Source organism: Aquarana catesbeiana, linkage group LG13 (assembly GCF_042186555.1).
Source record: "Aquarana catesbeiana isolate 2022-GZ linkage group LG13, ASM4218655v1, whole genome shotgun sequence".
In the NCBI taxonomy this organism is placed as follows: domain Eukaryota; kingdom Metazoa; phylum Chordata; class Amphibia; order Anura; family Ranidae; genus Aquarana; species Aquarana catesbeiana.
Window position 1 is genome coordinate 193,772,394 of NC_133336.1, and position 288,358 is coordinate 194,060,751.

The following is a 288,358-nucleotide window of genomic DNA, read 5'->3' on the forward strand; positions in this document are numbered from 1 at the left end:
CTCCCTCTCTCTCTCTCTTTACCCCCCTCTCTTTCTCCCTCTCTCCCCATCTCTCTCTCCCCCCTCTCTTTCTCCCTCTCTCCCCATCTCTCTCTCCCCCCTCTCTCTCTCCCCCTCGCCCTCTCTCTCTCTCTCCCTCTAACCCCCCCTCTCTCTTCTTCTCTTGCTCTCTTTCTCCCCCATCTCTCTCTCTCCCCTCCCTCTTCCCCCTCTCTATCTCTCCCCATCTCTTCCCCCCCTCTCTCCCTCTTTCTCTCTCTCCTAGACATGTGCATTCTGTTTCGTTCCGAATCGAAATTCGGACAAATTTTTCATTATTCGGAAATTCGGATGCATCTGAATTTCCGAATTACAAAAGTGATGAATTTAAACGAATCCGAAAAAAAGCGAACGAACTCGAATCGAATTCGAAAACAAATTCGAATCGTATTCGAAAACATATTCAAATTCAAAAACATATTCGAATCGAAGTCGAAAACATATTCGAATTGAATTTGAAAACAATAGAAATCGATTTTCTAAAAAATACAATAAAATAGAATATAAAATCATAAAGCAATAGAATACATATATATATCATTTTTTTTTATTCTGTTTTATTGTTTTTCTATGCTTTTCTTTTCTATTATTTTCTATTCTTTAATAGTCTTTTCTATTCAAATTCAAATTCATTCTATACCAAATTCGAATTTCGGAACATGGCTTCTGAAAATCGAATTTCGTATAGAATGAATTTGAATTTGAATAGAAAAGATTAGAATAGAAAAGAAAATAATAGAAAAGAATAAACTAGAAAAACATATATTGTATTTTATTCTATTCTGTTCTATTGTTTTCTATTCTATTCTTTTTTATTATTTTCTATTCTATTCTAATCTTTTCAAAGTTCCAAAGGTTGCTGCACTTAAAAAATTGTTGCTTTATTCCATCAAATCTTTAGAAAAAGATTACAAAGCAAGTAGAGTCATTCCAAACAGAATCATTACAATCATTTGTTCAAAGATTACGTTTCAGGCAGATTTGTTTGCACCCTTCCTTAGATCAGTCAGAACACATCTGAACTTTATTTTTATATATACAAGGTCGGTGGGAGGACCTGTTTGCTGAAACTAGATTGAAAGCTGTGTGTGGTTCTCCTCTACACTTCAATCTATATATATATATATTATATTTTTTTCTATTCTGTTCTATTGTTTTCTATGCTATTCGTTTCTATTACTTTCTATTCTATTCTAATCTTTTCTATTCAAACTTGATTTCAGTCTATATGAAATTCAAATTTCGGAAGATGATATATATAGATATCTATCTATAGATATATAGATATCTATCTATATATCTATAGATAGATATCTATATATATAGATATATATATGTGCAATATTTTTTTTTTATTCTGTTCCATTGTTTTTCTATGCTATTCTTTTCTATTCTAAACTTTTCTATTCGAATTTGAATTCATTCTAGATGAAATTCGAGAATGAATTTGAATTTGAATAGAAAAGATTAGAATAGAAAATAATAGAAAATAGACTAGAAAAACAATAGAACAGAATAGAATAAAATATAATATATATATATATATATATATATATATATATATATATATATATATATATATATATATATATATATTATGTTTTATTCTATTCTGTTCTATTGTTTTTCTAGTCTATTCTTTTCTACTCTATTCTTTTCTTTTCTATTCGAATTCAAATTCATTTTATACGAAATTCGAATTTCGGAAGATGGTTTTATATATATATATATATATATATATATATATATATATATATTATTTTTTTCTATGCTGGTCTACGGTTTTTCTATGCTATTCTTTTCTATTATTTTCAATTTTTTTCTAATCTTTTCTATTTGAATGCAAATTCATTCTATACGAAATTCGAATTTCAGAAAATGGTTATATAGAAATAGAATGAAATCGAATTCTAATAGAAAAGACTAGAATAGAAAAAACAATAGAACAATATATATAAAACATCTTCCGGAATTGGAATTTGGTACAAAATGAATTTGAATTTGAATAGAAAAGATTAGAATAGAATATATTATATTTATTTCTATTCTGTTCTGTTGTTTTTGCATGCTATTCTTATTTTCTATTCTATTTGAATCTTTTCTATTGGAATTCGATTTCATTCTATATGAAATTCGAATTTTGCAAAATGGTTATATATAGTTTACTTTTTCAAATTCGGTCAAATTTTTTCAAATGCGGTAGAATTTTTTCGAATTTGATAGTTTTTTTCGAATTCGGTAGAATTTTTTCAAATTCGAATACGAAACTAAACGAATCCCGAAAACGAATGTAATGAATGCAACTAATTTAACTAAATGAACTTAGTTAAATAACGAACCGAAACTAAACTAAACTAATTTTTTTCATCCTGCACATGTCTACTCTCTCCCCCTCCTCTTCCTCTCCCTTTCTCGCTCTCTTTCTCTCTCTGTCTTTCTCTCTCTCCCTCTCGCCCCCTCTCTCTTCTTCTTCTCTCTCTCTCTCTCTCCCCCCCCTCTCTCTCCCTTCCTCTCACCCCCCCCCCTCTCTCTCCTTCTTTCTTTCTCCCTCTTCCTCTCTCCCCATTCCTCTCTCCTTCTCCCCCTCCCTCTCCCCCTCTCTTTCTCGCCCCTCTCACCCTCTCTCCGCTCTCTCTCTCCCCCCTCACCATCTCTCTCCCCTTTTCTGTCTCTCCCCCCTCTCTCTCTCCCTCTCCCTATCTCTCTCCCTTTCTCCCACTCCCCCTCTCTCTCTTCCCGATAAGACCCCCCAGAAACAGCACAGGAGGGGATGAGGAGGTCTTTGGTACCCTTAAAGCCAGGTCGTCATTTGGCCATGGGTTTTTCAACACCAAGAAAACTGCCAGCACACCCAATCTAGTTAGGCAAGTGTCTGCCTTCCTGTAAAACTTCCAGCCTAACTGCTGACAGGGAATGACATTTGCTGGTACTTGTAGTCTTTTTGAATTGTCTCAGGGGACAGCCCAGGCCCTCCATCCCTCTTTTTCTCTTTCTTTCTTTCTCTCTCTATTCCCTTTTCCCTCTCCCTCTATCCCTCTTTTTCTCTTTCTTTCTCTCTACCTCTTTCTCTTTTGGGACGCTTGCCTTTAAACGAGAAGGCCTGGCTCGCAGTCTTCGCTCTAAATCATCCCAAAGGTGTTCTATCGGGTTGAGGTCAGGACTCTGTGCAGGCCACTCAAGTTCTTCCACCACAAACTCACTCATCCATGTCTTTATGGACCTTGCATTGGGCACTGGTGGAGGGGGGATTATGGTGTGGGGATGTTTTTCAGGGGTTGGGCTTGGCCCCTTAGTTCTAAGTGAAGGGAACTCTTAAGCCGTCAGCATACCAAGACATTTTGGACAATTTCACGCTCCTAACTTAATGGGAACAGTTTGGGGATGGCTCCTTCCTGTTCCAACATGACTGCACACCAGTGCACAAAGCAAGGTCCATAAAGACATGGATGAGCGAGTTTGGGGTGGAGGAACTTGACTGGTCTGCACAGAGCCCTGACCTCAACCTGATAGAACACCTTTGGGATGAATTAGAGCAGAGACTGCGAGCCAGGCCTTCTCGTCCACATCAGTGCCTGACCTCACAAATGTGCTTCTGGAATAATGGTCAAACATTCCCATAGACACTCTCCTAATCCTTGTGGACAGCCTTCCCAGAAGAGTTGAAGCTGTTATAGCTGCAAAGGGTGGGCCAACTCAATATTGAACCCTACGGACTAAAGCCTCGTACACATGATTGGATTTTGGGGAATTGTGTGATGACAGACTGTTGGCCTAAAATCCAACTGTTTGTACGCTCCATCAGACAATTGTTGTTGGACTTTCCGCGGACAAATGTTGGATGGCAGGCTTATAAATTTTCCGCGGACAAATGTCTGTTGTCGGATTTTCCGAGCGTGTGTACACAAGTCTGTCAGACAAAAGTCCAAAGTACAAACACGCATGCTCAGAAGCAAGGACGAGCCAGAAGCGGTCGGTCTTGCAAACTAGCGTTCGCAATGGAGAATTAACATTTGTGACGCGGCAAATTATGAAATCTTGAAATGCAGCGCACAATTCTCTTCTTCTTTAATGGGATAATAATGAAGCTGCTTTGCTGCTGATACTGATGGAGTTATTGCAAACGAATTTTAAAAAGTTTTTTTTTTTCTAGTGATATCAAGAATAATATTATTATGGTTGTTATTTTTTTTTTTTTGGTGCAAGTTACCACAACACCATTATCCTGTAGTTTTTAAGATCAAAGATACAACTATGTTGGTGTCCCTTGTTAATATTACATTGTATTTTTTAAAATGTAACTGCCTACTCCCAAACTGTCATTTGAAGTAAAACACATAGCCAAGTATTATTCTACACAATTGTTTTATTGTGCATTAAAAAAAGAAAACAAATAAAATTAGACATACTATCTGCCAATAGAACTTAACCAAAAAGTGCATTCTATGCATCCAAAAATATAGCAAATATATCAAATCAAATCATTATTCAACCAAAAAATAAAATAAAAGCCTCATGCATGTGTCCTGCTTCTTAATATGGGGGGTCACCAATGCCAAGAGTTGGTGAAAGCAGGGATCCGTCATCCGGAGATAATTCCGAAAATCATCCGGATTATTCTCCTGGAGCTCCCGCAGCAAAGGCATATGACATAATTGGTCACGATTAATAAAACAACCAATTTTTAGTCCAAGAAATCCTCCTCCTCCTGTTCCTGGACAGGACTTGGGTCAAAGCAATAACTCCAAGGCCAATAATAAATAACATGTTATCTCCTCCGATTCTGCAACATGGCTGGTTGACGAACGGCCGTTCAGAAACGAACTGAAAAGCACAAATCAACACTCACCAAACTTCTACTAACACGAAATTAGCAGAAGGAGCCCAAAGGGTGGCGCCTGACAATTGAACTTCCTCTTTATTGGCTCTTAGTACATCTAGTACGTCACTAGGTTTGTGTTTGTTGGCCGACAATTCCTTGCTGTATGCAAGACAAGTTCCTGGCCAACGCCCTTCAGACAAAAGTCTGACATTTTGTCTGCGGAAAATCCGATTGTGTGTACGAGGCTTTAGACTGGGATGTCATTAAAGTTGATGTGCGTGTAAAGGTAGGCGTCCCAATACTTTTGACAATATAGTTTATATAAATGTTATCTCTATTGTGGTAAATTTGATGCCTCTTTATAATTAGTGCTCAGTCACCAGTCAAGGCAATAATTGTGACTGCTTTTTGATTTTCATGCTGTTATACTAAAAATAGAACAGCCAGAACAATAAAAATTGCAAGTGATTGTTGGAAAGGAAAGGTTTATTTATTATATGTTTATGTGATTAATTAAGTAAATAAATCATAATCCTTACATTTTATAAACATAATAAATCTGCAGATTTTTTAAGCACGTTTCATACTTCCCCATAGCGGTTTCACAGAGGACATAACATCTCCTCCTTCTTCCTTCCTTCATACTACAGACACATCTTTTTACAATTAAATTGGTAAAAAAACAACCTTCTTGCACATTTTTCTGTCATCATGTGTCCAGAATTATCGGTAATATTGGTCTGTAAGTACAGCTCACTTAAATCTATACCATTTTCTCATGTTGTAGCATTACATAAACACCTAATTATTGGGAACAAAAATATGATAACAATCAATTCATTGTTCTGTCTACACCAAGTTAGTCAAAGGAAAAAAAAAAATACTGGTTATGTTTTTTTTATAAACAATTGCATTTATTTAAAATGAAATATATGTTTTACCTGTTTTTTTATTTTATTTTATCTTATGTTGCTCAGTGCTGCTGATCTCCTGCAGCCTCTTTACAGTCACTTAAGGGAGAGAGTGCAAAATCTGGTACAACCAATCAGCTTTCAGTTTGTTTTTTGTTGTTTTTGTTGTCAAAGCTTAAAAAAACAAGCTGAAGTTAGAAGCTGATTGGCTCCCGTGCACAGCTGCACTCTGCCGTTTTTAGTAAATCCACCTCCATACTGTCTACCTGCATTCATCTTCAGGAGCGTGCATGTAGAAGTATCCAAATGCACATGACGTTTCTCAAGTCAGTGTTGAAGTCTGGCATTTGGGCTTAAAATATCGCAGAAATAAAACTCACCGGCCACTTTATTAGGTACACCTTGCTAGTAAAGGGTTGGACCCCCTTTTGCCTTCAGAACTGCCTTAACCACTTCCTTACCGGGCACTTAAACCCCCCCTCCTGCCCAGACCAATTTTCAGCTTTCAGTGCTGACGCACTTTGAATGACAATAGTTCGGTTATACAACACTGTACCCAAATGAAATTGTTATCATTTTGTTCACACAAATAGAGCTTTATTTTGTTGGTATTTAATCATCACTCAGTTTTTTTTTTTTTGTTTTTTTTCTGCTAAACAAACAAAAAAGACAGAAATTAAACAAAAGTAGTTTGTTATAAAATTTTGCAAACGGGTAATTTTTCTCCTTCATTGATATTCGCTGATGAGGCTGCACTGATGGGCACTGATGGGCAATTATGGGCACTGATGGGCTGCACTGATAGGCACAGATAAGGCGACACTGATAGGCCCTGATGGGTGGCCCTGATGGGCACTGATATATGTCACTGATGGGCACTGATAAGCTGGCACTGATGTCCCTTGATGGGTGGCACTGATGGGTGGCACTGATGAGTGGCACTGATGGGTGGCCATGATGGGCACTGATATATGTCACTGATAGGCACTGATAAGATGGCACTGATGGGTGGCCCTGATATATGTCACTGATGGGCACTGATAGGTGGCACTGGTGGGCACTGGTAGGTGGCACTGATGGGCACTGGTAGGTGGTATTGATAGGCAGCACTGGTGATGAGGCACTGATTGGTAACATTTATAGGTGGCACTGTGGGCACTGATAGGTGACACTGTGGCCACCGAGAGGTGACACTGTGGGCACTGATGGGTGGTGACACTGTGGGCACTGATGGGTGGTACTGTGGGCACTGCACTGGTAGGTGGCGCTGGTGGGCACTGGTATGCGGCACTGTTGTGCACTGGTAGGTGGCACAGGTGGGCACAGAAGCCTCTGCAGAAGCTCTCCACGATCGGGATTGATGTCCCTCTCACAGCCGCCAGTGATTGGCTTTTTTTTTTCTCGAAAACCAGCTGCACAGTGGAGGTAGGTATGACATGTTTGTTATTTTAAAAAAATAAAAAAAGAGGGTTTACAATCACTTTAATCCTTTAATGGCTGAGCTGTGAATTGTCAAAAAGCAGGGTAGAGATGGTACAATGGCTTTACATATGGAAGACAGGTGGGGTTAAAGGCCCTCAACCCTGTTGAAGGATGGTTGTTCTAGTTTGATGTGGATGGCCTCCTTCACGCTTCGTAAGAATGGTTGTCCTCTCTGTCTCCATAATGCTTGTAAACCCCCCTGAAAGCCAGGCATGTCTTTACAACACATTATACTAGCATTTCCTGTGGCCGCACCTACCCATGTATGACAATATGTAGTGATAATGGCACATCTATTTGTAGCTCTATATGGGAGCATTCATAGAGGGTGACAATGCTGCCACATCAATCATAGAGTGTATGCAAAGACAGAAGCGTGAGGGAAACACTTTTATAACAAGATTTTTCATTCCTGCACAAGCGAGAGGGAGAGTGGCAAAAAAAATAGTTGAAGAAAAAGGTAATACATATTTATATTTTCGAGATGAGGACCTAGACACTTTACTATCCTCTGTGAAAGAAATACTCCCAATTTATTAATTAAAATAATGCTATAGTTAGATAGTACAAAGTATTTTTTTGTTACTAATCTCTTTTTCTCTCTTTTACAGTGCTGATTGTGGGGAAATCAGGTAAGTAGACATGATTTTCTGGGATGATTTTTCCTATGCCTAGTTCTCAGTGGTCCCTCATTTGGAGGGACTGTCCCGCTTTTGTAACTAAATCCTTCTGTTTCTCTTTCCTGCCTAAATGTCCCTCTCTTTTCTCTGGCATATAGCAATAGTTGTTCCTTTTGCTACAAACCTTTCAATCACTCTTTTGCCTTTCTCAATCTTTTTATCCCAGATGAACCCCTAAAATAGATTTTAGGTCTCAAGGAAACCCTACTTAAACCGATTCATCAGCAGTCAGTGAAACAAATGGTCCTAGTGTAGGCAGGTTGCCTACAGTATGTTAGTTAGGCAGTTGGCTGGCCAAGGTTAGGAAGGGGTTAAACCTGCTTCTGCAGTTTCCCAGTCTTTTCTGGGCTCTGCCCTCTCCCCTTCGCTGTAAATAAAAGGGGGAGGGCTCTGTATGGTGGGATGCTGCTGCCTGCATGGGAGAAAGGCAGGACAAGCCTAAAGATGTGATCTCCAGCTACTCTCCAAAGTTCCCACTCAGGAGAATGTTACGACATTGGCAGCGGAGGACTGCTGCGCCTTGCAGTCCGTCGGAAAGCACTGGGAGTCCAAAGATCTGCCAGATCCTGGAGAACATCAAACCTGGACTACTACCTTCACCACTTCAATACAGGGCACTTTTGCCCCTTCCTGCCCAGGACATATTTCAGCTTTCAGCGCTGTCACACTTTGAATGACAATTGCGCGGTCATGCAACACTGTACCCAAACTAGATTGTATAATTTTCTTCCCACAAATAGAGCTTTCTTTTGGTGGTATTTGATCACTAAAAAATAAAATAAAAACCACTGGGGTTTTTTTTTTTGCTAAACAAACTAAAAAAGAATGACATTTTTGAAAAAAAAAAAAGTTTTTCTTCGTTTCTATCATACAATTTTGTTTTCTCCTTCACTGATGGGCACTGAAGAGGTGGCACTGATGGCCACTGATGAGGTGGCACTGATGGGCACTAATAGAGGGTGACAATGTTGCCACATCATAGAGTGCATGCAAAGACAGAAGTGTGGGGGAAACTGATAAGGTGGCACTGATGGGCACTGATGAGAAGGCACTAATATGTAGAACTGATGGGCACTGATAGGCGGCACTGATATGCAGCACTGATGGGCACTGGTAGGCGGCACTGATTTGCCAAGTGGTGTTGGCCCCTGAACTGTGCAGGCACCACCAAATGGGGGTACAGCTCATGGAACCCCTAGCATCCTGAGCAGGGACCCTGGTTGAGAATGGCTGCTTTAGATTCTTGCATTGGCTGATCCTATATGCAAATATAAAGGAAAATAAACAGTGAAAAAGCCTTGTGGAGTTTTAATGACCATCCTTGCACTTTAATTTGTCATGATGGCATTATCAGGGTATGGCACGGGGTCTGTCATTTGCCCAAATTTACTGCGCTAAAAGGTTTTCCTTTTTCCCCATCTTAAAAGGTTGGGAGATATTCCTATTTACCACAAATGGGAAACCACAATTGCCTCCCATATTATAACACAAATATGTCTATACATATATACATTTTTTAATTTCAAGAGTAAAAAAAGTCAATATTAGGCAGTAAGAAATTCCTCCAGTACAAGAGTATGTAGCCATGTAGAACGTGTTATGTAGTATAATATTAAGACTGTGTGTAGTATACATCAACATTAATAGCCTGTTTTACCCTCTAAAAGAGGCAATAGATTATATACCAACTATGGCCTTCCAATGGTACATAATACAAAGATTTTTTATGTTTTAAAGTAAAGCTGGGCTGCCCTTTATGATCTATGACCCTTCTTCATACTCAATTTATCACTACACAACATGCAAAATGATATACCAACCCCCTAGTAAAAGTGTCCACACTGGTTGAGAGACGACCGAAAGCAACACAACTTCTTGTCTATAAACTCAATAAATTCAGTAAACCTTCTTTTAGGTTAGGTTTATATGGCCATTGTACCTCCTGTTGTAAAACAGCCTGTAGTATACAGAATTCAGTAGCTCAAGCTGAAGACACACAAGTAAAGTAGTCAGAGCATTGACTCATCTCCCTACCCCCTCACTTCCTTTAGACATTTCTGGCAGTCAAACATGGCTAAAGACGGGAAGATTCTGCTATGCTGTCTCTTTTTTGTAACTTATAGTGCTCTGGGAATCCTTTGTCATGTATAAAAAGCATCTATACTCCTAATAATATAATACAATTAAATCAAACACATTATTCTATTTTAGAGGTCATATAATTCCCTTTGGGATTAGTCAGATTGCCACCTCCACCCTTAACCCACTTTTATGGTTATTTGAACCCAATTCACAGACCCTGAAACAAACCAAGCCAAAAGCAGGTTGGTTTAGAGAGCCTATTCAGTCTATATCTGTCCAAACTCATTAGACCAAAACAGATTTATATCATAAAGAGCACAGATGAAAGGATTGGCTGCAGAGAAAATATATTCTACAATGTTTTACAGATCTCTGATTGTGTCTTTTTTTATGTACTGTCTCTTTATTAATTGACACGTACAATGTCTTACCTTGTAGGATCTTCGGTGAGACCTGTGGTGACCTTCAACCCAAACTGGGACAAGATCTTCACAAAAGAGTCTCTAACAATGACCTGTAATGTGGGGAAACCTATTCCAGCAGATATGAGCTACACCTGGTACAAGGATAATAATCTGATACACAGAGGACAAAGCTTTGTTATCCAAAGTGCAAAACAAGATAACAGTGGGAATTACCAGTGTAAAGGCTCCAACATGCAAATAAGTGACTCCGTCAGACTGGATGTCAGTAATGGTGAGTAAATAGTCTGTACAGGGAATGTGTTATGGTTTTGGTCAATGTATTTTCTGTTAAATTCACAAGTTTATAAAAGGATATTTATTTTTGCAATATTTATATACAACCTTAGCTTTACAAATGGGCAACTAATACCCAGTGAATCCATCACACTCACTTTGCAAAGCACTCCTGGATTTCAGCAAAAAAGTCCAGTACTGGCTGCATGTTTAACCACTTCAGCCCCGGAAGGTTTTACGCGCCCCCCTGCCATTACTTTAAAGAGGAGGTCCGCTGAAAAAAAAAAAAAATTAAAAGCCAGCAGCTACAAATACTGCAGCTGTTGACTTTTAATATATGGACACTTACCTGGCAGCCGAAGCCGATCCATCCGTTGGCTCTCGGCTGCTGCCCCTGCCATCCTCGGTGCGGTGCGGCTTCACTTCCTGGTTCCCTACTACGCATGCGCGAGTCGCGCTGCGCGTCCCCTCTGGTCCCTGCTGTGTTCTGGGACCTGTGTGTCTCCCAGAATACAGCGGGGGAGGACAGAGTGGGAGCCGGAAGTGGCGTAGGTCATCGCAAGCGCCGCGGTGCTCTATGCCAGGAAGTGGGAGCAAATACCTGTATTAGACAGGCATCGGCTCCCCCCCCCCCCCGAAAGGTGCCAAATGTGACACCGGAGGGGGGGAGGAATCCAAAAAGTGGAAGTTCCATTTTTGGGTGGAACTCCAATTTAACTTAAGATTGTGCGGTCGTGCGACGCTGTACCCGAATAAATTTGATGTCCTTTTTTGCCCCACAAATAGAGCTTTTTCTTTTGGTGGTATTTGATCACCTCTGTGGTTCTTATTTTTTGTGCTATAACCAAAAAAATTTTGAAAAAAAAAACAATATTTTTTACTTTTCTGCTTTAAAACATATACAATAAAAAAAATTTTAAAAATCGAATTTCTTCATCAAATTTAGGCCAATGTCTATTCTGCTACATATCTTTGGTAAAAAAAAAGAAAAATCCCAATAAGCGTATATTGATTGGTTTGCGCAAAAGTTATCGCGTCTACAAACTATGGGATATTTTTATGGCATTTTTATTTAGTTACTTATTTTTACTAGTAATGGTGGCGATCAGTGATTTTTAGTGGGACTGTGACATTGTGGGGGACAAACTGGACACCTAACTGACACTTTTGACACTTTTTTGGGAACCAGTGACACTAATACAGTGATAAGTGCTAAAAATATGCACTATTACTGTACTAATGACACTGGCAAGGAAGGGGTTAACACCAGGGGCAATCAAAGGGTTAAATGTGTGCCTAGGGGGTGCTTGCTAACTGTGTGGGGGATGGACTCACTGGATGAATACAGAGATCCGTGTTCGTGCTTAGACCACTGTGTTCTTCCCTGTCAGAATAGGGATCTGCCTTGTTTACATAAGCAGATCCCTGTTCTGCCTCTCTGTGGAGTGATTGCGGGTGGCCGGCGGACATCGCGCCCCCCGGACCTGCTGATTGGTTCCCTCTCTGCCCCTCCCCCGCTGTCTATTACACAAAATGACGTACAGGTATGTTGTTTCACACAATAGAGCCGACCTGCCGCAGTATATGTACTGCAGTCGGTCAGCAAGTGGTTAAGGGAAACTTGTACTAATTTAAAGGGGTTGTAAAGGTAAAAATTTTTTCACCTTAATGCATTCTATGCATTAAGGTGAAAAAACTTTTGACAGTACCGCCGCCCCCAGCCCCCCCGTTTTACTTACCTGACGCCTCGAATCTTCGCTCCTCGTCCTCGTCAGCTTCATTGCAGCTCAGCCTGGTCGCTGATTGGCTGCAGTGGATGGATTGAAAGCAGCGCAGCCATTGGCTCGCGCTGCTGTCAATCACATCCGATGACGCGGCGCGCCGGGGGGCAGGGCCGAGTGATACAGCGAGCGGCTATAGCCGCCAGCTGTATCACGGGAGCGCGCCCGCAAGCACTCACCACCGTGCGAGGGAGCTCGCATGAAGGTGGTAAATACTTGCAGGGAGGAGCTGAAACAGCCGCCGAGGGACCCCAGAAGACCAGGTTCGGGGCCACTCTGTGCAGAACGAGCTGCACAGTGAAGGTAAGTATAACATGTTTGTTATTTAAAAAAAAAAAAAAAAACAACTTTACAACCCCTTTAAGGAAATCACCCAGATTCCTTTTGGCTTAAAGTGTATCTAAACCCAAGAATAAAAGTTGAATGTATTGCAGCTTACCTTTCCCTAGATGTGTTGGTTGAATTTGTTTAATTTTCTTTATTTTCACCTGGTAATCCTGCCAGGAACACAACCTCATGTCCTAGGGTGTGTGACAATGCGAGGCCTTGCCACTGTGAAAACAAGAGCGCAGGACTCCGGAGTATCGATTAGGAGCGGAGAAAACTGTTTTTACTGCTTTCTCCAGATTTTGGTATTCTCGGATTGGGCTCCATAGTTTGGAGATTTCAAAGTGTTTTGGGAGGGAAGAAATCCCCAACCCAGTGTCCAGGTCTTGCTGAGGACCAGCAGGATGTGGGTCCAGGTGCGCACAGCCCTTATAATTGTAGGTTTCAGCATAGCTCAGGACTTCCTTTAGGAGACAGCGGTGTGCCCCCGTTTAGAGACAGAGGTGCTCTACTCAACTGAGACAGCACTTCATTCTAGAGGAGAGATTCTGTGTCCACAGGACTGAGAGAGAGTTGAGACGGCTGAGAGAGTCTGGGAGACTAGAGACTGGGAGAGCCAGTGTCTTGGTAGCCGTCCCTCAGGTTGGTAATTGACATAATATCAGACGATTGGGAGGAGATATTGGGAAGAGGTAGATCATTGTTAGACAGACCTTGCTGTGATGTGATTTGTATATATTGATATGTTTCAGGCTGGGTGATCCTGCAGGCTCCTCTCTACATTCATGAAGGTGACGATGTGACTCTGAGATGTCACCATTATCCCGGATATTCTGGAGGAATGACGATATTTACCAAGGATAACACTGTAATAAGAAACTGGGGACCTGATTCTGTATTCCGTATTACAAACATAAGTATTGATAGATCTGGTAAATATACATGTGGAAAAGAGGTCTATAGAGGTGCTCCGGAGTACTCAGAAGTATCTATTTCTGTCAAAGGTAAGTCCTTCTAGTTGGATTTGGGTGGGGGTGTCGCAGTGTGTTATGTCCAAGATCTTCCGCTAACTAGTTTATATCAGGTTGGGCTCATCTTTGTGTCAGGTCAGCATTCTCACTGCACCTCCATATTGATTTTCTATATTTTCTAATTATATACAATATCATAGTTGCCAACATTTCCCCAAAATTTTTAGGGGCACTTTTTTTTTTGCAGAAAGTCAGTGTAGGCGGAGCCGTGTGTTAATAAGGGGCATCCGTTTTTGTGGGTGTGTCTGGTATTTAAAGAAATCGCGGCGTGCGAATCGCAAAAATGGGTGTGGTTTAAATTACACTAAATACTGGGTTGTGGCTTAAAAAGGGGTGTGGTTAAATAGAGTCTGTTTACATCCGCCTGTCCATAGGGATGCATGGACCTTCCCATGTGATAGGGGCCTTAGTTACATACATAGTTACATAGTAGGTGAGGTAGAAAAAAGACACAAGTCCATCAAGTCCAACCCATGTGTGTGATTATAGGTCAGTATTACATTGTATATCCCTGTATGTTGCGGTCGTTCAGGTGCTTATCTAATAGTTTTTTGAAACTATCGACGCTCCCCGCTGAGACCACCGCCTGTGGAAGGGAATTCCACATCCTTGCAGTAAAGAGCTCTCTACGTAGTTTAAGGTTAAACCTCTTTTCTTCTAATTTTAATGAGTGGCCACGAGTCTTATTAAACTCCCTTATGCGGAAAAGTTTTATCCCTATTGTGGGGTCACAGTATAGTATTTGTATATTGAAATCATATCCCCTCTCAAGCGTCTCTTCTCCAGAGAGAATAAGTTCAGTGCTCACAACCTTTCCTCATAACTAAGATCCTCCAGACCCTTTATTAGTTTTGTTGCCCTTCTTTGTACTCGCTCCATTTCCAGCACATAAAGTGATGGGGTCAGCAAGGAGTGACTGGGATAAATTGGTTGCTGTTAGTTGACATGTAGAACTCTCCTGATTATAAGAAATTGGCCAGTGCAATTTTAAACCCAATTTCTCACAGTCCAGTGACTGCTGGATAAAAAAAAAAAAACTTTACCTTTAAAGTGCCTCTTTACCATCAGAGCCCACTTTTACCATCAGTGCAGTCTAATCACTGCAGTCTCATCAGTGTCCATCAGTATAGCCTATTAATGCCCATCAGTGCAGTCTCATCAGAGCAGTCTCGTCAGTGCAATCTCATCAAAGCAGTCTCGTTAGTGCAATCTCATTAGAGCAGTCTCGTCAGAGCGGTCTTGTCAGTGCAATCTCATCAGAGCAGTCTCGTCAGTGCAGTCTCGTCAGTGCAGTCTCATCAGTGCAGCCTCATCAGTGCAGTCTCGCCAGTGCAATCTCATTAGAGTGGTCTCATCAGAGCATTCTCATCAGAGCAGTCTCATCAGAGCAGTCTTTTCAGTGACATCTCATCAGTGCAATCTCATCAGTGCAGCCCCATCAGAGCAGTCTCATCAGAGCAATCACGTGAGTGCAATCTCATCAGAGCAGTCTCATCAGTGCAGTCTCATCAGTGCAATGTTGTCAGTGCAATCTTGTTAGTGCAGTCACCAACCTAGTAGTGAGAAGGACCTACCTGGTCCTAGCCACTCCAGCCGAGCTCCGCTCACTATCCGCGGGCTCAGCAAGCAGATTAAGGAAGAACCCATACCTTTACCGGTTTACCAGAGTCTTACATCTCAGGCCAAAAGGGTGGAAGTAGTCCCGTCAGTCCCGTAAGTCCTGCACCTCTTTTTCCTTGCTTCCCCCTAAAGGAAAGCTGACAGAAAATAGAAAACCTCAGATTACATTCCTGTATGCCTTGGTCATTGCATTGCTTCCCATGACCAGCTTTAGTCGGTAGACTCTCACCAGACTTTTTATCCAGAGCACTTCTTCACTATCTATGGTACAACCCTATCACTATTTTGGGGATCTCCGGTATCTACCTAGGCACCTACACTGTGTGTTCACTACAAGGACCCCAACCCTAACCATGGCGTCATCTAGTGGTCAGTTTGGGGAACTACATCTGTGCCACTACACTACAGCTCCTTCCCACAATACTAGACATATTAAGACAATGCGCTCTCTGTGTTACTATGAACATGCATATAGTTAAAAATGTGGAGAATAGTTGCTCAATCTGATACAACTTTTCTTTTCAGTGACCTTCAAGTTAAATTGTTCATTGGTAAAATGTGTGATCTTTTTGTTTTACAGAACTATTCAGAGCTCCTGAAATAAAAGTGAAGCCAAACCAGATGCTGGAAGGAGATCACATGACCCTGACATGTGACACGAGTCTCAGCCCACACAGACAGACGGATCTTCAATTCGCTTTCTACAGAGATCAACTGACTGTTCAGAATTTCACTTTATCTAATCAATATGGAGTCGAAATGATTCAGCTGAAGGACTCCGGGAAATATTATTGTGAAGCAAAAACTTTAAACAGTAATGTGAAAAAGAGAAGCAAGGAGTTGAATATTGAAATAAATGGTAAGTACAATTCAAGATTTGAACTATATTTGGATAGTAGATGTGTATAGGTTATTTTTCACTGTACACTGTGTATGTACACACATTTTGTATTCATTTACACATCTTTTATATAGCTTTGCACTTTTCTTTGGCACAGCGGAGTAAGAGGGATTGAGGCTGGGTTCACACTATACTACACGACAATAGTATATTACACGACAATAGTACGACTTTCATCCTACTTTGCTCTGCGACATTGATCCTACATTGGTCCTACATCCATCCAACTTTTATGAACAGGATACTACTTTGATCCGACTTTTCAGATAGTACACTTGTCCTTTGACCAATCAAAACTAACACACACAATGGGAGGGGCTACAGCAGGGGGCAGGAAATAACACAATGTCGGATGCCAAAGTCAGATGGTTAGGACAAGGATCCGATTTTGATCCTACTTCAATGATAGTCAATGGGCTGAAGTAGGATCAAAGTCGGACCAAGGTGGTACAGGGAGCTTTTCTAAAGTCGGAACGACTTGTGTCCGACCAGTTAGGACGGCTCCAATAGGGAAATATTGAATTTCACACGTCATGCGACATTAGCTTCCAATGTCGGAGCGTTTGTCGGACCAGTGTGAACCCAGCCTAAGGCTGGGTTCACACTGGTGCGACACGACAGCCGTCCTACTTTGGATCTGACTTTGCCCTGCGCCATGAAGCCGGCATGTGTCCGACTTTCAATGAACGGGGATCCGACTTGGATCCCTGCCAATGTGTTTGGTATGAATCTTTAGGGGGAACTCCGTGCCAAATTTTAAATAAAAAAACAGCATGGGTTCCCCCTCCAAGAGCATACCAGGCCTTTGGGTCTGGTATGGACCTTGAGGGGAACCCCCTACGCCGAAAAAACGGCGTGGGGGTCCCCCCAAATCCATACCAGACCCTTATCCGAGCATGCAGCCCGGCCGGACAGGAATGGGGGTGGGGACGAGCGAGCGCCCCCCCCTCTCCTGAACCGTACCAGGCCGCATGCCCTCAACATGGGGGGTTGGTGCCTTGGGGGAGGGGGGCGCGCTGCGGCCCCCCACCCCAAAGCACCTTGTCCCCATGTTGATGAGGACAAGGGCCTCTTCCCGACAACCCTGGCCGTTGGTTGTCGGGGTCTGCGGGAGGAGGGCTTATCGGAATCCGGGAGCCCCCTTTAATAAGGGGGGCCCCAGATCCCGGCCCCCCACCCTATGTGAATGAGTATTGGGTACATGGTACCCCTACCCATTCACCTAGGGAAAAGTGTCAATAAAAAAAAAAAAACAGTACACAGGTTTCAAGATTAATTTATTGGGCAGCTCCGGGATCTTCTTCCGACTTCGGGGGGAGGGGGTGTCTTCTTCCGACTTCTCCCGGTGTTCCGCCTCTTCTCCCGGGCCCCGCCGCTATCTTCTTCCAGCTCTATTGCCAGCGAGGGGCCCGGTCTGCTGCCGCTGTCTTGTCGCCGCTGTCTCGCCGCTTCTTCTCTTCATCTCTTCTTCCGATGTTGACACGACGCTCTCTCGGGCTGGAATGCTCTCTGTGCGCTCTGCTATGGCTTATATAGGCAGTGACCCCGCCCCCTTATGCCGTCACAGTCCCTGGGCATGCTGGGACTGTGACGGCGTAAGGGGGCGGGGTCATCGGGTGATGACCACGCCCCCTAAAACGTCACAGTCCCAGCATGCCCAGGGACTGTGATGGCATAAGGGGGCGGAGTCACCGCCTATATAAGTCAGAGCGGAGCGCACAGAGAGCATTCCAGCCCGAGAGAGCGTCGTGTCAACATCAGGAGAAGAGGGCAGAAGATTGAAGACCGGGCTCCTCTGCTATAGCAAAAGAGCGGCAAAAGAGCAGAAAATAGCGGAGGAGCCCGGCAGAAGATCCGGAGAGCGCGGAGAAGAACCGGAGAGACCCCCGAAGAGAAGAAGGCAGCAGACCGGGCTCCTCCGCTATAGCAAAAGAGCAGAAGATAGCAGAGGAGCCCGGCAGAAGACCCGGAGAGCGCGGAGAAGAACCGGAGAGACCCCCGAAGTCGGAAGAAGACCCCCGAAGCCGGAAGAAGACCCCCGGAGCTGTCTAATAAATTACTTTAAAAATCTGTGTAGTGTTTTTTTTTAATTGACACTTTTTCCCTAGGTGAATGGGTAGGGGTACGATGTACCCCATACTCATTCACATAGGATGGGGGGCCGGGATCTGGGGGCCCCCTTATTAAAGGGGGCTCCCGGATTCCGATAAGCCCCCCGCCCGCAGACCCCGACAACCAACGGCCAGGGTTGTCGGGAAGAGGCCCTTGTCCTCATCAACATGGGGACAAGGTGCTTTGGGGGGGGCCCGCAGCGCGCCCCCCTCTCCCCCAAGGCACCAACCCCCCCATGTTGAGGGCATGCGGCCTGGTACAGTTCAGGAGGGGGGGGCGTTCACTCGTCCCCACCCTCATTCCTGTCCGGCCGGGCTGTGTGCTCGGATAAGGGTCTGGTATGGATTTGGGGGGACCCCCACGCCGTTTTTTTGGCGTAGGGGGTTCCCCTTAAGGTCCATACCAGACCCAAGGGCCTGGTATGCTCTTGGAGGGGGAACCCATGCCGGTTTTTTATTTAAAATTTGGCGCGGAGTTCCCCCTCAAGATCATCTGAGCACAAGTCGCATGCCCGAAGTCGAACCATGCGAGACCGCGATCCGACTTTGATCCGATTTCAGTGATAGTCATTGGGCTGAAGTAGGATCAAAGTCGGACCAAAGTAGTACAGGGAGCATTTTCAAAGTCGGACCGACTTGTGTCGGACCAGTTAAGACGGCTCCCATAGTGAAACATTGATTTTCACACGTCATGCGACATGAGCTCCCAATGTCGGAGCGTTTGTCGGACCAGTGTGAACCCAGCCTCAGGGGCGGTTTATTTGTATATCTCTTGCTACAAACCATTGTCTATTTAATTACCACCTGCAGCCATGGATGCCATTAATTTTCTGTCTAACAGACGGATAATCCCGGAGGATATCTTCTCCGCTAATCAGATAATCACTGATGGCGAGGAAGATGTCTCGGGATCTTTAAAGAAGTTGGAAAATCTTTTGGAGAAACAAGTTAAAACTTGATGGGATATTTTCACGTTTGAACATTAAGCAAAGGAGAATCTCATTTTTAGAAGCCTGAGATGGGAGGTGTCCCCTCAGGATGGTCGTACTGAATAAGTATATGGATGAATGGCTGGAAGTGATTTCTATTCATTGACCACTGATGATATATCACTATTTCCCTTTTTTTAGACTCACAAGCAGTCATCCATATTTTTTATTAATGGGATCAGATTGTGTTTCAGTCATGGTTTGTCCTGTGCAGCTGTATGATAGTTTCATGACTAATATATATAGTTTATATTTTAAACTAGACAAATTCATTATCTCCTGTTGAAATGTTCATTTTAATTTAATAATATTTTTTCATTTTTATTGGTTGCTTTTCCACAGTATCACTGTAACTAGTGGTGGATTATAAATTAGGATATGTCATATGTCATATATGGTAATGCTGGACGCAGCATTCTAACTACACACCGTAAAAATGTTTGTGATTCAATTTTTTTATTCAGTTTTTGCACCTGCGCTTCACATTCAGGGGGAAACGATGTGTGAGCATGTGCAGAGCAGGAGGTCACATGACTGATGATGATCACATGACTGATCATAGATAGTATATAAGGATTGATGAACCGTCCGTGTGGCCAATCCCATTTGAAGAAGTCTTTTCGACGAAACATGTCTGGGGCGTGGTTACACAGCATTCCATCACACTTGACATTAGACGCCCCTGTCTGAGGAGGACTACACCGATCGGATGGCTGGGCCTTAGAAGGTTGGGTGAGAGATACACCAGTTTACACTTCAGGTCCGCTGTGACCGCAGTGCACCATTGGATCACTGATCCTGTTGCTTGCTGTGCTTGCTGTGGATTTTTTTAAAGGCTTTTATGTTTCAGTTTAAAAGTGAGTGTAACCATTGAAGTGTGTTTGGAGTGATTTTAATAAATCTGTCAAAATGGTATCACGCTATGTGGAGCACTTTATTCATTTTTTCACATATGGAACTGGCTTGATTGGATTCACGGTTCATCACATGCAACCCAGGTGTGGTTTAATTGCTGTTTTGCCGAACACGAGAGTGGGAGGCTATACAATCTGGTGAGTGCGCTATCACGGTGGTGTGGTGGAAGAGTAGAAGATTTATCACACAAGAAGATTGAAAAACAACTGTTGAGCTTGATCATTCATTTCTTGTAATTTATTATCTATAGTGACACTTTTCACTGTGTGCTAAAAAAAAAATTTTCATGATAAAAATTTTTTTTTTCATGATACTATTATTTTTATGTATAAGTAGAAGGTCATAGGCATCATGCTGCTCTGACCCATTATTTTACACAATTTATATTAGCGCCGCTATCTCTATCTGTACACGTGTGAGAGGTATAGTTTTGGGATTCGGATCAATTTACGTATTTTATTTAAATGGCAGCTTTTTTCACTGTACACTGTGTATGTACACATATTTTGTATTCATTTACACATCTTTTATATAGCTTTGCACTTTTCTTTGGCGCAGTGGAGTAAGAGGGATTCAGGGGCGGTTTATTTGTATATCTCTTGCTACAAACCATAGTAAGAAGGACCTACCTGGTCCTAGCCACTCCAGCCGAGCTCCGCTCACCATCCGCGGGCAAGCAGATCAAGGAAGAACCCATACCTTTAGCGGTTTACCAGAGTCTTACATCTCAGGCCAATAGGATGGAAGTAGTCCCATCAGTCCCGTAAGTCCTGCACCTCTTTTTCCTTGCTTCCCCCTAAAGGAAAGCTGCCAGAAAATAGAAAACCTCAGATTACATTCCTGTATGCCTTGGTCATTGCATTGCTTCCCATGACCAACTTTAGTCGGTAGACTCTCACCAGACTTTTTATCCAGAGCACTTCTTCACTATCTATGGTACAACCCTATCACTATTTTGGGGATCTCCAGTGTCTACCTAGGCACTTACACTGTGTGTTCACTACAAGGGTCCCAACCCTAACCATGGCGTCATCTAGTGGTCAGTTTGGGGAACTACACCTGTGCCACTACACTACAGCTCCTTCCCACAATGCTAGACATATTAAGACAATGCGCTCTCTGTGTTACTATGACAACATGCATATAGTTAAAAATGTGGAGAATAGTTGCTCAATCTGATACAACTCTTCTTTTCAGTGACCTTCAAGTTAAATTGTTCATTGGTAAAATGTGTGATCTTTTTGTTTTACAGAACTATTCAGAGCTCCTGAAATAAAAGTGAAGCCAAACCAGATGCTGGAAGGAGATCACATGACCCTGACATGTGACACGAGTCTCAGCCCACACAGACAGACGGATCTTCAATTCGCTTTCTATAGAGATCAACTGACTGTTCAGAATTTCACTTTATCTAATCAATATGGAGTTGAAATGGTTCAGCTGAAGGACTCCGGGAAATATTATTGTGAAGCAAAAACTTTAAACAGTAATGTAAAAAGGAGAAGCGATGAGTTGAATATTGAAATAAATGGTAAGTATAATTCAAGATTTGATCTATATTCGAATAGTAGATGTGTATAGATTATTTTTGGAAATTACTATCACTATCATTTAGTGTCACTTTCAAGGTAAATCTCTCCAATAGGACACAGTTGACAAAGAACGGGTGTTAGTGTTAAACTATTGCTTACACCACCCAGAACTGGAAAAAGGCTTTAGATATACTCTAAGTGCTGAAGGTTTTGCTTTCCTATGACATTGTTGATTTACCACCACCTTAAATGGCTTACTTCTTTACTTCTTTCTTCCTTTCGCTCAGGTCCCATCCTAGAGGCAGAACCCCCTCAGCCCCGGGGTCCCCTCTCTGGCTACACGATACAGCTTCCTCACTCCATCTTCCACCCAAATCCCCTGCTGGCAAGGCTTTACAATATTTAAGGGCTAATGCCAGCCCTACTGCCTGAGGATTGGCCAGATTACCATAAATATGCAGATTAGCGCCTTCTAGCCTCCACTCACTAGCTTCCAGAAACTTCCCAATTTTTTTAGAATGGGGGGGTGTAGCAGAGGCCTGACCTGTAGAGCCCTCCAGCCTGACCTACAGTAACCTGACCTAATTACACAGACTTACACAACTACCATGAGTCAAAAACACTAATTGACCTACACTAGTCTAGCACTAGAGGGTGCTAAGTGAGTAAAGACCTTGCTGTGGGCTTTGGGTGTACTTGTGCTAGAAGGGATCTAAGTACCAAACGTTTGCTATGTGGATTTGTGGCTTCTCTGATAAAGTTCTAGATTTACTGACCATTACCTGTTATCTCCACGATAGATTGCTGTAAGTGTAAGATTAGTGAGAAGTTTGCCCACCCATTATTGTTATTGATCGTTTTGGAGTATCCTGTGACCCTAAACCCATCTCCTGTTAAAGTTCTTCAGCAATAAATATTAAAAAGCCATCCCTTAGACTAATGCCCCAAACAAATGTTGGATGTGAGCTTGTTGGCGGAAAGTCCGACCGTGTGTATGCTCCATCGAACATTTGTTGTCTCAAATTTTCCGCCAACAAATGTTTGTTGTCGGACTTTCCGATCATGTGTACACAAGTCCGTCAGACAAAAATCCACGCATGCTCGGAATCAAGTACGAGCCAGAGATATAATTAGCGTTCGTAATGGAAATATCACATACGTCTTGTACGTCACTGCGTTCGTAATTGTTGGCCAACATTTGTGTGACCATGTGTATGCAAGACAAGTTGGAGCCAACATCCTTCGAACAAAAATCCACGGTTTTGTTGTCAGAATGTCCGATCGTGTGTATGGGGCATTAGCTTGTATAGTCGTGTGTGTGGGACTCTATGTGTGTGACTGTTAGCCTCTGTACGTTTGTGGGAGACCTGGTCATATTCCCAGTGGCCCCTTTGGGTGTAAGTGCTACATACAGCACATACACTTTAAGAATTGAAAACCTGTTCCATGTGTAGCACCCTTTGTGTAAAGTAGCTAAATTTAGTTGGGGCCCTGTTGTAGCCAGAGAAGCCAGGGTTAATTTGTTGAGTTAGGTTGGCAGGGTTTCCGAGAGCTGGGTCTCTGTCACCTCCCTCTGGCTTCTGGAAGCTCCTGGAGAGTTTTAGAACTTAGATGGCGAATGGGCAGAGATAAGGCCTGAATATTTATGGATTCTCCTCCAATCCCTGGGTAACATAGTTGCCAACTGTCCCGGATTTCCCGGGACATTCCCGGGACTTAGACGCCATTCCTGAATTTGTGGTGTCCCGGTAAATGTCCCGAGAAATTCGGTTCTTCACGATTTTCGCTGCCGCCACTAGAGGTCCGCGGCCGGCAGAGACATTGTCTCCGCTGGCCGCCATTTTAATGAAGTTCAGGAAGACGGCTGGAGGGGGCTAGACGGAGCTCCTGCATCACCGCCCACCCTCTGCCCTGCTCCGCCTCACCCCGCCTACCCCGCCCTGCTGCCAGTCTGATATGGAAAGGGGCGGGGGTTCTAGCCATGCGGACACTACTAGGACACCTCTGAGGTGGGGGGGCGCACCGCTGTGGGACTCCTGATGTGAGGGGGGGCTCCACTGGGGACACCTGATGCAAGGGGGGCTCCACTGGGGACACCTGATGTGAGGGGGGCTCCACTGGGGACATCTGATGTGAGGGGGGGCTCTGCCGGCGACACCTGATGTGAGGGGGGGCTCTGCCACGGACACCTGATGTGAGGGAGAGCTCCGCCGGGGATGCCTGATGTGAGGGGGGGCTCAGCCAGGGACTCCTGATGTGAGGGGGGGCTCTGCCGGGGACTCCTGATGTGAGGGGGAGCTCCGCTGGGGACACCTGATGTGAGGGGGAGCTCCGCCGGGGACTCCTGGTGTGAGGGGGGCTCCGCCGGGGACTCCTGGTGTGAGGGGGGGCTCCGCCAGGGACTCCTGGTGTGAGAGGGGGCTCCGCTGGGGACTCCTGGTGTGAGGGGGGCTCCACCGGGGACTCCTGGTGTGAGGGGGGCTCCGCCGGGGACTCCTGGTGTAGGGGGGGCTCTGCTGGGGACTCCTGGTGTGAGGGGGGCTCCACTAGGGACATCTGATGTAAGGGGGGGCTCCGCTGGGGGCACCTGATGCAAGGACGGGCGATGTGGCTGGTGACAAGCTCAGGGATCCCACTGATTCTGCATTATGGTGAGTTGAATGATTTCATTTTATATTACAATGTAATAATAGAAATAATGCACTTCAATCATCCTGACACCATAACAACCATGGTGCCGGGATGATTGAAGTGGTAACACCAGGTGTTTGGAGTATCTTTATCTGCTGATTGTTAAACTTTCTAGAATACACATATTTTTATTGTGTAGGATCTGGGGCTGCTGTCCCGTCATTTCCCTCTCCCCCTCTAATCCCTCTCCCCCTCTCCCCCTCTCTCCCTCTCCATCCCTCATTCATCTTAGACTCTAACCACACCCTCTTCAGCCACGCCCATTTAAGCCACGCCCACTATGTCACATAAACCATGCCCATTTTTCGCGCGCCACACTTGTGTATTTTCCCTAAGCCACGCCTACAAACGAATGCCACGCCCCCTAATTATTGTACGGCTCCGCCTACAGCCACAAAAGTGTCCCACATTTTTTTTTTTTTACAATGTTGGCAACTATGGGGTAAGGATGGTCCAGAAGGTGGAGAGATAGCCCATGAGTATTCTGGAGCCTGGCCATGTGGGAGCAGAGTCCAGGGTCCAGCGGCCTGGTTTGTGCTGGGGGGGCTCTGCCTCCAGGCAGAAGGAGATAGAAGGAAGGTACCAGAGAGCAATAAAGAGAGAAGGAGAGGAAGCCTCACCCCCTTCCAGCCTCAGCTAGGCTTAGCTGAGTCACCCTGAAAGCCATTGGGATCTGTCCAGCAAGAGGCCTGTTCAGCAGTCACCACATGAACTACAGGAACTTTCCAAGGGACTGAGTGAGTAGCTTCAATGCTATATCCCAGAGCCTATAGAGGTGAAGCAGTCAGGTTCAATACCCAGCTAGCTATCTACAAGGGACAGCATAGAGACATTTAAGCCATCACAGCTATCCTACATCTCTGACTGGGGATTGTAGAGAGGAGCCAGGTGCAGAGGCGGCTCTATAATTAGGCAAAAAAGGCGGCCGCCTAAGGCCTCGCTCTTCCAGGGGCCTCGCAGCCACCTAATTTGCCTGATGTGTGTGGGAGAATGAGATAAACGATCGCCATCTTTCGTATAATGCGCTGCCTGCTGCAGCGGAATTTTAGAGGAGGTGGAGGCGGAGCTGCCGGGCCGGCTGCTGCTGAACCCGCCAGGTCACTGAGCCAGGGGGCAGGGAGGCCTCGTAAAAATGCTGCTTGCTTCGCAGTCCGCACCGCCGGTACACTGTCTGCAGCAGAGCAGTGCGAGTATGCTGTGTGTCCAACCGACCGACTCATTCACTTCCCTGTCAGGCGAAGTGATCTGCGCCCGGCAGCAGCTTCCTAGTCCCGCCCGGCGTGATGTTATTCACAGGCCGGAATGAAAGGGCAGAGGAGAGTGCTGCTGCAAAGACCTGCAAGGAGCCAGTGAAGTCCCGTGCAAAAGTGCAGAGGCTTAAAACCTTTACTAAGGAACTGTTGTGAACTGCCTGAAGTGTTTAAAACTTTGGGGGGGGGGGGGGGGTAATTTACATTGGTATTTGTAATATGCAGCATGGAGGGTGTTATTGCATTACTATACATTAGTGACCAGTGGCAGTTAAAACCCCTTTGTGCTGCATTAGTGACACCAGTATCAGTGTTTATGAACCCTTTCATGCTGCACCAAATAGGGGTTAATTTAACACTGACACTGGTGCCACTAATGCAGCACAAAGGGGTTAATTAACGAATGCATCAGTGGCCAGTGGTGTATTTGATACTGCCCACCTCCATACACTTTGCACCCCTCTCATGTACATACTACCCACCTCCATACACTCTGCACCCCTCTCATGTACATACTACCCACCTATATACACTCGCACCCCTCTCATGTACATACTACCCACCTCCATACACTCCGCACACCTCTCATGTACATACTACCCACCTCCATACACTCCTCTCATGTACATACTACCCCCACCATACACTCCGCACGCCTCTCGTACATACTACCCCTACCATACACTCCGCACCCCTCTCATTTACATACTACCCCCACCATACACTCCACACCCCTCTCATGTACATACTACCCACCGCCATACACTCCACACCTCTCTCGTACATACCACCCACCGCCATACACTCTGCACTCCTCTCATGTACATACCACCCACCGTTATACACTCTGCAATCCTCTCATGTACATACTACCCACCATTATACACTCTGCACTCCTCTCATGTACATACTACCCACCGTTATACACTCTGCAATCCTCTCATGTACATACTACCCACCATTATACACTCTGCACTCCTCTCATGTACATACTACCCACCGTTATACACTCTGCACTCCTCTCATGTACATACTACCCCCCCACTATACACTCCATACCCCTCTCATGTACATACTACCCACCTATATACACTCTGCACTCCTCTCATGTACATACTACCCCCCACCATACACTCCACACCCCTCTCCTGTACATATTACCCACCACTCATCTCATGTATATACACTCTGCACCCCTCTCATGTACATAATCCCCACCTCCATACACTCCGCACCCCTCTCCTGTACATACTACTCCCCACCCCTCTCATGTACATATTACCCACAGCCACACACTCCGCACCCCTCTCATGTACATACTACCCACCGCCACACACTCCGCACCCCCCTTATGTACATACTACACCCCACCATACACTCTGCACACCTCTCATGTACATACTACCTGCCCACATACCCTCCACTTTCCTCTCCTACTCAAGTTTACCGCCATTGTACAGTAGGGGCCCCTACTAGGGAGAGGGTGACCCATGCCATACAGAAACATTTGTATGTGTGGCTAAATTATGCTACCTATTGGGCATGGGTTTTTAGTTTGATTAGAAATTTTAGTCTTTCTTTTTTTTTTTTTACAGTGTTTACAGTGTTTTTATTTATTTTTTACAATCTTTTTATTTATTTTTTAAGTTTTTTTGGTGAGAGTTTTTTGGATCCTTTGGTGAGATATCAGGGGTCTAAACATACCTCTGAAGTCTCACTTAAGACAGAGAAAGGAAATGAGGAAACACATTTCCCAGTTCCTTTCTCTGTAGCCTCAGCTGCACTGCAGATGAATGAACAGGAGACAGAGGCTCCTGTTAATTCATAAACTAAAGCAAAGTAAACACAAATCAGTTCCAATCACTCACTGTGTTCGTTTAGAAAAGGTAGGGGCCTTTTCCCGGCCTCCATCCTGAAGACACCCCCATCCATCCTGAAGACACCCCCCCCCCCCCCCCCCACAGCAATCAGTGTGAGGGCAGAGGAGGGAAGTCGGCAGCGCTGTGGGGGGGCACACCGTTATTTTTTTATCGCTTGAATTATTTTTCCCATTATCAGTTTGAGTGGGGCCTCATGTCTAAGTTTTGCCTAAGGCCTCACAAAGCCTAGAGCCGCCTCTGGCCAGGTGCTTTGGCATTACTCTGAGGAGGGGGAGTACCTGCAGTAAGAAGTTTCAGGTTGTCCTTTTCCAGTTGGACTATTCAGTTTGTTGTACTGGAACACAGCCTTGGCCCTGTTCTGGAAGCCAGAGACAGTTGTTGCATGTTTTCGAGTTCTATTATATTACAGTTCTGGGCATCCCATACCACCCTTTCCCCATCCAAGTTGATTCCCCTAATAAACTAAAAACAAAACAAAGCAATTGGACTGGTTTCTGTCTGCAGAATGTGTCCTGAAAATACCTGTTGCCTGGCTGTGCATGTAAAGGGGGACCATCAAATCTAGCGGCCCTTACAGGAGTAGCACTACACATGATTATTCAGAATGGATGTTTACATTCAAGAGACCTCAAAAATCAATAAAATAATGTGTGTGTGTTGTAACTTTAGCTGATCAGTATTCATGAATTAAAAAATTAGTCCCAAACCCAGGACTAGGGATGAATATGAGCAGTAGTGGCTGGCGGCGATGGTACTACCCCCCCCCCCTCGCTGTCTGCCAGTCAGTCCAGCACTTGCCCCATCTAGGTGGCAGGTGGCGGCTCAGGTGTCCTCTTCTCTAGCACAGCGGTTTTCGCCATGCGTCTCCTTCTCCTAAGTGCTAGACGTCCAATTGGATCACCTAACGTTTTGGCCAATCGGGAAACGGGTCTCACGACCTGCTTCCTGATTGGCGGGGAGGTGATTTAGTGTGAAAATACTGAATACTCATTTGCTATCATCACACAACTGGGTGGGATCGGGGCGCAGTGCTCTGCACCCCTAGCCCACCCTTTTTTTGAAGCCTATTAGAGCCTCTGGCTCTAATCACGTGCTTCGAACCCCTCCCCCCATTGGAATCCATAGTCTGGCATCCTGTATGTAGATCAGCTAGCCATGGATGGGGGGCAGGGGGGCATGGATGGGGGGGAGGGGCCACCACTGAGTATGGGTTCAGACCTGCAGATGATTGGCCAAGTACAAGTGACAGGTGGACTTGCACATGTGGGTTTGGATCCCTGTCCGAACACACCCAGGCTCATCTTTACTCTACATGGCGCCATAGGCTTGCAAACAGGGTAATTAAGGTGTGTCTGGGCACACACCTAATCACCCTGCGCGCTAGTGCCGTATCATCCAGTTTTCAGGGCATATGGCTCCGAGGGAAGGGGGGCCCACTGTGCCCTGTCACAGTAAACCTCCCAGTAATCCATTGTATCAGCAACGCTGGATCTGCTCCATCATTTCCTATGGTGTTTCTGCCTGCAAGCTGTGGTTGGGTGCACTGTGCCAATCTTGTAATGTCTCACTGGCAGGATTGGCAGTGCCAGGGTACAGTGTGCTATGCACACAGGACAAAGGAAGCTGCATCTACCCCGCTCATACTCCACCGCCTTGCACACGCTGCTGGTGTGAAAAAGCTTTTTATGAAAGATTAAAATCCAAAAACAGTCATATCTTATTATAGAAAACAGGGGAAAACAGCTAACGTGTTTCACATCACAACCGATGCTTAGTTAATGCATCTATGCATAAGATAAGACTGTTTTTGGATTTTAATCTTTCAATAAAGATGCATTCAGCGGTGTGTGGCCGTCCAGGATTTTTCCTTCCAAGCATTAAACCAAGAATGCATTTTATTTCTATTGCTCTCTTTCAGAGTCCTTCACTGACCCGGAAATCAAACTGTCCGCAAACCCAATAGAAGAAGGAGACAATATTACATTGACATGTCTCACCAGACCTTCTCTGTTCATATCAGCCACAGAAGTGCAGTTTGCTTTCCAAAGAAATGGACAGAACATTCAGGAATTTGGTTCTTCCAAAGAATATAGAATCCTATTTGCTAAACTTGAGGATTCTGTGTATTATATCTGTGAGGTCAGAAGGTCATCCAATGGTTTAACTAAGAAGAGTAAAGAGATAAATGTCCAAATATAAGATGAGAAGGACACAATACAACAGGAGGGAGAGATTAAGATCTAGACTACCCCTCTGCAAAATGTAACTTATTTACTATTGTGTTCTGATTTTGCTTACGATTATATTAATGTCTATGCAGAGCTCTTCTCTCACCCGGAAATTGTAACGAACCCAGATTTCCCCAGAGAAGGCAACAGAGTTATTCTAACATGTAACACGAGTATATTCACATTACGAAACGACATCAAACTGCAGTTTGTGTTCTACCAGAATGAAAAGAAGGTTCAGAAATTGAATTCATCACATCAATATATAATCCCATTGGCTCAATTGAAGGATTCTGGAAATTATTCCTGTGAAGCAAGAACTTTATACAATGGGATGAAGAAAAGAAGTGCAGTAGTAAGTGTGGTCATTCAAGGTGAGCATAGCCATTTATGAACATACAGTAGCTATGTCAGTAAAGCATAAGTAGAAATTTTAAAGCAAAGAAAGTAGTTTTTTTTATGTCAGGATAGATTCTGGGGGGTCTATATATCAATGTTTTTACACAAATTTCACCAAAAATTCACACATTCTCTACCCAAGATTAGACCTGGATTAAACCCTGTGGAGGTCCTCACGCATTTGAAACCTTGGGGCTCCATCTACAGGTTTATGGAGGTTTCTCGTGAGCTCTAGTGGTATGTCACTGAACTAAGTAGTGTGCATGTCAGCCACTACATGGAGAGGACCATCACTACTGTAAATTGCTTGTTTGTAGGTTGACCCAAAAGTTTTTACAAGCTGACCGCTGAAAGAAGATACAGTATTTACTATAGAGTCTTTAAAAGAGAAGTTTGGGATCTGAAAAAAAATATATATACTTACCTAGGTGGATGCAGCATCTGTCCCCCGCCACCTCTAAGACCAAGAGTGATTAAAGACCACTCTTCGCTCAGTTCTCAGTTTTTAGTGAGCAGAGAGATGGTGCCAATCAGTCACCAACTCTCTGCTCTGGCCCTCCAGTGCTTACTGGAGTGCCAGGCTCTCAGCGGCTCACTCAGAAGCTGAGACAGCTGCCAGTCAGGCATCTGGATGGGTCCCAACAATATTGTTCTGGATCCCTGCCGTGTCTGACCAGTCCGCACCCAAAGGTGGGGCTTCCTAGAGAGAAAAGGTTGTAGTCCCTGCCCTGTCCCTACTCCCTTTTTTTTATACCGCTAAGTACTGTCCCTGCTAGATGGGAAATCTGTCCCTACACTAACAACTCGCATAAAGTGCACCAAACCCGGATGTCAGAGACTTAAATAGACTCTGTCTGACCTAAGATAGTCACTGGAGTCACTTCAGGGACCAGCGTCCAATCGGACAGCTGTCTCCTTGTGATCGCAGGAAGTTATAGAGGAACCAAGTTCCCCACAACTTCCTTCTCCTTCTGCATTGTGGCTTCAGTTGAGTACCACCTGAAGCGGAGAGTACAGACTGCACGGGCCTAAAAACTGCCCCACAATTGGCAGCAGTGTTGTCAGCTTGCCTCCTAAAGTTGGACATTGGGCTGCCAGCTCTGCCAGTCAGATCTACCAGCTAGGCAGCTTAACGGGCAACTCAAGCAGCTTGCATTGTTGGCTTACAATACTGCTGCTAATTTGCTTAAGAAAACTGTAAGCAGTGAGGCATGATGTCATAGGGAAGGCTACTTTGTACCCAAGAGCCTGGCTTCACCCTTATGCGTAAAACCATTATGTATTTGGCATCACTAACACTTTAACAAACACACCTCTCATAAGGAACCATACTTTGTACCCAAGAACCTGGTTTAACCCTTTTTGTACCATGTGTGGTATATCTGGTGTCACTGGCCTAACATTTTTTTAATCTACTCTATTTCTATGTAGAAACCAACCAACAGAGGGGGGCATAATTTTCATAAAATGTTGAAATAGGAGGGCCTCATTTATTACATGTTCCTGAACTAAGAACTGTAACAACATCTCAAAATTGCCAAGCAGATTCAAACTTTCAGGGTTCATCTTTGTCATAAATGTAAAGTTATTCACTTGGGGGCCAAAGAATATGCATGCATCATACATACTAGGAGGAGAACAGCTGGGGGAGTCAATGGTGGAGAAGGATCTGAGTGTTCTGATAGATTGTAAGCTTAATAATAGCATGCAATGTCAAGGTGTGGTTTCCAAAGTGAGCAGAATTCTTTCTTGTATTAAGAGAGGTATGGACTCCAGAGAGAGATATCATTTGCCCCTGTACAAACCATTAGTAAGACCTCATCTGGAATATGCAGTTCAGTTTTGGGCACCAGTTCTCAAAAAGGATATCGGGGAACTGGAGAGAGTGCAGAGAACGGCAACCAAACTGATAAGAGGCATGGAAGAGCTCAGCTATGAGGAAAGATTAGAGGAACTGAATTTATTCTCTCTTGAGAAGAGGAGATTATGGGGCAATATGATCAACATGTATAAATACATAAGTGGTCCATATAGCGAACTTGGTGTTGAGTTATATACGTTAAGGTCATCACAGAGGACAAGGGGGCACTCTTTGCGTCTGGAGGAAACGATAAAGGCTTCTTCACAGCAAGAGCTGTGAAAAAGTGGAATAGACCCCTTAAGAGCTGGTTCAACTCAGTAGATTGCTTTAAAAAAAAGGCCTGGATTATTTCCTAAATGTACATAACTGGGTACTAACATTTTATAGGTAAAGTTGATCCAGGGAATATCAGACTTCCTCTTGGGGGATCAGGAAGGATTTTTTTCCCCTGCTGGAGAAAATCGGATCATGCTTTGCTCTTTTTTGCCTTCCTCTAGATCAGGGATCTTCAAACTACGGCCTTCCAGCTGTTGCAAAACATGCCCCATGAGGCATTGTAAAACTCTGACATTCACAGACATGACTAGGTATGATGGGAATTGTAGTTTCTGAACAACTGGAGGGTCGTAGTTTGAGGACCCCTGCTCTAGATCAACTATGGGTATAGGATCGTATATGTATCATTGTATTTTTTTTTCTCGTTAATATTGGTTGAACTGGATAGACTTGTGTCTTTTCTCAACTAGACTAACTATTTTAAAGAGCTTTCTGTGATTGGTGGATGTGGGGTAAAAACAGTAGTTCTTAATACTGACACTAAAAGGAATAAATTAATTAATTAAAGTATAATTCATTTTTAATTTACTTTGATAATTTGATCACATTTAATAATGACATTTAAGATTTTAGCATGAGACCAAAGTGGTTAAGAATGGGACAAAGAGACAAAATCTGGTTGTCAGGGTTGAACTTCTCTCGGTGATCCCTAGGCTTTTGGGAAGCCCTTAATGAGAAAAGTTTAAAGAAGACTAATGCCGCGTACACACGAGTGGATTTTCCGTCAGAAAAAACTTGGATGGTTTTTCCGACGGAATTCCGCTCAACCTTGACTTGCATACACACGGGCACACAAAAGTTCTCTGAACTTTCAACCGTCAAGAATGCGGTGACATACAACACTACGAAGAGCCGTGAAAATGAAGTTCAATGCTTCCGAGCATGCGACGAATTGTTTCCGAGCATGCGTAGGAATTTTGTGCGTCGGAATCTGTACAGACAATCGCATTTTCGGATAGGAACTTTTTCCGGCCGAAAAATTGAGAACCTGCTCTCAATCTTTTGCTGGCGGGAATTCCGCCAGCAAAAGCCCAATGGAGCATACACACGGTCGCATTTTCCGACCAAAAGCTCTCATCGGTCTTTTGCTGGCCGAATTTCTGATCATGTCTATGCGACATTACTTTATATAGAAAAACTTCCGCAAAATAGAACAGATGGGGGAAGTATATAATCAATACAAATGTACTCCTGCATGTAACAATCATGATGACGATAAAGTTGATGAGTACTGACTTTTCACAGGAACCAGTAGCACATATCTTCTCATAATTTGCCCGGTAACTCTACTTCTTCTCATCCTTGCTATCCTGGGATTCCTCTACATGTTTCGTCAATGTCGTTCTTCTGTAAACAACCAAGACCCAATGGCAGGTAATACAGTATAAATCATCTCATCTTAAAGTACAGTTATATGTGAACTTTACATTTCACCGTAGTGGAGGATATAATATACTGTAGATAGTTAAAACTCTTTAGGTTTTGTAATGATTAAAAAATGTATTAGATACCTTTTGCATTTGCTATTATCAGTGATTGTGGGAGGGGAGAAGCTACTTGAGTACCATTACAGTACCATTACTGAAGCAGAAAGTCAGTTTTGGCTGCTATATAATCAGATCAGCTGTCAATGGGTTTGCACAGCCTTTACATAGAAACATAGACTGGATTCAGCTGTCACTTTGCATTTCACTATAAACCAAACCATATGATCACCATGATTAGCTGGCATGGTGGTCACATGATCAGGAATCATGCTGATTGGTTCCCGGCTGTCAGTGAACTATTTGTTTAAAAAAAATAGATTAACCACTAGACATCCGTGCTATGGCCGAATGACAGCCACAGCGCTGACCTGCATTCCCGGGAGGGCGTCATACGACGGCCTCCCCTGTGCACGCTCCCTGCGCGCGCCCTGTAGGGCTGGGCGCGCTGTGATCACCGAGTCTATGAGACTCGGCTGATCACTGATCCATGTAAGGGGCCGGCCCCAGCCCCTTACCATGTGATCAGCTGTCAGCCAATGACAGCTGATCACATGATGTAAACAAAACATCGGTAATCGTTTTTTTTTTTTTACTCACGCTGACAGCGCGAGTAGAAAAAAAAGCCGATCACCGGCTCACATGTCAGGGACATCGGTCCCGAAGTGGAAGAGGCACATCTGCCTCATCAGTGCCCACTAAAAGTGCCACCTAATAGTGCCCACAGTGCTACCTAACAGTGCCCAGAGTGCCACCTAACAGTGCTCACAGTGCCACCTAACAGTGCTCACAGTGCCACCTAACAGTGCCCACAAGTGCCACCTATCAATGCAAACAAGTGCCACCTATCAATGCCCACAAGTACCACCTATCAACGCCCACCTGTAGAGCCAATCAGTGCCACCTGCCAGTGCTGCCCATCACTGCCACCCATCAGTGCCCATCACTGCCACCCATCAGTGCCCATCACTGCCGCCTATCAGTGCCCATCACTGCCGCCTCATCAGCGTACATTAATGAAGGAGAAAAATTACCCGTTTTAAATTTTTTATAACAAAATATAAAAAAAAAAAATTAAAAAAAAAAAAAAAATTCAGTTTTTAAATTTTTTTAACAAAGAGTAAAAACCGCAGAGGTGATCAAATACCACCAAAAGAAAGCTCTATTTGTGGTGAAAAAATGATAAAAATGTAATTTGGGTACAGTGTTGTATGACCGGGCAATTGTCATTCAAAGTGCGTCAGCGCTGAAAGCTGAAAATTGGTCTGAATAGGAGGGGGGTTTAAGTGCCCTGTAAGCAAGTGGTTAAAGTAGATTAAAGTTCTTTTCAGGGCTCAATGCTAAGAGTAGAATGATAGGCATTTTTTTTTTTGGATAGAGCAATGATGGGTTACATCCCCGTCAGATTTTTTATTTTTTTCCCCATCTGTGTCCTATTTCAGAGACTTTCCTTCACTTCCTGTCCCATAACCAAACAGGAGGTGAGAGACAATCCCTACAAATTAAGGGAATTCCTTGGGGACCCCCAGGTCACCAGAACTAGTGTCCCCACTGGAAGATTTCCCCTTATTTATTACTTTTCTGGGGACAACCCAAAATTTGGGATTTTCTTTTACTTTCACTTTCAATAATAATGGTAAATAGGACAAATAGCATAGTTGCCAACATTGAAAAAAAAATATGTGGGACACTTTTTTGGCTGTAGGCGGAGCCGATCAATAATTAGGAGGCGGGGCATTCATTTGTGGGCGTGGCCTAGCAAAAATTAATAGCTGCGGCGCGCGGAGCGCGCCGCGGCGAAAAATGGGCGTGTCTTACGTGGAAAGTGGGCGTGTCTTGCGTGGAAAGTGGGCGTGTCTTGCGTGGAAAGTGGGCGCGGCTTAAATTGGCGTGGCTCAAGAGGGTGTGGTTAAAGTCTGAGATGAATGAGGGATGGAGAGGGAGAGGGAAAGGGGGAGAGAGGAATGACGGGACAGCAGCCCCAGGTCCTACACAACAATAGAAATATGTGTATTCTAGAAAGTTTAACAATCAGCAGATAAAGATACTCCAAACACCTGGTGTTAACGCTTCAATCATCCCGGCACCATGATTGTTATGGTGTCAGGATGATTGAAGCGCATTATTTCTATTATTACATTGTAATATAAAATTAAATCATTCAACTCACCATAATGCCGAATCAGTGGGATCCCTGAGCGTGTCACTAGCCACGTCGCCTGCCACCAACAGTCTGTCCTTGCATCAGGTGCCCCCGCCAGAGTCTGTCCTTGCATCAGGTGCCCCCGCCAGAGTCTGTCCTTGCATCAGGTGCCCCCGCCAGTGCAGCCCCCCCTCAGTTAGTGCAGCCCCCCCTCAGTTAGTGCAGCCCCCCCTCAGTTAGTGCAGCCCCCCCTCAGTGCAGCCCCCCCTCAGTTAGTGCAGCCCCCCTCAGTTAATGCAGCCCCCCTTCAGTTAGTGCAGCCCCCCCCCCTCAGTTAATGCAGCCCCCCCTCAGTTAATGCAGCCCCCCTTCAGTTAGTGCAGCCCCCCCCTCAGTTAGTGCAGCCCCCCCCTCAGTGCAGCCCCCCTTCAGTTAGTGCAGCCCCCCCTCAGTTAGTGCAGCCCCCCCTCAGTTAGTGCAGCCCCCCCCTCAGTGCAGCCCCCCTTCAGTTAGTGCAGCCCCCCCCTCAGTTAGTGCAGCCCCCCCCTCAGTGCAGCCCCCCTTCAGTTAGTGCAGCCCCCCCTCAGTTAGTGCAGCCCCCCCCTCAGTTAGTGCAGCCCCCCTTCAGTTAGTGCAGCCCCCCCTCAGTTAGTGCAGCCCCCCCCTCAGTGCAGCCCCCTCAGTTAGTGCAGCCTCCCCCCAGTTAGTGCAGCCTCCCCACCTCAGTTAGTGCAGCTCCCCCCCCTCAGTTAGTGCAGCCCCCCCCCCTCAGTGCAGCCTCCCCCCCCTCAGTTAGTGCAGCCTCCCCCCCCCTCAGTGCAGCCCCCCCTCAGTTAGTGCAGCCTCCCCCCCTCAATGCAGCCCGGCCCCCGCTCAGTGGAGGAGCGGCCGGTGTTCTGCCGAGAAAGTTCCCCTCGGCAATGGCGGACCCCCTGTACTGCGCAGGCGCAGCGCTTGCGCAGTACGGGGCTGGGGAACTTTCAGGAAGACACGGCGCCGCTCGCTTCAGTGGAGAGAGGAGGGGCCGTGCAGCCAAAGAAGCCGCTTCATTGGCTGCACGGATCGAGCCCCCTTCCCCTCTCCACTCAACACTAGAGGCAGCTAGAGCGGCGGCGCCGGCCGCCATTTTTCTGGAGCCCGCTGCTCCAAAAAAAAAACAAAAAAAAAAAAAAACAACATTCCCGATTTTCCTTATGGAAAATCCCGATTCGGGACACTCTCCAATTCGGGACAAGGTCCCAAAATCGGGATTGTCCCGGGAAAATCGGGACTGTTGGCAACTATGAAATAGGGAGGGTGAGTCTCCTTAATGGGGGCACAGACAGCAATAAAACCTGACAAGGGTTCTAATTCCTCTCCACTCTATCCAAAACTCAGCTTTGGTCAGGAACCAGTTAAAACATATGTGTTAACATGTTGCACAGTTTTCCCAGTTGAGCAGAACTGAAAAAGGTATATGTAACAATTATTATGTGTTGGTGTAAATTTGCTATACTGAAAACAATGCTATAATGAAAAGGGCGAGGGGGGGGGGGCTTATCGGCATCTGAAAGCCCCCTTTGAAAATGGAGCCCCCAGATCCCGCCCCCCCTCGTGTTAATGGGTATAAGGTACATCGTACCCCTACCCATTCACCCAAAAAGTATTAACCACAAGAAACCGTTTTTGACAAGTCCTTTATTAAAAAATTAAAAAATAGTATCCTGTGGTGTAAATCCATCATCAATCACAATGCCCGACGGACCCGAAAAATCGAAAAAAAAAATGTTTCCACGTCCTGGGAGGCCTCTCGCCGTATGCCCGCTCTGCGCTTTGATATTTCTTATATAGGCAAGGGGCGGGGCCACCCGGCTACATCACACGGTGGAACCGCTCCTTTCTGACACCTCCCAGGAGGCAAGGGCATTTTTATTTTTTTATAATTTTCGGGTCCGGCAGGCATCGTGATTGATCGAGGGACACAATTTTTTTATTTTTTAATAAAGGACTTGTCAAGAACAGTTTCTTGTAGTTTTTAATTTTTGCCAATTTTTGGTGAATGGGTAGGGGTACGATATACCCGATACCCATTGACATGGGGGGGGGGGCGGGATCATGGGACAACGGGCTTCCGGATTCAGATAACCTCCCCGCCCGCAGACCCCGACAACCACAGCCCAGGGTTGTCGGAAAGGGGCCCTTGTGTCCCCATCAACATGGGGACAAAGTGCTTTGGAGTGGGGGTGGGCTGAGCCCCCCCTGCCCCAAAGCACCCACCTCCCCATGTTGAGGGCTGGTGACCTGGTATGGTTCAGAAAGGGGGGCACTCGCTCATCCCCTCCCCTTTCCTGACCTGCCAGGCTGCATGCTCGGATAAGGGTTTGGTATGGATTTTGGGGGGACCCCATGCCGTTTTATCTTTTACATTTTGGAGTGGGGTTCCCTTTAAAATCCATACCAGACCCTAAGGGCCTATATGCCTTTTTTCTTCTTTATCTTTTCAATAGCCGGAAGTCGGCAAGTTATTTTAAATGGGATTTGACTTTTTTTTTTTCTTTAGAAATGTAATTTTTGCTGCAGCATGTTCTATGCATGGTACAGATGCACCACTTTACAGGCACATTAAGGGGACCCCCCATGCACTATATTTAAATACATTTTTCATTTTTATTGTTGCACTTTAAGTATAATTAAAATCACTGCTTCTGAAAAAATGATCATTTACAAAAAAAAAGTACCTGGACCCCTATACCCCTTTTATGGTCAATTACTTGCATATAAGCCCTTTAAAATGGGCATTTTCCCTGCTCAGCTCCCATAGACTTCAATGGGGTTAAGCGTTCGGGTTAGAACATTTCCCCTGTTCGGGAGTTCTTCTGCAAACCGAATAGGGGAGTGATTCGGCCCATCCCTACTGCCTACAGACATGTTAATTTATTTGTAAGGGATTGCTAGTAGGGATGAGTTCAGACATGTTTCGATCCCACATCAGCGATCTTGCCAGGAAGCTGTCAATGTACTTGACCAATCTTAAGCGGCCGAGGCATTCCCCACACCACAACTGCATGTATAAATGTCCCCTGCATATCTGCAGCTGTAGGGTGGGTGTCTCCTTGGTAGGGATTAACAAATGCATGGACATCCTGCAGTCCACCTTGAACCTATTACCACCCTCTAGTCTTTACTCCCATTGTTATTAAAGGAAGCTCCCAGTAGAAATACACATTATAATATTGCTGCCCTTTTCCTGAAAATGCTGATTTCCTGTCTTTAATGATGATCCTCTGGTCTACATTGCTGCCCTGGAACATGTATGCAGATCAGAAGATCTGGTGTCACTTGTGGCCTATTTGCTCCAAGTCAAATTGGAAAAACTTGATTCCACTACTGGGCTTTGTTGTTGCAAAAATTAAAAACAGCTGTTTACTGTACACTGTGCATCAAGTATTGAATTCTTATAACTTGTTATTGCTGATCTTATAGGTGATCCACTGAGGACAGATGCAATAGAAGTAAATGTGAGTATTACAAAGTGCCTTAAACAAGTTTGGTAAGTGTTGTCTTTTAGTGGTTGTGGGTGATGAGTGCCCCTTTAAATGTCAGTAGTGTGTGACCCTTAAATGTTGGTGGTAAGTGGTGAGTGTTCCGTTAATGCTGGTGGTCAATTCTGTTTTCCTCCAAAACATTGGTGGTCAGTGTACCCTTTTTATAGTCTATATACTCTGTACCCTCTTGATGCTCAGTGGTGGTCAGTGGGCCCCCCTTCTTGTTGCTCAATGTGCCCCCTTTATAGTCTATATACCCTGTACCCTCTGGATGTTCAGTGGTGGTCAGTGGGCCTCCCTCCTTGCTGCTCAATGTGCCCCTTTCTTCGGTGATCAAAAGGAGCAGTTCTATTATGTAATAAAATGCAGTATATATATATATATATATATATATGACAATATATATATATATATGACAATATATAATAATGACAACGTATGAAGGACATGAAGAGGGGCAGTAATGTTGGCAACACGTTTCGCCTGCTTAGACGTCATCTGGGATATCATACCCCAGATGACGTCTAAGCAGACGAAATGACCTCAGCCAACATTACTGCGCCTCTTCATGTACTTCTGCGAGATCTGTATGCACTTCCTAAATGTGAGTGTTCCATTGTTTCTTTTTTTAATAAATGCAATTTTTAAACAATATCACACTATGTGGAACCTTTTTTTTTTTTTTTTTGGTTTCAACGTGTGAGCAAAGAATACCCTCTGGCTTCCCTCCTTCCATTTTGAGCCTGTATGCTGTGGATTTGATGTTAACCAACAAAGATCCGTCCAGGAATTCTGATGGTTTTCCATATACAGTGTTTATTGCCATAAGCCTGTTTGACTTAAGAGGTATAAGCCCCTTTAAGTCCATTACTTCCAGTAAGCCTTTATGCAATTGGTGGTGGTGTCTTCTACAAGCTTCTCCTCACTGAGTCTCTTCACATTGGATGTCACTTACCTTATCAATGCTTTTTAGACGTTTATTTTTCTGATATTATTCACTGATACGAGGACTTTTTGAACTTTATTATTCATCATTTTTTCACTTGGTGGATATAATTTACATTTATATTCACACCATTTTTTTCACTTGGTGGACTATTTTTATATTTCAGTGTATGTTTTACTAGTCACAGCATACATTGTCACTTATTATATATTGTCATCTTTTATATATATATATGCGCTGCATTTTATTACATGATTTAACTTTTTGCTGTTGTCTCCAGCCGTGCTGGCTGCTGTGTATATATATATATATATATATATACCTTTTCTTCTTTCACAGCGCGATAATCCCCCCTCCTTTTTGTCTTGAAGCTAGAGCACTTTTACCTACAGAATGACCGGAGAAGAGGAATTCAGAAGATCATCAGAATCTGCAGCAGATGAGGAAGGGACAAGCTCTCAAATGTAAACAGTAGTACTGTTTACATTTGTGATTGCTGTGATTGACCATCATAGCAATCAAAAGGCACAGAGTTAATCAGAATGTCTCTGTGCCCAATGAGTGCACTGGTTACCCATGCCTTATTTCTGCAATGCTATTTAAAAAACAGCCACTTTCCTGCCATTTGATACAGTCCAGCAGAAGGGAGTTGGTTGTGTTGTTTTATTATGTATTTGTTTTATCTATTTATGTGTATTTTTTTTCTTTTTTAGAATCCTATCTACTCTGCTCTGAGGCCCAAATCTATGCGTCGTTTGGCGGCCGCCCAAGAAATGTCCGATGAGCCAGAAAGCATCTATCAGAACACCTAATCCTCACCCGTCTTCTACTGGGCCTACCAACTACTAATGTTAATGGACTGACTTATAACAAGTTGGTTTCATGTCTTTTGTTTGACTTGGTGGTGTGTTATTGGATTTTTATAGGATTTATTGAAAAAAGTGGCAGTTGATGAAAGGGAAAACTGGCAGTTGGTTGTCAGAGTACAGACAAGCATCTGAGTTGTGAAGTTTAACAGCAGATTTTTGCAAGTATTCCTTTCTAAAAGACCACCCATGAGTTGACTAAAAAAGAGCTGAGTTTCACAAAGGCAGCCAATTAGGAGTTAGCTTTCATTCTTAAAGAGGAGTTCCACCCAGGGGGTCCATTAAAAAAAAAAAAAAAAAATTAAAAGTCAGCAGCTACAAATACTGCAGCTGCTGACTTTTAATTGGACACTTACCTGTCCCTGGGTCCAGCGATGCGGGGGATCGAAGCCCCGCTCGTCCCCCCCTTCCACTCGTCGGCGCCGGCATTTCAACTGTGGGCGCCGGGCTGTGGCTTCACAGCCTGGCACCCACTGCGCATGCGCGAGCAGCGCCACGCGCCGTGATTGGCCGCTCAATCACCTGGGACCTGTAATGGGTCCCAGATGATTGACAGGAGGGAGGGAGCAGAGCCGAGCCCTTCCTGTGCCGAGGGGGAAGTGATGTCACCAGCCCAGGCAAAGGAATTTCCAGCTGGAAATTCGTTTCTCCACTACAATAGCTGTCATCACCCCCTATGGCTAAACAATGTACCTAAAAGTCAGTTCTGTAGGCTAAAAAAGAACTGTACCCTGAAGAATGACTATAATACTGAAGGTAAAATTTTGAAAGAAAAATTTCTCGAAAAGGGTTTTCCTGTTGATCTTGTAGATACAGCTTATCAACAATATAAGAGTACACCGTCCATTGAGAATCCTCGTCCATGTCCCAATACCCAGAAGAGTAATTTACGCTTCATTACTCAATTCCATACTCAACATAAGCAAATGGAAAATATTGTTAAAAAACACTGGCCTCTATTACTACAAGATGAACACCTTCTTCCCACTCTGCCTAACAGACCTCAATTTGACTATAGAAAGGCACCAAGCATTAAGAGTAAGGTAGCGACCAGTAAACTCAAGGCCACACCTTTGCCTCCGGGCTATCATATGCCCACGTTCCTAGCTATCTCTGGGATGTACCAGTGCCGTAAGCCTCTCTGTAAGACCTGTAGTTTTGTGGTACATGGCCAGAAAGACTTTCATGTTAAAGGTAAAACATACCCAATTAAGGGTTTTCATACATGTTCATCTGACCATGTTATATATTGCCTCACATGTCCCTGCGGTTTATTCTATGTAGGACGCACTATTCGGCAACTACGTAAACGTTTTGGCGAACATCGCCGGTTCATCGAAGGTGGACTAGACAACCATAGTGTCCCTAGACACTACCTCCACGTCCATGATAAGTCCACTAGTGGCCTCAGAGTATGGGTTATTGAGGCAATGCCAAAAGACCTTCCCCCAGCTGAACGCTACCGACGATTATGCCACAGAGAAATGTACTGGATTTTCTTATTAAATGTTTTAGCCCCTGGAGGGTTAAATGAGGATCTTGAAGTTAGTGCCATACTCTGATATTATATTCTTTTTTATAGATATCAATTTAGGCTCCCTTTCTTATAATTATAATCTTTTATCACAATAGTTTTTTATTCATGGTAGTTTAATATTATAATATTTTGATATTATTGGTGACATACATGTCCCCTTTTGTTCCAATTTTAATACTTATATTGTCATACAAATATGCTTGCTCGCTCCAATTATTCATATTATGCTATCGTGCATGCATGGTTTTTGGCCCGTTATTATCAGACATCCTGATTATTAGACAATCTGTTTCTTTAACTTTCTATCGTCCCAATTTTTGATTTTCCTTTCTTTTTATACTCTTCTTTTTATTGCCTCCTTTTAAGAATGCTGTTACATGTGTATTTATGTATTTAAATGTATTTAAACGTATTTAAATGGATTCATTGTCATCATACTCTGATTGCTGTCCCCGCCCCCGGCCAACCCACTGCTAGTGTATGTATATATATCATTCCCAGTCATCACTATAGCCATAGGTTGAAAAAGGAACGATTGACGGTTCCGAAACGCGTCCCTCATTGATGACATCACATCCCCCTTCTGGCTGTGTGCTTGCGGTTCAGGCTGGTTACAGAGCCGCTCAGTGGATGACATCACTTCCGGGTACGCCGTCTCTCCATGCTGACGACGCCGGCTTCACAGCGGCTCCCTGTGTTTCACCCTGCTGCTGCTAGTGACTACATCCATCCCCTCTGAAGGCTTCCTCCCACCGTGACCCCTTCCAATGCAGCCTTACACATGATGTGCCTGATTACACCTTCCATCTTGTAAGTGTTTTTGAACCCAGTTGGGGCATTAAACTTGTTCTTCTTCTGCACTTAGAGGCGCCTTTGTTTGTTTTTTGTGTTCCTATAGATCCTGCTTCAGTCTTTTAAGTTGCAGCCCTTTGTGCTGAAGATTATCATCCAACAACTTTCATCATCTTCACCAGCACCCCCATTTTATTTTGGACTGCCCCTTTTATATAGAGACATTATTTAGACTACGTCAGTCCTGTATGCCCTATATATTTTTCTATTTCCAATAAATCAAAAATAGAGCGTTCTTTTAATAATCCTGTTTTCGTTTTTGTATTCTGTTCCTTTATGTCATGCTGTCGGTACATTTCCCGGACTGTAAAGGTGTGCAAACCCCAAAGATTAATAAATAAAAGAGAGATGGGGCCCCCACCTAAGTGTAGCCATGTATTAGTATAAATAGAACATAAAAACATACACTATATTACCAAAAGTATTAGGATGCCCGCCTTTACACGCACATGAACTTTAATGGAATCTCAGTCTTAGTCTGTAGGGTTCAATATTGAGTTGGCCCACCCTTTGCAGCTATAACAACTTCAACTCTTCTGGGAAGGCTGTCCACAAGGTTTAGGAGTGTGTCTATGGGAATATTTGACCATTCTTCCAGAAGCACATTTCTGAGGTCAGGCACTGACAAGAAAACCTGGCTCGCATTCTCCGCTTTAATTCATCCCAAAGGTGTTCTATCAGGTTGAGGTCATGCCAGTCAAGTTCCTCCACCCCAAACTCGCTCATCCATGTCTTTATGGACCTTGCTTTGTGCACTAGTCCAAATCATTTGGTGGAGGGGGGATTATGGTGCAGGGTTTTTTTTTTCAGGGGTTGGGTTTGGCCCCTTAGTTCCAGTGAAGGGAACTCTTAAGGCGTCAGCATACCAAGACATTTTGGACAATTTCATGCTCCCAACTTTGTGGGAACATTTGGGGATGGCCCCTTCCTGTTCCAACATGATTGCGCACCAGTGCACACAGCAAGGTCCATAAAGACATGGATGAGCAAGTTTGGGGTGGAGGAACTTGACTGGCCTGCAAAGAGTCCTGACCTCAACCCGATAGAACACTTTTGTGATGAATTACAGCGGAGACTGCGAGCCAGGCCTTTGTGTCCACATCAGTGCCTGACCTCACCAATGCGCTTCTGGAAGAATGGTCAAACATTCCCATAGACACACTCCTAAACCTTGTGGACAGCCTTCCCAGAAGAGTTGAAGCTGTTATAGCTGCAAAGGGTGGGCCAACCCAATATTGAACCCTATGTACTAAGACTGGGATGTTATTAAGGTTCATGTGCGTGACCAACTCGTGGAGTGGCATAAGACAATTTGGGAGCCCTGGTATTTGGGGGAGGACCCCCCATGAACCTTTTACTCTCTCTGCTTCCATGGTAGTAGTAGTTGTGGTATGCTCTCGCTTCACCCAGGAGTGTTGAACTTTTGTGCCTGCTATGCCTCTGTCTCTCTTTTTTTATTTTCTCTTCTCTCTTTTCCTTTCCTTTCCTTTTTTTGGTCTATAGATGGATCTGTTCTATGGGATACTGTGTTTCTTTTTACAGGGCTCTTGCCAGTGGGTAGCTAATGCCTAGACTGGTCTCCCAAGGGATTAACCTTGACAGATTGTTATATTTCAATATGATACAGTTATGAGATTCCTATTAGCAACAGCTTTTTAAACTATAGGACATCGGTCTTCTGTGCACTGTAGCAATTGTCCTTGTTTGTTGTACTCTTATTTATACATCCTTTTTATTATTTTTTTTACTCTTATTTTGTTGTAAAATTAAAAAAATAATCAAAATTGTCAATAAAAAAAATAAAGTTAATGTGCGTGTAAAGGCAGGTGTCCCAATGCTTTGGTTATATAGTTTGTATGCACTCACTCCATCAATTGAAGTGTTAGCATATCATAAATATCATCCATGCAAAGTATGTCCAGGAAATGGCCAAGGATGGCAGAGTTCAGCTATCATTGCTCTTTGTTGGCTACTGCACTGTGATGTGAACAAGGAGCTGAACAATATTATATACCATATGATATATGTATCAGATGATTACCTTTGTCGATGGTTACTATTTTCTGTAAATCTTTCAAAATAAGTAAAGATTTCTATCTACCTTGTTATATATTTCCACAATAAACAATTTTTTATTTTTGGATAAAGTGGGGAAGGATTAGGACCCCTGTTGGGTTTTTACTGCTACAGTATGTGAGACTCCGTTAAAGATATTTCTAACTTACTGTCAGAGTAACAATGGGCTTTACTAGACCAGTAGGAAAGATAAATTCTGCAACAAGAACACAAGAAAAAATATAACAGAGGTTCTAACCTTCCATTACTCTTGACCAAAGTCTGATCCTGACCTAACCCAATCCCTAAAATGTGCCCTGCTGGAAACTTCAGCTGTGAGATCACCCACCTTTGTGTGTTTCAGCTCCTCCTCTTACTTTTAATTTTACCAGAATATACACTCACCTGCCAATTTATTAGGTACACCTTGCTAGTACTGGGTTGGACCCCCTTTTGACTTCAGAACTGCCTTCATCCTTGGTGGCATAGATTCAACAAGACGTTGGAAACATTCTTCAGAGATTGTGGTCCATAGTGACATGATAGCACAATGCAGTTGCTGCAGATTTGTCAGCTGCACATCCATGATGCAAATTTCCCGTTCCACCACATCCACCTCCATCCAAAGTTGCTCTATTGGATGGAGATCTGGTGACTGTGGAGACCATTGGAGTACAGTGACCTTTTTGTCATGTTCAAGAAACCAGTGGTGAGATGATTTTAGCTTTGTGACATGGTGCATTATCCTGCTGGAAGGAGCCATCAGAAGATGGTACACTGTAGTCAGCAACAACACTCAGGTAGGCCGTGGTATTTAAACAATGCTCAATTGGTACTAAGGGGCCCAAAGTGTGCCAAAAAAAAAAATCCCCCACACCATTACACCACCAGCAGCCACCGTTGATGCAAGCCAGGATGGATCCATGCTTTCATGTTTATGCCATATTCTGACCCTACCATCTAAATGTAGCAGTTGAAATGGAGACTCATCATGGTTTTTCCAATCTTCTATTGTCCAATTTTGGTGAGCCTGTGCGAATTGTAGCCTCAGTTTCCTGTTCTTTACTGACAGGAGTGGCACCTGGTTGAATTACTGTTGCCTTTCTATCATCTCAAAACAGTCTGCCCATTCTCCTCTGACATCAACAAGGCATTTTCGTCCACACAGCTGCCGCTCACTGGATATTTTCTCTTTTTCAGACCATCCTCTGTAAACCAAAGAGAAGGTTTTGCATGAAAATCACAGTAGATCAGCAGTTTTTGAAATACTCAGACCGGCTCGTCTGGCACCAACAACCATGCCATAGTCAATGTCACTTAAATCCCCTTTCTTCCCCATTCTGATTCTCGTTTTGAACTTCAGCTAGTTGTCTTCACCATGTTTAGATGCCTAGATACATTGAGTTGCTGTCATATGATTGGCTGATTAGCAGTTTGTGTTACCAAACAATTGGACGGGTGTGCCTAATGAAGGTGAGTGTATATTAAACATAGAATCCAACAAGTATGGTAGGAAGTCATCATAAATGGCCTCAGCGGTGTTACTGACCTAGGAACTCAGAACAGAGACTTCATTAACAGAGCCCTGAGAGATAAAAGAGACTGTCATATGGTTTAACTCTCCATCAACCCACAAATTTCTAAACCACAAAACCTCTAAACCAAACTCTAACCTCTAAACAAAGTTATGTAAGCTAATTAACCCATTTCCTATGGTAGACTTACCTCATCCTCTGCTGGGAGCCTCTGTATCATCAGCATGCAGTCCTGCTCGAAAAGCAGTGGAGCATTTTAGATCCATTTATTGTTTAAACGTTTTTAACACCTATTGTGAATCACAAAAATGCTGTACGCTCAAAGTAAAAGATCTTTTGAAACAAACAAAAAAAATGAATATAAAAAAATTTAAAAAACTTTCTACACAGTTAAGAAGTCAAAGAACTCCTACGAATCCAATAGTATAAGTGAAAGAAAGAAAACAAATGCAGCCACCACACCTAAGAGCCAATAAGCTGCAATATATTACATTTTGTTTTTTGGTTGAGATACACTTCTTCAGGCAGGGGAGGGCGCTGTTTATCCACAAGGCACTTTCCAATAGTAATATACTGTACATAAGACACTTAAAGTAGAACTATAGGCAGAACTTTTATATTTTGATTTTGGATAGAGTAAGGGAGGGTTGTAACCCCTTTAAGGTTTATTTTTGCCATTTTTTTGTTTCATTTGGGAGATTTATCTTAACTGCCTGTCCTGTAGCCAAACAGGAAGTGAGAGGAAATCCCTGCAAATTAAGGGAATATCTTTGGGAACCCCCCAGGTCACCAGAACTAGTGTCCCCATTGGAAGATTTCCCCATCTATTACTTTTCTACATAGAAACATAGACTGGCTTCAGCTGTCACTGTGCATTTCACTATAAACCAAACCATATGATCACCATGATTAGCTGGCATGGTGGTCACATGATCAGGAATCATGTTGATTGGTTCCCGGCTGTCAGTGAACTATTTCTTTAAAAAAATAGATTAAAGTTCTTTTCAGGGCTCAATGCTAAGAGTAGATTGATAATAGAATGATAGGCATTTTTTTTTTTTTGGATAGAGCAATGATGGGTTATATCCCCGTCAGATTTTTTATTTTTTTCCCCATCTGTGTCCTATTTCAGAGACTTTCCTTCACTTCCTGTCCCATAACCAAACAGGAAGTGAGAGAAAATCCCTACAAATTAAGGGAATTCCTTGGGGACCTCCAGGTCACCAGAACTAGTGTCCCCATTGGAAGATTTCCCCTCTATTTATTACTTTTCTGGGGACAACCCAAAATTTGGGGTTTTCTTTTACTTTCACTTTCAATGATAGTGGTAAACAGTACAAATAGAGAGGGAGAATCTCCCTAACGGGGGGTACAGACAGCAAGAAAAATTGACAGGTTTCCTAATCCCTCTCCACTCTATCCAAAACTAAAAACAAAAAAAGTTTTGCTATTATTTGCTAAACAAAAAAAGGTTATAAAAAAAAAAAAAACGCTTTTTCTTTTTTTTTGTTATAAAATTTTGCAAATAATCAATCTTTCTTCATAATGTGTATGTATGAAAATCGATCAATCCTGAGACCCAAAAATGCCAGAACAGTACAAATATCCACCAAATGACCCCTTTTTGGAAAGTAGACACTCTGAGGTATTCAGTAAGAGGCATGGAAAGTTTTTTTGAAGTTTTTGTCAACGTTTTTTGGAAAATAAAGGAAAAAAATATTTTTTTACATTTAAAAAAAAATGTTTTACATACTGTTACCAGTGCAGTACAACATCATCATATAACTGGTGTAGTGGTGACCAGGGACACTGACTGGTGACAGTATGTATAAAAATAATTTAAAAAGATGTAATTTTTAAAACGGAAAATTTATATCAAATACTACCGTAATTTTCCTTTCCTGATGGACTCTGGCAGCCCACGTGTGGGTTAATCCCGCCCCCTCATACCTCATAGGACCCTTCTCCCATAAATCTTTGCTCTGGACCAGAGGCCGTGTTCCATAATTTAGCCTATTCCAGCCACTGGGAGCCACTGCTGCCATGGAGTCCATCAGGAAAGGAAAATTACGGTAAGTATTTGATATAAATTTTCCGTTTTCCTGACAGACTCCATGGCAGCCTACATGTGGGAAATAATTAGCCATACACACCCGGGTGGGCAGAGTGCTGGACAAAAGAAAAAGGTTTCATTGGCACCATCAACAGACAAGATATGTAAACCAAAATTAACAGAAGATAACAAGGCTGGCTCTATGCAGTAGTGTACCATGAACGTGTTAATTGAAGATCACAAGGCCGCTTTGCAAATAACTTCTGGAGCCACGTGACGTGACGCGGCCCATGATAAAGACACACTTTTAGTTGAGTGAGCAGTCACCGCTTCTATAGGCGCCAAGCCCTTGGCTTTGTAAGCCCACTGAATGGCCTGAACAATCCATGCTGCGATAGATCTGGAAGAGGCATGCATTCCCTTATTCTTCCCATGAAAAAGAACGAACAGGTGGTCGGTCTGACAGAAAGAAGCTGTAGCTTCAAGATACTGACTCAGAGCTTTACCAACATCTAAGGGATAAACACTGGAATCCTCGGTAGATCTGAATGTTGAAAGAGCAATCATCTGATTGTCATGAAACACGGATGCCACTTTGGGGTTTGAACCCAACATAGGAATTAAAACTACCTGATCTGGAAAAAAAAGTTAGAAATGGCTCCTTGCATCCCAGAGAGCTGATTTCAGAGACCTTCTTGGCCGATGTTATAACCACCAAGAAGACAACTTTTAGAGAGAGTCATTTGATAAAGGACTGTTCTTCATGTTCTAACTCTCTACCTGAGAAAAAAATGCGGGACAAGGGGAAGATCCCAATTAGAGAATCTTGGCTTTTTCTGATGTCTGAGCCTTATTGCTCCTCTGAAAAACTACTGAGTAAGAGGGTGTCTAAGCCAGGAAACACTCGTAAAGGCAGAGATTGCAGAGACTTGGACTCAAAGCGAACTGACTGAAAATGAGAGATCCAAGCCCGATTGTAGGAAGCCCAGGATATCATGTATCTTTGGGTTATTGCAAGAACCTGCAGTGGAAAAGGTAGTCTGCAAACTTTTTCCACTGTAGGTAGACCCAGTTGGTGCCTGCTCTTCTGGCATTTAATAATGTGGAGATGGCCCTACTCGGACCGCCTAGGGCCTTCAACCTTCTCCTCTCAAGAACCAGATCATCAGATGTAGATGGGCTGGGCATGGAGGTAGAATTGCTCCTTGTGATAGGAGATCTGGTCTGAAGGGTAGAGGAACTGGGTCCTGAAAGCTGAGTTGCATCAGCAGTGGAAACCATGGTCTGTTTAGCCAGTACAGGACCATTGCCACTATCTCTGCTTCCTCCATCCTGAGCCTTGACAGAAACCGGAGAATGACAGGAACCGGGGGAAAGGCATAGGCCCTGTGGAACCGCCAATGGTCAGAGTATCTACCCAAAAGCCTTGGGACACCGAGATCTTGTGTAGCATCTCTCTAGTCTGAAGTTGCACGGGGAGGCGAACAAGTCTACTTCCGGAATGACTCTCATTGACAGGACCCACCTGAAGACTTTGGGGGGGGAGTCCAGAAAAACTCTCGACAGAACATCTGCCTGAATGTTCTCCAGGGAGACAGACAGCTGTCAGGTTTGCCAGGTTTTTCTGGGCCTAGATTCTTCGACAGGGAGAGACTGCGAGTACCCCCCTGTCTCTTGATATATGCGACTGCTGTCCTGTTGTCCAGTCTTAGGAAGACTGAGGCTCCTGCTGTTAAGTGGTGAAAGGCCTGCAGAACGCAGAACGGTGCCTGGAGTTCCAGAACATTAGAGACTATCCTGTGAGAGGGAAAATTCCGTATGCCTTGGGCTACTTCTGTCAGGCAGAGAGCGCCCCAGCCCCTGTTGCTGGCATCTGTAGAGATGTTGACCCAAGACACAGATGCGATGGAGTGACAATTGAGGAGATTCCTCTGTTGTAGCCACCAAGGAAGGCTCTCCCGCACGGATGAGGTCATTTGGATAGAATGATCCCGAAGCCCTGGGTTCCACTACTGGAGGAAGCCCTTCTGGAAGGGCCTCATTTTCCACTGAGGTCACTTTACCATGGGTGTTGTTGCCACCATGGTGCCGATGATCTTTAGGCATTGAGAGGCTCGAAGATGAGAGAACAACATTGCAAGCCGAACCCTGTCCCGGATCACTGGGATTTTTCCAGGGGTAACAAGATGGTGCTCTTGATAGTGTTGAAGTGTGCCCCGAGGAATACCAGGGACTGTGTAGGATCCAGATGACTCTTTTCCAGGATCAGAAGCCAACCAAACTCGAGTAGAATGGAGATGACCTGGGATCTGTGGATTAGAAACTGCTCCCTGTCCCGAGATAACAACAGCAGGTCATCTAGATAGTGATACAGACAGATATCTCTTGTCCTAATCAGAGCCACGACAGCCAACAAGAGTTTTGAAAACACACGAGGCGACGTCGTAAGCCTGAAGGGGAGACAGGGGAACTGCAGATGGATTTGATCGACAGCAAAGCGAAGGTATTTCTGTGAAAACTTCTGAAGGCTGTTTTTTCTTCCAGGTCTTCCTGAACTCACGACCAGGCCTATAGCGGCGACCCTTGCTCGATCTGGACCTTGCCTGGACTGTGTTCTCTTCTGGTTTAGCAGATGGCGATCCTCGGGAAGGAACCCCAACTTGCCCCCTGTGGCACGGGTGATGGCACTGTCCAATTTGTTCCCAAAGAGGGACAAACCCTCAAAGGCAATCCTGCACCATGCCTGCTTGGAGGCAGTGTTATCTACCCATGGGCGCAGCCACAAGTCACGCTTAGCTGAGACAGATGACAGCATGATCCGAGCCACCAGGCGAATTATGTCTAGGGAAGCCTCACCCAGAAAAGCTGCCGTCAACCTTAGCTCATGAATAGGTGTGCTCCTGGCCACTTCTTCTGAGATGCTCCCCAGAGAAGCATCTACGTCATCCGCCCAGACTGCCATCGCTTTAGAGAGAACTGCGAGAGCTAGAGCTGGTTTGCAGGTCATACCCGCTGTAATGTAGATCTGCTTGAGGTTGGTATCAATTTTCCTCTCCAGGCCATCCCTAAAGGAAACAGTATCCTCCAATGGGAGTGTGACGTGCCTCGCCAACCTCATTAGGGCTGCGTCAATGAGAGGAGCCGACTCCAAGTGTTTTACATTCTTGCTTTAAAATGGGTACATTTTTGATACCTTTCGTTAACAGGCAATTCTTCCTTTCAACACCACCCCATTCATCGGTAATTATTGCGTCGAGTTCATCTAAAAGGGGGAAAATAGGGCGTTCTTTTTTGAGGTGTTAAAATATTTCCTCTTTTTGAAGAGTGTCTCCACTGGCTCTTCCCATCTCAAAGCTTCTTTGACAGCTTTGACCAGCTCTGCTACTAGGGCAAATTCAAAACCTGCACCAGGGTCATCTACCTCCACCTCACTGTCTGAGGCTTCAATTGAGGAATGGCTCGGCTGTGAAGGGCCTGGAGCCTCGAGATCATTCCTAATAGGGACTGCCATAGTGTTGCCAGCAGGGTTGTGGGAATGACCAGAATCCGCTTTACTCAGGGACTCACGGACCACCTTTCTGACCAGTGCTTCCACTTGTTGGTCTCTACCCTCTCTTTCTCTTGCAGCTTTAGAAAAGCATCGCTCACAGAGCGATTTGCCTTCAGGAACCTGGGCCTCGCATACCCAACAGGCTTTCCTCACAGAGTGGCTGGAGTGGCGGTGAGAGTGTTGCCCAGAGGTGGTTTTGGACTCCTCTCTGTGGTGCCTAGATCTAAAGGGAGATCTATGACGCCTGGGGATCGAAGAGGAGTGACGATGTTGAGACCTAGGACGGTCTTTGCCGTGCTTTGGTGTTCAGACCTAGAAGGGCTGAGTGAAAAAGAATGGGTTAAGAGCTCCTGAATGAGTAAACCCAAGCATCACAGGCAGAAAAGAACTAAATCCTACCTGCAGTGCAAGGGTTGGCCACAGGAGGGCAGTGACAGATCCATGGCAAGGCAGTTTGAAACTGAAATGAACAATTAAAGCCTTATGAGAAACAGGAGTGACAACAGCCATGAGGGAGCACATAACAAACATAGCCATCAGCTAGGGAGCCTGCAGCAAACACTTTACCTTGTAAACCAGAGACCAGTGCCCGGGGAAACCGCCACATAAGCCTGCAAGTCATCCCAAGGAATAGCTGCTTTGACAGCTATGTAAATCTGCCACCGTTAATGATGCCACCGCCCCATAGCGCGCCTGCGCCGGAATAAAGGCGCCACCTGGTGGCGGCCAAACGCATGCGCGACAGCCGCCGCCATTTTGGCAAAACCGCCCCTGCACGAACCAAGTGCGGAATCTTTGTTTGCGGCTTGCAGATGCGCAGACCGGTCCCGGCGACTTCCTGAAACGGCGAGCTGGAACGCAGCTGCGCTCCACTGCCATGGCCACTCACTGGACCTTGATAGAAAATAAGGAGACATACAAAACACAGAGATACGGCTGCCATATAAAATGAATATCTTTGTACATTACCACCACCACGGCACAATCTGAACCAGAACCTGGGACTGGGGAGCTGTTCGCTCGACCCACAGCACGATCGGGCGTTTACAAGGCCTCTCGCTAATAGCTGGGATGTTTGGCCATATTGCCGCTTGCCTGCCAATGGCCAGGTTAGTAAGCTTTTCATGGCATCGCATCATATCGCCCATGTCCACCTGCTAATAGCTAGGATTGCTGGACTGCAGAGAGGATCACCGCTAACCACCAACGTATTGCCGTGCACCCTGCCAGGCCTGGATTACAGAAAACGTCATGAAAAGGTAAGACTTCATCTTGGTCCTAGGAGGTGGACAAAAAAAGGAACACGGCCTCAGGCCCAGAGCAAAGATTTATGGGAGAAGGGTCCTATGAGGTATGAGGGGGCGGGATTAACCCACTGCCATGGAGTCTGTCAGGAAAATTATTTTTTATCTCTTTTTTTTTTTCAGTTTCCTTTTTTTTTTTTACATACTGTGACCAGAGCAATACGGTGTTACCATAGTAAAACTGTACCACTCTGGGGAAGTGATCACAATTTTTTTCTTTTTACATACTATACAGATCATGCCAGAGCGTAGCCCAGATTGAACACGTGAGACACGTTCTCAGAAAGATGTCATATGACATCCTCCCAGAACAATAAGTAGGGGGGCAACTATAAAATGCAATTTTATATATATTTATATATATGTATACACATATATATATATATATATATATATATATATATATACATATATATATATATATATATATATATATATATATATATATATATATATATATATATATATATATACACAGTATCTCACAAAAGTGAGTACACCCCTCACATTTTTGTAAATATTTTATTATATCTTTTCATGTGACAACACTGAAGAAATGGCACTTTGCTACAATGTAAAGTAGTGAGTGTACAGCTTGTATAACAGTGTAAATTTTCTGTCCCCTCAAAATAACTCAACACACAGCCATTAATGTCTAAACCGCTGGCAACAAAAATGAGTACACCCTAAGTGAAAATGTCCAAATTAGGCCCAAAGTGTCAATATTTTGTGTGACCACCATTGTATTCCAGCACTGCCTTAACCCTCTTGGACATGGAGTTCACCAGAGCTTCACAGGTTGCCACTGGAGTCCTCTTCCACTCCTACATGGGGACATCACGGAACTGGTGGATGTTAGAGACCTTGCACTCCTCCACCTTCCATTTGAGGATACCCCACAGATGCTCAATAGGGTTTAGGTCTGGAGACATGCTTGGCCAGTCAATCACCTTTACCCTCAGCTTCTTTAGCAAGGCAGTGGTCATCTTGGAGGTGTGTTGGAATACTGCCCTGCGGCCCAGTCTCCAAAGAGAGGAGATCATGCTCTGCCTCAGTATGTCACAGTACATGTTGGCATTCATGGTTCCCTCAATGAACTGTAGCTCCCCAGTGTCGGCAGCACTCATGCTGCCCCAGACCATGATACTCCCACCACCATGCTTTACTGTAGGCAAGACACACTTGTCTTTGTACTCCTCACCTGGTTGCCGCCACACACGCTTGACACCATCTGAACCAAATAAGTTTATCTTGGTCTCATCAGACCACAGTACATGGTTCCAGTAATCCATGTCCTTAGTCTGCTCTTATCAGCAAACTGTTTGCAGGCTTTCTTGTGCATCCTCTTTAGAAGAGGCTTCCTTCTGGGATGACAGTCATGCAGACCAAATTGAAGCAGTGTGAGGCGTATGGTCTGAGCACTGACAGGCTGACCCCCCCACCCCTTCAACTTCTGCAGCAATGCTGGCAGCACTCATATGTCTATTCCACAAAGACAACCTCTGGATATGACACTGAGCACATGCACTCAACTTCTTTGGTCGACGGTGGCAGGGCCTGTTCTGAGTGGAACCTGTCCTGTTAAACCACTGTATGGTCTTGGCCACCATGCTGCAGCTCAGTTTCAGGGTCTTGGCAATCTTCTTATAGCCTAGGCCATCTTTATGTAGAGCAACAATTCTTTTTTTCAGATCCTCAGAGAGTTCTTTGCTATGAGGTGCCATGTTGAACTTCCAATGACCAGTATGAGAGAGTGAGAGCGATAACACCAAATTTAACATGCCTGTTCCCCATTCACACCTGAGACCTTGTAACACTAACGAGTCACATGACACCGGGGAGGGAAAATGGCTAATTTGGTCCAATTTGGACATTTTATATCACTGGAGGGCGGAAGCATCGTCAAAACGTCACTTCCGCCCATAGCTCCTAAAGGGCCATCTTTTTTTTTTTTTTTAAATGATACATTTTTTTTTTTATTGCATTTTAGTGTAAATATGAGATGTGAGGTCTTTTTGACCCCAGATCTCATATTTAAGAGGTCCTGTCATTCTTTTTTTCTATTACAAGGGATGTTTACATTCCATGTAATAGGAATAAAAGTGACAATTTTTTTTTAAAACAGTGTCAAAATAAAAGGTAAAATAAATATGAAAAAAAAAATTTTTAAACGCGCCCCATCCCGACGCGCTCGCGTGCAGAAGCGAACGCATACGTGAGTAGCACCCTCATATGAAAACGGTGTCCACACCACACATGTGATGTATCGCCACGATTGGTAGAGTGAGAGCAATAATTCCAGCTCTAGACCTCCTCTGTAACTCAAAACATGCAACCTGTAGAATTTTTTAAATGCTGCCTATGGAGATTTTTAAGGGTAAAGTTTGTCGGCATTCCACGAACGGGGGCAATTTTGAAGCGTGACATGTTGGGTATCAATTTACTCGGCATAACATTATCTTTCACAATATTAAAAAAAAGGGCTGACTTTACTGTTGTCTTATTTTTTAAATAAAAAAAAGTATATTTTTTCCAAAAAAAGTGCGCTTGTAAGACCGCTGCGCAAATACGGTGTGACAGAAAGTATTGCAATGACCACCATTTTATTCTCTAGGGTATCAGAAAAAAAGTATAATGTTTGGGGGTTCTAAGTAATTTTCTAGCAAAAAAAAAAACAGTTTTTAACTTTTAACCTGGGGTCAAAAAGACCTCAGATCTCATATTTAAATAAAATGCAATTTTAAAAAATGAAAAAAAAATGTCCCTTTAAGAGCTATGGGTGGAAGTGACGTTTTGACGTTGCTTCCGCCCTGCAGTGATATGGAGACGGGTGGGGGCCATCTTCCCCTCACTCATCTCCATACCCAGCAAGGACGAGGATCCCATCGCCTCCCAGCTGCCGTCAGCTCCGGTAAGTGGCGGAGGGCACAGGAGCGCGGCGGGGGGGCCTCTCCCGCCGCCGATAAAAGTGATCTTGCGACGAATTTGCCGCAGAGACCACTTTTATCTTGAAACGGACTGCCCGCTGAAGAAGAGGTTATGGCAGCTAGCTGCAGCCATAACAACGGTATTCCACTTCAAAGTACCGGCGTATAACGACAGTGGGCGGTCTGGAAGTGGTTATAATAAAGAAAAATAGAAATTCTCTATTTGTGTGCAAAAATGATAACAATTTTGGGTACTGTGTTGCATGACCGCTCAATTACCAGTTAAAGTAGCGCAGTGCTGAAAAGAAAAAAAAAATGCCTTGGCCATGAAGTGGGAAGACCTTCTGGAGCTGAAGTGGTTAATCTGCAGCATTTTTTCACAGCTGCCTAAAACTTTTGCACAGCAGTGTATATACGGTAGCTGTGTAACTATGTACTGTACTGATTGCAGTAGGCCACAGTGGCCAGAAAGACTTCCTCCTCAGTTCTGTATGTAGGTCAAGACCATAGGCTGTGCAGAATTCATAAATCAGAACTGGCACGCTAGCTTGCATAAGAATTTATTTTCAAAACCCAGACTGGATTTCGTCAGTTTGACACCATGATAGGTTAAAATGTACACTATACAGGTGGTCCCCTAGTTACAAACATCAAACTTACAAAGGCATAGAGGTTTTTGGGAACCTAGTCCCCAATCAAGGTTCACCAAGGGCAAGGGAGCAAGTGGACTATCTCGGTACAGTATAGGAAACATACAAATTGGATATGTAGACAATCGTAAAGAAAAATAACAAAAAATGTATTAATACAAAAAGCAAAACAATGAGATTAAAACAAGGGTGACTTGGTCATACATAGTACTTCGACTAGTTTCGCCGGGGTGAACCGCTTCATCAGGAGATACCTCTGCAAATATACAATAGGTCAATGACAATGAAGTCAGAACTATATACAAAATTCATGCAGATAATACAATTAAGTGGAGGGGGGGGGGGAGGATTTTGTAATAGTATACGGCTGCTTACCCAAGGACTCCGACTTACAAACGGAGGGAGACTACAGGAAGTGAGAGGAAATCTCCCCCTAGCAGGGGGAAATTCACTCCTGGAATGCTGCGTACACACGGTCAGGAAATGTTCGATGGGAGCTTGTTGTCAGAAATTTCGACCGTGTGTAGGCTCCATCGGACATTTTCCGTCGGAATTTCTGACAAATAAAATTTGAGATCTGGATCTCAAATTTTCCGACAACAAAATCCGTTCTCGTAAATTCCGATCATGTGTACACAATTCCGACTCACAAAGTTCCACACATGCTCGGATTCAAGCAGAAGAGCCGCACTGGCTATTGAACTTCATTTTTCTCGGCTCATCGTACGTGTTGTACGTCACCGCGTTCTTGACGTTCGCAATATCCGACAACATTTGTGTAGCCGTGTGTATGCAAGACAAGTTTGAGCCAACATCCGTCTGAAAAATCCATAGATTTTGTTGTCGGAATGTCCGATCAATGTCCGATCGTGTGTATGTGGCATTAGGCGATCATAAAGAATTACTATGTACATTTATTGATACATATTTTTTGATATGAAGAGTTAGTAACTTTTTTCTCTTTTAGTCTTTCGGCTCTTGTAAGGAAAAAATTGTCAGAAAAAATCCATGTGTGATCGTGTGTACGAGGCATAAGAGTTATTATGGGAAAAAGTTGTCTCCACTGATGCTTTATCACCAATCCTTGTTTCCCTAATAACCCAAAATTTTCAAAATCCAATTGTCCAATTGGCACAGACAGCAAAACAAACATTACATACCTGGTGGTGATTAGTGGTGGCATCCCTGGTGGTCCAGTGTGGGCATCCCTGGTGGTCCAGTGTGGGCATCCTCGGGGGGCTGCACTAATAGTCAATCAGTACAGACCCCCGCTGTCAGAGAAGCAGCCAATTGGCTCTCCTCTACTCGCGTCTGATAGACGCGAGTGAGGAAAAGCTGATCAACGGCTCTTCCTATTTACATCGTGATCAGCCGTGATTGGACACAGCTGATCACATGGTGGAGACTCTTTACCTGGATCGAAGACTAGGAGGGGGGGTTTTGGGACTTTGATTGAGGCAGTAGACATTGTGAAGGTCAGTTCAAAAATAAAGGTACAACTTTATTAATCATAAAATTCATAATACATCTAAAAGACAGAAACCACATACAAGAAGGACATTGTAATAAACGTGATTCTATAAATATTAACACACACATAAATATGCGCGCATTCAATACAGGCATCAAAGGTACATCAGTGCATACCAACCAAGCGCCACATAGTGGTCTGAATTAGTAGGTTATGACATTAAATGAGTTAATGTATGTACACGGTTCATCTGAACAACATTGAAAAAACAATAAGGATGTATAAAAGCCATTGGGACCATAAGTTAAAAATAAATGCTGAGAAGTTGGAATCAGTGCATATATCTGCATCCCTGTTGTCCGACGCGTTTCGTGTATTGGGAACACTCATCAGGGGCAGGTGCTTCTGGGGTATCTACAGAATATAAGGAGGTATAATTAATAGGTCTGGTTGTAGTGCAATATATCAAAGGTGGGACAAGAAAGGCCCACCCTGATTACTTACATGGAAATACTGCGATGAGATGTGGTGAGTGTGGAGCCAAGGCCAGAATTTCAAGCCTATCATGGGAGCTGAGGTGGCCTGAGGCCGCACATTGGCGGGGCGCACATACAGAGCCCCCCATGCAGAGACACAGGACGCAGAGTCCCTGAATTTAGCCAGACCCAGCGTGAAGCTGGTGGCGGATGCGAGCGCTTTGGGCAGCTATATCTAGCCTCCCCTGACACAGTCCTGACGCTCTATCCTTCAGACGTTACATCTCATCACAACATCTCATCTTTTTCTTTCTGGGATCCAAGGACGCTACTTGCAGGTTTTTATACACCTATCACCCTTAGTATCCTTTGTTTGCCTGGATCAACTATTCTTGGCGGATAATCAACACAACACAATGATATTATCCTTTCCAGACTCCCTCTGGCTGTCCTTATTGGTTCACCATCTGGTCCCACCACGAATTACAGCACTCTGCGTCCTGTGTCTCTGCATGGGGGGCTCTGTATGTACGCCCCGCCGACGTGTGGCCTCAGGCCACCTCAGCTCCCATGATAGGCTTGAAATTCTGGCCTTGGCTCCACACTCACCACATCTCATCGCAGTATTTCCATGTAAGTAATCAGGGTGGGTCTTTCTTGTCCCACCTTTGATATATTGCACTACAACCAGACCTATTAATTACACCTCCTTATATTCTGTAGATACCCCAGAAGCACCTGCCCCTGATGAGTGTTCCCAATACACGAAACGCGTCGGACAACAGGGATGCAGATATATGCACTGATTCCAACTTCTCAGCATTTATTTTTAACTTATGGTCCCAGTGGTTTTTATACATCCTTATTGTTTTTGCAATGTTGTTCAGATGAACCGTGTACATACATTAACTCATTTAATGTCATAACCTACTAATTCAGACCACTATGTGGCACTTGGTTGGTATGCACTGTTGTACCCTTGATGCTTGTATTGAATGCGTGCATATTTATGTGCGTGTTAATATTTATAGAATCACATATATTACAATGTCCTTCTTGTATGTGGTTTCTGTCTTTTAGATGTATTATGAATTTTATGATTAATAAAGTTGTACCTTTATTTTTGAACTGACCTTCACAATGTCTACTGCCTCAATCAAAGTCCCAAAACCCCCCCTCCTAGTCTTCGATCCAGGGATGGAGGCATACTGCATATGTGCCTCATTTATAGTCCCAAATCCCCCCCTCTTTTTTCTTTACCTGGATCGGTGTTGCGATGTGTCAGACTGACGCAGCGGCTTGATATCATATGACGTCCATTCAGGATATAACAACCACTTTGCCGCCGTCATTTTGCTATATGGCGGGGGGCAAGTGGTTAAAAATAGTTTTTTAGGCTGGAGCTACACTTAAAAAATGTACCCTGTTCCAGATTACAAACAGATTCAACTTAAGAACAAACCTGCAGTCCCTATCTTGTTTGTAACACGGGGACCGCCTGTATTTCCAAAAGTATTGGGAAGCCCGCCTTTACACGCACATGAACTTTTTTTTTTAATTGACAATTTTAGTTAATTTTTTAATTTCACAACAAAGTAAGAGTAAAAAGAATTTAAAAAAAAGGATGTATAAATAAGAGTACAACAAACATGGACAATTGCTACAGTGCACAGAAGACCGATGTCCTATAGTTTAAAAAGCTGTGGCTAATAGGAATCTCATAACTGTATCATATTGAAATATAACAATCAGTCAAGGTTAGTCCCTTGGGGACCAGTCTAGGCATTAGCTACCCACTGGCAAGAGCCCTGTAAAAAGAAACACAGTATCCCATAGAACAGATCCATATATAGACCAAAAAAACAAAAGGAAAGGAAAAGAGAGAAGAGAAAATAAAAAAAGAGAGACAGAGGCATAACAGGCACAAAAGTTCAACACTCCTGGGTGAAGCGAGAGCATACCACCACTACTACTACCATGGAGGCAGAGAGAGTAAAAGGTTAATGGGGGGTCCTCCCCCAAATACCAGGGCTCCCAAATTGTCTTATGCCACTCCACCGAGTTGGTCACGCACATGAACCTTAATGGTATCCCAGTCTTAGTCCGTAGGGTTCAATATTGAGTTGGTCCACCCTTTTCAGCTATAACAGCTTCAACTCTTCTGGGAAGACTGTCCACAAGGTTTAGGAGTGTGTCTATGGGAATGTTTGACTATTCTTCCAGAAGTCCATTTGTGAGGTCAGGCACTGATGTGGACGAGTAGGCCTGGCTCAGTCTCTGCTCTAATTCATCTTAAAGGTGTTCTATCGGGTTGAAGTCAGGACTCTGTGCAGGCCAGGCAAGTTCCTCCACTCCAAACTCGCTCATCCATGTCTTTATGGACCTTGCTTTGTGCACTGGTGCTCAGTCATGTTGGAACAGGAAGGGGCCATCCCCAAACTGTTCCCACAAAGTTGGGAGCATGAAATTGTCCAAAATGTCTTGGTATGCTGACGCCTTAAGAGTTCCCTTCACTGGAACTAAGGGGCCAAGCCCAACCCCTGAAAAACAACCCCACGCCATAATCCCCCCTCCACCAAATAATTTGGAGGGGTGGCCCAATATTTTTGGCAATACAGTGTCCAGCTAAATTATTTTTTTTGTTTTGGATAAAGTGGAAAAGGATAATAAATCAGGTTTTACTGCATATGGTGGCTCCATTGGCCCCCAGTGGAGCCACCATGAGCAGTAAAACTGTATAAAATGAGTTTGTGTTCACTTCAAAGGGTTTTTGCATTCCCATGCAAAACCCGATTGAAGAAAGTCAGATGCAATTCAAACCTGGCACAAACAACATATACAGCACTTTACATTATCTAATATATTATTCTCATTCTTAAACCACTGAAGGTGTCCGAGTCATTTTGACCACTAAAGAATCTAGATGCTGGCTGTGTGTGACAGCAGCAGTCTGACTCTCAGCATGCTACCAGGACAATTTGTTTTAACCCTTACTGCAACACTAGGTATGAAAAAAATACACAGAAAAAAAGGACATAATTAATTACAATATACGCATGTACTGAAGCTTGAATGCTCTAAAGCTGTGGTCTCCAAACTACCTGCCTTTATCCAGCCCTTGAGGCATTATTTTTATCATTGATACGAGACAATATTCCACCTACTGACACCAACAATGAGGCACTGTTTTACTGTCACACAGTAAAAAACGCTTTGCTTTCAACCAAAAAAGATGGCCGTGGCCTTCGGCATGCTGATGTCATCCATTGTAGGTCCCGCCTTATGCGTTTTGTCACTATTGACATCATCAGAAGCCATTGGGTCAACTGTGGTGAAACGCGTAAGTAGAGACGTAAGACAGATGCCGTCAGCACGCCAGACACTGCGGCTATCTTTTTGGTTGGAAACAACCAAAAAGTTAAAAACCTTAAAAAAGAGATTGCTTTTACAGTGCCTTGAAAAAGTATTCATATCCCTTGAAATTTTTCAACATTTGGTCATGTTAACGTAAATGTATTTATTGGGATTTTATGTGATAAACCAAACACAAAATGATAAATGGTTTTCAGAATTATTTTCACATATTTATTTTTAAAACATTTTGAAAACCATTTATAATTTTCCTTCCACCTCACAATTATGTGCCACTTTGTGTTGGTCTATCACATAAAATCCCAATAAAATACATTTACGTTTTTGGTTGTAACATGACAAAATGTGGAAAATTTCAAGGGGTATGAATACTTTTTCAAGGCACTGTATTTGTACATACTTCATGATGAAAGTTTCTCTGCACCATTGGGGATATGCCTGCCTATTTTGGATCTGTGCCGGTTAATAAGTAATGTTTTAACCCTCGGAACATCGGTGCTACCGGAGTGTTTGGAATACCAATATAACCATAAGCTCTTCTGACCACTCTATAACGTAAGGGTCATTGCTGTCTGGTAAGAGGCTTGAGTGGATCACTCTGGTGCTGAGAGCTGCTATTCATCACTCTTTGAAGTTGGTGTTGGGTTTTTCTATCTATTTTTTTTTTTTTTTTTCCACTTCAGAAACCAACAAGTAGAGGGCTAAATCAGCTCGATATTCATTGACTGGTCGCCTTCTCCGGTTTGCATCATTGTGGATATTGCATTACATCTAATTCCTTTTTTTTATCGTCCCTCTGAATACCTTAATATGCCATTTTAGCAGCAAGTCCTCCCTTTTTCCCAGCTCCTAGACTTAGTCTGTAGTGGCCCTAAAGCCCAGTGACCGGTGGGTCTTTATCCTTTTCTAGGTCAGGCTAAAGGGGGAGGGGACTCGTTTAAGGAAACAACAAAAACAAAAAAAAAAAAAAAAAGAAAAAAATTAGAAAAGCTAAAGGAAAAACAGGAAAAGGGTATATACTAGAAGACTTATTGGCTCCCCATGCCTGTTCTTTGCTGAGCTGCCCAAAATTATACCAAAAATTTACTTATTCCCAAATCAACCCCCCCCCCTCCCCCCCCCTTCAAAATTTAACCCGCAAACCATCAAGATTATTTAGTTAATCAAAATAGGAGAAAGCAATAAAAAAGAAAAAGCAGAAAGAAAATATGCGTATCAAAATCACTTTACTATAGCACTCCTTGATCTCAAAGATCTCTGTTACCTATAGAGTCCCCAAAGGCTCCTCTCTTGGAGTGGTCCTACGCCTTGCCTGCTAGGGAGCACCTACCTTCTCTAGCCATGGCTTCCACATGGTTTCAAATTCCTGGAGATTGCCTCTCTTTATATACTCCACCCTTTCCCTACTCAGTGTTTCATTTATTGTGGAGATCCAGTCTTTCACCGAAGGGGGATCTTTTGATTGCCATCTTAGTGTTATCATCTTCCTAGCCTGAAACAAGGCCCGCGTGATGGCCAGTGTAGTGCTCAGTCTCTCCCCCGGAACTCTTCTATACCCCAGGATGCAGGTTATGGCCTCTTTTACTACTAGAGTGCTAAAAGTACTTCGCAGGTTTCCGGTCACTTCTTCCCAGTATCTGAATAGCTTGGGACACCTCCACAACATGTGGATGAGGTCTCCCGACCTCTGACATCTGGGACAGTTGTCATTAGGCCTTCCCCCAAATTTAAAAAGTCTTTTAGGTGTATAGTAGGATCTATTCAACAAAAGTAGATGAGAGAATCGCTGTGAAGGGGACACCGAGACCTGTACACTCAGTTCCAGGGTTTTCGCCCATTGTTCCTGGGTCATTCCCCCTATGTCCTCTTCCCATTTGGCTTTTAATCCAAGGAGTAACCCCCCGCTGTTGTCTGGTTTACTTAATTGGTCGTAAATTCTTGAGATTAGACCTCTAGTAGGGTTTACCTGCATTATACACTGAAGTAGAGGCATTTCTTCCCAGCGCAAAGTCTGGGCTTTAAATTGTGCTTTAAGAGCGTGTTCTAGCTGGAAGTATAGGAAAAAAGAGCTCTGAGGTAGCTTGAATTCCCCTACTAATTCTGGGAAGCTCTTTAGCTTGGTGTCATTATAAAGCTGGATTAGCCTTCTGATGCCAAGATTCACCCATTCTCCAAAAGTACCTATTTTAAGAACTTCCTGTAAATTACGGTTATTCCAAATAGGAGAGTAAACTGTTGGGTCATCATATCCCATCATTTTCTTGACCGTTTTCCAGAGTTTAGTTAGCAGCTTGATAGTTGGATAGTTATCATGAAACATATCCGCCTCTAGGGTTTCAACTATGGTGCTGTGTGGAGTGCTAAGCAGTAGCAGTTTGCCATTGGGGGTGCCACCTTTCGGTATCCCACATCCTAGCAGCTGCTGTAGCTGAGTTGCTAAGAAGTAGCGCTCGGGGTGTGGGAGGGCAAAACCCCCCTCTCGTGTGGGTAGCTGAAGCACTCGAAGTCGAATCCTGGCTTGCTTCCCCTTCCAAATCAGCTCCCTAAAAAGGGTATCAATTTTTTTAAACCACTTCTTGCCTATCCAGACTGGCGAGTTGTGCAGGATATATAGCAATTGTGGCATCCAGACCATTTTTATTAAGCTGCATCTTCCTGCGGTGGACAGGGGGAGACGCCTCCAAATTCCTATTTTTTGTTTCAGTTTTGTTAAAAGAGGGACAAGATTTGTACTGATATATCTGGATGGGTCCTTCGTCAGAACTATTCCCAGGTATTTCAAGGTATCTACCCTTACCATCTGGGGTATATCGCATATTGTTGACTCGCAGTTGGAATCTATCGGCATAAATTCGGACTTCTCCCAGTTTATCTCTAAACCAGAGAAGCTCCCGAAGTCCTTCACTATCCTCATCGCACTCAGTAGAGAATTTCTCGAGTCCCCCAGAAATAGCAAGATGTCATCCGCATATAGCGCGATTTTTTCTTCTCCCGATTTTCGCAAAAAGCCAGTTACCGCTCTGCTTTCCCTTATAGCGATGGCCAGGGGTTCCATCGCCAATGCAAACAGCAAAGGAGAGAGGGGACACCCCTGCCTAGTTCCCCTCTCCAGCTCAAACCAATCTGAAAATTCGTTGTTAATTTTTAGTCTAGCCTTAGGGCGGGTATATAACATTCTAATCCACCCTATAAAAGCCATGCCAAAACCGAATTTCTCTAATACACGCCATATATAGCCCCACTCCACGCTATCGAAAGCCTTAGATACATCGAGGGTCATTAACGCTCTCGAGCCCACATTTTCCGATGATGACTGTAGATTCAGAAATGCTCTTCTAATGTTCAGGCTCGTAGATCTATTGGCTATAAAGCCCGCCTGGTCTTCATGTACCAGTTTATGAATAACTCCGTTCAATCTTACTGCTAGCACCTTGGCAAGAATTTTTACGTCAGTACACAGTAGAGAAATTGGCCTATAAGCAGCTACATCCAGTGGGTCTTTCCCTTCCTTCTGTAGTACAGTAATTGTTGCTTCTAACATTGAAGCAGGCAACTGGCCCCCCTCAAGTGATCCCTCCAAAGTTTTTAGTAGTTCCGGGATCAGCACTTCACCATACTGCTTATGTGTCTCGCTTGGAAGGCCGTCGGGCCCGGGTGACTTAAGACTTGCCATGCCCGCTACTGCTTGTTGCAGTTCTGCTACCGTTATTGGGGAGTCCAATATAGCGCTTTCTTCCTGTGATATGGTAGGAGTCGTTAGCCCCTCCAAAAAGTCCTCCATCAGCGCCTCCTTGCCCCTTTTCTGCGAGGAGTACAGTTTTTTATAATACCCCCTAAAGGCTTGTACGATTTCTGGGGTGCTTGAAGTTATGTCTCCACTCTGTAATCTAATAGCGAGGACCGTGGATGGAGCCGCATTTGATTTTACAAGCGTAGCCAGTGTTCTTCCAACTCTTTCCCCCTCCACCATAAATTCCTGTCTCTGAAGAAGGCGCCTAGTCTCCGCCTTCTGCATGACCACTAATTTATACTTTTGTTGTTTCTCTTGCCAGGTGCTTTCCAGCTCCGGGGTTGGATTTCTGATGAAGTTATTTTCAGCCTCGAGAGCTTCCCTCAGAGTACCCTCTTCCTCACTCCTGACCTCTTTATTAAATGTAGCCATCTGCTGTATTAGAACCCCTCTAAGAAATGCCTTGAGAGTGTCCCATAGCACAGGGGGAGCCACCGAGCCCTGATTGAACTCCACAAATTCCCTTAAAGCAGGGAGAATCCCATCCGATTTCTTAATTACTTCGAACCAATGTGGGCTCACACTCCAACTCTTCCGAGGCTTAGACTGTCCTACTTTTAGTGTAACCGCCATAAGAGAGTGGTCTGAGATACCTCTTGGCCAATATGCAATTTTTACTAGCAGCTGTAGTGCCCTGGCATTTCCCAGGGCTAGGTCTATCCTTGAGAGCGTGGAGTGTGACATAGAACAGCAGGTGTATTGCAGCGCATCTGGGTTTCGCACCCTCCACAAATCTACCAACCCCGCTTCTTCCAGAAACAGGCTCAAACGTGTCTTCCCTGATTCCTCTGAGGGTTGTCGTATCGGGAATCTATCCAATTTTCTGTCTAGGACCTCATTAAAGTCCCCGACGACTACTATCGGGCATTCCTTTTTATCCAGCAAAAATTTATGTAATTTAAACAGTGGGTCCAAATTAAAGGGAGGGGGGATATATATATTAGCCACCACAAACATGACACCGTCAATAGAGCAGTATAAAAAAATATATCTACCCAGATCGTCTATACTAGTCTGTCTGCAGGAAAATTTTACCCCAGTTTTCACGAAAATACTCACCCCCCTACTAAAAGAGGAGTGAAATGCATGAAGTTGATATTGAAATTTTTTCGTCTGTAGCTGCTGGCTGGTATCCCTAGTTAGGTGGGTTTCCTGCAGACAGACCAGGTCTACCCCAGAGCTCTCCAGCACGGAGAACACTGCCAGCCTTTTAAGGGAAGAACCCAGGCCCCTAACATTCCAGGATCCTATTTTCAAGGTCCCAACTGGCATCTAGCTTCTAAAGAGCCTGCCTTATCACACCAAGTATTGCCCTATATGTCCCTATTGCTTTTATAAAGTGAGTTTTATGCGCCTCTTTACTCAAAAAAAAGAGAAAGAAAAAAGGAAAAGAAAAAGATGAAAAGAAAGGAGGAGCTCTCCCAACCGCTGCTGTATTAATTCCAAGTGTGTGCATATTGTGGATTCTAAAATGCCTGCTTAATTTATTCAACACTATCTATACACAGATCCAACAATAACATCTTATGTGAATTGAATTGTTCATGGATATTTTTTAGCGCTGCATATTTAAATGTTTTAATTTTTGTTTTGGTTCATGATCATTGGACTTATGTTTGCTGGCAGCTATCACTAACTATGTAATATATTGCATATAAGAATTATACTATTTCCAAGCGCAGATATATCCTTAATGGGGCACTATTTCTCTCACTGACACCAACAATGGGGCACTTTTCCTTCCACTGATACCAATGATGGGGCACTATTCCTCCCACTGACACCAATAATGGGGCACTATTCCTTCCACTGATATCATTGATGGGGCATTATTTCTTCTACTGATACCATTGATGGGGCACTATTCCTTCCACTGACACCAACGATGGGTATGATTCCTGTCACTGACATTAATGGTAAGGTACAATTCCTAACAGTGACACCAACAATGGGGCACTATTCCTTCCACTGATACCAACAATGAGGCACTATTCCTCCCACTGACACCAATGATGGGGCACGATTCTTTCCATTGACACTAGTGATGGGGCACTATTCCTCCCACTAACAGCACAATGGGAAACTATTCCTTCCACTGATACCAACAATAGGGCACTATTCCTCCCACTGACATCATTGATGGGGCACTATTCCTCCTACTGACACCAGCGATGGGTTACTATTCCTTCCATTGACACTAGTGATGGGGCTTTATTCCTCTACTGACATCAACGATGGGGTAGGATTCTTTTCTTATCACTGGCACCAGCAATGGGGCACTATTGCTCCCACTTAAACCAATGATTGGACACTATTCATTCCACTAATACTAGTGATGGGCCACTATTCCTCTATTGACATCAATGATGGAAGACTATTCCTCCCACTGACATCAACCATGGGGTATCATTTCTCCCACTGACACCAATGATGGGGCCCTATTCCTCCTCCTACGGACCACAGGTGCTATGTAATGTTTTTACTACCACTGATCATAGTGCCGTCCTCCTAAAGTCTGAAGGACAGTGAACTGTTTATAAAATGTGGAGACCTCTGATTTAAATTAATAAATAGGTAAGCTTCAATTAGGTTTTAAGGACTTTGTTGCATTGCTCTTACATAGTTACATAGTAGTTGAGGTTGAAAAAAGATACAAGTCCATCAAGTCCAACCTATGTGTGTGATTATGTGTCAGTATTACATTGTATATCTCTGTATGTTGCGGTCATTCAGGTGATTATCTAATAGTTTTTTGAAGCTATCAATGCCCCCCACTGAGACCACCGCCTGTGGAAGGGAATTCCACATCCTTGCCGCTCTTACAGTAAAGAACCTTCTACGTAGTTTAAGGTTAAACCTCTTTCTTCTAATTTTAGTGAATGGCCACGTGTCTTATTAAATTCCCTTTCGTGGAAAAGTTTTATCCCTATTGTGGGGTCACCAGTACAGTATTTGTAAATTGAAATCATATCCCCTCTCAAGTGTATCTTCTCCAGAGAGAATAAGTTCAGTGCTCGCAACCTTTCCTCATAACTAAGATCCTCCAGACCCTTTATTAGCTTTGTTGCCCTTCTTTGTACTTGCTCCATTTCCAGTACATCCTTGCTGAGGACTGGTGCCCAGAACTGGACAACATACTCCAGGTGCAGCCGGACCAGAGTCTTGTAGAGCGGGAGAATTATCGTTTTATCTCTGGAGTTGATCCCTTTTAATACATGCCAATATTCTGTTTGCTTTGTTAGCAGCAGCTTGGCATTGCATGCCATTGCTGAGCCTATCATCCACTAGGACCCCCAGGTCCTTTTCCATCCTAGATTCCCCCAGAGGTTCTCCCCCCAGTGTATAGATTGCATTCATATTTTTGCCACCCAAATGCATTATTTTACATTTTTCTACATTAAACCTCATTTGCCATGTAGTCGCCCACCCCATTAATTTGTTCAGGTCTTTTTGCAAGATTTCCACATCCTGCGGAGAAGTTATTTCCCTGCTTAGCTTAGTATCGTCTGCAAATACAGAGATTGAACTGTTTATCCCATCCTCCAGGTCGTTTATGAACAAATTAAATAGGATTGGTCCCAGCACAGAACCCTGGGGAACCCCACTACCCACCCCTGACCATTCTGAGTACTCCCCATTTATCACCACCCTCTGAACACGCCCTTGTAGCCAGTTTTCAATCCATGTACTCACCCTATGGTCCATGCCAACAGACCTTTCATGCTGGGAAGTTCATTTAAATTGATTTCAGCTATCTGATCACTGTACTTTATTGTAGAGTTTGTGTTTTTCACCTAACCTTTGTTGAGAATCACAAATTGTATTCACATGCATAATGTTCTATTATTATTATACAGGATTTATATAGCGCCAACAGTTTACGCAGCGCTTTACAACATTAGGGCGGACAGAACAGGTACAATACAATTCAATACAGGAGGATTCAGAGATTACACTATACATTACATTGTGGCACCTTTAAAAATGAGGCCATTTAGTCTGGCCGCTGTGGTTTTTCTTAAGTACACAAAATGCGCTTTAAACAGGAAGAGATAAAGATTGTGCAAAGCTAAAAAACTTTAAAGCCAATCCTGCATTATTACAGATCTGCTATGGACCGGCTTCTGAAAGCTTCTATGTTCCTAGTATGTAAGTCTGCCATTATTATACTTGATCGGGGAATAAAGTGTTACTTACTATATATATATATATATATATATATATATATATATATATATATTTTTTTTTTTTTTTTTTTATCTGAAAATAGGTTGTAGATTTGCATTGGAGCCTGACCATCTCCCTAATAATATATCTTTATTTTTTAGAGAGATGGTCAGTTTTCACGAGTGATTTGACGGTCAACCCAAGTCATGGTGTTGCAGTAGCTGCTGGTGCTGTTGGAAATTCTCTGGGCAGATAGTCGCTGACTATTCAGTTCTCTATTTAGGAAAGGTAGTGACACTTTGTGTTCTTCTGTTCCTTAGCCAAAACAGGGGGAATGATAGAGGTTATGACAGCAAGCAAACCCAAATTCAGGCTGGTTTCTCACTCTAGCTCTAGGTCATCTGTCCTCTAAGCTTGGATAATTGGAAAGTTAAAAGGAATGTTTTGCACACCTTATATTACAAAATACACTCACTGGACACTTTATTGGGTACACCTGTTCAATTGCTTGGTAACACAAATGGTTAATCAGCCAATCACAAGGCAGCAACTCAATGCATTTAGGCATCTAGACGTGGTGAAGATGACTTGCAGAAGTTCAAACCGAGCATCAAAATGGGGAAAAAGAAATGGGATTTAAGTGACTTTGAACGTGGCATGGTTGTTGGTGCCAGGCGGGCTGGTCTGAGTATTTCAAAAACTGCTGATCTACTGGGATTTTCACACACAACCATCTCTCGGGATTACAGAGAATGGTCAGAAAAAGAGAAAATGTCCAGTGAGCTGCAGTTGTGTGGAGGAAAATGCCTTGTTGAGGTCAGAGGAGAATGGTCAGACTGGTTCCAGATAATTGAAAGGGAACAGTAACTCAAATAACCCCTCGTTACATCCAAGGTATGCAGAATACCATCTTTGAATGCACAACACATCGAACCTTGAAGCAGATGGGCTACAGCCGCAGAAGACCACACCGGGTGCCACTCCTGTCAGCTAAGAACGGGAAACTGAGGCTACAATTCTCACAGGATCACCAAAATTGGACAATAGAAGATTGGATAAAACGTTACCTGGTCTGATGAGTCTCAATTTTAGCTGCAACATTCAGATGGTAGGGTTGGAATTTGGTGTAAACAACATGAAATCATGGATCCATCCTGCCTTGTATCAATGGTTCAGGCTGGTGGTGGTAGTGTAATGGTGTGGGGGATATTTTCTTGGCACCCTTTCGGGCCCCTTAGTACCAATTGAGCATCGTTTAAACAGCACAACCCACCTGAGTATTGTTGCTGACCATGTCCATCTCTTTATGACCACAGTGTACCCATCTTCTGATGGATACTTCCAGCAGAATAATACACCATGTCACAAAGCTCAAATCATCCCACTACTGGTTTCTTGACCATGACAATGAGGTCACTGTACTCCAATGGCCTCCACAGTCACCAGATCTCATCAAATAAAGCACCTTTGGGATGTGGTGGAAAGGGAAATTCACATCATGGATGTGCAGCCAACAAATCAGCAGCAACTGTGTGATGCTATCATGTCACTATGAACCAAAATCTCTGAGGAATGTTTCCAACACCTTGTTGAATCTATGCCATGAAGGATTAAGGCAGTTCTGAAAACAAAAGGGGGTTAAACCCGGTACTAGCAAGGTGTACCTAATAAAGTGGTCGGTGAGTGTATATACAGTAAAGGAAATTGAAGGCGGTGCGTAACTGTACAAAAGGGGAGGAGGGAGCAACCCACTCCCCCATATAACATAGTTTTAACATGGTAAATAAGCATACCACGATAATTCTGATGGAAATTATATATTATATATACTGCATATACATATAATGTGCAAATGTTTTAGGCAGGTGTGAAAAAAATGCTGTAAATGAAGAACGTTTTCAGAAATAGAAGTGTTGACAGTTTATTTTTTTTCAACGGACAAAATTAGGTTAAAAAAAAAAAAAAAGGAAGTGAACAGAAGAGAAAATGTCACATTTACTCCTAACGCCGGTGGTCAGACACTATAGCTGGCTTCTGAGTTCTTCACCTATAGCAGCCCCCATTCCCATAAGGCAAGCAGGCCTACCGGTACTGGGTTGCCCCCAGGAGTTATATACATAGCTATAGTGCCTGGCTACCACGCCAGGGCATGCACAAACTGGGCAAAGCAAATGGGCACTTGCGGTTGGCAAACAGGCAAGGTTCAGGATAGTCAGGGCCAACTATAGGAAAAGAGTAAATATCGCGCTCAAATAATTAGAAAATGAAAATAAAAAACTAAAAAAATAAATTATGTAAAGCAGCAGCTACCATATGAAACACAAAACATATGCACAATAATTAGGTAAAAAACAGCTGCGCTAAAGAGTGATCTGAGTGAAAATATACCACACACATTTAACAATTAAATAATGATGATAATAAAGTGCACAAAAATTATGAGAAAAAATGGCAAGAAAGTCCAAACAATATATGATGTGCTGAATTCAAGGTACAAAAGTGCAATCTTCCATCACCATTGATAGAACACCAAAGCAAATGCGCGCTTACCAGAGGCAAGCAAAAGAAAGCTTGCGGCTTAAACCCAGCCAGGGCCTTTCTAGGAAGTGTCAGGCAACAGACTCCCAGGGAACACTGATCCAGGATCGGTATGCAATCAATAGGAGGAAGGAGCCCTCCAGTGCCGTAACATCAGGGCATGGAAGAAAAAATAATCCCCATAGTGTGATACCGTAAAAAGATTTATTAAAATAAGAAGAGTAACACTTACAAAATAGGTAAAATTTCAAGCAGAGAATGGCCGGCCTGCGAGCACCCGTAACTCTCCGGAGACAGCAACACAATACATCAGCAAGTCCTCCCGCCCGACGCGCGTTTCGTCATAAATATAACATGCAAGATATTAAAAGTGCAAAATATCACAACAATTTAAAGTGCCTCAGGACCGGCACTAAGTCTTTCCAGCAGTTTGTTTTAGGGTTCTTCTAAGCGGCTTCGTTCCCTGAGTTCGGTGTGCGTTCCAAGCCTCAATCTGGTATAGGTTCCTGGTGAAAAGTTTCTGCTGTATGAGGAGCCTGAGTTGACTTGTCAGTAAGCGCGCATTTGCTTTGGTGTTCTATCACTGGTGATGGAAGATTGCACTTTTGTACCTTGAATTCAGCACATCATATATTGTTTGGACTTTCTTGCCATTTTTTCTCTTTCATAATTTGTGTGCACTTTATTATCATCATTATTTAATTGTTAAATGTGTGTGGTATATTTTCACTCAGATCACTCTTTAGCGCAGCTGTTTTTTACCTAAGTCAGGGTCAATGTCCAAAGTCAAAAGGCAGGGAGAGTTAACCTCCCTGGCGGTATTCCCGAGTGTGGCTCGGGGTTAAAATTCAGTACCATTAGCGGTAACCCCAAGCCACACTCGGGATCGCATTGCAGGATCCTGGGGCGGCGTTACTTACCTTGTCCCCGGGATCCTGCGATGTCCCCTGCAGTGTCCGAGGGCTCCGTCCTCCTCCGAAGCCTCTCCGTGCCAGGCTCCGTTCCCTGCGAGCGGCGCGACGCACGGGGGCGGAGCCTGGCGGCAAATTCAAAAAAATGTCAAAATCATAACACATACAGTACTGTAATCTTACAGATTACAGTACTGTATGAAATGATTTCACATCCCTTTTGTCCCCAGTGCTCTGGCCCATGCCCTGCATGCAGTTTTACATGATATACACTGTTCTTTCTGCCTGGAAACTGGAGATTGTCCATAGCAACCAAAAAGTGTCCCTTTACGTCAAAAGTGGCTTTAGACCAGCTAGAAAACAGCGATAGTAAATTAGAACACTTGCAGAATTGAGCGATAGTGAATTGTGGGGAAATGTATTTTATTACTATTTTTTAAAATTTTTTTTAATTATTTATTTTTATTTATTATATTATAATTTATGTTTTTGTGTTTCAAACTTTATCATACCTGGGATATCTACTAGACTCTGGTTTGGACAGATTTAAGTGTGTTATTGTTAAGATTTACAGACCTACAATATAAAACGCCAAATTTCCATGCAAAATAATTGTACCGCTTTCAGCACCTAAAATCCGAAATAATCATACCGCCAGGGAGGTTAAGAGAATAGTTGATATCCGATCCAAAGTCGTCAAACGGGGTAATCCAATCAAGTAGAGAACAGCAGGCAAACAGTTAGCTTGATCACTTTATCACAAGCATGGGACTGCAGGCTTGGCTGGCTTATATCAGATTTTGTCTCCACCCAGAGTCTGCCCACATCAATCACCTTGCAGGTGGACAGACAAGGAGAATGCCACAACTAAAACCAGGATGCTGGAATGAGGAGCAGGAGCACTAGACACTCCTGACATAAATCCAAATCAAATCAATATTTGGTGTCACCACCCTTTGCCTGCAAAACAGCATTGATTCTTCTAGGTACACCTGCACATCATTTTTGAAGGAACTTGGCAGGTAGGCTGTTCCAAAGATCTTGAACAATTAACCACAGATTAGACATTTCCTTTCATTATGAATTGAAATTCAGACGGAAATTTCGTTTTTTGAAGATTCGGATATACAGTATCCTCCGAATCTCCAAATCACAATAGTTATGAATTTTGATCAATCCAAAATAAATGATAATGAAAACAACAGATTCATTTATATTCATTTGTTTCATTCGGATGACATGATGCAATAGTTTGGGCATTTTGCCAATGTTTGAAACATCCAAAATAATGTAACAACAATGATACAAATTGGGTTGAATCCTTATGTTTTATATTGGATAAAATATAGTCGGTAGTCTTTGACTTTTGGATAACCATAACTTACTTAAAGTGCCTTGAATAAGTATTCATACCCCTTGAAATTTTCCCCATTTTGTCATGTTACAACCAAAAACATAAATGTATTTTATTGGGATTTTATGTGATAGACCAAAACAAAGTGCCACATAATTGTGAAGTGGAAGGAAAATGATAAATGTTTTTCAAAAATGTTTACAAATAAATATGTGAAAAGTGAGGTGTGCATTTGTATTCAGCCCCCTTTTTCTCTGATACCCCTAACTAAAATCTAGTGGAACCAATTGCCTTCAGAAGTTACCTAATTAGTAAATAGAAAAGAAAAGAGAGTTTAGTACAGTCGATGTAGTGAGCATAAAACCATGGCATAAAATGCGTATGCAAAGGTAAATGCATATTGAAGACAATATTTATTAAATTACTCGATAATTAATGACCATGTTGGAACATGATTAAAATAATTAATCGCAACAGTTATTACAACAATGATACAATGTACAATAACATCAAAAGCAGAACATTAATGTACCTGATAAAAAAAACAGAAGGATTGCAGCACAATGAGCTCTACGCGTTTCGTGAAACAGCATGTCCTCAGGAGCAGTCGTAATCCATCTATAAAATGGCTCCCATTGTCAGCACACGGCGCTGACAACCAAAGTTCTCCCCAAGTATGTCCACCACGGGAACTGAGGGGGCCATGCCAGTGCACAACAAGTTGCAATGTGAGGACCTCAGAGAAAGCACAAATATCCATATGGGAGTCACTGGTGGCTCAATTAGCCATCCAAAAGGTATTACTGCACAGCAGCAAGTCCTTCTTGGAAGCATATCTCCTCACCGGACTTGTCACCACTTCACCGGCATCAACCAAATAATCAGTCTCTGATTATTTGGTTGATGCCGGTGAAGTAGTGAAAAAAAAATGGGCTGCTCACTTTAAAATGCCCGGGCCTATTTTTCATCCCAGTCCAGGCCTGCTTAAAATCCTTCTTCTGTCTCTTCGAGTAATCCCAGACAGACTCCATGATGGTGAGATCATGGCTCTGTGGGGGTCAAACTATCACTTCCAGGACCCCTTGTTCTTCTTTACACTGAAGATAGCTCTTAATGACATTGGCTGAATGTTTGGAGTTGCTGTCCTGCTGCAGATAAAATTTGGGGCCAATCACATGCCTCCCTGGTGGTATGGCGTGATGGATAAGTATCTGCCTGTATTTCTCAGCATTGAGGGGACCACTGATCCTAACCAAATCCCTAACGCCAGAAATGCAGCCCCAAACTTGCAAGGATCTCCACCATGCTTCACAGTTGCCTGCAGACACTCATTATGGTACCGCTCTCCAGTCCTTCCACAAATAAACTCCCAAATATTTGACATTTTGACTCCTCAGTCCAGAGCTACTGCTGCCATTTTCTGCACTCCAGTTCCTATGATTTTGTGCATAGTTGAGTCATTTAGCCTTGTTTCCAAGTCCTATGCATTAAAACATAGGAACAGGGGTGCAGAATAATGTATTTGCTTTGCTTCATAATTTACTATGGATTTCTAAGAATTCTAATGCCCTGTACACACGGTCGGACTTTCCAATGGAATATGTGCGATCAGAGCTTGTTGTTCAGAAGCCTCAGCTGGGGGGGAAGGAAGCCTTGAAGGAAGATTGGATTGATGGCCTGGGTTCTCGCTGGTCTGCCAGAAAATGCACTCTGTCATAGTACCACAGCCTGGGGACATAAATGTCATCTGCTGCAGCCGCTGATCTTTGGAAATCCTGGACCTTCTTGCGCTCCCTTAGATAAGTGCTCCTCATGCCACCAATTAGGGCCTTCAAATATCACCGGCTTCACAAATTCCAGCAATTGATCCAGCGCTGCCTTCCTCTTTGTTTTATTGTTATAATAGGGGTGGTTTACCTGCCACAGACAGGGCAGCTCCCTGAACATATCAATGAATATTGGCAAAAAATGATCATTAGATAAACAATACTTCCGCACCAGTGGTAGCAATAGTGTGAGCTTACAAATATGGAAAAATAATAGTTGAAAAAATTGATAAATTAAAAATTACCATACATAGAGGATCAGTAATCATACTGACCCAAAGAAGTGTATCACCCGTGGATGATCAATGGATAACCAAAAAACCAAAAAACCAAAAAAAACACAAGTGCAAGCTGCTCCCCTTAATTTGAATGAGAACAATCAAATAAGGAATGGTAAACAATAGGGGGCGCTAGAGACCTAAAAACACATGAAACTGCCACTAGAAACACACACAATCCACATCAAACGCAGTGAGCTATATAATAATGATTGTGCTAAAACGAAAATTTACCAAATACATATTAGATGATAGAAATAAAAATACAAAATATAAATATATAATATAAAATAAAATTTAAAGTATAGAGTGATAATATGATCAAAATGTTCTTAGTGCAAGTGTAATTGATATATTCGTGATGGTCGATTGTCCCAATCCATTGAAGAGATCAGAGCAAAGAATTGGTTGAAAAACAACACCAAAGCAGACACATAAATCTTCAAAGATGCAACAAATCTTGCGATGATATAAAGGTTCCGTCACCAAAGAAGAAAAAATCACCTAAGGATAATAGATATCTGCTTACCAGATACCAATGACTCCTTTAACTAAAAAGAGAGTCATTAGCGCTTGTACAGGATTGTGCCTGTTCACATGAAGGCTGGAAGGCTGGGTGGTGCTTTAGGCATAGATCCCTCCTGTTCCATTCATTCAGGATAGGAAATATGAGAAACAAAAGGGAATCTCCATAGTGTAAAACCGTTTAATATATAAAAAAGAAGAACAATAAAATAGCCAAATGGCCTCTTACATTGATCGGTGCCTACCCGCCACTGGGACTGCTTGCATGTCAGGGTGAATGGTGTCCAAGACTCTTCGCATCACATCGCACATGCGGCGTGCGTTCCACCCCGTGCGTCTAGCTAACCAGATGATCCGGAAGTTGGTAGGACGAATCTGGACATGTGACCACGTACCGCTCCGACGTACGTTTCGTTTGTGAACGTCTTCAGGGAAGCGTACATTGGTCACTAGGATACCGGTTTATATGGGGAATAAGGGTGGGTAAACTGGCTTGGTACGAATACTCCGCCTCCTTACCAATAAAGTTTATTTGCTGAGCATTATGCACGGACTGGCCAGGGGATGATGGCTCCCTCTGGTGGCTAGATGTCTTAATGCTCCGAATAATTAAATTAGAGAGAGAATTTGATAATTATTAAAGAACACATCAATAGAGTAGTGCTCCCCCTATCTGTCAATTGATGGACTGGCAGAAGTGATTGAAGATGGTAAATTTATGAAAATATAGCTGCATAGGTGACCTCATTGCAGCTAGTGGTATTTTGTCATAATTGGTTGGGGAGGACTAAAATTAATCCCGTCATTCTAAGCAGTCTCAGTCTCGGTTTCACAATGATTGATATGTGATAAGCACATCTCATCACTCTCCATTGAAACCACAATATATATTATACCTTGGAAATCTTACCACCAAACTAAATTATAATTAAAATAAAATACAATAAAATTGTAACCACATAAAACGCATATTAATTGAATTATATTAGAGTGCCTCAAGTATGAACCTTTAATTACAGCATATCTAGTGATATCAAAGTTCATAAATGCATACTGGTAAAATTGTGATTAATCGTTTGTTAAAAAACAATTGAGGTCTATGTCTATGTTCATCCCATACGGTTGCATACTCTGTAGCTTATAAAGCCAATATGTTTCATTTCTAGACACTGTCCTTTTCATATGAGTACCCCTCCAGTCCCTTACTACTTTGTCAATCCCATAAAACGTACATAGTGATGGGTCACTGTTATGGTACATTTTGAAATGTCTAGAGACACTATGGTTGGGATAACCATTTTTTATATTAGCGAGATGTTCACTGATTCTTACTTTAAGTTGACGTGTGGTTCTGCCCACGTACTGTAAGGAACATGGACATTCCAATACATACGTCACGTGGTCAGAATCACACGTAATTAATGGTTTGATATTAAATTGTTGCTGGGTAACCACAGAATTAAATTGGGATTTCTTTTTCTTAGAACCCGGTTTCCTTGTTATTTTGCACGCATTGCACCTAGTGCAATAGAAAAAACCTGATCCATCCAAAAACGTAGATGGTTTCTTTGGTGGGTCCGGTAATGTCCAGATTCGTCCTACCAACTTCCGGATCATCTGGTTAGCTAGACGCACGGGGTGGAACGCACGCCGCATGTGCGATGTGATGCGAAGGGTCTTGGACACCATTCACCCTGACATGCAAGCAGTCCCAGTGCCGGGTAGGCACCGATCAATGTAAGAGGCCATTTGGCTATTTTATTGTTCTTCTTTTTTATATATTAAACGGTTTTACACTATGGAGATTCCCTTTTGTTTCTCATATTTCCTATCCTGAATGAATGGAACAGGAGGGATCTATGCCTAAAGCACCACCCAGCCTTCCAGCCTTCATGTGAACAGGCACAATCCTGTACAAGCGCTAATGACTCTCTTTTTAGTTAAAGGAGTCATTGGTATCTGGTAAGCAGATATCTATTATCCTTAGGTGATTTTTTCTTCTTTGGTGACGGAACCTTTATATCATCGCAAGATTTGTTGCATCTTTGAAGATTTATGTGTCTGCTTTGGTGTTGTTTTTCAACCAATTCTTTGCTCTGATCTCTTCAATGGATTGGGACAATCAACCATCACGAATATATCAATTACACTTGCACTAAGAACTTTTTGATCATATTATCACTCTATACTTTAAATTTTATTTTTATATTATATATTTATATTTTGTATTTTTATTTCTATCATCTAATATGTATTTGGTAAATTTTCGTTTTAGCACAATCATTATTATATAGCTCACTGCGTTTGATGTGGATTGTGTGTGTTTCTAGTGGCAGTTTCATGTGTTTTTAGGTCTCTAGCGCCCCCTATTGTTTACCAAAAAATTATCATTGACTAGATCCATTTTCTCTGCAAGACACAACACAAGACAAACCCTAATATCAGGCTAACCTCTCCTAATCTTGTCCCAATATAGGCCTCAATCTTTAAGCAGTATAGGCCCAAGTTAAACTTGTACCTTCGTTATCATGATCGGCGCTTCCGATACTCCTTCCTCCGCTCACAGATCGTACATACACTGCACATGCGTGAAACTCCGCCCGCCCCTGACGTTCTTTCTAGTCTATTCCCTGCCCCTTCTCTTTCGGTGCAGTGGGGGAGAGCACATGGCAGAGACAGAGCAGGTGCGTGATAATAGCAGCAACGAGGAGGAGGAGCAAAGCCCGGAGCCAGAAACGTCACGATCCCGGAGGAGATTTAAGCCTCAAATATGGCCACAAATATGGCCTTTGTAGAGATGGTGGAGATGGTGGACATATTGAAAAGGGCCGACTATGATGGGAAGTATGGACCTTACCCAAACCCAAATGTGAGAAAGGCCAAGATCATGGCTAAAGTTGTGAAGAGTCTGCAGAAGAATTTTGGGGTACGGCGATCCAAGGATCAACTGAGGAAATGGTGGTTGGACCTCAAATTAAGGGAGCACGATCAGTATAGAAGGATCAGGAGAGTGCTGCAAAAAAGTAAGTAGTTGTCCTGTGTTCCTATTCTTTCTTTTTATGATGTTCGTGCTGCTCCATGTGCTTTTCTTTACTGTTGTACATTTTAACCACTTCTGGACCGCCGCACGCCGATGTACGTCCAAACTTTGCCGGTGGATATCATTGTTATGGCAGCAGCTAGCTGCCATAACCGCGGTGTCCCCGTTTTCGTGTGGCGGCTGGATTTCTGATAAAAGTGGTCCCTGCGGCGGATTCACCGCGAAATCACTTTTATCGGTAGCGGGAGAGGGGCCCCCCCTCCCGCCGTGATCCGGTGCCCTCAGCCGCTTACTGGAACCGTCGGTAGCGGCGGAGGCGATCGCGTCCATCTCCCTTCTGTGCCTGGAGACGAATGAGGTTAAGATGGCGCCCACTCATCTCCATGACACTGCTGGGTGGTCAAAACGTCACTTCCGCCCACGCCTCTTAAAGGCATATTTTTTTCAATGTCATTTTTTTAAATGACTTTTTTTTATTGCATTTTAGTATAAATATGAGATCTGAGGTCTTTTTGACCCCAGATCTCATATTTAAGAGGACCTGTCATGCTTTTTTCTATTACAAGGGATGTTTACATTCCTTGTAAAAGGAATAAAAGTGACACATTTTTTTTTTCTCAAAGAGTGTAAAAATAAATAAAAGAATGTAAAATAAATAATAAAAATAAAATTTTTTTTTTTTAAAAACCGCCCATCCCGACGAGCTCGCGTGCAGAAGCGAACACATATGCGAGTAGCGCCCGCATATGAAAACGGTGGTCAAACCACACATATGAGGTATCGCCGCGACCGGTAGAGCGAGAGCAATAATTGTAGACCTCCTCTGTAACGCAAAACATGCAACCTGTAGAATTTTTTACACGTCGCCTATGGAGATTTTTAAGGGTAAAAGTTTGACGCCATTCCAAGAGCGGGCGCAATTTTGAAGCATGACATGTTGGTATCAATTTACTAGGAGTAACATTATATTTCACAATATAAAAAAAAAAAAATTGGGCTAACTTTACTGTTGTCTTATTTTTTTATTCAAAAAAGTGAATTTTTTCCAAAAAAAGTGCGCTTATAAGACCGCTGCGCAAATACGGTGCAAAAAAAAGTATTGCAAGGACCGCCATTTTATTCTCTAGGGTGTTAGAAAAAAAAACAATATATACTGTTTGGGGGTTCTAAGTAATATTTTAGCAAAAAAAACATGTAAACATGAAAAAATCCAAAACGAGGCTGGTCCTTAAGTGGTTAAAATGGCAACTTTCATGTTCATGGGCACATTAATTGTTCGTAGGAAACATTGTTAGTTCGGCCACTAAAATACGATGTTTTGGCCAGATGCAGTTCAATACGGCCTACTTCTATTAATAAAAGTTTTTTGTCTAGATGGGTTTGTAACTAGAATGAAATGCTAACTAGATTCTGTGTAAGGAGAGGACACTCAGCAGCTGTTTACACATCTGGACACTGGAGCACTAGTGTGGGACACAAGAACACCCTTTTTATTAGGGGGCCCACACAGGTGCTCCAGTGTATACTATAGGGGTGTCTCCATCTGTGAAGCTTACACAAAACAGGTAAGTATTCAAGCTTTACAAAGGACAAAAAAATTTCTTCAGCTTGGAACTCTGACAAAACAGACAATTGTACCCCACTTCCAAGCAATGTTTCAAATTCCTATTTCTGCCTTCAAATATCTGTGTGCGAAGTATACATATTTTTGTTCACATAGGGGAGAAAAGATTCGGAGGACACCCCTCATCAGAGGACACCAGGGACCCCCCACCTCAGGAAGAAGGGGAAATCCCCCAAACCCAACCAGAAGAGGAGGAGGGAGACGTTGTAAAAATTGTCACCACAACAGGTGAGTGTCTGCGACCACAGCCTCAGGTAAGAGATGGATGCCTGCATATTTATAATACTTGGTGTGTTTTTTTGTTTTTTTTGTAGGTGATCGGGATGTTGTGGAAGATGAATGTCATTTCACCAGTGAAAGTGCCCAGATCCTCATCGGGGAGATAATGGGGTGTAATAGAGATTTAGAAAACCTAAAGCAAAACATCAATGATGTTCAAAACAAAATGAAGAACATCATTGATGTTTTAGGGAGAATCTAAAACACCAAGAAATCCCTAAATTTTCTTTTATTTTTTGTAACAAAAATTTTTTACGTACGTTAAAAGCCAAATTTAGAAGATGCACACAGTGTGGCAATATGTGCTATCTGCCATCACGGAGATCAATGTACGCGTTTTGTGGGTGCAACCCCTTCCTCAATAATAAAGTAGCTGTGAGGAAGGGGTTGCACCCACAAAACACGTCCATTGATCCCCCATGATGGCAGCTAGCACATGTTGACATTAGGCAATTTGTGTGCATCTTCTAAATTTGGCTTTTACAGGGGTGACATCACCCCATCTGCTGAATGCAATATCAAACACAGTTTGTACATACTCATGTCTGATATTGCATTCACTTTATAAAAGTTGAACTTTGTAAGTTCCAGAGTTGTGTATTGTTTTATGGGTTTAAACATGCCTGTTTTACCTTAATAAAAGGCAATTTCTACTTAATGTGACCTTTAAAAATGTTATACAACAAACATGTTGGTTTGTTCAAAAACCCTTTTAGAAACGCACATGTGATTGTGCTTTGATTAAAAAGATTGATAATCAACGATGTGTGGCTTCTTCTTTCAATGCTTAAAAGCATTTTTTGTAGTAAAGTTGTTGTTTTCAGTGACAATGTGGGTTTTTTACTAAAGGCAAATCCACTTTGCACTACAAGTGCAGTTTCAGTGCTGTCTCAAGTGCACTTGTAGTGCAAAGTGTATTTTCCTTTAGTAAATAACACCCAACAGTGCTTTCTAATTTTACACAATCACACCATTTTCATGACTCCCCAAATTTCGGTCATGGTGTTGAAAATGATTAATATTTTTGTCAGTTATGCATTACGTACATTAACAAAAAAAACAAGGTGTGTGTGTAGCAGACCCACAACATAATAATAATAGTTAGCCGAAGAAGAGATTGTCACCTCATGTGTCAACGAAATTTCGTTTGCACTGTTGAAGAAAAAGGCCAAAAAATTAGAACATTAATAAAGATAACCGAGGAGACAGCTAAAAGAAAGCCAAGCAGTAAATCAAAGCAAATATTTGTTCCATTTCAAATATATTTTTATTTTAAAAATGTCTCAGACATTGTCTGGCATATCGATGGCCCCCCTACCCGCAAAGTATTCCATGTATCTTATACGGACCTCGCGGGCACTGTGAGGGGGGCAAGCCAGGACGGCCAGTTTCAAGCGCTCTCAGGGTAGGTTCATTAATATGAATTCCAGCCTCAGGCCCAACTGAGGCAGCATAGTTTAAAGAATTTCTCCTTAAAAAGTTGTGGAGAACACAGCAAGACAGGATGATGTGATTGAGTTTATATTCTGCCATGTGTATCGGTGTAAGAAATAGGCGGAACCGGCTGGCCATTATCCCAAACGTGTTCTCCACCACACTTCTGGCTCTGGCCAGCCGTTAATTAAAAACCCTCTCGTCTGGGGTGAGGGTCCTCATAGGGAATGGCCACATAAGATGGTCCCCCAGCGCAACCGCTTCATCCACAACGAAGATGAATGAAAGTCCTTCTGCATTGTCTTCTTTATTTTAGGGAGTATTTAAAGACAAAAGTATAAGGTCCACCTATCAGATCCCCCCCCCCCCCAATGGCCCATTGTTAAAATTTTAGGGGGGGGATGTTTTAGATAGGTAACCCTCTCCACTTCATTGAGAGACGAATGCCTAAATAATATGTATTACTTTGCACAGCCCCTCCTTACTTACACTATTGGCAGCCCACTGGACAGGTAAGAAGTGTCATAATACAAAATATAAATACACACTGTTCAAATTGGAGCACAATTTTAACATTCTGCAATTGCTTATCAAGATAATAATAGGATCCAAAAACTTTAAACAGTACCATTTGAAAGTATTCAGGCAGGCCCTTACACTACATGCTTTGGGGAATTCATACAGAAATCTGACCACAAAAGAGATAGGTGTATATAGTGTGTATGGGTTTGGCAAAGTCAGCAGATAGAGGATTGTTATGGGTTGACTTAGCGGTTGGGGGAAAGGAGGGTTCCAAATTAGTTTGGGACCCAAAAAAAAAGCCTCTGGCACTCTGCCAGAATTTAAGGGCACAAATAACATTTGTACATATTTTAGGGGGTGTTTAGGGTAAAGCACTACTATGGAGCTGACAAAATAGATTGTTAAGTGACTAGGCGAGGTGGATATAGGCCCAGGAGAGCATGCTGGGGAGGTAAGTGAAGGCAAATATGTATGAAGGACAAAAAAAAACGTTAAAACATTCCAGCATGCATGAGGACAAAGGGGACATTCACAGCATATTACAATCATGGTAATTAGAGAATGATGAAAGAAATACAATATATTATCAAACATTAAATACAATAAAATGTGTATTTAAAATGTGTAAAAGGATAAAAATCTTACCTTAATATAGTCCTTCTGCAGGACCTGAATGATGGCAGAACAGGTCTCCGGGATAATGATCCTCAGAGCCTGGGGGGAGATGCCTGTCGAGAACTTGAGGTCCTGCAGGCTTCTCTCCGTCGCCAAGTACCGCAATGTGGTGACTAGCCTCTGCTCCGGAGTGATGGCTTGCCGCATGCAGGTATCCTGCCTGCTGATATAAGGGGTCAGCAAAGCCAACAAACGATGAAAAACGGGGTCTGTCATCCTGAGAAAGTTCCTCAAATCGTCAGGATTATTTTCACGGATCTCACGGAGCAAAGGCATGTGACAGAATTGGTCATGCTGGAGCAACCAATTTATGGTCCATGAACTCCTCCCTACCCTGTTCATGGACTGGGCTTGTGTCAAAGTAAGAACCCCAACACCAAGCCCCTGCACAGTATAAACTTTACGATGAGTACCTACACGCAACATGGCTTCAAAACGGTCGGCTGGTCAGAACGAAGTAACAAAACGCACGGAAAAATAGCAAGGCCTGTGAAGAGCGACCTGAAAATCAGCAACGAGTGGACAAGAACACAATAATAAATCAATGCGAACTCACTACATGCACTGAAGACCAGGTACAAACCCACAAGCACAAACTGAACAGCAGAAAAATGAACTGAAAACCATGGTAAAAAACGGGAAAGTTGGGACTTTGAATGAGGTCATGGACATCGTGGGAGTAAGTTGATGGAAAAAATGCATGTTTATTGAATAAAAGATGCATAAAACATGTCAATTAAACAACCACTTGAGGATAGACATTGTAGTGAATATCAATCCATAATTGTTCACACACACATAATATGTGTGCATGGAACAAGGGCATCAAGGGTACATTAAATATATATCGACTTGGCACCACACGGTGGTCACAAATGATTATTAAATACATGAAATGAATTCATATATATACACATTGCAGCAGCATTGGCGAGGGGAGTAACAGATATATAAAAGAAAACAGTAAAACCATGATTGAAAAAGATATAGCACATGTTCTTAGTTGATGGTGTGATGTGAACATGGGTCTGCATCATCAAATTGCCCAACGCGTTTCATGTAAAACACTCATCAGGGGCAGATGCTGTAGAATATCTATAAAGTGTAGTAAGATGTAGTTAATCTATTGGTAACTAATTGACAGGGAAAGGCAAGTGATCCCACCTTATATACTTACATGGATTTAAAGCTGGGAGGTGTCTATGCCGGGAGCTGAGGTAACGAGTTGGTGCGGCGGCGGGGGGCATACACAGAAGCCACCCCCACACACAGATTGCATGGTAAAACATAGTGAACTGAAAACCATGAGTCTGAAAAAGCGCGAATTGTCTCTCATCAAACTTTTACTAACACGAGATTAGCAAAAGGAGCCCAAAGGGTGGCGTGTTTGGTATTGAACTGTCCCTTTATAACACCGTTGTAGGTGTTGTACGTCACCGCGTTCTTGACATTCTGAAATTCTGACAACTTTGTGCGACCGTGTGTATGCAAGACAAGTTTGAGCCAACATCTGTTAGAAAAAATCCAATGGATTTTGTTGTCGGGATGTCCGATCAATGTCCGATCATGTCTACAGGGGATAAGTGTTGAGCTTACTCAATTTACCATTAAAGTATTAAGCTTGAGTAAATAATACGGTTGCTGTTTTATGAGCACATATTAATGTATATATATTTTTTTTTTTTTTTGCAGCCTCTGTACTGGGAATTGTGGGTGAGTCTTCTTTTCAAAATATAACACAGTCATAGAGAAAAATAAATAAATCTATATACAGTGTATATATATATATATATATATATATATATATATATATATATATACATATACACATATATATATATACACACATACATATATATATATATATATATACACACATATATATATATATATATATATATATATATATATATATATATATATATATTTATATATATACAGTGGGGAAATTAATTATTTAATCCCCTGCAGAATTTGTAAGTTTGCCCACTTACAAAGAAATGAAGGGTCTATCAATTTTATCATAGGTGTATTTTAAATGATAGAGACAGAAAATCAACCAAAAATCCAGAAAAAACACACAATACAAATGTTATAAATTGAGTTGCAGTTCAGTGACTAAAATAATTATTTGATCCCTAAGCAAAACATGACTTAGTACTTGGTGGAGAAACCCTTACAGAGGTCAGACGTTTCTTGTAGTTGGTGACCAGGTTTGCACACATCTTAGGATGGATTTTGGTCCACTCTTCTTTACAGATCTTCTCTAAATCCTTAAAGTGTAAGTTCCCCTTTACAGAAAATCGGTAAGGTGAACTTACACTGCGCCCTGTCCCCATCGTACCCGCTCCTGCTAACCTGGAGAGCGACAATCATCCATTCTGACACATCGTATCGCCGTTTTACCAGTCAGGGGATTTGAAATTCCTGCAGCTTTCTCTCCTCTTTGCCCATGGTGATAGGATGGGCTACGCGGGTTCTGATTGGTTGGCCAATTAGCATGCTCCTAAACGTAGCTCCTGACGAGGTACAATTTTGAGATTAAGCCGAGGGGATTTCTAATGCCCCTACCGGTGAGGCGGCTATACGAGGTGTCAGAAGGGGAGATTACCGCGCTCCAGTTTAGCGGGACCGGGGGGGGGGTGAGGAGAGGGCCCTGTGTAATTTCTCGTTACCGATTTTTTCTGTAAAGGCGAACTTATACTTTAACGTTTTTTGGCTGTCGCTTGCCAACTCCACAAATTTTCTATAGGATTAAGGTCTGGAGACTGGCTAGGCCACTCCATGACCATAATGTCCTTCTTAACCCACAGAGAACCTGGGAGGGCTCCATTCTGAAGTGGGCCCCAAGATAGAGACTCAGCTGCTCAGTAGAATACACCAAGTGCCAAGCCATCCTTTATATAAAGACCCTCCATCACCGGCAAACACTTCTCTCTCTCCCAAGGTGGTTACTCTTCCTTCTTATTACTCCTCACTTCATAACCCAAAGGGTTAACTTGTAATTGTGTACTTCATTCCCCAGTTCACCAATACACTGTAGAAGCACACTCTCTTCCTCTCTCTTTACCAAGTAAACCAGAAGACAAAGAGGGGAGCCACCACACTTACTTTGTGATGCCTCGCACACCATGGTCATAGGCCAAGTTACAAAGTTGCATAGTTACATAGTCTGTTTGAAAGAAGACACAAGTCCATCCAGTTCAACCCACAGAGAAGCCTTGGAGGGTTCCGTTCTGCAGTGGGCTCCAAGATAGGGACTCAACTGCTCAGTGGGATGCACCAAGTGCCAGACCACCCTTCTTATAGAACCTCCATCACCGGCCACCACTGCTTCTCTCCCAAGCTCACTGCTTTTACTTCTTATTACTCCTCACTTCATAACCCAAAAGATCAACTTGTAATTGTACACTTTGCTCCCCAGTTCACCAATACACAGTAGGAACACAATTTATCTCTCTTCATCAAGTGAATCAGACCAGACATTGTCACTTAACCAGAACTTATTTTATTAAATAAAAGTAGTTGGTCATACAGCTTTCAATGTTTTCAATCAAGTTAACAGAGCAGTACAGTCATGCAAACATGGCATTTCACATTCCCCTTTTTGTTAAATGCTGTGCATGGTCTGTGCTGTGGTTCTCATACTTTAAGTTAGGCCTCCTTCCAAGGAATGGGTAACAAAGTTTCAGTCCATAGTCCCATAAGGGGGTCCCACTGAGGGTTAACCTCCACTCCACAGCTGATTACATCCCACATGTATGGTCTTTCTCTCAACCTCCATAGACCCAAACACCCTACAAAGTCCTACCTCCTCCTGCCTATATCTCTTATGGAAGTGACACATACAGAGGGAAGGCACACTATGACACACATTAAACCCTTACATAACCACATAACCACACTTTAGCTTTTTGGCACACAAGGCAAATAACTTTTAGGCACCTGCCTATAAGCAGAAGGAGCCAATCAGCTGCAGTGCTCAGGTGTTAATAAGGAGCATACTGATAGGGAGTAGAGTGCAAAGTCCAATCACAGGTTGAAGGAAGGAAAAGGGAACCAGACAGAGCTCTACTGTGTGGCAGAGTTGGGTACATCCCGGGGCTGGTTGGAAAGGAATACAAATCTAGTTTGCAGGTCAAACAGCTTATCTATGTATTGGGCTGGTTGCCTGCAGTAACACTTTAAATTTTCTCATGCCATGGCTTTATATGGTCAAATTTATTCTTATGTTGACAATTTAAATGCTCTACAAGACCAAAGAATTGTTTCAGTAATTTGAGATGCATCTGATGTTTTCTAGGTGCTGCAGCAAAACCAGTGGTGACCTTCACTCCGAACGTGAACAAGGTATTCGAGGGAGAGAATATAGTAATGACCTGTAATGTTGAGTCTATCCTCCAAGAGGATGCTGCATACTACTGGTACAGAGATGGTGAGTGGGTGCAGACAAGGAGGATTGTCACCATCTCTTCTGCAGAAATGAGAGACGGGGGGGATTACCGTTGTTGGACCAAATATACTAAAGGAAGTGATGCACTTAGGTTGGATGTTAGCAATGGTAAGTTCAGTTCTGATATCGCAATATACACTTATGGTTATACTTTTCCAAATATTTTCTTTTCCCCTGCATTTAGACTCTTGGGTTTGGCATAGTTTGAACGTTGACTTGCTTGCATCATTAAAGGAACCCAGGAAGCTCTATGCAAGCTGTGTCCAGTATTAGTAGTAGCAGTACCGCATTTTAGGCCTTGCCCCTAGCTCCGTTATGTCTGCCTTTGGGGAAAACAGATGCCCAAGCAACATACTTAGTGGCTGATAAGCAGGTGTATAGGATCAGCAGGGTAGGTTAGAGTTCAGCCATCCAAGGTTTTAAGAAACTCTGCAAATAACACAATAATGTGTGCAAGCCCCTTACTTATGTCTACTCTACAGGCCATGGGTCAATTTATAAGCTTTGTAGAGGGCACAGGTACACTTAAAGGCACAAATGCTTATTTAAAAGTTATAAAATGACCAACCAAAAATTGTTATTTAGGGCTTGTTTACGCATCAAAGTGTGCAATTGGACACACTTTTTTAAGTGAAATGGTTAGCTTAAAGTCTTGCTCATATGTTATGTTTGCTTTGCTTTGCTTCAAAAACTATACCCATGTCGCATTCTTATGCCGTGCACATACGGGCGGACTTTGCGACGGACTAGGTCCGGCGGACTTTTCGACTGACTTTCCGATGGACTTTCCAACGGACTTTCGAATGAATGGACTTGCACACACACGATCAACCAAAGTCCGACGGATTCGTACGTGATGATGTACGACCGGACTAAAATAAGGAAGTTCATAGCCGGTAGCCAATAGCTGCCCTAGCGTCGGTTTTTGTCCGTCAGACTAGCATACAGACGAGCGGTCTTTTCGACCAGACTGTTTTATTTCTAGGTCCATTGGACTTTTGGGAAAAAAAGCCCGCTGGAGCCCACACACGGTCAAATTGTCCGATGGAGTCCGGTCCGCCAGACCTAGTCCGTCGAAAAGTCCGCTCGTGTGTACGCGGCATTAGTGTTTCAAAGTGTCTCCAAAGCCTCCATAGATGTCCATGACAACGCTCACTTACAGCACCTGAAGATTTGAGGGGCTTTTAATTAGTTTTAGCTTTGCTTTTGTTTGGAGGTATTGCAGGTATGAGATATCCCAAGAAGCACTTGGAAACCAACAAGCAAACTGGGAAGATGTCATCAGCAGTCACTTCTGGTTCATGTGTATATATTCTAAGAACGTCTGATGCAGACGTCACATCTGTTGTGCAGCATGGAGCATCAGGAAGGTGAGCGGGGTCCAGACTGAAGTGGAGCAGCAAGTAGGCGGCACACATGGTGTGCAACATGGGAACGCTGTAGCAGAATGTGTGTTGAGACCGGAGAGAGAGAGGACTGAGTGGCAAAGGATCAGCAGATCTGGAGGACCAGAGCAGAAAAAACTAGCAGATGTCAGACGTGATGAGCAGCGTGGAAGCAATATAGCGTAAGGTGAGCAGGGACCGGAGAGAGAAGGATCAGCGTGTGCAGCATGAAGTAGCAGGAAGGTGAGTGGGGTCCAGACTGAACTGGGGCAACTAGCAGGCAGCACATATGGTGTGCAACATGGGAACACTAAAGCAGAAAGTGAACGGAGACCGGAGAAAGAGAGGACTGAGCAGCAGAGGATCACCAGAGCTGGGGAACCAGAGCAGGAGAAACTAGCAGATGTCACACATGATGAACAGTGTGGGAGTGGGGACCAGAGAGAGAGAACGATCAGCAAACCAAAGGATCAGCAGAGCTGAGGGTTACTACTAAGTGGGGCATCAACAGAGCTGGGGGTACTACTAAGCAGGGGATTTGCTGAATGAGGGTATTAATAAGCTGGGGATCTGCTGAACAGGAGTACTAATGAACTGGGGATCTGCTGAAATGGGGGGACTACTGAGCCGAGGTTCTACTGGACCTCTTTAAAGCAAAAAGAAAAAACCAACACACATAGGGCATTTGCCAAGCTTTATCAAAGCTTCAAAAAAGCATCACAAAACATCAAAAACACACCAAAAAGCATGTTGAAGCAGTAGGCACTTTAATGTATGTTTAAGTCGAAGCAAGTGTAAATGAACCCTAAAGTCCCGTACACACGATCAAACTTTCCGACAACAAAACCATGGAATTTTGTTCATAGGGTGTTGGCTCCAACTTGTCTTGCATACACACGGTCACACAAATTACAAACATTGTGACGTACAAGACGTTCGGCGAGCCGATGAAAAGGAAGTTCAATAGTCATGTGATATCTCCATTACGAACGCTAGTTTTACAAGACCGAGCGCTTCCGGCTCGTCCTTGATTCTGAGCATGCGTTTTTGTACTTTGGACTTTTGTCCGATGGACTTGTACAGACGATCATAAAGTCCGACAACACACATTTGTTGGTGGAAAATTTGAGAACATGCTAGCCAACATTTGTTGGCAGAAAGTCCAACAACAACTGTCCGATGGAGCATACACACGTTCGGACTTTCCGCCAACAAGCTCACATCCAACATTTCCCTTCGGAAAATCCAATCGTGTGTACGCGGCATTAGGGTTCAAGTATGGCTATATAGAAGAGCAGAAAAACAAACACATATAACCTCTTTTGGTAATTTGTGAAGGAATGTATAGGTTTAGGGCCATAACCATCTAAAAACATCAGATAACATCCTTGTTACCTCATCAGAAAGCTGGCCACACACCAGTAGAATTTTGTTCAAATGTTCATACACAAATTCTGAAAAAATTGTTTGTTTTTGCCATTCAATATTGCCATCATTGAGTCAAATAATTTAGTTTGAAAGACTTTAAAAATTCATCTGGCCCTGCTACTGGAATAGAATCCCAGACATATTTCTTGCGTGCCTAAAACATGCGCTTTAAAATATGTATGATTATTTCTGAAATCCACATTCACAGTAATGCCCCGTACACACGGTCGGATTTTCAGATGGAAAATGTCCTATCGGAGCGTGTTGTCGAAAATTCCGACCGTGTGTGGGCTCCATCGGACATTTTCCATCGGATTTTCCGACACACAAAGTTGGAGAGCAGGAGATAAAATTTTCCGACAACAAAATCCGTTGTCGGAAATTCCGATCGTGTGTACACAAATCCGACGGACAAAGTGCCACGCATGCTCAGAATAAATAAAGAGATGAAAGCTATTGGCCACTGCCCCGTTTATACTCCCGACGTACATGTTTTACGTCACCGCGTTTAGAACGATCGGATTTTCCGACAACTTTGTGTGATCGTGTGTATGCAAGACAAGTTTGAGCCAACATCCGTCGGAAAAAATCCTAGGATTTTGTTGTCGGAATGTCCGAACAAAGTCCGACCGCGTGTACGGGCCATTAGAATTTTCTTTCTTTGTAAAAAGTTTACCATTCTGTCCCTTTAAAATGTCTTATCTCTACAGTTAAATATAATTGTCGAATTAACCCCAATAACCTTTAGAAAGTCGAACGAAACATTCCGAAAACCAACATTTTCGAATGAAATTTTACTTGTGTATGACCAGTGAGCTTGGCTGCATTCCACAACTAATTACCGTATTTATCGGCCTATAACACGCACTTTTTCCCCCTGAAAATCAGGGGAAAATCGTGGGTGCGTGTTATAGGCCGATCCCCGCCGATTTCTGTGTCATCGGAGCGATCGCGGCAATTGCCGCGGTCGCCGCCGACATACATAGTTACATAGTTAGTCAGGTTGAAAAAAGACACAAGTCCATCCAGTCCAACCATAAAAAAAAAACAAAAAAAAAAAACGTACAATCCAATATACCCAATACTATACCCACAGTTGATCCAGAGGAAGGCAAAAAACCCCAGCAGAGCATGCTCCAATTTGCTACAGCAGGGGAAAAAATTCCTTCCTGATCCCAGAGAGGCAATCGGATTTTCCCTGGATCAACTTTACCTATAAATGTCAGTACCCAGTTATATTATGTACATTTAGGAAAGTATCCAGGCCTTTCTTAAAGCAATCTACTGATCTGGCCAGAACCACCTCTGGAGGGAGTCTATTCCACATTTTCACAGCTCTTACTGTGAAGAAACCTTTCCGTATTTGGAGATGAAATCTCTTTTCCTCCAGTCGTAAAGAGTGCCCCCTTGTCCTCTGTGTTGACCGTAAAGTGAATAACTCAACACCAAGTTCACTATATGGACCCCTTATATATTTAAACATGTTGATCATATCCCCCCTTATTCTCCTCTTCTCAAGAGTGAACAAATTCAGTTCCTCTAATCTTTCCTCATAGCTGAGCTCCCCCATGCCTCTTATCAGTTTGGTTGCCCTTCTCTGCACTTTCTCCAGTTCCCCGATATCCTTTTTGAGAACTGGTGTCCAAAACTGAACTGCATATTCCAGATGAGGTCTTACTAATGATTTGAACAGGGGCAAAATGATATCTCTCTCTCTGGAGTCCATACCTCTCTTAATACAAGAAAGAACTTTGCTCGCTTTGGAAACCGCAGCTTGGCATTGCATGCTATTATTGAGCTTATGATCTACCAAAACCCCCAGATCCTTCTCCACTACAGATTCCCCCAGTTGTACTCCCCCTAGCATGTATGATGCATGCATATTCTTAGCCCCCAAGTGCATAACTTTACATTTCTCAACATTAAACCTCATCTGCCACATAGTCGCCCAATTAGACAGAGCATTGAGGTCAGCTTGTAAATTGGAGCCGAGATACACATACCCGAGTGTTCTCGGCTTTTTTCGGCGCCGCTCACAGTCACGCCCAGTCCCGCCCTATGATGGACATAACACAGGTCCAGGGGCGGGACTGGGCATGACGGCGGCGCCGGAAAAAGCCGAGAACACTCGAGTATGTGTATCTCGGCTCCCTGCAGTCTCGGCGCCATTTTTTGAATCTACACCGAGTGCACAAAGCTGCACTGACATGGCTGGACTGGGGCAGACCTGCACTAACGAAGCTGCACTGGGGCAAGGCTGCACTGAGGCAAGGCTGCACTGGGGCAAAGCTTCACTGACAAGGCTGCACTGGGGCAAAGCTGCACTGACAAGGCTGCACTGGGGCAAAGCTGCACTGACAAAGCTGCACTGACAAGGCTGCACTGACAAAGCTGCACTGACACTGAAAAGGCTGCAGATGGACAGATAAGGCTGCATTGATGGGCATTTTAATGTAAGTTTTTTTTTCCTTAAACTTCCCTCCTAAAAATTTTTTTTCCTTAAAATTCTCTCCTAAACTTGGGGTGCGTGTTATACGCCGGCGCGTGTTATACGCCGATAAATACGGTAATTTAAATCAATTGTAAAAGCAGTCCATAAAAATTGTTATAAAAATAAACTCTAATGCCGCGTACACACGAGCGGTTTTGCCGAATAAACTCTGAAGGTTTCTCCAACGGAATTCCACTCAAGCTGTCTTGCATACACACGGTCACACCAAAGTCCGACTGTCCAGAACGAGGTGACGTACAACACATACGACGGGTCTAGAAAAAGGAAGTTCAATAGCCAGTAGCCAATAGCTTCCGTCTCGTACTTGCTTCAGAGCATGCGTCATTTTTGCGTCGGAACAGCATACAGACAAATGGGTTTCCCGATAGTAATTAGTTCCGTTGGAAAAATTTAGAACATGTTCTCTATCTAAGCCCATCTGAATTTTCGAAGGGAAAAGTCTGATGGGGCATACACACGATCGGAATATACGATGAAAAGCTCCCATCGGACTTTTTCTAACAGACATTCCGCTCGTGTGTACGCGGCATAATTCTTAACCTAGTATTGTTGGGATAAAATAAAAAAGTAACAGTGACCTCAATTAAATGGAAAAATGCAGACAATGTTATCTTTGTGAATTGAACCATTACAGGTGCATCTAAAAAATTTGAATATCATCAAAAAGTTGATTTATTTAAGTAATTCAATTCAAAAAGTAAAACTCCTATATTATATAGATTCATTACACACAGAGTGATATATTGCAAGCATTTTTTTTTTAATTTTGATGATTATGGCTTAAAGCCATAATCACTCAAACACTCAAAGTAACCTGTTGTCTGCTTCTAATACAAACAAACTGATTCTTCTATGTAAGTCTGAGGAGATCAGAAAATCTACTATACATACACTATATTACCAAAAATGCACATGAACTTTAATGGCATCCCAGTCTTAGTCCGTAGAGTTCAATATTGAGTTGGCCCACCCTTTGCAGCTACAACAGCTTCTACTCTTCTGGGAAGGCTGTCCACAAGGTTTAGGAGTGTGTCTATGGGAATGTTTGACCATTCTTCCAGAAGTGCATTTGTGAAGTTAGGCACTGATGTTGGACAAGAAGGCCTGGCTTGCAGTCTCCCTCTAATTCACCCAAAGATGTTCTATCAGGTTGAGGTGCAGGCCAGTCAAGTTCCTCCACCCCAAACTCGCTTACCCATGTCTTTATGGACCTTGCTTTGTGCACTGGTGTGCAGTCATGTTGGAATAGGAAGGGGTCATCCCAAAACTGTTCCCACAAAGTTGGGAGCATCAAATTGTCCAAAATGTCTTGGTATGCTGATGCCTTAAGAGTTCCCTTCACTGGAACTAACGGGCCAAGCCCAACCCCTGGAAAACAATTAGAGTTGCCACCTCATCCCTTTAAACCCGAACACATATTAATTACACAGGTTCTGAGGCTAATTTAATGCAGATAAGTGAGTTTCATTACCACCCTAATCTGCCCACACCATAATCCCTCCTCCGCCAAATGATTTGGACCAGTGCACAAAGCAAGGTCCATAAAGACATGGATGAGCAAGTTTGAAGCTGTTATAGCTACAAAGGGTGTGCCAACTCAATATTAAACCCTACAGACTAAGACTGGGATGCCATATAAGTTCATGTGCGTGTAAAGGCAGGCGTCCCAATACTTTAGGTAATATAGCGTGTGTATATATATATCTATATAGATATATATAATATATATATATATATCTCTATAGAGATATATATATATATATATATCTCTATAGAGATATATATAGATATACAGTGGGGCAAGAAAGTATTTAGTCAGCCACCAATTGTGCAAGTTCTCCCACCTAAAAAGATGAGAGGGGCCTGTAATTGTCATCATAGGTATAACTATGAAAGACAAAATGTGGAAACAAATCCAAACAATCACATTGTCTGATTTTTGAAAGAATTTATTTGCAAATTATGGTGGAAAATAAGTATTTGGTCACCTACAAACAAGCAAGATTTCTGGCTCTCACAGACCTGTATCTTCTTCTTTAAGAGGCTCCTCTGTCCTCCACTCATTACCTGTATTAATGGCACCTGTTTGAACTTGTTATCAGTATAAAAGACACCTGTCCACAACCTCAAACAGTCACACTCCAAACTCCACTATGGAGTTATAGAGCTGTCGAAGGACACCAGAAACAAAATTGTAGACCTGCACCAGGCTGGGAAGACTGAATCTGCAATAGGCAAGCAGCTTGGTGTGAAGAAATCAACAGTGGGAGCAATAATTAGAAAATGGAAGACATACAAGACCACTGATAATCTCCCTTGATCTGGGGCTCCACGCAAGATCTCACCCCGTGGGGTCAAAATGATCACAAGAACGGTGAGCAAAAATCCCAGAACCACACGGGGGACCTAGTGAATGACCTGCAGGGAGCTGGGACCAACATAACAAAGGCTACCATCAGTAACACACTACGCCGCCAGGGACTCAGATCCTGCAGTGCCAGACGTGTTCCCCTGTTGAAGCCAGTACATGTTCGGACCTGTCTGAGGTTTGCTAGAGAGCATTTGGATGATCCAGAAGAGGATTGGGAGAATGTCATATGGTCAGATGAAACCAAAGTAAAACTGTTTAGTAGAAACACAACCCGTCGTGTTTGGAGGAGAGAGAATGCTAAGTTGCAACCAAAGAACACTATACCTACTGTGAAGCATGGGGGTGGCAACATTATGCTTTGGGGCTGTATCTCTGCAAAGGGAGCAGGACGACTGATCCGTGTACATGAAAGAATGAATGGGGTCATGTATCGTGAGATTTTGAGTGCAAACCTCCTCCCATCAGCTAGGGCATCGAAGATGAAATGTGGCTGGGTCTTTCAGCATGACAATGATCCCAAACACACCGCCCGGGCAACGAAGGAGTGGCTTCGTAAGAAGCATTTCAAGGTCCTGGAGTGGCCTAGCCAGTCTCCAGATCTCAACCCCATAGAAAACCTTTGGAGGGAGTTGAAAGTCCGTGTTGCCCAGCGACAGCCCCAAAACATCACTGCTCTAGAGGAGATCTGCATGGAGGAATGGGCCAACATACCAGCAACAGTGTGTGACAAACTTGTGAAGACTTACAGAAAACGTTTGACCTCTGTCATTGCCAACAAAGGATATATAACAAAGTATTGATATGAACTTTTACTATTGACCAAATACTTATTTTCCACCATAATTTGCAAATACATTCTTTCAAAATCCAGACAATGTGATTGTCTGGAATTGTTTCCACATTTTGTCTCTCATAGTTGAGGTATACCTATGATGACAATTACAGGCCTCTCTCATCTTTTTAAGTGGGAGAACTTGCACAATTGGTGGCTGACTAATTACTTTTTTGCCCCACTGTATAAATCTATATCTATCTATCTATCTATCTATCTATCTATCTATCTATCTATCTATCTATCTATCTATCTATCTATCTATCTATCTATATATATATATATATATATATATATATATATATATCTCAAACGCAACACAACATGGTACCTTGCTGTCTGCAAGCTGTGATTCCACGGGGAATAGCTAATTTGCATCACAGAAATCAAGGATAAAATGTGTGAGGATCTTCAAAAGGTAAGTTTCCAAACTTCAAGATTGTTTAAATTAATAGGAGTAGGCTAGAAATAACTGGAAATTAGCATATGATTATATAAGTTGACCATAGATATGCTTTAACATCTTTGTTGTGTTCTTTGAATTAGCTACTTATCTCAGGCCTCCCTTGTGTGTGTTTCAGATTGGGTGATCCTACAGACTCCATATTATGTTCACGAAGGAGATAACATAACTTTGAGGTGTCGCCATCTTCCTCAATATGATGCGGGACAGACAATATTCTACAAAGACGACGTTGTCGTTCAAGACTGGACTTATATAGATGAATTCCTTATTGGAAATATGGATGTGCAGAAGACTGGGAAATACGCATGTACAAAACAAGTGCTCCACTATGGAATGTACCACAGACATTCGGATGGAGCTTCCATTACAGTCCAAGGTACTGGCATTGGCAATATATTCTTTAAAGAGCTTAAAGAGGAAATAAACCCTGTAACTTTTATCTTCTTTGTTTTAAATATATAAATAATGTAAATGATTACTAAGCCACACACATTTAAATTTCTCAAAAACGAGGTTTGCAAATACCTTATTTCTCATTTTTATTATTTAGTGTCTTCTGGGTATTGGCCGCGCCATTCATACTCCTGTACGTTGAATCGTTTGTGGACGTCATTTCCACCCTTACTAGCCTCGAGCCTCTAGCTTGATTGCTGTTACTACGGCAACAGAGCTAAGACCATGATGGTGACACAGTCACAAGAGGGAGAACCAGGAAGGAGAGGATCAGAGTGAAGCATTGTGAGGCTTCCCTCTGTGCCGTACACAGTGTAAGATAATGACCCGGCATGCAGAGGAGACAGAAACGGCACATGTGGTGTGCCGTTAAACGATATACGCAATGCACAAGCGTGGCTGACGTCACTGCACATTGAAGGACGATTTCTATCGCAACAAAAAAAAAAGTGAACTTTCACAGGCAGCGTTCAGCTGCCTGTGCTATATAGATTACGGAGTTCAAAAGTTGTAGTGGAGGGTTTACAACCACTTTAAGTGTATTGCCCCTGGAAGAACAAGAATGAGTGGCACACCCAAAAGTATGAGTCCAAGCACTAGGTTTATTCAGTTAAAACAGTCTAAAAAACCTATAGTGTAACGATACGTTTCAGTGAATGGAGAATGCACCCTTCATTTGGACTTGGAATTTTGGCTGACGTGAGGAATGGACTGGGATTAGTGGATGAGTGAATAATTTTATAATTCTAACAATAATGCACAATTATTACAGTGCACCAGTTTGTAATTTACCAATGTGAAATATTATTACCAATTTTCCCAAAGGTTTGCCCAGAGATTGAAGTCAAATTATAGGCATCCTCTGCAAAAAAGGTGTGGTTTTTGGTGAGATACTTTGACCACTCTCTTATATCTGAAGTGTTGGTGTTCCTTTCCTTATTATAACAATAAGACTGATCAGGTGGTGATTGCATATACAGATTTCCTCATTCTTAAGCCTCGTACACACGCTTTGATTTTTTGGGACGACAGAACGTCCAATTTTTGTGGCATGCTAGTCTCATGTTGAAAGTGAAGTGGTTATTAACAATACGAGAATTTTAATTTGACAGAATACAACATCAGAAGTGACGTAACGTGTTGAATAGTTTTGTACGCATTCTTTCGTTTCTGAGCATGCGTAGTCTTGCTCTTACGATTTTTTTCATACGAAAACTGTACTAATGAAACGAAAATCGGACGTTGAGTTCACATCCGCCAAAAATGTTATAGTCTGCACATCCAGCTTTTGTCTGTCGAAAAAGTGAAATCGGCTGTCGAAAGCACCGTACTAACGATAAGATTTGCGGACGATCGGTCGTCGTAACACAATTGACGTCCGAAAATCAAAGCGTGTGTACGGGCCTTAAGTCAGTTTGAAAAATAGTAAAGCATTCTTCTACAGAAGAGTGTACAAATATTCAATAAAATCAGCTAAAATTCTTGTAATGTACAACTTACCTAAAGAGATTGTTGTGTGCAAACAAAATCGGACAATATTAAATTTGGACCGCATTTCATGGATTTGGATGGCTAAATTCATAAGAATTTCAGTATTATTTTGTGTGGTTTAGAATTCCAAAAGACACGTGGGATTAAGGGACCAATGGCTGCTTTAAAAGCTGTTTCTGCCCTATATGTGCTTCTGCTGTTGCTTGGACATCCTTAGATTCACTTCCTGTGCCATCAGGTCCCACTCTTCTATCTTAGTATCCATGTTATAAGTAAGTAGCTCAGGCTGTTCTTTGGCCCCATCATCTCATCAGACAAAGTTGTCAGGAGCCTCTCAAACCATCCTGCACACCTTTGCATCATTCTCTTGAAGTTTGGGTTAGATCCCATATGACCCTAATGGGAAAGCCATTTGTAAAATTCTGAAATTTTAAGTTGGTTTCACAATTTCAGAAATTCCCTCATCTCTAGTTGCCTGCATTTACCAACATATTTGCCAACAGCTGCCCACATTCTCCAATACAGTATTTCTTAGCCTTTTTTCGGTCATGGCACCCTTTCAAAATAGGCAAAATCTTTAGGCCCCCAGTTTAAAATCCAAAAAATGTAAATGTTGCTTATATATGAGAAACCTGAGCCTGGCATGATAAATAGAACTGTGTTGTTGAAATTTCACATTACAACCCCCCTCCTCCTTTAAATTTGAGTGCCCTCCACCAAACCATTCCTTCTTCACATCAGAAATCTTTATTTTTGGCTGAAGCTGAGGAAAGGCAGAGAAGGTATGGAGAAGGTGGCTATCCTCTCCCGGTCTAGAGAAGGTTTGGAGAAGGTGGCACTTCTCTTTAGGTCTGGAGAAGGTCTGGAGAAGGTGGCTATCCTCTCTAGGTCTGAAGAATGTCTGGAAAAGGTGGCTATCCTCTCCAGGCCTGGAGAAGGCTTTTATCCTGTCCAGAATGCTGGGGGTGGCTTTCCATGAAACCTCCATCTTGGATGACATCGTTGTCAATTTTAATTTTGGTGGTGATTCATAGTATTTCCATGTTTTCTCCTAAAATGTATTAATTTTTGTTGGATTTTAAATAAATGTATTTATTTCCTTCTGATGTAACCCCATTTTAAGGTCATATTAGTCTTATTGTTCATAATGCTGGTTATGAGGACAACATCTTTATTGATAAGTTGGCCAAACTCTATAAAGAATGGAGTGCTCCCAAATGTTTTTACTGGTAGTCTTTAAAAGCTCCATGCCACCTGCCCTGTTGCAGGATCATGTTTTGCCATGGTGGGGGCAAGCTAGCTGCCAACATCTTAGCAAAAAAGTACTTTGGTGGTCAGCCAGCCAGTCCACAGCATGACAACTTATGGTGCTGATCCAGGCCAAGCTAGGTCCTGTGTTTCTGGCACCCTGAGGAACCCAATGGCACCCCGGTTGAGAAGCGCTGCTCCAGCATATCAACCAGTCTTGGAAGATGGGTGCTTAGCTTGATAAATATTTACAAATGTTTGACTCAAAGTTGTATTCGTATACACAATGTTAATATATAGTGTAGGACAATACGAAAATAACATACATATACTATTATACATCATGTGAGCATTTATATACATAAACACATTTTTTGTTTAGATAAGAGTAAATGTTATCTGTACAATATTTGAAAGTTGGCTGAAAAGAAACCAAATATATCCAACAGATTTCATGGTGAACTGTTTCAAGTCTTTAAAAAGGACAGAATATGATAATTCAGTTGTAACAGAACATTATCTTACATGTTTTTCTAGAACTTTTTTTGAAACCCGAACTTACAGTAACTCCAGATTCGGTGACAGAAGGAGATCACTTGACCCTCTTATGTACCACCACACTAAGCTGGCATCGGCAGAGGGAAGAACTGCAATTTGCATTCTATAAAGATGGACAGAATGTTCAGCCATTTAGTTCATCTCATCAATATGAAGTCCAGTCTGCTCAGCTGGAGGATTCTGGGAATTATTCCTGTGAAGTAAGAGCGCCAACCAAAAGTGTAAAGAAGAGAAGCGGAGAATTATACATCCACATAAAAGGTGACTACTGGATTGAAGTTTATTTAAATATTGCAACAATTTTTAAAATTATCAACCAACTTGTTCAATCAAAGAATCAAGATAACTTTTTTCCAAAGCTAATTTAAATTATATTAATGTAACCTTTAATTTACTAGAAGGGATATACGAAGGCAAATAAAGAGCTGTTAAAAATAAATTAATTCATAAATAAACATATTTAAATTATGCAATTAAAATGTAGAATTATAGAAAGAAGAATCCCCAATATTGAACCCTACAGACTAAAGCCTCGTACACACAATCGGATATTACGATGGGAAATGTGTGATGAAAGGCTGTTGGCAAAAAATCCGACCGTTTGTACGCTCCATCGGACAATTGTTGTCGGATTTTCCGCTGACAAATGTTGGATGGCAGGCTTTAAAATTTTCCACGGACAAATGTCTGTTGTCGGATTTTCCGACCGTGTGTACACAAGTCAGTCAGACAAAAGTCCAAAGTACAAACACGCATGCTCAGAAGCAAGGACGAGCCGGAAGTGGTCGGTCTTGTAAACTAGCGTTCGTAATGGAGAATTAACATCCGTAACGCGGAAAATTAAGAAATCTTGAAATGCAGAGCACAATTATCTTCTTTATGGGATAATAATGAAGCTGCTTTGCTGGTGATACTGATGGAGTTCTGCCAAACGTATTTTAAAAGGCTTTTATTGTCTAGTGATATCAAGAATAATATTATTATGCTTGTTTTTTTTGGGCAAGTTACCACAACACCATTATCCCGTAGTTTTTAAGATCAAAGATACAACTATGTTGGTGTCCCTTGTCAATTTTACATTGTATTTTTTTAAATGTAACTGCCTACTCCCAAACTGTCATTTGAAGTAAAACACATAGCCAAGTATTATTCTCCACAATTTTTTTATTGCGCATTAAAAAAAGAAAACAAATAAAATTAGACATGCTATCTGCCAATAGAACTTAACCAAAAAGTACATTCTATGCATCCAAAAATATAGAAAATATACCAAATCAAATCATTATTAAACCAAAAAATAAAATAAAAGCCTCATGCATGTGTCCTGCTTCTTAATATAGGGGGGTCAACAATGCCAAGAGTTGGTGAAAGCTGGGGTCCGTCATCCGGACATAATTCTGAAAATAATCTGGATTATTCTCCTGGAGCTCCCGCAGCAAAGGCATATGACAAAATTGGTCACGAATAATAAAGCAACCAATTTTTGATCCAAGAAATCCTCCTCCACCTGTTCCTTGACTGGACTTGGGTCAAAGCAATAACTCCAAGGCCAATAATAAATAACACGTTATCTCCTCCGACTCCGCAACATGTCTGGTTGACGAACGGCCGTTCAGAAACAAACTGAAAAGCATAAAATGAAAAGCGCGAATCAACACTCACTAAACTTCTACTAACACGAAATTAGCAGAAGGAGCCCAAAGGGTGGCGCCTGACAATTGAACTTCCTCTTTATCGGCTCTTAGTATGTCTAGTACGTCACTACGTTCGTGTTTGTTGGCCAACAATTGTGTGCTGTCTGTATGCAAGACAAGTTTGGGGCCAACGCCCTTCGGACAAAAGTCTGAGGTTGATTTCCTCAAAAGGCTGAGGAAAATCCGATCGTGTGTACGAGGCTTAAGACTGGGATGACATTAAAGTTCATGTGCTTGTAAAGGCAGGCGTCCCAATACTTTGGTTATATAGTGTATATATATATTTTTCTGTTTGGGACTTGGTGCTGTTAGCTTTTCTCTAAGAGCTCATTCACACACTCTGGCATGGCATTGCAATAACATGCACGTTAATGCACGCAAGCTAATGCCCCACAATGGTGTGAATAAACCCTTAAGCCTGGTACTCATGATGAGATTATCGGGCAAATTATCATCCGTTTTTTGTTTGCATGCTAGTCTTCATATCGAAAATGAAGAGTTTACTAGGGTTAAGAAAATTCTTGTGCAACCGAATAAACAATTGGAAGTCATGTAATATATTGTCTTTGTATTGTATGTTCAGAGGAAAACTGTACTGTTTAAACGAAAATTGTAAGATCTTGTATCGTACAAGTTTGTCTCATCAAAAAATTTTGGAAGAAAGCTGTGTACTAAAGATTAGATTATCATATAATCACTTCGAAAGTGGTATTTTTCGTATGATTTTCTGATCGAATGTACTAGGTTTTATAAGGAGCTCCTCTCATCCCCTTGGACAGTGGCGGCTGGTGGTTATTTTTTTTGGGGGGGCAGCAAACAACCACCCCCCCCTCCCTGGCGGCACCTCAATCCCCCTTCGCCCGCTTGCTGTCTGCTGGTCAATCTGGCACTTACCCCAGCAAGGTGGCAGGTGGCGGGCATCGGGCAGTGGGCATCAGGCAGCTGCTCCTGTGTACTCTCCTTCTCCTCTCCTCCTCCTAGGCTTCCAATAGGATTTCCTGTCCTTTTAGCCAATCGGGTGATGTGTCCCAAGACCCCCCTCCTGATTGGCCAGGAGGAGGATCAGTGTTACAATAGTGAATATTCATTCGCTATTGTAACACACCTGGGTGTGCTCGGTTTGCATTCTCTGCGCCCCAAGCCCACCCTATTTTGAATCCTATTAGAGCCTCTGGCTCCAATCAGGTGCTTAAAAAACGGACGCATGGATAAGGGGGCATTATGCGTGCGCCCTTAATGGATGGGCTGCCCCTGCCCTTGGAGGAGGAGAAAAAGCAACACCATCTGAGTGTAGCATGTAAGTACTTTAATAAAGGCAACAAAGTGGCAACTTACAAATGTAGGATTATAAAGCGCTCATCAATGAAGATGTAAATCACCACTGTAGTAATCCAGATGGTTGGCGTTCCTCCACAGTGGGAAACTGAGTAAACCATCGGCGGCGCTGGTAGTTCCCAGCACTTCCTGAATGGCTGTCCGGGAACCATAGGTGGGCTGAGGTCGGATTGGCGTAACTAGCGTCACTGGCGGCTGACGTGGCATGCGTTTGGGGCATGCATGCTCCTTCATCAGGCATTGCAGAATATCTTCTAGCTCTGCAGCAGCCACTGATTTTAACCCATTGGACTCTTGGTTTATATAAGCCCGTCTTTATGCTCCTTCGGACATTTAATACTTGGGACTTTTTGCTTATAGTGCCCTGGATTTTTCTCTTTTCCATCTCACCCCCTTGGAAACTGCAAGACAACAAATGGACAGATAAAAATGATTTACATTTGTATCTGTTGCTAAATGTTATGCTTCCATAGTGAGTCTTGTAATAATTTATTTTAAATACCACTAAACTGTTTTTTATTAGCTGAGTATCATATAAACACTATATACAATTTATGAGGACAAAATAGTAAACTTGACTCAACTATATCTAACATTCTAAACAGAATTCAGTTGCAGGTCTCTCCAAAAACCTCACCATGTCTAACTAAGAGTTGCAGTCTATAAGAATTTCAGGTCACATGCATTAACCAAGAAATGTTATCTTCCTCCTTTCTAGAGCCACTCTTCTATCTATTATTGAAAGCGAACTCGAGTGAATTGGTAGAAGGCGATCAAATGACTCTAACGTGTGACATAGTCCCTGGTTCACACAGACAGACAACAGAACTGCAGTTTGCATTCTACAGAGGTGGAAGGATTCTTCAGAGATTAGGCTTATCTGATCAATATGGAGTCCAGTCTGCTCAGCTTGAGGATTCTGGGAATTATTACTGTGAAGTAGAAACTACAGTCAGCAGTGCGAAGAAGAGGAGCAAAGAAGTCAATATCTATATACAAGGTGAGCCACAATATAATCATAGGGCTGTGCTTAGTGATGACCCTCCTCTTCTGTGTAAGTCCCCTTAGCAAACTGTGTGCTATGGGGGGGGGGACATGTGCAGGCATAATAACAAAAAAATAACATAACACTGCAAACATAAAGCTCCCGTACACCATATATGTAATAGCGTTGCGCTAAAATAATAAATTACTGTGATATGTGACTGATCAAATCTCTTATACAGAATCAATCCTTGAAAAATCCAAACAGTGTAAAAAGGACCACAAAAAGACCCAATGATTAAATCCAGTGAACCCCTTTGAAGTGCTCTTAGGTTGAATTTAACACCAGGTCCATATCACCAACAACCACCAACACAAAACCCAGGTGTGATAAGTTATCTGCTTACCAGATTGACATGACCCGCTTTCTCAAGAGAAGTCATGTATAGCATGTAAAAATTACTCCAGAAGCCATCACTATACAGTATCTCCCCAACGTTCTCTTAGTCACCAGGAGTCAACCATTGAACGTGCCATTTAAGATTCAAGATGGAGGTAAGATGTAACAAAAGAAAAAAAGGGCCTCTCCATATTGTAATAAGACTAGAAAAGTATTTATTAAGCCAGTAGATACACTGAAGACAGTTAAAAACAACAAGTACAAATAACACCAAGCCGGCTACGATCACTTGTTCCACGGACATGGTGGTGTCGGCACGAGGCTCCCCCGACGTGTTTCATCATCAAAAAAACACCCTCCAATGGCCACGTGCGAGCGTGAGCGGGCTGTGTGCTTCCATAGACACATACTTTGCAGCTTGGCCCAGAACTCCGGCTCCCTCCTCACAGGATTTGACTAATGCCACTGGGAAATGTTGGATGTGAGCTTGTTGTCGGAAAGTCCGACCGTGTGTATGCTCCATCGAACATTTGCTGTCGGACTTTCCGCCAACAAATGTTTGAGAACAGGTTCTCAAATTTTCCTCCAACAAAACTTTGTTGTCGAAAAGTCCGATCGTGTGTACACAAGTCCGTCGCACAAAAGTTCACGCATGCTCGTTATCAAGCAGAAGGAGCTGCACTGGCTATTGAACTTCCCTTGTCGTACGTGTTGTATGTCACCACGTTCTCAAGATTGGAATTGTTGGCCAACATTTGTATGACCGTGTGTATGCAAGACAAGTTTGAGCTAACATCCTTTGAATAAAAATTCACGGTTTTGTTGGCAGAAAGTCCGATCGTGTGTACGGGGCATTACAGTAGCAGAAGTCAATGAAGCCTGTGAGAGCAGGAAGAGGGGGGAGAAGACCTGCTGCCAGGTACAGCGCTGGATCGATAGAGGACTCTGGCAAGTGTTTAGAGGAGGAGGGGAATAGTTAGAGGGGTGTTTTTTACCCCAATACAGGAAATGCATTAAAATAAAAACACCCAGACCTTAGAACCGCTTTTAGAGGAGTATGCCTGTACTCCAAGTTGATTTAGCAAAAATTATTGGCACTAATAAGTTCTGATAGTAATATGAGAGCTGCCAGAGAGCTACGTTTTCTTGTTCCTCAGACAGGATGGTATGGTACAAAGCCACTCCACCCAATTAAAAGGTATAAGGAGTGTATTGTAGGTTTGATTGAGTGTTATATAATGCCCAGGGGAAACACCCGTAGTTCCAATTTACCTTGGGTACATCTATATTTTCATATGACTGACCAACCAACCATAAAGTTATATAATATGTAAACCAGTATATCATTGAGCAGAATAAATTTTATGATGTTCCAAATATAATAGGTCTATGTTGTGTACTTCTCTTAGGAGTTGTAAGGCATCTTAGTAAGCCTGTAGATCATGTAATATAGTCATGTTTGGTGACTAACCAAAAGTTGTATCTCCTTCTACAAAAATGTAACCACTTTTAAGGAAGGCAACTCCATTACAGTAGGAATTATGGAATGTGTATGAATATGGGATCTGGGAGTTCAGCTATAGGTCAAACCTAGCCTAACTAGATATGTCCCATTTAAAACCTGACCATTTACAATGGGGCCTTATCAGAAGTCCTTTGAATACCCGGGACAGTTAAGTTTAATAATGCCTCAACATTCTTATTAAGTTGAAAGATTTTTTATTTTTTTGTCAAGCATGCTGTCTTCCTTGGCAGCTCAAAATAGACAATTTTAATCTAACCTCCTTGTTATCTTTGTTTTTTTTTTTATTCTTTATTTTATCAAAATTTATTATACACAAAAAGGTAAAAAAAACATTTCCTTACTCAGTCAATAGGGATATACATTAACAAATTTTGTTTCCAAACCTTTATCTACCCTTACCCCCCCCCCCCTTCTTTTTTTTCTTATCTAGGTAATCTTAATCTCACTGTATTTCTGTTAATTTAAACTTTTTCCACTTTTCCCATCTCTTAACGAATCCCTCTCTAGTATCCTCATGGCTCTGTCTTAGAAATTCCATGTTATATATCTCTTCTATTTTATAAAACCACTCTCTCATTTTTGGACTCCCTACTTCCTTCCATTTCCTCGGTATCAAGCTTTTTGCAGGGTTCATCATATGTACAGTCATTGAGTTTCTATATTCTTATGTCGGGATATCTACTCCATGAAATAAACATGTCCATGGTTCCTCAGGTATATCTATATTAGTAATTTCCTTGATATAACTCAGTATTTCCTTCCAGTACGTTCTAATTTTAGGGCACCCCCACCATAGGGCCATGGCTCCAGTTTATTTACATCCCCGCCAACAATCCGTTGTTTGTCCTATTTGATATTTCCCTAGTGTTTTTGGAGTTCTATACCACCGGGTTACGCACTTATAATTCATTTCCACCATCCCATTATATACTGATGATCCATGTACTAGTTTCAGAAGTTTTCCTACTTCTTGGTTCCTTCCTCGTTTCCCCAATTCCCTCTCCCAATTTTTTATAAATGTTGGAATTTCCAGATCTTCCCCTTCTATCAAGGTTTTATATATCCTAGATATATTCCCACTTGTTTTTTTAATGGTACATAATCGCTCTATCAATGTAAGTGCTTCTCCTTCTCTTATTGGGTGAGGAAGTGCTGCTATGAAGTGTTTGAGCTGAAAATACCTCCATTCATTAATCTCCAGTATATCTTTTTTTATTTTTAATTCTTGTAAAGTGCAAATTTTTCCCCCTTGTATTATATCATGTAGTTGTGTGTTTTCTTTTTTAATCCAATTCCCCCCTATGGAACTTTTCCCCGGTGCAAATAAATTATTTTCCTTTAGTGCCATCAATGGTGAATTATATTTCCATTTATTTTTCTTGTGCAGTGCATCCCAAATTTTTAATACCATCCGTGTCAATGTGTGTGTATTTTCTTCCAATGTGCTATTATGTGGTGGTATCCATATATTCCTCTCTAATTGTGTATTAGCCATTATGTGTTCTATATTATTGTTTGATTTAGCCCATTCCACCACGCGTGTTAACAAAACCGCCTCGTAATATTTTTGAAAATCAGGTACATTTAATCCCCCTTGGCTTTTTACTTTCTTCATAATTGCCAGAGAAATTCTAGGTTTCTTATTGTGCCATATTAATTTAGTGATTAAAATTCTTAAAGTTCTAAAGTATGCTGAGGGTATATATATGGGGAGCATCTGAAACTTGTACATGATCTTCGGAAGTATTATCATCTTTAGGCGTTAATCCAGCCCATCCATGATAGTGGGCGTGCTGCTATACTTTTTATTTCTATTTTTATCTCCTCCAATATCCCTCTTGTTATCTAACCTTTAAAATTTGGGAAAATGAGGGAGGCATGGTGTTCCACACCACTTTCCCTTCTCTGTTCTCTTCCTCTTTGACCGTATGGACTGAGAGCATAATACTCTTGCAGATGTTTTCTCCTAGCAATAGGTGACATCTGGTGACAATCAGGATCCTTTCTCAGTAGACTTTTTTCACAACAGTACCTGTGTTTCACTATAATAATATATTTGCTTTCATTTGCATTTAATTCCAGAACTATTTAAAAAACCAAGCATTACTGTAATCCCTTATCCAGTTATGGAAGGAGATGACATGACGCTGATGTGTGTCACCAGTCTAAGTCTGCTCAGACGGGGGACAAAACTGCAGTTTGCTTTCTACAGAGATGGAAGGAATGTTCAGGAATTCAATTTATCTGACCAATATGGAGTCCAGTCTGCTCAGCTGGAGGATTCTGGGAATTATTCATGTGAAGTGAAAGCTTCAGCCAGGCTTGTAAAGAAGAGTTCAGTGGTTTTTATTCAGATAAAAGGTCAGTACTTTAAGGTAATTATGAGTTTCTAGTTATGCTAAGGAGGTTTGTAGCAGCCTTTCTCAGCCAGGGTTCCATGGAACCCTAATGTTCCTCTTGATGTTATTAAGGGTTCCTTGAGCACTGATATGTAAAAAACATTACCACTGACACAAATTAAGTTTTCAGCTATCTGTAAGCAGATTTTAATTTATTTTTTGTTTTAAGTGATGCATCAGTAAAGAGAGCATTCTCATTTCCCACTGTTCACGATAATAAGAGGCATTCTTCCCACGGATCACCAATGTAAGGAGCATTCTTCCCACTGACCAGCATCATAAGAAGCATTTTCCCACTGTACACCAATATAAGAGATATTCTTCCCACTGATCACCAATGTAAGAACATTCTTCCCACTGACCACTAGGGATGAGCTCGATGTTCGGGTCGAACATCAGGTGTTCGCCTGTTCGCCCGGCCATCAATGTAAGAGACATTCTTCTCACTGCCCACTAAGGATGGGCGAATGGTTCAGCCAGAGCATAAGTTCGGGCCAAACTTTCGTTGTTCGGACGTTCAGCGAACAGCCAAACAAACGGGTCGTTCGACCATTTGTTCGGCCCCCCGAACTGACCACAATGCATTGTGGCGCTAAACAGTGCATTGCAAGCCCTGATTGGCTGAAGCAGTGAAAGCTTCAGCCAATCAGGGCACAGAGCACTGTCAGAGTCATGATTGAACATTGTCATCATGACTTTATCCAATCATGGCTCATTCCCGCCCCAAAGTATAAAAGTATTCTTTCAATGGCAGCCATTTTCAGTGTGATTTTGGCATGGAAAGAGATAGAACAGGGCTCTGTTCAGTGCTTTAGTTAGTTAGTGTGCTATACTGTGCTATTTTGCTTCAATTGTCAGTGTACAATATTAGTTTAGTGTCAGACTAGGGATAGTTTGAGTGTAGTGAGGAGGACCATCATTCAGCTTTGCATAGTGTGCAGCTAGAGTAGTGACAGCTCAGATAGTTTCACTGTAGTGTAGTGAGACCGTGTCAGTAATCTTGACATTAGTGTATAGTTAGAGTAGGTACAGTTCAGAGTGCCAGTTTAGTTACGGTTGAACACCGTCTATTTGATTGCGTTACTGCCAGTTTAACGCCATTTACGTCTGTGTGCGTTACTGCCAGTTTAACGCCATTTACTTCTGTGTGCGTTACTGCCAGTTTAACGCTATTTACTTCTGCATGCATTACTGCCAGTTTAACTCTATATAGTTTTGTGCGTTACTGCCAGTTTAACGCCATTTACTTTGTGTGCGTTACTGCCAGTTTAACGCCATTTACTTCTGTGTGTGCTACTGCCAGTTTAACGCCGTATAGTTTTGTGTGCAAGCTGTGTCACTCTATTGTTCTACACTCATAGGGACTGTAACTCCCTGCCTGTAATGGGCTGTTACTACATTTAACTGGAGCCTGTCAGATCATCACAGAGTGACAAAGCTGTCATCCCTATCCAAATTATTACCCTAGAAAAATGAAATAAAATCACAGACTGTTCTCTGTCTCTGGAGTGCCTGTGAAAATTCAAAGTACCTGGCTGTGCAGGAGAGGGGGATCCAGTTCATCTGCAGCTCCTTAGGGGGTACACTACACATATTATGCTATGTTCTACTGTATTACAGTATATTATACTATATTATATTATATTGAAAAAATTCCTTTTTAAGATTTTTTAAATTAATGTATTTATCGGTGTATGACATGCACTTTTTTCCCCTTAAAATCAGGGGAAAATTGTGGGTGCGTTTTATATGCCGATCCCCACTGTCTGTGAGGGGAAGAGGCGCGAGCGCCCCCCGAAAAAGAGCGAGTGCCGCTGAAAAAGACCGAGCCGAGTGTACTGTGTACTTGGCTCGGGTCGCAGTCACACCGTTCCTCCTCCCTGCTGTCTCTGAGGGGAAGAGGAGCGAGCCGAGTGTACTGGGTACTCAGCTAGGCTCTGCTCTCAGTCACGCCCAGTGCCACCATTGGACCTGTGTTATGTCCATCATAGAAGCTGGGCCAAGGGGCGGGACTGGGCGGGACTGCGAGACAAGCCGAGTACAGCCGAGTACTCAGGCTCTGTCTATCTCGGCGGTGTTAATTTTAAATGGTTTCTACTAAACGATCATGCCACAAATGACACTGGGCAAGGCTGCAAATGACACTGGGCAAGGCTGCAAATGACACTGGGCAAGGCTGTAGATGAACACTGATCATTCTGCAAAGATGGGCAAGGCTGCAGATGGATACTGATATACTGATGAGGCTGCATTTATGGGCATTTAAATGTAAGTTTTTTTCCTTAAACTTCACTCCTAAAAGGTTTTTTCCTTAAAATTCCCTCCTAAACTTGGGTCGCATGTTATACGCCGGTGCGTGTTATACGCTGATAAATATGGTAAGTATTATATTATTATATTATATTGAATACTGAATATATTGAGTATACTGAAAATGAAGTACACATTGTTTTTATGGTTGGTAAGCCGTGATATTTTTGGACATTAATAGGTACATATACAGTAAGTGTTATAATGGTCATTTTTGTCTCTTTTGTTTTCCTCAGGTAGGAAACTTGTGGATATTACATTCTCTAACAAAATTCGATTGATACTGTCTGGACTTGTATTAATAATGATAGTCATCTTATTTTGCTGTGAAATAAAAACAACGAGAGGGTCAAACAGAATGGAGGCCCAAAAAATATGAAAAATTATGGAAAAGCGTCAAGACTCTTCTGTATGTGCTAGGAAAACAAAACGTTGATCCAATGTTGGGGTCCACAATCTGTACCTATAGCCAAGCAAACTTCGTAATATATCTGTATATCTACTTGTAGCAAACTTCCACCATCTAGGCCAACCTTTCTCAACCCTTTTACCCTTAAAATACATTTCAGGTCTCAGGGAACCTCTGCTAAAACAAATTCATGGGGCTTCAGTGGAAAGAATGCCCCCCTACATTGGTGGACATTAGGAAGAATTCTCCTTACATTGGTGGCCATAAGGAAGAATTCTCCTTACATTGGTAGTCAGGGGGAAGAATGCTTCTTACATTGGTGGTAAGTGCAAGAATGCACTCGTCATAAGGGGGTCAGTAAGGAGAATGTCCCCTTACAGTAGTGGTCCAAGTGCCATCCTTACAGACAGCTGTTGGCTTTGCCAAGTGTCTTTGAACCTGGAACTATTAAGGCACCATCAGATGGGGGGGTCAATCAGCCACACCTAAAGGAACCCCTAGCATTTTGTGGAGGAACCCTACGGTTCCACAGAACTCTGGTTGAGAATGGTTGATCTAGGTATTCATGCAAGTATTAGAACTCCTTGTGCTAGTACAAGGCATGCCAATGTTTACCTGAAACTGCTGTATTTTATAAGAAGCTTCGTAAACTCTTGATTATTTTGGAATAGCTAAAGGTTTAGTGTAAAAGCTCTTATCATAGCATTGCATACAGAAGAATGAGAAGACTCTAAAGACTGGTTTTTCTGCTTGCAATTGTAGGTTGCAATTCAGCTTTTATTCAGCCTGGTGGTGAACAACTACAAAATTACTTTGCCCCAGAGGATAGATGGCTACTTCTGTCTAGGTAGCCTCATGATACCATGGTTGAATATAAAGTGCTCTGTATTTATTTTATTCTTGTATATAGTACCTTAAATTTCAGCACTTCAGTCTACACACTCTAAAGCCGCGTACACACTAGGGATGGGCTGTCTGTTCGGGTCGAACATGAGTTAGACTCGAACATGAGTTCGACTCGAACATTGGCTTTTCGTTTGTTCGCCGAATAGCGAACAATTTGGGGTGTTCGCGGCAAATTCGAAAGCCGCGGAACACCCTTTAAAAGTCTATGGGAGAAATCAAAAGTGCTAATTTTAAAGGTTAATATGCAAGCTATTGTCATAAAAAAGTGTTTGGGGCCCTTGGTCCTGCCCCAGGGGACATGTATCAATGCAAAAAAAAGTTTTAAAAACATCCGTTTTTTCGGGAGCAGTGATTTTAATAATGCTTAAAGTTAAACAATAAAAGTGAAATATTCCTTTAAATTTCATACCTGGGGGGTGTCTATAGTGTGCTTGTAAAGTGGCACGTTTTTCCCGTGTTTACAAAAGTTCGAGAGCAAAATGACATTTCTAAAGGAAAAAAAAGTCCTTTAAAAGTACTTGCGGTAGCGCCGGCTATACTGAATTGTCGGGTCTCTGCAATACACATAAAGGTAATTGAAAAAAACGGCCTGGGACTCCCCCACAGTGCATTACCAGCCCCTTTGGGTCTGGTATGAATATTAAGGGGAACCTCATGCAAAATTTAAAAAAAAATGGCGGGAGGGCCCCCTAAAAATCCATACCAGACCCTTATCCAAGCACGCAACCTGGCAGGCCACAGGAAAAGAGGGGGGACAAGAGAGCGGCCCCCCCTCCTGAACCGTACCAGGCCACATGCCCTCAACATGGGGAGGATGTCCCCATGTTGATGGGGACAAGGGCCTCATCCCCACAACCCTTGCCCGGTGGTTGTGGGGGTATGCGGGCGGGGGGCTTATCGGAATCTGGAAGCCCCCTTTAATAAGGGGACCCCCAGATCCTGCCCCCCCCGTGAAATGGTAATGGGGTACAAATGTACCCCTACCATTTCACAAAAAAAGTGTCAAAAATGTTAAAAAAGACAAGAGACGGTTTTTGACAATTCCTTTATTAATGTCTTCTTCTTTCCCCGCTTATTCTTCCATCTTCTTCTGGTCTTCATTCGGTTTTCTTCCTCCATCTTGTTCTTTCCCCGCTTCTTCCTCTGCTTCTTCATCCGATCCTCTGCTTCTTCCTTCAGTATTCTTGTCTGCATCTTCCTCCGGCTTTTTCTTCCCCGCTTCGTTCTCCGGATGATCTGCGTCCATGGGAGGTTCCCGCTGTGGGACTTCTGTTCTTCTGAAAGTTCTTATATAACTGAGGGCGGGGCCACCCGGTGACCCCACCCCCTCTGACGCACGGGGACTTCATGGGGACTTCCCTATGGCTTTCCCCGTGGTGTCAGAGGGGGGCGGGGCCACCCGTTACGTAACCATTATCACGTTATCTCCTCTGATTCTGCAACATGTCTGGTTGACGAACAGCCATTCATAAACGAAAAGAAAGGCGCGAATCAACACTCACCAAACTTTTACTAACACGAAATTAGCAGAAGGAGCCCAAAGGGTGGCGCTAAAGAGCTTAAAAACCATGTAGTGCATCACTACTTTCATGTTTGTTGGCCAACAATTGTGTGCCGTTTGTATGCAAGACAAGTTTGGGGCTAATACCCGTCGGACAAAAGTCTGAGGTTTTGTCTGCAGAAAATCTGATCGTGTGTAGACGGCTTTAGGCTCATTTCACACTTGTTAATTTTCTGAAAAGCAATCAGCGGTGGAGTCCTTTTCAGAGTGCAGCTAAGCTATCAGTGGCCCTCCAGCTAAACTACAAGTCCCATTGTGCCTCTGCCTTTGGAAGTCATGCTTGTAACTGTCAGCCTTGCAATGTTTATGAGACGTGTAGTTCCACAGCAGCTAGAGGACCACAGGTTGAGCACCCATGCTTTAGATTATCACATTTGTTATTTTGAAAAGTCAGTATTAAAAACAAGTATTATTAAAAAATATTGTTTGTTTAGCCAATCTTTTTTGTGTTCATTTTTCATGGTCCCTGTAGCTTGGGGTGCATCAATGAGTCCTTTAGGTTGATGTCAGATGAACAATTTTTTCACAGCACCCCCCCTTAAACGTTTTCTCGTTAAATTCTTAATTACTTTTATGGAATTACTAACTGGCTAATTTTTCTGTGAGTTGTAGTTCAATTGCTCAGTGATTTGAGTTTTTAGCAGTGTTTCATGTTGGCGACACTTTTGGTTAGTGACCATCGCCCTTCATTCACTCATATGAGCCTAGATACAAATCACTAAAGGAGAACCATATTGCAGCAGAACACACAAACCCAATGTTATAGCACTAGTTTAGCTTGTAGCAGCAAGAAATTGCTTCTTGGAGACAAATCACCACACCTCAAAAAACAGCTATAGCGTTAGTGATCACCCCCCTGACATCAGCCTTCTTTTGTTTTTATACATTACTGTTTGCTTTTTTTATTGTATTTTTATTTGTAGTTTTGCAAAGTCGTTATGTTGATGTAAAAATGCAATAAAGTTTATTTTATTATTTATTTATTTATATGTGTGCTTTGCTTTCTATTTTATCTACACAGTTGTAAATGTTCCCAATCGGGGGTGCAAGATGGAATTTCAGGAGGTGCAACAAAGTGTGGCTTGAGTCCCTCAGAGACCAACTACCAGTGTGCCTTGAGCAGTGGTAGTAAGGGGTTGTGTTGTGTAGATAGTATTCTCGTTGTTACAAGACAATTTTATGGTCCAGTTTATTAAGGCCCCAACTAGGAATGATGCTCTGCTGGACCTGGTAATCTCAAACCATGCAGAGCTTATTACCAAATTTCATATAAAAGAGTATCTGGGTAGCAGTGACCATAACATGATTTAATTTAATGCTATCTGTAAGCAACAAACACATACGGGAAGATAAAAACACTTAACTTTAAGAGAGCAAATTTTCCAAGGATGAGGGCTGCTTTCCAAGACTGGGAGGGAATATTGGCATCAACAGACACACAACAGAAATGGGAATTCTTCAAAGTGACTGTATTTAAACTCACTGCAAAGTATATTCCCATGGGCAATATGTTTAAAATGCTAAAAATAAAACCTATGTGGCTCATGGACAAAGTTAAAATGGCTATAAATAAAAAAAAGTACTTTTAAAAAAAATAAAAACGAAGGAATACTATCATCATTTAAATGTTACAAAGAGCGAACGACAGATTGCAAAAGATAGTAGGACAAACCCCCCAAAAAAACTTAAAATATATTAATAGTAAAAAGGTCAGGTCTGAGCATGTAGGCCCTTTACAAAATAATCTAGAGTGGGTGACTGGGGACAAAAAGAAGGCAAATTTATTAAATACTTTTTTCTGTGTATACAAAGGAACATGGAGGAGCTCATGTCCATAAAGGAGGTGGTAGTGACACAACCCCAAATGATCCACAATGGCTCAAATGTGATATGGTCCAGAAATATTTAGACAGAATAAAGGTAGATAAAGCACCTGGACCAGATGGCATCCACCCACGGATCCTAAAAGAATTGAGCTCTGTCATTTCAAGGCCATTGTTTCAAATTTTTAGGGACTCGTTAATAACTGGAATGGTACCACTGGATTGGCGTAGAGCCAATGTGGTGCCCATCTTTAAAATGGGAACAAAGTCATTACCAAGTAACTATAGACATGTTAGTTTAACTTCTATAGTCGGGAAGATACTGGAGAGTTTATTAAAAGACCACATAGACGCAGGGCCGTCTTACTGAGTGGGCACCCCTGGGTACTTCCCAGGTGCCCCAAGTTCACTTGGGGCCCCATCAGAGCCACACAAATAGAAGTAGCAGTGGGGCAAGGGAGTTGGGCTGAGCAGGCACAGGCAGTCAGGCGGGCGTTGGCATCTTCGGATCCGCCTGCCAGCTGGGCTGTCACTGCCTCCCTGAGTGACTGTCTGTAATGAATCACCGAATGTTAGTTGCTCCACCTCCACCCGCCGCCCAGCCGGAACTCCGTGGCTGGCAGTGGGTCAGGTGCACAGTGAACTGTGCTCTCTTTGGCTGTGCTGATCCTGTCACTCAATGTCTCACTCGCACTATTCCTGCGAGTCCGACATTAAGACAGATGGGATTTGGTTCACTACTGAGCCCTGAGCAGAGTGTTGCCCCTGCTGACACCACTGAAATACCTTATCCAGGTGACCACCTAGCTGTCACACAAGGGATAAACACATACACACTGATGAGGTGAATGTTTAACTTGTATTAAAGTCACAGAAATCTTTAAAATGGCAAAACACCAACAGGAAAAAAGGAAATATAACACAATACAGTACCACTTTAGGCCACTCCCACCCATCCTGCAGGACTGAGAATTTAAAAATGAACTCCCTAAGTTTTTCCCCAAGTGAGCAAAAGAGATAAGAAAGAAAGAACAAACACTGGACTATCTCACTTGTGGACTATCAGTGAAAAGAGTCAGGTTTTTAATTCTCACCAATTTAGGCAAGTAAATTCTTAGCAGATACCCCAAGTATATAAGGAACTCTTCTGCTGGCTAGTTGGGGCCCTTACGTTGGTGCACGATAGAGATGTAGTCTCCTGCTATTTAAAAGCAAGACTTTGGAGGAGTTTTGGTGTACAGCCTTGGAAATACTTCCAAGATTTGTATCACGTACCTGGTAGCAAAGCCTGAAATGATGAGGAAGGCCTCTCTTACACCTCTGACTCAGGGCCCCTGATAGTGTGAACAGAAGGTGCAGGAGTGCAGAGTGGCATGATCGCCTGTAAGCCTTGCTAGTAGCAAATTGTGTATTCACATCAGGCAGGGGAGTAGTCAGTAGTCTTCAGTGAAGTAGGCGGGCTGGTAGACACCTGGTGGATGGCAGACTGAAGCAGGCTGGTATTGGCAACAGCGGGCAGGTGAGGTATGCACTGGAAGCAGACTGTAGAGCAGCAGGCACAGCACGATGTGTCAGGAAGCAGAGTCAGGTAAGCCGGGTCATACACTGGCAGGATGTTACAGGTACAGAGGAACAGGCAGCAGCATGGTCTGGGTGCGAGCCATGTCAGGAGCCAATCATTGAAAGAGAAGACAATGGAGCGGACAGAAGCAGAGGTCAAGGACAAGCTAGGATCAGTGCAGATGAAGTTTAGAGAGTGATCAGGCAAACTGGGTCAGCAACTGGAATCAGGATACAGAATAACAGGGTCACAGGATACACAGGAGGCTGAAAGACAAAGCAGCACTGATCCAGAGCACTGACACAGTTCATATAGCCCATTTGATGCCAACATCTGTCACCTGGGCACGTGAGCATGCTAATGCGCATGTGTATGCTCATGTGCCAAGACAAAATCTAGGAATCGCTGAATCCAGAGGTGGACCCGCTTGTTTTGACAAAATCGTGAATGAGAAGCAAGAGCAAAGAAGTCATTGAATTCTATGTTTACAATTGTGATTGATTTTCAATTTTCCACTTTTTTTTTTTTTTTTTTTACAGTATCTCACAAAAGTAAGTACACCCTTCACATTTTAGTAAATATTTTATTATATCTTTCCATGTGACAACACTGAAGAAATGTCACTTTGATACAATGTAAAGTAGTGAGTGTACAGCTTGTGTAAATTTGCTGTCCCCTCAAAATAACTCAACACACAGCCAATAATGTCTAAACCGCTGGCAACAAAAGTGAGTACACTCCTAAGTGAAAATGTCCAAATGGGGCCCAATTAGCCATTTTCCCTCCCCGGTGTCATGTGACTTGTTAGTGTTACAAGGTCCCAGGTGTGAATGGGGAGCAGGTGTATTAATTTTGGTTTTATTGCTCTTACTCTCTCATACTGGTCACTGGAAGTTCAACATGGCACCTCATGGCACTTCATGGCAAAGAACTCTCTGAGGATCTGAAAAAAAGAATTGTTGCTCTACATCAGGGATATGCAATTAGCGGACCTCCAGCTGTTGCAAAACTACCTATCATGCATATGCCTCTAGGTGTCATGCTTGTGGCTGTCAGAGTCTTGCTATGACTCATGGGACTTGTAATTCTGCAACAGCTGGAGGCCTGCTAATTGCATATCCCTGCTCCACATAAAGATGGCCTAGGCTATAAGAAGATTGCCAAGACCCTGAAACTGAGCTGCAGCACGGTGGCCAAGACTATACAGTGGTTTAACAGGACAGATTCCACTCAGAACAGGCCTCGCCATGGTCGACCAAAGAAGTTGAGTGCATGTGCTGCTCAGCGTCATATCCAGAGGTTGTCTTTGGTTGGGAAATAGACGTATGAGTGCTGCCAGCATTGCTGCAGAGATTGAAGGGGTGGAGGGTCAGTCTGTCAGTGCTCAGCCCATACGCCGCACACTGCATCAAACTGGTCTGCATGGCACAAGAAAGCCTGCAAACAGTTTGCTGAAGACAAGCAGACTAAGGACATAGATTACTGGAACCATGTCCTGTGGTCTGATGAGACCAAGATAAACCTATTTGGTTCAGATGGTGTCAAGCATGGGTGGCGGCAACCATGTGAGGAGTACAAAGACAAGTGTGTCTTGCCTACAGTCAAGCATGGTGGTGGGAGTGTCATAGTCTGGGACTGCTTGAGTGCTGCTGGCATTGGGGAGCTACAGTTTATTGAGGGAACCATGAATGCCAACATGTACTGTGACATACTGAAGCAGAGCATGATCCCCTCCCTTCAGGGACTGGGCCGCAGGGCAGTATTCCAAGATGATAATGACCCCAAACATACCACCAAGATGACCTCTGCCTTGCTATAGAAGCTGAGAGTAAAGGTGATGGACTGGCCAAGCATGTCTCCAGACCTAAACCCTATTGAGCATCTGTGGGGCATCCTGAAATGGAAGGTGGAGGAGCGCAAGGTCTCCAACATCCACCAGCTCCGTGATGTCATCATGGAGGAGTGAAAGAGGACTCCAGTTGCAACCTGTGAAGCTCTGGTGAACTCCATGCCCAAGAGGGTTAAGGCAGTACTGGAAAATAATGGTGGCCACACAAAATATTGACACTTTGGGCCCAGTTTGGACATTTTCACTTAGGGGTGTACTCACTTTTGACATTAATGGCTGTGTGTTGAGTTATTTTGGGGGGACAGCAAATTTACGCTGTTATACAAGCTGTACACTCACTACTTTACATTGTAGCAAAGTGTCATTTTTTCAATGTTGTCACATGAAAAGATATAATAAACTATTTACAAAAATGTGAGGGGTGTACTCACTTTTGTGAGATACTGCAAGTTGCTCACACACACAGTATTATATGTGGTTCAATTTGTGTATCAAAATTTAGAAATTGGACTCCTTCATCCTCAAATGTGATATTACTTTTGTAGGGGTGCGAACATTAATCAAACATTTCCTAGGGGTATGGGGTATGGAGCATAGAAAAGGTTGGGAATCACTGGTATGTAGGCCATGTAATACTTCTTTGTATTTAGAGTGAATGTAAATGATCACTTTGTAAAACAACTCATTCAGTTTAAAATAGAAGTAAATGGCAAAACATTTGTGTATACATGGGCGTCCGCAGGTAGGGGCAAGGGGGGACAAGTGCCCCCCATTCCCCTGGAATCAGGGATCAGCAAGGTGTCCGCCATAGGGGTGCGCACGGGTTGTGCCCAGGCACACCCTAATCACCTTAGCGCAGCGCGCAGACTGTCAGCGGGTGCCAGGTGCTGGAATGCTCTCCATGTAACAGCACCCAGCGCAGGAAGGAAGATTGTATTGTGGGTGGCAGCCGGCAGGGCTTTTCATCATCCGGTGCTTCTGCCGCCTCCAGCACTGGCCTCTAGCATCGGAAGTCAGCACACACAAAACCCTTCCTACTCTACCAGCTCTGCATATACAACAGAGGAGGAGGCGGGGCTTCCACACAGCCGCTCAAGCCCACAGCGTGTATCAACAGAAGCCGGTGCCAGGAGCCTGACCTGCCACTGTGAGTTATAGAGGATTCTCTTCTGTGGGGGAAGAGAGCTCTGTTGGGGGGGGGAGGATTGGGTATGCATACTGGCATAGCACACGCCTGGAATCTGCACCCTGTACATAGCACACACCTGGATTCTGCACCCTGTACATAGCACATGCCTGGATTCTGCACCCTGTACATAGCACACACCTGGATTCTGCACTCTGTACATAGCACACGCCTGGATTCTGCACCCTGTGCATAGCACAAGCCTGGATTCTGCACCCTGTGCATAGCACACGCCTGGATTCTGTTCCCTGTACATAGCACACGCCTGGATTCCGTACCTTGTACATAGTACACGCCTGGATTCTGCACCCTGTACATAGCACACACCTGGAATCTGCATCCTGTACATAGCACACGCCTGGATTCTGCACCCTGTACATAGCACACGCCTGGATTCTGCACCCTGTACATAGCACACGCCTGGAATCTGCACCCTGTACATAGCACACGCCTGGAATCTGCATCCTGTACATAGCACACGCCTGTATTCTGCACCCTGTACATAGCACACGCCTGGATTCTGCACCCTGTACATAGCACACCCCTGGATTCTGCACCCTGTACATGGCACATGCCTGGATTCTGCACCCTGTACATAGCACACGCCTGGATTCTGCACCCTGTACATAGAACACCCCGTTTTCCTTTTTAAAAATAAATACTTGCGAGTTGCAGCTAAGCCCCTCCCCTTCATGACATTGTCAAAAGGTGGGGGGACATGGGTGACCTTAAAATGATGCCCCCCCCTGAAAAAAGTTCTGCGGACGCCCATGTGTGTATACATATAAAAATACATTATAAATACCTTTTTCCCTTTTTTATAAGCAATCAAATTCCCTCTGTTCTCAGCTGCATAAGAGCTGGGGGAGGAGAAGCAGCAGCAGCACATTGAGCTTCCCAGTGAATGGCTGTGCAGGGGAGGCGTGTCAGGACAAGTGTGACCATTGTAGGAGAGTACACTGAGTTCCCAACACAGCTAGAGAACTGACTACGTTGATCTTTCCTGCTTAGTGTGGTAAGTTTTTAACAGGAAAGCAGAGGGACTAGCAGGAACACCAGGGATTTCATATAAAGGAACCAATACAAAAAGAACAGGATATTTTCTCATACAAGTACATGGTAAAGCAGGCACATATCAGGAATATATAGTATCAAGGTAAGAAACGCTTTAAGTACTGATTCCTTTGAAGCCACTGAGGGGAGAGTGGGAGAACATCAATCTACATATTATTAATTAGCAGCTTTATCTTCTGGATGTATAGTTATATGACAAAATATAGTGATATCTGACAATGTATGTGTAGGGCACCCCCTAAAGAGTTTCTGGTGAATTTGGCTCCTGAGGAAGACTCCTACTTCCTCGGGAGTCTAAAATCTACACACTGTAACTTCTCATCAGCATTGAGGTCACAAACTGTCGGAAGCTTATATGAGATTCTAATTATAATACAAACTTTCGAAAAACTGTGAGAACAGGAGTGCTCAACCCATGGCCCACGGGCAACATGTGGCCTGCAATCTCAAACCAGTTAGGTGCACTGTGCTGCACCTGTAGTGCGGGTAAATCACAGCAGTCTTATAGGGGGCTCAGGAGAGTAACGGCTCCTTTACATTTGCCGTTTGAAGGTTGGTAAAACCCAATAGTTCATTGTGGCTTGGTGACCAAATCACTTAAGTGGCCCTCACTCTTCAAAAGGTTGAGGACCCCTGGGTTAGAAACTCTGTCAAAGCTATCATTGCTATCTGTGCCTACTCTTGGTAAATTCCTTCTTACGTGTTTTTCTACCTGAAGGGTGTCTTATGGAGAAAATTGCCGTACATCCAACAATAAAAAAATAAAAATAAATGTAGTAAAGTGAGGAAAGGCCACAACCTTCGATTGAATTGTTGTCCATGAGCAAAGCAGAAATACTACTATAACAATGACGGGACACACTCTTCCTCGCTCCATCCAAAACTAAAAAATGGTTTTGAAAAAAAAAAGACAAATTACAATGCGATATCAATGCATATATAATATAGTTGTACATTATATCCAGCTCTGTGTAGAGCTCAGGTGGGCAGAGGCTGCAAAGAAAGAGACGGAAATCAACAGCCATTTCCTGTGGACGTGAGACCTGTAGATGTCTGGTGGTTGTGGTTTGCATTGTATGTCTCAACAAAGAAAAACAAAATCTAAACTAAACTCTATAAGCAACTTTTTCGACCTTATAAAACTCAGCATGTTACCCACACCTTTGTCATCCTTCATGTGTATTATAACCCATTGAAATCTTTTTTTTTTTATTTGCCAATATGAGCAGGTGTATTCCTGAAAGCATTGGACTCAGCTCTTAGATCCTGTCTGATCTGTGCTGTAGGCACGTTGAGTCTGCCGTCTGCGTCCTTCCTATGCGGGATGATGTAGATGCCCCTGCTATATTGACTAAGTTCTAGACTAGAGTTAGTAAGGTATGTTCCTCAGGGAAATGGGCTTGCTTTTTTTTTTTTAGGTTAAGTGGTGTCGTCAAAAATAAATTGGGCATGTTACCTTCATGAATAGGTTGTATGATGATCGGCTTTGGTTGACAAGACACTAGAACAGCCTTTCTGCCTGTTTCTGCCTCTCAGATAAGTTTCCAGTGAGACCAGTGATATATCAGTAGCTATTTGTAGCTATTTGTAAAAAGGGGGGTCTTTTCACTGAACACTAAATTAAGGTGCATTCTTCTTGTTGACCACCAATGTAAGGAGCTTTCTTCCCACTGACCACCAATGTAAGGAACATTCTTCCCACTGACCACCAATGTAAGGAACATTCTTCCCACTGACCACCAATGTAAGGAACATTCTTCTCACTGATCACCAATGTAAGGAGCATTCTTCTCACTGATCACCAATGTAAAGAACATGACCAGTGTAGTCTAAATGTCCCCTTCATTCTTATCGCTGTTACCCACTTATACTCCAACCCATACCTTACCCACCTCAAATAATGAGACCACACTTATATTTTATGGAGTAAAATGGCCATAACAGCCTATTTTATTAAAACAAACCAACTAAATAACTCCAAACCACTATATATATATATATATATATTATATATACTGTATATATAAATATAATAAACAATAACATAACCTGTTAACCCCAGTCTGATGGTCTCTGACGGTGACCCACCTTTTAACCACGTATAACCACATACCACACCAATGCACTGTGGGACCTTTTCCAAACTGATAGGCCTCCAGCTGTGACCGCTCGGAGACAACCCCTTCCCACAGTGCAACCATTCCAGTATTCCATCCACCGTTCAGGAATACACCGGAGGGGCACATACAAACGATGAGCCCCCCACCCCTTTTTGATCCCTCCGTTTACTGCCACCGTCAAAGACCACCAGAAGAACACCGCCATAGCCCTGAAGGGCACCTATCCGCTGTCATGACGACCTTCTTCCTTTTCCTGCAATTCATTAAAAACAGAGCAGCAAGTACACACGGACACATTGCACACATATATCTAGGGCGGGAGGGTGGGAAAAACTGCCTCCTCCTGTAAGTTCATCTTCACACTGACCCTTTGCACCGCCCCCTCTATAAATATAACCACTCCCCTTTGGCAAAAACTTCTTTCTTACCTTCCCCTTTCTTGCCACTCCCATTACTCCTTTCCACATTAACCCCATATGTGTCTCCCTTAGACACACTGTCATGCCCGGCCCTACACTATCCCTCCTTGCAGTCCTTTCGTTCCGGGCCTCACTTGACCAGTGTAGTCTAAATGTCCCCTTCATTCTTATCGCTGTTACCCACTTATACTCCAACCCATACCTTACCCACCTCAAATAATGAGACCACACTTATATTTTATGGAGTAAAATGGCCATAACAGCCTATTTTATTAAAACAAACCAACTAAATAACTCCAAACCACTATATATATATATATATATATATATTATATATACTGTATATATAAATATAATAAACAATAACATAACCTGTTAACCCCAGTCTGATGGTCTCTGACGGTGACCCACCTTTTAACCACGTATAACCACATACCACACCAATGCACTGTGGGACCTTTTCCAAACTGATAGGCCTCCAGCTGTGACCGCTCGGAGACAACCCCTTCCCACAGTGCAACCATTCCAGTATTCCATCCACCGTTCAGGAATACACCGGAGGGGCACATACAAACGATGAGCCCCCCACCCCTTTTTGATCCCTCCGTTTACTGCCACCGTCAAAGACCACCAGAAGAACACCGCCACAGCCCGAAAGGGTGACAACCTTACCCTTGAGGGCACCTCCACACCCTCAGGGCCCGTTCTATCCCTTCCTGTAAACCCATAGCCATAAGTCAATCCCCACTTCAGAGAGACGAACTCCATCACTCCTCAAGTAGAGCCCCACATTTTTTCCAAGCTCTCTGTGCCTAATCACAATACCCCCATTCTGTGCCACGAACCTACCCACTACTTTGTTGATACGAGTCTTACTGATGCTCACCACAGATCTAGCCTAACGCCATGTCGTTCTAGCCACAATGTCAGACCACAGCAAAAAGGGGTACCCGGGAATTTAGTGCGCAAGTGCGTGAAATCGGATTTAATATCCGCGATCAGGTCCCTGACTGTCCGGATCCCCAAATCATTCCTCATGTATCACTAACACGTCAGGTGGTCTATCCAGCCTTACGTACCTCTCCACCTCCACCATCACTCTACCCCACCTCATCCCGGGTATCCCCAACCATCTCCGATAAGCCTCCCTCCTGGAAAATACCCAATTGCCTGCCATCCGGTCTTACGTCTCCTCTCCTGGCCCCCCAACACACCTAGGAGTGCCCTATGATCCAGACAAGGCGTACTGAACCTCCATCTGAAACGACAAACAAATAACATAAAGGCAGCAACACACCTGTCAACTTAACACAACCATATCACAACATGCGAATCCCACATGCACCCTCCTTTTCCTGTAAACATCCAAGATAGTTTTTTTTTTTTTTTTTTATATCTATTCCACGGCCAAATGAGGCCTAATATAAGACCGAAATCTCCTCAAATCCCATCTTCCAATTCTGCGCACAGCCGCCTCATCCAACCCACATCTGGCAGCTTATGTAGCCGCCCCTATGCGGAAGGAGTGTGAAGCGTACCCTGCCCCGTCCAACCCAGCTGCTTTACGACATTTCCTAAAAATTGATATGAACTGAAACTTTGACAAGTAGTACCCATCCTCATGCCTCAGGAATGGCCCTGCCCCATCTGTTCTAATCTTCGGAAATTCACGCACTGCCTCAACAGGGCACACCCTAGACCCAGGTAATGCGAACAGCGACACATCCACACCCTTACCCTGGTGATCAGTTTTTGACCTGCGCAGCCGCAAACACACTCTATCCACCTCCACCTGCACATCTTGCTCCCAACAGGCCCACTGCCAAACACTTCGATGGGTTAACCAACTCCCCTGTCCGAAAAACCCCAAAAATGCTAGCGAGAACACCGCTGTAAACAGCAACGCTTCATACCGCGATTTACATATTGAACCCAACATCGCACATACGGACCCCAGGTTCGCAAAAGTGACAGGCCGTCTCACATCCTTCCACATATGCTGTTTTCGATAACCCTTTATGGCCTGCTTCACCCAAAATCTTTTTTTTTTCCAGTCCTCCCCTCCCATTAATTTGAAAAGAAACGATAAGCCCGCCATTTTTTTATCGATGGAAGAGACCGAAAAAACATTTTTCAATGTTCCTAGCTACAAAATACAATACCAGTAACCGCTCGTCAGACCCCATTTTCCCAGCCCCTGCCTCCTGTACCAACCCTGACCATTCTTTCCATACCTTCGCGTAGGCTGACCAAGTGGACTCACTTAGACTGCCGAATCCATCCCGCGGTGACTCCAAGGGCAGCTCCCAAATCCAGTCCGGGCAAGGAACTCCTTCTTTTTGTGCACCCGGAGCCAGCTCCCTGAACTTGTTCCATTGAAATCGAGACAAGGAGTCAGCTAGCGAATTGTCGACACCCGGGATGTGCACCGCATAAATAAAATATTTAATCTCAAACACCTCAACACCAGTTTCCGCAAAAGCCGTATAACTGGTTGTGGTGACGCAGACATGCGATTGACCACCTGCACTACTCCCATGTTGTCACAATTTATTCTCAACTTTAGAATCTGGCATGCCTCCCCCCACAGTTCCAAAGCCAGCACCACTGGAAAAGTTCCAGTCGCACTAAATTCTTAAGGAACTCCGCCCTCTCCCAAGACTGCGGCCAGGGTTCCACGCTCCACTGCCCTTGGAAAAATGCACCATAGCCCGTGGAGCCTGCAGCATCTGTAACCAGCTCTACATCGAAATTACTCACCGGGCTAGACATCCACACCGCCCTGCCATTGTATGAGGCTAAAAACTCATACCACACCTTTAAATCCTCCCTGTGTTCCCCGGTCAGGCGAATAAAATGAGTCGGGGCCTTTACCCCCGCGGTGGCTGCCGACAGCCGTCGGCAATACCTGCCCCATGGGGATGATCCTGCAGGCAAAATTCAACTTACCCAGCAACGACTGCAGAGTCCTCAACTGAACTTTCCGCAGTCCGTGGATTTCCCGAATTTCCTTCTGCAAGTCCTCCAACTTACCTCTGGGCAATCTGCACTCCATCGCCATTGAGTCTATTACTATCCCCAAAAGCTAAGTTCAGCCGTTGGGCCTTCCGTTCTTTCTGCGGCCAATGGTATACCAAACCTGCCTGCGATGTGCTGCAACGTGGAAAGTAGAATCGCACACACAGAGGAAGCAGGGGGGCCTATACACAAAAAGTCATCCAAATAATGTATGACTGAACCTAAGCCGGAAACCTCCCTAATCACCCACTCCAAAAACGATCTGAAAGCCGCGAACATGGCTTTTGGAATAGATAAGTGGTGTATCACGCGGAACTTGTTCGGTTCCTTCTTGGGCACCACCCCCAATGGTGACACCACCAAATCCTGCCAGGGTTTGTTGGCAAAGGGCCCCCCCATGCGCCCCATGGCCACTTCTCTTCCCAATTTGTCCTCCACCACCCCCGGATGCTGTAAAGCAGATGTCAGATTCCTTGCCTTTGGCAGAACCATCGCCAACGAACACGGGTTCTTAAAACCGTCCTGAAACCCCGAAGCCAATAACTTTGCCGCTTCCCTGTCTGGATACTTACTTAGAAAAGGAAGCATCCTTTCCACCCTCACCGGCGTCGTCCCTCTTTTGAGCAGAGTCGCCGGCATGCTTCCCTCTCTTAAAACACCTGGACAATATATGGGCTCCCCCTCACCCAGAGCACTCGTGCTTGAACTTGTATGCTGCTCCAAATTTACAGGAGCCCTCATTGCACTGCCAGCATACTCCCCACTTCTTTCCGGCCGGCAGTCCTGAGGAATGTGTACCCCCGGCCTCCCCCTGAAAAAACTGAGGCGGGGCCCTCGCTGAAGACATAAGCCTCATCCAGAGGCTAATATCTCTATGATCCCAATGCAGAGACGGGCGGACTGCTCTGCGCTGTCTGAACTGCTCGTTGTATCTAAGCCAAGCAGTACCACCGTACACCCTATGTGCCTCTCCTTTAGCGTCCATGTAACAGAACAAAGCCGAGCAATGCTCGGGGTTCTTCTCACCAATAACGCTCACCATAATGGCAAACGCTTGCAGCCAGTTAACAAATGTACACGGTATAAGCCTGTACCTCCTTCTTTCCTCGTTCTCCTTCTTGGAATCATCAGGTTTCACCCTGTCCGAGTTAATTTTTTCCAATGGCAGTAGCGAAAAATCTCCACATACTCGCCCTTGTAAATCTTATCCCGGACTTCCTGTTTTAGATGAGCTCCCAGCAGGCCCTCGAAGTAGAGGTATACCTCGCACTTTGCCGCGTCCACAGTCCTGACCATATTGGTCCTCTCCGCCTTCTCCGTATCCCCTTTTTTCCCCTGCCTTCTCGGTGACCACTCCTACCCCTGACTGCACGGGTATCGGAGCTGCCGGGGGCATCTCCACCCCAGATCCCCCAGTTCCTCCAACCACTGCCTCAAATCTACCTAACAACGCCCGCAGGCCCTCCAATAAATCCGTCAGCTGCGTACCGGACCCCGCACTGGCAGGCCTGTGCCCTGCCCCCTGCTGGCCCAGCGTGTCACCCCTGACTGTATCAAAGGAACTGCTGGCCTAACTGTACCTGCAGCTACCACCCCTAACACATCCTGCAATGCATCAGACAAAGACAAATTAACTATTGACTTACCGGGCTGACCAGGATCTCCCCCAACAGCCGCCGCGTTGCTCTCCATCGCTGGTACTAGTGGTTCCTCCTCCCCTGATGCTTTCCCTTCTGACCTCTCGTCCTGTTCCAGGATGGGTGGCATAGCAAGCCCCCTGGGAGATGAGATCCCTAAGGCCGTGGTGCTTGGCAGTTGTGGGGCCCGCTTCACCCCCGAAATTCCTCCTTCTCCAGACCGGCGTCACTGACCTGACCTGGCGATGTCCTGGCTGTCATGTGTTGTTCTTCCTCCGCCATCTTGTCCCACTGAGCGCCGTCCCGGTAGGCTCCGCCCCGTCACCGACTTCCCGATCTCCCGCTCCACCACCTCCGTGTCTCTGCTCGGCTCTCCGTCCCTCATCATCTCCCCCCTCTGATCGCTGTGTGCGGATGGGGATGCCGCCCTGCTTCCTGACCCACGATGTCCGTGCGGGGAACCGGCGCCATGTTGGCCCGTGGCCCCACCCACCGGATTAGGCAGGCGGCGTGTGGACCACCCAGGGCCTGCTGAAAGCTGTGGCTGATGCTGTTTTGCCGGGGGGAAGCGATCGCTCCTCTGTCGGGCTTCTGGGGAGGCGAATGGGTCTAGATGCAGGCCCTGGTGAAAAGCACGCTGGAGGCCGCGACCTCCGCGATGGGACACCTCACCTGACAGGGATCCGTCTGCCTCGTCCTCCATGAGCTCCGCGCCTGTCTCTGCAGCCACTCTGGTATTGCTTCAATCTCTGCCATCATGGAGGAGCAGTGAGAAAAACTGCCTCCTCCTGTAAGTTCATCTTCACACTGACCCTTTGCACCGCCCCCTCTATAAATATAACCACTCCCCTTTGGCAAAAACTTCTTTCTTACCTTCCCCTTTCTTGCCACTCCCATTACTCCTTTCCACATTAACCCCATATGTGTCTCCCTTAGACACACTGTCATGCCCGGCCCTACACTATCCCTCCTTGCAGTCCTTTCGTTCCGGGCCTCACTTTCTTCTCACTGATCACCAATGTAAGGAACATTCTTCCCACTGACCACCAATGTAAGGAACATTCTTCCCACTGATCACCAATGTAAGGAACATTCTTCCCACTGACCACCAATGTAAGGAACATTCTTCCCACTGATCACCAATGTAAAGAACATTCTTCTCACTGATCACCAATGTAAGGAACATTCTTCCCACTGATCACCAATGTAAGGAACATTCTTCCCACTGACCACCAGTGTATGTAGTATTCTTCTTACTGACCACCAATGTATGGAGCATGCTTCTTGTTGACCACCAATGTAAGGAACATTCTTCCCACTGATCACCAATGTAAAGAACATTCTTCTCACTGATCACCAATGTAAGGAACATTCTTCCCACTGATCACCAATGTAAGGAACATTCTTCTCACTGATCACCAATGTAAGGAACATTCTTCTCACTGACCACCAATGTAAGGAACATTCTTCCCACTGACCACCAGTGTATGTAGTATTCTTCTTACTGACCACCAATGTATGGAGCATGCTTCTTGTTGACCACCAATGTAAGGAACATTCTTCCCATTGATCACCAATGTAAAGAACATTCTTCCCACTGATCACCAATGTAAGGAGCATTCTTCTCACTGACCACCAATGTAAGGAACATTCTTCCCACTGACCACCAGTGTATGTAGTATTCTTCTTACTGACCACCAATGTATGGAGCATGCTTCTTGTTGACCACCAATGTAAGGAACATTCTTCCCACTGATCACCAATATATGGAGCATTCTTCCCACTGATCACCAATGTAAGGAACATTCTTCCCACTGACCACCAATGTAAGGAACATTCTTTCTACTGATCACCAATGTAAGGAACATTCTTTCTACTGATCACCAATGTAAGGAACATTCTTCTCACTGACCACCAATGTAAGGAGCATTCTTCTTGTTGACCACTAATGTAAGGAGCATTCTTCTAGTTGGCCACCAATGTAAGGAGCATTCTTCCCATTGACCACCAATGTAAGGAGCATTCTTCTTGTTGGCCACCAATGTAAGGAGCATTCTTCCCACTGATCACCAATGTAAGGAGCATTCTTCCCACTGATCACCAATGTAACGAACATTCTTCCAACTGACCACCAATGTAAGGAACATTCTTCCCACTGACCACCAATGTAAGGAACATTCTTCCCACTGATCACCAATGTAAGGAACATTCTTCCCACTGATCACCAATGTAAGGAACATTCTTCCCACTGACCACCAATGTAAGGAACATTCTTCCCACTGATCACCAATGTAAAGAACATTCTTCTCACTGATCACCAATGTAAGGAACATTCTTCCCACTGATCACCAATGTAAGGAGCATTCTTCTCACTGACCACCAATGTAAGGAACATTCTTCCCACTGACCACCAGTGTATGTAGTATTCTTCTTACTGACCACCAGTGTATGGAGCATGCTTCTTGTTGACCACCAATGTAAGGAACATTCTTCCCACTGATCACCAATGTAACGAACATTCTTCCCACTGATCACCAATGTAAGGAACATTCTTCTAACTGATCACCAATGTAAGGAACAGTCTTCCCACTGATCACCAATGTAAGGAACATTCTTCTCACTGACCACCAATGTAAGGAGCATTCTTCTTGTTGACCACCAATGTAAGGAGCATTCTTCTTGTTGGCCACCAATGTAAGGAACATTCTTCCCACTGATCACCAATGTAAGGAACATTCTTCCCATTGACCACCAATGTAAGGAGCATTCTTCCAACTGACCACCAATGTAAGGAACATTCTTCCCACTGATCACCAATGTAAGGAACATTCTTCCCACTGACCACCAGTGTATGTAGTATTCTTCTTACTGACCACCAATGTATGGAGCATGCTTTTTGTTGACCACCAATGTAAGGAACATTCTTCCCACTGATCACCAATGTAACGAACATTCTTCCAACTGACCACCAATGTAAGGAACATCCTTCCCACTGATCACCAATGTAAGGAACATTCTTCCCACTGATCACCAATGTAAGGAGCATTCTTCTCACTGATCACCAATGTAAGGAACATTCTTCTCACTGATCACCAATGTAAGGAACATTCTTCTCACTGATCACCAATGTAAGGAACATTCTTCCCACTGACCACCAGTGTATGTAGTATTCTTCTTACTGACCACCAATGTATGGAGCATGCTTTTTGTTGACCACCAATGTAAGGAACATTCTTCTCACTGACCACCAATGTAAGGAGCATTCTTCTCACTGACCACCAATGTAAGGAGCATTCTTCCCACTGATCACCAATGTAAGGAGCATTCTTCCCACTGATCACCAATGTAAGGATCATTCTTCCCACTGACCACCAATGTAAGGAGCATTCTTCTCACTGACCACCAATGTAAGGTGCATTCTTCCCACTGATCACCAATGTAAGGAGCATTCTTCTCACTGACCACCAATGTAAGGTGCATTCTTCCACCGCGTATGGGGTGCCATCAAGAAATAATGGCATTGCAAACGTGTCCCGTGTTTTGTAGCGATTCTGGAATCGCAGGCAGAATCACACGATTCTGCCCATGATTCCAGTATGCTCAGGTGTGAAAGGAGCCTAAGAAATTTCCTCTAAGACACTTTGCTCCTCTACATGTCTATTGTGTATGCAGGGGTTCTAAATTTAACCTTGAACGTATAAGATGCTTTTATTGTGTTTTTTTATTTGATGTACAAATAAAATTAAACTTTTTAAATATACAGTATATTTCACATTGTTGTTACCTATCTGGCTGCAGCAAAGTCCCAGAGGAGAGATTTTCTTCTTTGTTCAGGATGTGGAACTCCCTCCCACAATCAGTGGTGTCAGCGGTAAGTGTCGATAGTTTAAAAAACTTGAATGGGCAACTTAGCGAACACAATATACAGGGATGTGGGAAATGGTATTGACAAACACACAGACATACACACACCTACACAGGTTGAAGTAGATGGACTGGTATCTTCAACTTTTCCAACTATGTAACAATCCAAAGACCATATTAGAATTGTGTAAGTGTAACACACCTGGCTGGACTTTGCATCTGCCTGCACCGTAAAGTTGTTGCTTGTATGTCATTATTACTGTGTTCTGTAATCTCCTTCCAGTACTATAATGATAATTACTGTACAATATCATCTTGTGGGAGGAGGCCAAGACCAAAGCTATTGGCAAAAATCTGGCTATTAAAGTCCCTGGAACATTTAACCACTTGCTTACTGGGCACCTAAACCCCCCTCCTGCCCAGACCAATTCTCAGCTTTCAGCGCTGTCACTCTTTGAACTACAATTGTCATACAACACTGTACCCAAATGAAATTTTTATCATTTTTTTCCACAAATAGAGCTTTCTTTTGGTGGTCATTGATCACCACTGTGTTTTTTTATTTATTGTTAAAAAAATATAAAAAAGAGCGAAATAAAAAAAAAAAATACAAAACTGTTTTATATTTTGTTAATAAATTTTGCAAACAGGTAATTTTTCTCCTTCATTGATGTGCTCTGATGAGGCTGCACTGATGGGCACTGATAGGCTGCACTGACGGGCACTGATAAGGCAGCACTGGTGAGCACTGATGAGGTGGCACTGGTGGGCACTGATAGGTGGCATTCAGGGGCGGACTGACCATTGAGCCACTTGGGCACTGCCCGAGGGCCCTGGGCCACTAGGGGGCCCCATCAGGGTTGCCAACCTCAGTAAAACCAGGGACAGTATGGACCAGGGACAGCCAATAGACAGTATGGACCAGGGACACTGTGTATGTCCTGCTCCGTTGCTTTGTCCCCCTCCGTTCCTCTGACCCCCTCCGCTGTCCTCCTTCTTTGCTCTGTCCCCCTCCATTGCTCTGTCCCCCTCCGCTGTCCCCATCCGTTCCAGCTTTCCGCTGTCCCCCTCTCTCTTCCTCTGTCCCCTCCGTTCTGCTGTCTCTCCGCTGTGTGAATGGACAGAGTCAGCTGATTCTGTCTATTCACATCACTGAAACATTGTAACCTCCTGTGATTACGATGTGTCAGTTTATGAATGGAGAGGAGCCGCTGTCTTCTCTCCATTCATTGTCAGTGCAGCTAAGGCTGCAGAGAAAGGGACTGGGAAATCTCTATCCTCGGTCTCTTTCTCTGTCTCAAAGGGGAGATATCAGAGGTCTGTTAAGACCCCTGATACCTCACCAAAGCCCCCCAACAGGGCTGATTAAAAAAAAAAACACACACATAGTGCAATAAAGAATAAAAAAAAATTAAATTGTAAAAAATAATAAATGTAAATGAAAAAAAAAACACACACACACACCGTTCACTCCCCCCCCCCCTAAAAAAACAAAAAAAAACCAAAACACTGTCACGTGACATTAAAAAAAGTATCGGTAATCGGTATTGGCGAGTACTTGAAAAAAAGTATCGGTACTTGTACTCGGTCCTAAAAAAGTGGTATCGGGACAACCCTAGTGTATAGTATGTGGCCCCATAATCTCTGATTGCCCTGGGGCCCCATAATCTTCTATTGCCCGGGGGCCCCATGAGTTGTCAGTCCGCCCCTGGTGGCATTGGTGGGCACTGATGGGTGGCATTGATGGGCGGCATGGAAGGGCACTGATAGCTGGCACAGATGGGCATTGATAGGTGGCACTGATGGGCACTGATGGGTGGCAGTGTTGGGCACTGATGGGTGGCAGTGATGGGCACTGATTGGCACTGGTAGGTGACACTGATAGGCAGCACTGGTAAGTGGCACTGATGAGGCACTGATTGGCACCACTGGTGGGAATTAATAGATGGCACTCGTGGGCATTGATAGGTGGCACTGATTGCTGGCACTTATGCACTGGTGGGCACTGATTCGTGGCACTGTGTGGGCACTGGCAGGTGGCACTGATGAGGCACTGATTGACACCACTGGTGGGCATTCATAGGTGGCACTCATGGGCATTGATAGGTGGCACTGATTGCTGGCACTTATGCACTGGTGGGCACTGATTCGTGGCACTGTGTGGGCACTGGCAGGTGGCACTGATGAGGCACTGATTGACACCACTGGTGGGCATTCATAGGTGGCACTCATGGGCATTGATAGGTGGCACTGATTGCTGGCACTAATGAACTGGTGGGCACTGATTCGTGGCACTGTGTGGGCACTGGCAGGCGGTACTGGTGGGCACAGATGAGGCGGCTTTGCTTCTTCCTCTTCAGGACCGATGTCCCTTGCACTGAAGCCAGTGATCGCCTTTTTTTTTCTCCTCGCGCTGTCAGCGTGAGGAGAAAATAAAAGATTACCAATTTTCTGTTTACATCACATGATCAGCAGTCATTGGCTCACAGCTGTTCACGTGGTAAGGGGCCGGGATCGGCCCCTTACTCTGATTTGTGATCACCGAGTCTAATCGACTCGGTGATCACAGCGTACACTGCGTCCGGGGAGCGTGCAAAAAGGAGGACGTCTATTGACGGCCCCCCCCGGCCAAGTAGATCCACGCTGTAGCCGTCATTCGGCTATAGAGCAGATCTGAAGAAGTTTAACAAGCTGGCAGTATAGCCCCCAACTCATTTTTTAGGAGATGACATTTCTTACGCAAAGTGTTTATTGAGAAGACAATTACAAATGTAAAAGAGGACTCCAGATTATACTGAGGAACAAGTTCAAGACATATCAGCACAGGGTCACTTGTATACAATGCCATACCTGTAAAAGAAATGGCAATATACGTACTTTACTGGTGTGTTTAAAGGCAATCCTAACAAAAGAAAATGAAACTATCATAACATTTTGGCAGTCTAAGTTATGCCCTCTTTTGTTGGCCAGCTCGTTGGGGCCCAACTCTTATGTGGAATAAAATCTAATTTCTTCAAAAATGTAGGCCAATATGTATTCTGCTACATGTTTTTGGTAAAAAGAAAATCCCAATAAGCATATATTGATTGGTATGCACAAAAGTTATAGTGTCTACAATCTATGGGATTTATTTTTACTAGTTATGGCGGCAATTAAAGACTTATAGCGGGATGGCAATATTGCGGAGGGTAATCGGACACTAACTGACACTTTTGACACTTTTTGGGAACCAGTGACACTAATACAGTGATCAGTGCTAAAAATATGCACTGTAACTGTACTAATGACACATATATATATATATATATATATATATATATATATATATATATATATATATATACACGTGATCCTGCGCACAGCAGTGCGCTGCAGCAGTAAAGCTACAATAGGAGGGTCATAAAGTGGTTAATGGTTGAAAAAGTTGAAATAAAAAAATTTGCAGAAAAATAGGGGCAGATTGGGGGAAGTATTAGTTAGGACAGAGTTAAGCCTTGTACACACGATCGGATTTTCGGCAGGGAATTGTGTGATGACAGACTGTTTGCCTAAAATCCGACCCTTAGTACACTCCATCAGACAATTGTTGGCCAACTTTCGGCCAACAAATGTTGGATGACAGGCTTGTTGTCAGATTTTCCTATCGTCAGTACACAAGTCCATCACACAAAAGTCCAAAGTACAAACACGCATGCTCGGAATCAATGCTTACCAAACACGACATTAGCAGAAGGTGCCCAAAGGGTGGCGCTCAAGAGCTGAAATTCCACGTAGTACGTCACTACGTTCGTGTTTGTTGGCCGACAATTGTGTGCCGGTAGTATGCAAGACAAGTTCCAGGCACACGCCCTTTGGAACAAAAGTCTGGCGCTTTATCTGCCAACAATCCCATTGTGTGTACCAGGCTTAAGATTAAATAAGGGTATACAAGGAAAAAAAGACAAAGACAAAAACAAGTATGTAACACTTGTAGCTTGGGGTAAACCCACTGTGAAGGCCAATTTGTTTCTTCCTCAGAGTTTAGCTTTAACCACTTCCCGTCCGCGCTATAGCCGAAAGACGGCTGCAGCGCAGACCTAATTTGCCGGGAGGGCATCCATAGTCGTCCTCCCGTGCTCGAGCGGCCTGCGCGCCCCCTGCAGGGCGCGCGGAGCGTGCTCTGTGATCAGCGAGGCTATGAGACTCGGCTGATCACAGATCGGAGTAAGGGGTCGATCCCGACCCCTTACCACGTGATCAGCTGTCAGCCAATGACAGCTGATCATGTGATGTAAACAGAGCCGGTAATCAGCTATTTTTTCTCTTCGCTGGTAGCGCGAGGAGAAAAAAAAAAGTCGATCACCGGCGGCTGTGAGAGGGACATCAGTCCTGATGGTGGAGAGCCTCTGCAGGGGCTTCTGTGCCACCTACCAGTGCCCACCAGTGCTACCTACCAGTGCCCACAGTACCACCCATCAATGCCCACAGTGCCTCCTATCAGTGGCCATCAGTGACATCTATCAGTGCCACCCATCAGTGTCACCCATCATGGCCCATCAGTGCCATCTTATCAGTGCCCATCAGTGCCGCCCTATCTGTGCCTATCAGTGCAGCCCGTCAGTGCCCATCAGTGCAGCCTCATCAGCGAAAATCAATGAAGGAGAAAAATTACCTGTTTGCTAAATTTTATAACAAACTATGGGAAATTTTTTTTTTATTTCTTTTTTATTTGTTTAGCAACAAATAAAAACCCCAGAGGTGATTAACCACTTGACGACCGCCTCACGTCGATTTACGTCGGCAAGGTGGCACGGACAGGCAAAATCACGTACATATACGTGATTTGCCTTCCGCGGGTGGGGGGGTCCGATCGGACCCCCTCCCGGTGCCCGAGGCGGTCGTCTTTTGTCCCACGGCGATCGGAGATGAGGGGGAGGCCATCCGTTCATGGCCCCCCCCTCGCGATCGCCGCCGGCCAATCACATCATTCCTTTGCTGCTGTATGCTAAACAGCAGCAAAGGAAATGATGTCATCTCTCCTCGGCTCGGTAATTTCCGTTCCGGCCCGAGGAGAGAAGACAGGTATGTGAGTGCACAACACTACACACACACAGTAGAACATGCCAGGCACACAAAACACCCCGATCCCCCCCCCCGATCGCCCCCCGATCCCCCCCCAATCACCCCCCCCCTGTCACAAACTGACACCAGCAGTTTTTTTTTTTTATTCTGATTACTGCATGGTGTCAGTTTGTGACAGTTACAGTGTTGGGACAGTTAGTATTACCCCCCTTTAGGTCTAGGATACCCCCCTAACCCCCCCTAATAAAGTTTTAACCCCTTGATCACCCCCTGTCACCAGTGTCACTAAGCGATCATTTTTCTGATCGCTGTATTAGTGTCGCTGGTGACGCTAGTTAGGGACCTAAATATTTAGGTTCGCCGTCAGCGTTTTATAGCGACAGGGACCCCCATATACTACCGAATAAATGTTTTAACCCCTTGATGGCCCCCTAGTTAACCCTTTCACCACTGATCACTGTATAACTGTTACGGGTGACGCTGGTTAGTTCGTTTATTTTTTATAGTGTCAGGGCACCCGCCGTTTATTACCGAATAAAGGTTTAGCCCCCTGATCGCCCGGCGGTGATATGCGTCGCCCCAGGCAGCGTCAGATTAGCGCCAGTACCGCTAACACCCACGCACGCAGCATACGCCTCCCTTAGTGGTATAGTATCTGATCGGATCAATATCTGATCCGATCAGATCTATACTAGCGTCCCCAGCAGTTTAGGGTTCCCAAAAACGCAGTGTTAGCGGGATCAGCCCAGATACCTGCTAGCACCTGCATTTTGCCCCTCCGCCCGGCCCAGCCCAAGTGCAGTATCGATCGATCACTGTCACTTACAAAACACTAAACACATAACTGCAGCGTTCGCAGAGTCAGGCCTGATCCCTGCGATCGCTAACAGTTTTTTTGGTAGCTTTTTATTGAACTGGCAAGCGCCAGCGGCCTAGTACACCCCGGTCTTGTCAAACCAGCACTGCAGTAACACTTGGTGACGTGGCAAGTCCCATAAGTGCAGTTCAAGCTGGTGAGGTGGCAAGCACAAGTAGTGTCCCGCTGCCACCAAGAAGAAGACAAACACAGGCCCGTCCTGCCCATAATGCCCTTCCTGCTGCATTCGCCAATCCTAATTGGGAACCCACCACTTCTGCAGCGCCCGTACTTCCCCCATTCACATCCCCAACCAAATGCAGTCGGCTGCATGAGAGGCATTTTCTTTATGTCCTCCCGAGTACCCCTACCCAACGAACCCCCCCAAAAAAGATGTCGTGTCTGCAGCAAGCGCGGATATAGGCGTGACACCCTCTATTATTGTCCCTCCTGTCCTGACAATCCTGGTCTTTGCATTGGTGAATGTTTTGAACGCTACCATTCATTAGTTGAGTATTAGCGTAGGGTACAGCATTGCACAGACTAGGCACACTTTCACAGGGTCTCCCAAGATGCCATCGCATTTTGAGAGACCCGAACCTGGAACCGGTTACCGTTATAAAAGTTACAGTTACAAAAAAAGTGTAAAAAAAAATATATATATATAAAATAAAAAAAAATAGTTGTCATTTTATTGTTCTCTCTCTCTCTATTCTCTCTCTATTGTTCTGCTCTTTTTTACTGTATTCTATTCTGCAATGTTTTATTGTTATTATGTTTTATCATGTTTGCTTTTCAGGTATGCAATTTTTTATACTTTACCGTTTATTGTGCTTTATTGTTAACCATTTTTTTTGTCTTCAGGTACGCCATTCACGACTTTGAATGGTTATACCAGAATGATGCCTGCAGGTTTAGGTATCATCTTGGTATCATTCTTTTCAGCCAGCGGTTGGCTTTCATGTAAAAGCAATCCTAGTGGCTAATTAGCCTCTAGACTGCTTTTACAAGCCGTGGGAGGGAATCCCCCCCCCCACCGTCTTCCGTGTTTTTCTCTGGCTCTCTTGTCTCAACAGGGAACCTGAGAATGCAGCCGGTGATTCAGCCAGCTGACCATAGAGCTGATCAGAGACCAGAGTGGCTCCAAACATCTCTATGGCCTAAGAAACCGGAAGCTACGAGCATTTTATGACTTAGATTTCGCCGGATGTAAATAGCGCCATTGGGAAATTGGGGAAGCATTTTATCACACCGATCTTGGTGTCATCAGATGCTTTGAGGGCAGAGGAGAGATCTAGGGTCTAATAGACCCCAATTTTTTCAAAAAAGAGTACCTGTCACTACCTATTGCTATCATAGGGGATATTTACATTCCCCGAGATAACAATAAAAATGATTAAAAAATAAAAAAATGAAAGGAACAGTTTAAAAATAATATAAAAAAGCAAAAAAATAATAAAGAAAAAAAAAAAAAAAAAAAAAAAGCACCCCTGTCGCCCCCTGCTCTCGCGCTAAGGCGAACGCAAGCGGCGGTCTGTCGTCAAACGTAAACAGCAATTGCACCATGCATGTGAGGTATCGCCGCGAAGGTCAGATCGAGGGCAGTAATTTTTGCCGTGGACCTCCTCTGTAAATCTAAAGTGGTAACCTGTAAAGGCTTTTAAAGGCTTTTAAAAATGTATTTATTTTGTTGCCACTGCGCGTTTGTGCGCAATTTTAAAGCATGTCATGTTTGGTATCCATGTGCTCAGCCTAAGATCATCTTTTTTATTTCATCAAACATTTGGGCAATATAGTGTGTTTTAGTGCATTAAACTTTAAAAAAGTGTGTTTTTTCCCCAAAAAATGCGTTTGAAAAATCGCTGCGCAAATACTGTGTGAAAAAAAAAAATGAAACACCCACCATTTTAATCTGTAGGGCATTTGCTTTAAAAAAATATATAATGTTTGGGGGTTCAAAGTAATTTTTTTGCAAAAAAAAATAACTTTTTCATGTAAACAATGAGTGTCAGGGCTTTGTCTTCAAGTGGTTAGAAGAGTGGGTGATGTGTGACATAAGCTTCTAAATGTTGTGCATAAAATGCCAGGACAGTTCAAAACCCCCCCAAATGACCCCATTTTGGAAAGTAGACACCCCAAGCTATTTGCTGAGAGGCATGTTGAGTCCATGGAATATTTTATATTGCGACACAAGTTGCGGGAAAGAGACAAATTTTTTTTTTTTTTGCACAAAGTTGTCACTAAATGATATATTGCTCAAACATTCCATGGGAATATGTGGAATTGCACCCCAAAATACATTCTGCTGCTTCTCCTGAGTACGGGGATACCACATGTGTGAGACTTTTTGGGAGCCTAGCAGTGGCGTCTCCAGCTTTCAAATTTAGGGGGGGCACATGGGGGGACAGGGACAAAAGTAGGGGGGCAACTATAAAATGCATATATATATATATATATATATATATATATCCTGGGGCCCTTTACTACGACCCCACAACGGGCCCTGTTCTGCAGTGAGCTCCCTTCCTACTGTATTGGGGTCCCCCAGGGTGGCAGAAAACAAGAGATATATGTCACCAGCATATCAAGAAAATATAAGGATCCAAAGCAGTGGGAGAACTATCAGGGTTGCAAAGGTTGTCTTGCCTCCGGGCCCTGGTGTTCTGCCACTGTGGGGTTCCCCAGCCTCCTCTTGCTGTCCTGCCCCTGCTATTGACAGCGCTGGTCTGGCATCTCTTGGAATTTACAGGCTGGTTCTCTTGTCCTAAGGACGGGAGAAATCAGTCTGTTTTTTCAGTAACTGAAAGTCCTGGTGGAGTCCTTCCTGCAACTCGCTCTTCTCCCTGCCAATGAGGATGCAGGTGAAGGAGCAGATCAGGCGGCCGTGGTTGTGTGAACGCTCGCATTATGCAGTGTCAGCGAGCAGGGGAGGGGGGAGGAATCACCCGCAGGAGCTGACTGGGGACTCTCTCCCTCTTAGACATTGATTTTTTGTAAAAAAAAAAAAAAAATATATATTTTTTTTTGGGGGGGGCACATGGTGGGGCACAGCATAATGTTGGGGGGGTCAGGGCCCCCTCTGGCCCCCCCTATGGTCGCCATTGGAGCCTAGCCGCGTACGGGACCCCGAAAACCAAGCACCGCCTTCAGGCTTTCTAAGGGCGTGAATTTTTGATTTCACTCTTCACTGCCTATCACAGTTTCGGAGGCCATGGAAAGCCCAGGTGGCACAAAACCCCCCCAAATGACCCCATTTTGGAATGTAGACACCCAAGCTATTTGCTGAGAGGTATGGTGAGTATTTTGCAGACCTCACTTTTTGTCACAAAGTTTTGAAAATTGAAAAAAGAAAAAAAAAAAAGTTTTTTCTTGTCTTTCTTCATTTTCAAAAACAAATGAGAGCTGCAAAATACTCACCATGCCTCTCAGCAAATAGCTTGGGGTGTCTACTTTTCAAAATGGGGTCATTTGGGGGGGTTTTGTGCCACCTGGGCATTCCATGGCCTCCGAAACTGTGATAGGCAGTAAAGAGTGAAATCAAAAATTTTCACCCTTAGAAATCCTGAAGGCGGTGCTTGGTTTTCGGGGCCCCGTACGCGGCTAGGCTCCCAAAAAGTCCCACACATGTGGTATCCCCATACTCAGGAGAAGCAGCTAAATGTATTTTGGGGTGCAATTCCACATAGGCCCATGGCCTGTGTGAGCAATATATCATTTAGTGACAACTTTGTGCAAAAAAAAAAAAAGTGTCACTTTCCCGCAACTTGTGTCAAAATATAAAATATTCCATGGACTCAATATGCCTCTCAGCAAATAGCTTGGGGTGTCTACTTTCCAAAATGGGGTCATTTGGGGGGGTTTTGTGCCACCTGGGCATTCCATGGCCTCCGAAACTGTGATAGGCAGTGAAGAGTGAAATCAAAAATTTTCACCCTTAGAAATCCTGAAGGCGGTGATTGGTTTTCGGGGCCCCGTACGCGGCTAAGCTCCCAAAAAGTCCCACACGTGGTATCCCCATACTCAGGAGAAGCAGCTGAATGTATTTTGGGGTGCAATTCCACATATGCCCATGGCCTGTGTGAGCAATATATCATTTAGTGACAACTTTTTGTAAATATTTTTTTTTTTTTTTTGTCATTATTCAATCACTTGGGACAAAAAAAATAAATATTCAATGGGTTCAACATGCCTCTCAGCAATTTCCTTGGGGTGTCTACTTTCCAAAATGGGGTCATTTGCAGGGGGTTTGTACTGCCCTGCCATTTTAGCACCTCAAGAAACGACATAGGCAGTCATAAATTAAAAGCTGTGTAAATTACAGAAAATGTACCCTAGTTTGTAGGCGCTATAACTTTTGCGCAAACCAATAAATATATGCTTATTGACATTTTTTTTACCAAAGACATGTGGCCGAATACATTTTGGCCTAAATGTATGACTAAAATTTAGTTTATTGGATTTTTTTTATAACAAAAAGTAGAAAATATCATTTTTTTTCAAAATTTTCGGTCTTTTTCCGTTTATAGCGCAAAAAATAAAAACTGCAGAGGTGATCAAATACCATCAAAAGAAAGCTCTATTTGTGGGAAGAAAAGGACGCAAATTTCGTTTGGGTACAGCATTGCATGACCGCGCAATTAGCAGTTAAAGCGACGCAGTGCCAAATTGGAAAAAGACCTCTGGTCCTTAGGCAGCATAATGGTCCGGGGCTCAAGTGGTTAAATACCACCGAAAGAAAGCTCTATTTGTGTGAAAAAAATGATAAAAATTTAATTTGGATACAGTGTTGTATGACCGCACAATTGTCATTTAAGGTGTGACAGCGCTGAAAGCTAAAAATTGGTCTGGGCAGGAGGGGGGTTTAAGTGCCCGGTAAGCAAGTGGTTAAAACATCACTACAATGTGTCACCTACATATTTCCTGTGCTTTATTTTCAGTTATGGTATTACTTTATCTGATGATTATTGTGGCTTCTATTAGTATAAGCCCCCAATGCTTCCCGGAAAACCAAAAACATCTTAGAGTACTTTCTACACTTGCTAAAACCTAATCACAAAAGTGAAATGATGGTGCAGTCCACAGCTCTAATGGTCTTCATCTGTAAGTATCTGCCTTTATTACTGTTAATATTTATTTATCTACCTATTTTCCTATCTGTTTCCATTTCTACCCTAAATGTTGTTACCTATTCTAGCTAATTAATTAGTCAACAAATAACTAGTAACTTTTTTTTTAAACAGAACTGCAACATGTATAAGGGTTTACTTGAAGTGGTTGATTGTTCTCAGTTTGTTGGTAACATAAAACACTTGTTTCCCGATCTGTCCACCTACTGCTGCCTTTATAATGGGGGCCCGCTATCTCTTTTAGGGTTGCCACCTGTCTGGGATTCACCCGGACAGTCCGAGTTTTGAATTATGTGTCCGGGTTTCAGGTGGACTGAAACCTGGACACATTATTCAGACCGGGCTCTGGCTTCCCCAAGTAACCAAGATAGTCACACACAAATCTGAGCTGCGGGCGGCTGTCTGGGGGCAGGTTCAGCATCACTGGGAGGGGGAAGGACGTCAGCAAGAACAATTTGGCCACACTCACTGTTCGCTGTGGTACGCTATGCGCACCGCATTGCTACTCTCTTTGGGGCACCAAGCGTTCGGTTTTGGCTTGAAGAAAAAGCTTCAACCTTAATCACTTTGCACGTCTAATTCAATATATCATGGAGAAGTAGGACCACCCCTATTGTAGCATGAGAAGCAGCACTTGCCCGTCTATTAGGGGCGGACGGTTGCCACCCCCCTCTCATCTATGTGTCCAGCTCCCTGATCTACATGCAGGGCACCGGACGCATGGATTCCAATGGCAGGGGGGTGTTTTTTTGAAGCACGTGATTAATGCCAGAGAAAAAACGCTCGTCTGTATTCTAGTCCGACGGACGAAAACCGACGCTAGGGCAGCTATTGGCTACTGGCTATCAACTACCTTATTTTAGTCCGGTCATACGTCATCACGTACTAATCCGTCGGACTTCGGTGTGATCGTGTGTAGGCAAGTCCGTTCGTTCAAAAGTCCGTCGGAAGTCCGTCGAAAGTCTGTCGGACCAGTCCAGTTGAAAAGTCCGCCCATGTGTACGTGACATAAGAAGTCACAAAATGGGTGGCATGTGTTAAAACAAACCCAATATGCATGGGTGTGAAACCTTAGGGCAGTGGTTCTCAACCTCTTTAGTGCCGTGACCCCTTGATAAAATTTCCCAAGTTGTGGGGACCCCTAACAGTAAAATTATTTTCGTAGCGTGGGTTGTCCACCAGGGCAAAACAAGTAATTTGCACCCCTAACCCATGGACATATAGTGCTCCCCGAGTCCCTTCCACTTCTACAGTATTAAAACCCCTTATTGTACATTTTAGGATTTACCACTCTTTCTTTATTCTCCTTTCTTTCCCTCTTATCTCTCTCTATCCTTAATTTCTTGTGTTTTCCCCATCCCTCTCTCTAGCTGTCTTTCTTGTTCTTTCTCTTATTCTTTTTCTCCCTTTTTCTTTGTTCCCCCCCCTCTTTTCCTCTCCCTTCCATGTATTCTATATTTTTATTCCTTCTCTTACTCCTTGGTGGGGGGATGAGGGGAATGGAATGAGTGGCAGTGCTGGGGGGAGTTCTGATCAGCCAACTTAGGTGCTCTTGATCAAGGTCATCTGCTAATCTGAGAACTGTAGTGGGGACTTTTAATGGTAACTATAATCACATGTAGTGTTACTCACTGTGTCTCTGGCTTCACTATGTCTCTGACTTTGTGGTGTCTCGTAGCAGTGACACCTATGCCAAAATCAGGGGATAGGGTCTCCTCCAGCCCCTCCCACTTCACATTCCTCACCAGTCAGCTGACCTCTAGTCTCTGCCTCCCAGCCATGCGGTGGGCGGCTGCGGGCGCTAGGAACAGCCCAGCTGGGCGACTGCAAAAAGGCTGGGAGAGCGGTGCGGGCTTCAGGAACAGCCCAGGATTCGGTGACCCCTGGCAAATCGTCATTCGACCCCCAGGTTGAGAACCACTGCCGTAGGGTAATGTGAAGCGACAGATGTGTGAACAATTGTGAAACACATAAAATTCCAGACCCCAAAGATGGATAAAAAATTGAGAAAAAATAGAAGAAACACAAAAATGAAAAATAAAAAAGAGGCTGTTCACCCACTATCTGGATGGTAGTAATACTAAGAATCCCTGGATGTCAAATATGAGATCATGAATGATATAAACAATATTAGAAACCCAGAATTCTGAGATACCCAAATAAATGATGTCATAAAAAAACAAATTGAGTGGCATCATGCATAAATGGTATTAGCATATAGAGTCCATGTTACTATATAAAAACGAGTTCATACAGTAGAATATATAGTAATATTGTTGTGTGCAATCTCTATATTGCTTCTCAAAATGTTCTGGAGCTGAGCCTACATTCAGGTTATTAATTGTATCAAAACGGGGAAAGATGAGGTACTCTTACCAACAGTGGTGGACTCACACGCCACCATACTCATTCACATAGGGTGGGGGCCGGGATCTGGGGGCCCTAGATTCCGATAAGCCCCCGCAGACCCCGACAACCAACGGCCAGGGTTGTTGGGAAGGGGCCCTTGTCCCCATTAACATGGGGGCAAGGTGCTTTGGGGTGGGGGGCGCAGGGCCCCCCTGCCCCAAGGCACCCACCCCCCATGTTGAGGGCATGCGGCCTGGTACGGCTCAGGAGGGGGGGGGGGCGCTCGCTCGCCCCCACCCCCTTTTCTGACCGGCCAGGCTGGTGCTTGGATAAGGGTCTGGTATGGATTTTGGGGGGGACCCAACGCCAATTTTTCGGCGTGGGGGTCCCCTTAAAATCCATACCAGACCGAAGGGCCCGGTATGCTCATGAAGGGGGAACCCATGCCAAAGTCGGATCAGTTAATACGGAATCCGACTTTGATCCGACTTCAGAAAAAAAGTAGTGCAGGAACTACTTTGAAGTCGGCATGACTTAAAGTCGTGCCAGTATAAATGGTAGTCATTCAAAATCATGGAGTATGACTTGTCATGCGATTTTGCAGTCCAAAATCATGGGACAAGTCGTATAAGTGTGAAAGAGGTCTTAGGGTCTGTAATCTTATGTGTGTTCACGATTGTTCACACATCTGTCTCTTCACTTTACCGTAAGGTTTCACACCAATGCATATTGGGTTTGTTTTTAACACATGCCACCCATTTTGAACACCTAATTGGATGTGTGACACTCCCTGCGACTTCTTAGTCACATCTGGTCATAGATATTTAAAAACACCACTTATCTTTACTATATGTACATAAATATGGGTAATTCCCTTTTTTTTCTATAGTCATATTTACGAGTTTGAACTTGGGCACAGTCCTATTGTTGCCATTCAATATATATGTTTTCACTTATACATATTTCACCACATAGGTTGTTTTCTTTCACTCGGAATTTATAACACCAATGTTTTGGCATCACATGCTTATAGATTCACATTCTGATTCCTTTCAGTGAACTCACCCATCATTAGCGCCACACTTTTTATTCACATTTTCACATAAAATTAGTCTGATTGTTGTGTTGGCTGCTCACGTTTTTAGGGTTGGCGCAGTATTATTATTGAAATTTTTGATATCTGTCTATTTTGCAGTGCAGGTTTGCATTTTATTGGCTGCTGTGAGGCAAAAAAAAATATATATAATTCTAGTAAAAAGCCCTATGATGAAAGTGAGCAGAAGAAAGTGAATATTGTTGGATAACTTCAGTTCGTTCTTACTCAGGGCCGTCTTTTCCATTGGGCACTTGCCTGGGGGGCCCCACCTGCCCAGCGACCCCATCCAAGCATCTATGCGTCACCGTCGCTCCAATTTTCTGTGACCGCGCGCTCTGGCTACCATGTCCAGTCTCAGGCCGGCCCCTGGCGCCCTGTGATTGGGCGAAAGGGGTCATGTGCGGCAGGTGGGGCTGGTCTGTCCTCAATCGCGGGAGAGTGGGGCTGGCCTTCACTGGGAGCTGTGGCCGCTGTCTTCTCCTCCTCCTCTCCGGGCCACCGATCATGTCCCTGCCAGGGGATGCAGTCTGTGCCCGATGTCTTCTTCTCCTCCTCTCCTCCTCCTCTCCGGGTCACCGATCATGTCCCCGCCCGGGCAGGCAGTCTGGCAGTGTGACAGGTGGCGCAGAGGCAGAGCAGATCATGAAAGAAAAAAAGGTAAGAGACTCACTTATGAGTTTTGTTGCTGGTCCGGGGGGAGTAGATATGGTCTGGGGAGAGGGAGCAGCCATAAAGTCAGTGTATAGTGTAATGTGTTGTGTGTAGTGTATAAGGTATTGTGTGTAGTGTGTAGTGTATTGTGTGTGTGTGTAGTGCATAGTGTATTGTGTGTGTGTGTGTGTGTGTGGTGTATAGTGTATTGTGTGTGTAGTGTATAGTGTAGTGTGTGTGTGTGTGGTGTATAGTGTATTGTGTATTGTGTGTGTGTGTAGTGTATAGTGTATTGTGTGTGTATGTGGTGTATAGTGTATTGTGTGTGTGTGTGTGTGTGTGGTGTATAGTGTATTGTGTGTGTAGTGTATAGTGTAGTGTGTGTGTGTGGTGTATAGTGTATTGTGTGTGTGTGTGTGTGTGTGTAGTGTATAGTGTATTGTGTGTGTATGTGGTGTATAGTGTATTGTGTGTGTGTGTGTGTGTGTGAATGGGGTGTATTGGTATGTGGGTAGAGTATTGTGTAGTGGTCAGTATGTAGTATTTTGTGTAGTGGTCTGTGGGTAGTGTATAGTGTATTGTGTAGTAGTGTAGTGGTCAGTGGATAGTGTAGTTTGTGTAGTAGTGGTCAGTATAGAAATCAGGTAGGGTGGTGTGATGTGTAGAGGTCAGTGTGTAGTGTAGTGGTCTGTGTGTAGTGTAGTGGTCAGTATAGGAATCAGGTAGGTTAGTGTGGTGTGTAGTGTAGTGGTCAGTGTGGTGTGGTTTGTAGTGTAGTGGTCAGTGGATACGGTGTAGTGTAGACAGGGCCCCAGTACACTGTATTGCCCGGGGGCCTATAATGCTCTTAAGATGGCCCTGTTCTTACTACAGTACCTGATAATGATGTGACTGATTCCAGCACTGCAGATGACAATTAGACTGTACACGCTCAACAAGGCTCCTTCTGACTCCACATCAGTTCGTCAGTAGGCAGCATTATCACAGCAGTCATCATTCCCCCCCACCACGTAACGTAGTTTATTACCCGGTGATGCTTATCAGACGAATGATCGTCCCTTTTTTCTTGCATGCTAGTCTCCATATCGAAAACGAAGAGGTTACCCAACTTACGAAAGTTCTCTTACGACAGAATTAAAATTAGGAAGTGATGTAATGTATTGCATTGTATTTGGTATTTTTGGACGACAACTGTACTGAATAAATGAAAATCGTAGGATCTGTTATCGTACGAGAAGATTTTCGTGTTGGTCCCCAACCGCCTAACTGTAAATATACATCATTACTTTGAAGTTAAATACCCCTCCCGCAGCTTCCCGGTTGTTCCTGGGTTTACCGGAGCCGTTGGTAGACATGGAAGCGATCCGGTACAGCAGATGGCTGGGCAGGAAATCATCTTGCCTTCACTTGGCTCTATGCCCTTGTTTTAAAGGTAAATGGGAGATCTAAGGTCTTTTTGAGCCCAGATTTCTCAATAAAGAGGACCTGTCATGCTTATTTTTATTACAAGGGATGTTTACATTAACCGCTTCAGCCCCAGAAGAATTTGACCAGAGCACTTTTTGCGATTCGGCGCTGCGTCGATTTAACTGACAATTGCGCGGTCCTGCGATGCTGTACCCAAACAAAATTGACGTCCTTTTTTTCCCACAAATAGAGTTTTCTTTTGGTGGTATTTGATCACCTCTGTGTTTTTTATTTTTTGCGCTATAAAAAAAAAAGCGACAATTTTGAAAAAAATAAATATTTTTTTACTTTTTGCTATAATAAATATCCCCCAAAAATATATAAAAAAACTAATTTTTTACTCAGTTTAGGCCGATAAGTATTCTTCTACATATTTTCGGTAAAAAAAATCGCAATAAGCTTATATTGATTGGTTTGCGAAAAAAGTTATAGCGTGTACAAAATAGGGGATAGATCAGTGCTATAAAAATGCACTGATTACTGTGTAAATGACACTGGCAGGGAAGGGGTTAAACACTAGGGGGCGATCAAAGGGGTTAAGTGTGTCCTAGGGAGTGATTCTAACTGTGGGGAGGATGGGCTACCACTGACATGACGGAGATCAATGCTTCCGAGGGCAGGGAGCGGCGATCTCTGTCATGTCATTAGGCAGAACAGGGAAATACCTTGTTTACATAGGCATCTCCCCATTCTTCCGTTCTGTGACACGATGGGTGATAGCCCCACCAATTAAAGGGGACATACAGGTACGCCCATTTGCCCACCGCTGCCATTGTGCCGACGTATATCAGCGTGCAGCGGTTGGCAAGTGGTTAAATAAATACATTTTTACAGAGATCAATAATTTTAGCATTAGACGTCCTCTGTAACTCTAAACAGGTAACCTGTTAAAATGTTTAACCGCATGCCGACCAGCCGCCGCAGTTAAACTGCGGCAAAATGGCTCGGCATGCGCAAATCACCGTCATGGTACGTCGGTACCATAGACGGCCACTAGGGGGCACGTGCGCGCCGCCTGCTCGCCCACGGAGCCGATGCGAGTACCTGGTGGTCGCGATCACTGCCGGGCTCCCGCGATCGCTCTGGGCACACCGAGAACCAGAATCTCTGTGTGTAAACAGTTTCCAGTTCTCTGAGGGGTGAACAGACAGATCGTCTGTTCATATAGAGTATGAACAGACGATCCGTCATCTCCCCTACACAGTCCCCTCCCCCCTTCAGTTAGAACACTCCCTAGGACACACTTAACCCCTTCACTGCCCCCTAGCGGTTAACCCCTTCACTGCCAGTGACATTTTTACAGTAATCAATGCAATTTTATAGCATCGCTCGCTGTAAAAATGCCAATGGTCCCAAAAATGTGTCAAAATTGTCCGACGTGTCCGCCGTAATGTCGAAGTCCTGATAAAAATCACAGATCGCCGCCATTACTAGTAAAAAAAAAATTCATAATAAAAAAAGCCATAAAACTATCCCCTATTTTGTAGACGCTGTAACTTTTGCGCAAAACAATCAATATATGCTTATTGCGATTTTATTTTACCAAAAATATGTAGAAGAATACGTATCGGCCTAAACTGAGGAAAAAAAATGTTTTTTTATATATTTTTTGGAGATACTTTATTATAGCAAAATGTAAAAAATATTGCGTTTTTTTCAAAATTGTTGCTCTTTTTTTGTTTATAGCACAAAAAATAAAAACCGCAGAGGTGATCAAATACCACCAAAAGAAAGCTCTATTTGTGGGAAAAAAAGGACGTCAATTTTGTTTGGGTGCAACGTCGAACGACCCCGCAATTGTTAGTTAAAGCGACGCAGTGCCGAATCGCAAAAAGTGCTCTGGTCTTTGGCCAGCCAAATGGTCCAGGGCTGAAGTGGTTAAAGCGTCGCCTATTGAGGTTTTTAAACAGTCCATGTATGTGATTTTGAAACATTCATGTACGCCCTCCCGGCAAAGTAAGCCTGCACTGTAGCTGTCTTTTGGCTATAGCGGGGGCAGGAAGTGGTTAAACAGACCAAGCTGTCTAGCAAAAGTAGCAGTACAACCTTTATGCCAAAAGGAAATAAAACAAATAACTAATAACTAACTTAATAAGTGTTAGTTGGAGTTGGGTTTTAAATTGTTAGTCATTTATGTAAAGTCCATCTAAATCTAGTCCGTCCACAATTACCCCCTCTACTGATTGACAATGCAGCCGTGCAAAGGTGGCTACATTTGTTAGGATATCGAGTGCTGGTATCCTGCAACAGCAGGGTGACAAGATCGGTTTTCTGCTCTTAAGGAAGTGGAGACCAGACTGGGTGCGATTAACCACTTGCTTACTGGGTACTTAAACCCCCTTCCTGCCCAGACCAATTTTCAGCTTTCAGCGCTGTCACATTTTGAATGACAATTGCGCAGTCATGCTACAGTTTACCCAAATGAAATTCTTATCATTTTTTTTCACACAGATAGAGCTTTCTTTTGGTGGTATTTAATTGCTGCTGGGTTTTTTTTTTTTGCTAAATAAAACAAAAAGGGACCGAAATTTTGAAAAAAACAAAACAAAACTGTTTCATAGTTTGTATTAAAATTTTGAAAACAGGTAATTTTTCTCCTTTACTGATGTGCACTGATGAGGCTGCACTGATGGGCACTGATAGGCTGTGCTGATGGGCACTGATAGGTGGCACTGATGGGCACTGATAGGTGGAACTGATAAGGCGGCACTGATGGGCACTGATAGGTGGCACTGATGGGCACTGATAGGCACTGATAAGGCGGCACTAATGGGCACTAATAGGTGGCACTGATGAGGTGGCACTGATAGGTGGCACTGAGAGGTGGGTGGCACTGATGGTTGGCACTAAGATGGGTGGCACTGATTGTTGGCACTGATGGTTGGCACTGAAGGGCACTGATAGGTGGCACTAATAAGCGGCACTGATAGGTGGCACTGATGGGCACTGATAGGCACTGATAAGGCGGCACTAATGGGCACTGATAGGTGGCACTGATAAGCACTGATGAGGTGGCACTGAGAGATGGCACTGATTGGTGGCACTGATGGTTGGCAGTGATGGTTGGCACTGAAGGGCACTGATAGGTGGCACTGATAAGCGGCACTGATGGGCAATGATGATCACTGATGGTTGGCACTGATGGGCACTGGTAGGCACTGGTAAGTGAGACTGATAGGCAACACTGATCTGTGGCACTGCAGATTAGACACTGATAGGTGGCACTGGTAGGTGACACTGGTGGGCACAGCCGTGGCTTTCTGAGTGAGGGACTGATGTCCCCCTGACAGAAGCTGGTAATCGGCTTTTTTTTCCCTCACTCTGATAGCGTGAGGAAAAAAAAAATACAGATTACCGATCTTCTGCTTGCATCAGGTGATCAGCCAATGACAGCTGATCACATGGTAAGGGGCCGGAATCGACCCCTTACTCGGATCTCATAGACTCGGTGATCACAGGGCGTGCTGCGCGCGACCCGCAGGGTCACGCAGACAGCGCTTGCTCAGGAGGACGTCCATGGACGCCCTCCCGGCAATTAAGGCCCGCGCTGCAGCCGTCTTTCGGCTATATTGAGGGCAAAATTGCAATAATGTTGCGCTACTCACAAAAATTAAAAAGTGACGTATGAAGCAGCCAGCATCCACAATGTGGTAACAAAGCAAAATAGATGGGTAATAAAAATGCAGCGCTAAATAAAGGTGAACAGTGCACATGTATGTGACTACCAAACATATAAAAATGGTGAAAAATATTAAGAACAATTCTTTTCAAGAAATAACTATTAAGTCCATAGCCATATGAGTGTCCAACTCAGTAAGTGTTTATAATGTTATAAGTGTCCAACAAGGTGGGATGATAAGTTTATGGATGGGCAAGAAGTTAATCTTAGATGTCATGTAAATCACAGGGATGGTGTCTCAAAATTCATGGGTGCCATGTGAGTCACAGGGATGGTGTTCCAATAGTTGATATCCACAAGAGAGTATAGAAGAAGCAAATACCCTTACCGGAATGGATGGACACGTTTGCCGTATGGCTAGGTGTCATACAGGCTTATGGATCAGCGATCCCCATGGAAGCTCGACATGTGTAGCAGGTTCCCCTGGTTCCTTTGTGGCAATCGGGAGGGAGATGGATGATTCGGAACTCGATGAAGGTGTCTCACCCGCAAAGATATGATAGAAGAATGCAGCTTTCAATCAGCCAGCATAGGGACATGTAGGAGGGAATAAATGAACCCACATGGTGCTTGAATCCATATATAATAGGTTTATTGCAAACCAAACAAAGTGACAATCTGGATTAAAAGTGATCACATATGGGGAATATAAAATGGAGAATAAAAAATAGCGTGGTACCAGAAAGGATAGCTAATCGCAACCCGACATGTTTCGGACTAGGGGTCCTTCTACTGGGGCATATTAGCTATCGTCTGGTATCACGCAAACATTTATAGACACATGACAAGTTAAAAAACAGCATCAGCTGTGAGAATTCTCGTCAGCTGTGCAAGACCGCTGCAGAGCGGATCTCCCAGCCAATAAAAATCCAAATGAATGGGATTGGCTGGCGATGGTTTCAACACCCAATCGAGGACCGCCCGGCATGTCACATGACACCCTACGATGAGGTGTTTACTATGCAATTCTGCATGAGACTGACTGGCGCACCGCCCAATCGTGGGCTGCTGAGCACATCACAGGACACCCTATTACAGGGCGCTGACCACAGGCTCAGGGCTGTGCGCTCCAAGCCTCAATTTCGTTTAGGAAGAGGCAAGTGAGAGTCTCTGCTGTGGAGCGGCGCCGCTCCGCCCACACGTCATACTCCCATGTCATTGCACACTGAAGCCGAGACCCAGCACCTGAGCGCCCAAGTGTGTCCACGGAAGTGCCACAGCGGCCCGGATGTATGGGTGATAGGAAACCCTTATCTGAATCATAATGTAAAGCAGTAAAAACTTGAAAACTATACATAAAAAATATATACAAGCCAGGGGGCATAAACTAATAAAACTCTCCAGAGGCATCTAAACTCCCTATCATACCATAAAAAATATAAATAGGTATGGGTGGAACTTATAAGTATATGCAATATATGTATAGGGTGGTCATAAGACCTCCCAAACAGGGAAAGAAAGGTGGAGATGCTAAACCTGTGATTATACAGATGTGTATAGTGCATATAATTTATAACATGTATATTCCAAAAAAATATATTCAAAAGATATAATCAAAGAAAATGAGTGCAAGTTAAGATGGCATAGTGGGGGTAAATATGAATAGATATAATGGTGAAACGGTAAATCCAGGTCAGATATAAAGAGGGGGGCAAGTCCACAATGCATCATGATTTGTTAATAAATGCATTGAGATCCCACTCGACATTCAACCCGTAAGGAAAATAACTCTTTAACTGAAATATCCAAAAGGTCTCGGGTTGGGATACCCCCCTAATACGTGGACCCCCCCCTCCAGTGCAGAATGTATTTATCAATGATCTGGAATTTTGTACCGCTTGGATTCTTAGCATGGTGCTCAAGAAAGTGCCTAGGCACACTGTGATTGGTACGCCCAAATTTAATGGCAGTAATATGCTCATTCACCCGGGTGCTAAACGCCCTTATAGTACGACCTACGTACTGTTTATTGCACGGGCAAGTGATGAGGTAAACAATAAAACGAGTGGCACACGTGGTGAAATGCTTCATATGATAAGTGATGGAAGTAACTGAAGACTGAAATGTTTCAGTCCTCTTACGTCCACACAAATTGTGCATGCAAACGTTACATCGTTTGCAAGGGTGGTAACCTTTAGTTTCTGGAAAAAAGGACACTTTTACAGGCGGTTCGATAACGTTATGGGAAATATGGTCTCGAAGGGATGGGGCTCCTCTAAAGGTAACACCTGCATTATTCGGGAGCACTGGGCCTAGAACTGGGTCACTCTTTAAGACTCCCCAGTGACGATTCAGGATATGTTTAATTTGTCTGTGTTGGATGGAAAATTGGGTGAACATTGACCACTTAAATTTGTCATCAGAGGCGGGCTTAGGACGTTCAGTAATAAGTGTATCTCGATCGATACACAAAATTCTGGTAATCTCTTGGTCTATGGTTGATGATAGATACCCTTTGGTGACAAACCGTTCCTTCAAAAAGTGGGCCTGCCTCATAAAGTCACCGGTAGAGGAACAGTTTCTACGAATACGTAGGAGCTGGCTCCGTGGGGCAGACTCCAACCATGGACTGTAGTGACAACTATCTGTAGAGATATATCCATTTCTGTCCGTCGGCTTGAAGTGGGTGGTGGTCACAATCCGACGGTCAACTATGGATATCTCTAAATCCAGTAAATGTATGGAGACAGAACTTGTCTCGTATGTGAGAATTATACCTCTCTCGTTGTTATTGAGAGTGGCCATGAACTCATGGAGGGTTTCCTCGTCACCTTTCCATAGGAGGAGGATGTCGTCTATATATCGTACCCATAAACACATTTCAGACCGCTGTGATGGGTAGACGACATCCTCCTCCCATAGGGCCATGAAAAGGTTGGCGAGGCTGGGGGCAAATTTAGCCCCCATAGCCACGCCCTTCTTCTGCAAGAAGAATTGATTATTGTACCAGAAGTAGTAGTAGCAAATTGTAGAAGTTCCATGACAAAAATTTGTTGGGTAGGTGGGATCTTGCTATTCCTGGCAAGATAATTTTGTACAGCTTCAAATCCCAGTTTGTGTGGAATTCTGGTATATAGTGACGTGACATCCGCCGTAACCAGCATAAGATCATCCTGGTATTCGACGGATGCTAAACGCCAGATAGTATCCCCTGTATCCTTCAGATAGGAGGGGGCCTGACACACCAACGGTTGTAGGAAAAAATCTATATAGTGGCCGATTTTAGAGGTGACCGAATCTATTCCGCTTATAATAGGCCTGCCCGGGGGCCTGGTAATGCTCTTGTGGATTTTCGGAAGATTGTACATTACCGGGACCCTCGGGCCAACTGGGACGAGAAATTCTTTTTCTTTTTTATTCAGGATGCCCTGTTGATATCCTCGTTCTACAATTTCTACCAATCTTTTTTTGAAAACCTTTGTAGGGTCATTATTTAATACCATATATGTCTTATCGTCACTGAGGATGCGGCACATCTCAAGATGGTAATCTTCCTTGTCTAGGATCACCAGGCCTCCGCCTTTGTCGGCGGGGCGGATTACTATGTCCTTATGGTCGCACAGGGATTTTAAGCCAGACTTCATTTTGGGATGCACGCCTAATCGGTAATCGATCTAAGTCCTTCAACACCATGTCAAAGAAGACTTTAACAGCAGGAGCTAGGTTGTTTGGGGGGTTAAAGAGTGAAGGGTTTGCTAGCCCAGAGTGTATTACTCTTCTTTAGTTTCCTTCAGTCTCCACTCCATTTCCTGTTTCTAAATTAGTAGAGTTACTTAAAAAGTGCCCCGGATATTAAGTTTCCTTTCGAATTTTAAAATGTCAATAAAGGTCCCAAATTTACTCAGTTTTTTAGGAGGGGCGAACTTGAGACCCTTATTTAACATGTGTAATTCAGCATCAGTAAATTCTCTCTGGCTCAGATTGAAAAGGCCACTAGGATTTAGTGGCGCCTTCTTTTTCCGGGCCCGCCGCCCCCCTCGGGTGCCTCGTTTGCATCTGCCCTTCTTTTGGGGCCTGGAGGTCCCTTGGGAAAATCCTCATTGTAGGGAGGGTTGGAGCGTGCTTGGTTATAGGTGTAGGGTGATTTATCGTATTGATTATACTCATTATCCCTGTAAGGGTATGGATTATGATATTGTTGTCTATAATTTCTTCTTGGAGAGGAGAGAATCTATTATAGGTACGAATAGGAGGAGGAGGAGTACGGTAGTTCTGATATGGTTCGGAAAAATTCCTACCGTAACGCTGCGGAGATCTGGTGTACATACCTGGGTCAGGATGTTCATAACTGACCTTCCTGACGGACGCGGGCCCTCTCCCTTTCTGAGGAGCCCCTTTACCTTTACTCCCGTACTGTTGACCATTTTTATAGGGATGATTAGGAATGGGAATCCTACCATTCCGGTTTCCAGGAGTGGAAGAACGCTCTAATGGGCACTGATAGGTGGCACTGATAAGCACTGATGAGGTGGCACTGAGAGATGGCACTGATGGTTGGCACTGATGGTTGGCACTGATGGTTGGCACTTAAAGGCACTGATAGGTGGCACTGATAAGCGGCACTGATGGGCAATGATGATCACTGATGGGTGGCACTGATGGGCACTGGTAGGCACTGGTAAGTGAGACTGATAGGCAGCACTGATCTGACAGAAGCTGGTAATCAGCTTTTTTTTCCCTCACTCTGATAGCGTGAGGAAAAAAAAAAATACAGATTACGATCTTCTGCTTACATCAGGTGATCAACCAGTGACAGCTGATCACATGGTAAGGGGCCGGAATCGACCCCTTACTCGGATCTCATAGACTCGGTGATCACAGAGCGTGCTGCACGCGACCCGCAGGGTCACGCAGACAGCACCGGCTCGGGAGCACGTCCATGGACGCCCTCCCGGCAATTAAGGCCCGCGCTGCAGCCGTCTTTCGGCTATATTGCGGGTGGCAAGTAGTTAAATAGGATTTATTAATAATAAAACAAAACCCCGTCCAATACCATCTAATAGTATACAAGACATATGAACAGTGAACCAAATGACAGAAAACCCAACTAGCAAACTAACTAAAATAATCTATACAAACAAATAGGAAGCAAACAGGGTAAGTTGCACAGGAATTAGGAAGGGGATTAGGAACAAGGGGAGCAGACATGAGGTAGTGGGGTACTTGATGCAGGTACTGTACATGAACAGGATCACATCAGGAATAAGGAAGAATCAGCAACCAGGGAAAGGAAACTAGGGGAGGAGTTATATACCCTCCCAGCAGCCAGTATCAGGTGAAGATCGATTATTGGGATCTGCTGGTTACTAGAAAACACCAGCTGGTGGCCTCTGAAACTATGCTGGAAACAACAGTACCACCAGCAAGTGATCTAGGTCCTGTAAGACGTCCCCCTCCCCTTTCCTAAGAAGCAACCTCATTAATGTACACTTGCACACAGTTTATGAAGGAAAATGGTAGGTAGGTTGTTTCAAACATCTTGGAGAACTAACCACAGATCTTCTGTGGATGTAGGCTGCCTCAATTCCTTCTGTCTCTTCATGAGTTGGAGATTTGGTCAGGACCAATGATGTCCTCAATGCTGAGAAAAACAGGCAGATACTTATCCATCATGCCATACCATCAGGCAGACGTGTGATTGGCCCCAAATTTATTCTGCAGCAGGACAACCTCCCCAAACATACAGCCAATGTCATTGAGAACTATCTTCATCGTAAAGAAGAACAAGGAGTCCTGGAACTGATGGTTTGGCCCCCACAGAGCCCTGATCTCATCATCATGGAGTCTGTCTGGGATGACATGAAGAGACCAAAGGATTTCAGTTTGTTCTCCAAGATATTTGGAACAACCTACCTGTTGAGTTCCTTTAAAAAGTGTGTGCAAGTGTACCTAGAAGAATTAATGCTGGTTTGAAGCCAAAAGGTGGTCACACCAAATATTAATTTGAACTTTTGCACAGTACTGTACAGTGCTGTGAAAAAAGTATTTACCCCTCCTTCATTTTTAATTTTTTTTGAAATTTTGTCATACTTAAATAACTCAGATCATCAAAAAAAATTATATTACAAGTAAATACAAAATGCAGTTTTGAAATTATGATTTTACTCATTACTCAGTTGCCTACCTTCAGTGTCTTACACACGCCTATAAAACTCCTCCTCTGTACACAAGGCGTCTCCTGTATGCCCAGCAGTTTCTTATCTCCCCTGCTCCCTCCAGTGCACAACCCTGTGAGACCTGGTGTCTGTAGAAAGATAGATCCCAATTCTACAACTGGGAGCCATTCAGAAGTCTTCCTCATTGAATGATCACTCTGACAGCCAATCACAGTGAGCATTCAGTGTAACATTTTTAAGCCAAAATGGAAGTCACACACTAAGCAGTTTTCTCTCCTCAGTTTCTAATCAGTAAGTGAGAGAGCTGCAGCTGACAGTTCTTATTTATTTTAAATCCGTAAGAACTAGAAATGACTGATATATGCAAAAAAAAAAAAAAAAATGTTATTTCTTTTGTAAATAACTTTAACATACTTTGTACCTAAAATTTTATTTTAATGTTGCTGTACGATACTTGTGTTCAAAATTTTATTGATCAAACTTGAAAAAAATTTTTTTTTTTCCGATTTCTACTCTTTTTCCACCTTAAAATACAAATAAATTAAAAAAAATTCTCAGATGACTTCAGGGTCACAAAAAAGCCCCATTTGTCTCCCAAAAACAATATATGTATCAATTCTTTATCATAAGTAATTACAAGGTTATAGACTCATGAATGTGGTTAAGGGGAAAAAGCTGTCCAAACCTGCGTACCCGCCCCTATGTGAAAAAGTAATTGCCCCCTAAACCTAATAACAGGTTGTGCCACCCTTGGCGGCAACAACTGCAATCAAGCATTTGCGATAATTGGCAATGAGTCTTTCACACTTTTGGCCCACTCTTCTTTACAGAATTGTTTTAATTCAGCCACATTGGAGGGTTTTCCAGCATGAATGGCCTTCTTAAGTTCATGCCACAGCATCTCAATCTGATTTAGGTCTTCAACACTGACCTTAGCTGGGGCAAGTGAGGCCTGTAGTTCTTTGCATGATGTTCTGGGTTCTTTTATGACCTCCTGGATGAGTCGTTGTTGTGGAGTAATTTTGGTAGGCCGGCCACTCTTGGGAAAGTTCACCACTGTTCCAAGTTTTCTCAATTCGTGGATAATGGGTCTCACCGTGATTCGCTGGAGTCCCAAAGCCTTAAAAATGGCTTTTGTATCCCTTTCCATACTGATACATGTCAGTTACTTTGGTTCTCATCTGTTCTTGAATGACATGTTGCTTTCTGAGATTTTTTAGTGTGCTTCACTTTGTCAGAAAGCTTCTATTTAAATGATTTCTTGATTCAACAGGTCTGGCAGTAATCAGGCCTGGGTGTGGCAAGTGGAATTTTACTCAGTTTTCCAAAAAATGTGGTTAATCACAGTTCATTCATGATTTAGCAAGTGGGGGCAATTACTTTTTCACATAGGGCCAGGCAGCTTTGGACAGCTTTTTTTTCCCTTAACCACTTCAAGTCTGGACACTTTCACCCCCTTCCAGTCCAGGACAATTTTCAGCTTTCAGCACTGTTGCACTTTGAATGTCAATTGCGTGGTCATGCAACACTGTACCCATATGAAAATTTCACACAAATTTTATCACAAATAGAGCTTTATTTTGGTAGTATTTGATCACCGCTGGGTTTTTTATTTTTTGCTATATAAATTTAAAAGCCCGGGGAAAAAAAACGCTTAGTTTTTGTTATAAAACTTTGCAAATACATAATCTTTCTTCATAACTGTAGGCCAAAATGTATTCTGCTACATTTTTTGGGTAAACATAACCCACAACAGTGTATATTATTTAGTCTGTGTGAAAGTTATAGCGTCTACAAACTAAGGGATAAATATCTGAAAATTGGTCAGTTGAGACCCTAAAGGCTGGACGTTGGTATGATGTATGGCAGAGAACAGGACACTAGTATGGGATATAGAAGTGATCAGGACACTGGTATGGCGGTTATCAGGACGATGGTATGGCAGGGATCAGGGCGCTGGTATGGGATATGGAAGTGATCAGGACACTGGTATGGCAGTGATCAGGATGATGGTATGGCAAGGATCAGGGTGGTTATCAGGTCGCTGGTATGGGTAATGGCGGTAATCAAGGTGCTGGTATGGGGTATTGTGGTGATCCAGATGCTGGTATGACCTATGGGGTGATCAGGACACTGGTATGGGGTATGGCAGTGATCAGGATGCTGTTGTGGGGTATGGCAGTGATCAGGACACTGGTATGGCACAGGAGATGATCAGAATGCTAATATAGGGTATGGCGGTGCTCAGGATGCTGGTATGGCATATGGGGTGACCAGAATGCTGATATGGGGTATGGCGGTGATCAGGATGTTGGTATGGGGCAGTGACGGAGAACCTTTTTGAGCCCGAGTGCCCAAACTGCGACACAAAACCAACTTATTTTTTTCAAAGTGCCGAGCGGCGCTAAGGGAAAAAAAAAGGTATACACCGGTCAGTGCAGGGATTGGCACGTACCAATGTTGTGGCAGACATTTTCCAAAGTACAGACCTTAGTGAAGGACACCAAGGTACATTTCAAATTAAAACCATCAAAAAACACTGTCTACCCTCTGGCCTAGTTCTACAAGTACAAATACGGTTAAAATAACATTTATATAAAGACTGCTTGTGGTATTCTGTTAGACAGCATCTGTCACCTCAAGCGCAGCCTCCATCCCTTATTTTATCTCAAAGGGAGCCTCCATCTCCTCACATTCAGCCTCCTGTCCCCTGACAGAACTTTTCCCCACTTTGAGCAGGGTTGCTGCTCTCCCATCAGACATACTGACCAGGAGATGGTCAGAGACCACAGACATAGTACAAGAGTGGATCAGAGACCGCAGGCATACTGCTTTGCTTGGCAGGTCCCAGTCCCAGGCCAGACCATCCAGTCCCTCCCTTCTGTGACTGTCCCTGGCTATTGCTGAGGTGCTAAGTCCACTCCAGTGACCAGTGAGTCCACACTACGCATAACAAGTTTACTTACTCTGCTCTGCTCCACAGTCTTAGAGTCAGTCTCACTCTCAGCAGACACTGAGAGACTCGGCCGGCTCCTTGGGCTTGAGGCGAGCTGCCTTCCAGTTTGTTCCTCTGGAGTCTGTCCTCCTGTTCTCCCGCCGTGACCAGTGCTGCCTGGCATTCCACAGAGAAACTCCCAGCCCCTCCCTTAGAGATTACTCCGCACTGCACGAGTCAGGATAAGTGGGCGGCACCGCGTCCTGGCCGGACCTACACAGTTACATACAGCCTAGGTAGGAGGAGAGACTGAGCAGCGGTGATGAGTAGAGTCATCAGACTCATCAATATTATGAAAAAACATAAGTCTGCGGCGGCCACGGAAACGGCATCCTGGTGTGCCCATAGAGAGGGCTTGGTGTGCCAGCTGTGGCACACGTGCCATAGGTTCGCCATCACTGGTATGGGGTATGGTGGTGATCAGGATGTTGGTATGGGGTATGGCGGTGATCAGGGTGCTAATATGGTTTATGGTGGTGATCAGGGCACTGGTATGGTGGTGATCAGGGCACTGGTATGGTGTATGGTGGTGTATGGTGGTGATCAGAGCACTGGTATGGTGAATGATGGTGATCAGGGCACTGGTATGGTGTATGGTGGTGACCAGGGCACTGGTATGGTTTATGGCGGTGATCAAGGCACCGGTATGGTGTATGGTAATGATCAGGGCACTGGTATCGTGAATGATGGCGATCAGGGCACTGGTATGGTGAATGGTGGTGATCAGGGCACTGGTATGGTGAACGATGGTGATCAGGGCACTGGTATGGTGTATGGTGGTGATCAGGGCACTGGTATGGTGTATGGTGGTGATCAGGGCACTGGTATGGTGAATGATGGTGTATGGTGGTGATCAGGGCACTGGTATGGTGAATGATGGTGATCAGGGCACTGGTATGGTGAATGATGGTGATCAGGGCACTGGTATGGTGAACGATGGAGATCAGGGCACTGGTATGGTGAACGATGGAGATCAGGGCACTGGTATGGTGAACGATGGTGATCAGGGCACTGGTATGGTGAACGATGGAGATCAGGGCACTGGTATGGTGAACGATGGTGATTAGGGCACTGGTATGGTGAACGATGGAGATCAGGGCACTGGTATGGTGAACGATGGAGATCAGGGCACTGGTATGGTGAACGATGGTGATCAGGGCACTGGTATGGTGAATGATGGTGATCAGGGCACTGGTATGGTGAACGATGGTGATCAGGGCACTGGCATGGTGAACGATGGTGATCAGGGCACTGGTATGGTGAATGATGTTGATCAGGGCACTGGTATGGTGAACGATGGTGATCAGGGCACTGGTATGGTGAACGATGGTGATTAGGGCACTGGTATGGTGAACGATGGTGATCAGGGCACTGGTATGGTGAACGATGGTGATCAGGGCACTGATATGGTGTATGGTGGTGATCAGGGCACTGGTATGGTGTATGGTGGTGATCAGGGCACTGGTATGGTGGTTAACAGGATGCTGGTATGGCAAATAGCTGTGATTATGGTAATGGTATGTGGTATGGCGGTGATCAGGATGCTGGAATGGTGATGATCAGGACATTGATATGGTCTATGGTGGTTTTGTGAGCACTGGGCTAGGTGACAGGGCTGGCTGCAGTTTTTATTTACATTCTGGGGGGCAATGATCAGGAACACTGGGGAAAGCTGGCACTACAGTTTTTATTTGTGTACAATCTGCCTGACAGGCTGCAACATCAGTACTCTCTAGCAGAGATTACTTCCACTTTCTGTTGTTTACTATGTGATTGCTGTGAATGGACACACCGATCACAAGGTAGAACAACTTCCCTTCACTTGGACATAGCTGTAATGTGATCTGCTGTGGCCGGGTGATGTGCCGACAGCTGGGCTCCTGGGTGCGCGCTCTGTGAGCTGTGCAGGAGCCACAGATGCAAGGTGACGTACGGGTACGCTAACCCGCATCGGCGCTGCTTCCTGTCCGTCATCTATAGGCAATTGGCGGACAGGAAGTAGATAATAAATTATATCATCATTTAAAAACTGCATTTTGTATTTACTTGGGTTATCTTTGTGTAATATTATTATTTTTTTTTTTTTTTGATGATCTCAAGTTTGACAAATATGCAAAAAAATAAAAAAAAATGTTAGGAAGGGGGCAAATACTTTTTTCATAGCACTATATATGGAAAGTTCTTCTCCTAGAAACAATACAAGATTTTTGCATAGACTGCAGTATGTATTTCAGACATGTAACAGTTTTTGTCTTATTTTACAGCCACAATACTGGGACACACAGGTGAGTCTTTATTTTATATCAATCAATCAATCATTCAATCGCTATAGTAAAATTCTAGAAATAGTAGAATCATAGAGGTAATTTTTATCTACACTGAAAATACTGTCTAATCCAGATTGAGTGGATATTTTTAAGTGATTTTTACATGCGTACATCATGATTCCAGTGAATAGCAGCCAACTGCCCAATGAAAATGTTAGTAATGCCCTTGCTTAACATCATTGCCCTTATAAGGAAATGCTATACTATTAGAAAGCACCTAAATTGGAAATGTATATCCTTATTGGGTGGATGACTTTCAAGGGACCCCGCCTTTTTGAATTATAGTGAACTGATAAGCAGTCCTTCAGGGATACATTCTCAGGTTCAATGTTACCCCATTTGGGACCTCTATTCCAGAGGTCCCCAACCCCCAGGCCATGGACCGGTGCCCGGTCCATGGCCTGTTGGGGGCCTGGCCATTTGGCTGATGGTGGGCCGTGGGTGAGGCTTGATCTGTATTGGTGGGCGCACTCAATGCCACCTGGGCTCTGTCTCCTGTGGGGTCGGCAGTGTGGGCCCTGCTGTGGGCTGCGCATGCGGGGGGAGATGAATCCTTGTGGGGGTCTAGTGCCTGGTGCTCTGGCAGGAGTCATGATGCCAAGATGATGAGCCAGTACAACCTGCACTATCACCCTCCCACCACCAGTGGACGCCCGCTCCCCTTCTACCAGCACCATCACTCCCGTCCCTCTCTGTGGTCACGTCACTCAGCCATTGGTATATATATATATATATATATATATATATATATATATATATATATATACTGTATATATATATATATATATATATATATATATATAATTTTAGAATATTCATTTGTAACTGTTTTGCTGATTACATGAGCTCAATTATTCAATAATACTATTATTATTACGGTAATAAATTATTATTAAAAATACAAAAAGAATTTCTTTTGCTGGCTGCTGATTATTAATAATTTATAATATTACATATTCATTTAAATAATTTTTACTTCCAAGCGCGGATACTTTTTGCTTTTAATAAATTATTATTATTAGTATTATTATTATAGAAAAAATATCATAATATTACAAAAACTTTTTTGTTATTATTATTATTGAAAAATAAAGAATCTTTATTTGTATATGTTTGGCTGATTACATGAGCTAAATGCAATATTATTAAAAAAAAATAAATAGAGCTCATGTGATCAGCCAAACAGATACAAAAATTTTTTTTTAAAATATATTTTTTTCTATAATAATAATAATAATAATAATAATAATAAAAATGTATTTATCATAATAATGTGATAAGCTCATATGGTCAGCCAAATAAAGATAAAAAAATGAATATATAGCAGGTGAGGTGGCAGGCTGCAAACCACAGTGGCCCTCACAAACCCACCTCCCTGCCCCCCCCCCCCCCCCGGTCCATGGAGGGGTTGTCTTCCGTGAGGCCGGTCCTTAGTGACGGGGAGGTTAGGGACCGCTGCTCTATTCTACAAGCACAGAGGATTTTCCAATATTTGCTCATCTTTAATCTTTCACACCCAACACTAATGCCCTGTACACACGGTCGGATTTTCCGACGGAAAAAGTGCCGACGTACGTGTTTTACGTCACCGCGTTCAGAACGATCGGATTTTCCAACAACTTTGTGCGACCGTGTGTATGCAAGACAAATTTTGAGCCAACATCCGTTGGAAAAAATACATGGATTTTGTTGTCGGAATGTCTGATCAATGTCCGATTGTGTGTACGGGGCATAAGTCATTTTGCCGACCATAAGTCACTTTTTTTCGCTTTAGAGCATCTCATAATGCCAACTGGAATGTCGACACTATGGTGGTCAGTTCCAAGCCTACAGACACATTCAACCACTTTATTACCAGCCTGTAACACCCCTTAATCACCAGGCCATTTTTCAGTTTTATTTGCTGTGATATTTTGACTGACTATCACTCGCTCACGCATCACTGAACCCAACTGAATTTTATACAGTAATAGTTTATGGGAACACTTAGAACTTTGGTGTTTTTGTTTTGTTTTTTATTTTACTGTAGAAAGGAAAAAAGACTAAAAAAAAAAATTCCCCTTCCCCATAGCAAAAAAAGAATAGTAGGTCACAACAAACATCCATATAATACAGTAAAACCTTGGATTGGAAATGTGCTTGTAATCCAAAGCACTCATATATCAAAGCAAATGTCCCCATATAAAATAATGGAAACTCATATGCTTCGTTCCACAGCCTTTTTTTCTTAAATCCTTCAGTCTATAGTCCAAATAAAAAGATTATAGCAATATGACTTCGAGGTAACTTTGAGGCAACTTCGAGGCAACTTCCATTAAAGTCTATGGGCACAAGTCGGATAGAAGTTGCCTTGAAGTAGAAGAAAGAACCTTACTTTAAAACAGAGTTCAAGTCATAACATTTTTTTTTACATTATTCAGCTGAATTAAATACAGATAACAACCTTTGAAAAAAAATTTTTTTTTTACTCACCTTTTCTGGTCTGTTGCTAGGGGGTCCCTCGTAATCTGCCTCTTCCTCTCCAAGACACCTGACGTCATTTCCCTCGGCGCCCGTGCTCGCTAGTGCTCCTGGGAGATGTCTGTCATCATTTCACCGGAGTCACTGGGCAGCGCCGAGGGCTTTGTTGCCATCACAACGGGGGCAGGCACTTCCGACGCCAACGCCCGTTGCAACGTCAGAAGTGTACGGCGTTGCGCTGTACATACTGCGTGTGCGCGAGGAGAGGCGGTGCATGCTGGTCGCTCAGCTGCACCAGAGCCCGGAAGATAGTGCTTGTGGGCTTCACATGCCCACAAGCACTATGGAAACTGCCAGGAAAGAGGAATATAAGATATATTCCTCTATGAAATCAGCAGTCGAGCACCAATTAAGCACACAAACATGAGTGCTCTGAATAAGCCTTAAAAACAAAAGATATGCATCCTAAAAAAAAATGTTAACAGTGGGAACTCCGCTTTATTTCAGAATGGCTTTAATGGTGCTAATTAAGACAGCTCTCATTGGCTAAAATGGGATTTCCCATCACACGACTTGGACTCTCACAATTCGGATCCCAAGTCGCGGCAGTGTGGTCCGAGTCTAAATGTTGTACCTTCATTAAGGCTGGGTTCACACCATTATGAATTGGATGTGGGTTTCCGCATCCAATTCGCAATAGCAGGAGATTATGACCGGCTCTCTATGGAGCCGGTTCACATATCTCCGCAGCGGGTCCGGTGCGTTTTGCACAGTGTCTTTTGGTCCATTTTAGGTCCGAATTCAGCCCAAAATTCGGGCTAAAATCGGACCTGAAACGATGAACCAGCAGGCACCAGACCCCCTGCTGTGAGCCGCATGCGGCTCATATGTGAACCCAGCCTGAATGTAGCCATAGTGCGTCACTTAGAGGCGCCACTCATCTCAGTTGTGACGTGACGCTACTTGTTTTGCAAGACCTCACTTGTTTATCGGACCAAGTTACTTGCAATCCAAGGTTTTACTGTAATCCCTTTTCGGAAAGTAAAGACCCCAAGGTGAGCTCATTTTTGCATCAATTTTGGGGGGAAATAAAGCCTAAGTGCAGCCAAAATATTAGGATAAAAACACAAAAATCAGCAAAAGGGACATATTTTTACAGTGTCCCTTGTGCTGATGCCTCTTCTGTGCGGTGAAATCCTTCTCCATCCATGCCCCCCCACCCATGCTTCTGTAATCTTCCTGTGCACAGGGAATAGATAAATAGAACTGTGGGAACTGTGAGTACCCGACTACGTCTGCCCTTTCCACCCAGTTCCACCTTTCATAGAAGCCATACTACCCAATACTTCCACTTTAATCCTCTTTAGGATCGGCAATGAGCCCTGTGGTCACCTTCACCCCAAACTGGAGGAAGATCTTCACAGAAGAGTCTATAAAAATGACGTGTGATGTGGGGATCACCGAAGGTAGAAGTCTGACCTACATCTGGTTCAAAGATGGTAAAAAGATACATACAGGAAAAATCTTTACCATCGGATCTGCAAACACTGAGGATACCGGGAACTACAGATGTCAGGCTGGTACAGAAAGAAGCGGCAATGCCAGACTGGATGTTGTTACTGGTAGGTCAGTTGGAAATATACCAAATAATGTGTTTTTGCCCATTCCAAACAAAATAAGAGAAATATTAGCAAAGCAGGAGGGATGAGCTACAGGTTTGGTCTGATCCATGTGATGTCACAGACCAAATAGTTTTCTGTCCATAGTTTGTCAGTATTACCCAGGATACCCCTAATGAGCTCATCTCTCAGCAAGATCTTTATTAGCATACAGTATGAGTACTGCACCACTGTATAGCTCTTTGTGCTGATTTTTCCTCTCCCGATCTGAGCTCTGCTGCACAAGGGACCGTAATGCCGTGTACACACGACTGGACTTTCGACGGACTGAATCCTGTCTGACTTTTCGACGGACTTCCGACGTACTTCCGTCAAATCGGATCTACACACGATCACACCAAAGTCCGACGAATTTGAACGTGATGACGTACAACCGGACTAGAATAAGGAAGTTGATAGCCAGTAGCCAATAGCTGCCCTAGCTTCGGTTTTCGTCCGTCGGACTAGCACACAGACGAACAGATTTTTCGACCGGACTCAAATCCGTTGGAAAGATTTGAAACATGTTTTAAATCTGAAGTCCATCTGGTTTTTGACTGAAAGGGTCCATTGAAGGTCCAATGAAGCCCACACACGGACGAATTGTCCGACGGATTCGTTCTGGCGGACCAGTTCGGTTGAAAAGTCCGGTCGTGTGTACACGGCATTAGAGGCTGATGCAGAGTCAAATCCAGATACTTACACTGCTTGCCTTCAAAAAAAATTATGTGAAAGTGTGGAATAGACTCCCTCAAGAGGTGGTTCTGGCCAGCTCAGTAGATTGCTTTAACCACTTGCCGACCAGCCGCCGCAGTTTTACTGCGGCAGAATGGCATGGCTGGGCGAAACAACGTTATGTAACGTCGCTTTGCCCTGTGACCACTAGGGTCGCGTGTGCCACCCGCTGCTCGCCCCCAGAGCCGATGCGAGCGCCCGGCGGTCGCGATCACCGCCGAGCTCCCGTGATCGCTGGTGACACACTGGGAACCGGGATCTCTGTGTGTAAACACAGTTTCCAGTTCTCTGAGGGAAGAAGTGACTGATTGTCTGTTCATACAAAGTATGAACAGCGATCTGTCATCTCCCCTACACAGTTACCTCCACCCTTCAGTTAGAACACAGAGAGGGAACACAATTAACCCCTTGATCGCCCCCTAGTGTTAACCCCTTGCATGCCAGTGACCTTTTTACAGTAATCAGTGCATTTTTATAGCACTGATCGCTGCATAAATGACAATGGTCCCAAAAATGTGTCAAAAGTGTCCGATGTGTCTGCTGTAATGTTGCAGCCCCAATAAAAATCGCAGATCGCCGCCATTACTAGTAAAAAAGAAAATAATAATAAAAATGCTATAAATCTATCGCCTGTTTTGTAGACGCTATAACTTTTGCGCAAACCAATCAATATACGCATATTGTGACTTTTTTTTACCAAAAATATGTAGAAGAATACATATCGGCCTAAACTGAGAAAAAAACTAGCTTTTTTTAGAAAAAAATGGGGATATTTATTACAGCAAAATGTACAAAATATTGTGTTTTTTGTTCAAAATTTTTTTTTTAAAGCGCAAAAAATAAAAAGCGCAGAGGTGATCAAATACCACCAAAAGAAAGCTCTATTTGTGGGGAAAAAAGGACATCAATTTTGTTTGGGTGCAGCGCCGCAGTTAACTTGTCAGTTAAAGCGACGCAGTGCCGAATCGCAAAAAATGGCCTGGTCATTTAGCAGCCAAATCTTCCGTGGCTGAAAAAATGGCCTGGATACTTTCCTAAATGTACATAATATAACTGGATACTAACATTCATAGGTAAAGTTGATCCAGGGAAAATCCGATTGCCTCTCGGGGGATCAGGAAGGAATATTTTCCTTTGCCGTAGCAAGGATTGTGTATATAGGATTGTATGGTGTTAGTATTATTATTTTTTTTATTATTGGTTGAACTAGATGGACTTGTGTCTTTTTTTCAACCTGACTAACTATGTAACTATGTAAGATAGAACGAGTCCAGAGACAGCTAACAAAAATGGTGAAAAGTCTGGGGGATAAGTCATATCATGTCAGGAAAATAATGTAGCGTATACCCAGGTGTCTGATGGTGACTGCCGGGGGTAGGGAGGGCTGACATTCATCCTCAGGGTGTAGGGTACAGGGCATGGTGGGTGATGAACAAGAAAGAATTTGGGCGCCAGTCACTTTTATGCTTAACCACTAGCCGACCGCGCACCAGAATGGCTCCCCTGCGCGAAGGGGTATCGGGGGCACGCGCCCCCACCGTGTCACTGAGGAGCTGATGCTCGTGCCCGATGGCCGCGATGTTCGCCGGGCACCCGCGATCGCTCGTGACAGAGCAGGAACGTGGATCTCTGTGTGTAAACACACAAATCCACGTCCTGTCAGGGGAGAAGAGAAAGATCGTGTGTCCTAGTATATAGGAACAGCGATCGGTCTCCTCCCCCAGGTAGTCCCATCCCCCCACAGTTCGAACACACAATGAGGAAACACATTTAACCCCTTGATCGCCCCCTAGTGTTAACACCTTCCCTGACAGTGACATTTATACAGTAATCAATGGTCATTTATAGCACTGATCGCTGTATAAATGTCAATGGTTTCAAAAAAAGTGTCAAAAGTGTGTCCGATCTGTCCGCTGCAATGTTGCAGTTCCGATAAAAATCGCTGATCACCGCCATTACTAGTAAAAAAATAAAAACAATATAAATGCCATAAATCAATAGCCTATTTTGTAGACGCTATAACTTTTGTGCAAACCAATTAATATACGGTTATTGCGATTTTTTTTACCAAAAGTATGTAGAAGAATACATATCGGCCTAAACTGAGGGAAAAAATATAAAAAAAAAATTGGGTTATTTATTATAGCAAAAAGTAAAAAAATTGTGTTTTTTTTCAAAATTGTCGCTCTTTTTTTGTTTATAGCGCAAAAAATAAAAACTGCAGAGGTGATCAAATACCACCAAAAGAAAGCTCTATTTGTGGTGAAAAAAGGACATCAATTTTGTTTGGGTACAACTTAGCACGGCCGTGCACTTGTCAGTTAAAGAGACGCAGTGCCGTATCGCAAAAAATGGCACTGTCAGGAAGAGGGTAAATTCTTCCGGGGCTGAAGTGGTTAAACAAGGAGAGGTTTCTTTCTCAGAACAGGAAAAATGTGGGATAGAGGTAGGGTTGCCACCTTTTCTTTAAGCAAAAACCCGAACACTTTAGCAGGTTTTCTTTTTTTAGTATACACTATAAGATTGTTAAAGACCTGGGACACTTTTGGATGCCCCAAGGAGAGTAATAATGTAGTTCAGTGCGCCACAGTGAACAGTGAGTGTGGCCAAAATTGTGACTCCATTCACACCTAGGAGTTCCGGATCACGATCCCGCCTGCGATTCACAAAATGAAGCAAATCGCGGGACGTGCTCGCGATCCTGTTACTTTCAGAGGCATCCCAATCGCTGTGCAATTTTGCCGCAAATGTCGCCCGACAAATCGCGGCAAAATCCTGCAAACAGAATCGCATGATGCTTGTTGCCCAAAAGAAGTTTTTACTCCGCCTGCAATCCAGAACGCCTATCCAGAACGCCTATGTGTGAGTGGAGTCTGTGAGTCTTATGCACAGAATGCAGTGGACAGGAGTGTGTAATGCATATTAGGAATCATGAGTGCAAAAACAAAAAGAGTGCAGGAGTCAGGGGTGTGTAACGCACAGTGTAGGGTTAAGAAGAGTGCAAAATTCCCTCCGTGAGCAATACTCTCCCCCACTTTACCCTTTCATCAAAAAGCCCCACTCTCTCTCCTGCAAACAAAAAATTCAGCATTAATCTTTATGATCAGAGGGTACCACCGGCCCTCTTGTAGGGGGCCCAAGCACATAGGGGGGCCAGGACAGCAGGTGGATCAGAGCTGCGGAGCAGGGGACAATTACAGAGGAGACAAACTGGGAGAGAGAGAAGCGCCAGGTAGCTGCTAGTGCAGTAATTTTTCCTTTAATTAAATGTTTAAAAACAAACAATCTGAATTGCACTCGCACATGACAGAGCGGTCGGCATATCACAGTCTGTGTGAAGTCCGCTGTTAGCATTCTCCCCATCCACCAGTGGTGGTGCGTCCATTAAGGGCTCAGAGGCGCCGCCCCCTCTGTTACGCCACCCCCCTCTATCACACCACCCCCCTCTATGAATAATGGATAGATTCATGCATTGCATGAATCTATCCATGGCCGCTGCTGCCACCCCCTATTTAGGTGTCCGGCCCCTTTTTCGGACGCCGGGCACCTGAATTCCAGTGGCGGGGATGTTTGTTTGAAGCACCTGATTAGAGCCATAGGCTCTAAGACTTCAAAAAAGGTGGACTTGGAGCGCAGAGCATTACACTTGCAGTAAACCCAGATGTGTTAGAAAAGCAAAATAAAGAGTCCCCTCTGGTGCTTCCTCAGAACTCTAACCCTCTCAGAATCGTTTCCGGATCTTTAGCAGGCTTTCCTCAGCAGAAAGTTGAACACCTGGATAGGCCTCGGACAGGCCTAACAGCCAGCGGCCACCTGGATAGGACTCGGGCTTCAGACCTAGCAGCAACCAGGAGCTGTACACACACATCCACCCAGGCTGCAGCCCTGGGTGGGAAGACTGATCCTGATCACATGACTTCTTCCAAATAAATACCCTTTCCCAGCATGCATAGCAGCAAATATGATTGGCTGAGAAAGATATGTTTATCCATAACCTGAAGTCAATGTAGCTCATCACTCTAATGTCAAAGGCAACAACTCCACCTACTGATAAAAGGGAGAAACCACAGCCAAACAGGATTAGGAGTGAAGTAATTTGACCACGAAACACTACAAATCAGCCAGGCTGGCTACCACCCAGTATAACTAAATTTACCTGCAACCGTATCCTGGGACGAGGGTTCTACGTTAATATGTACAGTCTGGAGGAAAAGAAAGTAAAGGGGAGACATGATTGAAACCTTTAAATCAACCAAGGGGGTGAATAAGGTTCAGGAAGGAGGTCTTTTCAATATGAATCCAAAATCAAGAACACGGGGACATGACCTCAAACTAACTGGAGGAAAGTTCAAAACTAATCTTAGAAAGTATTATTTTACTGAAAGGGTGGTTGATGCTTGGAATAAACTGCCACATAAAAAGAGGAAAGGAGGGCGCACTGACCTTGTGCATTACCAATGGTAGAATTTATTAAAAAACTATGACAGCAATAGTCATACTCACAAACGAGTGTATAAAAAAGGCTTATCAGTAGAGGAGACTACGTCTCTGAATGCCTGCAACCCGTACCAGATATTGGATGGGTCAAATGGCATCACAAACAGCTAACGCGTTTCAAGGGCTTACCCTCTTCCTCAGAGCCAAAGCATTTTTTTGTTGTTTTTTTTTTTTTTTTCTGTGGAATAAACTGCCAGCAGAGGTAGTGAGACAGTCAACAGTACATGGTTTCAAGCATGCTTGGGATAAACATAGATCTATAGTCAGACAATAAGGGCTCTTTCACACGGAGGATCTGTATGTCCGTTTTTCACCCTTACGTTTTCGGATAAAAAAAGGACATACATGTATCCCTATGGAGCGTCGGATGTCAGCGGTGACATGTCCGCTGACATCTGACCCGCTCCGATCCGAAAAGTGTAACGGAGGAAAACCCTACTTTTCCATCCGTTTTCAGATCGGATGACGACGGACTCTACGGTCCGTCATCATCCGATCCCCCATAGGGGAGAGCGGCGCTCTGACAGGTCCGTCGCTGCACAGTGTGCAGCGACGGACCTGTCATCTTCCTGCTCAGCGGGGATCGGCGGAGCGATCCCCGCTGAGCAAGCGGATGTTAACGGGGCGGATCATCACTGATCCGCCCCGTGTAAAAGAGCCCTAATGAAAAAAAAAAAAACAATAAAAAAACAACCAAAACCCCCCCCCAAAAAAAACAAACAAAACCAAAAAAAATGGGCAGACTCAATGGACTACTCTGTCTTTTTCTACCATCATTTTTCTGTTTCTATATACTTATACTATAAATGTATTTGGTTACATAGTTACATAGTTACATAGTAGGTGAGGTTGAAAAAAGACACAAGTCCATCAAGTCCAACCTATGTGTGTGATTATGTGTCAGTATTACATTATATATCCCTGTATGTTGCGGTCATTCAGGTCATTATCTAATAGTTTCTTGTGGATGTGGAGCAATACTATGTTACTCATGTAACCTTCATCTTCTCATATGATGTGTTCCAGACCCGCTGATCCTGCGGGTTCCTCTCTACGTTCATGAAGGAGATGATCTGACTCTGACATGTCACCATCGTTCTGGCTTCATGTCAACATTCATAACCTTTTACAAGGAAAATTCTACCATTCATGATCAGAGATACACATCCGTATTACATATAGAAATTGTAAACATGACGGACTCCGGAAGATACAAATGTACAGATAAACATCCTTTGTATACATATGTAAATTTACAAGATGACGTCATCATCTACATACAAAGTAAGTCATAGGATATATCTAAGCTTTAAAGTGGAACTTCATTCTCCATATTAACATTGATTATTATTAATCCTCATGCTGCTAGCATTAGTAAATAGATAGGAAAGTATATCATATTTACTTGTTTTAAACCTTTTTTTTCTAATTTCTTCAGTTACTTCCTGGTTTCTTGCCTAGGCAAATTTTGTTATACATCCCAGGAGTCTTAAGGAGGGAAGCAGGGGTTTTCTCAGCTAAGCACACTCTCCTGCACACATGCTTGAACTAAGGGCAGATGGATTCCAGATACTTCCCAACATTTTGAGATGGGAATGAGGGACACCTACTAGCAAACGTATGGAAGAAATGTCCCTCGAAATCAGGGACAGTTGGGAGCTACGCATGAATCATCTGCCCTTACTCAAGATGGCCGCGACCAGAAATGCTAGGGGGTGTTTTTTAAAGTGATTTCTCAGCAAAATAAAGCACGGAGACATGGTTCGACGGGGGAGTTTGCTTTGAATATTAAAAATGAATTGAATAGAGTTTTTTTGGTTTGTGGTGTTTACATGCAGTGAGGATCCATTTTAATTAAGCTAGCAGATTTTATTAAACCTTTTGCTGCCATTTCAAAAATTTTTTTGCACACATGTTTAAATGCACATTTTAGGTCCGAAGACCTGTTAAACCCCCAAACAATATTAGACATGTGTGCCGTCAATAAATTTGCTTTGTTTCTTTCCATTCTGTTTCATATTAAAATTAATTCGTAATGTGTAATTCGTGTCCGAAATTCAAATCGGATTCGTACAAAATACGAATTTTCCCTGTGCGGTGCTGACTTCCTGGGGTTTTTAACTTTTAGGTTCCTTAACTTTTCGTAACATTAACGAAAGTTCATTATGATAAATTTATCCGAAGTTCGTAATCTAAATTTCGTATTTCGTACAAAATTTGTATGCATAAAAATTCGTATTTTGGATCCTCGCGAATGTACGAATTTCTGGAAATTCGTACGAATTTCCGATTCGTACGAAACTAATCGCACATGTCTAAACAATATACACTCACTAGCCACTTTATTATGTACATCTTGCTAGTACCGGTCTGGACCCCCTTTGTATTCAGAACTGCCTTTATTCTTTGGTGGCATAGATTTAACAAGGTGGTGGAAACATTCCTCAGAGATTTTGGTCCACATTGACATGATAGCGTCACACAGTTGTTGCAGATTTGTCGACTGCACATCCATGATGCCAATTTCCCGTTCCACCACATTCAAAAGGTGCTCTATTGGGTGAGATCTGGTGAGTGTGGAGGCCATTGGAGTACAGTGACCTCATTGTTCAGTGGTGAGATGATTTGAGCTTTGTGACATGGTGCATCAGAAGATGGGTACACTGTAGTTATAAAGGGATGGACATGGTCAGCAACAATACTCAGGTAGGCCGTGGTGTTTAAACCATGCTCAATTGGTACTAAGGGGCCCAAAATGTACCAAGAAAATATCCGCCACACCACCAGCCTGAACCGGTGATATAAGGCAGGATGGAACCATACTTTCATGTTGTTTACACCAAATTCTGACCCTACCATCAGAATGTCACAGCTGAAATCGAGACTCATCAGACCAGGCAACATTTTTCCAATCTTCTATTGTCCAATTTTTGTGCGAATTGTAGCCTCAGTTTCCTGTTCTTAACTGACAGGAGTGGCACCCGGTGTGGTCATCTGCTGCCGTAGCCCATCTGCTTCAAGGTTTGATGTGTTGTGCATTCGTATTCTGCATACCTTGGTTGCAACGAGTGGTTATTGGAGTTACTGTTGCCTGTCTATCATCTCAAACCAGTCTGCCTATTCTCCTCTGACATCAAAAAGGCATTTTCCTCCACACAACTTCCGCTAACTGGATATTTTCTCTTCTTCAGGACCATTCTCTGTAAACCTGAGAGATGGTTGTGTGTGAAAATGTGCAGCAAGTTAACAAGACTAATGCCAAGTACAGACGATCGGACATTCCGACAACAAAATTCTGCATTTATTTCTAACAGATGTTGGCTCAAACTTGTCTTGCATACACACGGTCGCACAAATGTTGTCGGAAATGCCAAACGTCAAGAACGCGGTGACGTACAACACGTACGACGAGCCGAGAAAAATGAAGTTCAATAGCCAGTGCGGCTCTTCTGCTTGATTCCGAGCACGCGTGGAATTTTGTGCGTCGGAATTGTGTACACACTCTTGGAATTTCCGACAATTTGGAAAATTTGAGAACCAGCTCTCAAACATTTGTTGTCGGAAATTCCGACAGCAAATGTCCGATGGAGCCTACGCGCGGTTGGATTTTCCAACAACAAGCTCATTATGTGTATGCGGCATTACAATTCAACACTGCCACAAATTTGTGGCAAGTTTTCCATGGTATCTGGGGTACTACTTATGCCCATGGCAGTGATAGGGTTAAATAAAGAGGGCGCTCTGTGCAAAATAAAAACACCTGCAGCAGGCCAATTTGTACAGGTGAGATTTGAATTCTGCACTCAGTAGTGATCAATAAAAAAAGGTACACTACTAATACCTTTGTTGATATCATTATTTTATAGTGCTATATGAAATTCCAGAGATAAATGTGACCTCATCTCCAGTGGTAGAAGGTGATGAGATGACCCTGACATGTGACACTATTCTCAGCCCGCTCAGACCGAGGACAGAACTGAAATTTGCTTTTCAAAAAGATGGACGGAATGTCAGAGAATTCACTTCAAATAATCAATATGGAGTTCAGTCCACTCAAGTGAAGGACTCTGGGAAATATTCCTGTGACGTGACAACTGCAACCAACAGTGTGAAGAAGAGGAGTCCGGAGATATTGGTCAAGATAAATGGTGAGTCAGTCATAGGACCAACCAAGGGATTAAATAACTTTTCATAACCCCAATACATTTAATAATTAATGAATTAATGAGCCATCATCTAACTCCAAAATTTCTTAGTAATGATGCCCAGTCTGAGCTGTACTAGTTCCAAAAAAAAAAATAACAGATGGCCAAACCTCTTTGTAGCACCCCCTCACCTGCTGGAGGAAGTTAGGGATCCCCAAGTGGCTCGGTGGGCTGACATTTATTCTCAAGGTTGGATCATTGACTTGCGGGGTGGAAAAAACTGCCTACCTCTCAAATTTGTTTACCTAAGCTTACCACTAAAAGCAGCTCTTAACACCCAGTGCCAGATATATAAGGGGGCAAAAGGCACAATTGTCCTAAGCCCCCTTGTCAGAGGGGGCCCTGGACTTCCATTTAAAAAAAACAACTTTTTTTACCTCGAGACTTTAGTAGTATGTCCGTGGAGGTGATTGTCCACTTTTATGCCTTTGCCAAGCTCCATTTACACTATATTGTCAAAAGTATTGGCGCCTGCCTTTACACGCAAATGAACTTTAATGGCATCCCAATCTTAGTCCGTAGGGTTCAATATTGAGTTGACCCACCTTTTGCAGCTATAACAGCTTCAACTCTTCTAGCAAGGCTGTCCACAAGGTTTAGGAGTGTGTCTATGGGAATGTTTGACCATTCTTCCAGAAGCACATTTACACGCACATGTGTATATTGGAAGTTTAAAAGATTACATAAAAATGTAAGTCTCAGTGAAAACATTCAGTCTATGCAAAGAAGAGTCACCCTAGAAGATCACCACTGTAAGTAAAGAGTGAAGGCTTACCAGATATTGTTGACCCTCCCATAGAAGGGTCCCAAATCACACATAGTGATCCACATACAACTGCACAATTGTTCCAGGGGTCCCAAAAAGTTACATCAATGTGTCCCACAACTCCCAAGATTCCGCACAGCACTCCAGGCAAAGATGTTATATAGGGAAATAAAAGACACCTTCCATAGCATAAAACTGTATACACAGCAACATTTAATAGAAAATAATGCACTTACAAATTCATAATGTTATACAAGCCATTAAGGTCCACATGTATTCAGTTTTCTCAAAACTAAGATGGCCACGGCTCAATTGCGCATTAGCAGTGGCGTGTGTTCCGGCTCCGCCCTACGTGTTTTGTCATATGTGATCGTCAGGAACAACTGTGCAGTTGTACATGGATCACTATATCTGCTTTGAGACCCTTCTTTGGGAGGACAACAATAACCGGTAAGCCTCCACTCTTCAGTCATGGTGGTGGTCTTCTGGGGTGACTCTTTGATGCACAGACTAAATATTTTTACTGGGACTTACATTTTTATGTAATCTTCTGCACTGTATTAATTCGAGTGTCTTCTTTGGAACATAACTTATATTTTTTTTTTTAAATAAATGTGGTTTATCATTTATTTCAGTTCCCTTTTTTTTTCTCATATAATAAAATTTCAATGTTGAGGGTCCCTCGACTTGAAGTGTCTCGGGCCCCTACAAGGTCTAAATTCTGCACCCTCTTCCTCCCAACTCTAAACATTTAACTCTTAATCTGTCCTTCAATATTTAATCTTCAAACCCTACCATTTACAGTACATCTAATCCTAAGAACAAAAACTCTAACTGCAATTTACCAGTCCTTATATGTGGAGGCTGGTGGCAGTGGCTTCCTTCTATATATAAAGGAGATAAGGAGAAGAGGAGGATTTTGTAGTCCAAATCATAAGGTGACAATGCTGCTCCTCCATAAATACAGTAGGGTAATTTAACATTGCTACTCTAGGAAAGAAAGTGTGTTAATGGCAGGATTAAAAGGTGAAAATAATAGGAAAAAGTCTGAAAAAAAGAATGCAGCCACAACATCCAAGGACTGGTAAGCTACAATATATTATTCTTTTTATGTTTGTGTTTAGATATGATTTATCCTTACCCCTATTAGATGAGTCCTTAACATTTACCTCACTGTGTAATCCCCAAAAACTGAACCCCAAGCCTAGCACAAACCAACAAAACCTCTAAACTAAACCATGACATTAACTGAAGTGCCTTGAAAAAGTATGCACACCCCTTGAAATTTTCCACACTTTGTCATGTTAAAACCAAAAATGTAAATGTATTTTATTGGCATTGTATGTGATAGACCAACACAAAGTGGCACATAATTGTGAAGTGGAAGGAAAATGATAAATGGTTTTCAATATTTTATACAAATAAATATGTGAAAAATGTGGCGTGCCTTTGTATTCAGTCCCCTTTACTCTGATACCCCTAAATAAAATCTAGTGGAACCAATTGCCCCTAAAAGTCACCTAATAACTAAATAGAGTCCACATGTGTGTAATTTAATCTCAGTGTAAATACAGCTGTTCTGTGAAGCCCACAGAGGTTAGTTAGAGAACCTTAGTGAACAAACAGCATCATGAAGGCCAAGGAACACACCAGACTGTCAGGGATAAAGTTGGATAACTTTAAAGCAGGGTTAGGTTATAAAATAATATTCCAAGCTTTGAACATCTCAGGGAGCACTGTTCAATCCATCATCCGAAAAGGAAAAGAGTATGGCACAACTACTAACCTACCAAGACATGACCGTCCACCTAAACTGACAGGCCGGGCAAGGAGAGCAATAATGAGAGAATCAGCCAAGAGGCCCATGGTAGCTCTGGTGGAGCTGCAGAGATTCACAGCTCAGGTGGGAGAATCTGTCCACTGCCATGGGCATACACATAATACTTATTCCCATGGCAGTGATAGGGTTAAATAAAAGAAGGCGCTATGTGCAAAATAAAAACACCTGCAGCAGCCGAATTTGTACTGGTGCAATTTGAATTCTGCACTCAGTAGTGATCAATACAAAAGGTACACTACTAATACCGTTTGTCGATATCATTATTTTATAGCGCTATATGAAATTCCAAAGATAAAAGTGACCCCGTATCCAGTGGTAGAAGGTGATGAGATGACCCTGACATGTGACACTAGTCTCAGCCCTCTCAGACCAAGGACACGACTGAAATTTGCTTTTCACAAAGATGGACGGAATGTCCGAGAATTGTTTTCAAATAATCAATATAGAGTTCAGTCCGCTCAGGTGAAGGACTCTGGGAAATATTCCTGTGACGTGACAACTGCAACCAACAGTGTGAAGAAGAGGAGTCCGGAGATATTGGTCAAGATAAACGGTGAGTCAGTCATAGGACCAACCGAAGGATTAAATAACTTTTCATAACCCCAATTCAACATTTAATAATTAATGAATTAATGAGCCATCATCTAACTCCAAACTTTCTTAGTGATGATGCCCAGTGAGAGCTGTATTAGACCCCCAAAAAAATAACAGATGACCAAACCTCTTTGTAGCACCCCCTCACCTGCTGGAGGAAGTTAGGTATCCCTAAGTGGCTCGGTGGGCTGACATTTATTCTCAAGGTTGGATCATTGACTTGCGGGGTGGAAGAAATTGTCTAACTCTCAAATTTGTTTACCTAAGCTTACCACTAAAAGCAGCTCTTAACACCCAGTGCCAGATATATAAGGGGGCAAAAGGCACAATTGTCCTAAGCCCCCTTGTCAGAGGGGGCCCTGGACTTCCATTAAAAAAAACAAACTTTTTTTACCTCGAGACTTTAGTAGTATGTCCGTGGAGGTGATTGTCCACTTTTATGCCTTTGCCAAGCTCCATTTACACTATATTGTCAAAAGTATTGGCGCCTGCCTTTACACGCAAATGAACTTTAATGGCATCCCAATCTTAGTCCGTAGGGTTCAATATTGAGTTGACCCACCTTTTGCAGCTATAACAGCTTCAACTCTTCTAGCAAGGCTGTCCACAAGGTTTAGGAGTGTGTCTATGGGAATGTTTGACCATTCTTCCAGAAGCACATTTACACGCACATGTGTATATTGGAAGTTTAAAAGATTACATAAAAATGTAAGTCTCAGTGAAAACATTCAGTCTATGCAAAGAAGAGTCACCCTAGAAGATCACCACTGTAAGTAAAGAGTGAAGGCTTACCAGATATTGTTGACCCTCCCATAGAAGGGTCCCAAATCACACATAGTGATCCACATACAACTGCACAATTGTTCCAGGGGTCCCAAAAAGTTACATCAATGTGTCCCACAACTCCCAAGATTCCGCACAGCACTCCAGGCAAAGATGTTATATAGGGAAATAAAAGACACCTTCCATAGCATAAAACTGTATACACAGCAACATTTAATAGAAAATAATGCACTTACAAATTCATAATGTTATACAAGCCATTAAGGTCCACATGTATTCAGTTTTCTCAAAACTAAGATGGCCACGGCTCAATTGCGCATTAGCAGTGGCGTGTGTTCCGGCTCCGCCCTACGTGTTTTGTCATATGTGATCGTCAGGAACAACTGTGCAGTTGTACATGGATCACTATATCTGCTTTGAGACCCTTCTTTGGGAGGACAACAATAACCGGTAAGCCTCCACTCTTCAGTCATGGTGGTGGTCTTCTGGGGTGACTCTTTGATGCACAGACTAAATATTTTTACTGGGACTTACATTTTTATGTAATCTTCTGCACTGTATTAATTCGAGTGTCTTCTTTGGAACATAACTTATATTTTTTTTTTTAAATAAATGTGGTTTATCATTTATTTCAGTTCCCTTTTTTTTTCTCATATAATAAAATTTCAATGTTGAGGGTCCCTCGACTTGAAGTGTCTCGGGCCCCTACAAGGTCTAAATTCTGCACCCTCTTCCTCCCAACTCTAAACATTTAACTCTTAATCTGTCCTTCAATATTTAATCTTCAAACCCTACCATTTACAGTACATCTAATCCTAAGAACAAAAACTCTAACTGCAATTTACCAGTCCTTATATGTGGAGGCTGGTGGCAGTGGCTTCCTTCTATATATAAAGGAGATAAGGAGAAGAGGAGGATTTTGTAGTCCAAATCATAAGGTGACAATGCTGCTCCTCCATAAATACAGTAGGGTAATTTAACATTGCTACTCTAGGAAAGAAAGTGTGTTAATGGCAGGATTAAAAGGTGAAAATAATAGGAAAAAGTCTGAAAAAAAGAATGCAGCCACAACATCCAAGGACTGGTAAGCTACAATATATTATTCTTTTTATGTTTGTGTTTAGATATGATTTATCCTTACCCCTATTAGATGAGTCCTTAACATTTACCTCACTGTGTAATCCCCAAAAACTGAACCCCAAGCCTAGCACAAACCAACAAAACCTCTAAACTAAACCATGACATTAACTGAAGTGCCTTGAAAAAGTATGCACACCCCTTGAAATTTTCCACACTTTGTCATGTTAAAACCAAAAATGTAAATGTATTTTATTGGCATTGTATGTGATAGACCAACACAAAGTGGCACATAATTGTGAAGTGGAAGGAAAATGATAAATGGTTTTCAATATTTTATACAAATAAATATGTGAAAAATGTGGCGTGCCTTTGTATTCAGTCCCCTTTACTCTGATACCCCTAAATAAAATCTAGTGGAACCAATTGCCCCTAAAAGTCACCTAATAACTAAATAGAGTCCACATGTGTGTAATTTAATCTCAGTGTAAATACAGCTGTTCTGTGAAGCCCACAGAGGTTAGTTAGAGAACCTTAGTGAACAAACAGCATCATGAAGGCCAAGGAACACACCAGACTGTCAGGGATAAAGTTGGATAACTTTAAAGCAGGGTTAGGTTATAAAATAATATTCCAAGCTTTGAACATCTCAGGGAGCACTGTTCAATCCATCATCCGAAAAGGAAAAGAGTATGGCACAACTACTAACCTACCAAGACATGACCGTCCACCTAAACTGACAGGCCGGGCAAGGAGAGCAATAATGAGAGAATCAGCCAAGAGGCCCATGGTAGCTCTGGTGGAGCTGCAGAGATTCACAGCTCAGGTGGGAGAATCTGTCCACTGCCATGGGCATACACATAATACTTATTCCCATGGCAGTGATAGGGTTAAATAAAAGAAGGCGCTATGTGCAAAATAAAAACACCTGCAGCAGCCGAATTTGTACTGGTGCAATTTGAATTCTGCACTCAGTAGTGATCAATACAAAAGGTACACTACTAATACCGTTTGTCGATATCATTATTTTATAGCGCTATATGAAATTCCAAAGATAAAAGTGACCCCGTATCCAGTGGTAGAAGGTGATGAGATGACCCTGACATGTGACACTAGTCTCAGCCCTCTCAGACCAAGGACACGACTGAAATTTGCTTTTCACAAAGATGGACGGAATGTCCGAGAATTGTTTTCAAATAATCAATATAGAGTTCAGTCCGCTCAGGTGAAGGACTCTGGGAAATATTCCTGTGACGTGACAACTGCAACCAACAGTGTGAAGAAGAGGAGTCCGGAGATATTGGTCAAGATAAACGGTGAGTCAGTCATAGGACCAACCGAAGGATTAAATAACTTTTCATAACCCCAATTCAACATTTAATAATTAATGAATTAATGAGCCATCATCTAACTCCAAACTTTCTTAGTGATGATGCCCAGTGAGAGCTGTATTAGACCCCCAAAAAAATAACAGATGACCAAACCTCTTTGTAGCACCCCCTCACCTGCTGGAGGAAGTTAGGTATCCCTAAGTGGCTCGGTGGGCTGACATTTATTCTCAAGGTTGGATCATTGACTTGCGGGGTGGAAGAAATTGTCTAACTCTCAAATTTGTTTACCTAAGCTTACCACTAAAAGCAGCTCTTAACACCCAGTGCCAGATATATAAGGGGGCAAAAGGCACAATTGTCCTAAGCCCCCTTGTCAGAGGGGGCCCTGGACTTCCATTAAAAAAAACAAACTTTTTTTACCTCGAGACTTTAGTAGTATGTCCGTGGAGGTGATTGTCCACTTTTATGCCTTTGCCAAGCTCCATTTACACTATATTGTCAAAAGTATTGGCGCCTGCCTTTACACGCAAATGAACTTTAATGGCATCCCAATCTTAGTCCGTAGGGTTCAATATTGAGTTGACCCACCTTTTGCAGCTATAACAGCTTCAACTCTTCTAGCAAGGCTGTCCACAAGGTTTAGGAGTGTGTCTATGGGAATGTTTGACCATTCTTCCAGAAGCGCATTTACACGCACATGTGTATATTGGAAGTTTAAAAGATTACATAAAATGTAAGTCTCAGTGAAAACATTCAGTCTATGCAAGGAAGAGTCACCCTAGAAGATCACCACTGTAAGTAAAGAGTGAAGGCTTACCAGATATTGTTGACCCTCCCATAGAAGGGTCCCAAATCGCATATAGTGATCCACATACAACTGCACAATTTTTCCAGGGGTCCCAAAAAGTTACATCAATGTGTCCCACAACTCCCAAGATTCCGCATAGCACTCCAGGCAAAGATGTTATATAGGGAAATAAAAGACACCTTCCATAGCATAAAACTGTATACACAGCAACATTTAATAGAAAATAATGCACTTACAAATTCATAATGTTATACAAGCCATTAAGGTCCACATGTATTCAGTTTTCTCAAAACTAAGATGGCCACGGCTCAATTGCGCATTAGCAGTGGCGTGTGTTCTGGCTCCGCCCTACGTGTTTTGTCATATGTGATCGTCAGGAACAACTGTGCAGTTGTACGTGGATCACTATATCTGCTTTGAGACCCTTCTTTGGCAGGACAACAATAGTTGGTAAGTCTCCACTCTTCAGTCATGGTGGTGGTCTTCTGGGGTGACTCTTTGATGCACAGACTAAATATTTTCACTGGGACTTACATTTTTATGTAATCTTCTGCACTGTATTAATTAAAGTGTCTTCTTTGGAACATAACTTATATATTTTTTTTTAATAAATGTGGTTTATCATTTATTTCCGTTCACTTTTTTATTTCTCATATAATAAAATTTCTAAGTTGAAGGTCCCTCGACTTGAAGTGTCTCGGGCCCCTCAAAGGGGGCCCCTCCAAGGTCTAAATCCTGCACCCTCTTCCTCCCAACTCTAAACATTTAACTCTTAATCTGTCCTTCAATATACAAGTGCACAATTGTTCCAAGGGTCCCAAAAAGTTACATCAATGCGTCCCACAACTCCCAAGATTCTGCACAGCACTCCAGGCAAAGATGTTATATTGGGAAATAAAAGACACTTTCCACAGCATAAAACTGCATACACAGCAACATTTAATAGAAAATAATACACTTACAAATTCATAATGTTATACAAGCCATTAAGGTCCACATGTATTCAGTTTTCTCCAAACTAAGATGGCCACGGCTCAATTGCGCATGAGCAGTGGCATGAGCAAGCCATAAGCAGTCCCATTTGCAGTTTGCGAGAAGCCATGTGCGGGACATAGGAAACATGTGGAAGAAGGTGCTCTGGTCAGAGGAGACCCAAATTGAACATTTACACCTGAAAGTAAAACGCTATGTATGGCGGAAAACTAACACTGCACATCACCCTGAACACACCATCCCCACCGTGAAACATGGTGGTGGCAGCATCATGTTGTGGGGATCGTTTTCTTCCGCAGGGACAGGGAAGCTGGTCAGAGTTGATGGGAAGATGGATGAAGCCAAATACAGATCAATCTTAGAAGAAAACCTGTTAGAGTCTGCAAAAGATTTGAGACTGGGGCGGAGGTTCACCTTCCAGCAGGACAACGACCCTAAACATACAGCCGGAGCTACAATGGAATGGTTTAGATCAAATCATAATTATGTGTTAGAATGGCTCAGTCAAAGTCCAGACCTAAATCCAAATGAGAATCTGTGGCAAGACTTTAAAATTGCTGTTCACAGACGCTCTCAATCCAATCTGACAGAGCTTGAGATATTTTGCAGAATGGGCAAAAATGTCCCTCTCTAGATGTGCAAAGCTGGTAGAGACATCCCCAAAAAGACTTGCAGCCGTAATTGCAGAGAAAGGTGGTTCTACAAAGTATTGACTCAGGGGGAAAAATACAAATGCACGACACACGTTTCACATATTTATTTGTAAACAATTTTAAAAACAATTTATCATTTTCCTTCCACTTCACAATTATGTGACACTTTGTGCTGGTCTATCATATAAAATCCCAACAAAATACATTTACATTTTTGGTTGTAAAATGTCAAAATGTGGAAAATGTCAAAGGGTATTATTGCCTTTTCAAGGCACTGTAAATCCTTGTTGCTCTACATGGTCACCTCACCCTGTGTCAGAAGTCCCATAGCATACTGGTTTCACCTGTTATATTTTTCCATAGAAAAGCATTTATATGTTCCTCCTTGGTTTCCTTTTCTGCAGAGCTGTTCATGAATCCAAGAATCATAGGAACCCAATATCATACTATAGAAGGAGATCACATGATCCTGATATGTAACACAAGTCTCAGTCCACTCAGACAGAGGACAGAACTGTGGTTTGCTTTCTACAGAGATGGAGGGAATGTTCAGGAATTCAATTCATCCGATCAATATGGAGTCCAGTCTGCCCAACTGGAGGATTCTGGGAATTATTCCTGTGATGTGAGAGCTTTAAATGGCAAAGTGAGGAAGAGTAGTCACTTCATCCCTATTACGATAAAAGGTAATTTATTCCCGAACAGATCACAAATGTGCCACCAGCTTTTTTTTTTTTAAAGGTTTTTATTCGCCAAATGTTCATACATTTTATTATCAAAATGCAATAAACAGATATGGTACAATCCAAAGTATATCCAGATTCCCAATAATTGCATATACACAAAAGGTTAATACATTTATTATACCGCTCAATAGTTTGTCTTACTCTTTATACATTTGGCTGCTTTTTTTTTTTTGAAAACCAAATCAAAATGAAACTTTGTCTAAACAGAAGCACAGTAGAGAAGAAAACTCACGTTCCTATAGATAAAATCTATATTGTTCATACAGTACTCCAAGAACCGGAGGGAAGTGTCCCTCGTAATCCATTTGTGCCGTGTGCTGTGATTCATCTCCCCACGAGATCTCTTAATTATCATATGAAATATATAGTTAGCTTGTGAAGCTATATATCAGATTGTAGCGTGTTTTCAGAGTTAATCCATTTTCCCCAAATTTTATTAAATCTTTTGGTCGATCCTCTGGATTCATATGTAATTTTATACATGGTGATGTTAGCATTCACTAATCCTTTCCAGGTGTTCAATGTAAGACAGTCTCTTCTAATCCAGTGGAGTGCAATTTGTTTTCTTACATAGTAAAACAGTAGTCTTAATAGTGTTTTCATGTTATTGCTCATAACTTCATCTTCTATGACCCCTAGTAGGCCAAGAAGTGGGCTACATATATTTGGTATATCTAAGGTGTCAGCAATAAATTGGGTCACCTGTGACCATAATGGTCTCACTCTGTCACATTCCCATACCATATGTATAAAAGATCCTTCTGCAGTCAGGCACTTATGACAAATGGGGTCCTCCCTTCGTCCCATTTTATAGAGTCTAAGAGGGGTATAATACATTTGATGCAAGTATCTAAGTTGTATCAGTTTGTCTCTGGCAGAAATAACCGTAGGCAAGTATGATGCAAGGACTCCCTCCCATTGGTCCTCTGTAATTTCTGGTATGATCTCCACCCATTTTTCTCTAACTTTACTTTCTTTAGAATTCACTTTCTCTGCTAGTGTATTGTAGTATGTAGATATTCGATTTGTATGGTCTGGGTCTGCAAGTAATTTTTCTAGCTTAGAGTTCTCCAGTGACACCGGTCCAACTCCAAACTGAGCATGGGCAGTATGTCTCAATCTAGTGAATTGGTATTCCCATGTCTACAGAACATTCAATTCTCTTCTCAACTGTGAAAAGGATTTCAGTTCCCCATTAACATATAACTGATGCAGGTATGTGAGCCCATACCTGGCCCATCGGAATCCATCTTCTAAGCAGAAAAATTCCTTTAGGTTGTGGTTAAACCATAGCGGAGCATTGGGGGACAAGTGAAGAGGATTATCCATTATATGTTTTATACAGATCCCCAATATCCGTTTAGCAGATTTGAGTACCTCTTTGCCCCCTTCAGTGGGGACTTCTCCCCTAAAAAAGAAGTTCAGTAAGGTTCCATATGTTCATATGAAGTTACTGCTGCTGCTTCTACTGCAACTGCAGCATTGTTTAACTGTGGGAACATTCTCCAATGGATAGAGACTAACTAAGATGCTAAATAGTATAGACGCAGGTCAGGTATTGCCAAACCACCCCTCCGAACTGGCAATTGTAGTATTTCCAGAGACACCCTAGCAGCCTTATTACCCCATAGGAAAGATGTCAATAGGGAATTAATATGTTTGAATATTTTCTTCGGGATATATGTTGGGGCTTTGGAAAGTACATACAAAAATTTCGGGAGGAAGATCATTTTAAATAAATTGTCCCTACCATAGAGTGTAAGTGGGAGATCTTTCCATTTCTGTATCCTATCACTAAATGTTCTAAATATAGGCCACAAATTGGCCTCAATGAATGAATCTACCGGTAATTGGACCGTTATTCCCAAGTATTTGAACTTCTTTACAATGGCCAGAGGGCACTGGGCCAGAAGGATTAAGCCCGGCTGTGGGTCCAGCGGAAAAGGGACTGACTTGGTCCAATTGATCTGGAAGCCAGAAAAATCTCCAAACTCCCAAATCAAGGAGACTGCTGTGACTAGTGATGTGTAAGAATCTCTCAAATATAGGAGCATGTCGTCCACGTATAGCGATACACGTTCCTCAAGGTCCCCGACCAGAAATCCCTGTAAAATGTAATTAGTTCTGAGTTTAGCAGCCAGTGGCTCAATGGCCAGAGCAAACAGGAGAGGAGACAGGGGGCATCCCTGTCTCGTTCCCCTATGGATCCGGAAAGAGCCAGATATGAACCCATTCACTCTAATACTTGCTCGGGGGTCATTATATAAGAGTCTAATCCATGAGATACATTTTGGTCCAAAACCCAATTTGCCTAGAAGGGAAAATAAATAATTCCATTCTACTGAATCGAACACCTTTTTTGTGTCTAAAGACGCTACTACCCGTTTGCCCTTATTCAGGTGATGGGTCTGCAGATTGACATATAATCTACGCAAGTTCATTTAGCTAGAGCGGCCGGGTATAAATCCAGTCTGAACTGAATTAATCAATTTAAGGATCACCGACTTCAATCTACTGGCCAAGATTTTGGCCAGCATCTTGACGTCAGAATTGATCAAATAGATTGGCCTGTATGACTCGCATTCCTGCAGATCCTTCCCCGGTTTGGGTATCACTACAATTAAAGCCTCCGGCATAGATTCTGGTAATATACCTTCCCTTTCTGCTGCTATAAAAACTTTTTGTAGAGTTGGTGTCAGTTTCTCTTTATGTAACTGGTACCACTCAGCCGGGATCCCATCCAAGCCAGGTGATTTGCCTGGCTTGAAGGAGGAGATTGCGCCACAAATTTCCTCCAGTGATATTGGTTGCTCCAAAATTGCATCTTGCTGATCTAGTGAAGGGAGAGTTAAATTCTCTATATAAAGTGCCAATTCCTGATTAGTGTGTTGGGTCGGTGTCTGGTATAGGGTTTCGTAAAAATTCAGAAAGGTGTTTAGAATCTCCTGAGGTTCCTCTACCACCTCACCAGTTAGTTTTCTGATCTTCACTATAGAAACCGGGGTATAGAGTGGACTCGCTAGGAAGGACAGGAGGCGACCACTCTTGTCGCCAAACTCAAAAAAGGATCTAGTCTGACATAGTTGTTTTTTAACAGTGTACTCAGTTAAAATTAAGTTATATTGTCTTGTTTTATCTTGCCAAGATTTGTATTTACCAGGAGATGAATTATGTATATATTCCTTTTCAGCTTCTGAGGCCTTGGCCTCTGCATCTTTCATATCAGAGTTGAGTGCCTTGGAGAAACTCCTCGTCTCCGAGGCAAACGCCCCTCTCATAGTTGCCTTAAAGGCATCCCATTGATTGGCCAACAGTGTTTCCATCCCATTCTCCTTCCAATAGTGATCAATATTCTCTTTGCATTTCATAGTAATATATTCCTCTTGGAGCCAGTTTGTATTCAGCCGCCATTGTCTCCTTCCCCGTGGAGCGTTCAGATCCAAGGTAACCTCCAGAGGAGAATGGTCTGATATAGCTCTAAGGAGATGTCTGACATCTGATATATAAGGAAGACCATCCATGGACGATAGCACTAAGTCTATTGTAGAAAGTGTCTTATGGGTCTCAGAGTGACATGAGTACTCCCTGACTGCAGGGTTTTTCTGTCTCCATACGTCAGTAAGAGCATAACTCTCCAACCATGAGGATAAAGTATGGCGGGAATCAGAAATATTCCCATGTCTATCCAGAGCACCATCCGACACTGCATTAAAATCTCCTAAAAGTAGTAATGGGCCCTGAGCAATCAGTATAGCCTCCTTAATAATATTATCTAATATTGGGAAGGAGAATGGGGGCGGAACATAGACACATACCAGCGTTAAAGACACATTATACATTCGACACACCAAGATAGCATATCTACCATTCGGGTCTAGCTTGACCTGTAATATGTGCGCTGCAGCTTTTTTGGTGACCAGAATAGCAACACCTCTAGAGTATGTGGAGTATTCAGCATGAAGTACTCTCATTATATTAGCTTTTTTTCAGTGCCATACCCTTAGATCCCTACAAATGTGTTTCTTGCAATAGTATGATATGAGGTTTATACCGTTTTATGAAGTCAAAGATGAGAGATCTCTTGATCTTTGAGTTCATACCACGTACGTTCCATGACAGCATCTGTCATGGAACGTACATCTGTCATCTGTCATCTTACCCTCCATTTATATGTAGAGGAGATAAATGTAATGTACCTGGGGATACTTGCTTGCAAGTCAAATTCTGAATGATCATATCTCCTGTGGGGAGAGAACAAAACACACCAGCAGCACACAGCACAAACCAACATTGAACAATAACATGAACCCCACCCCCCACCCCACCCTGCACACACCCCAAACTTGTTGTGTGCCTGACTCTCATAAACAAAAGGAAGAATAATTAAAGTGACCTCAGGGGGTCACAGGTCTCTAAGAAGAACAGAAACACCACCATTATCCTTAAGCCAGAGCTCTAAGAAATCTTCTGGCTGCATTCCCTCAGCTTTTTCAGGGAAACCTACAAAGCGGACATTGTTCCTCCTTTGTCTGTCTTCCATGTCTCCCAGCTTATCTGTGTGAGTATTTATTTCTATATGTAGATGCTGTACCCTATCCTCCATAGGACGCACCACATCCTCCATGTCACTAATTCTTTGCTCAGCTTCCGAGGCCCTCTCTCTAATGGTCTGCACATCCTGCTTCAGAAAGGACATTTCTGCCCTTATCCCATCAATATGCTCAGTCAAAGTAGTTTGGCAGGTGTAAATAGCCTCCATAATTTGCTTTAATGAGGTTTCCTCTGCTCCATCTGCTAACTCTGTATCTCTTGTATCTGCACAGGAGAGTCTATCTAGGGACAAGCCTCTTTTTCTACCCGGAGATCTGCGGGGCAGCGGGCTTACCTTCCCAGGTTGTGGGGATGATCTATCAGCTCCGCTGTGTGCTGCCGGGGCCCTAGTCTTCTGCCTCGTGTGCGCTGCCATCTTGGACTCCCCAGGCATAGCGGGATAAATGATCCGCAGCCAGTTCCATGGGTGCTGGCCCGTATTTAACCATACCCCAGTGATCTGTAGGGTCCGGTGAGTAAGGGGGTGCCGGTGTTGCAAAGGATCCGTGTCTCTGACACTCAGGATATAGGCAATATGTGATGTCCCGGCCGGAGCTCCTGTGAAGCGCTGCTCACATGTCGGCTGCTAGCTCCACCCCCGTACCACCAGCTTTTAGGTAAATGGTGTTCTGTGTAGAATTATAGACTGTCACCCAGTATGCACTTTAAGGCTGGGTTCACAACTAAAACGGCCACAGATTACACAGGAATGCTGTGCATCCCTGTTCTCAATTTCAGGGAAGAATCTCTGCCTGAATTCGGCCCTAAGCCAAAGATGCACAGCATTTCTGTGCAAGCCGCTCCGCAGCCTCCCCGGAGATATGTGAACCAGCTGTCAGAAACCATGAAATCAGACCGAGACAGAAGTACAATTAAATCACACTTGTTTAATAATAAAAGTAAAAAGAACAAACATAGTCAAACAGTTCTGTAACCGGAACGCATAGTCAGCCAAGCCAGAAGTCAGGGATCAATGTAGTGGAACAGCAAGCAGGATCTGGAACCAGAAGGGATGTCAGCAAAGCAAGTCTTTAACAAGGAATGCAGGAGAGTGTCTCTGTGATGTTGACCAAGGAGAAGGCAGAGATCCTCTGGACTGGACGGCTTAAGTAAGCAGGACTGACGAGCAGGATATCATCAACAGCTGAGTAACGGTGGAGAGATAGGAGCTGGCAATTAGCCGACAGCTGAGCGGCCAGCTCAGAGAAGGAAGGGCTGAGCCCAGCCCTGACACTGGCTCCATTGAGAGCCGGTCACATTCTCCTGTCATGCGAATTGGATTCAGAGAAAATCGCATCCAATTCACATAGGTGTAAACCCAGCCTAAGACTTGTATCTTTTTGCCCCTTTCCCCTGACCTCCCCTAACCCACCCTCCCCCTCCAGAGATTCATTGGTTCAGCTGTTTTATTACATCCAGCGATGTAGAGTTGGCCATACACTGATTGAAATTTGGCCCGATTCAGCAGCATTTGGCTGATTCAGTATTAGTGCACCTTAGACTTCTATGGGGATAAGTCTTGAGGCTGGAGACTATCAGCGACATTCCCATAGAAATCTTCAATGGGCTTCTGTCGCAGCTAGGACAGTGGAGATTTGAGGTGCTGGTTGTAAACAAACTTGCTGTGGAATTGAGGTGAGTATCTATGCATCTATGGAGAGGTACAGTAGGTTAAGTCAGGGGAAAGGAGCAAAAAAGATAAGTGAACCTTGTCTTTAAAGTGCATTTATCCTTTACGCTAATAGAAATTTATAGGGATGAGCTGCAATTTCAATTGTTTTGAACATTCTTTGAAATTCAGTCCCCTAATTGACTCCAGAACTTATATTGCCTTTGTGGGCGGGGTCATCTGCACCCCTGCATGCGGGGGTACATTTTGAGAGGTCATGTGAAGAATCTGACATTAAGGTGTTTCCTGACTTAGAGATGAGCCTTCACTGTGTGCAGTAATAAAGTGCAGAGTTTCTTAGAAAAGTAACTTAGAAAAGTAACTTGTCCCATGTCACTTGTATGTTTGTATTAGGAGCAAGGGTGGACTGACCATTCGGGCACTTCGGCAGTGGTCAAGAGCCCAGGGCCATCAGGGGATCCAATAAGAGGCTCATTGCGGGGCCGGTGCCAGGGGGGATTTTTTTTTTGCCAGCTGTAGTCCCTGGTGGAGTGATGTGCAGGGAAGGAGGAGGGAGCGAGGCAGAAAGCAGGGAGAGTGGTTGAGCCTGCTATATAGCTCTGTGGTGCCACCATCTCCACCTCTGTCAAGCATTTCACACTATACAGTGCAGGGGAAGGAGCCGGACGGGTACCAGTTTTAGTACATACTACACAAGTGAGAGAGCTGCCGATCAGTAGTACAGAGTTTTGTGTGTGTGGGAAGGGGGGAGGGGGGTTGGTACAGAAATATTCAAGTGGGTACAGAGGGGTGTTAGTGGTTTAAGGGTTGCAGAGATTTGTAGTGGAGCACAAAGATGAGCTGGGGGGTGCAGAGACCTGCTAAGGGATGCAGAAGTGTGTGGGAAGTTGCAGAGGTGTACTAGGGACACAGACGTGGGGGAGGGGGGGGTGCAGAGATGTGTGGTGGAGTACATGGATGTGCCGGGGGTCACAGAGTCATGCTGGGGGTTACAAAGGCTTGATGAGGTGTACTGGGGGATAAAGAGAATGTTGGGAGATAGAGGTGTGTTGGGGATGCTTAGGTGTGCTGGGGGTACAGAGGTGTGCGGGGGGGGAGACAGAGATGTGCAGCAGAGTACATGTGCTGAGGGGTGTTGAGGATATGGCAGCATGCTGAAGGATACAGAGGATTCTGGGGGTGCAGAGGTGTACAAGGGGGTACAACAGTGTGCTGGGGGTGCAGATGCATGTTGGAGAGGGTGCAGAAGCCTGCTAGGGATAACAAAGGCTTGCTGGGGAGTACAAAGGCATGCTGGGGGTGCAGGGGTGTGTGGTAGGCTGTAAAGGTGTTCTAGGGGTACTTGGGATACAGCGTATTCTGAGGGATGCAAAGGTGTGTGGGGGGTATAGATGTGTGCTGGGGGGCTGTAAAGGTGTGTGTAGGGGGTGCAGAGGTGTGCAAGGGGGTATAGAGGTATACTGGGGGTATTTGGCATTTTTTGGGGGGATATGGAGATGTGCTGGGGGCACAGAGGCATGCTAAGGGGTTCAGAGGCATTCTGGGGGGGTGCAGAGATGTGCAAAGGGGTACAGAAGTATGCTGGGGGTACAGAGATATGCTGGAAGGTACGGAGGTGTTCTGGGGCTTCAAAGATGTGCTGAGGGGGCTACAGAGGTGTGCTAGGGGCACACAGATGTACTGGGGGTTTGGAGGTGTTCTGGGGGGGTATGGGGTGTTTTGGAGGTGCATAGATGTGCAGGGGGATACGGAAGTGTGCTGGTAGGTATGGAGGCATGCTGTCCTAGTAATGGAAAAACTGTAATATTTGTGGAGCAACTGTAATATTTGTGGAGCACGCTGCAGTATTTGTGGTGGAGCAACTGTAATATTTGTGGAGCATGCTATAATATTTGTGGTGGAGCAATGGGGTGGGGGTTGCATTGTGCAGGAGAGGGGGTAGTGAGAGGTGGGCTGCAAAATGCACCTTCGCCTGTGTAGACAAAAATCCCTGCATAGGCCCTGACTCCTGGTACCTTTATTGGGTCACCAGCTTTAAGTCTCTGCTTCTCTGGACACTCGGCCTCCTCAGCCCCGCCCCTCCCTCTTCAGCCTATTGCAATTCTCCCAGTTTTGGTGTTTTGGTCCTCCAGAGGATCCTCGTGACCTGGCCACAGATCTCCATAACGAGGGGTTTGAACCTGGTTTCTATAGAATACCGACCTCTAGAGAGAGAGCCAGACAAAGACCCCCTCGATATCAGAGGTACCACGCCTACTGACTTTTGCTTGTAGCTTGTTCCTTCACTTGGTAACCCATAGCAACTACACTCCTCTTCTTGTCTTGCCAAGTTAACCTTTTGTAGTGGTGTTACTTCATACCAGGGCGTAACTACCACCATAGCAACCCATGCGGGCGCTATGGGGCCCGCAGCCGAGTGGGGCCCAGTGAGGATGAGAGCACCGCCGGCACAATCTCCCAGCCAGGGGAAGAGAGAGGAGAGAAAGAGGCGAGCTGTCCATATCAGCAGAGAGCTGAATTGCCCGATGTAACAGCTTTCATTAGAACTTCCAGTGTTCCCGGGGCTCACGTCACATAGCTCCACCTCTTGGCCCGGTACATTTGATAGACAGAACGCCGATCCAATGCGGGACATGTGACGTCATCAAAGGCATCGGGCCAAGAGGTGGGGCTATGTGACGATGAGCCCTGGGAAGACGGGAAATTCAAATGAAAGCTATTACAGCGGGCAATCCCGCTCTCTGCTGATCCGGGTGGCTTGCCTCTTCCTCTGCATAGGTGAGGCTGTATGGGGCACAGGCAGACCAGGCTGTATGGGGCACAGGTCACGCTGCATGGGGCACAGGTCACGCTGCATGGGGGAAAAGGTCACGCTGCATGGGGAAAAAGGTCATGCTGCATAGGGGAAAAGGTCACGCTGTATGGGGCACAGGTCACGCTGTATTGGGCACAGGTCACGCTGTATTGGGCACAGGTCACGCTGCATTGGGCACAGCTCACGCTGCATGTGGCACAGCTCACGCTGCATTGACACTAGGGCAGCTGTGGGGGGGCTGTTTGCAGGGGGGCCCCATACAACATTTTGCTATGAGGCCCTGCTATTTCTAGTTACGCCCCTGCTTCATACCCCTTTGTGCTTTACAGACCCTGGTTCTTTAAATAGGCCAAAACCAACATGCACCCCTTTGAATAATTTCAGACCAGGCTCATAACAGTTAATGTAACTTTACTGAACAAATGTGGCAGAACAGTTCAATACGAACAACTCCCTTCCCCTAATCCTAACTAGAATAGTGTAGTGGCCCAGTCATACATGAGATGAGAGTCCATAACGGTTTTGTCCGCGGATTGGTTGTCTTCCAAAAACCCGGTTTCCTTCAGCAGCTGTAACTCACTGGACCCACCGGAACCCGGAACTCCTGGACCTCAGGTGTTCCCTTTTTATAGCATAGATAGGCTGGCTAGGACCAAAAGCCTGGGAACTAAGCTGAAAACATTTAACCATTTCCCCAGCCTGGGCCTGGCTCACTATACTATATACAATTCAACCTGCCTACACCTTTGTCAAATTTTTTGGACATTTTCAGTAAAATGTATTGATATTAATTAAAGACATACACATTTCACCAACATTTCACATAATTGTTTTAATCATTCATTTTTTTAGAACTGTTTTTCACCCCAGTGCTAAATGTAAGCACTATCAAAGTCTTAGAAGGAATCAACATGACCCTGACATGTGACACACATCTGAGTCCATTCAGACAGAGGACAGAACTGCATTTTGCCTTCTACAGAGATGGACAGAATATCCAGGAATTCAGTTTGTTTTATCAATATGGTATCCAATCTGCTCAGCCGGAGGATTCTGGGAATTATTCCTGTAAAGTGAGGTCTGCATCCAACATTTCTAAGAAGAGTGAGGATGTCTTTGTCCAGATAGGTGAGTTTTTCAGTTATGAAAAAAAAATAGCTTACATATGTATAATGTGCATCTACTGATGCAATATCTATTCTAATGATCTAAAAACAGTACTTATTTGGGTCCAGCAGGGATTTGGGAGGAACCATCGTACCCAGCAGGAGTGGGAGAGAACAGTAGTACCTAGTAGGAAGTGGGGAAACAATAGTGACCAGTGGGGGAACAATAGTGTCCAGATAGAAATGGGGGGAACAATGGTGCCCAGTGGAGGGATGGAAGGAAGATCAGTGTCCAGTAGGGGGTGGGGAGAATAGTATTGCCCATCAAGGGTAGGCAATGGTGCCCAGTAGGGATGGCAGAGAACCAGAGTGCCCTACAAGAGGTGAGAGTAGAAATATTGTGCCCAGCGGGTGTGGAACAATAGGACTTAGTGTGGGTGGAAAGAAACAGTAATGCACAGCAGGGGGGTCAGGGAAGAACAGCAGAACCCAGTTGATGGCAGAACAATAGTGCCCAGTGGGGATGGGGTTGAACATTGGTGACCGAGTACAAAACTTACAGTCTATTTCGATTTTGCTCTGCTGCTTTTTCCTTTCTCCTTCTGGAACCGGGTATCCAAAGACTCTTTTAGGTTCAGAAACTATTTAGAACTGGAGCTGGGTGTTGGAACAAGCACTCCAACCGTTGGCTTTGGGACACAGCCTGGATCTGAGGAACACTGGGATTAAAAAATAAAATTCCGGGACAGTCCTGTGAAATCTGGGATGGTTGTGGTGGCTTAGGTATGGTCAGTCTGAATCTCTTTACTGCTGTTTCTCAAATTTATTATTGGTGATATGCTTGTAGTGGAAGATGGGCAGGCATTCTTTTACCTTAGTTTAGGCTTTTTCTGCAAATTTGAGAAGAAGATGGCCATGTCAGGAATCCCAGGGTTTGTCATGGTCAGCTCCCAGCTCATGCTTCTCTATGCCTGAAATTGCTGCATCAATGACAATTGTCGGCTGAAGATCTCAGGTCACATAGCCATATATTTCATGACACACTAGCCATAAGGGATTGCACATGCTTAATTGTGAGGAAAGGGTTCAGGTTGATTAATTTGGATAGGACCCTGCTAAATTTACAGTAGGCATCTGGCCTAGTTATGCTTACATGGGAAGCTCAAAGTTAGGGTGAATTTGAAACACTGCAGTGAGGTGGATTGTGGTTCTCTGATGTTGCGCTCTCAGCCTCACCCTACACAATCTAAGCACCAGTAGAGGAGAGTGATCATTACTGTGATTATAGACATGTGCTTTTCGTTTTGTTCCGAATTAATATTCGGACACATTTTTCATTATTCAGAGATTCGGATATATCCAAGTACCCGAATTACAGAGGAAACAAAGTTTGCCGAATGCTCCGAATAACGAAACTAAATTCGTCCGAATTTCGGAAATTGAGATTGAAATTTAATTTTACATCGAGTTCCAATTGAAATCGAACTGTAAACATATTTCTGAAATCAAAGACTGTGCGTGTTATTAGTGTGCCATTTCAAAATAATGCTGTTTTTGTTAAGCCAAAGGTGATTTAAAGAGTCATTGTAATCATTTGATGAAGATTTTTCTTTTGTTTGTTTCACTTTGCCGCATTCGAATTGAAAAAAAATTAACATTTCAGTTTCGACCGATTCGAAATGTATCGATTTAAACATTTCAAATCCAAAAAAAATGGAAAATTCAAAGAAAACTCGAAAAATTATGAATACGAATTGAACGAATTAACCAAATTTAACAAAACTAAATATCTAATTAGCAAATCTAAACGAAACAAAACACATTTTTTCGTCATGCACATGTCTAGCACATTAACTGAGCAGTTAACCCTTTATACACAAACACACAGTAGCCAACATCACATGTTTTATAACTTGACCACTTATGACAGGGCCTCCTCAGAAGTCATAGATCCTGGGCTAGCACAGGTTTATTATGCCCTGCTTTCTTTTAAATGTGCCTTCAAGTGATTGTAAAGCTTTTTTTAGATAGAGGAGAGAGCTGTTGCTTTCGTGCACGTTGCTGGATCGAGAATGGGCTCAGGTAAGTATAAGGGGGGGTTGGGGGGACCCACCCCTCCTTAAAGGTATAAGGCCCCACAGGACACCCAGCAAGGGCACAATGGCAGTTGAAGATATCTATGCATACCCGCACTAATCCACAAACGACAAACAACTTGCAACCACCCCAACCAATAATTAGGCGCAGCAAGGAGCTCATAGAAGGGCAACACACATCAAAAATAAACAAAATTTCCCAGCTCACTTACCAGCCAGCCTGCCACAAAACCAAGTTGGTCCTGTCTAACAGTTCACATTAAAAACAAGGATTTTAGTGTATGTCACAGTGGCCACATCAAGGCACCCCAGTTTACTGCGGTCCTAACTCTATCATTTTGAGAGTCTCCCAAATTGGAGCACATATAGTATATAGCAGTTGGATAGATTAAGGACAGGTGTGCCTGGAGGGAGCTCACCCCTCCTTAAAGGTACAGGGAAGCACGGGTGGTCCCTACACCTTGCTGGTTTTTCCATGTGTCCTTATATATCTAGGAGGGCTGGCATCCCTCCAGGCACATCTGCCCTTAATCTATCCAACTGCTATATATGTGCTCCAATTTGTGAGACTCTCAAAATTATAGCATTAGGACCGCAGAAAACTGGGGTGCTTTGACGTGACAACTGTGGCTTACACATATGTTAGCAAATGTGTGTGTCAGAAACCATGAAATTAGGCCGAGACAGAAGTACAGTTAAATCACACTTGTTTAATAATAAAAGTAAAAAGAAAAAACGTAGTCAAAACATAGCCAAAGTTCAGTAACCGGAACGGATAGTCAGCCAGGCCAGAAGTCAGGGATCAATGTAGTGGAATAGCAAGCAGGATCTGGAGCCAAATGTCAGCAAAGCAGGTCTTGAACAGGATCGCAGAAGATCGTTTCTGTGATGTTGACCAAGGCGAAGGCGATCCTCTGGACTGGATGGCTTAAGTAGGCAGGACTGACGAGCAGGATATCATCAACAGCTGAGTAACTGTGGAGAGATAGGAGTTGGCAATTAGCTGACAGCTGAGATCAGCTCAGAGGAGGAAGGTCTGAGCCCATCCCTGACAGTGTGGGACTAAACCCCTTGCTTTGTTTTGTTTTTTAACGTTACATTTTATTGAAATTTTGATAGTACAAAGTAAGAATAGCAGAATATGCGACATGCTGAACTGTGAGAAGGAGAATTTGCATCTCAAGAATTACAAATGAGAAGATTTCTAACAGAAAAAAAAGAAACCTATGAACAAAGGTTATGTGTAAACCCCTTGTTTTTAACGTGAACTGTTAGACAGGACCAATTTGGTTTTGGTGCAGGCTAGCTGGTAATTGAGCTGGGAAATGTTTGTTTTCGTATAATATTCAGCATTACTACTCCCTTTTACATTAGAGGTCAGTTAGATGGTCCACTTTACATTAGATTTAAGAGTGACCATCCACTTTTCATTAGAGTTAATATAAATTGTCCACTTTACAATTAGCATCCAGAGGAATCCTCTACTTTACATCGGAGTTCAGAAGAATTAATCACTTTACTTTACTTTAAATCCAATCTTTTTTTGAAATTTGGAAGGGGGTCCACATAAACTCCATGCAAATAGAGTCCTTTGCAAAAATGGAACAAAGGACCTCAACGGTTCTAAGATTATGGAGTCTAAAACTTTTTTTTTTTTTTTTTTAAGTTTTGGGTAGAATTGGGAAAATTAATCTGACATAGGTCCTAGCATTTCCCCATTTAACTTAAGACCCAACTCCAGAAAACAGAAAAAAATCTACCCTTGCGGTGAGGCCCCCCTGCACTGCATGGGCTAAATACTCATGTCTAGGGGGTACAGGAACAGGCAGGTTTACTTACCCTATTGCACACTCTGGCCAGGTCTAGCTTTGCCCCTTCTGTCCAAAGCTCCATTCTATGGTTGGTGCCTCAATGCCATCATGTATAATACAGAGCTATAAACCCTATATTGCACATGGTGGGGGCAAGTGTGCAACAGCAGCTGGGAGCACCATAAAGATTGAAGGGATCTCTCGAGCAGAGCCTCTGATGGCAGTTTTGACTGAACCGATTGGCGCCTAGATTAGATGCTTCTGCCAAACAGTAGCTCCTGCCCTACAAACCCTTCCAGCAGTCCGAGAGCAAATACCATCCCTGCTACCCCAAGCATCGTACACAGAAAAGATGTTGAGGGAAACTCCAAAGGAATGTCTGTTTATTGAACAGAAATGCAGGTTTTTATACACTTCAAATGTAGGTCAGTCACCACATGAACAATAAAACCAAATATTTACCCAAAACTTCACACAATGGTTTAGAGAACGAGGTAGAGCTGACACAAGACTAATCCCATCATAGATACCTCCAAGAGTTAGCCAAGTTAGCCAACATACAAAAACACTTAATTAACAATGGGAATGCACACAATGGGAGAGTGCTCCTTGCTACAAAGACCAGTCAAAAGTGGGGGCAGTTGTCACTTTTTTGTTCCCAAATATATTGGTCAGGCAACGCACTGACGCTCTTTGCTGCCATATTGGTATGTGCTGGGTGTTCAGTGTGACCCTGTACCTTTAAGGAGGGGTGGCTTCTTCCAGGCTCACCTGTCCCCTACCTATCCATTATAAATGCATGTGCTTCCAAGATGGAGACTTTCAGTAGTTAAGGGTTGCAGGAAACAGGGTGCCTTGGCGCGGCCTGCAACTTACACATGTATTTGAAAATGTGTGCAACTAAACCCCTGTTTTTAACACATATTGTTAGACAGTTCAATTTAGTTGGTTGCTGGCTGGTTGGTAAGTTTGAGCTTGGAAATCCCTTTATATTTTTTTGACATAAGTTGCCATTCCAGTGCTCCTTGCTACAAAGACCAGCCATAGGTGGGGGCAGTGGCCATTTTTTTGTACACAATGGGAGAGACCTAATTAACAATAAACACATAACAAACCCCACGCCACCTCAGACTATCCAGAAACAGTCTACAACAGTCTATGAGACAAACACATTTCCAGCAGTCTACAAAGGTGGAATTAATTTATCTTCATAGATTTCTTAAGGGATATTGTTGATAAATACAGTGCCTTGAAAAAGTATTCATACTCCTTGAAATGTTCCACATTTTTGCCATGTTACTATCAAAAATGTAAACGTATTTTATTGGGATTTTATGTGATAGACCGACACAAAGTGGCACATAATTGTGAAGTGGAAGGAAAATGATGAATGGTTTTCAAATTTTTTTTACAAATAAATATCTGAAAAGTGTGGCGTGCATTTGTATTCATTCAGCCCCCTTTACTCTGATACCCCTAACTAAAATCTAGTGGAACCATTTGCCTTCAGAAGTCACCTAATTAGTAAATAACTGTCCACCTGTATGTAATTTAATATCAGTATAAATACAGCTGTTCTGTGAAGCCCTCACAGGTTTGTTAGAGAACCTTAGTGAACAAAGAGCATCACGAAGGCCCAGGAACACACCAGACAGGTCAGGGATAAAGTTGTGAAAAAGTTTAATGCAGGGTTAGGTTATAAATAAAATATTCCAAGTTATGAACATCTCACAGAGCACTGTTCAATCCATCATCTGAAAATGGAAAGAGTATGGCACGATTGCAAACCTACCAAGACATGGCCGTCCACCTAAACTGACAGGCCGGGCAAGGAGAGCATTCATCAGAGAAGAGCCAAGAGGTCCATGGTAACTCTGGAAATGCTGCAGAAATCCACAGTTCAGGTGGGAGAATCTGTCCACAGGACAACTATTAGTCTACACTCCACAAATCTGCCCTTTATGGAAGAGTGGCAAGAAAAAAGCCATTATGGAATAAAGCCACAAGAATTACCATTTGCAGTTTGCGAAAAGCCATGTGGGGGACACAGCAAACATGTGGAAGAAGGTGCTCTGGTCAGATGAGACCAAAATTTAACTTTTTGGCCTCAAAGCAAAAAAAGTAAAACGCTATGTGTGGCGGAAAACTAAAACTGCACATCACTCTGAACACACCATCCCCACCGTGAAACATGGTGGTGGCTGCATCATGTTGTGGGGACGCTTTTGTTCAGCAGGGACAGGGAAGCTTGTCAGATTTGATGGGAAGATGGATGGAACCAAATACAGGGCAATCTTAGAAGAAAACCTGTTAGAGTCTGCAAAAGACTTGAGACTGGGGCGGAGGTTCACCTTCCAGCAGGACAACGACCCTAAACATACAGCCAGCGCTACAATGGAATGGTTTATATCAAAGCATATTCACGTGTTAGAATGGTCCAGTCAAAGTCCAGACCTAAATCCAGTTGAGAATCTGTGTCAAGACTTGAAAATTGCTGTTCACAGACGCTCTCCATCCAATCTGACAGAACTTTTGCAAAGAAGAATGGGCAAAAATGTCCCTCTCTAGATGTGCAAAGCTGGTAGAGACATCCCCAAAAATACTTGCAGCTGTGATTGCAGCAAAAGGTGGTTCTACAAAGTATTGACTCAGGGGGGATGAATACAAATGTACCCCACACTTTTCACATATTTATTTATAAACAATTTCAAAAACCATTTATCATTTTCCTTCCACTTCACAATTATGTGCCACTTTGTGTTGGTCTATCACATAAAGTTCCAATAAAATACATGATACGTGATAACCACTAATCATGCTACAGTATAAAAATTTGCTTTAAGGTTATCCTTACCACCATTTTTTAGTGATATATATTTCATATGCTCCTTTTTAATGCTTTTTAGGTGACGAGGACGCGGATTACACGTTACAGAACAAAATTCGACTGTTGGCATCTGGGATTTTACTACTTTTAGGGGCCTTTTTTTTCTACTGGAATATAAAGATGACAAAGATGCTAAGGAGAGAGTCGAAAAACACCAATTCATCTCAATGACTCTATGGCACCAACCATATTTTGACAGTAACAGGGGGTTATAGGAAAGAAGTTGGATGGTTTAGCAGGTTTATTCTTAAAGCTGATTTCTAGGCAGACATAAAATACACAAATGACTGCAGCTCTATTGTCATTAATACATTGTCAAATGTATTTTTAAACGACAAACAGTGTAAGTACCCGAATGTGACCCAATATCAGCCTCTTATAGCCCCTGTACAGCAGGGCTCGAGTATAAGAGGAAGAGCAGCACATGGAGAAAATGAGTTAATTTGCTGACATGAAGCATGCTGATAGGGGCAAAGCAGCGTGACAGAGGGATGGCCTTTCACTGTCCAGTCACAGGTTGGGGGCTGGTCCGGGATGGCCTTGGCTCAGAGGAAGTGGTTTGAATTATGTTGGTCATGACTGAGGACATTTATCAGCAGAAAATAAGTACTGAGGTGAACACTGAAAGGGTCATGAAAAAGAACCCTTGTGATTTGTAATCTAAACACAACTGTTCCTTTAAAAGTTAACACTTTGCTGATTAAGTAAAAAATATGTGTTGTTGTATAAATGGGTCTTGTGGTGAAAACTAAACCAGGCATAGGAAGTTACGTATGTGTCATGACATGTCTGCATTTAAATCTGACATAATAATAATGTGACATGATGGGTTTCCTTAAAGAGTTAATGACTGTGATTGGTTGATTGTATGTTAAAAAGGAAATGTGTCAACAATGGCAAAAGGCACTCAGCGTCACATATGCGGCAACCCAAAGCGTAAACTTATGGGAATTAAACCTGAAATACTTACTTAGGTGGTATTTAATCCCCAATAGGATTGCATGCTTCTCCCGCAGTACCTCTGTTACTTGTTGGAGAGCATGCAGAGAAATAGCACGTTTTACCAAACACTTTGGTCTTGTACGGCCTTAACCAAATTTTGGTCAGCAGTATCCAGACTGCTCACGCAAATATCAATGATTAAAACAACACTGACGCCAGATCTGGCTCTGTTATCATTAAACCATAGAACCACTTAAAGTAGAACTCAGGACAATAGCCACCCATATTCTTTTGAGCACAAGACTAGTGATAGTACGCCATTGGAAAAAACAGGAACCTCCCTCGATCTAAGAGGTGATAACAACAACCCACACACACGTCTCATATGAGATGCCGTTTGCCTCCACTCAGGGTAAGCACAAGGAGGCAAGTCTCCCATGGGATAGATGGCTGGAATGGTATACAAAGTTTTCCAAACGGTGAATTTCCCTCAAAATAATGGAAAACCAGCCTTGCTAATACACACTGTGGTGAAGAGTTGTACATAGTTACTTTTCTATACTACTGTACAGAATTAGGTTTATCTTTCGGTGATGACTACCCAGATTTCCCAAATGTTAATGCTGACATATGATGACAATACCAACAGAATAAACTGATGTTCATGGCTATGGGCAACAACCTTGGGTCCTCGCCCTCCAAGGCGCAGATTGTTCCCCTTGGGGCGTCAGGAAAGCGGTGACCCATCTAGATAAGTATAAAAAGACTAATGCCCCGTACACATGGTCGGATTTTCCGATGGAAAATGTCCGATCGGAGCGTGTTGTCAGAAATTCCGACCATGTGTGGGCTTCATCGGACATTTTCCATCGGATTTTCCGACACACAAAGTTGGAGAGCAGGAGATAAAATTTTCCGACAACAAAATCCGTTGTTGGAAATTCCGATCGTGTGTACACAAATCCGACGGACAAAGTGCCACGCATGCTCAGAATAAATAAAGAGATGAAAGCTATTGGCCACTGCCCCGTTTATAGTCCCAACGTACATGTTTTACGTCACCGCGTTTAGAACAATCGGATTTTCCGACAACTTTGTGTGACCGTGTGTATGCAAGACAAGTTTGAGCCAACATCCGTCGGAAAAAATCCTAGGATTTTGTTGTCGGAATGTCCGAACAAAGTCCGACCGTGTGTACGCCCTATAAGTCGTATTTCTATGCTGTATGTCACCATGATAGCATTTAGGTCTGAAACAATTACCACTGCTTAAGATTCAACTAGTGATGCATTATTCACCCCTGAGATAGTGACTATTATATCCTTTTCTTCTTTATTATTTTTTTCTGTTATCACCAAAAATTTTCCAATAAAAACTTATTGAAATTAAAAATGAAATGTGTCATTTGAATATGTACCCCTTATTGGTGGAAGGTGGCCGGTAACGCCCATGTTTTATCCATAATTAACATCATGTCGGGGATAATAAAAGCGGAACAATGTATTGTAGAGCAATGTGTCTTGTGTCAATCACTAAGTCCCCTATATATAGAGATATACTTAGATATGAAAGCAACGGAATCGGCAGATGAAGGGTAATTATAATTAGATAATAAGATGTCAGAACTAGTGTTTAAAGGTGAAATGCACCTTTCAAACACTGCAAGAAAAATATTCTTTTTATTTTATCTGTTATTGGGCTATTCAATTACCGTATATACTCGAGTATAAGTCAATCCGAATGTAAGCCGAGGCACCTACTTTTACCCCAAAAAACTGGGAAAACGTATTGACTCGAGTATAAGCCTAAGGTGGGAAATGCAGCAGCTACTGGTACGGTAAATTTCAAAAATAAAAATAGATACCAATAAAATTACATTAATTCAGAGTGTCCCCATATCAGAGTGTCCCCATCTCAAAGAGTGTCCCCATCTCAGAGTGTCCCCATCTCAAAGTGTCCCCATCTCAGAGTGTCCCCATATCAGAGTGTCCCCATCTCAAAGAGTGTCCCCATCTCAAAGAGTGTCCCCATCTCAGAGTGTCCCCATCTCAAAGTGTCCCCATCTCAGAGTGTCCCCATATCAGAGTGTCCCCATCTCAGAGTGTCCCCATCTCAAAAAGTGTCCCCATCTCAGAGTGTCCCCATATCAGAGTGTCCCCATCTCAAAGAGTGTCCCCATATCAGAGTGTCCCCATCTCAGAGTGTCCCCATATCAGAGTGTCCCCATCTCAAAGAGTGTCCCCATCTCAGAGTGTCCCCATCTCAGAGTGTCCCCATATCAGAGTGTCCCCATCTCAAAGAGTGTCCCCATCTCAGAGTGTCCCCATCTCAGAGTGTCCCCATATCAGAGTGTCCCCATCTCAAAGAGTGTCCCCATATCAGAGTGTCCCCATCTCAGAGTGTCCCCATCTCAAAGTGTCCGCATCTCAGAGTGTCCACATCTCAGAGTGTCCCCATCTCAAAGTGTCCCCATCTCAGAGTGTCCCCATATCAGAGTGTCCCCATCTCAAAGTGTCCCCATCTCAGAGTGTCCACATCTCAGAGTGTCCCCATCTCAAAGTGTCCCCATCTCAGAGTGTCCCCATCTCAAAGTGTCCCCATCTCAGAGTGTCCCCATATCAGAGTGTCCCCATCTCAGAGTGTCCCCATCTCAAAAAGTGTCCCCATCTCAAAGTGTCCCCATCTCAGAGTGTCCCCATATCAGAGTGTCCCCATCTCAGAGTGTCCCCATCTCAAAAAGTGTCCCCATCTCAGAGTGTCCCCATATCAGAGTGTCCCCATCTCAAAGTGTCCCCATCTCAGAGTGTCCCCATCTCAGAGTGTCCACATCTCAGAGTGTCCCCATCTCAAAGTGTCCCCATCTCAGAGTGTCCCCATATCAGAGCGTCCCCATCTCAGAGTGTCCCCATCTCAAAAAGTGTCCCCATCTCAGAGTGTCCCCATCTCAAAAAGTGTCCCCATCTCAAAGTGTCCCCATCTCAGAGTGTCCCCATCTCAGAGTGTCCATATCTCAGAGTGTCCCCATCTCAAAAAGTGTCCCCATCTCAGAGTGTCCCCATATCAGAGTGTCCCCATATCAGAGTGTCCCCATCTCAAAGAGTGTCCCCATATCAGAGTGTCCCCATCTCAGAGTGTCCCCATCTCAAAGAGTGTCCCCATATCAGAGTGTCCCCATCTCAGAGTGTCCCCATATCAGAGTGTCCCCATCTCAAAGAGTGTCCCCATCTCAGAGTGTCCCCATCTCAGAGTGTCCCCATATCAGAGTGTCCCCATCTCAGAGTGTCCCCATATCAGAGTGTCCCCATCTCAAAGAGTGTCCCCATCTCAGAGTGTCCCCATATCAGAGTGCCCCTATCTCAAAGAGTGTCCCCATCTCAGAGTGTCCCCATCTCAAAGTGTCCCCATCTCAGAGCGTCCCCATATCAGAGTGTCCCATCTCAGAGTGTCCCCATCTCAGAGTGTCCCCATATCAGAGTGTCCCCATCTCAGAGTGTCCCCATATCAGAGTGCCCCTATCTCAAAGAGTGTCCCCATCTCAGAGTGTCCCCATCTCAAAAAGTGTCCCCATCTCAGAGTGTCCCCATCTCAAAAGTGTCCCCATCTCAGAGTGTCCCCATATCAGAGTGCCCCTATCTCAAAGAGTGTCCCCATCTCAGAGTGTCCCCATCTCAAAAAGTGTCCCCATATCAGAGTGTCCCCATCTCAGAGTGTCCCCATATCAGAGTGTCCCCATCTCAGAGTGTCCCATATCAGAGTGTCCCCATCTCAAAGTGTCCCATCTCAAAGAGTGTCCCCATCTCAAAGTGTCCCCATCTCAGAGCGTCCCCATAGCAGAGTGTCCCCATCTCAGAGCGTCCCCATAGCAGAGTGTCTCCTTATGTGTTTCCACATTAGCTATGTACCAGTACTGTGACTTCAGCTCTCCTTCATCTCCCGACTCCCACCCGCTGCAGAAGGATCTTTAATACAAACAGCGTGCTGGTAGCCGCGGAGGTGCCATGCCAATGAAGTCACTGGCTGCTAGGACATCAGCAGTCCCAGCAGCCAATCCTAACAGACAACGTCACAGCATGGGCGGGAGTGACGGGAGCGGGCACCGGACACGAGCGGGCACCCTGGTGTTCTAACGTGAAAGGTCCCCCCATCCGATACTGCGCCCGCGCAATACAGGGCGGACACTACGGAGGACAAAGGAGAAGCCGAAAGTCTCTGAACATGTTCAGAGACTTTCGGCTTCTCCTTTGTCCTCCGTACTGCGCTGCGCCTGCGCAGTAAGGCAGGACACTATCCGATGGGTGACATTTCTCAACACTGGCCGGTGTCTTATCGAATTCAGTCCCCTATCATATAGTGTCCTCCCTGTACTGCGCAGGCGCAGTACGGAGGACAAAAGAGACGCCGAAAGTCTCCGAAGTTCAACAGCTGATCGTCAGCTGTACACGGCGCCTGCGCATTTATTCTTACCCTATGTCCAGGATCATTCCCTACTATCCAAGTGGACATAGAGTTAGAATAAATATTTGCCGAGCGCAGCGAGGCCGTGCCCGAAGCGTGGCGAGCGAAGCGAGCCCGCGAGGGGCCCTCTTACACTGCCATCGCTAACAGGTGCCCGAGCGCCGTGTACAGCTGATGGTCAGCTGATCAACTTCGGGCATTTTCGGCATCTCCTGCTCCTCCGTACTGCGCAGGCGCTGCGCCTGCGCAGTACGAGGCGGACACTATCTGATAGGAGGACAGTATATGGCAGAACACCGGATGTGACCCGCAGGCCGTGATAAGGAGACCCCCTGCTCTGCACACACCACTAAGACCAATAAGTGCCACTCTGACTCGATTATAAGCCAAGGGGGGCATACTCGACTTCTACTCGAGTATATACGGTATATCTTGTAATTTTTGGTTGGCGTTACGCTTTACGAAGTATAATTATGTAACAGTTTCCGCTCTTGACAATCTCTAGAAATATATGACAATGTAGGTTTATATAGTCATAAATACATTTTAAAAAAGGCTTAACTTTAATTCTCTTAAGCCAACGCTTACCTCATACATAGCAGTGTAGACACAGATTAGTGTGGAAATATGTTTTCACAGTGGTAGACCACAAATTCTTTTTTAGCTTCATTACATTTCTTTGTTGTCAAAACCTATAAGTATGAAAATAAAACAGCCCTGTAGATAAGAAATAATGTTTTATACCAGGTGCAGGAAACTGTGTGGTCAATAAGTCCAAGAAACAGTTAGTAGGGGTAAGAAGTTCTGTCAAATGTTAACTATCACTTTTGCCCTTATTTGGGAGATTTCTCCTTACTTCCTTTGTGCTTAAATGATGTCAGATATAACAATATGTGAGAGAAAAATCTCCCCAATGGGGACACGGCAGCATTGTAATTGAAACATTTTCCAGTGTAGTAAGGATGGGTTGAATACTCTGTAGAACTCTATTGTTACCTGTGACTCTCTAAGGGAAATATCTCCTCGTTTCTTGTCCAGGTAGCAGAGAGGAAACTCGGACAGCTTTTACAAAATACATGGTTTGGCTTCAAAAAGGACAAATTACCATGACATAAAGTACTGATATATATAAAATATATATTGTGTTCAGCTCAGGGCCGTCTTTAACGCAGGGCAAAAGGGGCAGCTGCCCTGGGCCCTGTCATTGCTGTGGGGCCCAAAGCAGCTGCCACTTAAGCCCTGCGCTGCCCGCAGTTTTTGCGGAGTAGCGGGGGGAGCCGATCCCCCCTGCTCTCCCAAGCGGCTACATTCATTATACAGGAGAGCGGGACAGCTGCGGGCTTCATGTGTTTGAGCCCGCTCGTCCCGCTTCTCCCTCTGTCAGGAGCTGCGGACCCTAGTCAATGACAGAGCGAGAGCAGCGCTCTGTGTTCCTCCCGCCCCCACCCCCGCCTGGCAGACCTGTGTAGCACACAGCCGAGTGAAGTTTTCTGGCTGTGTGCTGGGTCTGATAGGGCTGGGACTGTGTTCCGCCGTGTGATCAGGTAAGAAAGAACAAGGTGAAGAGAAGGGGAAGAGGATTCATTTGTTCAGACTGCAGAGAATTGCTGGTACAGAGGTGGACATGGGGGGGTACAGAAGTGAGAAGACATGGTAGGTACAGAGGTGGACATAGGGGGGGGGTACAGAGGTGGACATGAGGGGGGGTACAGAGGTGGACATGGGGGGTACAGAGGTGGACATGGGGGGGGGTACAGAGGTGGACATGGGGGGGGGGGTACAGAGGTGGACATGGGGGGTACAGAAGTGAGAAGACATGGTAGGTACAGAGGTGGACATGGGGGGGGGGGTACAGAGGTGGACATGGGGGGGGGGTACAGAGGTGGACATGGGGGGGGGTACAGAGGTGGACATGGGGGGTACAGAAGTGAGAAGACATGGTAGGTACAGAGGTGGACATAGGGGGGGGTACAGAGGTGGACATGGGGGGTACAGAGATGGACATGGGGGGTACAGAGGTGGACATGGGGGGTACAGAGGTGGACATGGGGGGGTACAGAGATGGACATGGGGGGTACAGAGATGGACATGGGGGGTACAGAGATGGACATGGGGGTACAGAGATGGACATGGGGGGGTACAGAGATGGACATGGGGGGGGTACAGGGGTGGGACATGGGGGGTGCAGAGGTGGACATGGACATGGGGGGTAGAGAGGTGGACATGGGGGGTACAGAGGTGGACATGGGGGGGGTACAGAGGTGGACATGGGGGTACAGAGGTGGACATGGGGGGGGTACAGAGATGGACATGGGGGGTACAGAGGTGGACATGGGGGGTACAGAGATGGACATGGGGGGTACAGAGATGGACATGGGGGGTACAGGGGTGGACATGGGGGGGTACAGGGATGGACATGGGGGGTACAGAGGTGGACATGGGGGGTACAGAGGTGGACATGGGGGGTACAGAGGTGGAAGGGGTACAGAGATGGACATGGGGGGTACAGAGGTGGACATGGGGGGTACAGAGATGGACATGGGGGGTACAGAGGTGGACATGGGGGGTACAGAGATGGACATGGGGGGTACAGAGGTGGACATGGAGGGTACAGAAGTGAGAAGACATGGTAGGTACAGAGGTGGACATGGGGGGGGGGTACAGAGATGGACATGGGGGGTACAGAGATGGACATGGGGGGTACAGAGGTGGACATGGGGGGTACAGAGATGGACATGGGGGGTACAGAGGTGGACATGGGGGGTACAGAGATGGACATGGGGGGTACAGAGGTGGACATGGGGGGTACAGAAGTGAGAAGACATGGTAGGTACAGAGGTGGACATGGGGGGGGGGTACAGAGGTGGACATGGGGGGGGGTACAGAGGTGGACATGGGGGGGGTACAGAGATGGACATGGGGGGTACAGAGATGGACATGGGGGGGTACAGAGATGGACATGGGGGTATGGAGGTGAACAGAGGCGGTGGGGGGGTACAGAGGTGAACATGGATGGGGGGTACTACAGAGGTGGATAGGGGGTACAAAGGTGGACATGGGGGGGGTACAGAGGTGGACGGAAAGATAAAGAAGTGAACGTGGATGGGGGTACAGAGCTGAACACAGAGGTGGATGTGGGGTACAAAGGTGGATGGAAAGATATAGAGGTGGACATGGGGGGGGGGGTACAGAGGTGGATGGGGGATACAGAAGTGAGCTGTGGATGGGGGGGGGGGAGAGGTAGACAGGGGGTACAGAGGTGAGCTGTGGATAGAGGGGTACAGAGGTGAGCTGTGGATAGAGGGGTACAGAGGTGAGCTGTGGATAGAGGGGTACAGAGGTGAGCTGTGGATAGAGGGGTACAGAGGTGAGCTGTGGATAGAGGGGTACAGAGGTGAGCTGTGGATAGAGGGGTACAGAGGTGAGCTGTGGATAGAGGGGTACAGAGGTGAGCTGTGTATGGGGGGGGGGACAGAGATAGACAGGGAATACAGAAGTGAGCTGTGGATGAGGAAGCAGAGGTAAGCAAAGTGATGTGCAGAGGTGACCAATAGATAGTTACTTTGCGGGAGGGAGGAGGATATGCAAGTACTGCCCCTTGTGCTGATTTTTTTCTGTGCCCTGTATGATACAAACACCTCAAAGTACACCCCCCAATCCCCGTGTGTCATCCTGGACTCCTATCTCCCCCCTTCCCCCATTATCTTGAACTCCCCCATCTCCCCCCCCCCCCAATCATCCTGGACTCCCATATCTCCCCCCCCCACCCATCATCCTGGACTTCTATATCTCTTCCCCCCATCATTATTATTATTATACAGGATTTATATAGCGCCAACAGTTTGTGCAGCGCTTTACAACATGAGGGCAGACAGTACAAGTAGAATACAATGCAATACATACGTTTATGTGTTTGTTTTGTTTTTTCGAATGTTGGGGCGGAGAGACAATTTGCATGGGGGGCCCAAGAATTTTTTTTGCCCAGGGCCCAATCAATAGTAAAGACGGCCCTGGTTCAGCTATGTGTAGAACTAAAGCAGCCATTCTCAACCAGAGTCCCATGAAAACCTAGTGTTCTCCCAGAGGTTGGTAGGGCTTGAGCTGTATCTGAGTAACCTCCCATTTGATGGTGCCTCCATAGATCTGGGACATCACCACTTGGCAAAGCCAGCTGCATGACAGCAGTGATCTTGTTAGCTGTCTGTAAGGGTGGCCTTCAGACCACCACCATAAAGTGGGCATTGTTTCAACAATTCACATATATAAGGGGAGTTTTTTCCACAATGAATTGCTTTTATTAGGGGTTTCCCAAGACCTAAAAATAATTTTAAGAGTCTCTCTAAGGTGAAAAGGGTGAGAAAGGCTGCAAAGAGAAAGACAAAAACTTGCTTTGTGCACTAGTCCCAATCATTTGGTGGAGGGGGGATTTTGGTGTGGGGTTATTTTTCAGGGGTTGGGCTTGGGCCTCTTAGGTTCAGTGAAGGGAACTCTTAAGGTGTCAGCAAACCAAGACATTTTGGACAATTTCATGCTCCCAATTTTGTGGGAACAGTTTGGGGATGGCCCCTTCCTGTTCCAACATGACTGCACACCAGTGCACAAAGCAAGGTCCATAAAGACATGGATGAGCGAGTTTGAGGTGGAGGAACTTGACTGGCCTGCACAGTGTCCTGACCCCAACCCGACAGAACACCTTTGGGCTGAATTAGAGCGGAGACTGCGAGCCAGGACTTCTCGTCCAATATCAGTGCCTGACCTCACAAATACCCTTCTGGAAGAATGGTCAAACATTCCCATAGACACCCTCCTAAACCTTTTGGACAGCCTTCCCAGAAGAGTTGAAGCTGTTATAGCTGCAAAGGGTGGGCCAACTCAATATTGAACCCTACGGACTAAGACTGGGATGTCATTAAAGTTCATGTGCTTGTAAAGGCAGGTGTCATTAGTGATGGCATCACTTGGAGGACTAAAGCCTCTTCATATTACTATTACTATTATATTGTTCGAATACTTTTGACAATATAGTGTATATTGTGTTTTTTTTTTTTTTTCAGGACAAACAAGGCTTTCTTTTGGCAAAATTGCCTTGCATTGTTTTTATTTTCTATGCAATAGATAGACAAAAATATGTAAAAAAAAATGTACATTACATTTTTTTACTACTTTGACTAGTGTTAATTAAAAAAAAAATAGATAAAAGTATAAATACTGTTCCATAATGTATCCTATTTATAATGACATTAAAACTACTTGGTACAAAGCATTCTGCTTATTTACAAATTAAATGATGGTATTTTTTCAATTTTGCACATTTTTTTTCGTTTAATACGTTTTTATTATAGTTTTGATTGGTGATATTCACGCAATAAAGAATTGTAAATTTAGAATTGCACTTAGTAAGTTAATTGACACATCTCTCTAGAATTGCGATAAAGTTATATTCAAAGTATTGCATAACAGACTACAGAATATAAAATAATGAAAACAAGTAGAAAACAAGTAGAAAATATAAACATGGGTATAGGATTAGAGTTGTATGAAGGGAACATCTAGATTAATCTAATCCATTTTCGTTTTAATTTGGGTGGGACATGAAAAGTTGTCAAACAATAAGTAAAAATATTGCATTAAAAAAAAAAAATAGTGGGAACAGTAAAAAAAGGGGAGGGAAATTAGAGGGAGGCAGGATAATTTATATTTCCCAGTTTGCAATCAAAGTGTTTTTAGGATTAAGATTGGTTAGGTTTGTCTAATTTTACATATTTTTAATGCAACAACTAAAACTAGCTAACAAAATGAATAAAATTGTAAAAAAAAACAAGTTTACTAGTAATAAGTAATAAAATAAGTAATAAAATATTAATTAAAAGTGGAGCTATCTTGGTCAGGACGTACAGTGGGGAAAATAATTATTTGATCCCCTGCAGATTTTGCAAGTTTGTTAATTTACAAAGACATGAAGGTTCCTTTAATGTAGTTTTTATCATAGATGTATTTTAAATGATAGAGACAGAATATCAACCAAAAATCCAGAAAAAAACACACGATACAAATGTTATAAATTGAGTTGCAGTCCATTGAGTAAAATAAGCATTTGATCCCCTACCAACCAAGAATAATTCTGGCTCCCACAGACTGGCTACAGTATCTGCTCATGTGGTACACTGATTAGTCCTGTCAATTTAAGAAGGTGCCCCTAATGACAGCTCATTATCAGTGCTATGGGGGTGTGGCCCGCACCTGGGTGACACCTGTCAGAGGGGTGACACCAGAGCTTTTTTTTGCCTGGTGACCACCTCCGGCGATAGCCCCTTACGCACGCTTACTGCTTTCACACAGAACAGGTGACAGCACAGTGTGCACAGTCCTCCCTGCCCAGCAGTATCTCTATGAAAGGGGGAGGGGAGATGATGTGCACGGCAGCTCTACCATCCCAGCAGCGGCTCCACTATCCCGGCCTGCAGCAGCTCCACTATCCCAACCAGCGGCGGCTCCACTATCCCAACCAGCGGCGGCTCCACTATCCCAACCAGCGGCGGCTCCACTATCCCAACCAGCGACGGCTCCACTATCCTGACCAGCGGCCGCTCCTTCTACAACCCAGGGACATGTGTGCAGACTGCACACCTGACCCTCCGTAAGTTGAATCTGCTCTTTGGCAACAGCCTCTCTGTCCACTTTTCTGTCCTCTTTTCTGTCCTGTGAAGTATGCGGTACTTAACTTTGCACCTTATACATAGAGAACTCTTGAGCCTTGCACCCTGTACATAGCGATCATTGCACCTTGGCTGTACATATAGTGATCCTTGCACCCTGTACATAGCGATCCTTGCACCCTGTACATAGCGTTCCTTGCACCCTGTACATAGCGATCCTTGCACCCTGTACATAGCGATCATTGCACCCTGTACATAGCGATCATTGCACCTTGGCTGTACATAGTGATCCTTGCACCCTGTACATAGTGAATTGTGCACCCTGTACATAGGTATCCTTGCACCCTGGCTGTACATAGAGATCCTTGTACCTTGTACATAGCGATCCTTGCACCCTGTACATAGCGATCCTTGCACCCTGTACATAGCGATCCTTGCACCCTGTACATAGTGATCCTTGCACCCTGTACATAGTGATCCTTGCACCCTGTACATAGCGATCCTTGCACCCTGTGTATAGCGTTCCTTGCACCCTGTACATAGTGATCCTTGCACCCTGTACATAGCGATCCTTGCACCCTGTGTATAGCGTTCCTTGCACCCTGTACATAGCGATCCTTGCACCCTGTACATAGCGTTCCTTGCACCCTGTACATAGCGATACTCGCACCCTGTACATAGCGTTCCTTGTACCCTGTACATAGCGATACTCGCACCCTGTACATAGCGATACTCGCACCCTGTACATAGCGATCATTGCACCTTGGCTGTACATAGTGATCCTTGCACCCTGTACATAGTGAATTGTGCACCCTGTACATAGTGATCCTTGCACCCTGGCTGTACATAGAGATCCTTGTACCTTGTACATAGCGATCCTTGCACCCTGTACATAGCGATCCTTGCACCCTGTACATAGCGATCCTTGCACCCTGTACATAGTGATCCTTGCACCCTGTACATAGTGATCCTTGCACCCTGTACATAGCGATCCTTGCTCCCTGTGTATAGCGCTCCTTGCACCCTGTACATAGTGATCCTTGCACCCTGTACATAGTGATCCTTGCACCCTGTACATAGTGATCCTTGCACCCTGTACATAGCAATCCTTGCAGCCTGTACATAGCGATCTTTGCACCCTGTACATAGCGAACCTTGCACCCTGTACATAGCGATCTTTGCAGCCTGTACATAGTGATCCTTGCACCCTGTACATAGCGATCCTTGCACCCTGTACATAGCGATCTTTGCACCTTGTACATAGCGATGCTTGCATCCTGTACATAGCAATCCTTGCACCCTGTACATAGCGATCCTTGCAACCTGGCTGTACATAGCGATCCTTGCACCCTTTACATAGCAAATTTATGGGCCCTGTACATAGCAAACTTCTGAGCCCTGCGCCCTGTACATAGCAAACTTCTGAGCCCTGTTTGTATCACATTCCTGAACGCTGTACTATGTATGTATTGTACTTCTGAACCCTGTACATAATGCACTCATGGTATTTAACAATGCCTTTGTATGGCCCTCCCATTGACAGCGCAATTCGGTTACACCTACCCTTTAATGCAGTGTGCTCTCCCCCCTGTGGGGTTGTTGTGGTGGGGGGCGTTGTTGAGCCTTGGGTGACACCATCAAGTGCATTGTGGCAGGTTAGACAGGAGAGAGCCTTATGCGCTACCCTGCCAACTGTCTACTGCTCTGTCCTGCTTCTCTGTCACTTCACAGCGACAGGACAGAGAACTGTGGCAGGCTAGGAAGTGAGAGCGGTGGTGGTGCGGTAAAACATGATATTTCCTCCCCCGCTGGGGGGGTGACACCATGTTTTACCGCACCAGGTGACACCAACCCTAGTGATGCCACTGCTCATTATGTGTATAAAAGACACCTGTCCACAGAATCTCTTTCTTCCATTCAAACCTCACCATCATGGGCAAGACCAAAGAGCTGTCAATGATGTCAGGTACAAGATTGTAGTGAGAGCCATGGTGGTGTGGTAAAACATGGCATTTCCCCCCGCCGGGGGGGTGACACCATGTTTTACCGCACCAGGTGACACCAACCCTAGTGATGCCACTGCTCACTAGGTGTATAAAAGACACCTGTCCACAGAATCTCTTTCTTCCATTCAAACTTCACCATCATGGGCAAGACCAAAGAGCCGTCAAAGGATGTTGGGTACAAGATTGTAGACCTGCACAAGGCTGGGATGGACTACAAGACCATCAGCAAGAAGCTTGGTGAGAAGGAGACAAGTGTTGAAATGCAAATGGGAGAAATACAAAATAACCATCAATCGCCCTCGGTCTGGAGCTTCATGCAAGATTTCGCCTCATGGGGTAAGGATGATCATAAGAAAAGTGAGGGATCAGCCCAGAACTGTTGGACCACAGTCATTAAAACACCATTGGTGTAACACAATACGCCATGCCCACAAGGTCCCCTCCTCAAGAAGGCACAGGTACAGGCCCGTCTGAAGTTTGCCAGTGAACATCTAAATGATTTAGAGAAGGATTGGGAGAAAGTGCTGTGGTCAGATGAGATCAAAATTGGGCTCCTTGGCATTAACTCAACTCACCGTGTTTGGTGGAAGAAAAATGCTGACTTTGACCCTAAGAACAACATTCTTACAGTCAAGCACAGAGGTGGAAACATTATGCTTTTGTTTCTCTGCAATAGGTACAGGCCAACTTTGCCACATTGAGGGGCCAATGGACAGGCCATGTATTGTAAAATCTTGGATGAGAACATTCTTCCCTCAGCCAGGACACTGAAGATGGCTCATGGATGGGTCTTCCAGCATGACAGTGACCCAAAACATACCGCCAAGGCAACAAAGGAGTGGCTCAAGAAGAAGCACATTAGGGTCATGGAGTGGCCTAGCCAGTCTCCAGACCATAATCCTATAGAAAATGTATAGAAGGAGCTGAAACTTGGAGTTGCCAAGCGACAGCCAAGAAACCTTAAGGATTTGGAGAAGATCCGTAAAGAAGAGTGGACCAAAATCCCTTCTGCGATGTGTGCAAACCTGGTAAACAACTACAAGAAATGTCTTACCTCTGTGATTGCCAACAAGGGTTTTTCTACCAAGTACTAAGTCATGTTTTGCTTGGTGATCAAATACTTACTGAACTGCAATTCAATTTATAACATTTTGTATCATATTTTTTCTGGATTTTTGGTTGATATTCTGTCTCTATCACTTAAAATACACCTATGATAAAAATGATAGACCCTTCATTTCTTTGTAAGTGGGCAAACTTACAAAATCTGTAGGGGATCAAAAAATTATTTTCCCCACTGTATAGCTTCCCTTAAAATGCTATGTCTTCCTTAGATTTTTTTTTACCTATCCCTCTTAAAACAACCACCTAAGAGCTTTACAGAGTATACTGAAACAATTTCTCTGGCAGTCCAAACTCTCCCGGTGCTCCTGTACTCTTTTATTAAGCATAGAACTGCAGGGGGATGGGAGATATATATTTCCAAGACTATTTCCACTCATCTTTGCTTACACAACTCAAGCACTGGATTTCTCCCTCCCCTAACACTTTCTGGTGGGAAACAGAGACATATTTTAGCCCCTGTCGGGAGCGTCATTCTTTCCTTCTGACAGATTCTCTACAACCTTATCCCCTACACCAATTCCCACCTACAATGCTAGCCTCACTAATAGAATGGAGAGCATTAAACAAAGTTCATTGCTCTCTCTCCACACAAACCATTATCCCTCTATCTATTAATATCTTAGAGAATGTAATTCCAAACATCTCCTTTGTGCACTGGCAACTTAGTGAAATCACCCTAATCACAGATCTCTACTCTAATGACCAGATTCAATTGTTTGAGGAGCTAGTCAGAGTGTTTGGCCTTTCACTCTAATGCCCCGTACACACGACGGAAAATGTGTGATAGGACCTTGTTGTCGGAAATTTCGACCGTGTGTAGGCTCCATCACACATTTTCCATCGGATTTTCCGACACACAAAGTTTGAGAGCAGGATATAAAATCTTCCGACAACAAAATCTGTTGTCGGAAATTCCGATCGTGTGTACACAAATCCGACGGACAAAGTGCCACACATGCTCAGAATAAATAAAGAGATGAAAGCTATTGGCCACTGCCCTGTTTATAGTCCCGATGTACGTGTTTTACGCCACCGCGTTTAGAACGATTGGATTTTCCGACAACTTTGTGTGCCCGTGTGTATGCAAGACAAGTTTGAGCCAACATCCGTCGGAAAAAATCCTAGGATTTTGTTGTCGGAATGTCCGAACAAAGTCCGACCGTGTGTACGTGGCTTTAGACTACTACCAATACCTCCAAATTTCCCACTTTCTCAGGTCTATCCAGAAACATACATTCTCCTTTCATTCTACAGCCTGGAAATTTCTTAAGTCAAATCCAACCCCCTCTAAAGTTATATCCATATTTTACAATCTACAATCTACAAGATCTACAATCTTACAAGATAAGCTTACCTTTAATAAATGGTCCCCTTACCAAAAATGGGAAATAGATATTGATAGACCTTACATCCCTGCTCAAAGGAGCTTTGCACTCAATTCAATTTATAATGCTTCACATTGTGTCAACCATTGTGAGTTATCCCAAAAAATTGCACTACAGTGGTATCTCACCCCTCAACGAATCTCTAAATTCCTTCTGCCTCCTCATTTTGTTGAAGGCATACTGGCCATCTCTTGCATATGTTTTGGACTTGCAAGCATCTCACTGGCTTCTGGCAGAGTGTTTTTTGTTTCATCTCTGGTATCACGGATATCCTTACACTACCAGACTCTGGTCTTGTGATTCTTAATCTTGGCATAGATACATTTCTTCCCTCTTGCCACATTATGGTTACCCACATTTTATAAGCCGGACTGCTTATAGCAAGGAGCTGGAAATCTGAAAAAGTACCAAATCTGTCAGAATCTTTTGAGATCATAGGACTACACCATAGGCACGAGGCTATGCTTGCTAACATACGAGGCACTAGAACGATCTTTGAAGAGCAATGGAAAATGTGGATTGACTGGACTACAGCAAGCCAAATGTATCTTCTCTTCATGTTACTGATGATTATACTCATGCTAAACTAAAAGTACCTAATCCTATGCTTCACTTTTGTTTACTTTTGAACTCGTGGGCTTTTTTATGCACCTTTGTACTCTGTTTGTACTACATATCTTTGAAACTAATAAAAGTTAATGGGAAAAAAATTAGTTGAAAAAGTAAAAATAAAAATAAGGAATAGCAGAAAAGTAATAGCTAAGGGAAAACAGTGGAAGGAATTAATTATACAGTAAACTTAGCGTTCACAAGGGGATATACAGTATCTCACAAAAGTGAGTACACCCCTCACATTTTTGCAAATATTTTATTCTATCTTTTCATGTGACAACACTGAAGAAATGACACTTTGCTACAATGTAAAGTAGTGAGTGTACAGCTTGTATAACAGTATAAATCTGCTGCCCCCTCAAAATAACTCAACACACAGCCATTAATGTCTAAACTGCTGGCAACAAAAGTGAGTACAAGTGAAAATGTCCAAATTAGGCCCAATTAGCAATTTTCCCTCCCCGGTGTCATGTGACTCATTAGTGTTACAAGATCTCAGGTATGAATGGGGAGCAGGTGTGTTAAATTTGATGTTATCGCTCTCACTCTCTCATACTGGTCACTGGAAGCTCAACAAGGCACCTCATGGCAAAGAACTCTCTGAGTATCTGAAAAAAAGAATTGTTACTCTACATAAAGATGGCCTAGGCCATAAGTAGATTGCCAAGGCTCTGAAACTGAGCTGCAGCACGGTGGTCAAGACCATACAGCGGTTTAACAGGACAGGTTCCACTCAGAACAGGCCTCGCCATGGTCGACCAAAGAAGTTGAGTGCACGTGCTCAGCGTCATATCCAGAGGTTGTCTTTGGGAAATAGACGTGTGAGTGCTGCCAGCATTGCTGCAGAGGTTGAAGGGGTGGGGGGTCAGCCTATCAGTGCTCAGATCATATGTCGCACACTGCATCAAATTGGTCTGCATGGCTGTTGTCCCAGAAGGAAGCCTCTTCTAAAGATAATGCACAAGAAAGTCCACAAACAGTTTGCTGAAGACAAGCAGACTAAGGACATGGATTACTGGAACCATGTCCTTTGGTCTGATGAGACCAAGATAAACTTATTTGGTTCAGATGTCAACCAGGTGAGGAGTACAAAGACAAGTGTGTATTGCCTACAGTTAAGCATGGTGGTGGGAGTGTCATGGTCTGGTGCTGCATGAGTGTTGCCGTCACTGGGGAGCTACAGTTCATTAAGGGAACCATGAATGCCAACATGTACTGTGACATACTGAAGCAGAGCATGATCCCCTCCCTTCAGAGACTGGGCCGCAGCACAGTATTCCAACATGATAACGGCCCTGAACACACCTCCAAGATGACCACTGCCTTGCTAAAGAAGCTGAGGGTAAAGGTTATGGACTGGCCTAACATGTCTCCAGACCTAAACCCTATTGAGCATCTGTGGGGCATTCTCAAACAGAAGGTGGAGGAGCACAAGGTCTCCAACATCCACCAGCTCCGTGATGTCATCATGGAGGAGTGGAAGAGGACTCCAGTGGTAACCTGTGAAGCTCTGGAGAACTACATGCCCAAGAGGGTTAAGGCAGTGCTGGAAAATAATGGTGACCACACAAAATATTGACACTTTGGGCCCCGTTTGGACATTTTCACTTAGGGGTGTACTCACTTTTGTTGCCAGCGGTTTAGACATTAATGACTGTGTGTTGAGTTATTTTGAGGGGACAGCAAATTTACACTGTTATACAAGCTGTACACTCACTACTTTACATTGTAGACGACAAGTGTCATTTATTCAGTGTTGTCACATGAAAAGATATAATAAAATATTTACAAAAATGTGAGGGGTGTATTCACTTTTGTGAGATACTGTATCTGCTTTGATTATTGTCAAAAATTAATCAATAATTAAGGATCTACATACCTACTTGTTTCCATAACTACCTTAAATGTTGTTACCAATTCTAATTACTTATTGAATGAACAAGTGACTTTTTTCAACAGAGCTGCAAAAAGTAGAAAGTTTTATTTGTCAGCTTTTTGGTAACATAAGACACTTGGGTTTCCAGATCTGCCCACTTGTTGCCGCCTTTACTATGGGACACTATAAGTGGCACTATGGTCCAAATCAAAAATGAAATATAATATACGGTCTATCAGGAGCATTGACTCAGCATTCATCATTTTTCTGATCCCTCCCTGGTGATTAGGCGAATAAATCTGTTGTTTTTTAGCTTCCTTTAACCACTTCAGCCAGCCCCAGAAGGTTCCCCCCCCAGCTCCCTTCATGACCAGGCCAGTTTTTGTGACTGCGCTAATTTACCTGACAATTGCACAATCGTGCGACGTTGTACCCAGATAAAATGTTTGTCTTTTTTTTTCCCTCTTTTTTTTCTTGGTATTTGATCACCTCTGCAGTTTTTATTTTTTGCGCTATAAAAAAAAAAAAAAGAACAACAATTTTCAAAAAAAAAAAAAAAATATTTTTTACTTTCTGCTATAAAACATATCCAATAAAAAGTCTTAAAAAATCTGATCTAATACATAGGCCAATATGTATTCTGCTACATATTTTGGTATAAAAAAAAAAATCCCAACAAGTGTATTTTGTTTGGTTTGTGCAAAAGTTATAGCGTCTACAAACTATGAGATATTTTTATTTATTTATTTACATTTATTTACATTTATTTATTTATTTTTATTTATGTTTTACTAGTATTGGCGGCGATCAGCGACTTATAGCGGGACGGCGACATTGCGGCAGACAAATCGGACACTAACTTTTGACACTTTGTGGGAACCAGTAACATGATTACAGTGATCAGTGCTAAAAAATATGCACTAAATAAAGTGTAGCGCTTCACTTTATTTTTTGCATTTTTGTTTTTGTGCCCTGTATCTAGGTTATAGTGCTTAGCTGCAGGTCATTCATTGACAATTTTTTCACATTGTTTAATTCATCTATCACTTAGCGCAGATATATCATTTTTATTTAAAAAAATATGCACTGTCACTGTACTAATGACACTGGCAGGGAAGGGATTAATATCAGGGGCGATCAAAGGGTTAAATGTGTTCCTAGAGAGTGCTTACTCCCTATGGGGGAGGTGCTTTGACTGAGGGAAGACACAGATCCTTGTTCCTGCTTTGTAGAAACACAGGATCAGTACATTCCCCTCTCACAGAACGGTGGTCTGCCTTCTTTACATAGGCAAACCGCCGATCTGCCTGTCTCCCGAACCGGAAGCAGATGAATTAGAGTGAAGACTGCGAGCCAGGCCTTCTCGTCCAACATCAGTGCCTGACCTCACAAATGCGATTCTGGAAGAACGGTCAAATATTCCCATAGACACACTCCTAAACCTTGTGGACGGCTTTCCCAGAACAGTTGAAGCTGTTATAGCTGCAAAGGGTGGGCCAATTCAATATTGAACCCTATGGACTAAGACTGGGATGCCATTAAAGTTCATGTGTGTGTAAAGGCAGGTGTTCCAAAACTTTTGGTAATATGGTGTGTGTTTTTGTATATTGAATAGTTCCATTCTTAGAAACAATACAGTGTTATTGCATAGACTTGCATTATGACTAAGGCCTTATAGGCTGAAACACGTCAACTGACTTAATCTGCGTTTGTTCACTGTGGCTATTCAATAAAATGAAGAAATTTTAAGAGCAAAAACCGGAGTGCGGATCATTTTTTCCACATTATTGCATAGACCGCGGCTTGTATTTCAGACATGTAACACTTGTTTGTGTTATTTTACAGCCACAATCCTGGGACACACAGGTGGGTCTTTATTTAGACCAATCAATCAATCAATGTAGAAAATGATAGAAATCACAGAGAGAATTCCAATAGGAACACATTGCAGTTCATCTTATCTACACTGAAAATCCTGCATATTCCAGACTTTTATGTTTGTATATCACGGTTCCAATGCATAGCAGCCAACTGCACGTACAAATTTTAGTTGAGCACTTGTGTGACATCTTTACCCTTATACCATACTATACCCTTAAGCTATACCATAAAAGTAACTAATATGGAAATATACAGTGCCTTGAAAAAGTATTCATACCCCTTGACATTTTCCATATTTTGTCATGTTACAACCAAAAACATAAATGTATTTTATTGGGATTTTATGTGATAGACCAACACAAAGCGGCACATAATTGTGAAGTGGAAGGAAAATGATAAATGGTTTTCAAAATTTCTCACAAATAAATATGTGAAAAGTGTGGCGTGCATTTTGTATTCAGCCCCGCTTACTCTGATACCCCTAACTAAAATCTAGTGGAACCAATTGCCTTCAGAAGTCACCTAATTAGAAAATAGAGTCCATCTGTGAGTAATTTAATCTCAGTATAAATACAGCTGTTCCGTAAAGCCCTCAGAGGTTTGTTAGAGAACCTTAGTGAACAAACAGCATCATGAAAGCCAAGGAACACACCAGACAGGTCAGGGATAAAAGTTGTGGAGATGTTTAATGCAGGGTTCGGTTATAAAAAACATATCCCAAGCTTGGAACATCTCACAGAGCATTGTTCAATCCATCATCCGAAAATGGAAAGAGTATGGTACAACTGCAAACCTACCAAGACATGGCCGTCCACCTAAACTGACAGGCCGGGCAAGGAGAGCATTCATCAGAGAAGCAGCCAAGAGGTCCATTGTGACTCAAACTCGAAGCTCATCCCTATTCTAGAGAAATGCTTAAATAATGTATTACAATTTAACTTAACCCATTCCATTTTAGTCGACTAACATGTACTGCAGATTTAGTCAATTAAATACGACCTAAACTAAAACATTTGCGATCCTGGCCCCTTACCACGTGATCAGCTGTCAGCCAATGACAGCTGTTTACGTGATGTAAACAGAAGATTGTAATCAGCTTTTTTCTCACGCTAACAGTGTGAGGAGGAAAAAAAAAGCCGGTTACCAGCTTCTGTGAGACGGACATCGGTCCTATACACAGGGAGCCACTGCTGCTATGCAGTGCCCACCAGTGCCACTTACCAGTGCCACCTATCAATGCCCACCAGTGCGACCTATCAAGCTCATCAGTGCTGCCAGTCAGTGCTGCCAATCAGTGCCCATCAGTGCCTCATCATTAGTGTCACCTATCAGTGCTGCCCATCAGTGCCACCTATCAGTGCCACCTCTCAGTGCCCATTAGTGCCACCCATCAGTGCCATCCATCAGTGCCATCCATCAGTGCCACCTCTCAGTGCCACCTCATCAGTGCCCATCAGTGCAGCCTTATCAGTGCCCATCAGTGCAGCCTTATCAGTGCCCATCAGTGCAGCCTTATCAGCGCACATCAGTGAAGGAGAAAAATTACCTGTTTTCAAAATTTTATAACAAATGACAACGTTTTTTTTTTCAAATTTTTCTGTCTTCTTTCATTTTTTTTAGCAAAAAATAAGAAACCCAGCAGTGATTAAATAGCAAGAAAAGAAAGCTCTATTTGCGTGAAAAAAAAATGTCATATGGGTACAGTGTAGCATGACTGCACAATTGTCATTCAAAGAAGGACAGCGCTGAAAGCTGAAAATTGGCCTGGGCAGGAAGGGGTGTAAGTGCCCAGTAAGCAAGTGGTTAAATAGAGAACATCACTATGAATTTTCACTTGATTATTCTGTTTTTTTTTTTTTTTTTGTTATGTTTCTCTTAAAGTGGTTGTAAACCCTAAAAAAAATTACAAAAAAAAAAAACAACCTGCAAGACAAAGGCATAATAAGCTCATTGTGAATTACTTACTTGAGATCGAAGCCCCCGCAGCGGTCCTCATTCACCGCTCCGGCTGCCGACATCGCTCCCTGGTGGTTACTTCCGGGTATCGCAGCTCCGGCGCTGTGATTGGCCGGAGCTGCGATGACATCTCAGTCTAACTGAAGCAAGGGCATGTACGTGCCCTTGCTTCAGTTTGATTAAGTGCGCATGTGCCGATGACGTTGACACATGCAAATACAGGGGATATCTTCTAAACCATGCAGGTTTAAGAGATATCCAGTGTAGCTACAGGTAAGCTTAATTATTGGTTTGCCTGTAGTATAAAGTAGTTGTAAAGGGTTTACAACCACTTTAAAGCTAAGTTGACCTTTTTGTGACGCTATTTACATGAAATTTCCAGGAAATCAAAAACTTTTTTAAAGTCTTCATTCTTTCGACACTCGCTCACACTTCACTACAACTCTGCAATGATGGTATTGACCACAGCTCTGTCGGTCTTGATCTGTAAGTATATACTTTGAGTCATTTCAATATTTGAAGCTGAACTCTGAAATTAAAAAAAATAAAATAAAATAACATTACGGTGCCTCTCTAAAGTCTAAAGGGTAGACGATAAAGGTGTACCCTTTACCCTATTCATCCCTTCGGCAGGCTCTGGTGCTCTTCTCTTCTTTCTAACGCTCCACATTGTCAGAAGACCCTCACCATCCTCACGTACAATAAAGTACTACTGGTCCGGTATTGTATTTGATGATGTATGTGTGCGGCCGATGGATGGAGCACCAAAGAGAAGAGGCTACCTTAGAAAAAAAAAGCTTTGAGGGGGATCAGTATGGAGGGAGCAACACAGAGGAAGCTTGCTGGGGCGAGGAATAAGGAAAGTATTACACCTTATTTCTTTACCACTGGATTTGTTGAACATTTGACCCTTGCAGTGGGTGGCCGGGGGGCACTGCAAGGGTAACTTCCTACCTACCTATCTACCCATCTACCTATTTATTTCCCTATCTAGATTAAGTGTTGTTACTTATACTAGTTATTTATTTAGTATGAAATGTACATTTTCTCTTTTTTAACACAGCTGCAAAAAAAGTAGAGTTTAAGTGGCCGGTTATTGTTTCACTTGCTGTTTTGCTCTAATATTCTATTTCATTGCCAGTATGTCAGTAACATTAAACACTTGGGTTCCCAAACCTTCTCGCTATCCTATCCTGTATCAAAGGATTGGAGGTGTAAATACAACAACTCATCTGCTAAAGTTAGCCAACATCCCAAATTGGTATAGACAAAGTTTTTCCCCAAAAAAAAAGACAGAGTGGGACTTTAAAGGCATAGATTGTCAACAAAAATTGATAAAAAATATATTTTATTGGAATAATATTAAAAGAGTGTTAACAAAGAAAATAGATAAGTACAAGCATATTTTATAAAATTGTTACTAAGTAAAGCTTATGAAATGCATGGTGTCTTGGAAGACTCAAAGAGACAGAAAACACCCAAAATATAGTAGCATGTAAGCATTCGATAATCCTACGCGTTACGAAGTGTTTCACACTTCTTCTTCAGGGATAATTCGATATGCATGCATATTGTGCGTTTAACCATCTAAAATGTAAAAATATATACATATTATCAACAACATAGATAACTCAGTACTTATATCCATCGGAGGCAACAGATGATACATAAATCCTATCCTGAGAATTATATCCACGAAACGCATCAAAATTTTTATGCAGTTTAATTATGTGTTTATATCATATCCCGCATATGGATCCCATCCACCACGTGCAATAATGAAATGTTGACTTTTTATTGTTGTCAACTTTATGCACATCAGCTCGTCGTATCTGTAATGTATTATGTTTTATGGGCGATTCATGAATAAACTTATGTATTATTATCCATTAATTTTCATTTATATAAACACACATCTCTTCCAAAGTCCCAACCCTCCCCTTTTTTTACCTTCCCGCTATCCTATCCTGAGAGTTTTCCATGTAACATCAAAACATGCAGATATTGCCATATGAATGTATCTACTAAATCTTTTACTTCAACAATTACGAGGGGGAAAGTTTTGATATAAAACAAAAATTAGGGATGCACCAGTACCATTTTCTTTACAATGAGTACAAGTACGATACTTTTTTTTAGTACTCCAATTCCAATTACCGATACCTACCGCAACTCTTTTGTTTACACTTCACCTGTCAGCAATGGAACAAAGCATTGAAAATGATTTACAAATGCATTTTTTTTATATATATATATATTTTTTTACTTAAAAAAAAATATTAAATTATTAACCCTTTCATGACTAAGCCTATTTCTGACATTTGGTGTTTACAAGTTAAAATCCGTATTTTTTTGCAGGAAAATTACTTAGAACCCCCAAACATTATTTATATATATATATATATATATATACATATATATATATATATATAGTGATATTATAATTTTTTAGCAGAGAATGTAGAGAATAAAATGGCGAATATTTTATGTCACACGGTATTTGTGCAGTGGTGTTTTAAACGCAACTTTTTGGGAAAGGGGACACTTTCATGAATTTTAAAAAAACGAAACAGTAAAGTTAGCCCAATTTTTTTGTATAATGTGAAAGATGATGTTACGCCAAGTAAATAGATACCAAACATGTCACGCTTTATAATTGCACGCACTCGTGGAATGGCGACAAACTATGGTACCTAAAAATCTCCATAGGCGACGCTTTAAATTTTTTTTTTTACGGTTACAAGGTTAGAGTTAGAGTTACAGAGGAGGTCTAGTGCTAGAATAATTGCTCTCGCTCTGAGGATCGCGGCAATACCTCACATGTGTGATTTGAACACTGTTTACATATGTGGGCGCGACTTCCGTATGCGTTTTTTTTTGCTGCACGAGCTCGCGGTTACGGGGGCGCTTTAAAAAATGTTTTTAAATTTATTTAATTTATTTTTATATTATTAAATTTTGTTTAAAAAAAAAAAATTATCACTTTTATTGCTGTCACAAGGGATGTAAACATCCCTTGTGACAGTAATAGGTGGTGACAGGTACTCTTTATGAAGGGATCGGGGGTCTAAAAGACCTCCAATCCCTCCTTTGCACTTCAAAGTATTCAAATCGCTGAAAACAGCGATTCTGAATGCTGTATATTTTTTTTAATCCGGCGCCATTGGCAGCCGAGTAAACCGGAAGTGACGTTGTGACATTGCTTCCGTGTTTACATTCAGGAGATTGGAACAAAGCCGTTTCCGGCTTTGTGCCAGTCTGTCTCTAGCCGCCGGAAGTGGCGAATCGAGGATCGGGTCTCCCGGTGGGACGGGAGGCCTGGTCAGAGAGGAGGGAGGCAGCGGGATGGGGGGGGCATCCCCTCCCGCTCCTCCGGGATAACAATCAAGCCGCTTTTAGCCGCATCAGTTGTTGACTCTGGAAAGCTGATCGTCGGCTCTAAAAAACAGTACTGGGATGATACCTGCAGCTGCGGGCATCATCGCGGTATAACCCCCGAACGCAGAGGCTGCTTATCTGCGTACGCTCGGCGGGAAGGGTTTAAATAAAATGTCATTTGTAAATCATTTTCAATGCTTTGTTCCATTGCTGACAGGTGAAGTGTAAATAAAAGAGTTGCGGTAGGTATCGGTAATTGTAATTGGCGAGTACTAAAAAAAAAAGTATCGTACTCGTTGTAAAGAAAATGGTACTGGAGCATTCCTAATTTTTGTTTGAGTACACCCCTCACATTTTTGTAAATATTTTATTCTATCTTTTCATGTGACAACACTAAAGAAATGACACTTTGCTACAATGTAAAGTAGTGAGTGTACAGCTTGTATAACAGTGTAAATTTACTGTCCCCTCAAAATAACTCAACACACATCCTTTAATGTCTAAACTGCTGGCAACAAAAGTGAGTACACCCCTAAGTGAAAATGTCCAAACTGGGCCCAAAGTGTCAATATTTTGTGTGGTCACCATTATTTTCCAGCACTGCCTTAACCCTCTTGGGCATGGAGTTCACCAGAACTTCACAGGTTGCCTTAGGTTGCCACCTTAAAGTAGTTGTAAACCCTTTACAACCACTCTTTACTACAGGCAAGCCTATAATTAGGCTTACCTGTAGCTACACTGGATGCGCACTTAAGCAAACTGAAGCAACGGCACGTATGTTAGACTGTGCCGTTACCAGCGGCTCCCGCACGCATGCACGGGAGAGACGTCATCGCTGCGGAGACTTCGATCTCAGGTAAGTAATTCATAATGAGCTAGTATGCTATGCATACTAGTTCATTATGCCTTTGTCTTGCAGGTTTTTTTTTTTTTTTTTAGGGTTTACAACCACTTTAAGGCAGTGCTGACAAATAATGGTGGCCACACAAAATATTGACACTTTGGCCCCAATTTAGACATTTTCACTTGGGGGGGGGCAGCAAATTTACACTGTTATACAAGCTGTACACTCACTACTTTACATTGTAGCAAAGTGTCATTTCTTCAGTGTTGTCACATGAAAAGATAGAATAAAATATTTACAAAAATGTGAGGGGTGTACTCACTTTTGTGAGATACTGTATAATTTGTGGAACCCGATATGTAGTGTACCTAAATCATTGTGTTGCTTGCAATCTACAGCGGGGTGCACAACATGTGCCCTACAGACTAGACTAGGTGAACATTACAGTGACACTGTTAATCCTAATGTGAGACATATTTCCAACATCTCGCATCATTTTAGGGAATCTCATGCTGGGGATTTGTCCTCTTTCAGGTTTACTGGCATTAAGAGATTGGCTTCCATGTCCAGGAGTGGGGACAAAAACAGGAAACTTCTGAATAGAGAGGCATGGTGGACATTTAAATTAAGGACCAGGGTCCCTCAGGGGTCAAACCTCAGATGGGACCTGGACTTACATTTACGATAGACATTTTTCCATCTATTCTCCTGTCTCTCTGTTGCCCTTTTCCCCTAGGCATGTTGTTTTATTTTATTTTATTTGTTCATCATTATTATTTCATTTAGTGCTTTCTATACATTTTACTGATTATCTTTGTTGTCTGTTCTTTTGGCTTGCTACTTTGAAGTGTCTCACCCCTTTGAATTGTTTCATTGCTTCATTCTGACTATTAATGAGTTAATTGAAATTCATATTGTTAATAAAAGGAGGGGGAGTATCTTCACACTATATATATTGTGCTGTTTCTTGTACATACAGTATCTCACAAAAGTGAGTACACCCCTCGCATTTTTGTAAATATTTTATTCTATCTTTTCATGTGACAACACTGAAGAAATTACACTTTGCTACAATGTAAAGTAATGAGTGTACAGCTTGTATAACAGTGTAAATTTGCTGTTCTCTCAAAATAATTCAACACACAGCCATTAATATCTAAACCACTGGCAACAAAAGTAAGTACACCCCTAAGTAAAAATGTCCAAATTGGGCCCAATTAGCCATTTTCCCTCCCCGGTGTCATGTGACTCGCTAGTGTTACAAGGTCTCAGGTGTGAATGGGGAGCAGGTGTGTTAAATTTGGTGTTATTGCTCACACTCTCTCCTACTGGTCACTGGAAGTTCAACATGGCACCTCATGGCAAAGAACTCTCTGAGGATCTGAAAAAAAAGATTTGTTGCTCTACATAAAGATGGCCTAGGCTATAAGAAAATTGCCAAGACCCTGAAACTGAGCTGCAGCAAGATGGCCAAGACCATACAGCGGTTTAACAGGACAGGTACCACTCAGAACAGGCCTCGCCATGGTCGACCAAAGAAGTTGAGTGCACGTGCTCAGCGCCATATCCAGAGGTGTCTTTGGGAAAAAGACGTATGAGCGCTGCCAGCATTGCTGCAGAGGTTAAAGGGGTGGGTCAGCCTGTCAGTGCTTAGACCATATGCCGCACACTGCATCAAATTGGTCTGCATGGCTGTCATCCCAGAAGGAAGCCTCTTCTAAAGATGATGCACAAGAAAGCCCGCAAATAGTTTGCTGAAGACAAGCAGACTAAGGACATGGATTACTGGAACCATGTCCTGTGGTCTGATGAGACCAAGATAAACTTATTTGGTTCAGATGTTGTCAAGGCGGTGTGGCGGCAACCAGGTGAGGAGTACAAAGACAAGTGTGTCTTGCCTACAGTCAAGCATGGTGGTGGGAGTGTCATAGTCTGGGGTTGCATGAGTGTTGCCGGCACTGGGGAGCTACAGTTCATTGAGGGAACCATGAATGCCAACATGTACTGTGACATACTGAACCAAAGCATGATCCCCTCCCTTTGGAGACTGGACCGCAGGGCAGTATTCCAACATGATAACGACCCCAAACACACCTCCAAGATGACCACTGCCTTGCTAAAGAAACTGAGGGTAAAGGTGATGGACTGGCCAAGCATGTCTCCAGACCTAAACCCTTTAGAGCATCTGTGGGGCATCCTCAAACTGAAGGTGGAGGAGCTCAAGGTCTCTAACATCCACCAGCTCCGTGATGTCGTCATGGAGGAGTGGAAGAGGACTCCAGTGGCAACTTGTGAAGCTCTGGTGAACTCCATGCCCAAAAGGGTTAAGGCAGTGCTGAAAAAATAATGGTGGCCACACAAAATATTGACACTTTGGGCCCAGTTTGGACATTTTCACTTAGGGGTGTACTCACTTTTGTTGCCAGCAGTTTAGACATTAAAGGCTGTGTGTTGAGTTATTTTGAGGGGACAGTAAATTTACACTGTTATACAAACCGTACACTCACTACATTACATTGTAGCAAAGTGTAATTTCTTCAGTGTTGTCACATAAAAAGATAGAATAAAATATTTACAAAAATGTGAGGGGTGTACTCGCTTTTGTGAGATACTGTATTTGTTGTGAACAAGGCCATCAAGGCTGACACGCGTTAACATTTGCTGTGCCCCATTTGTCTTCTATGGAGTGTTCATAAATTGTGTAGATAAAAGAAGAGAGAAAGGAAGTGACGCCGATCTGAGTGTAGCATTCAGTTAAAACACAGGTTTAAGGTGTGGTATCAAACTCACATGGTTTCAGTGAATAACAGAAATGTAGTACATTCCACATGGGTCCCTGGCGTTCGTACCGCTGGGCGCAGGTGATCGTCAGTCCCGGCCACTCAGGTGGTATCTGAGGCTCCAGGGCTGCAGGGGATCAGCTTGGCGGGTGGTAACCACTTCAGCACATCGTCCTAGGCATCTGTGACGAGCAGGGTACGTAGTACACTTCTGAACTCTGCACTATGTATGTAGTGCACCCCTGAACCCTACACTCTGTACATAGTGCACCCCTGAACTCTGCACTCTGTCGGTAGCTCACCCCCGAACCCTGCATAGCTCACACCTGCACCCTGTATGTAGCACACTCCTCAACCCTGCACTGTGTACACAGCACACCCCTGAACTCTGCACTCTGTGTGTAGCTCACTCCCGAGCCCTGTACTATGTACATAGCTCACACCTGTACTGTGTATGTAGCACACTCCTCAACTCTGCACTCCTTACACAGCACACCCCTGAACTCTGAACTCTGTTCATAGTACATGCCTGAACTCTGCACTCTGTACATAGCACATCCCTGAACTCTGCACTCTGTGTGTAGCACACTCCTGAACTCTGTACTATGTATGTAACTCACCCCTGATCTCTGCACTATGTACGTAGTGCACCCCTGAATTCCACACTGTGTACATAGCTCACACCTGTACTCTGTCCGTAGCATACTTCTAAACTCTGTATGTAGCCCACCCTTGTACTCTTCACTCTGTACGTAGCGCACCCCTGAACTCTGCACTCTGTATGTAACTCACTCCTGTACTCTGTATGTAGCACACTTCTCAACCCTGCACTTTGTACACAGCACACCCCTGAACTCTGCACTTTGTACATAGCACACCCCTGAACTCTGCAATCTGTACATAGCACACCCCTGAACTATGCATTATGTATGTAGCTCATTCCTGATCTCAGCACCGTGTACGTAGTTCACCCCTGAATTCCACACTGTGTACATAGCTCACACCTATGCTCTGTACGTAGCAGACTTCTGAACTATGCACTTCTTATGTAGCTCATCCCTGAACTCTTCGCTCTGTACGAAGCGCACCCCTGAACTCTACACTCTGTATGTAGCTCACCCCTGTACTCTGTATGTAGCACACTTCTCAACCCTGCACTCTGTGCACAGCACACCCCTGAACTCTGCACTCTGTATGTAGCTCACCCCTGAACTCCACACATAATGCATTCCTGGTATTTGTCCCTTTAAGATCCTCCCACTCTTAATGCAATTTGGCCACGCCCACCATTTGATGTGGTTCAGTGGGGGGTTTGGTTGAGTTCCTGCACCTTTTCTCTGAAGAAAAAAAGCCCTCGATAAATTAATATAGTCTTACCCGTCCTTTGAGGACAACCATAATGCTGATGCGGCCCGCAATGACATTAAACTTGACACTCCTGCCCTAGACTGTTCAATGAACTGGAGTAAATGAACTGTTTGCCTGGCTGCCTCTGCACTGTGTTGGGAAAGATCCTTTTAAATTTACAGTGGCTCCAATGGGGATAGCACTACATCAGTAATGGAGAAAGGGTCACCTGCATGGAGACCACAGGCAAAACTGGTGACCAGTCTTTTGCCTTCTGCCTGTCTTTACATGGGCACAGGTTTCAGAGTTCATTGTCTGTTTAAGGAGATAGGCTTAAAGAGGAGCTCCAACCCCCCCACCAAAAAAATTTAAGTCAGCAGCTACAAATACTGTAGCTGCTGACTTTTAATATTAGGACACTTAGCTGTCCAGGGATCCTGCGGTGTCGGCAACCCAGCTAATTTTTCAACGGGCTCTCGGGTGCTGCCGCTGCCATTCCTTGTAAGGGAAATCAGCAGTGAAGGAGCACACTAGAATCCTCAACCCCACTACCCAACCTCCAAAGCTAAGACAATGCTGTTAAAAAATCTAATGTATATTGGACAGTTATTTTCTTAAAAACAGTTTAACATTTGCATTTCAGTCATGTAAAATATTTTGCTTTTATTTTACAGATGGCACAGTTCTGGGACACACAGGTGAGTCAATCAATCAATCAATCAATCAATCAATCAATCGTAATTTTTCTAGCTTTAAAGTGGTTCAGACAGAAGTTTTTTTTTTAACCATAATGCATTCTTTGCATTAAGGTAAAAAAAACCTTTTGCATGTAGCCCCCCCACCCCCTTTGGCCCCCTTATACTTACCTAAGCCCAAGCTCAGTCCAGCTCTGTGCAGAGGCTCTCTACGCTCTCTCCCTCCTCATTGGCTCAGACACAGCAGTAGGAGCCATTGCCTCTAGCTGCATGAGTGCCCCATAACAAGCAGCTTGTTATGGGGTCACTCGGCGGGAAGGTGGAGCTAGGAGCCCCAGCTTCTGACTCAAGAAGGGGAGGAAGGGGGCTGCTCTGTGCAAAACCATTACACAGAGCAGGTAAGTATAACATGTTTGATATTTTTATCAAATAAAACAATCAAGCATTTCCAATCACTTTAAAGCATCTCCTACAGCTTGGTTAAGGGGTTAAAATAGGTGGAGAGGAGGCAACATATCATCTCTGTCTAACACTCTTTGAAGAACGATCGAACATGGAGGGGGGGATGAGCAACATGGTCACACAGTTCACCACCCCCAGCACTATCCAATTACACTGGATGAAGCAGTCCACACAACCCCTTCCCCCTCCTAACATTGAAAGCTTCCAGTTAAAACATCGACAACTTTGCAGTCATTGTGAAGCCTTGTGCCACCTCTGCAATCTTCTGCAAACCCAGCAGAGTAATGCCCTGTACACATGACCGGTTTTGCCGTCAGAATAAACTCCGAAGGTTTCTCCGATGGAACTCTGATGGAATTCCATTCAAGCGGTCTTGCCTATACATGGTCAAACCAAAGTCCGACCAAAGTCCGACAGTCCAGAACGCGGTGACGTACAACACTTACGACGGGACTATAAAAAGGAATTTTAATAGCCAGTAGCCAATAGCTTCCATCTCGTACTTGCTTCAGAGCATGCGATGGAACAGCATACAGACGAGCGGTTTTCCCCATAGGAATTGGTTCCGTCGGAAATATTTAGAACATGTTCTATTTTTAGGTCCGTCAGAATTTTCGAAAAGAAAAGTTCGATGAGGCATACACATGATCGGAATATATGATGAAAAGCTTCCATCTGACTTTTTCTGTTGGACATTCCGCTCGTGTGTACGCCGCATAACACCCAGTGGCAGCTGGGGCTCAATATTTGGGGGGGGCTGCAAACAAACCTGTCCCCCCCATGTGTGAAGATGAATGGCAGCCATCAGTGGGCCACCATGTGGGAGATAGATGTTGGCGATCAGTGCCCCCCCTCGTGGGAGATGGTCGACGGCGATCAGTGGCCTCCGCAGGAGATGGACAGCGGTGAACAGTGACCTTACCTTAGGAAGCCGATGCTGCTCCTCGCTCCAGCTTGACGAGGGAAGAGCGGGGCTGTTGCTTCTCCTCTCGTCCGAACAGGCGTTGCTTCTCCTTCTGGCCGAACAGTAAGTGGGTCCTGAGACCCAATTGGCTGGAAGTCCTAAGACTTCCTGCCGGCCTTGCATGTAGATTAGGGACCGGGCGCATAGATTAGCCCCTGTGCCTCTAGTGGACGGGCCATCACTGGTAACACCTATGGTTCTGCAATCAAAAAAAGAACATGCTGCATGCTGATTGGAAAGCTCTGGCTCTGACTAAACAGGGGGAGGATCGGACCTCTTCAGAGAGACCACTGTTTTTTGTTTGTTTTTTTGAAAAATTTTTTTATTATTATTATTATTAAAAGAAAAGAAATAATACATACAACTCAGAGCCTACTGGGCATACCCAGGCTCAAAAAGGTCTCTAGGACCAACTAACTATAAAGAAGCAACTGACTATCGTTCCCCCTTCCCACCCCCTTGTTCAACATGCCCATGGCACATAATTGTGAAGTGGAGGGAAAATGATAAATGGTTTCAAAATTTTTTACAAATGCATATGTGAAAAGTGTGGCGTGCATTTGTATTTAGCCCCCTTTACTCTGATACCCCTAAATAAAATCTAGTGGAACCAATTCCACTAGATCCTCAGAAGTTACCTGATTAGTAAATAGAGTCCACCTGTGTGTAATTTAATCTCAGTATAAATACAGCTGTTCTGTATAGGTTTGTTAGAGAACCTTAGTGAACAAACAGCGTCATGAAGGCCAAGGAACACACCAGACAGGTCGGGGATGAAATTGTGGAGAAGTTAAAAACAGGGTTAGGTTATAAAAAAATATCCCAAGCTTTGAACATCTCATGAATCACTGTTCAATCCATCATCTGAAAATGGAAAGAGCATGGCACAACTGCAAACCTACCAAGACATGGCGTCCACCTAAACTGACAAGCTGGGCAAGGAGAGTATTAATCAGAGAAGCAGCCAAGAGGCCCATGGTAACTCTGGAGGAGCTGCAGCGATCCAAAGTTTAGGTGGGAGAATCTGTCCACAGGACAACTATTAGTCGTGTTCTCCACAAATCTGGCCTTTATGGAAGAGTGGCAAAAAAAAAGTCATTGTTGAAATAAAGCCATAAGAAGTTCCGTTTGCAGTTTGCCAGAAGCCATGTTGGGGACACAGTTAACATGTGGAAGAAGGTGCCCTGGTCAGATAAGACACAAATTTGAACTTTTTGGTCCCAAGGCAAAATGCTACAGTATGTGTGGTGGAAAGCCAACACTGCACATCACCCTGAACACGCCATCCTTTTCTTCAGCAGGGACAGGGAAGCTGGTCAGAGTTGATGGGAAGATGGATGGAGCCAAATACAGGGCAATCTAATGCTGCGTACACACAAGCGGACTTTGCGGCAGACTTTGCCTGGCGGACGGGATTTCGTCAGACAATTCGATCGTGTGTGGGCTCCAGCGGACTTTGTTTTCTCAAAAGTTGGACGGACTTAGATTTGAAACATGTTTTAAATCTATCCGTTGAACTCGAGTCCGGTCGAAAAGTCCGCTCGTCTGTATGCTAGTTCAACGGACAGAAAGTCACACTAGGGCAGCTATTGGCTACTGGCTATGAACTTCCTTGTTTTAGTCCGGTCGTACGTCATCACGTACAAATTCGACGGACTTTGGTGGATTGTGTGTAGGCAAGTCCCTTCATTCGGAAAGTCCGTCATAAAGTCCGTCGAAAAGTCCGCCGGGCAAAGTCTGGCGTAAAGTCCGCTCGTGTGTACGCGGCAGAGCTGCAATGCAATGGTTTAGATTAAAGCATATTCATGTGTTAGAATGGCCCAGTCAAAGTCCAGACCTAAATCCAATTGAGAATCTGTAGCGAGACTTGAAAATTACTGTTCACAGACAGTCTCCATCCGATCTGACAGAACTTGAGCTACTTTGCAAAGAAGAATGGGCAAAATGTCACTCTCTTGATGTGCAAAGCTGGTAGAGACATCCCCAAAAGGACTTTCACCTGTAATTGAAGAGAAAGGTTGTTCTACAAAGTATTGACTCCGGGGTGCTGAATACAAATGCACACAACACTTTTCACATATTTATTTCTAGGAAATTTTGAAAACCTTTTGTCTTTTTCCTTCCACTTCACAATTATGTGCCACTTTGTGTTGGTCTACCACATAAAATCCCAATAAAATACATTTACATTTTTGGTTGTAACATGACAAAATGTGTAAAATGTCAAGGTGTATGAATACTTTTTCAAGGCACTGTATATTATCCACCAGGTGTGAGTGCTACAAAGTAGTTCTTTAAGTCCAACCCTTATCAGGAGCCAGATAATACCTCAGCCTACAGTAGACAAATCTGCCAGCCACCCCTGCCAAACCTTATCGAATTTGTGTTGACAACCCTGAGCCGCATAAGTTGCCTTATAGAAGGGCAATGATTTATTAACCAAACGCTACCAAAACGCAAGCGACAGGGCCTCCATTTTTTTCCAATGTAAAACAATTGCTTTCCGCGTATAAAACAATGTAATAGATAAGAACGTCCTTTGAGCCCTCTTTGCTACCAATTCCTCCACTAGCTCCAGCAAACAGACTGGAATTGCCAGAGGGACCGGCTCCAACAGGAGCTCCTGCAGCATATGCAGAATCTCCGACCAAAAACGCTTTATTGCTGTACAGTGCCAAAAAATTTGGTCAAAATCAACCGAGGCTGTAAATCTCCGACATTCCGCAATAAATTCTATGAACTATTGTGAACTGTATGAGGCAATCTTTAACCGATACCAGGGCCTTAAACAGGACCTCCCATATATCGTTCCAGTCCTCTCCTTGAGCATCCAAACCTCTCTACATTTGGTCAGAGCCTTTGGTCTTACAGTGAACAATTCTGCATACATCGTTGACATAGGTTTAACCAGGGAATCTTCATGGAAAAGCAGTTCCAAAGCAGATGACTGAAGATCCAGGACTTCAGAGCCAAACTGAGACAGAAAGGATAGACCACTGTTTGAACACAGAGAGCAGGGAACACCATTTCTATTCACGTTATAACTGCCTTCTTAAAAAATGTAACTGGGGGACTTTGCAAACCTTTTGTTTTGATCCACCAGAAATGTGATTTAAACTATGACCAAAGTCCATTTGGTCATACCGACGACATGGTTCAGGGCCAATTTTTGTTGGCCCTGTACCCGGCTCTGTGATCTGTTCTATATGAGGGACACGGCAATCACAGGCCGCGCCACTGTGCGCTCTATTAGTCGCACACAAGCAGCAGATGTGGGAAACCATATATTGATTCCCTCCTGCATTCACAGTTGTCTTGTTTGCCCACTGTATTAAAATGGCTGGACAGGACAATCGTCAATACAAGAGGGCGTATATATAGAAGTGGGTAAAAAAAAACAGATCCCTGTTGTGTACTTCATATTATACACTCTTAGAATTAAAAAAAAAAAGATCTGTTACAGTGAAAAAGACAGCCAGTAAACTGTTGAGTGGTGAAACCTAAGCTGAATATCACAATATCCACATAGGCCATGAGTTCAGCTGGCCTTAACTACTTGCCGGCCGCAAGTAGTTGCGGTTTTCAAGTGGTTTACCGGGGCTATGTTCAAGTTGATAATGGCAATAATGGTTGATAATGGTTTCTCTATTTTCTCCATCCGCAATGACGAAGTATTGTCACACAATCTGTGCAGAGCCAGCCGGCTAGCTATTTTCCGCTCCATTGGTGTTTCCTGCTGTTTTCCCTGAAGCTAACTGGATCTGTTAGGCCGGGATAGACAGGTGGCTGATTGGCTGGGGCAAGAAGCCGGAAGCCGATTTGCTGGCTTAGCGGTGTGAGAGGGCTCGGGACACAGTGCTCTGCGCCCCGAGCCCTCCCATAAAACTGGCCAACTGGGGCCAAAAGGCTGTGGTCATGTGCCTGTGAGGGGGGTGTCAGACCAGGTTGAGACCTGTTGGTCCGGAACCCTGCACAGTGCACGGCCACAAAGAGGGTGTGGGCTTGGAGGGGTTGTGCCACGGGCCCTGCACCCCTTGTGAACCACTGGTTATGGCTATCAGCCAAAACCCCGGTACCTTTTTTGTTTTCAGCCGGTGGTTGGCTTTCTCAGGAAGGGATCTGAGCGGCTCATTAACCACTGGACCGTTTTCCAAAGCGGCGGGAGGGGATCATTTCCTGGGTGCGCTGGTGTAAACGGTAAGCCCGAGAAAAGATCCGATGTTGCGGCTGGCTGGTCACAGAAGCAATGAAAGACTAGATGATCTCTGATCGCCTCTATGACCTTGGAGAATCAGAGCAACGTAATGATGTCACTTCCGGTCCAGGGTGGAAGTAAACATATTTTTTTTTTGATCTTTTGCTTTTAAAGGTAAAAAAGAGATTTGGGGTCTTTTTGACCCCAGATCTCTCCATAAAGAGGACCTGTCATGCTTCTTTCTATTACAAGGGATGTTTACATTCCTTGCGTTAGGAATAAAAGTGATAAAAAATAAATAAAAAGTAAACAAACAGTGTTAAAAAAAAGAAAAATAATTAAAAAAAAAAAAAAGGAAAACAAACCTACAAACTTTAAAGCACCCTCATCCCTCCGAGCTTGTGCGCAGAAGCGAACACATACGTAAGTCGCGCACGCATATGTAAATGGTGTTTGCACCACACCTGTGAGGTATAGCCATGGACATTACAGTAAGAGCAAGAATTCTAGTGCTAGATCCCCTCTGTAACTAAACAGGTAACCTGTAAAAAATGTTAAACCTTTGCCTATTAAGATTTTTAAGTCTTTGTCTTAAGTCTTTGTCATTCCACGAGCGTGTGCAATTTTAAAGCAAGACATATTAGGTATCTATTTACTTGCCTTAACATCATCTTTCATATTTTACAAAAAAATTGCAGCATATATTGTGTTTCGTTTTTTTTCAGTTATTAAAATGTATTTTTCCAAAAAGGGTCTCTGCTAAAAATATATATATTATGTTCGGGGGTTATTTGTAATTTTCTAGCAAAAAATATTGAGTTAAAACATGTAAACAAAAAGTGCCAGAAAAAGCTTGGTCTTTAAGTTGTGCAGATCCTCAGCAGATAGAAAGAATATCTGTAGCAATGCAAAGACACACAAGAGGGCGCTTCTAAGTGCAGTAAGTAGGATCAATTTATTAATAAAAAACAAATAAACCACTCACATGTAGTAGAATAAAAAGCACAAGTCACAAACTCTGTTGCGTCATCTGGAAACCCAGGCAGTTCAAATATGTTAAACAGCAGAAACTTTCAAAATACAGAGGATTTACCAGGTGTGAAGGGGGCGTGGCTGAGTGTTTCGAGGCGCTACCGCCTCTTTCTCAAGCCGCAAAACGCGTAGTCATGCCTCTTTCACACATCCTGGAATGTGACATCATCAGCCAAGTGCCCACACTGTCAGATCAGCTCCAGAGCTGGTATATCCTCTATTACTGGTGGTTTCTGCTCTTAACATGTTTGCTCTGCCTGAATTTATGGATGAACAGAGCTTTTGGCATGCACTTTTTATTCTACCACATGTGAGTGGTTTATTTGTTTTTAATTAATAAATTGGTCCTACTTACTGCATTCAGAAACTTGTGTTTCTTTACACTCTAATGCCATGTACACACGATCTGATTTTCCAATGGAAAATTTTCTATAGGAGCTTGTTGTCGGAAATTCCGACCTTGTGTAGGCTCCATTGGACATTTTCCATCGGAAATTTCCGACACACAAAATTTGAGAGCTGGTTCTCAATTTTTCCGACAACAAAATCCGTTTTCGTAAATTCCGATCGTGTGTACACAATTCCGACACACAAAGTTCCACGCATGCTCGGAATCAAGCAGAAGAGCCGCACTGGCTATTGAACTTCATTTTTCTCGGCTCGTCGTACGTGTTGTACGTCACCGCATTCTATGATGTTCGGAATTTCCGACAAAATTTGTGTGACTGTGTGTATGCAAGACAAGTTTGAGCCAACATCCGTCTGAAAAAAATCCATGGATTTTGTTGTTGGAATGTCCGATCGTGTGTACGGGGCATTAGGATACACTACCTTTATTTGTTTGAAATTAACCTGACTTAAATTAGAATTCCACTTTAATCCTCTTAAGGATCAACAGTGAGCCCTGTGGTCACCTTCACCCCAAACTGGAGGAAGATCTTCACAGGAGAGTCTATAACAATGACGTGTGATGTGGGCTCTACTGGAGGAAGAGATCTGACCTATTACTGGTACAAAGATGGTAACTGGGTGTATACAGGAAAAATATATACCATTAGATCTGCAAAAACGGAACATAGCGGAGACTACAGATGCCGAACCGGTACAGAAAGTGGCACTGCCAGACTGGATGTTGCTGCTGGTCAGTTTATTATTTTAATGTGTTCTTTGCCAATTCCAGAAAAAAAGAGAGATGTTATTGAGTTGTAGGAATGAGTTGCTGGCCCGTGCCGATCCCAGTAACGTCACTCAATAAATTTGGTCATGTCAATCTACTACAAATGTATCTAGTTGTGGAGGCAATACTATGTCTGTCCTGTAACCATCATCTTCTCATGGAATCTTCTCTGTGTTCCAGACCTGGTGATCCTGCAGGTTCCTCTCGATGTTTACGAAGGAGATGATCTGACTCTGAGATGTCACCATCGTTCTGACTTCATAGAAGTATATACAATATTCCGCAAAGATGATTCTATCATTCAAGGTGGGAGATACAGATCTGTATTACATGTAGGAACTGTATACATGATGGACACCATGAGATACAGATGTACAAAAGAAATACAGAAGAAAACTTTGTATAGTCATATAACTTTCACAGATGAAGCCTTTATCTACATACAAAGTAAGACATACTTTTTTTTTTTTTACATAACTAAGCTTTAACCCTTTGCTGCAGATGCCCCCTTTAACCACTTCAATACCAGGAACTTTCACCCCCTTCCTGCCCAGGCCAATTTTCAGATTTCAACGCTGTCACATTTTGAAAGACAATTGTGCGGTCATGCAACATGGTACCCAGATTAAATTTTTATCCTTTTTTAAGACAGATAGAGGTTTCTTTTCGTGGTCTTTTACCGATTCAGCCCCGGAAGATTTTACCCCCTTCCTGACCAGAGCACTTTTTTGGCGATTCGGCACTGCGTCACTTTAACTGACAATTGCGCGGGCGTGCGACGTTACACCAAAACAAAATTGACGTCCTTTTTTCCCCACAAATAGAGCTTTCTTTTGGTGGTATTTGATCACCTCTGCGGTTTTTATTTTTTGCGCTTTAAACAAAAAAAGAGCGACAATTTAAAAAAAAAAAGCAATATTTTTTACTTTTTGCTATAATAAATATCCCCCAAAAATATATAAACAAAACATTTTTTTCTCAGTTTAGGCCGATATGTATTCTTCTACATATTTTTGGTTAAAAAAAAGTTGCAATAAGCGTATATTGATTGGTTTGCGCAAAAGTTATAGCGTCCACAAAATAGGGGATAGTTTTATGGCATTTTTATTATTAATTTTTTTTTTTTTTATTAGTAATGGTGGCGATCTGCAATTTTTATCATGACTGCGACATTATGGCGAACAGATTGGACACTTTTGACACTATTTTGGGACCATTATACAGCGATCAGTGCTATAAAAATGTACTGATTACTGTGTAAATTACACTAGCAGGGAAGGGGTTAAACACTATGGGGCGATCAAGGGGTTAAGTGTGTCCTAGGTAGGGATGAGCCGAACACCCCCCTGTTCGGTTCACACAAGAACATGCGAACAGGCAAAAAAATTTTTGAACACGCGAACACCGTTAAAGTCTATGGGACACGAACATGAATAATCAAAAGTGCTAATTTTAAAGGCTTATATGCAAGTTATTGTCATAAAAAGTGTTTGGGGACCCGGGTCCTGCCCCAGGGGACATGGATCAATGCAAACAAAAGTTTTAAAAACTGATTTTTTTCAGGAGCAGTGATTTTAATAATGCTTAAAGTGAAACAATAAAAGTGTAATATTCCTTTAAATTTCATACCTGGGGGGTGTCTATAGTATGCCTGTAAAGGGGCGCATGTTTCCCGTGTTTAGAACAATCTGACAGCAAAATGACATTTCAAAGGAAAAAAGTCATTTAAAACTACTTGCGGCTATTAATGAATTGCCGGTCCGACAATACACATAAAAGTTCATTGATAAAAATGGCATGGGAATTCTCCACAGGGGAACCCCGAACCAAAATTAAAAAAAAAATGGTGTGGGGGGTCCCCCTAAATTCCATACCAGGCCCTTTAGGTCTGGTATGGATATTAAGGGGAACCCCGGCCAAAATTTTTTAAAAAAAATGGCGTGGGGGTCCCCCTCAAAATCTATACCAGGCCCTTCAGGTCTGGTATGAATTTTAAGGAGAACCTCGCGCCAAAATGTAAAAAAAAAAAATGGCGTGGGGTCCCCTCAAAAATCCATACCAGACCCTTATCTGAGCACGCAACCTGGCAGGCTGCAAGAAAAGAGGGGGGGACGAGAGAGCGCCCCCCCTCCTGAACCATACCAGGCCACATGCCCTCAACATTGGGAGGGTGCTTTGGGGTAGCCCCCCAAAGTACCTTTTCCCCATGTTGATGGCGTGGGGTAGCCCCCCAAAGCACCCTCCCAATGTTGAGGGCATGTGGCCTGGTATGGTTCAGGAGGGGGGGTGCTCTCTCGTCCCCCCTCTTTTCCTGCAGCCTACCAGGTTGCATGCTCAGATAAGGGTCTGGTATGGATTTTTGGGGGGACCCGACGCCATTTTTTTTTTTTTTTGGCGCGGGGTTCCCCTTAGTCAGACTGTTCTAAACACGGGAAACATGCGCCCCTTTACAGGCATACTATAGACACCACCCAGGTATGAAATTTTAAAGGAATATTACACTTTTATTGTTTCACTTTAAGCATTATTAAAATCACTGCTCCCGAAAAAACGTCGGTTTTTAAAACTTTTTTTTTCATTGATCCATGTCCCCTGGGGCAGGACCCAGGTCCCCAAACACTTTTTATGACAATACCATGCATATAAGCCTTTAAAATTAGCACTTTTGATTTCTCCCATAGACTTTTAAAGGGTGTTCCGCGGCTTTCGAATTTGCCGTAAACACCCGAAAATGTTCGCTGTTCGGCGAACTGGCACACAGCCGATGTTCGAGTCGAACTCGAAGCTAATCCCTAGTCCTAGGGAGTGATTCTCACTGTAGGGGGGATGGGCTACCACTGACATGACAGAGATCATGACAGAGATCACTGCTCATGATGACAGGGAGCAGTGATCTCTGTCATGTCACTAGGCAGAATAGGGAAACGCCTTGTTTATATAGGCATCTCCCCGTTCTGCAGCTCCGTGACACGATTGTGGGATACCGGCTGACATCGAGTCCGCGGGACCCGCGGGCACGGTCACGCTGTACACAGCGGGCGCGTGCTAGCCCCGCCAATTAAAGGGGACATATAGGTACACTCAGTTGCCCACTGCTGCCATTGTGCCGACGTATATTGGTGTGCAGCGGTCGGCAAGAGGTTAATCAACACTGGGTTTTTTTTTTTTGCTAAAAAAATGTAAAAAATTTTATATAAAAAAAAAATAATGTTTTTTTTTAGTTTCTGTTAAATTTTTTTGCAAGTAAGTAAATTTTCTTCTTCAGTTGATGTGCACTGATGAGGTGGTACTGATTGGCACTGATAAGACTGCACTAATGTGCACTGATGGGGCAGCATTGATGAAATAGTGACAAACATTGGTACCCTGATGAGCACTGACAGGCAACACTGATGAGCACTGACAGGCAACACTGATGGGCACTGACAGGCAACACTGATGGGCACTGACAGGCAACACTGATGGGCACTGACAGGCAACACTGATGAGCACTGACAAGCAACACTGATGGGCACTGACAGGCAACACTGATAGGCACTGACAGGCAGTACTGATGGGTACTGACTGGCAGCACTGTTGGGGCTGCACTGATTATCAGTGCCCTGATTATCAGTGTAGATGCCCCCTGTATGGATTGTCGCTTACTGGCTCTCCTCTCCTCACATGCTTAGATATTCCAACCTGTAAAAACTAATTTCAGGGAAGTGGCGCTCTGCATATTGTCAGCGAAATTTGGTTGTACGCAAAGCACACAGCCAAATCTCCTGTTTCTAATCATAATAACAATTTTGTCTAATGAAATAAATGCATCTCACCTTTTGATCGCATCCATCCTCTGGTGTGTGCCCCATCCAACCAACTAGACAAAAGACAACCTCATCGTTCCAGTTCCAAAAAACACACTGCAGCCAGCCCCTCTCAGCTGTCTGAGTGAGCCACTTTATTAGCATATCAATAGGAGGTCCCACAGCTCGAGGGTTCAGCCTCCAACAGCCAAACACACCTCTTACAAAGCTTGTGACCTCACAGGATGTAAGTGACCATATAAGGATTTAACAACAGAACACAAAACAACCAATTACTACAGGACATGATACAATATACTAAATGACGATGACTAAAGTTCCTTGTGCATGGGAGATTATCTGCATGTGTACATCATGGCACCCCAAACATGTTGATCAGGCATACCAGGGGTGACAAGAGCAAAACACCTCTAAACCGATAATGTCTTTGCAGAGTGAACGCATCCCCACCAGACGATCATTCTGTGCATTGCACAGGGGCCCTTTTGCTGGCGGACATGTCTTTTCTCCGCAAACACCTCTCTCCAAACACCAGGAAGTTTTCCACTACCTAACAGGTCTCAGCCAGCGTCGATCTGCCCCAGTCAGCTCTTTAGAGCGGGCTGTGGTTGAACACACACTGGGAGACTTATGACAACACATTAATATAAAATTTTCCACAACAATATCCATCCCCCCCAACAGCGAAATGTGGGCATGGCTTAAATTGCACTACATATTGGGTGTGGCTTAAAGGGGTTGTGGTTTAATAGTCTGAGATGACTTACATAGTGTAGAATGCAGTGATGTTAAATAGGGAATGTACAGTGCGGAGTGCACAGCAGTGGGTAGTATGTGCAGGAGAGGAGTGTGGTGTGCGGAGTGCATGTAGGTGGGTATATTGTGCAGGGGAGGAGTGCGGAGTGTACAGCGGTGGGTAGTATGTGTAGGATGGTGTTAGTAGGGCAGTGGAAAGTGTCAGTAGTTATTATATATTATTATTATTATTATTATTATATTATTTTCTTCTTATTATTTTTTTACAATTTAATTTTTTTTGTATTTTTTTTTTCATTTTTTCCAATTGCTTTTTAGGGGCCAGTGGATGGTGTCAGTAGGGCAGTGGACAATGTCAACATTTATTTATTTATTTTATTTTTATTATTTTTTTACAATTTTACATTTTAAATTATTTTTTCCAATTTTATTTTTGGGGATAATTGGGGGTGGGGGGTAGTGGACAGTGTCAGTAAAGCAATGGATGGTGTCAGTAGTTTAGTATTTTTACGTATTAATTTTTTTACAATTTAATTTGTTTTTAATTTTTTTCACAATGCTTTTTGGGGGGACGGGGTTGGGGCAGTGGATAGTGTTGGTAGGGTAGGGTTGAGTGGTGTCAGTAATTTTTTATTTTATATATATTTTTTTACAATTAAATTTTTTATATATTTTTTTACAATTTAATTATTTAATATTTAATGCATTTTTTTTTATCTGTTGGGGGGCTTTAGTGAGATATCTAAACAGACCCCTGACATCTCCCCTTTGAGACAGGGAAAGGGACTGAGGACACAGGTTCCCCAATCTTTTTCAGCACTGAAGATGAATGGAGAGGAGACAGAAGTTTCTCTCCATTCATAAACTGAGCAGAGTAAACACAGGTTACTCTGCTTAGTTTTCGCTCACTGTGTCCACTGTGTTCAGAAAAGGAAGGGGCCGATAAATTAAATATTTACCTGTCCCTTTCTCCGCTCTCTATCCTGACATCCCCCACAGCAGCCCCTATGAGGGGAGAGGAGGGAAGCCGGCTGCGGGGGACGAGGGGGCGGCGGAGAAGATGGACATGGAGCCGGAGGAGGAGGATAAGGGGGGCGGAGGAGGAGGACACAGAGTTAGAGGAGGGCTGAAGAAGGAGGACAGGGGACCAGAGAAGGACAGGAAACAGCCAGGAATGATCGGGAGGGACAGCTGTGAGCACTGATCTCCCTGTATAGCCACGGGAGGGAGAGGAGGAGAAGCGGCTGTCAGCTGAAAAGGTATACAGGGGGATTGGTGCTCACAGCTGTTTCCTGCCGCACCGATCATTCCCAGCTGTGAAGCTGGGGAACATTCCATGTGCGCAGGGTGGGGATGATACCCCACTGCCGCCCAGGATCGGCCCTGCACTCACCCGACACTCGTGGGTCTGCGGGAGCCACAGCCAAAATGCAGGAGACTCCCGCACCTCGGGGGAGACTTGGGATGTCTAAATGCTGTCAGCGTGAGGAGAGGACTGCCGATAACAGTCAAATCCTGTTTACACCATACCTCCCAATTTTTTGAGATGGGAGTGAGGGACACCTATTAGCAAAAGTATGTGGGCATAGGACATACCCCCCGTCATGCCCCCCTAAAGGAAAATTATACAAAAATAATTATTAGTTAAACCCACAAGTGCTTTTTTTAACACTTCTATTCCTTTATATTGGCTTTTGAAATATACAAATGCAACAATTTTGAAATTGGATGAAAGGTTTAGCACTGGGAAGCACTTTTTGATAGATATATAGTGCATTTTATATACAGGCATATGCATCAAACCAAAATGAGGGACACATGAGGAGGAATGAGGGGCAGAGGGACATTGCTCCAAATCAGGGACAGTCTCTCGAAATCAGGGACAGTTGGGAGCTATGTTACACTGTGATCATCTGTGATTGAACACAGCTGGTCACATGGTAAAGAGCTGCTGTGATTGGCTCTTTACCCCAATCTGTGATCAGCTGTGTCCAAAGGACACAGCTGATCACAGATCCCTGAAGATGCCCGCTGCAGGGGGCACACGGGAAGCGCAATCATGGGGGAACATCAATAGACACTCCCAGAAATTTGAGACCGTGCTATAGCCGTCATCCGGGTATACTGACATCAGGAAGAGGTTAAAAGCCTTCACAGGTTATCAGGTTAGAGTTAATCACAAATGATAGCCCTGGAATTATTTGTATAAGTACAATCTTCATTTTTTAATGTAGTCACATCCGGTGCAAGCATATATGTTCCTATGTGAGTCTACGTTGGGATGGTGAGCAATGATTTAGTGTAAGTTTCAATTTTTTAAACTTTTTTCACATAACTTCACAATGTGATTACTTTTTAGAGCTATTTGAAATTCCAGAGATAAAAGTGACCCCGTATCCAGTGGTAGAAGGTGATGAGATGACCCTGACATGTGATTCTAGTCTCAGCCTGCTCAGACCGAGGACACAACTGAAATTTGCTTTTCACAAAGATGGACGGAATGTCAGAGCATTCACTTCATATAATCAGTATGGAATTCAGTCCGCTCAGGTGAAGGACTCTGGGAAATATTCCTGTGAAGCAACAACTGTAACCAACAGTGTAAAGAGGAGGAGTCAGGAGAAACTGGTCGAGGTAAATGGTGAGTCAATCAGGACCAGAAGACTCAGGTTTTGACGATCAGCATTTAATAATGAATTAATGAACCATTTTCTAACTCCAAACTTACCTAGTAATGATGCCCAGCCTCAGCCTTATTAGTCCCAAAAAAACAACATATAGACAAACCTCTTTGTATGTACCACCCCCTCGCCCCTTGGAGGAAGTTGGGGACCCCAAATGGCTTTGTGTGCTGACATTTCACCTTAGGGTAGGGTCCTTGACTTGTGTGCAGTATGAAGAAATTGGGTGCCAGTGTCAGGGAAATGGCCGTGTTGTGGGCAATTCCGCCAGTAACCGTCATGGTGGCAGGCGAGTCTAGTGAGCACGCCCTGATCTTGTAGGCACACCCCTCTGGCCTATTTAAACCTGCCACTGACACTTGCAGTTTGCTGGATTATCAAACAGCTCCTGTGTTCCTGTGCCTTGTATACTCTGAAGACCCCTGCTTGACCTCTGCTCGGCTTGACCTGTGTTCCTGTTTATCTCCTCGCTCTGACCCCGGCTTGGCTGACTACTCTCTGATCTTCTGCCCTCTGTGTATGACCCGGCTTGTTCCTGTACCTCTCTCGGACTGTCTTTTGGTATCTGACCCCTGGCCTGGCTGCGGACCCTGTTCCTGGTTTACCCTGCTGTTACCGTTCAAGACTTCTCTCCGCACGGCTGCCACAACGCACTCTAGCTACTTACAGCCAACCAGCCCGTTTGCAGTATTCCTGGCAACCCGTGCACCTCTGTGCATCGCATTCCCTGTACCCAAATCCAGGGACGTGCTGCACTCAGCCGCAAGGGGCGCCCTCTCAGCAACCCGGCCTCACACTACAGACTTGACAGCCAGTCACTTTAAGATGGTTCAACAAGGTTTAATATATGACCAAATAAACTCTGGGATAGATTGATTAGGGCACAGGATACCCAAAGAACAAAAAAATGCAGACTGAATTTCTACCTATGGTCAAATCATAATAATGGAACTTTAAGCAAGACAGGAGCTCTGTACTTTTCACACCGTAGGGCAGTTACACATATCTCTTGGATGAGCCACGAGAATTTCCTACAATGTCCACCGGCAGTAGCTTCTCCACATCTCTCCAGGACACTCTTCCACAGCAAGTCTTCACCCATAGTGGTCCAATCTAAGCAATCACCTGCCTGTTCCACATCCCCAGGACGACAGCAGGGAGCTTCAGACTCCAGACTTTGGTTTCTCTGTAGTAAAGCGCACCCTCTCCAGGCAGCGAGTTTGGGAGGACAGGAGCACACAGCAACACACTCTCCCCAGGCAGATACTGGGAGGCAGAGACTGGGAGGCAACAGAGCTTTCCAAGGTAACACTCCTGAATATTTATTCTCTTTCCCAGAATGTGCCACCAGTAATAAGCCTCGTAATGATTGGCCAGGGAGATATAAATGTTCATATTTCAGATTATTGGATCAGCTTAATCTATTGCTAGGGATGCTCCACAGCAGGCAGAAGTCTTGGGAAAAACCCAAAGAAAACAGAACTATCAATTTTAGATGTAGGTGGACAACAACCCAGCAGTACTAATTTTAGGCACACTCCTGCTTCGGGCAAGGCCCCTACAGGTAGCACCGTTGGGGATTTCAGTACTGCATGGCAATAAACACAAAGAAAGATATTTGAAAATGGTGAATCGATTGTTCTCAACTGCTTGCCCCAGGAGTCAACCATTTTCTAATGCAGCCACCAGCCATCTTCCCATATTCTAATGCAGCCACCAGCCATCTTCATCATTAAGGCCTTAATATTTAAACTCAGCAGGTATTCCTTAAAAATTGGAACTCCAAGCCTAATACAAACTTGACAAAACCCATAATACTAATGAGCTCTTGTTGCTCTGCATGGTCACTTCAATCTGAATCATGAGTCCCATAGCATACTGGTAGCTCACCTGTTGTATTTGTACATGGAAAGACATTTATATTTTTCCTCCTGGATTTCCTTCTCTGCAGAGCTGTTTGTAAATCCAAGAATCGTAGCAATCCGAAATGCAACGATAGAAGGAGATCAAATGACCCTGATATGTATCACAAGACTTGAGCCGCTCAGACAGAGAACAGATGTGCAGTTTGCTTTCTACAGAGATGGACGAAATGTTCAGGAATTCAGTTCATCAGATCAATATGGAGTCCAGTCTGCCCAGCTGGAGGATTCTGGGAATTATTCCTGTGACATGAGAGCTTCAAATGGCAAAGTGAGGAAAAGTAGTCATTTCGTCCATATTACGATAAAAGGTGAATATGATTTATTCCTAAACAAATCCCAAATGTGCCTCCACCATTACAATTCTGTCCAGCAGATGCTATTTAAAGGATAAGTGTGCATTTTAAAACAAAGTGCATCCTTCCTTTTCCCCCCTTCTCCTGACCTAACCTAGTCCACCCTTCCCCTACAAATACATACGTAGCTTGATATGATGGCCCCCTGTTCTACTGTTTAAATCCCAGTAGTGCAGGTCTTTACTGTTCTGGCTACCCCTGCGCATTAGTGATCTATATGCTTCTATGGAGCAGAATATCGAGGCTATAGATAAGAGATGATCAGAGATGGTCTCATAGCATTTTATGCAGTCATTATTTTGAGCTAAGTATACATCTGTGGAGGGGAAGAGTGGGTTAGGATAGGTTAGGTCAGTGGAAGATGGCAAAAAGATAAGTGCACCTTGTTTTAAAGCTCACCTCTCCTTGAATCTACTAGTATTTTATAGGGGTAAGTATCACAATTTCTGTAAAATTTCTGTGAAAATCAACCTTCTAATTGACTCTAGAACTGATATTGCATTTGTCAAAATTTTGAGACATTTTTGGCGAAATTCATTGTTATTAATCTGTGGATGGGTGCAGCCTGGTGCGGTGGCAATAACACACACTCAGTTCAGATGCAATTGAAAGAACTTGCATTGAAGTCAAAGGAAAACAGTTCACAACAAGCCCGATGGAAGGAATCCCAACCTGGAACACTCACGGATGGTAGCAGCATGTAGCAGAGCAGGTCTCAGCCGAGCTGACAGAGTCTTTCTTGAGGGGTGGAATGTGGCCTGGCAAGTCCGAGCCCAAGTGGGGAGGTTTCCAGAAAAAGTGGAGGGTCCCTATACTTTCCCTACTTATCTGGAACCTTTCACTACCATTAGTACTGTCCCTGATGAACATGTGACCTGTCCCAACACACTATCTACACCAGGGTTTCTCAACCAGGGTTCCATGGAATCCTAGGGTTCCTCCAGAGGTTTCTAGGGGTTCCTTGATCAATGAGCAATTTCTGCATCTCAGATAAGTTCCCACTAACGCCATTGATTTTTTTAGCTATCTGTAAGGGGGGAATTCTTCTCAATGACCACTAGTGTAAGGAGCATTCTTCTCACTGACCATCACACTAATGTATCATGAGTTGTAGATATAGGAACTTTTAGCAGGGGTTGCCTGAGACCAGAAAGTTATTTCAAGGGTTCCTCTGTGCTGAAAAGGTTGATAAAGGCTGATCTACACGCTAAATGTGCTAAACGCGGGAGCCAGGGGTCTTAAAAACACTCTGCCTGACACAAGATGACCACCAGAGTCACATGGGCTGACAGCATCCAACCAGATACCTGCCCCAGTGACCCAGAAAACCATAGAGTTACCACGTTCCTCCTGACTTCTTCCTCCGCCTCCTCTCCCTCTGCACTGCCACTGTGGTTGTGCACCACCTGTAGTTGAAAAATAAGACTGCACCTGCCTACAAATTGGAGGCAAATTTCACCAAAATGTCACAAAAGTTTGACACTCATACCTGCCAGAAAATAAGATTTGTCAATCTTTTTTTTAGAGCTGTTTTTCACCCCGGTGCTAAATGTAAGCACCATCAAAGTCTTGGAAGGTGACACCATAACCCTGATGTGTAACACAAGCCTCAGTCCACTTAGCCAAAAGACAGAATTGCAGTTTGCTTTCTACAGAGATGGAAAGAATGTTCAGGAATTCAGTTTATCTGATCAATATGGAGTCCAATCACCTCAGCTGGAGGATTCTGGGAATTATTCCTGTGAAGTGAGATCTGCAGTCAACATTTCTAAGAAGAGTGAGGATGTCTTTGTCCAGATAATAGGTAAATTGTTTCACTATCAGTTATGAAAATGTTAACTTACATATGTATAATGTACATCTACTGATGCAATATCTATTCTTATTAACTAAAAACAGTGCTTATTTGGGCTCAGTGGGGGTATTAGAAGGAACAATAGTGTCCAGCAGGGGTGGCAGAGAACAGTAGAACCTACCAGGAGGTGGGAAGAAACATAAGTGCTCAACAGTGAAACAATAGCAACCGGAGGGTGATGTGAAAACAATAGTGCCCTGCAATAGGTGTGGGGAGAACAATAGTGCCCAGCAAAGCATAGGGAGAAACAATAGTGTCCAGCAGTGGGCTATGGGCTGGGAAGAAACGATAGTGCACAGAGAAAGCTAGGGAGTAAAAGTAAAGTCCAGTGAGGAGAGAAGCATGGTGGTGTTCAGTGGGGGTGGAAGTAGGCATTTGGTGTAAGTGCACAACACTTATGCACAACAAATGCTGCTGCTCTGCCCTTTTTCCTGCAGCTAGGAATATGCAGACTCTTTTAGATACAAAAGATGCATAGAGCTTGAGCTGGGTGATGGAGCAAGAACTCCCTTGGCTTCGGGACATAGCCCAGATCTACAGGACACTGGGATTGTGTTGGAATCCTGAGACAGTCCAGAAAAATGTGGGATGGTTGGGGGGGCATGACCATTGCCTATTTCTGACTGGTGGAAGTGGTGACAGCAGAGTGCAGTGATGTCTATGACTGAGACCTTCATAAGAGGGCAAGAGAGTGACAAATTGTATGGGGAACTGGTGGGGCTCCTGCTTTTGAAAATTGTCGCCGATGTAAAGGAAGTGTATTATATATAATTGTATTCACGGTGATGCCAACTCTCCGGGCAAAAAAATCTGTATGCTGTTCAAGCCTGTGCCAGCAGATCTGGTTGCAACTTTTGACAAGGGGGGGTAGGTTCACAGAAAGAAGAGAAATGTAAGGGGTTTTTCCGGTCTGGACCTGCCATGATTCATCCTCTCTTTGGGAACCGAACCCCCTTCAGGCTCCAAAACCATTGCCACTGCCTCCATTTAATAGGAGTATTTGCAAGTGTCATTGACCTGCATTTGATAACACTAATACTTATGCCGTATACACACGGTCGGATTTTCCGACGGGAAATGTTGGATGTGAGCTTGTTGGCTGAAAGTCCGACCATGTGTATGCTCCATCGAACATTTGTTGTCGGACTTTCCACCAACAAATGTTGGCTAGCAGGTTCTTAAATTTTCCCCCAACAAAACTTTGTTGTCAAACTTTCCGATCGTGTGTACACAAGTTCGTCACACAAAAGTTCACGCATGCTCGGAATCAAGTATGAGCCAGAAGCACTCGGTCTTGTAAAACTAGCGTTCGTAATGGGGATATCACATGACTATTGAACTTCCTTTTTATCGGCTCGTCGTATGTCTTGTACGTCACCACGTTCCCATGTTCGTAATTGTTGTCCAACATTTGTGTGACCGTGTGTATGCAAGACAAGCACCTTCTTTTAAAGCTCATCTATCCTTGAATCTACTAGTATTTTATAGGGGTAAGTATCACAATTTCTGTGAAATTTCTGTGAAAATCAACCTTCTAATTGACTCTAGAACTGATATTGCATTTGTCAAAATTTTGGGACATTTTTGGCGAAATTCATTGTTATTAATCTGTGGATGGGTGCAGCCTTGTGCGGTGGCAACAACACACACTCAGTTCAGATGCAATTGAAAGAACTTGTATTGAAGTCAAAGGAAAACAGTTCACAACAAGCCCGACGGAAGGAATCCCAACCTGAAACACTCACGGATGGTAGCAGTATGTAGCAGAGCAGGTCTCAGCCGAGCTGACAGTCTTTCTTGAGGGGTGGAATGTGGCCTGGCAAGTCCGAGCCCAAGTGGGGAAGTTTCCAGAAATAGTGGAGGGTCCCTATACTTTCCCTACTCTTATGGAACTTTTCGCTACCATTAGTACTGTCCCTGATGAACATGTGACCTGTCCCAACACACTATCTACACCAGGGTTTCTCAACCAGGGTTCCATGGAATCCTAGGGTTCCTCCAGAGGTTTTTAGGGGTTCCTTGATCAATGAGCGATTTCTGCATCTCAGATAAGTTCCCACTAACACCATTGATCTTTTTAGCTATCTGTATCTATCTTCCCAATGACCACAAGTGTAAAGAGCATTCTTTTCACTGACCATCACACTAATGTATCATGAGTTGTAGATATAGGAACTTTTAGCAGGGGTTGCCTGAGACCAGAAAGTTATTTTAAGGGTTCCTCTGTGCTGAAAAGGTTGAGAAAGGCTGATCTACATGCTAAATGCGCTAAACCCGAGAGCCAGGGGTCTTAAAAACACCCTGCCTAACACAAGATGACCACCAGAGTCACATGGGCTGGCAGCACCCAACCAGATACCTGCCCCAGTGACCCAGAAAACCATATAGTGACCACATTCCTCCTGACTTCTCCCTCTGCCTCCTCTCTCTCTGAACTGCCACTGTGGTTGAGCACCACCTGCAGTTGGGAAATAAGACTGCACCTGCCTACAAATTGGAGGCAAATTTCACCAAAATGTCACAAAAGTTTGACACTCATACCTGCTAGAAAATAAGATTTGTCAATCTTTTTTTTAGAGCTGTTTTTCACCCCAGTGCTAAATGTAAGCACTATCAAAGTCTTGGAAGGTGACACCATAACCCTGATGTGTAACACAAGCCTCAGTCCACTCAGCCAGAAGACAGAACTGCAGTTTGCTTTCTATAGAGATGGAAAGAATGTTCAGGAATTCAGTTTATCTGATCAATATGGAGTCCAATCACCTCAGCTGGAGGATTCTGGGAATTATTCCTGTGAAGTGAGATCTGCAACAAACATTTCTAAGAAGAGTGAGGATGTCTTTGTCCAGATAATAGGTAAATTGTTTCACTATCAGTTATGAAAATGTTAACTTACATATGTATAATGTACATCTACTGATGCGATATCTATTCTCATGAACTAAAAACAGTGCTTATTTGGGCTCAGTGGGGGGGGGGGGGGGTGTAGGAGGAACAATAGTGTCAGGGGTGGCAGAGAACAGTAGAACCTACCAGGAGGTGGGAAGAAACGTAAGTGCTCAACAGTGAAACAATAGCACTGGACACTTGCAATAGCAAGTGTCCAGTGGGGGTGGAAGTAGGCAATGGTGTAAGTGCACAACACTTATGCACAACACATGCTGCTGCTCTGCCCTTTTTCCTGCTGCTAGGAATATGCAGACTCTTTTAGGTACAAAAGATGCATAGAGCTTGAGCTGGGTGATGGAGCAAGAACTCCCTTGGCTTCGGGACATAGCCCAGATCTGCAGGGCACCGGGATTGTTTTGGAATCCTGAGACAGTCCAGAAAAATGTGGGATGGTTGGGGGGGGCATGACCATTGCCTATATCTGACTGGTGGAAGTGGTGACAGCAGAGTGCAGTGATGTTTATGACTGAGACCTTCATAAGAAGGCAAGAGAGTGACAAATTGTATGGGGAACTGGTTGGGCTCCTGCTTTTGAAAATTGTCGCAGATGCAGTGGAAGTGTATTTTGTATAATTGTATTCACGCTGATGCCAACTCTCCGGGCAAAAAAATCTGTATGCTGTTCAAGCCTGTGCCAGCAGATCTGGTTGCAACTGTTGACAACAGGGTGTAGGTTCACAGAAAGAAGAGGACGTAAGGGTTTTTCCCGGCTGGACCTGCCATGATTCTTCCTCTCTTTGGGAACCGAGCCCCCTCCAGGCTCCAAAACCACTGCCACTGCCTCCATGTAATACGAGTAATTGCAAGTGTCATTGACCTTCATTTGATAATACTAATACTTAAGCCGCACACACACGGTTGGATTTTCCGACGGGAAATGTTGGATGTGAGCCTGTTGGCTGAAAGTCCAACAGTGTGTATGGTCCATCAAACATTTTTTGTCGGACTTTCCGCCAACAGATGTTGGCTAGCAGGTTCTAAAATTTTCCGCCAACAAAACTTTGTTGTCGGACTTTCCGATCGTGTGTAAACAAGTCCGTAGCACAAAAGTTCACGCATGCTCGGAATCAAGTACGAGCCGGAAGCGCTCGGTCTTGTAAAACTAGCGTTCGTAATGGAGATATCACATGACTATTGAACTTCCCTTTTATCGGCTCCTCATACGTCACAACGTTCCCACATTCGTAATTGTTGGCCAACATTTATGTGACCGTGTATATGCAAGACAAGTTGGAGCCAACAACCTTCGAACAATAGTCCACAGTTTTGTTGTCGGAAAGTCTGATCGCGTGTACAGGGCATAATGCTCCATCTTAATCAAGTTTTTTATAAAATTATAAGTAGTAAGATTTTCATGGTTTTTTAAGTGTAGCTGGATTGATTGAGCTTGGGAGTGCAGTTTTATTTTGTAAAACTACCACATTAGTTCCCACCCCAGAGGATCCTCCACTCAGGTGTTTTTACTACTTGCACACAATTTTTAGCAAAGTCAATCTGTTTTTTTTTTTAATGTGGAAGGGAGCCCACACAAACTCCTTCCAAGCAGAATCTTTTGTAGGATAGCAATGAAGGACCTCTTATGTTTAATGCTTATTTATATCCAAAACTTTTTTTCTGTTTTGAGTTGAATGGAGAATGGGTTCCATTAGAGAGATTTACACTAATTTCCTGTTCCAGGAAAATCTGCACCAGGGAAACAGACTAGAATAAATAGCTAAATTTACAAGTTATGCGCTGCGCTTGGGTGACCCCAAAAACAAAATTAATAATAACCAATTTTGTGCTTACTAGTGCGATAATATTACAAATAATATGAATATAGAATAAATAAACAAGGTGTGAAAAAACAAGTGCTTGTTACACCATAAATTAGTGCTTATTAGTGCTTTTTACACCATACATAGTGTCTTAATCAACATAAAAAGTGTGCTTAGTGCTCAATACACAGTAACCTAATTTTCTTAAATGAAAAAAAAACAAAAAAAAAAAGTTCTCTATGGCACAATGTCCAGCAGTGATAATAAAACAATGTGTGCAGGTGGTGTTCAGCTGTGACAACAATCCAACATCATGCCGAAGATATCCTGAGTGCTGCAAAACATGCTCCTGTGCTCCTTCGTGACCCCCTTAAGCTAATGTGCTCACCTCAGAGCGTGTGACTCAGCTTCTACCCTGAGTCCAAAATTGCTTGGAGCCACCCCTGGGCTCAGTCTCAGTGTCTGCTCCACTCCTCCAGCTGGAAACAATGTGGCTCCATACATAGAATGAAAAGGAAACTATATAGTGTAATATAGTCAAAATGCTTTTATTAAAAGAAAACGCTCCCCACACCGGGGTACTCACATGGCACTGGTGCGTCAGTGCACCATACTATAACGGCTTTCTATGCAAAATCAGTGGAAGTTTGGTGCGGTATGCTGTGCTGAGACAGCGCTGGTGTAAAGTCTGTGTCAGTCCCTCCGTCCTGGCCCCTCCCCTATGCGTCTTCGACACAGGGATCACGTGTCATCATCAGTGCCATGTGAGTACCCCGGTGTGGGGAGCGTTTTCTTTTAATAAAAGCATTTTGACTATATTACACTATATAGTTTCCTTTTCATTCTATGTATGGAGCCACATTATTTCCAGCTGGAGGAGTGGAGCAGACACTGAGACTGAGCCCAGGGGTGGCTCCAAGCAATTTTGGACTCAGGGTAGAAGCTGAGTCACACGCTCTGAGGTGAGCACATTAGCTTAAGGGGGTCACGAAGGAGCACAGGAGCATGTTTTGCAGCACTCAGGATATCTTCGGCATGATGTTGGATTGTTGTCACAGCTGAACACCACCTGCACACATTGTTTTATTATCACTGCTGGACATTGTGCCATAGAGAACTTTTTTTTTTTTTTTTTTTTTTTTTTTTTTTCATTTAAGAAAATTAGGTTACTGTGTATTGAGCACTAAGCACACTTTTTATGTTGATTAAGACACTATGTATGGTGTAACAAGCACTAATAAGCACTAATTTATGGTGTAACAAGCACTTGTTTTTTCACACCTTGTTTATTTATTCTACATTCATATTATTTGTAATATTATCGCACTAGTAAGCACAAAATTGGTTATTATTAATTTTGTTTTTGGGGTCACCCAAGCGCAGCGCATAACTTGTAAATTTATCCCTTTACACGTTATATGAAGCGTGATTAGCGCATGCAGCTGGAGGTAGCACAAGCAAGGCATAAGATCATTGTGGCTCACAGAATTTTTCCAATTAGAATAAATAGCTAACCATAGTTCTAGCATTCCCCAATTGAACACAAGGCCCAACAAGAGTTTAACCCTTGCAGTGCAGGGGAGCCCACTACATGGGTAGATTTTTTTTATTTCTAATTCCTGAAGGTTTTACTTCTGTCTGTGTTGCTTTAAAATAGTTTTCCCCTCACTTCCTTTCCTGGGGACAACCTTCTAACCAGACAGGAAGAGAAGAAATCATTCGAGTAGAGATGTGCACGACAGAAAATTGTTTAGTTTCGTATTTGTTTATTGCGTTAATAATTTTATTTTGTCATATTTGTTATGTTGGAATAATTATTTTTTAGAATTAATTTGTATACAGTGCCTTGAAAAAGTATTCATACCCTATTTTACACATTTTGTCATGTTACAACAAAAAACGTAAATGTATTTTATTGGGATTTGATTTGACAGACCCACACAAAGTAGCACATAATTGTGAAGTGGAAGGACATTGATAAATGGTTTTCAAAATGTTTTACAAATAAATATCTGAAAGTGTGGCGTGCATTTGTATTCAGCCCCCTTTACTCTGATACCCCTAACTAAAATCTAGTGGAACCACTTGTCTTTAGAAGTCACCTGATTCGTAAATAGAGTCCACCTGTGTGTAATTTAATCTCAGTATACATACAGCTGTCCTGTGAAGCCCTCAGAGGTTTGTTAGAGAATTTTAGTGAACAAACAGTATCATGAAGGCCAAGGAACAGACAATACAGGTCAGGGATAAAGTTGTTGAGAAGTTTAAAGCAGGGTTAGGTTATAAAAAAAATACCCCAAGCTTTGAACAGGCAAGGAGAGCATTCATCAGAGAAGCAGCCAAGAGGCCCATGGTAACTCTGGAGGAGCTGCAGAGATCCACAGCTCAGGTGGGAGAATCTGTCCACAGGTCAACTATTAGTCGTGCTCTCTATAAATCTGGCTTTTATGGAAGAGTGGCAAGAAGAAAGCCATGAGAAGTCCCGTTTGCAGTTTGTGAGAAGCCATGTGGGGGACAAAGCAAACATGCTCTGGTCAGATGAGACCAAAATTTTACTTTTTGTCCTAAAAGCAAAACGCTATGTGTGGCGGAAAACTAATACTGTACATCACCCTGAACACACCATCCCCACATGGTGGTGGCAGCATCATGTTGTCAGGATGATTTTCTTCAGCAGGGAGAGGGAAGCTGGTCAGAGCTGATGGATGGAGCCAAATACAGGGCAATCTTAGAAAAAAACCTGTTAGAGTCTGCAAAAGACTTGAGACTGGGGTGGAGGTTCACCTTCCAGCAGGACAACAACCCTAAACATACAGCCAGAGCTACAATGCAATGGTTTAGATCAAAGTATATTCATGTGTTGGAATAGAAAGTCAAAGTCCAGACCTAAATCCAATCGAGAATCTGTGGCAAGAATTGAAAATTGCTGTTCACAGACGCTTTCCATCCAATCTGACAGAGCTTGAGATATTTTGCAAAGAAGAATGGGCAAAAATGTCCCTCTCTAGATGTGCAAACTGGTAGAGATATCCCCAAAAAGACTTGCAGTAGTAATTGCAGCGAAAGGCGGTTCTATAAAGTATTGACTCCAGGGGGCGCTATACAAATGTACACCACACTTTTCACATATTTATTTGCAAAAAAAAATTGAAAACGATTAATCATTTTCCTTCCACTTCACAATGATGTGTCACTTTGTGTTGGTCTATCACATAAAATCTAAATAAAATACATTTGCGTTTATGGTTGTAACATGACAACATGTTGAAAATTTCAAGGGGTATGAATACTTTTTCAGGGCACTGTATTTGGATATTTCGTATATTCATTATTTAATTTAATGAATTCAAATTCAAGGTAGAAATGGACACATATTACAATAAATACAGTACGGTGTAAAAGTGAAATAAGGTGATGATTCCTATTTAGGCTGCTTTATAGAATAGAATAGAACAGAATAGAAATTAAAGGCATAGAATATAATAAAAGGAAGAAGTTACGCTAATAAGTCCAATTTATAAAATTGATTGTAGAAATGAATATCATCTCTCATATGGCAAAAAAATTGTTAATAAAAAAATTGTTTGAATAATATTCAAATTCTTCTAGTATTAACACCACGGGTGGTGGTTGAACGAACTCACTGTGGTGTTAATACTAGAAGAATTTGAATATTATTCAACAATTTTTTTTGCCATATGAGAGATGATATTCATTTCTACAATCAATTTTATAAATTGGACTTAGCGCGGCTTCTTTCTTTTATGTTTTATCTGTGTATATCTCACATTAAGTTGCTGCTCATTGGATTTATTTAGTGAATATTTTTTATTGATACATTTTTCCCCTTTTAATAGAATATAATAGAAAAGAATAGAATAAAAAATAAAAAAAATGTATAGGATTAAACAGAATAGAATATAAAATAAAATAAAATAAAATAAAAGGAATAAAACAGAATAACACAGAATATAATATTCTATTCTATTTTCTTATATTCTATTCTATTATTTTATTTTCTATTCTCTTCTTTTATTTTCAATTCTATTCTGTTCTATTCTTTTCTATTATTTTATATTCTGACCTGTTTTATTCTTTTCTATTACTTTATATTCTATTCTGTTTTATTTTATTCTAGCCTAAGCAGGGACCATCATAATATTTCACTTGTATGCCTTACTGTTCTTATTGCAATATGTTTCCATTTCAAATTCAAATTCATTTTTTAATTAATTTTCGATAATTAGTTTTGTTATAATTTATTTCGGATTTGTTGAAATGTGTTACTATTATGATTTGGAACCTAAGGTACATCAGAATCTCAGAATAATGACAATTTCTTCCAAATTTAGATTCGTAATGAAATGAAACACACAGTCTACACTCGAGCAGAGCCTCTGTTGCAGGGTTTCTCAACCAGGGTTCCGTGGAACCCTAGGGTTCCTCCAATGGTTGCTAGAGGTTCCTTGAGCAATGACCAATTTTTGCCTCTAGGATAGGTTCTCACTGACACCAATGAACTTTTTAGCTATCTGTAGGGGGGAAATTCTTCCCCAAGACCACAGATGTAACACTCTTCCACTGACCATCACACCAATGTATCATGAGTTGTAGATATATCCATTTTTAACAGGGGTTCTCTGAGCCCGAAAGGTTATTTCAAGGGTTCCTCCGTGTTGAGAAGGTCTGCTCTGTTGGCAGTAAAACCCGACGAGACTTCTAATCCTTTACCCACTCTGTGCAAACATAGGTGGATATACAAGTACTTTACAGAAAGAGCAGAATCCACCATATGAATCCATCATAGAATCCACTAAGTTACTGACTTATACTTAAAGGAAACAGCAAGTAATGGAAGTAATTTGTGGGCAGTATCCTTGTTGGAAGTGGCACTGGCTTAAAGCGAACAGTGCTGACCAATGATTTATCAGGTGCCGTATAAAAAATACTTTTCCTTACTTCTGTTTTTTGTTGATGGTGGTTTCTCTTGTTTTTTTTGTTTTTCTCAGGTGACGAGGATACGGATTACACGTTACAGAACAAAATTCGACTGTTGGCATCTGGAATCTTATTATTTATAGGGGCCTTTATTTTCTACTGTTACATTAAGTTGGGAGGGTGGCCATGACAAAGGATTACAAAGATGCGGAGGAGAGAGTGGAAGAGCACCCACTGCCGTCTCAATGACTATAAAGCACCAACTGTATGTTGTCAGTAATAGGAGGCTATGGGAAGAAGATGGAGACAAAAGCCAGGATGCTTTAGCAATTTCATCTAGGAAGATGAAAAAGACACAAATGTCAATAATACATTATAAAACGTATTTTTTTTTTAAATACAAGCAGTGTATGCAACTGAATGTGACCTGATATCAGCCCTTTGCAGTTTCTGTACAGTAGGGATGATGTGTGAGAGGAAGAAGCAGCACAAGGAACCTATCAGTTCACATGCTGATTTGAAGCACGAGGACAGAGCTGAGTGACAGAGAGATAATCTCACCACTGTGCTGCTTATTCGTTCCTTGTCCGGTCACAGCTTGGGGGCTGGTCCGGGATGACCTGGATTTAGAGGAAGTAGGTTGAATGATGAGGGCCATCCAACTGAGGATATTTAGTGGCAAAGAAATTTAAAAAATGGCAGAAAATAAGTACCGTGGAATTAGAAATTAAAAGTGAACATTACAGGAAAATATTTGTATCTTGTTATTTCTGACTGGAGTTCTACTTTACAAAGTATAGTTTTGTAACTGTTTCTGCTCCTTGACAATCTAGATTGATATATGACAGTGTAGGTCTATAGAGACATAAATACATTTTAACCACTTCTGGACTGCTAAATAAATGACAATTTTTTTTTATTTTATTTTTTATTGCAGTTTAGTGTAAATATGAGATCTGAGGTCTTTTTGACCCCAGATCTCATATTTAAGAGGTCCTGTCATGCTTTTTTTCTATTACAAGGGATGTTTACATCCCTTGTAATAGGAATAAAAGAGACACAATTTAAAAAATAAATAAATAAAACAGTGAAAAAAATAAAAATAAAAAGGTAAAATAAATAAGAAAAAAAAATGTAAATGCGCCCCATCCCGCCAAGCTCGCGTGCAGAAGCGAACGCATACGTGAGGTATTGCCGCGATCAGTAGAGTGAGAGCAATAATTCTAGCCCTAGAACTCCTCTGTAACTCAAAACATGCAACCTGTAGAATTTTTTAAACATTGCCTATGGAGATTTTTAAGGGTAAAAGTTTGTCGCCATTCCACGAGCGGGCACAATTTTGAAGCATGACATGTTGGGTATCAATTTACTCGGCGAAACATTATCTTTCACAATATAAAAAAAATTGGGCTAACTTTACTGTTGTCTTATTTTTTAATTTAAAAAAGTGTATTTTTTCCAAAAAAAGTGCACTTGTAAGACCGCTGCGCAAATATGGTGTGCCAGGAAGTATTGCAACGACCGCCATTTTATTCTCTAGGGTGTTAGAAAAAAAATGTATAATGTTTGGGGGTTTTAAGTAAATTTTTTAGCAAAAAAAAAGTTTTTAACTTGTAAATAACACATCTAAAAAAGAGGCTCGGTCCTTAAGTGGTTAAAAAGGAAAAACTATAATTCCCTTCAGCCATCGCTTACCCCAAACATGGCAATGTAGACCACAGACTAGTGCGGAAAAATGTTCAGACAGTGGCAGACCACGTATTCTTTCTTAGCTTCTCATAATTTTGTCGTCAGACCCTATAAGTATGAAAATATTACAGATCTGTAGATAAAAAATAATGTTGTTTTATACTCGGTGCAGGCCACTAAGGTCTATATTTTGAAAAATGTGCCAATAAAGTTTTTTTATAAAACAAAATGTTTTAAGCCCAACACCTATCCAAAAGCTTTTTAAGTCCAAGAAACAGTTTGTAAGGGTAAGAAGCTCTGTCAAATGTTTATTCTCGCTTCATCTTCCCAATGGGGACACAGACAGTAATTAAAACATTTTCCAGCGTTGTAAGCGAGGGGTTAAATACTCTGTAGAACTTTATTGTTATCTATGACCCCATGAGAGAAATTGCTCCTCACTTCTTGACTTTAGACTTTACAACCACTTTAATATAATCCATTTTCGTTTTTAATTTGGGTGGGAAATCAAACACCAAATAGAAATATTGCATGGAAAAAAAAAAAGTGGGAACAGCAAAAAAAAGGGAAGGGAAATTAGAGGGAGGCAGGATAGTGTACCCTTTCTAGTTTGCAATCAAAGAGTTTTTAGGAATACGATTGTTTAGGTTTGTCCAATTCTACATATTTTTAGTGCAACAACAACAAAAAAAATTGCTAACAAAAGGAATATATTTTTTTTTAAAAGTTTACATATTATTAGTTGATAAAATTGGACAAAAGGATTGAAATGAATACTAAAAACTCTAATTAAAAAAATTGCAGACTTTATAGGCACAACATGCATCAACAAGATTTACGAATTATCCGAAATAACGAATGCCGCATCTAAACAAATTGAACAGAACAAAAACATTTTTATTATTATTATTGTAACCTATTATTATTAATTAGCTACGTTCCATTCATTTAGATGCGGCATTCGTTAATTTGGATAATTCATAACTTCGGATAAATACGTATTCGTTACGTTCACTAACAGCCAAATTTGAAAGGAAATTCCAATACCTATAATTTAATAGCTAGTAATAGTTAAGTTATTATTAGTTACCGTAGTTATTATTTCAGATTTTTTCATTTTCGAGGTTCCAAATTCCTGAATTTCCGATATTTTTCGAATTCCCAAATTTATGTTGTTTTTCGAATTTCCGAATATTTTCAGATTTACAAATTTATGATTTTTTTCGAATTTACGATTTTTTTCGAATTTACGATTTTTTTTAGAATTCCCAAATTTATGATTTTTTTGCAATTTCAGAATTTAAGATTTTTTCTAATTTACGAATTAACGGAATTTTTACGAATTCCCGAATATCCATTTTTTTTTTTTTAATATACAAATTTCGGAATTTTTTTGAATTTTACTAATTTTACAATATTCAAATTTATGAATATTCTGAAAAGTTCATTAAACGGCTTTTCATTAATTTGGACATTTACGAATTAACAAATTTGTCTAAATTCGTTAAAAAATGAATTCGGAACTAAACGAATTGCACATGTCTAGTTATAGCCACCTTGCTTCCTGTTTGCTTAAATTATGTCAGATGGGACAGGATGTAAGAGGAAATCATCCTCAACTGGGACACAGGCAAGAATTAAAACTATTTCCAGTATAGCGAGTATAGGTTAAAAAATTGGTAGGATAGTATTGTTATCTGTGCTCTCACCAAGGACATTTCTCCTCAATTCTTGTTCAGGTAACGGAGTGGAGACTCAGACAGCTTTTATTAAATTTTTGATTTGGTTTTAAAAAAAAAGGACAAATTACAATGATGTATAATACTGATACATATAAAATATACATTGTGTCCAGCTCTGTGTACAGCTAAGAAGCCATTCTCAAACAGGGTCCTGCAGAATGCTAGTGTTCCCCCAGAAGATGCTTGGGGTTCCTTGAGCTGTGGCTGATTGACCTCCCATTTGATGGTGTCTCCATAGTTCTGGGACAACACCACTTGAAAAAGACAGCACAGGTCCTGACCACCATTCTTTCCACTGACCACTAATGTAAAGGGTGTTTTTCCCACTTACCCCCAATAAAAAATTTTTGCAGGGGTTTCCCAAGACCTAACAATAATTTCAAGGGTTAAAAAGGTTTAGAAAGGTTGAACTGAATAGAGCAGAGGCTGCAAACAGATAGACACCGAAAGACATTTCCTGTAGACATGAGCAGGGCGTAACTAGAACCTTCGGGGCCCTGGTGCAAGAAACCATGATGGGCCCCCCTGACCCCATCCCAAGGCTCTCTCCATCGGTCCAGAGGCCCTTCCCACTGATCTCGGAGCCCTTTACCTCATTGTGGGGCCCTTCATTACAGTCACGCAGTGGGAGCCTTTCACGTGTTCTGCAGCGAGCCCCCTACCTGCTGTCTTTGGACCCCCCACGGTGGCGGAATGCCAAGGCCCAGTTGCAAGTGTGACCTTTGCAACCCTGGTAGTTATGCCACTGACTTTACCATTACTAGTGGGGAACTCTGGAAGATGTAGGAGGGCACTCTGGAAATGGTAAGGGGGCACTCTGGAGGTACTAAAATAGTACCTCCAGAGTGCCCCCTTACATCCTTCTCTAGAGTGCTCCCTTAATGCCTCCAGAGTACCCCCTTACATAATTCAGCGTGCCCTCTTACATCCTCTAGAGTGCCCCCCCTAGTGCCCTATTGATGCCTGCAGAGTGCCCCTTAGTACTGTAGTACTAAGGGAGCACTCTGGAGGATGTAATGGAGCACTCTGGAGGAGGATGTAATGGGGTGTCCTAGAGGAGGATGTAAAGGGGCACTCTAGAGCAGTGGTCTCCAAACTGCGGCCCAGGGCTCAGATGTGGCCCTCTGCTAGCTTCTATCCGGCTCTTGGGACACTATTCCTTCAACTGACATTAATGATGAGGCACCATTCCTCTCACTGATGCCATCAATGGTGCACTATTCCTCCCACTGAAACCTCTATGGGGCACGATTCCTCCTACTATGAACAAAGATGGGGTATCATTCATCCCACTGACACCATTGATGGTGAACTATTCCTCCTGTTAAAACTAATAACGGGACAGTGTTTACTTACACTTATGCCAGGACATTGTCTACTCACACTGAACACACCTGGGTGAGCTCAGAGCGCACTCTCTGCGACCCGAGCCCACCCTATATTGAAGCCTATTAGAGCCTCTGGCTCTAATCGGTGCTTCAAAAAAACAGCCCCCCCCCCACATTGGAATCCATACGCCTGTGTCATGAAAGGGGACAGATGCATGGATAGGGGAAGTGGCAATGGACGGGGGGTGGGCGACTCCTGTGCACCCTTTATGGACAGACCACCCCTACTCGCAGTCCCTATGCATGTAGAACAGAAGAGTGACACAGGTTACACTTTCATAGCACTTCCTCTCTGTGGTCTGATCTCAGCACAACCTCCTCAGGCCCTGCCATCTCTCCTGGCTGCAGCAGCCTCTTTCCTAGCCATCCAGACTGACTTCTCCAGCACAATCCTCCAAACTGACACTCACCAGCTTACACAGCTGACTCTCAAGAGCCCTCCCATACCTGCTGGCCTGCTCCTGCTGTCCTCTATCCTTGCTCCTGTGCCTCCAGGAAAGACTTACTCCTTGTGTTTTCAGCAGAATCCTCCAAACACCGGAGCCCCAGTCCAAGGTCACCCCCTCCAGACTAGGGGGCACCCTACAAGGGCTACCAACAGCCTCCTAAGCACTCAATCTCTATCTTTCACCTGACTGCTCATGCTGGCATGTCTCATGCCTATTTATGAGGCAAACCTGCCCCCTGCCAGCCCAGTTTGCTGGGGATTGTCTGAGACCCTCATAAAGATTCTAAACAGCCCTTCCTCTCCTCCCCCCTCCAGCTCTAGAAGTTTCTACAACGCTCTAGAAGTTTCTACAACCTTCTAGACCATGGAGGAACCAGAGGAGCTGTCAGGATGAGTCATCCAGCCTGACCCAACATAACCCTAACACAGATTACACAGTCTAGGCGTAGCCCTGAGCCAACTATGTTTTGCCTACTCTGACAAAAACCTGTCTACATCTAGCATACAATAGAGGGTGCAACAAATGTTAGTTGCAAAAGTCCAGGCTCACCAGTCACCTCTGCGACTTCCTCATTGTGGGCTTTGGCTTTCAGGGAGGCAAACCCGAGGAGAGATTGTGTACGATGGGCTGCCTACAACTCTCCGGGCTGGTGGTAAAACACTTATGTGGCACTACCCCTGTAGGAGTCGCTAGTTTCCCGGGTCCCCACTGCTGCACAGTCAGTCACATAGCATTTCCTTCATTCACTCAAACACAATGAATAGTCTTTGGCTTGTGTTTGATGTTGTATTAGGAGTTGATAAATGGGATAGGATAGGGAATTATGGGATGCCCAACTTGAAAAATGTCCAGAACTGTGAACAAAGGGACAGTTCATCCCTATTTACACAAAAGTCCTCTTTTTCTTCCTCCTGCACAGACTTGGTTTTAGCACAGCACCTGCTGCTCACTCAGGTGGGAACAGTTTTGTTGTTAGTTCAGCAAAGGCCAATTACAGGCAGGAACTCTCAGTCCCTTGACAAAGTAGTTTCACATACCTGACGGTTGAGCCAGATATGCAGGAGACGGCCTCTCTTACCCCTCTGACTCTGGGCCCCCAGGTAGAGCAGACAGGAGGCGCAGGAGTGCAGAGTCGCATGAGTGCCTGATGGATTGCAGACCGTGGGACTGGAAGCAGCTGCAGGTGGAACGGTAGTTCTGCAGGATCTTCCAGATAGCAGAGAAGGCAGGTACAAGCAGGCCGGGTCATACACTGGCTGGCACATCAGGAGCAGGTGCAGAGGCAGAAGCGTAGTCAGGACACAGGCCTGGACGGTAACAGGCTGGCAGCGAAGTAGTAAAAGGAGCAGGCAGATGCAATGGTCAGAACAAGCTGGGTCGGATGCAGGCAGCGAACAGCAGAGTCAGAGGCAAGCCGGGTCAGATAACAGGTACAGGTATCAGGATGCAGGCAAACAGGAACACACAGGAACGCTGTAGAATGGACAGCACTGGGTTTAGGCACTAACTGAGATTAAATAGCCTGTTTGGCGCCAAAGCTGTCACAGGGCGCGCATGCCGGCATGCTGGCATTCTGACTGAGCAAACAGACTGTCTTGGATTCCCATCTCGAGTACTGACATGCCCTTCTTGGCAATGCGCACGTGCGCGTATATGCAGGCCAGTGGCGTCTCCAGCTTTCAAATTTAGGGGGGGCACATGGGGGGACAGGGACAAAAGTAGGGGGGCAATTATAAAATGCATATATATATATATATATATATATATATATATATATATATATATATATATATATATATATATATATATATATCCTGGGGCCCTTTACTACGATCCCACAACGGCCCTTTCACATGTTCTGCAGTGAGCTCCCTTCCTACTGTATTGGGCCCCCCCAGGGTGGCAGAAAACAAGAGATATATGTCACCAGCATACCAGGAAAATATAAGGATCCAAAGCAGTGGGAGAACTATTAGGGTTGCAAAGGTTGTCTTGCCTCCGGGCCCTGGTGTTCTGCCACTGTGGGGTTCCCCAGCCTCCTCTTGCTGTCCTGCTCCTGCTATTGACAGCGCTGGTCTGGCATCTCTTGGAATTTACAGGCTGATTCTCTTGTCCTAAGGATGGGAGAAATCAGTCTGTTTGTTCAATAACTGAGAGTCCTGGTGGAGTCCTTCCTGCAACTCGCTCTTCTCCCTGCCAATGAGGATGCAGGGGAAGGAGCAGATCGGGCGGCCGTGGTTGTGTGAGCGCTCGCATTATGCAGTGTCAGTGAGCAGAGGGAGGGGGGAGGAATCACCCGCAGGAGCAGACTGGGGACTGTCTCCCTCTTAGACATTGATTTTTTGAAAAAAAAAATAATAATTTTTTTTTTGGGGGGGCACATGGTGGGGCACAGCATAATGTTGGGGGGTCAGGGCCCCCTCTGCCCCCCCTAGGGACGCCATTGATGCAGGCGGATGCACCGGAGGTGTTCTGACAGGGGCTGAGGTCACAGGTCGTCTTCTTCGGCCGCCATCTTGGGTACAGGCTAGCCCTTCCTGACAGAAGTGCAGAGTGAGCAAACAGCATAATATTCCTTCTTCTGCTTCCCTGTGGTCACTGATACCAGCTCCACTTGGTTGCAGAAAAATGCTAGGCCGCCTGGCTGCCACCAGCGGCACCCGGCCTCCCTCTCTCCCAGTCCTCCTTACTGACTTTCTGCCCAGTCCTGCTCGACTGGCACTCTTGGAGATCTCCTAGGGCAAGGATAGATGTACACATTTCAAAGGATGTGGGGGTCTGCGGGCGGGGGGCTTATCGGAATCTGAAAGCCCCCTTTAACAAGGGGACCCCCAGATCCCGCCCCCCCCCCCCGTGTGAAATGGTAAGGGGGTACTTACCCCTACCATTTCACTAAAAAACTGTCAAAAATGTTAAAAATGACAAGAGACAGTTTTTGACAATTCCTTTGTTTAAATGCTTCTTCTTTTTTCTATCTTCCTTCATCTTCTGGTTCTTCCTCCGGCGTTCTCGTCCAGCATCTCCTCCGCGGCGTCTTCTATCTTCTTCTCCTAGGGCCGCTCCGCACCCATGGCATGGGGGGAGGCTCCCGCTCTTCTCTTCATCTTCTTCTTCATCTTCTTCATCTTCTTCTCTTCTTCATTTTCTTCTCCGGCCCGCTCCGCATTCATGCTGGCATGGAGGGAGGCTCCCGCTGTGTGACGGCGTCTCCTCGTCTGACGGTTCTTAAATAACGCACGGGACATGACGGGACTTCCCTGTGGCATTCCCCGTGACGTCACAGGGAAGTCCCATCAAGTCACCGTGCGTCAGAAGGGGGCGGGGTCACCGGGTGGCCCCGCCCCCCATTATTTAAGAACCGTCAGACGAGGAGACGCCGTCACACAGCGGGAACCTCCCTCCATGCCAGCATGGGTGTGGCGCGGCCCGGAGAAGAAAATGAAGAAGAGAAGAAGAGAAGAAAAGAAGAAGAGAAGAGCGGGAGCCTCCCCCCATGCCATGGGTGCGGAGCGGCCCGAGGAGAAGAAGATAGAAGACGCCGCGGAGGAGATGCTGGATGAGAATGCCGGAGGAAGAAGAGGAAAGAGCCAGAAGAACCAGAAGAAGAAGATGAAGGAAGATAGAAGAAAGAAGAAGCATTTAAATAAAGGAGTTGTCAAAAACTGTTTCTTGTCATTTTAACATTTTTGACAGTTTTTTAGTGAAATGGTAGGGGTAAGTACCCCCTTACCATTTCACACAGGGGGGGGGCTGGGATCTGGGGGTCCCCTTGTTAAAGAGGGCTTCCAGATTCCGATAAGCCCCCCGCCAGCAGACCCCCACAACCACAGGCCAGGGTTGTGGGGATGAGGCCCTTGTCCTCATCAACATGGGGACAAGGTGTTTTGGGGGGCTACCCCAAAGCACCCTCCCAATGTTGAGGGCATGTGGCCTAGTACGGTTCAGGTGGGGGGGCGCACTCTCGTCCCCCCCTCTTTTCCTGCGGCCTGCCAGGTTGCGTGCTCGGATAAGGGTCTGGTATGGATCTTTGAGGATCCCACGCCGTTTTTTTTGGCACGGGGTTCCCCTTAAAATCCATACCAGACCTGAAGGGCCTGGTATGGAATTTAGGGGGACCCCCACGTCATTTTTTTTTTAAATTTTTGGTTCGGGGTTCCCCTGTGGGGAATTCCCATGCCGTTTTTATCAATGAACTTCTATGTGTATTGTCGGCAATGCAATAGCCGCGAGTAGTTTTAAATGGCTTTTTTCCTTCAAAATGTCATTTTGCTGTCAGATTGTTCTAAACACGGGAAACATGCGCCCCTTTACAGGCATACTATAGACACCCCCCAGCTACGAAATGTAAAGGGATATTACACTTTTATTGTTTGACTTTAAGCATCATTAAAAATCACTGCTTCTGAAAAAACAGCCGTTTTTAAAACTTTTTTTTGCATTGATCCATGTCCCCTGGGGCAGGACCCAGGTCCCCAAACACTTTTTATGACAATAACCTGCATATAAGCCTTTCAAATTAGCACTTTTGATTATTCATGTTCGTGTCCCATAGACTTTAACGGTGTTCGGGTGTTCGAACAAACTTTTTTCCTGTTCGCATGTTCTGGTGCGAACTGAACAGGGGGGTGTTCGGCTCATCCCTAGTGTCAATATTGTGTCGTTTCAGTGTAGTGTGTCAGTGTAGTGTTTCAGTATAGTGTGAGTATAGTGTAGTGTGTCAGTGTAGTGTAGTGTGTCCTTCCTAGGTCTACAAACACAAGTCCGATGTTTTGGCTAACCACTTCCCGCCCGCCATATAGCAAATTGATGGCTGAGAAGTGGTTGCATTATCCTGACTAGGCGTCATATGACGTCCAACAGGATAAGCCGTGGATCACGTGCCCGTGGGAGCGTGCAGTGTGGCGATCGGTGGTGTGGTGTGTCAGTCTGATATACCGCATCTTCGATCGAGCTAAAGAGCCTCTGACGTAGGTTCTTTACCACGGGATCAGCTGTGTCCAATCACAGCTGATCACAGTGTAAACAGGGAAAAGTCATGTATCGGCTTTTCCTCTACTTGCACTGACAGACGTGAGTAGAGGAGAGCCAATCAGCTGCTCTCCTGACAGGGGGTTCTGTGCTTATTAATCATCAGTGCAGCCCCCCCCCCCCCAGGATGCCCACCCAGGACCACCAGGAAAGCCCACTAGAGCCCACCAGGGTGTCATCATTGCCCATTAGGATGGCACTCTGTGTCCATCAGTGATACCTGTCAGTGCCTCCAGATCAGTGCAAGCCTATCAGTACCATCTATCATTGCCGCCCATCAGTGCCCACCAGTGCCGCCTATAAGTGCCCTCCAGTGCCACCTATCAGTGCCCATCAGTGCCACCTATCAGTGCCCACCAGTGCTGTACAACAGTGCCCATCAGTTATGCTTATCAGTGCTGCATATAAGTGTCTCATCAGTACCACCTCACCAGTGCCCGTCAGTGCAGCCTCATTAGTGCCCATCAGTGAAGGAGGAAACTTACTTATTTAGAAAGTTTTGTAACAGAAACAAAGAAAGCTTTTTTTCAAAATTTTCATGCTATTATTACTTGTAGTGCAAAAAAAAAAAAACCCAGTGGTGATCAAATACCACCAAAAGAAAGCTCCATTTGTGGGAAAAAAAAGATAAAAATTACGTTTGGGTACAGCATCTCATGACCGCGCAATTGTCATTCAAAATGTGAGAGCGCTGAAAGCTGAAAATTGGTCTGGGCAGGAAGGTGTATAAGTGCCCTGTATTGAAGTGGTTAAATGACTTATAGTCAATAAAAATGAATAGAGTAACACAGTAATACCGGTCTGTGTACAGCCTGCCACTTTTCTTTATTATACTATACAGTATCTCACAAAAGTGAGTACGCCCCTCACATTTTTGTAAATATTTTATTATATCTTTTCATGTGACAACACTGAAGAAATTACACTTTGCTACAATGTAAAGTAGTGAGTGTACAGCTTGTATAACAGTGTAAATTTGCTGTCCCCTCAAAATAACTCAACACACAGCCATTAATGTCTAAACCGCTGGCAACAAAAGTGAGTACACCCCTAAGTGAAAATGTCCATACTGGCCCCAATTAGCCATTTTCCCTCCCCGGTGTCATGTAACACGTTAGTGTTACATGGTCTCAGGTGTGAAAGGGAAGCAGGTGTGTTAAATTTGGTGTTATCACTTTCACTCTCTCATACTGGTCACTGAAAGTTCAACATGGCACCTCATGGCAAAGAACTATCTGAGGATCTGAAAAAAAAATGAATTGTTGCTCTACACAAAGATGGCCTAAGCTATAAGAAGATTGCCAAGACCCTGAAACTGAGCTGCAGCACGGTGGTCAAATTGGTCTGCATGGCTGTCGTCCCAGAAGAAAGCCTCTTCTAAAAATGATGCACAAGAAAGCCCGCAAACAGTTTGCCTTCAGACAAGTAGACTAAGGACATGGATTACTGGAACCATGTCCTGTGGTCTGATGAAACCAAGATAAACTTATTTGGTTCAGATGGTGTCAAGCGTGTGTGGCGGCAACCAGGTGAGGCGTACAAAGACAAGTGTGTCTTGCCTACAGTCAAGCAAGGTGGAGGGAGTGTCATGGTCTGGGGCTTCATGAGTGCTGCCAGCACTGGGGAGCTACAGATCATTGAGGGAACCATGAATGCCAACATGTACTGTGACATACTGAAGCAGAGCATGATCCCTGTCCCTTCGGAGATTGGGCCGCAGGACAGTATTCCAGCATGATAATGACCTCAAACACACCTCCAAGACGACCATTGCCTTGCTAATGAAGCTGAGGGTAAAGGTGATGGACTGGCCAAGCATGTCTCCAGACCTAAACCCTATTGAGGATCTGTGGGGCATACTCAAATGGAAGGTGGAGGAGCGCAAGGTCTCTAACATCCACCAGCTCCGCAATGTTGCCATGGAGGAGTGGAAGAGGACTCCAGTGGCAACCTGTGAAGCTCTGGTGAACTCTGTGCCCAAGAGGGTAAAGGCAGTGCTGGAAAAGAATGGTGGCCACACAAAATATTGACACTTCTCTGCCCTCTAAATTCTATAACCCTTCCAGAAGCCATGGGGAGGTAATAGAGACCCAGCCCTTGGAGCTCTGCCAGCTAACTCTAAACAAATGAACCCTGGCTCCTCTGTCTACAGAGGAGCCCAACTAAATTTTCCAACACTGTACACAGAGGGCGCTACACTAGGTGGCAGGAGCCACCTGAGTCTGTCGTGCAAAGGAAGCTGAGGATTTTGAGGGGAAACCCCACAAAAAAAAAAATACCCGTTAGCCTGGCAGATCAGGAAAGGAGGGGGACGAGCGAGTGCCCACCCCCAGGACCATACCAGGTCACATACCCTCAACATTGGGGAGGGGTAGGTGCTTCGGGGCAGGGGTGGCTCTGCGTGGTGGTTGTGGGGGTCTGCAGGCATGGGGAGTATCGGAATCTGGAAACCCCTTTAACAATAGGGCCCCCAGATCCCGCCCCCCATGTGAATGAGTATGGGGTCGTACACCTACCCATTCAGCCAAAAAAAGAAGTGTAGTGTTACAAAAAACAAAGAGACGGTTTTTGACAAATCCTTTGACATTGAAGAATGTCCCCCGTCATAGCTCCACAGTGTCTTCTACCTCTGGTGATGTCCTCTTCCTCTGGTCTTCTTCCTCCAGTCTTCTCCCCCACTATCTTCTCCTTTCACTGATTTCTTCTTCTTCTTCCTCTGCCACCGCTGCCACCAACCCGCTTAAAATAAAATAAACGATACTGCTCCAAAGCTGACTACCGCGGTTAGTTCAGCTACGGTGTCTGCTAGTTCCTATATAGCTATGGTCTGGTATGGTCTTGGGGGGGGGGGGGGCCACGTAATTTTTTTTTTTATAAATTCGGCATGAGGATTATTCAATACCAGAAGCAAAGGAATTGTTTTGATTGGTCAAAGGACAAGCCGCAATCATCTCAATGTCGGATCAAAGTCAGATCCCATTCTCTGAAGTCGGACATGAAGTCACAGGACAAAGTCGGATCGGATCAGTGGGAACATCGCCTATAGCCTCATACACATCAGCTTTTCGGTAGGGAATTGTGTGATGATAGACTGTTTGCCTAAAATCCGACCGTTAGTACGCTCCATCAGACAATTGTTGTCCAACTTTCGGCCAATAAATGTTGGATGGCAGGCTAGTACATTTTTGGCGGACAACGTTCTGTTGTCCGATTTTCGTATCGTGTGTACAAAAGTCCGTCACACAAAAGTCAAAAGTACAAACACACATGCTCGGAATCAATACTCACCAAACACGACATTAGCAGAAGGTGCCCAAAGGGTGGCGTTCAAGAGCTGAAATTCCACGTAGTACGCCACTACGTTCGTGTTTGTTGGCCGACAATTGTGTACCGTTTGTATGCAAGACAAGTTCACGGCACAGGCCCTTCGGACAAAAGTCTGACGCTTTGTTGGTCAACAATCCAATCGTGTGTACAAGGCTTAAGGCTTGGTTCACAGCTAAGACAGATGCGACTCGCAGCAGTGGGGTTGCCACCTCATCCCTTTAAAAGCAAACACATATGAATTACACAGGTTCTGTGGCTGATTAGGGTGGTAATTAAACTCACTTGGTGCCTTATCTCCATTAAATTAGTTTCAGAACCTTTGTAATTCATATGTGTTCGGGTTTAAAGGGATGAGGTGGCAACTCTAGGTCCGGTGCGTCCCTGTTCATTTCAGGGATGAATCAGGGCCAAATTTTTGCCTGCATCCTCCCCTGAAATGGAGCCAAAGACGCACAGGACCCCTATGCAAGCTGCTCCGCAGCCACCATGGAGATATGTGAACAGGCTCCATAGTAGAGTTGCCACCTCATCCCTTTAAACCCGAACACATATTAATTACAGAGGTTCTGCGGCTAATTTCGTGCAGATAAGGCACCAAGTGAGTTTAATTATCACCTTAATCAGCCACAGAAACTGTGTAATTAATATGTGTTTGGTTTTAAAGGGATGAGGTGGCAACCCTACTCCATAGAGAGCTGGTCACAATCTCCTGTCATGCGAATTGGATGTGGAGAAATCTACATTCAGTTTGGACTAGTGTAGAACCAGCCTTAAAGCTGCAAAGGGTGGGCCAACTCAATATTGAACCCTACAGACTAAGATTGGGGTAAAGGCAGGCGTCCCAATACTTTTGACAATATAGCGTATATATTATAAGACCTAGAAACAAATCTGCCAGAACATTGTGCTGGGTTATAGGGTTAACCCTAGCAACATCAACACCAGTAATGAATCAGATACTCACTCACTGGTTCAGGGATGTGTTGGAGAGGGTGGATCCTCACATTCAGTATGTCTAAGGGTACAATGGCCACCTGATATCAAGAAGGTAAGACAATGTTAGATTTGGATCACAAACTATTTCCATGTGCTATGGCTCCCTCCTTCAATAAAGTCTGCTTACCCTCCATCCAGCCACCACCATGGAACCAAACCAAGCTTTGTATATTATATCAAGCTATACCATTCCAGCAAATAGTAAAAGGTCAAAGCTTTGGCCTGCAACCTTGTCCCTACATCACCCTCTCCACATTACATACCCAATTGCAATTTATGGCCACAAAGTAGCATTCAGACCTTCCAATCCCATTCAGATTTCCTCTGCTGATTACTCATCAATGACAACCAAAATCAGGGGTCTCCAAACTTTTTAAACAAAGGGACAGTTTATTGTCCTTCAGACTTTAGGGTGGCTTGATTGTGGTCAGTTGGAGTGGAGATTTTCCCGGCATCAGTGGGAGTAAACATCACCACCGTTTGTATTAGAGTGAAGAATAGTGGTCACTGTATCAGTGGGAGGAATAGTGCCCCATTGTTGGTGTCATTGGGGGGGGGAAAGTGCCCCATTGTTGGTGTCAGTTGGCAGAATAGTGTCTCATATCAGTGGGAGGAAAAGTGCCTAAAGGGCAGGATAAAGGCAAGCTAAGGGCTACATCTGGCCCCCGGGCTGCAGTTTGGAGACCCCTGACCTAAATTAATGATAAAACGTCTACATTGCTACAGTGTGATGTACAATACTATGGTGCCGCTTGTAAATTTACTTTGGAGGAGAATTTTGCTAAACTAAATTATCTTCAGGCCTCTTCGACCCCTGTGTATTAGGATGTGTTATGTATACACATTAATGTGTGTGATGTTTACCCCCCCTTCATGACCAGGCCTTTTTTAGCGATACAGCACTGCGTTACTTTAACCCTTTCATGCCTGAGCTTATTTCTGACATTTGTTGCTTCCAAGTTAAAATCTCTTTTTTTTGTTTCTAGAAAGTTATGTAGAACCCCCAAACATTGATATACTTTTTTTGCAGGGACCCTAGAGATTAAAATTGTTGCAATATTTTATGTCACGCGGTATTTGCGCAACGCTCTTTCAAACGCATTTTTTTGAGGGAAAAAAGACACTTATGAATTGAAAAAAAAATGAAACCATAAAGTTAGCCCAATTTTCTTGTATGATGTGAAAGATGATGTTAAGCCGAGTAAATAGATACATAACATGTCATGCTTTGAAATTGCGCACGCTCGTGGATCGGAGACAAACTACGGTACCTAAAAAAAATCTCCATAGGTGACGCTTTAAAAATAATGTACCGGTTACCAGGTTAGAGTTACAGAGGAGGTCTGGTGCTAGTATTATTGCGCTTACTCTGACGATCGCGGCAATACCTCACATGTATGATTAGAACACCGTTTATATTTGCGGGCGCGACTTACGTATGCGTTTTCTTTGCTGTGTAAGCGGGGTGGGCTTTTATAAAAAATATATATTCTGATTTATTTTATTTTATTTCTTTTTTTTACATTGTCCCTTAAAAAAAAAAAATTCTGATCACTTTTACTGCTGTCACAAGGAATGTAAACATCCCTTGTGTCAGTAATAGACATGTGACAGGTACTCTTTATGGAGGGATCGGGGGTCTAAAAGACCCTCCTTTTGCACTTACAAGTATTCAGATCGCCAAAATTGGCGATTCTGAATACAGTTAGTTTTTTTTAATCGGCGCCATTGAGATTTTACATCAGAGGCCTGATCAAAGCCGAATCCGGCTTTGTTCGGGTCTCAGCCTACGCGGCGGATGCGCCGGCTGGTGGCTTGGGTCTACCGGTGGGATGGGAAGAGCGGCAGGAGGGGGGGGGCGTCCCCTCTCGAGCGGCCTTTAGTCGCATCGGTTGTTATCACTAAAAAGCCAACCGCCCTCTCTAAAATAACAGTAATCCCTTCAAGCCATGAACGCACATTTGCGTACAGTAAGAGCGACAATGTACCCAAATACAATTTATGTCCTTTTTTTCCCCCCACAAATAAAGCTTTCTTTTGGTGGTATTTGATCACCTCTGCGTTTTTTTTTTTTTTTTTTTTTTGCTTTTTTTTTTGCGCTATAAACAAAAAAGACAGACAATTTTGAAAAAAAAAACTATTTCACATTTTTTGCTATAAAACATATCCAATAAAAAATGGAAAAAATATAATTTTTCTTCAGTAATTTAGGCCAATATGTATTCTGCTACATATCTTTGATAAAAAAAAATCCCAATAAATGGCGGACAAATCGGACACTAAGTGACACTTTTGACATTTTTTTGGGGACCAGTGATATTAACTGCTTCCCGACCGCCCCACACATATATACTGCGGCAGGGCGGCCCGGCTGTGTGAAGTCACGTACCCATACGTGATTTTGTGCACAAGGTTTGGGGGGCGCCGCCGGCAACTCGCTCCCGCTGTGATTGGACACAGTGGGAGCCAATCAGCGGGTCTGACGGGACGCAATGTCCGCCGGGGCCCAGCAATTGTTCACAGGAAACGCAGAACGGCGGTCTGCCTATGTAAACAAGGCGGATCGCCAGTCTGTGAGGAAAAGATAGAGATCTTGTGTTTCTGCTAAGTAGAAACACGGATCTCTTTCTTTCCCCAGTCACAGCATTCCCCCTCATAGTTAGAAAGCACCCCCTAGGGAACACATGTAACCCTTTAATTGCTCCTGATGTTAACCCCTTCCCTTCCACTGTCATTAGTACAGTGACCGTGCATATTTTTAGCACGGATCACTGGATTGGTGTCACTGGTCTCCAAAAAGTGTCAAAAGTGTCCGATCTGTCTGCCGTAATGTCGCAGTCCCGCTAAAAATCACAGATTGCCGCCATTACTAGTAAAAAAAAAAATCAATAAAAATTCCATAAAAAATTCCCATAGTTTGTAGAAGCTATAACTTTTGCGCAAACCAATCAATATAGGCTTATTGTGATTTTTTTTTACCAAAAATATGTAGCAGAATACATATTGGCCTAAACTGATGAAGAAATTAGATTTCTTACATTTTTTTTTAATTGGATATGCTTTATAGCAGAAAGTAAAAAATATATATTTTTTTTTTCAAACTGTCGGTCTTTTTTTTTGTTTATAGTGCAAAAAATAAAAACCACAGAGGTGATCAAATACCACCAAAAGAAAGTGAAAGTGAACCTTGCGGGGCTGAAGTGGTCAATAGCGATCAGTGCTAAAAATATGCACGGTCACTGTACTAATGACACTGGCTGGGAAGGGGTTAACATCAAGGGCAATCAAAAGGGTTAAATGTGTTCCAAGGGAGTGCTTACTAACTGTGTGGGGGAGGTGCTTGTACTGTGGGAAGGCAGAGATCTGTGTTCCTGCTTAGCAGAAACACAGGTTCACTATCTCCCCTTCTCACAGAACGGCGATCTGCCTTGTTTACATAGGCAGACCGGCATTCTGTCTCTCTTGGGAACGATCGGTGGGTCCCGGCGGACATCCCGTCTGCTGGACCCACTGATTTGCCTCCCTCAGTGTCCAATCACAGTGGGAGCGGGTTGCTAAGGGCGCGTACAGGTACGTGATCCTGAGCAGAGGAGCCGCTTTGCCGCCATATATACAGTATATAGTCATGTTGGAACAGGAAGGGGTCATCCACAAACTGTTCCCACAAAGTTGGGAGCATGAAATTGTCCAATTGTCTTGGTATGCTGATGTCTTAAGAGTTCCCTTCACTGGAACTAAGGGGCCAAGCCCAATCCCTGAAAAACATCCCTACACCATAATCCTCCCTCCACCAAATGATTTGGACCAGTGCACAAAGCAAGGTCCTTAACCACCTCAATACAGGGCACTTACACCCCCTTCCTTCCCTAGCTATTTTTCAGCTTTCAGCAGTGTCACACTTTGAATGTCAATTGCGCAGTCATCCATTACTGTAACCATGTGAATTTGTTATCATTTTCTTCACAGAAATACAGCTTTCTTTTGGTGGTATTTAATCACTTCTGGGTTTTTTATTTTTTCCTAAAAAAATAAAAAAAAGACCAAAAATATTGAAAAAAAAAGTTTTTCTATTTCTGTCAGTAAATTTTGTAAATAAGTAATTTTCCTCCTTCACTGATGGGCGCTGATGAGGCGGCACAGATGGGCGCTGATAGGCTGCACTGATGAGGAGGCACAAATGTGCCGTACTTATGGACACTGCTAGGTGGCACTGATATGTGGCACTGATGAGCAGTGATGGGTGGCACTGGGCACAGATAGGCGGCACTGGTGGGCACAGATAGGTGGCATGGATGGGCGGCATTGATGGGCAGCAGTGATGAGCATTGATGGGCAGCAGTGATGGGCATTGATGAGCAGCAGTGATGGGTATTGATGGGCAGCAGTGATAGCCAGCACTGACTGGCATCACTAATGGCCACTGATTGCTGGCACTTGTGGACACTGATTGCTGGCACTTGTGGGCACTGATTGCTGGCACTGATGTGCACTTAATTGTAATCAGGGCACTTGGTGTCGGTGGTTGCTTTCCTAATTGCACGCTCCCACAATGTTGTCTCTTTTTTGACTACAGTGCCAGGTCCTTTACATTCCCACACCCATCCATCACCCCACTGCTATTCTGCACTTTGGATATAATGTCCCCCCCCCCCTCCGTGGTAGTTCTGTGTCTTCTTCCAGTATCGCCACCGCTGTCTTCTCCCGCCGCTGCCGAGCCGCTAAAACGAAACAGCATGTGGTGTCACAAGGTCTGGGTGACGTCACCTGATGGCCACGCCCCATGGCTATATAAGATCTGGCAGACACCAGCGCTGACACAATAGAGGGAGCCAGCGTCTTTAATTTTTAGCGGCTCGGCGGCGGTGGGAGAAGACATCGGTGATGCCACTGGAAGAAGACTTGTTGGAGCTACCACGGGGGACATTCTTCATTTTTAATAAAAGACTTGTCAAAAACAGTCTCTTGTTTTTTGTAACGCTACACTACAATTTTTAATTTTTTTTTTTTTGGTGAATGGGTAAGGGTACAATATACCCTATACTCATTCAGATAGGGGGAGATATGGGGGCCCCTATCTTAAAGCCCCCTGCCCACAAACCCCCACACCACCGCCCAGGGTTGTCGGAAAGAGGCCCCCTGCCCCAAACCACCCCATGTTGAGGGCAAGCAGCCTGATGTGGTTCGGGGGGGGCACTCGCTTGTCCTCTCTCTTTCCTGGCCTGCCAGGCTGCATGCTCAGATAAGGGTCTAGTATTGATTTTGGAGGGGACCCCATATCATATATATATATATATATATATATATATATATATATATATTTTTTTTTTACAACTTTGGGGTGGGGGTCCTCTCCAAGTCCAGTACCCAAATCCATACCAGACTTCCATTGAAGTCTATTACACTCATCAGTTGTTATGGACATGCCAGCTGGATTCCCAGCCTGCTCCTTAGCAACCAGCTATATACACAGTGTTTTTAAAAGGGAAAAAAATGCAAAACGCATCAAAAATCGCATCACAAACACCACACTTGCGTTTCTGGTGCGACTCCATTGAAGTCTATTACCGAAGGGCCTGGTATGGACCTGGGAGGGGGCGGCAATTCT

The 288,358-nt window shown here is 43.5% G+C and overlaps 3 protein-coding genes across 3 annotated transcripts; all 3 read left to right on the forward strand.

The window, feature by feature from the left end:
• The first annotated feature begins 15,823 nt into the window (after nt 1-15,823).
• On the forward strand, nt 15,824-43,343 carry LOC141116642 (Fc receptor-like protein 5). The gene is made up of 7 exons (XM_073609034.1): nt 15,824-15,839; nt 16,051-16,329; nt 21,639-21,917; nt 30,060-30,341; nt 33,809-33,937; nt 39,653-39,687; nt 41,374-43,343. Exons 1-7 carry the CDS (start codon nt 15,824-15,826, stop codon nt 41,470-41,472), a joined length of 1,119 nt encoding a protein of 372 aa, XP_073465135.1. The 3' UTR covers nt 41,473-43,343.
• Nucleotides 43,344-71,144: 27,801 nt separating this feature from the next.
• Nucleotides 71,145-209,640, forward strand: LOC141116643 (immunoglobulin superfamily member 1-like). The gene is made up of 19 exons (XM_073609035.1): nt 71,145-71,247; nt 87,964-87,984; nt 90,575-90,832; nt 99,834-100,094; nt 103,448-103,729; nt 107,216-107,497; nt 111,489-111,767; nt 114,352-114,479; nt 115,287-115,371; nt 146,446-146,559; nt 167,203-167,223; nt 171,093-171,347; nt 177,642-177,899; nt 180,482-180,781; nt 183,698-183,979; nt 186,915-187,196; nt 190,070-190,351; nt 200,299-200,574; nt 207,366-209,640. Exons 1-19 carry the CDS (start codon nt 71,211-71,213, stop codon nt 207,515-207,517), a joined length of 3,855 nt encoding a protein of 1,284 aa, XP_073465136.1. The 5' UTR covers nt 71,145-71,210; the 3' UTR covers nt 207,518-209,640.
• Nucleotides 209,641-234,431: 24,791 nt separating this feature from the next.
• On the forward strand, nt 234,432-268,324 carry LOC141116644 (Fc receptor-like protein 6). The gene is made up of 9 exons (XM_073609036.1): nt 234,432-234,474; nt 239,264-239,287; nt 246,827-246,958; nt 247,295-247,420; nt 254,036-254,317; nt 256,309-256,590; nt 258,161-258,439; nt 261,068-261,346; nt 268,206-268,324. Exons 1-9 carry the CDS (start codon nt 234,432-234,434, stop codon nt 268,322-268,324), a joined length of 1,566 nt encoding a protein of 521 aa, XP_073465137.1.
• Nucleotides 268,325-288,358: the final 20,034 nt, after the last annotated feature.

Coding starts and splice junctions, on each gene's coding strand:
- LOC141116643 (XM_073609035.1), top strand. CDS start 71,211: ATGGACCGGCTTCTGAAAGCTTCTATGTTCCTAGTAT. Junction 171,348..177,641: donor CAGACTGGATGTTGTTACTG/GTAGGTCAGTTG, acceptor GATGTGTTCCAG/ACCCGCTGATCCTGCGGGTT. Junction 187,197..190,069: donor GATATTGGTCAAGATAAACG/GTGAGTCAGTCA, acceptor CCTTTTCTGCAG/AGCTGTTCATGAATCCAAGA.
- LOC141116644 (XM_073609036.1), top strand. CDS start 234,432: ATGCACGGGAGAGACGTCATCGCTGCGGAGACTTCGATCTCAG. Junction 239,288..246,826: donor CACAGTTCTGGGACACACAG/GTGAGTCAATCA, acceptor AATCCTCTTAAG/GATCAACAGTGAGCCCTGTG. Junction 256,591..258,160: donor CGTCCATATTACGATAAAAG/GTGAATATGATT, acceptor TCTTTTTTTTAG/AGCTGTTTTTCACCCCGGTG.
- LOC141116642 (XM_073609034.1), top strand. Junction 21,918..30,059: donor GTTGAATATTGAAATAAATG/GTAAGTATAATT, acceptor ATGTCTATGCAG/AGCTCTTCTCTCACCCGGAA. Junction 33,938..39,652: donor CAACCAAGACCCAATGGCAG/GTAATACAGTAT, acceptor CTGATCTTATAG/GTGATCCACTGAGGACAGAT.